Below are 288,358 nucleotides of genomic sequence, written 5' to 3'. Positions count from 1 at the left end.
CATGAGAGCCAATTCCCTTTGCTCTGTTCCATGGTCATAGTCTTTACCCTAAACCTTAGCCAAAGCCACATGGAAGACTAACCAGGCCAGAGACCCTGGATGAATCAGCAAGATCTACCAGGACTATAAAAATAACACAAAAGTAAAAGCCCTATTGACTACTGTCAGGATTTCATTCTTTAAATGTTATTAAATTTGCCAATCTGCAAAACAAAACCTTAATTACTGCCTACAAAGTTGGTTAGCTAAAAAGACACTCAAGTCTTTTGCCTTCTTTAATTCAAAAGCAACAATGGTAATGAGTATTATTCCCTAAAATGCCACTGCTTTTACTGGAACAGACTTTATTTTTATGCAATCTTTTACTTAAGAAAAATCTTGCAAGTAAAGTTAAATGTGAGCCCAACAAGTGCACTTTCCAGGATTTCCTTCAAAATCAAAAAGCAAAGGCTCTTAGTGGAGGGTCTGTTTTTATCTGAGTGAGTAGTTTCCTCTTTGAAAAAGGACACTCAGAGTTTTATTAGAAACCCCAGAGTAATATGATACTTCATTTGACTTTCTAAATACAGGACCACTGAGTTAGAATTGTTGACAAACAGAAGATCATAGGTAATTACAAAAATTTTATTTAAAATTTCTCAAGTTTAAAAAAAAACAAGTAAAATAAAATTTCTCAAGTTTCATATGTATTTGAGTAGAATGCCCTTAAATATACAACACCTTTCACTGTTTTAGAGTTAGAGGATGTTATTTTATGCCTTTGGATTTTTTTTTTTTTCACTATTTTCTAATCAAAATAAAACCGTACCAAGTCAATAAATAAGTCTATCTGGAGCAGAGTGGTCTTTGTTTACACAACATTACTATGCACTCAGTAGTTGCCCAATAAATATTAAATGATAATGATGGAAAAGGGCTTTATAAACAGATGGTCTAGTGTAAATTCACTGGAAATGTAGATAGAAACATTACACTCTTCAAGAAAAGCACAAAGTAGAAATTAAACAAGTCCTACACTCAGAAAATCTCAGGCTATTGTCAGGCAGCTGTTCAGTCAACAAGAGCACAGACATTTTTCATCATCATCACAGCATTAGCTGCATTAAATGTCTATTTGCATACGCTGCTACACAAAGGGACTCACACAGATTCATGCTAGCTTTATTTGTTATAGTTTACAATGATAATATTAGCAAGAACAAGTAAGTACACACAGCAAAATAAATGTACTTAAACAATACTTTAAGATCTAATCATATATGGTATGAACATAAAATGTGTCAAGACTTAAATGCAACTCACAGCAGCAGTAAGAGTATTTATTCCTAATGCAAACCTCAACTATTTCCAAACAGATTCTGAGGTGCTTTACAAGAACATCTACACACATGCTTCAAGAATAGGTGAAATAAAGAAAGGAGTCAGAGGCCACAATGGCCATTTTGGAGAAAATAAGAAAGAACTGTTCAAGAACCTAGAGAGCAAATATCAGGGAGGAAAAAAGTAGAACAAAAAAATCATATAAGGACTAACTTCAATGAGGTAGGAACAAGCAAACTGATCAACCCAGGAAGGTATCTTGAAAAATACACCTTATTCAAAAACATTTGAATAATAAAAAAAATATGTTACATACATTGGAGGATTTTGGAGAAAGGTCATTGAAATGAAAAGGTGAAAGGGGATAGAAAGTACACTGTAAACACTTAATAATTAATATCCTTAGGTAATATTTTCTTAATAAAGTAAAAACCCTAAGAAGAGATGACATAAGTATTATGCAGAAATGAGATTTTAAGAATCTCAGGACAACTGACATCTACACACCATCTCATAAAACCGCAACCCTCAAAGGAACCCAAAAACCTTCCCTAGCATGCTAACCCTTAGCATTTTACTTCTCTTACGATGTAGGATACAGTTCTAGATTTTCAACTTCTGTTTTGTCAATATTATAAACAGCAGGCTCCTGAAATATATGATCTAGAATATTCTTTAATCCAGCCAGCTATTACTATCAATATTTCCCAACAAAGGAAAGGGAACATGGCTTGTGGAAACTGTCTATATGATATACATGAACCACATGGGAAGTTTGCTCTGCGAACGGAAATTCAGGTACTGAATGAGTACAAGGTTGAAAGAGACAGCATATAAGATCTCTTCCAGCTTCTTTTTTACAAGGAATTTTGGGGAAAAAAATATTTTCCACAGAAAAAAATACTAAAAGGATTTTAGTGTCATCTGAAATGATCAAAGCCTAATAAAACAGACTTAGCGGTTAAAGCAGCAGGGGTGGGGTGCAGGATGCAAAGAGGTAAATCAAGAAAAAGACTAAGGAAGAAGATCGGAGAACATGAAAGGTCTTGGACCTGCGCATTTCAAGCTGTGCCAAATAGTGTTCAATCGGCTTTGAAAGACAAATCCCATAATAGACAATCATTCTCCTCCATCTATTTCCTTTTTATCAGCATGGTAACATTAATAGTTCTTTCACAACCTTACAGAAAAGTGTTTAACTTTAGCCTTGTAATCCATAAGTGATAAACATAAAAGAGAGATGAAAATAATTAACATGGTATAAAATAGTAAGAGAACAATACTGTAAATCAAAACTATAGTGAGTTAGAATTTAAATATCTATTTTGGGCATGGATTGGTAAAGTGCTTATCATGCAGCAATAAGCAATGGGGTAGAATCACACTCATTAAAAGAAATGCCCCAAATGATTTGAAAACACAAACTCTCAGCAAAAATGCCACTTCTTCCACCCAAATTTTCCCAAATGGTCAAGAAGAGATAACTATTTTCCCTCTGGGCTGCTGTAAAGCCTATTTCAAAACTGAAATAACACCCTTAGTGAATTACAGAGATTGTTAACATTTCTTTCTCAGCTAAACTGGGAGTCCCTCAAAGTCAAGGCAAGCTTTAAGTACCATTAAATCTCCAGTCCCCAGCACATTACCTGTCATACACTAAGTACACGAAGGTATAGGCTGCATATTTTACTATGCATAGTTCTGACTACAGAGTAGACAATATTTATTCATCCTTTCCTCCAAGAAACACTTCTTGGGCCCCTATTTCATGCCTGCCATAGCTCTAGGTACTGGAGACACAGCAGTGAGCAATGTGCCTGCCTGAATATTGGTCAGGGGGCAGACAGATGACCAGTAATGAAAAGTGCTAATAAAAAAATAAAAATAAAAAAAAGAGTGTGAGGCAGTGTGAGGGGCGCAGGAATGAAGAAAGGGTTTACCAAGGATAGTTAATAAGGCCTTGCTGAAGAAGGGTTCTGAAAGCCCAGCTGAAAGATCTGAAAGACTTGAGGGTAAACAGCAAAGCAACTGTTTCCAGAGTTGAAAATTCCTGGCTCTGGAAATGGAAAGTGTAAATGTCCAAAAGCAGGAGGATGCCCGACATGTCTGTGGAAAAGCAAGAAGGCAAGCCTAGTTGGCCTACAGTGGACAAGAAGAATGACAGAGAATTAAGGTTGTGGGTATGCAGGAACCATAAGTGAGGAGGCTTGTAGGCTGAGGACTTTACATTTTATTCTGAATATGATAAAGAAACCGCTGAAGGGTTCTGAAGAATGATGTGGCACTATCTGATTCTGTGGGGAAAAGACTGTAGGAAGGTAAGAATGGGAGCAAGGGGGCTGGCTACTGCACCAGCCCAAGCAGGAGAAAATAGAGACAAGAAGATAGACGAGAATAGGAGCGATAGAAGGGGTGAGGAGTGATCAATTCAGAAAACATTTCTTAAATATTGCTGATGCAGTGCCTGGACAGCTTAGTTGGTTAAGCACCCAACTCTTAATTTTGGCTTAGATTGTGATGTCAAAGTCATGGGACCAGGCCCCATATCCGCTTGCCCCACTTCCCTTGCTCTTCCTCCTTGCTCTCTTTCTCTCTCTCCATCTAAAATGAATAAATAAAACCTTTAAAAATAAATAAATAGAACTGACAGAATTTAATGATGGATAGGATGTGAAGGATGAGAGAAATGGTAAAGGGGAGAACATAAAGGAACCACATAAAATTTTTTAAGTATAAAGTTAACATTGCTTTTGTCATCAAGATAAGCATCCATCCTTTTAGAAGAAATAAATCATAGGAGCTACTTACTAGGCTGAACCACACAAAAAGACATAATTTAGCACCTTCTATACAAGTTCCCAGGTCAGGAGGGGAAAGAACAGGAAATGGAGCTTCAGCAACCCAAGTCTGCCCAGGCTTTGCAGCTTTAAATCACAGTACCACTCTAACTTGATTCCCATCCACGTCTGATATTGGCTAACAGTGCTTCAGGATCTCAATCCCAGATGAAAAATAGGAAACTGAACAACTTTTTCTCCTTGCCAAATAAGCCCATGGAATGAGGACATAAGGTTACACGTGTAAATAGTGTTCTAACTTGACTGTAAGTGATGTTAGAAAAACCTAAGCAACTTCTCATTTCTTGAGTAATAAGTAATACCACAGCTTCAGTATTTAAAAAAAAAAAAAAGAGAGAGAGAGAGAGAGAGAGATCTAGGATACTAAATACAAATGTAAATCAACCAGAAATGAAAGGAATCATACAGCTACAAAAAACACTTTGTATCAGGTGAAAGAGACACAAACAAGACCACACAAAGGGAAATCAACATAGAATGCCAGTGGAAAATGACTGTTCCTGGGTTAGGTGGACAACAAGGTACAAAGGCAGTGATGATTAAGGAAAAGAAAATGATAACTGGAAAAGGTTTGCATCTATATAAAATAAAAATGTAGAGAAAGTATCTTTGGGACATTCCTGCATAGATTAGATACATGAACCACGGACAAGGGCATGGGAATACATGATTCCAGTGACAGAAACTCTCATATCAAATTATAGTCTCTAACTGTTTTACTATATGTAAAAAGATCTTTTCCACAGAGGGAGGAGAGAGGGAAAGAGGAAGAATTGTAACCCTAAATACGAAGAATGAAAGAAACTCCAACAAAAAGGCATAAAAATGACAGCATTAGTGTTAAATATAACAGATGTCTTATTACATAGTACTCAGTGTGTCATATTTTATTTTTCAACTGTAGAAAGCAACACTGTTTCAAATTTAAATTTCCAAATAGAAATAGTTAGATAATTATATTCTTTTTCAGTTGCAATGCTTGTGCCAGGTACACATTCAGGGAGCCCTAACAGTTGAGATATATATATGTTATCATCATTTTCTAAGATAGTTTACCGACTTTAATGCAGGAGCCTGCTGGGTCACAATTGATGGTTCAACACTGACGACTAGTGGCCAAAAATATGTAGTAATTCCCTATTTCTAAGTACTCTCCTAAGAATTTTATCTAAATTTGAAACATGTAGTATAAATTATGAAACATATTAAAAGAATTTTCAAACATTCCAAAAATTACAAAGGAAAAACCTGTATCTCTTACGTCTTTTCTGTCTCCAAATCAAACTCAATCAGCCTTTGATATTGACCCATAATGGGAACAACACCATAAGGTGTTAGTTCATTCACATCCTCACAGTTGAATTAACACTTTCAGAAATCCATAATTAATATTTTAAAGAGATATTACTTTCAGAATTCATGTACCTGAGCAGTCCTAGTCTAATTTTTTTTCTAACTTTGTCTGTTAGGCACTAAGAAATCAGAAATTTAGCTGTCCTAAATTCCCAAAATAATGTGAAAAACAGTATAGTACCATATAAAAATACTCTTTCTAAAAAGTTAAAATTTAATTTTGGTTGCCTTAATTCTTAAAGACTGCTTGTAGGAGTTCAGTTAAATTATTCAACTTCAAAGAGGTTAATAATTGTTAACATTCACTTTCTTTGCAGGAATAGGATAATACAACACAGGCAAATCTTTGAAAGAGAAAAAAAGTTTGTTTTTTTAACCAAGAGTGTAACAACACTCAACCAAATGGTCACTTACATGTGAAAACAATGGGAATTTCTTCAACAGCTATTAACAGACTGTCTGCAGTGGGATAAACACTGAATTACATGCCCCAGAAAACAGGTGAGATGGACAAAGTTCCTGCCAACAGCATTCCCATTTTGGTGGGAAAGACATACAATAACATAAACGAATATACAGTTATAGGTGGTGTTAAGTGCTATGAAAAGATAAAGTAATATGATATGATAGAAAACAATGGGACAGAAAAGAGCTATTTATTTATTTTTTTTTAGTTGTTTTTATTTATTTTGGTGGGGAGGGGCAGAGGGAGAAAATTTCAAACAGACTCCCTACTGAGCACAGAACTCCTCTCAGGGCTTGATCTCAGGACTTTGAGATCATGACCTGGGCCAAAATCAAGAGTCTAGTTTTTTTTTAGTTTGGCTCAACCAAATGAGCCACCCAGGCATTCCAGAAAAGAGCTATTTTAGAAAAGGGAGGGGCAGGGCAGTTCTCTCTGAAGAGGTGGCAACAATTAAACCCAAAGGATGAGAAAGATGTAAGTTTAATGAGGGTCTGAAGAAAAGTGTTCATGTGAGACATGAGAGGAAATCACTGTGCTTAGAGCACAGATTTTTAGAACAATTTGTAGTTATAGATGCAATTTTTAAATTTGAGAATAACCATTTAAAAAATGGAAATATAATCAAAGCCATAAGTATAAAAATGAATATATAACACATTTCAATCCAGTAGAAAACCAAAAAAGGGGGGGAAGGGGAAAAAACAACAAAAATGAAAAGATGTTAAAAAAACAAATAAAAGGATAAAAACATTTCCAAATGCATCAATAATTTTAAGAAAAAGTGACTAACCCAGCCATTAAAAAAGTCATAATTTATCAAATGATATTTTTAAAGTCCAGCTGTAAAGTGTTTATAAGAAAAAGAAACATAAAAAAATAAGTTACAAAGTAAAGATTAAAATATAGCAGAAAAATCATATGCCAAGACAGTAACTCAAAAGAATGCTAATACCAAGAGGAACACTACAGATTAAAAAATAATTGTCCAAGAAGTAATTAATTCATATCCATGAAAGAGCCACAAAACAGAACAAGACTAAAAATAAAAAAAACTAGTAAAAAAAAAATCACAGAGATAAATTAACAATCCTTATACTGACAGGCTCTAGACGGACATATTTAATAGAACACAAAAGAACAGAACAACAAAATTTACTAACTTGACGTACTAAATTATAGGAGTGTGCATGTATGTGTGTCATATGCTAAACTGAAAATGTGTTAAATTTTTGTACTCATAAAATCTACCCAAAAAAACTGATCATGGTACCAGGTGTCAAAATGGAAGTTTCAACAAATTTCAAAGGAATTAAAAATTAATAATAAAAAGAGTTAAGTAAGAATACACACATTTGGATTTTTCAAAAGGCATTCCTAAGTAAGTCTTAAGTTACAGAGAAAGTCATAAAAGAAACTATAAAAGATTTAGAAATAAACCACCATAAAAGAATAGCATATCAAAATATATGGTAATTTAGTGATAAATTCACAGTAATTTTTATAAGCAGAAAAATCAGCTAATGTTTCAACTTGTAAATCTAAAAACTGAAACAGAGTAATCCTAAAAACAAAAAAGGAAGAAAAAATAGAGTTAAAAACAGAAGTTGATGGACTAATAAAGCTAGTCAAAATAAAAACGAATAATCACATGTCTAGCAAAACTAATAAAGAAAAAGGAATAGCTAATATTTAAGCAAGAAAGTATATAGCTTCAAAGCAAAATTTAAAAATAATAAATCAGGGCTATGATTGCTTTTAAAATTAACTTCAAAATACAGGCAAAATGGATAACAAAAAATCACCAATTACCAAACTGACTTAAAAAATAAAAAGCTATACAAACCAAAACAAACAAACAAAAAAGAAGAAAAACTGAAAACCTCAGCCACTAAAAGGATAACAGGTACAAATGGTTTTATAGGTGAGTTTTAATAAACAATCAAGAAACAGACAGCACCTCTCTTAAACAGAGCTAGAAAAGAGAAAAAGAATCTACCTAACTCATTTTATGGGGTTAATGTAACCTTGCTTCCAAAACCAAAAAGAGCAGTAGAAAGAAAATTATAAGCCCTCAATCATTAATAGAAATATAAAAGTCCTAAGAAAACACTAGCAAATTAACTCAGCAATGTATAAAAAATAAATGCTGGGAGGGGTCAATATCGATTAATAAAGTCAACCATATTTCAATATCAAAAAAGAAATATAGCAAGCACCAAGAGTATTTGATAAATTCTACAACACATTATGATTTTTTTAAAAGAAACAAACACAACTCTTCAAAATCTAGGAATAGAAGGCAATGTTCTTAATCTGGTAGAGAACAGCATTGAAAAAACCAGAAGCAAACACATGCAACAAGATTAACACTTTAGAAGCATCCCTATAAAAACAGGAATAAAGCAAGAATTCTTGCTCTTTATTTCTAGTCGACATTGCACTTAAGTTTCTAGCCAATGCAATAAAGCAACGACAAAGAATTACAAAGTTAGAGACTAAATTGCCTTTCATTTCATATATGATTATCTACACAGTATATAGTACATGATAGTAATACATGAAAGCTGCTAACAAATTATAAAATAAGATCACTAAGCAAAATTGTTGCATACAAGAGCCATGCATAAAACGAATTACTCTCCTATATACTATAACTAACCAATCAGAGATGTAATAAAAGAAAATATTCCATTCACAATAGAAAGATACTTAGGAATAAGTCCAACAAAAGATGAATAAGACCTTTATATATAATTATAAAACATTATTGAAGAACACTAGAAAACACCTCTCTTCAAATTAATCCATGTAGTCAGTATAATTACAATCAAAATGCCAGCAGGATTTTTCAAGGAACATGACAAGAGATTTTCATTATCATTTACCAAAGTATAATGAAAGCTATAATAATGGAGATAAAATGATATCAATTCAGGGGTAGACAAACAGATCAATAGAAAAGCATATAGAGCCAGAGAGATACCATGGGAAACTAGATATATAACAGAAGTGGCATTTAAATCAGAGGAGAAAGACAAATTATTCAAAAATGATGCTGAGGCAACTCATTAGTCACATAAAAAATAAAAGATTCCTTCCTCGTGCCACTAAAAAAGTAAAATTCCTGAGGGAAAGCACAGTAATCTAATATTTTCAAATGAGCAAATGATAAACAAGCTATCTGCACAGGCACAAATGCAAACTGCCAAAAAAAATATGTGAAAAGATATTCAAATTTACTAATAGAGAAATGCAAATAAACATAAAAATGAGTTAACACTTGATACCCATGAGCCTGGCAAAAATTAAAGAGAATGTAGGGAAAAGTGCCATTTTCAACCATTTTACTAACAGAAATGTAAAAGGTTAGAACCTTTTGGAAAAAATAATCTGGTAGCCTCTATTATAACAAAAATTCATCTCTGGTAATGAAAGATTAAGTTAGAACCACATCAGCTAGTTCAAGGAATTTCCAGAAAGTACTGGTGAGAGGAAAAAGCAAAAAGCAGAATTGTGTGTGTGTGTGTGTGTGTGTGTGTGTGTGTGTGTGTGTAAAATGTGATCTCATTTTATTAAAATGAAACATACCAAAAAAGTTCTATATATGCAAAGGCAAATATGGTCCATATACATCTGTCTAGGATAATTAAGAGTAACGATTAAGGAAAATATAAAGGGATCAATCTACCAGGCTGTTCAGACTGGTTCCTTTTTCTTAGGGAATGGGGTTAATGGTTGATGATCAGAGAATACATAAGAGATGGGGGGGGTGCGGGAGGAGGTGGGGGGAATAAGCCAAACAAATAAAACAAAAGCTGCATTAAAAAGAGAATGTATGAGCATTTATAATATGATCACATTTAATTATACATTTAAATTATGTATGAATAAATACTTTCATATTAAATTACCTAATAAAAATGTTCAAAGAATTATGTAAGAAATAAAACTAAAACAGTGGATCAAAACAGTGTATGAATATGGTCACTACTTAATGCATTTGACAAATATTTATTAAGTACATACTATGTGAAATGTTAAAAATGCAAAATGTTAAAAAAGAATACAATTAAATATCAAGAAATTAATTCGTAATAATCTGGGAAAAAAAAAAAACTCATGTTAAATAGATCACTAGAGGGGCATCTGGGTGGTTCAGTGGGTTAAAGCCTCTGCCTTCGGCTCGGGTCGTGGTCCCAGGGTCCTGGGATCGAGCCCCGCATCGGGCTCTCTGCTCAGCGGGGAGTCTGCTTCCACCTCTCTCTCTCTTTCTCTGCCTGCCTCTCTGCCTACTTGTGATCTCTGCCTGTCAAATAAATAAATAAAATCTTTAAAAAAAAAAAAATAGATCACTAGAGGGGCGCCTGGGTGGCTCGGTGGGTTAAAGCCTCTGCCTTCAGCTCAGTTCATGGTCTCAGGGTCCTGGGATCGAGGATCACATCAGGCTCTCTGCTCAGCGGGGAACCTGCTTCCCCCTCTCTCTCTGCCTGCCTCTCTGCCTACTTGTGATCTCTCTCTGTCAAATAAATAAATAAAATCTTTAAAAAAAAAAATAGATCACTAGAAACAGAACAGTGAGGAGAAAAAAAGCCATCATTGCAAAAGGAGGAAACTAGTCAATGGGATTAGAGTTTATTAAAAGAATAAAAACCGGGGCACCTGGGTGGCTCAGTGGGTTAAAGCCTCTGCCTTCAGCTCAGGTCGTGATCCCAGGGTCCTGGGATCGAGCCCCGTATCGGGCTCTCTGCTCAGTGGGGAGCCTGCTTCCTCCTCTCTCTCTCTCTCTCTGCCTGCCTCTCCACCTACTTGTGATCTCTCTCTCTGTCAAATAAATAAAAATCTCAAAAAAAAAAAAATTAAAAAAAAAAAAAAAGAATAAAAACCAGGACTTAAATTAAGGCTCAGACTTAACCTACACATAGAGCTCCACCCCATAAAGAATAAACAATAGAGGAAGAGTTCTAGAATTTTCCCTAGCTACACACAGTTTCCTACAGAATAGCACATGTGTAATTGTCCTATTGTGATACTCTACTTTCATGCCATTGGTAGTTTGAGTGTCCTTGCATGTCCCCCCAACTGTGTTACTCAGTGCTTACTACATCCCACCTGGTCACCCAAGCCTCAAAAGGACCACATTCTAGAGCTCATGTCCCAACGGACTAGGAAAATAATGTGCATTTTCTGGGCCTCCCTCATGCTTTCCATGGAGCTTGTACTTTAAACTCCCATTGAATTGTATAGTCTAATGGTCTTTCTCAAGGCCCAGGGGGACTATTGGGCTGGTCAATGTCAGTGTGATTTAAGGGGCATTTATTTAAAAGGCATTGAGTAACATCAGTGGGGAAGGGGATACTTGTCTGTGAAAATATCAGGGCATTGACTATGGAAACAGAAGGGTAAAGTGCCAAGCAAAAGTTATACAATTCAGCCTTGGGAAGAGAAGTGAAGTCCAAAATCTACCAGCCTCAGAAAGGTCTCCTCGTCAATCCAAGCCAAGCAGGCGAGTCTCTAAAGGAAGGGGTTAATGAGGACACCTTAGAACATACGCCTGACTAGATTCTCCTCTGAATTGACACAGAGGTCTCAAGGGAAATGCTAAAGCTATTAAGAGGACATTAGGAATACATTCTTGGCTTCCTTAGAAGCTTCTCCCTTAATGAGTTCAAACTAAATACATTTATAAACTGTACCCAAGGTTTTTCTTAGGTGAAGTATCCATATTACTCAGCATCTCTGGAGCCACAATGACATTTCTGGGAAGGAACAAATAGCATTTCTTCCTTAGGCTTTCACAATTGGTACAGATGCCAAAAGATGAAGAAAAATATTGGGAAAAAAAAATCTATCGTTTTAACTTTTCTGTACAAGGCTTTAACATTATCGATGAGGCTCACATAATCTGGTTTCTCATAGATGTACAGACTGAAAACCACTGAGCTGAGCGCCCATCTTACACCTACCAATCCCCTACTAATCTTCACCATCTTCAATTAAGATTCCATTCTTCAACTTCCCCATAGACTTCTCCATGAAGTACCTACAACCTTGAGGCACCTGATTCACCCTAAATCACTGGAAAGCATGGCATATCACTGGTGGGAGTAAGTGGGAGAACTAGCACTTTAATATTCTATGAAATGTTCTGAAAGGCATATACAAATATGCACCCAGCATTTATCTCGTGTACTTCATTTTAAGTCATTCAAATGAAGACAAAGATAAAATATTCAATTTAGTCTGAAGGCCAGTTGAAGATCCTTACCAAGCTAAGAAAATCTGACATTCATGTGACATCAGTAGCACATGACTAGTTAGTGGAGACTCAAGGAAGCAGATTACAGAGTGTCCACAGCCTTCCTACTTAGACCAAGAGAGGAAAAAACACACATCAACTCATTAAAGAGTGAACAATTCCTTAAGACCACTAAATAGGAAGAGGAGAGTGGCCGTTCCTCAACCAATTTCCAATGATTAATACTGTATTTTTCATTAAATGGGAACAGATAAAGCTCCAAGGACCTAAGGACCTCATTAGATCACTAAAAGGAAGCAACTTTTAGCCAAAAGTACACACAGCCTCCCCATAATACGACATTATACCTAGAAATCGCTGATATCCTGGAATTTTTAATGAATACTTCTAATCACTTAATAATTTTTAAATGTCCTAATTTTCACTAACATTGAATTATACATATCTTTAAGGAAGGCAGAAGAGCACAGTGGCTGAAAGTCCAGATCTCCTTACTCATCTATAAATTCATTTTCTCACCATAGCCAGAAACAAAATATATCAATTACTATCATCATACAGTATAAGTATTTGGAAAAGTATTTTTTAATATTGAAAAGAAAGTAAAGTGTCTCCTCTCCTTAAACATGACCTTTCCAGATCAGCCTAAGCCAGTTAACTTGGGAGAAGGAAAACATATCAGCCTATATTAATCCTTTCCAGCTTCCACTGCACTGTTTAATCCAAAAACCACCTTTTAAAAGCATATGGGTCACCACTTATATTAAAGTGACAAAATATGAAATTAAACATTTCTTATCAATAGTGATCCTCTACTGTATTGTCAGAGATGGAATTCTAAATCACAGCTCAAGCTTTTAGTCAAACTGACAATTACAATGCAAATATTCAGGCTCTGGTTTCTCAAGAACAGGGATGGGAAGCAATCTTCCTCTCCCTCTTTGTAATTTTATGCATTCTGCAAAGAAAGAAGAAAATAAGTATGGAAAATTTCTCTAATTTTCTCTTGCAAAAAAGAACAATTGTCTATTCTTATGCTCACCAGATGCAATTTACTTTGAGAACAAATGTATAAAAATCAAGGTTTAAAAAAGAAGGCTACCCACATGCTGTATCTAATTATTCAACAAAGTATCCTCTTCAAAGTAATTACCTACTAACAAGGGTATGCCTCCTTTTGTGAAATAGAGGAAAAAGGAATTTTAGAAAACAAAAGTAGATTTTCTATTGCTTACATTATAATTTCAGGGTTGCCATTTTTGCACCTAGTTTTCAATTGGTAGTATCTCCTAATAATTAAAATTTTTTTTAATCCTCCAATATATAAGGGTCAATGATCTTCAAGCACATATACGTGCATTTATAGAACACTTTTAGAGAAAATCATTTTGTAAAAGAAAAAGAAATCCTTTTTATAATCTTTTATTTTGTCTCGATTTTTTATAGTTTATGTATAGATCTAAGACACATTTAAAGGAAATTCAACAAATCAATTTTCTATAATGATAGTAATAAAACATAACCAACATAATACAATGAAATTTACAAATCTACACCATTAATTAATTAAAGGAAAAAGCAAAGCCTTTCCTCACAGTATAAATCCAATTAATAAATGCAGAAAAAGTGATAGAATGTGTTAAAAAAAAGAAATACGATTTAGCATCACTTATAGTAATAACTGTTTCATGAAAGAATATTAATAAATGTTAAAATATATGGGTGAAAATATGATAATAAGCTATTTTCAAGTTTCAAAGAATCTCCACATAAAATAAATACTTAAAAAGGCATATTATTAAGATTTACAGTGGAGAAATTTGGCAGACAACACTTTAACCAAGTGTTCAGTTTTCACCAGTAATGGGACATTTATATGCCTTCTAATAAGATATCCTGGGAAGAATGCAACACCAATTCTCTCTGTTTCCTGCCAAAAGTCCATCACGTGAATCTGATTTTAGTCATGAGACAGCATCAACAAACCAAAATGCAAGACTTCTACAAAGGGACTGGCCAGTACTCTGCAAAGTTGTCAAGGTCATAAATGACAAAGAAAAAGTGAAAAAAACTGTTCCAGATCAAAGGAGACTAAAGAGACACATGGTCAAACGCAGTATGTGACCCTGTATTATAGCCTGGACCAGAAAAGGATGTTAGTGGTTAAAAGTGAATAAAAACTATAGATTATATCATAGTATTAATCCAGTATTAAATTCCTATGATTATGGAAGAAAATGTGCACACAATATTATTTAGGTGTAGAAGTATTTACATCACGTCTGCAACTAGCTCAAAAAATTATGTATATGTAATATATAACTTATACATTATTATTATTATTATTATTATAACATACATATAAAATGTGAATATTGGAGCGATCTAGGTAAAGGGTATACAGAAATCCTTTGTTCTAGTTTTTCGACTTCCTCCTAAGTCTGAAATTTCAAAATAAAAAAGATACCTAAAAGGTAAGCAATCTCAGTTTTGGAATGGTATGACCATAGTCTAGTCCAGGGGTTGGCAAACTTTCTATAAAAGGGCCAGAAAGTCAATACTTTGGGCTTTGTGGGTTAGATGGTCTCTTTTAACAACTCCTCAGTGCTGCCACAGTGTCAAAAGACCACCCACAAACAGTAAATGAACAAATGGCTATGTTCCAATAAAACTTTATTTACAAAAACTAGGCAATGGGCCACATTTGGCCCAGTGGCCATAGTTTGCTGACCCCTGGGGTCTAGTTCACGCCAAGGAAAATTGATCAGAATAATCATACTTTCAGTTAACATTTTTGAGCACATGCCAGATATTAAGTGCTTTATTATACTATACTAAGTGCTCTACAAGCATTAACTCATTTATCCTCACACCAACATGATTAGGTAAATACTATTACTATTTCCATTTTCCACAGAGGAAATGGCCTAGAAAAGCGAAGGAATTTGCCCAAGGTCACCACAGCCAGCAAGCAGTAGACTTTGGGTTTGAACCAGATACAGCTATCTTCACACACTGAACTAGATAACATACATGCTATACTTCTCAGATGCACTGAAATATACATGCAATGACCAAGGAACTCTAACAATTTTAACAATGGCTAAATAAGTGTCCAAACTATCCGAACTCAAGATTTACATTCTGAGAAAGTATTTTTCACAAACCTCTTGTAGCTGCAAAGAAATAACTCCCAGCTGATCCTGACGTTTTTCCACCAGCTCTCTTTCTGTGCGCATCTCTCTTTCTATTTCCTGAAGCCGTCGTTCCACCCGATCTGAAACCTTAACGTGAAGAGACAGAAACAGTGACATTACAGAGCTGTTAGGCAAAAAAAGAATATACTGAAGAGATATTTTATGCCAGATACACTACCACCTAAGCATTTAAAAATGGCTTGTTTATAGCGTCCTTTTTAATGCTATTATAACACAGATCACCAAAAAACAAAAATGGACTGAAAGTTACAAAAGAAAACAATCATTAGCCTCTAAATAATCCAAACCTGGATCCCAATAAAGGACTTAAATCTTTCAAAGTATAATAATTCAATAGAACAGAATTAAAATATACTAGAAAAGAGTGCCCTCTGGTGAAGTAGAAGGGAAATACCAAGTTTGCCAACAACAGCATTTTTTATTCTATTAATGATAAACTGTTCTATTTAGTTCTTTTTCATTTTAATTTTCTATAAACATGACCTGCCTAGAAAAGTTTTGATGTCTATGAACAGCAAATAATTAAATGTGTTTTTCATTAGCTTGTCAATCTTTTCTACTGTGATCTACAGAAAATAAACCAGCTGTAAAAGATCAAAAACTAAAGTCAAACAGAAAAATGTTTAATTGGGACTCTCTAAAATAAACATAAAAGAATGTTTTCTCTGATGCAAGATTTTCCTTGCTAAAAGTTGTACAAATTCAAATACATTTCATGCATATCATCATACAGTCCCCTAAATAAAATTTACCTATTTGATGATGTGCATATTTCATGCAGGAAGCTATCGGAGGATAAAAGACATTTGGGTTCATTTAAGAGAAGCAATAAACATAGCCCTGTAATTAGAAATCTTTTGCTAACAATTCTATACAGCCAGAAGGGTCCTGGTCACAAGGAGTCTTACTGGGGCAACAGAAATGTTCTAAACTGGACCACGGTGATGATTACACAACTCAGTACATTTGCTAAAAAGCACTGAATTGTGCACATAAAGCAGGTTAACTTTATGATAAATTATACATCAAATCAATTTTTTTAAATGACACTGGTAAACATAAGTTTAGTTAATAAAACCTGAGCAAAAATATTCTATCAAAAAAATTAGCAGCTAATATTTACTAAGAATGAAAATTCTTGGTTTTCTACCTTTTTTTGCTTAAAAACAATTAAGATATTTACTCTGAGAGTGTTTTACTAAAAACTCAAAATACCATTCAGCATCAAGCTTCTGATTTATCATAGTAATCAACTTTAATACCCCAATAAATAATTTACTACTGCATCTGAAATAAATGTAGTACCTACTGTAAAAGTAAATAATATTGGAGAAATACTAAAAAATAAAAGCTTGTTGATTTATGCAATTTTTACAAAATGGAAATACCTTTATAGTTCACTCTGAATATAAAAATTAATTAATAGCGAATGGAGAGGGTGGTTGGGTTATAAACATTGGGGAGGGTATGTGATATGGTGAGTGCTGTGATGTGTGTAAGCTGACGATACACAGACCTGTACCCCGGGGGCAAGTAACACTTCATATGTTAATAAAAATAATTAATTTTAAAAAGTAATTAATAGCAAAACTTATCAGAAAAAAAATACAGGATCATCTCAAACTCATTAGGGTGGCTGCTATCAAAAACAAACAAAATCAAAAAAACAGGAAATAACAAGTGTTGGAGAGAAAGTGGAACCCTGATACACTGTTTAGTAGGAATATAAAATTGTACAGATCATATGGAAAACAATATGTTGATTCTTTTAAAAAGACTGAAAATAGAGTTACCAGCAATTCCATTTCTAGGCATATACCCAAAAGAATTGAAAGAGGGTCTTGAAGAGATATTTGTAGATGCATGTTTATAGCAGCATTATTCACAATAGCCAAAAGATGGAAGCAACCCAAGTGTCCGCTGACAGATAAATGGATCAACCAAATGTGGTCACACATACAATGGCGTATTATCCAGTCTTAAAAAGGAACAAACTTTTTATCCATGCTACAAAATGGATAAACTTTGGAGACACTATGCTAAGTGAAATAAGCCAATCACAAATGGACAAATATACTGTATCATTCCTCTTAAATGAGATACCTGGAGTAGTCAAAGTTATGGAGACAGAAAGTTGAAAGGTGATGTCCAGGGACTGGAAAAAGGGTATCATGGAAAGTTGTTGCTTAATGGGTGTAGTTTCAGTTTTGCAAGGTAAAAAGAATTCTAAAACAGTGAATGTGCATAACACTACTTAACATTTAAAAGTGATACAGTGATAGGGTTGCCTGGCCAGTGCCCCAGTTGTTTCAGCATCAGACTCTTAGTCTTTGCTCATGTCAGGATATCATGGGTTGTGAGATCAAGCCCAACATAGGGCCTTGCGCTCAGCGAGGAATCTGCTTAAGACTCACTCTCCTCTCTCATACCCCACAACTCAGGTGCGCTCTCTCTCCCTCACTCTCAACTTAAACTAAAGCTTAAAAATAAAATAAATCTTTAAAAAAAAAAAAAAAGTGAGGAGTACTTGGGTGACTTAGTCAGTTAGGCATCTGCCTTCGGTCCAGGTCAGGATCCCAGAGTCCTGCGATCAAGCCCTGGGGTCTGGCTCCCTGCTCAGTGGTGAGTCTGCTTCTCCTTCTCCCTCTGTGCCTCCCCACTCCATCTCTTTCTCTCTCTCAAATAAGTCAATAAAATCTTTTAAAAGTGATATGATGGTAAATTTTGCCACAGTTAAAAATAAATAATAAAGAATGATAAAAAGAAATAAATACAATCTGCTAATACCACCCATGAAGAGAAAAACACTGATAGTGTATGGTTGTATACTCTCAGAAATTTTTCTCTGCATATGTGCATGACTAGCCAAACACGTATCCAGTTCACTTCTTTAAAAATGAGGTGTTATACATAATATTTTATATGTTTTTGGCAGTTGACATATCATGGGTAACTTTCCATGACAACAAATCACATCCTTTTTCTTAACAAACGCATAGTTTGCCCTAATTGATTAAAATAATTCCTACTATCAGTATCCTACTGATAATGGGATAACATTTATTTTTACTAATAGATGCTACGGCAAATACTCCAATATAGGATAATTTTTATAAATTCAAGAAACAATCTTTAAATGGCACTGTTGAATCAAAAGGAATGAATCACTTATTAGAAAAAAAAACACAAAATAAGATAAAAACTTGGGAGATATTTTGGATTTTTATCCAAATCCTTTACTCTAAAAAGAAGACTCAGGAGATGAAGTTATTAACCAGAGGTGACACAACTGATCAGTGAGAAAAATAAGCCTAATGCAGGTCTCCCTTTCCAGCAGCATCTTATAAGTCCCAGGTCCATTTTCATGCATTCATTCAATAAACATGCATTGACACTCATTTGTTCCAGTTGTTGTGGTAGGTAGGTATCGGGTTTAAAATCCACTTCAATAAATATTTGTTATCTATTCTGTTGTTGTAATCTATGCAATAACCATGTTATCCTAAATGCAGTGTTGACAGAATTCTGAGTTCAATTAATGACCAACTCTTCCAGAAACAGCTAGATCCATGTTTAGATTTTTAATTTAAATAGTGGCCCTCCTATAGGAAACTAAAATAAAATTGACTTTTCTTCCATGAATAATCAAACTTAATAAGTATTCATATCACACTCAAATGGGTAGAATCTAGACAACTAATGAACTGAAATTTCCCCTGTGGTATGAGGCCCATGCAATATTGATTGTTACCAAAATTAAATCTTAATGGAAACTATTTTCCATAATATGTTATAAATAATAACTACGCCCTTCTAATGGGAAGTATAAAAGAAACTAAACAAACAAAAGTCTATGAATCATAAAGGATTAACAAATCAAATCTTGGCATGTCTGATAGGAACCAACACTTTTGCCTCTCTGAGAAAACTGTGTCCTATAAACTTTCAAGATATATTTTAGTTATTGAGAAAATGCATGATAAACAGCTATAGCCTCAGAGTAATGCACAATAAAAGTGAATAACAGTATGTACCAAAGAAACTGAAATTGGTGAGAGATAGTGGCAGTCGTTCATTTTTCTTTATGTATTTGCACAACATTTTAAAGTTTTCCACAGTGAATGTGCATCACTTTGGTAATTTTAATTCAAACTTAAATCTGGAGAGGGGAAACAGCTGCAGCCTCTGAGAAGTTTAACATTTTGTTATTTACAAAACTAAATGTTCTCTGACAGCATGCTATCATGAATTCACAAATACAACACAATATGTCAAAGTTATAAAATGTAAACGTTGACTTCAATTGGAATAAGTGAATTAGAAAATCTATATTAAGCCTTGTATAAATTGGAAACAAACATCATGTGGCCTTCAGAAGATCTTCCAAAATTCAAGAATATTATTTTTAAGTTTGGCATTAGACAATTTTTCTCAATCAGGACTACATACACCCATATGAGGTATGAGATGCCCTCAATTAGGAGATACCCCTACTTTGAAAGCAAATTACAGAAAACTCAAAACAAGCTATAGCAATACAACTTGATGGGAGGAACTAGCAGTTGAACAATTCAACTTCATAATTAAGTGTGTATAATTTTCCAGGTTTAGACACTATAAAAGAATACATCCTGATGAGCTAGGCACACTGCGCAGTTAGGTAAACTGGGGAACTGTATACACCAATTACACCAATGAGCTGAGCACTAGTGAGGTGTGACATCCAGTTGTTCAATCATAGCTCTAAAATACAGTAATTCTTAATACATGGTAATAACGATAAAAGAAGTGAACATTCTGTGAATTCAGCTGTTAACTTTTAGCTCAGTAATTACATTTCAGACCCCCATCAACACTCTTGACTGCAGATAGTAGTTACTAGTTTTATTTGCTATATAAAAGAAATAAAAATGAAGTAACTCTTCATTATGGGTTCTTTGTAAGCAGTGAAAGGTAAAACATTAACAAATGTAATGTGCACCATGCGACTTAGTATTTTCAAATTCCAAACTCAAACTATCCTGACTAACAACATCAAAAAGCAGCATGACAGTAAAACTGTCCATACCTTGCTCAAAATACAAAAATCTCAGCAGAACATTAAGGATATTTGAGTTTGGAACAAAGTCTGTGTTATAAGCATACTCACAAGTTGTATACCTATGTACCAAGTTAAAGGAGCCTCATAAAATGGCTGCAAAACAGCAAAATCCTGATAGAAACAGCATTAGAAATACCAAATATAGTAAAAGAACCATATATATGCAAGATATTCATAGAGTTTCATTTCCAAAAATGACAGCCTAGATAATTCAGACCAAACCTTCCACTAAAAATAATTCAAAAAACTAGAAAATTTAAACAAAAAAACAGTTTTAAGGCACTGGAAAGATATATGAGACCAAAATGAATGAGAAGGAAAAATAAACCTCAGAGGTTAGTCCATCTTTTCTCCCTGAAATATCAACCCACTTCAGAAAAAGCAGTTGTAATACTGAGAATCTAAACAGAGTTTTTAACAGATGTGTGGGGCTACAGAGGAAAAACTGGAGGTGAGAGATTTTCCAAGGAGGGGGGTGCCTCGTTAAACTTCCCCAACCCCACCCCCAGACTTTGGGCTAGATTCCTGAATGGTCATCCACCAGGAATAAGGTGAACTAGAAATAGTTGAAACTCATCATTGAAGTTTTAACATTGAAATAGCACAAAAAAATAAGGTAATCCATGACTGCTATGGCCCTTATTCTATAGCAAAAAATAAATACATATTCTCATACATAATAATTATCAAATTAATTATCCTTATTAAATAAGAATGAAATACATTTTCTGTCAAAAGTAACAAGATAATCAAAAATAAACAGTAGGCAAAAGCAATGTGATCAAAATCCAAGAAAAACAAGAGATAACAAAAAGAAACAGAGCTTTAGAAGATCTTGACAATGAAGTTATGACACAGAGATACACAGATTGAGGATTTTGCCAAAGAACTACAAAGTTAAAAACAATAAAATCAAAATTCTAGAAGTGAAATATGTGGTAAATGAGAATACAAAATCAGTGGGTGGTTAACAAGAGTTGATTCAGCTGAAGAAAGAACAAGTAAATAAAAAGTCCAAAGAAAATATTCAAAGTAAGTAATGAAAAAACAATATATTTATGAACATAAGACACAAAGGGAATAGGCACAAATCAAAGGAATACAACTAAGCTCCTCATAGTAAAACTGCAGAAAACTAAAGAGTAAGAAGAAAAACTCAAAAGCAAATTAGAGAAAAATATATATTATCATACAAAAAGCACCAACAAGAATAACAGCTGACTTCTCAACAGAAACAATGGAACTAAGAAAATGATGAAATATCTTCGAAATACAGACTGGGAGGAAAAAGGGATTATTTAGAACTTTATAACCAGTGAAAATCTTTTCTAACAAAAAAAGGAAATAAAGATATTTTCAGACAAATACAAAGAGGATCTGTCACAAAAGAACCCACTCCAAATGAAATTGTAAATGGAATTCACTCAGGCATATGGAGATACACTCTGAAGAAAATTTCAAAGTATGTTTTTAAGCAGATGAGGAATCTCAGAATGCAAAAAGGAATGAGACACAGAAAGAAATGAAGAAAGCTGAAGATGAGGCACCTGGATGGCTCAGTCAGTTAAGCATCCAACTCTTGATTTTGGCTCAGATCATGATCTCAGGGTCATGAGATCAGGATCCTTAAGATTCTCTTTCCCTCTCACCCTCTGCCCCTCTCCCCCCGACCAAAAATTTAAAAATTAAAAAGAGACAAAGATTATTAATTTTTTAATGTTAAGTGATACTCTCTAAAATGGCATAAAAATATCAAAGTCAAAAAAATAAATGTTAAAATTAACATATAACACATAAGATCTCCAGATTAAAAAAAAAACTATACAATATTAATGAAAGAATTTGCTCTGTTCATAAATTGGAAAACTCAACATTATAAAAATGTCAATTCCCTCCACGTTGACCTATAGATACAATGTAATCTAATCAAGATCCTAGGTTTTTAATGATTTCACATGCTAATTCTAAAATGTATACAGAAATTCAGAGAAAGAATACACAGGATAAACCTGAAGAACAACATGGAAGGACTTACTATACCATATCACAACTTATCATAAAACAACAGTAATCAAGACAATGCAAAATGGACACTGGATAGACAAACGAACCAAAAGATTGAGTAAGTCCAGAAACAAATGTCTGCACATATGAACATTTGATTTACAACTAAGATAGGATTGTAAAGTAATAACAAAGGGGTGGTTCTCTCAATAAATGAAACCAAATCAATTAGATGTCATATAAAATGTAGGTTCATACCTTGAACATCAATTCCAAGTAGATATTAGATCTTAATGTAAAAGGTAAAATAATAAGCTTCTAGAATATTATGTAAGAAAATATTTTCATGATCTGAGGTAATGGAACAATTTCTTAAACAGGTCAAAAAAGCAAATAACCACAAAAGAAGAGATAGAAAACTGAACTAGATTAAATTTCAACAGAAGACCTCATTAAGAGAGTTTTAAGAATGTGATGAAACAGCTCTGGATAATTGGAGACAACAATGCAATACATATAACTGACAGAGAGCTCATATATAAAAGAAAGACCTCCCACAAATCAATAATGAAAAGACACCGAATTTAAAAAAAAAAAAAGGTAGGCAAAAAGAAGCAAACTGGCATCTCAAAAAAGAAAATAGCCAATAGCCACAAGAATGGAGTGGATTTCTATTCTTAAAGAGAAAACCAAAGCTGGTGGCATCACAATTCCAGACTTCAGGCTATATTACAAAGCTGCAATCACCAAGACAGCATGGTACTGGCACAAAAACAGACACATAGTTCAGTGGAACAAAATAGAGAACCCTGAAATGGACACTCAACTCTATAGTTAACTAATCTCCAACAAAGCAGGGAAGAATATCCAATGGAAAAAAAAGTCTCTTCAACAAATGGTGTTAGGAAAATAGGACAGTTACATGCAAAAGAATGAAAGTGGACCACTTCCTTATACCATACACAAAACTAGACTCAAAATGGATGAAAGACTTCAATGTGAGACAGGAATCCATCAAAATCCTGGAGGAGAACAGAGGCAGCAAACTCTGTGACTTCGGGTGCAGGAACTTCTTACTAGACACATCTCCAAAGGTAAGGGAAACAAAGCAAAAATAAACGATTGGGATTTCATCAAGATAAAATGCTTTTGCACAACAAAGGAAACAGTTCTGTTGACTGACAGAAAAGACAACTGACAGAATGGGAGAAGATATTTGCAAATGTCTTATCAAACTCAACACCCAAAGAACAAACAATCCAATCAAGAAATTGGCAGAAGACATGAACAGGCATTTCTCTAAAGATGACATACAAATGGCCAACAGACACATGAAAAAATACTCAGCATGAGAGAAAGACAAATCAAAACCACAGTGAGGGGCGCCTGGGTGGCTCAGTGGGTTAGGCCGCTGCCTTCGGCTCAGGTCATGATCTCAGGGTCCTGGGATCGAGTCCCGCATCGGGCTCTCTGCTCAGCGGGGAGCCTGCTTCCCTCTCTCTCTCTCTGCCTGCCTCTCCGTCTACTTGTGATCTCTCTCTGTCAAATAAATAAATAAAATCTTTAAAAAAAAAAAAAAAAAAAAAAAACACAGTGAGATACCACCTCATACCAGTCAGAATGGTTAAAGTTAACAAGTCAGGAAACAACAGATGTTGATGAGATTGCAGAGGAAGGAGAACCCTCTTACACTGTTGGGAACGCAAGCTGGTACAGCCACTCTGGAAAACAGTATGGAGGTTCCTCAAAAAGTTAAAAATAGAGCTACCCTACAATCCAGAAATTGCACCACTAGGGATTTACCAAAGATATAAACGTAGTGATTCAAAGGGGTACCTACAACCCAATATTTATAGCAGCAATGTCCACAACAGCTACATTATGAAAAGTGCCTAGATGTCCATTGACAGATGAATGGATAAAGAAGATGTGGTATATTATATACAATGGAATATGACTCAGCCAACAAAAAAAAAATGAAATCTTGCCATTTGCAATGACATGGATGGAACTAAAGGGTATTATGCTATTTGAAATAAGTCAATCAGAGAAAGACAATCATATGATCTCATTCATATATGGAATTAAAGAGACAAAACAGAGTATCATAGGGGAAAGGAGAGAAAAATAAAATAAGATGAAATCAGGGAGAAAACCATAAGAGACTCTTAATTATAGGAAAAAAACTGAGGGTTGCTAGAGGGGAGGGGGGTGGGGGAAAGGGGTAACTCAGTGATGGACATTAAGGAGGGCACATGATGTAATGAGCACTGGGTATTATATAAGACTGATGAATCACTGAACTCTACCTCTGAAACTAATAATACACTATATGAAATGAGATGGGGGAAATTGGAGGGGGAGGCAAATCATGAGAGACTGTGGACTCTGAGAAACAAACTGAGGATTTTGGAGGGGAGGCGGTTGGGGTTGGGTGAGCCTGGTGATGGGTATTACAGAGGGCACATATTGCATGGAGCACTGGGTGTGGTGGATAAACAATGAATTTTGGAACACTGAAAAGAAATAAAATAAAATGGAAAAAAAATACACTATATGTTAATTAACAGAATTTAAATTAAAAAAAAAAATAGAATGGAGTGTATTCCTAACAGACAATTCTGTTGGAAATTGGAGAAAAATATCAATGATGTGATAAATAAGGCCCATATCAGGCCAAAAGATGAGAAACTCTAGAAAAGACAAAATGTGAAAAATGCTCATCATCTAGTAATAATGAAGATGCAAATTACACCATGATGAGAGACTATAAACACCTAACACAATGGCTATAATTGAAAGACTAATAATACCAAGTATTGGAAATGATGAAAAGCAACATGAATTCTTCTGCATTGCCAGTGGGAATGTAAATTAATGCAATCACTTTGGAAACCTGTTTATCAGTATCTACCAGATGAAGGCATGTAGGAATTACACTATATGTTACATACCAACAGAAATGCATTTACATATGCACTAAAATCATGAATAAGATTACTCACAGCAGTCTTATTTGTAATAGCCCAAAACTTGAAATAATTCAAATATCATAACATGTTAAAATACACTGCAGCAAATCCATACAATGGTATACTAAAGAGCAATAAAAATGAACAAGCTGGAAGTACTTGACATAACACCTAGAAATACCATAACCCTAAGTATTAGCAAAGAACAGACACACAAAACCATGCCCTATAGGATTCCAATTCTGTAAAAAATTCAAAGCGGTCAAAATTAATTTATGGGGTAAAAAGTCAAAATATTCATCTTCAAAAAAGGAGGAGTAGCGATTAGGACAGGGAATGAGGAGGCTTCTTGCGCACTGGTAATGTTCTATTTCTAGATTTGGGTGGTGGTTACATGGGCCTGTTCACCTTGTAATAATTCACTGAATTATATGCATGTACTTTGCTGTAAGTTAACTACACCTTCAAATTTAGAAAATTAAGAATTTTTTTAAAAAAAGATAAAGCTCCAGCAGGTTCTGCTGCCAGGTGACAGGTTCTACTCTAGACTATGTGAGAAGAGCCAGAAGATCATTCAGTAAGTTATAAAAGGATCTGGGAGCTACATTCTTCAAAGTACGTGATCAGTTCCTGTTTAGATAGTATGTACATCAGACAACGGCATAGACTTCTTGCGGTGTGAACCACTGCAATAAACTAAAAAAGGTTCCAATGCGTTAACCTCAGAAAACACTTTTTCTTTGAAGTATGATAGTTAAAGTATTTTAGATTGGCACAACTTAAACTGAAGGTCTTAGTATGCTTTGAAAAATCTAGGACTTCATGTAAAAAAAACAAGTATCCCATTTCCTGATCACATAACAGCATCAGTTGACCTATCATCAGATACTGACTGCAAAGATTTTTTTCTATTTCAACAGAAGACAGTACATTATATCTTCATCTTTCTGGGTGCTTCACGAAGAAATCAGCACCAAAAGCACAAGAGGAATATGCTTTTATGAGGCCAGATGTTTATTCAAATTTCTGAAACGGGCAAATTTCACTGCAAGTAGAGTAAGTTAATCTCTTTGAAAATAAAGGATATCCATTTCTTAGCATATATGTCCAATGAATTCAAACTCCAAAATAAACTCAACATATCTGGGACGCCTAGGTGGCTCAGTGGGTTAAAGCCTCTGCCTTCGGCTCAGGTCATGATCCCAGGGTCCTGGGATCGAGCCCTGCATCGGGCTCTCTGCTCGGCGGGAAGCCTGCTTCCTCCTCTCTCTCTGCCTGCCTCTCTGCCTCCTTGTGATCTCTATCAAATAAGTAAATAAATCTTTAAAAAAAAAAAAAAACTCAACAGATCTATGTAAGGGACTATAAACACAATAAAAACTGCAGAAAAAAAAATCTGCCTATATTTTCAGTTTGAATAAAACATGTTAAGAAAAATATTCTGTCTGCTACCATTCCTGGTCTTGAAAAAAAAACAAAAGGTACTCTGGGATAAAAAAATACACATTGCTCCTGAAGTTGGTAAATTTCCAAGTTTAGTTAACAATTGCTATTGATTTTTTTTCTCCTAAAAAAGCAAAGAGTTGCAACTGAAGATGCAAAGAAACAGACATTGTATGTACTTCATTTTTCACTTTAATTCCATCAAGAATAGTGATTAAAAAAAAAAAAAACACGAATAATGACTGTCAACAATCTGAGTTTGAGATAAATAAAACTTGAGAATTAGGGGTATTTTCAATTGGCATCATGTCAAACAACAACAGACAGCCAGGTCTTTGCAGCAATTATGATTACACATGCTTGTGAAATGAAAATACTAAAAATACTTAAAAAATGTAGAGTGCTACAGAGTCACTACCAAGAAATTCCGTATTTCAAACATCATTTAACAAAAGCCATGGAATCGCTGGGTCTCTTTTGAATATTCATAAGGAAACTCTAAAAATTAAACAAATAATAATTCTATCTCTGTTATCACTGTAAACATTTAAAAACTATAATACCCAAATTCATGAATATTTTATAAGAAGTACAAGAATAGATTTTAGACAAAATGACATATATCGCCCAAAAAGTTAAAATCTATGAAACTTCACTGTGATTATGACAAACCCAGCCACACTACCATCTGCATATGAAATCGCTTACTTGTTTTTTTTTTTACTTATTTATTTTAACAAAGAGTTCTTACCACATCTTGTTTTTGGGCTTCATTAAATTTTTCTGTCAATTCTTCCAAAGCTCTTTTTGTTTCAGCATCCGACCTAGGGAAAGAAAAATATTTTAAGTTGGCTATTTGAGAAAGTATATACAATTAGCTAAATTTACAACATAATAATGTTATTACATAATACTCTACTGCAGTGGTTCTTAAACATTAGCCAACATATGAAATACCTGGAGGACTTAGGATGGATTGCCAAACCAACAGATCTGCAATGGTCCCCAAGAATGTGCATTTCTACAAATCCTTAGTTGATGTCAATGGTGCTGATTTGGGAATTACATTTGCGGTACAAGTAAAGCAGAATGAGATCCTAAAATCTTAATTCACAAAATTAAGTCACCAGGTTTCACAAGAAATTTGACTCCTAATTTGGCTTAAGTCAAATTAGGCTTAAGTTTCTCTGCCTCACTCGCACTTGCGTCTGGGTCAAACTATTACTAGACCGTACCAGCCCACGGATAGAAGATTCCCAGTCCACCACTGCACAGTCAAATGATCATTTAAACTAAATAAGTAAATCATCTCTACAACTTCCACTTTGTCTTCTTACAGGACAAATACCTAAAAATTCATGTTCCTAGTGCTTAATTTATACCCTTTCTTCAAATATGTAAAAGCCACAGAATAAAGCAATCTAAGAACATACTTTACTACGATGTTGACACCATTCTGCTCATTTTATCAACTTGTCAAAACTAAATACCTAGTTTTAAATTAACTAACCCTTACCAGCTTAAAAGAATAATAATAAATATAGCTCAACAATATATCTCAGACATCAGGAACTTAATTTCTTTATTCATACCAGCTATATATGAAAATAATCTTGAACCACAGGGTACTATAAGTGGTAAAGAGCAAATACTCTTGGGGCCATATGCCTACATCTGAATCCTGATTAGACCATATCCTCCATTTAAACTCTAGCAAATTGAATTACTTCATCTCTCTGTGCCCCTTTCCACATCCAAAAATTGGAAAAAATAATAATGACTACCTCATTAGGGTTGTTGTAAAATTTAAACCTAAATCTATCTGGCATGAAGTAATTGTTCAATAATATTAACTATTAGTAGTAGGAACAACAGTTAAGGTATTTAATTCTTACTACTAAATTCCCTGCCTTCCTCATTTAAAAGCAGATGAATTATACAGACTACAGTTGATCACAGATTTACAACTATAGCTTTCACCCTTTTTGCTATAGCAACACAAAACATGCATGGAATGATTCTATTAGATGGAATGGGAGTCAGCAAGTAGACTTGGTAAAGAAACTTCCACTCAGCTTTGTTGTTCCCTCATCACTGCTGTATATAGAGTATGACTCTTGAGAAGGGATAAAAAGTTTGGTTTCTTCTAAAAATAAGCCTCCAAATGAAAACCGACTATCACTGCTGATGATGAAAATGAAAAGACAGTGAAGAAATTTTAAATAAAGTGATACTTGTTGGGGACGACCCAGAATTGATAAAACTGCAAAGACCTTTCAGATATAAACCACTCACTTTTGAGGATTTCAACTGAAAGCTAAAATATCAGATTGGACTCTGCCTGTCTCTCACCCCCTCCAATGTATTTGCAAATCGACCTCTTTACTAAGGTCTCACAATGCATCTCTCTGTAATGGCAACACTCAGTAGAGTAAGTTAAAGTGTTCTTAAAAATATGAAATTAGGGGCGTCTAGGTGTCTCAGTCTGTTAAGCATCCACCTTTGGTTCAGGTCATGACCTCAGGGTCCTGGGATCAAGCCTTGAATCGTTGGAGTCCCCGCTCACGAGAGAGTCTGCTTGTCCCTCTCCCACTTCTCTCCCTGCTCACGCCTGAGAGCATGCGCTGTCTCTAATAAATAAGTAAAAATCTCTAAAAAATATATGGAATTAATTTTTCTAACAAGGAGTCATGGTACATTCTAAAATTAAAGGATTTTTAAACTGTTCTATTAATAAATTTTAAAATACTGGTATAAAAACAGCACTGTTTTTTAAATTCATGTAAACATGTCAATTACAGAACTTAATGTGTTCTTCTAATAACTCATGCCTCCAACAAAAACCATATTCTGCTTTTACCGGCTTCTTCTGACAAGCTCCCGATTGAAATCATCTCCAAGCCGAACTTGTTCACTGCTGAGGTCTCGGAGGGACTGATGAAAAGCATGAAGCTGGTAAAGGCAAAACATAGTCATACATTTAGGATTCTGTTTAATTCTTCCATGAAGATTCACTGAGGTTGGTAAGAACTTATTTTTTGCACTAATGCCCAAATTTTATACTGTTATTAACACATAATAAAACATATGTCTATTCTGAAGGAAATATTTCTCCAAAGAAAAACATTTTTTTAAAGTTATATAAAACTTCTTATATATAAACCATCACATCCTTTATAGTACAGTAATTCTGATCCTTTTAGATACCCCAGTAAAAAAGAAGTCAGCAAACTTTCTGTAAATAATACAACGGCAAATATTTCAGGCTTTCAGACTATGTGATCTCTGTTAAAATTACTCAGTGCTGCCACTTGTAGCACAGAAGTAGCCATAAACAAATGAGCATAGCTGTGTTATACAAGAACCCTGTTCCATGCCATGGTACGTCAATCCATGCTACAGAGAAACTCTTGCCAATCTGCACCAGGAACCACGTATAAGAATGTTTGAAGCAACACTGTTCATAATGGAAACACCAAATATAACCCAAAAGTCCATTAAGAACAGAATGGATATAAATAAATTGTGATATGTTCTCCCAGTGGATATAATACAGCAGTAAAAATGAAATGATGAAACCTACCTACACACTAGTAAGGCTGAATGTCAAAAACATAACATCAATTGAAAAGTAGCAAAAGAAGACATAAAGCATTATTCCACTTATATAAAGTTTAAACACAGGCAATACTAAACAAGATATAAGTAGTGAAAATGTTTTGTTTTTAAAGCAAGAGAATGATTAATATAAAAGTCAGGATAGTTGATAGCCCTTGTACTGATAATACTCTAATTCCTAGCCTGGGTAGTGGTTACATGACTTTTTCTTTAAATTATTGTACTATTAACTGTAAATATGTATACTATATATGTATGTGTATACTATAATTTATAAAAAAAAATGTAAGTTATAGAGATTTGCAGAAACAACAAATTGATTCAACAAATGTGCACTGAGCAACTAATCAGTGCCACCAATTATGGTAGGAAAAAAGGGGCTCAGAATCTAACATAGGAGATAGACATGCAAACAAAATGACAAATGATGAGCAGGGCATTAAGAAAGTACACAGATAATGTGGAGTTACGGATCATCTTAAGAGACTTAAAATCAGGAAGAACAGTTAAAAAGAATTGGGTGTTGCCATGATTTTCCAGTTTTGCAAACCAGAATCCTAGGTTCTGATTCTCATGCCTCCTTTTCAATCATTCCCACCCTCCCCAAATGGTCCTCTGATCTTCAAGACCTTTCATTTTACCCACCAAATAGCTTTTAAGTCTACTGCCCCACCTCGTTCTCTCCAACTCCATTTATCCTAATCCAAGTAACTAGCATCTCACATCCACAATACAGCAATATCCTCTTAATTGGTTTGCCTACACGGATTCCATTTTTCCACACTAGAGATGGAGTGATCTTTTCAAAATAATTGTCACCTCCATACAAGGCTGTGCACAGTCTCGGCCCTTCATACATCTCCGGCCACATGGCCTTCTTCAAGTTGCTCAGAGGTGCTAACTTCCCTCCTGCCAAAGTATTTGTTTTACCTAAAATGACTCACTCAACCTTCAGGTTTCAGTTCCATCAGCGTTTTCTCAGGAAACCTTCCCTGACTGGGGAAAGTCCCTCTACCACACACTCCCATGGCCCTATGCTTTCTGATGTAGCATGCAACTCAGCTCACAATTAAGGGAGTATTTGTGTACTTATTTTATTAATAACTAGCGTCCCCCCCCCCCCGATTACAAGCTCCATGAAAAGGCAAGGTTTTTACTTATTCCTGTTTCCAGGCACAAGCACCGTCTCAGAACACTAGCAATAAATAAACAGAATGAAAGAGTCAATGAATCATAGTAGGATATTGTTCTTAGCTCCAGGCTTCACCATATAATTCACTCTAAAATTGCACCTACTAAAAAAAAAAAATTACACAGTGAAGGAGAAGTTCCTACAAGGTGTCTTCTCATGCACTTGGTTCTGTTAATTCTCTTATGCTATAACAAGTAAAAGCTACAGACGAGTATCCTGACAAACTTTGAGCCCACGATCCTAAAACCACCAAAACATAGATGTCAAAGTCGGCAACATCCTCTAGCCCTTACCTAATCAATTTAGCTACCCTAGGCAACAAGAAACATTTTTTCCAGCTCTTATAGGGACGTTTAAAGAAGCAGAAAAAGAGGGGCACCTGGGTGGCTCAGTGGGTTAAAGCCTCGGCCTTCAGCTCAGGTCATGATCCCAGGGTCCTGGGATCGAGCCCCACATCGGGCTCTCTGCTCAGCGGGGAGCATGCTTCCCTTCCTCTCTCTCTCTCTCTGCCTGCCTCTCTGCCTACTTGTGATCTCTATCTGTCAAATAAATAAATAAAGTCTTTAAAAAAAAAAAAAAAGAAGAAGCAGAAAAAGAAATATATCTGTAAAACCAATACACCCAAAATCTCCAGTGGATACATGAAATATATGAAAAAAGTATAAAAGTTCTTGCTTCTATTAATTAGCTCCATCAGTGATGTAACAATCAAAAACCCCCCCCCGCCCCCCCCCCCAAAAAATCAACAGGTTAACCACAGGGACTAACTTGTTTATATGAAACAAAGTGGCTGACTTAACAGGGTTTGCAGAAGAATGAGCCACCTCACAAGGAAACAAAAACATGACCAGCTAAACTCACCTTTAAATGTTCCATGAAACATCCTCCTCCATTACAAAATTCAAAATAAATGATAATTATTTATTGAAAATAAAAGTTTATTTGGTTTCAAAAAAAAAAAAAAAAAAGATCAAACACAGATTACAGAATAATATAAAGTACCTGGCCCATGTCGTCAGGCTCCCGAACAAATCGGACACCAGTTCTGGACCGAATTCGCTTAGTACCCTGTTGATCCCCATAGTCCTTGAGGGGTGAGGTAGGTGGAAACCGGGAGCTCTCTTTAGAGATGAAAGGAAAAAAAGAGAATAAAACATGCAGGAGAAGAAACAATCTAAAATTTTGTTCAGAAAATACATACACAGGACCTAACCCAAACTATTTCCCAACTATCTTGCTAGGGCCACAAAAGTGGCACAAATCTTCCTCTTAAAGCAGATAAAATGAGCAACAGAAATAACTTGGAGATAGAAAACATCAAAAGTTTTAACTTGCTATGTTTTTCAAAGATGTAATATGGTATTTCCCTTATTTAAAAATAATAAATTGGCAAATAAAAATAATTTTTGTCTTTCTAAAATATAACTTTATACCAATAAAGCAATTTTCAAACAACAAAGTAATCTAAAATTTGAACACTGTTTAAAAATCAATACATTAAAAATAGCTAATTGTATCCAATTTTTAATCCTTATCATGAGCAACAGCAGTATTAACAATGTGGGCTACTAATGTTCACTTCTTCATAAATCACCTCTCTTTACTGCAAACTTTTCTGTTATTTTCTACTCTAAGTCCTTTCCATTCAAATGTGATCTCAGTGTTGTAGGAAAATATTAAGACTAACCACAGGCCAACCAAGAGTTACATCTTTAATCTAGCCTTTGAACTCCAGCTGCACACCAAAGATAAAATTCACCTGTTCTTAACAAGCATCATAGGCTATTTCTTAACCAGAATTTGAAAAACTATGAAGCTGGGAAGAGACTTCTCATCTATAAAGTACACTACAAAGCAAATACTATTTGGGTATTCATTTTGATTAGAGGCAGAAAATTAAATTCAAGTTTTGTCAAGTAAAACTCTATGTAGTCTATGGAGTCTGAGAACAAATGTAATAGAATAACAAAGTCCCACTGAACACATTTCAAAATATTCACCATAAAATCACTGACAACTGCATCTTCTTAATTTCATTTGTATGATATTGTATACGGGTCCTATTTCTCCAAAGATTAAATGTATTCAATATGGACCTCAGAAATACTTGTAAAACAAAAAGAGAGTTTTCAAGACATCTGAAGAGGTTACCTGTCACAGTGCCACCATCAAGGTCACTTGCAGTCAGACTTGTAACAGAAATACTTCTCCCTCCTGAGTTTCTCAATAAACGTTGACTCCGCAGCTGGCCTATTGACTGTTCCAAGCTTTCTTTTAACTAAAGAATATAATGAAGGAAAAGTTATTCTCTCTAAACAATTCTAAATACAAACAGACAAGAGATTTTTAAGCTATTTCTGAAATAATCGGAGTTCCCAAGGAGAATTGTATCAGAAAAAAATTTGGAGTAAGGTAAGTTAAGAACTATAAACATAGAGGGTGCCCAGGGGCTCAGTTGTTAAGCATTTGCCTTCAGCTCAGATCATGATCCCAGACCCTAGGAACGAGCCTCGTGTCAGGCTCCCTGCTCTACAGGAGAAAGGCTTCTCCCTCTCCTACTCTCCCTGCTTGTGTTCCCTCTCTCACAGTTTCTCTCTGTCAAATCAATAAATTCTTAAAAAAAAAAAAAAACTATAAACATATAAACATAAATATTCTCAGAACCAATTCTAGCATCTGGTTTTAAGTAGCATCTGTTGCTACCTATTCCATCTATTAGCAGAATGTGAAAAACAGATCTACTACCTAAGGGCTTACAAAACCAGATTAAATGTCTAACTGATGTGCCACCCATACTTCGCCATATATCTGAGAGAAGAAAGAGAGTCTTCCTCCCCTTTAAATATTCCTTCAGAAGCCCCATGTCTATAACAAACAGGAAACTAACCAGCTATCACAGTAACTGCTGCTATTAAAATAATGTGCATTGTCCAAATGCATATCAGAACATCTTTTTCATTCATTCAAAGACTTCAAATCCCAGAAAACTATGTGGATGTCAGTCTGTTAATACATACTAGGGAATAGAATTGTCCAAATGCCCTCTTCACATTATTAAGGAGTCAGCCAGCAGGGGATATGAGACAACTTTTAGACCTAAAGAGCTAAATTAAGTAAAAAGACACTAACTACAAAGAATAACGTCCAGAGCTGTACACAGCTACAGACCTGAGAAAAGGATACAACTGAAACCCAAAGTAACAAGCGAGTAAAGCTGAGGGAAATCCACATACCCTGAACTGCTGGGCAACTTCAGATCTAGAGATCTTATCCAAAGATAAATAAAACATAATAAAAATAATGCATAGATCCATAGAACAAGTCACCCATAACTCTTTAAAGAGAATGTCAAAACAAATGATTGAAAGGACAGGGTTTCCAAAAATTCAGCCAGAAATAAATAGTAGACCACCACTTATGGAGAGAACAATTTGGTTTCCTTGGGGAACTGTGCAGAAAAAAGTAGCCCCAGTAGAAGAGAAAGCACAAATGAAACAGAATATGAATGACAAATGAGCAAATCCTTTCTCATTTCAGTTATTTGGATTTAGCTCTTCTGCAGAATCAAGGATAACATAGTCTAGATTAAAAGAAATAAAATTTCAGGAATGCACCTCTAATGTTGTTCTCATTTCCGGGGGGTAGGAGGGAGGCTAATATTTCTATACTGTCTCCTGCTTCCCTAAGCTGGGATATGTAAGATCCCATCCTGCCTGAGCATTCACTAGCTACAGGACCCAGCCTATTAAAAATACACAGAGAAGGCCCAGGAAAACAAGGTCTACCCTGAGCATCATTTATACGTAAGTAAAATAAAACTAAATCTAATATGGAAGTAGACCAAAAATTTCATACAGTGAACACTTATGATAAGCTCTGAATACAATTAAACTATATTAAGAAACTCAAATCTAAACTGTAACATGAAAAAAGGACTAGAAGTATAAAATGACTTTAGATCACACAAGTTAGCGACAGAACCAGCTCTATTAACTTTTTCTGTGTTTGTTCTTTATTATTCACATCTTTCAAGTGATGCCTGATGTCAGTATCCCTTTAGAAACAAAGTAAGCTGTGACTTCTTTTTGTTGCTTTTTTTGAGGGTAGTCTGACTTTTTTAGTTCTAATTATTAAGATTTTGTTTGACCCTGATTGTCAATGGTTTTACTGTGATAAAATGATATGAAGTTTTATTTGTAGTTATCCCATTTTTGATCCATAGAGATCATGGAATCTGTACCTTGATATCTTTCCTGTGTTATAAATTCTCAGCCATCATCTCTTCAAACACTGTTTCTGCCCCTTTCTCTCCTCTCTCTCTTTCTGAAACCTTGGTTATATTCAAGTTATCTTTTTACCAAATCCTATATGTCAATCATGCTCTCTTCTACATTATTCATCCTTTCATTTGTCCATTTTTCTTTTTTGAGTAACTTATGTTGGCCAAATTCATTAATTCTCTCTTCAATGTAATACCAACTGTTATTTAATCCATACTTTAATGGGATTGGTTTTAATTTATTTATTTGCTTATTTTAGTTATATTACTCAGTTTCTATAATCTTCATTTAGTTCATTTTTGGAGTTTCCAATTCTTTGTCAAAATTCTCAATCTTGTCTTTTAATTTCTTGAATAAGTTAATCACATATTTTTATATTATCAAGTATGTTTCTACTGTCTGTTCTTTTCCATTGATTTTCAGTCATCTCTTACATTTTCTTATGTGTGGTTATCATGAAATAGACATTATATTTGAAAAACTGTGGTGGTTATTTAAAGCTCTGATGATGACATCTTCCTCCAGAAGGGATTTGGTTTTGCTTCTAGCAGGAAGCCAGGCTACGGTCACTAGGAAACCCAAATAACCTTAATCTAGTCAGGAACCAAGATGATTCAAATCTGGCCTTCTGCCCCATCAGAACAGGTCCATTTTCGGTTCATTACTTCTCTCATTTTCACCTCATCATTTTTCCTAAGCTAGCATTCTTTGGGGTCTCCAGTGAAAACTTGAAGATTCCTTAACTCCAGTTTTGGTCTCCCTGGGCTCTCCAGTATACTGATAGCTTTGATACTATCCTCTCTGCCTCTAACCATCTCTTTTGAAATCAGCTACTGCCTTAAGGGAAGAAGAGTCACAAATGCACAACTCATCCTTCTGGACTTCCATTTTTGACAGATCTTTACAAGATCCAGACTATAATATTCTTTACTTGCTTGGTTGTTCTCTGATAGATTCATAATTTTATTTATTTATTTATTGCCTTTCTAGTTGTTCTGAATAGGATAGGTTATCCAAAATAATCTTCCTTACCAATGCCAGAAGCAGAACTTGCCATCATCCTTTTCATGTGGGCTTACTGCTAACAAATCCTAAGCTGTAGCTAAAAGCTGATGAATAAAATGAATTCACACACACACACACACACACACACACTCCCTACTAATAACAACAGTAACAAAAAACCATCATGGAACCACCTGGAAAATATTACAGAATAAGAGAAATGATCCATTACCCCAAAACCTAGAAGTAATAACAGATGTTGGAAATTTAATCATTTCATAAATGAGATAAAAAGTTAGACAAACTATTTGGCAACCTCATTTTAAAATTCTAAAAAGATCTATCATACACCACTGAATAGATGAACAGGTTGATATATAAATACCAAAAACTATAATGTAAAAGGTAAACGAGATAAATAATTAATCATCCTGTAAATATCATGATAAAAACAGGTCCTCTACCTAAAATACAAAACTGAAAATATAACTGAATTATAATCTACACTTAATGGGACATCTGGGTGGCTCAGTTGGTTAAGCATCTGCCTTGGGCTCAGGTTATGATCTTGAGTCCTGGAATCAAGCCCAGTGTCCAGCTCCCAGCTCATTGGGTGTCTGCTTGTGCCTCTCCCTCCGACACTCCCTCCCAACACTTGTGCTCTCTCTCTCACTCTATCTCAAATAAATAAATAAAATCTTTAAAAAAAAATCTACACAAAGTAGCAATAACACAAGAGATACTACACAAAATCTAATTGTGATGTATGAAACTGATCTGATAACTCCTAAAACATAAAAACAAACAGATAAAGAAAAAATAAAATTATAAAAATTGTTTTAAATTCTTTAGGATTTTGGGGTGCCTGGGTGGCTCAGTGGGTTAAAGCCTCTGCCTTCGGCTCAGGTCATGATCCCAAGGTCCTGGGATCGAGCCCCGCATCGGGCTCTCTGCTCAGCAGAGAGTCTGCTTCCTCCTATCTCTCTCTGCCTGCTTCTCTGCCTACTTGTGATCTCTGTCAAATAAATAAATAAAATCTTTAAAAAATAAATAAATAAATATATAAATAAATTCTTTAGGATTTTAACCCCTAACTAGGTCCTAAAGCAAACCAAACTTGAAATGAAATTTTAAAAAAATTAAAAAACACTAATAAAACTCAATTTAAGATTAATTTACTTTACTATGATGGATGATGTTATTTTGCTGAATGCTAAACCAATGCTCCACACAAGACTGTGGTACTGACTCCAATGGTACAGGTTCTAAGAGTTTAGAGTGGCTATCTGTGCAGGTACCAAATGATGATTCCATTTTCCACCTATTTCCCTTATCTGAAAGCCTGTAAAAGCAGCATCATAGAAAATGTTATGCCATATTTTTCACCTCAACTTGAGATGAAAGTATTATTTATATATTAGGTCTATTCATTTATATGCATTCATTTGATATTAGACTACAATAACTGAAACATTACTATTATGTACTAGTACAAATACAAATAAAACTTGGGCACTGAAATTGAATGGCAATTATAAGGTGGTTTACCCAAATTGTCAAAACATATTCTTAAACTTAGAAGTCCAGAAGCCTCCCTCTAGGCAATGATAAAATAACTTGAGCATCAATGGTAATATTAACTACAATGGATTCAAACACTTCAAATATGCATAAATTTGTGAGTTAATGATCCCCACGCTGAAAAAAACCCCTGGTCACTACTAGAGCATGCTAGCAAATCAACTCATTATTTTGGAAACTAGTAGATAAATGAAATTGTGTAAAACCACCAAAGCTTTTAGATTAACATTAAAATAAAAATATCAGGGTGCTGGGTGGCTCAGTCGGTTAAGTGTCTGCCTTCAGCTTGGGTCATGAGCCCAGAGTCCTGAAATTGAGCCCCACATCAGGCTCCCTGCTCCCTCTCCTTCTGCTGCTCCCCATCCTTGTGCTCTTTCAGTCTGTCATATAAATAAATACATTCCTTAAAAATAAAAAAATGAATGAATAAATAAATAAAAATATAAAACTTTCAAATTCTCATAGAGCTCTGAAATTTCTGTGATGGCTCTATGTCAAAGTCTCTAACTAGAGACAAAGCAGAAGTTTAATGAACTGAAACAGTATGTAACTCAAAAGGACCAACTACATTGCAAGCAAATCTCTGAAAGGAAATCATCCAGTTGCCAATGGGTACTCCAAATAAGAGGTATGGTCATTGAAAACATCGTGAATCAGAAAGACCAGGGGGAAGCCTGGCAGTGATTTCCTCAGCTATGCTGCTTCTGCTTCAGTTCCTATCCATGTATTTCACACCATGTGAGCTAAAGTCTCACTTTTTTTTTTTTTAAGGGAACAGTAAGACAGTATGTAAAATAATTAGAACAAAGCCTGGGGAAGACTAGTTTGCTCAGTATATAGTAGTTTTTACTATGAAGATTGTAGGCAATGCATAGAAGAGCAAAAAAATAAATGGAATGAAAATATGGGATGTCTTAATCTGGAGAAACTCTTTAGAAGAACTATCATTCCTTAAAAATGATTTCACTAAATTCCTCTGGCTGGCTGTATGTCTAGGGATTCATGAAGAGCAGCAGCATCAATATTCCCACTAACAGCAGCTACTTCTTTATGACTCCACATAGAACTCCTTCATAATTCACATTTCACTTCCAGCATTATCACTTTTCACTTTATTGTTGCACTGTTAGCCAATCCCTTTATTACTATTAATTTTTATAAAGTAGCACACTACAGGTTTATCATTAGAAGGCAAGGAAGTAACACAACTGTATGCTTTGCTATCTGTGACCAAACAACAACAGACTTCAATGATCTCTTATTTAGATAGTAATGCGTGAACTGAAGAGCTAGTAGCAAAGCGTGTGCTTTTTGCAGTTACTCCTAGTTAATAAACTTTGTTAACAGAAATTCCAAATTGTGTTATTTGGGAGGCTGATGTTATTTGACCAAACTGGGAAGTGAAACACATGCACATCAAACCATGCAACAAGGACTGCCTGTATTTACTTTTCAGAGTCCTCAAACAGCTGCTCCGTGCATTTAGTACCCAGGGAAAATATATGCTAACTCTACCTACCTGGCCCTAGAACTCTGGTTTGTTTAAGTTAAAAATACTGACTTTCGGGGCACCTGGGTGACTCAGTGGGTTAAAGCCTCTGCCTTCAGTTCAGGTCATGATCCCAGGGTCCTGGGATCGAGTCCTGCATTGGGCTCTCTGCTAGGTGGGGAGCCTGTTTCCCTCTCTCTCTCTGCCTGCTTCTCTGCCTACTTGTGATCGCTATCAAATAAATAAACAAAATCTTTGAAAAATAAAAAATAAAAAATAAATTAAAAAAATTATGACTTTCCAAGATTCTTTTTTTTTTAAGATTTTATTTATTTATTTGAGAGAGAGTGAGCGAGAGAGAGAGCATGAGAGGGGTAGGGTCAGAGGGAAAAGCAGGCTCCCCACTGAGTGGGGAGCCTGATGCAGGGCTGGATCCTGGAACTCCAGGATCACGACCTAAGCCAAAGACAGTCACTTAACCAGCTGAGACACCCAGGGGCCCTACTTTCCAAAATTTGTACTAGCAAACTTCTTGACCAGTCCCTAGGAAGATAAGGTTTCCAAGCAATAGTAAACAGTAGGAAACTAGGCACCAACTCCACAAACAGTATCAGAAATTCCTAAGATAAATCATTCAATAAAATTCGGCTTCAATAAGAAAAAATGAGAAAAATGTGGCAAAGAACCACATGTATAAACTTTCTTGGTAAATACATAGCAACAGTAAGTGCTTCACTAATAATCATTGTATCTCACAAATTCACAACTAATTCCATCTTTGACTAGCTCATTGTGAGAGAGAAAAAAATCACAGGAAAAATAGTTACTAGAAAATTCTTAAAAAAATATTAACCATTATTCCATAGAGACCATAATAGAAACAAACTAGTAGTCATTATTCACACACACATATAGTAGCTACCAAATAATCATCAAATAATTAGCTTCCACACAAATGAAAAACACAACTTTAAAAAAAAAAAAAAGCCAGCAATAACCTTGGCAAAAATTATAAATACTGCACTTTAAAGTAGGCTTGTGGGTGCCTGGGCAGCTCAGTCAGCCATGGCCAACTCTTGGTTTTGGCTCAGGTTGTGATCTCAGGGTCCCCGGATCAAGCCCCATGTAGAGCTCCACACTCAGCACAGAGTCTGCTCAAGGATTCTCTCTCCCTCTCTTGCTCTGACCCTCCCCGTTTGTGTGCGAATGTGCACGCATGCACCTTCTCTTTCTCTCTCTCAAATACATAAATCTTTAAAATAGGCTTGAATTTTGAAAACCATGTAAAGATCCCATTTAGTTTCTTCCAATGCTCTTCTTACTCCAAATTGTCTAATTTGCATACCAAGAAGAAAACATACCCTAACATAGATTCTACAGAAATGCATGCAAATTTGCTCATGTAAGAGAACTACACTCACTTAGCTGCAGAGTTAAGCAGAAATTGGAAAATATTCTGCCTAAAAATTGAGTTTTGTTTTCACCTAACAGTAAAGAGTCAATATTTAACAAATATTCACAATATACATAGCACCAGTGACTACAGAAAGTTTGTGTTGTAAGTACCTATAATAATGACATATAGGGGCGCCTGCGTGGCTCGGCGGGTTAAGCCTCTGCCTTCGGCTCAGGTCATGATCTCAGGGTCCTGGGATCGAGCCCCGCATCGGGTTCTTTGCTCAGCGGGGAACCTGTTTCCCCCTCTCTCACTGCCTGCCTCTCTGCCTACTTGTGATCTCTCTCTGTGAAATAAATAAGTAAAGTCTTTAAAAAAAAAAAAAATTGAAGTACTTAGATTTACAAATGTTAGAGGTCAGCTTGACAAAATCCAGGGCAAAAGTGTAAGCAGAAAAGTAGTGATTTTAAAAATTCTGTCTAGGATAATGATGTCATCCACAGGCACTTTGATTAAGTGCTTTTATGCCTGGCTTCCTTCACTGCCTATTTCTTTACAGATGCCAAAGTTTATCTGACAACAGACTGCAAAATACTTTGCTTATAGAGCAGTTAATTGTATCAGCTCTATTTTGGTTCCTTTCAGTCTATTTGTGTTCTACCATTAAAAGCAAGGAAGAGGAGGAGAAGGAGTCTTAAAAAATTAAATAAGAGTGAAAATTTATGGTTTGCACATTTTTCTGGTACCACCATCTGTTACTGAAATGTATTTTTGAAATGGCTGCTACTATTTTATTTTTTATTTACCAAAAGATTATTAGCTCCAGCTGCTTTGCCTAACCTCTCTCCATATGCTGATTTATGGAAATATAAGCCCATAATAGTATTCCCAAAATGGAGAAATTCCCTTTCAAATGATACATTTTTATTTACGTAACTATTTTGTTTTTAAAATGAAATCCTATATATTCAAAGCCCATATATCACACACATTCTAATCATAATTTTGAAAGTATTCTTAAAATATTTGTAAGTAATAATTTAAGTATCAGTAAATGAGCACTCATGACACTGGAATGTGTTCTTAATAAAGAACTTCATCATACTCATGAACAGAAGACAGACAAAAAGCATTATTATCTGTGTTGTCTAACTTAGCATATACTTTGAAGTCAAAATAATCAGACATGCTTATCCCTGTGAGTGCTGCAACACGCTATGTTGTTTATTGTCACAATGACACACAAATGAAACTGGGTTTAGGCCCACCTGTTTTGAGTGGCTAGAATATACCAAGTACTACATTAAGAACATAGCAAAGGCTTAAAGGTAGGGATTACTGAATGAATTAAAGAAACAACAAAGACATGAATGTTTAGGAAGTGTCTAAACAGTGTGACCACCTTAATAAATGTTAGTTATAATGAGGGATACAGGACTATGTTCATTTTTCAAATGACGGAACTCAAGTTTAGAAAAGTTTAATACCTTGTCCAAAATCACTAAAGTGTTCTAGTAGAAAAAATCAGGATTAAATTTCAAATCTGACTCCAGAGTCCACATTTTTCCACTAGCCTCAAAGCAAAGTTCTATAAAAATTACTCTCCTGTCCAGCAATTTCATGAAGGACTTGGTAATATAACTTTAAATATAAGACTCTAAGAACCTAACTCCTAAGATCAAAATATATTTACAAAAAGAAAGTCGCTGCAGGATTTAACTGCTTGATTATAATTTCTTAATAGATTCTTACTACTTAACATTAAACTGAACTCTTCTCACCCTCAGGATAATTGGTAAAATTCAGCCAGAAAAAAAGGGGCAGGTACTTTCCACTTTGAGATATTACAAGTGGTTTGTGCCTGGCCCTAAACCACTACCATCATCCTTCTGGGATATCACTAATTATATCTGAGAACTGAAACCCACTGAATATAAGAAAAAACCTGCACTTTATTATTTAACATTCAAATTCTTTCGAAGTCCATATGCCAGACGGCAAGATCCTATCACTCCCAAAGGGAAATTTTAATCAGAGTACTTAATTAGAAGAAAAATTACCTATTAATGCAAGTCTCTAAGTTCTAATTTGATATTACTATATTCTCATCAATCTTTACCTTAAAAATGAACTTAACCAGTCTGCTGATTTAATTGAAGACAACTCTATTTTTCTCATAAAACCAATATTAACTGGTGTAGCTGCAGCCGCAGTCCAAATTTCCACTGCAGAGGTATTAACTTTTTATGTTGAATATTCTTTTTTTTTTAATATTCTTCCTTGAGGGCATTCCATTTTTATAACATTAAACAAAAAATAGACCCTGTTCTCTCATGAATAGGAACACACAGTTCTAGAAATACTTTAAGCACTAAGCTTATATATTGCACTATTTAATATGGGACTACAATAAGTTCCAAATCTTCATAGTAAGCTTCCAAATAAAACCTTCCCCACAAGTCCTCTTTTGCCCAAGTGTTCACAGACCTCCCAAGAAATTTGCAGCATGAGAAATAATGCAAGATGACACTTCCATAAAGTCGAAGTTCATTGCACCCAAAGATCCTAAGACATACTATCCAACTAAATATGGCTCATTGGCTGGAACAGCTGCAGAAAATGATAGTGAAAAATCAATGGCTGTTATTTAGAAGGAAGGGGAAAACTGATGCTGATGTAGGCAACTTGCAGAACCTTCCACATCGCCTAAGTGGCAGCTAGAACCACCAACTTTGACAATCTGTCAATGCCAATCCTAGCTCAGTGCCATATTTCTTCCCCATTGTGTTTCTGGATTTGTTTCATCTAAAACGCATTCTAGACATTGTAGCAGCTGTAACATTAATGACTTGTGTGACAGTGGGCTTCTGTTTTTCTATCAGGTAATATGATCTCTAAAATCCAGGTTGTCGACATAAAGTATATAAGCCTTCAAACTCTGAATCCAAAATCCCAATTTTCAGAAATATGAACTCACAACATCACACAAATGTGAGCAACCATGACTCAGAGAAGTAAATGAATCCTGATGCTAAGCTTCAGGGTAACATCCCACCCATGGCTGTGTCACTAACTAACCTTGAGACCATAGGCAAGTTAGCAACCATTCTGTGCCCCAATTTTTTCAGCATGTAGGTGAGGATAATAATAGTATCTATCTAATAGGATTGTTGAGAGAACTAAATGGGCTAATATAAAAGTGCCTGGGATATACTAATAAGCATATGGAGACATTTCCAAAGAGCCTATGGAAAGGGAGGTACTGCTTCTCTATGAGACCCCATGGACTGCATCACTGATGCTTTAACACTGCTCAACTCCTCAGAGAGAGGCCTTCACATATAATAAGCAAAGAAGTGGGGTGCCTGGGTGGCTCAGTGCGTTAAGCCTCTGCCTTTGGCTCAGGTCATGATCCCAGGGTCCTGGGATCGAGCCCCTGCATCGGGCTCTCTGCTCAGCAGGGAGCCTGCTCCCCACCCCCATCCTTTCTCTGCCTGCCTCTCTGCCTACTCGTGATTTCTATCAAAAAAAAAAAAATCTTAAAAAAAAAAATCTTAAAAAAAAAATTCTCTCCCTCTCTCTCTGGCCACACCACACCCCAGCTCAAATGCTTTCTTTCTCACTCTTTAAAAAAAAAAAAAAAAAAAAAGCAAAGAAGGAAATTTAGGATTGTCAGTCATAAAGATTTAAAGGAACAAGGTGAAATTATGTACAGTTCAAGAAGTCATCAAAAAAGTAACCCAACATGACTCTTGACCCTGAGGCCTTATAAATCAACAGGAGTAATTCTCCCAGTTCTCTTGTTGAGGGAGATCAACCCAAAAGGGAAATGCTACATCAAATATTTGTATTTCCCCTCACCCACTGCAAATTAGGTTTACAAAGTTAAATCCCAATAAAAACAGATACTAAATGTGTATATGTATGCACACACACCTCACTTACCCATTTCCTGAAGTTTAGCAACAGAATCATTTACAAAATCTTAGTTAATAAAAATCTTTGTCTTCCCTACAGCAAAAGAATTGGTCTCATTTTCTAGGAAATCTCTTCTATTTAAAAAAAAAGAAATGCTAATTTCAACAAGGCAATGTGTATTTAGAATGGAGAAATTTTTTAACATTGAACAGTGGTTAAAAACTGGATTAACCTGTTTCAGGATGTTTAGGAGAAAAAAAAAAAAAAAAAAAAACCAGCAGGTTCTATAGCAAGACTGGTATGAGTTACAGCATAGCCACCAAAAGATTAAGGAAACAAAAAAAGAAATCACTCTCCAGGGTCCCTCCCTAAACATACACAGATTTTAAAAAATAAATAAACAAATAAATAACAAAAACCCTCCTTTTTGGGTAGGATAAATTCCATAGCAGTTTAATGTTAAGAAAGCAATTTTCACTGAAGAGCCCATCAGAATCATTTGTGAGAAATATTCTTTCCAATTTATACGTAATCCCATAGATTATGGCAGATATCACCCCAGGTAATTTACAGGTGGCAGGGTAAAAATCATTGTTCTAATGAGTAAGTATTACATAAGGCAATGAATGACATACCCTTCTAGTATGCTGCAGGGAAAAATCATTGAGAATCAACTGTTTTAAAAGAACAAGAATTTGGGGAAACGAGGAATAGACTGTAGACCAGACTAAGGAATAGACCTAAAGCTAAAGAAAAGACTCTTGCTTCCTGTGTCTTATTTTTAATGAATAGCTTTGTATTCTATGTACTTTTAACTCAGAAGGAAATAAAACACCTGTTGATTTTATTTACTTTCCATATATAAAACCACATCCCAAGAGTGGTTTTGACTTTAGGCATACCACAGAGGCTGAATGCCACAGATTACATTTTGCGTTTTAAATGTTTATCTATACAGAAGTTTACCTAATACATAATTTCCCAATTCCTCCATTCAAAGGAAATCTGCTGCCACAATTAAGCATCTAATATTGAGCATGAGAAAGTAAATTTGTGCCTGATATTAGTTAATGCTGCTTAAGTTTTCACTAATAAATTAAAAAGCAAATAATTAATTCTCATTATTAATATGGTAGTTATATGTATACATGCATAGAAACTGCTAGGAAAGATATACAAGAAACTGTCAAATTGCTATGTCCTTGGAGTGGAACTCAAGGGCTAAGAGAGTTTTTAAAATTTATATAATCAATGAACATGTATTACTTTAAAATAAACCATCCATAAAATTCTTAACTCCCAGGAGGGGTATCAGTGGCCCAAATTTAGTAAGTCTCAGTATAACTAATGTCCTAAATTCTTCTTCCTCTGACTTTAAACTTTCAAATTCAACAGAATCTAATCTATATAAGCTAACTGGCAATCCATTTGACAAGCTAATTACTAAAAAATAGTAAAGCAATCTAAAAGCTAAAGGTGTTCACAATGGTTCCATTCTTAAACTCACCTCCCTATTTCTCAACAACTGCTTTCCAAAAAGATATGTAAGAAAAAAGGCAAACATATGTAAACATCCTCACGTGTTCTATAGCACCCGCCTGTCCGTTACTATATTCTCGATACTGTCCAAGCATCTGGTCTACTTGTCTCAGGTTCCGACTGGTGTCCTTAAAAAAGAAAATGGATTTTATTCATTGTTCCAGTGTTTTTCTTAGCCCTTGTAGTATATCAAATAGCTAAGTTAACCATTTGTAAAAGATACAATTTATATCATACTTAAGTTAGATATTAATATACTTTACAAATCAAATAAGTATTAAAAAAAAAAAAACAAAACTGAGAGAGAAACCCAAATCCATCTACAATTGACTAAAGCACACAATTTAAATCCTTATCCAAGTTTCCATAATCAGTTGGCAACAATAAGGTTCTTCATTATTAATTTGTGCACCTAATTCACACCTTTTTTATAGAAAAGGAATCCTGAGAGAATAAACCTAATAGACTATGTACAGAGAAGCAAATCATTAGGATCAATGTTATTTCAATTATAACTTCACCTCAGAACTTGATTAGGAAAAAAGAAAAAAAAATATCCTTAAACCTTTAGCTATAAACAATTTTAGTTCTAATCACAACAAAAAGTGTTTCCACCCAAATGAGCCAGGTTTTAACTGAGAGATTAATGAAGGTATTTCTCTCAAAAATACATACTTACTAATGTGTCTCTTTGGTGGGAAAGAACAAGGATTTGTACTCTAAAAATCCAATGGCATGCTAGTTTACATAAGCTTAAAAATAAAGACTTTGAGTTTTAAGTCAAATTATGGCCTCTCCAACAGAAATTAGCCTCCTCTTATCTAAGCATACTAACCCAAAGCAATTAAAAGTCAAAATCCTTGCTTATGCAGGCAAGCAAAAATAAGAGATTAACAGGTAGGGAAAAAAACTCTTTTTCTTTTGCCCAGCTTGGTTGTGTTACCCTTCCCCCACCTCATTTCCCAAGTCCTTTCTATGGAGAGGATATAAACTGCCACCATTCAAAATTCCAAACACAGTCAAAAGTTAGCCTCTGCATAAAAATGGCATCTCAGTATTGTTCATTCCTGAATAATCTGCCTGGCCAAAATATGAACAATTTCTCTAAAAGCACATGTCCACAATAAGCTAAACTGTGGTAGTTCATACTCGTTTTACTCCCACACATTTTATTTGCACATGTTGCCTTATCCCAAAACACTTCCACAACCTATCATATATTTCAAATATCTTTACTGATTGTGTTAGGCAGAATAATGGCCCCCAAAGATGCCCAAGTCCTAATCCTTAACTTGTGTATATGTAACCTTACACGGCAAAAGGGATTTTGCAGATTTGATACATATTTTAAGTTAAGAACCTTGAGATGGGGGGGGGGATTGTCGTGGATTACTGGGTGAACCCAAGGTAATCACAAGTGTCCTTAAAAGTAGAAGAGGGAAACAGAAGAGTACTCAAGAGTGATGTGATGTGATAAAGACTCAACCTGTCCTTGCTAGCTTTGAAGATGAAGGAAGAGAGCCTCAAGAAATGTGGGCAGTCTCTGAAATCTGGGAAAGGCAAGGAACAGATACTCCCCTAGTGTCTCCAGAAAGGAATGTAGCCCTACTAAACCCTGATTTGGGTCCAATAAGACCAGTGTCAGGTTTGATGTACAGAACTATAAAAAAAAAAACCTTGTTATTTTAATTATTAATTAATTATAAATACTTAATTATACAATTAGTTTTATGGTAATTTGTTATAGCAGCAAAAAAACTAATAGGCTGACCAAAACTACTTCTCAAAACTACTTAAAACCTATTACAAGCAACCACAGTTTAACTAACCTGTAGAGTACTTGTTATAGTGTTGATCTTCTTGGTGACGCCTACCGTAGGACGACTTAGAGATTCCCTGTATGTTGACCTGGCAGTCCATCGACTCAATCGATCACGAGTGCGAAAGTGGTCTGAATCGCTGGAGGATTCTGCCATTGATGTACACAATCCTTAAAACAAAGCCAGGTCAAGGTCAATCAAACAGTAAAGAGCATGGAAATAAGAGATTAAATTAACTATTTGCATTTTGATCTTTTTAAGTATTACATCAGTCCTTTGGCATATCATAATTTCTAAATATGTACCTTGAAAACACAAGTCACTTCCCCATATAGTTTTCTCTCCTTCATTTTTTCTGCTTTAAGAGAGGAATTCCTCAGATATGATTTTAGTCATGGTTATAAGTAACAATAATCCCTTGGTTTTGGGCAATGCTCTGAAATTTGAAAAGCACTTTCACATATAGTATCTCACCTAATCTTACTAACAACACTGCTGATAGAAGGGACAGGTTAGGGTTAGATTGGCATCACTACAATTGAAAAAAAAGTCATTCTCTAAGGTAGGACCTGCAGGTCTCAATACTGGTCTGAAGTCCATTCCACCAAGCTATAAGAATATGGGTGTCTTTAAACAAAAATACAACACTCGCAGAATGACCTAAAATAAGAGAACCCCATGCAGTGTATAGTGAACACTCTTATGCACTTTAACTAATTTTTTTTTTTTAAGATTTTATTTTTCAGTAATCTCCACACCCAATGTGGGGCTTGAACTCACAACCCTGAGATCAAGAGTCCCATGCCCTACCAACTGAGCCAGCCAGGCCCTCCCCATGCACCCTAATTTAAAATACAGAATTAAACAAATGCTATAACAGAGGTACAAACTCCATAAAAACAACTATGTGAGAAGATGGCATCTTGATCCACCAAAACAGAAAGCCAAACATCCTGAGTATAGTTTCATCAGCAGAAAATTCTCTAAATATGCTTTCTTTCCATCCTTACCTCAATATTCGATTTAATGCAAAAGAAAATTATTTCATGAGAAGACAACATCAAAAGTTTCAGAAAATCTTTTACGGAATTTTAAGAAAAAAATATATTTGGAACAGAAAAAGCATCAGAGAACACTCATTGATCAAAAGTGGAAGTTTACGGAGTATTCCAATTTCATTTTTTGCTCAATGGGGGCTTAACAATCTTTAACACTGTTATAATCTTCCTAAATCTATAAATTTATATGGCAATTTTTTCTGGCTTATTACATATAGTGTGATGAAAACTTTCATTACTGATCTAGAATACTCTGGACTTTTTGAACCTTTATTCTGAATGCATCTGGGTAGTACATTACCATACATCTAAAACAAAGATAAAGGGAATTTGTTAAGTATAAATAGATTCTAGAGCAATTCATGAAAGCATTTATGTTTTTAAATGTTAGATTAAATAAAACTAAATAAAAAGATAAGCAAGGACCTTTGTTGTAAGTTTAGGGTTTTGGGGGGGGGGTTGTTTGTTTTTTTAAGTGAAATACAGTCTGTCTTTGCAGTATCAGAAAAAGAATCAATGGAACTTCTAACAGCAGAGAGAGGGCTAGAGATTATGCTGTCAGACTCCTGTCTGTCCCCTGTGCAGGTCTCTCAACCACCTGCTGCACCGATCTCCTCTGCTTTGTGCCTCCCATCTCCTGCACACAAGTCCAAAGTTACACTGCCTAGAGTGTAGTTCCCTCCCACATCAGGAAACATGAACCAGAATTATTTAGCTTTGCTTTTCCTGGATCACAACTGTTTAAGTCCAAAAGAATGTATTTGAGGAGAAATATTAAATATAAAGTTCACCTTTTAAACTGAGGAAATTACTTCCTATGTGTCTGTCTTATAAACTGATACCATATGACCTAAAATTGTTTATTCTAAGTTAAAACACTTTCCAGCATTCTCCATTAGTGAAAGCAGAAGAACCAGCATTTTCTGATAAAAACTCTCTGCAGTGTAGGGATAGAAGGAACATACCTCAACATCATAAAATTTACATACAAAAAAAAAAAAAAAAAAAAAACCACAGTGACTACCATTCTCAACAGGGAAAAACTGAAAGCTTTCCCCCACATCAGGAACATGACAGTGATGTCCACTCTCACCAATTTTATTCAACATAGAACTGCAAGTCCTACCCACAACAATCAGACAACAACAACAACAGAGGCATACAAACTGGTAAAGAAGAAGTCAAACTCTCACTCTTCACAGATGACATGATACTGCATGTAGAAAACCCAAAAGACTTCCCCCCAAAACTGCCAGAACTGATACAGGAATTCAGCAAAGTCACAGGATATAAAATCAACACACAGGAGTCAGTTGCATTTCTATACCCTAATAATGAAGTAGAAGAAAGAGATATTAAGGATTCTACAATTGCACCAAAACCATAAGATACCAAGGAATAAACCTGACTAAAGAAGTAAAAGAATCTATACTCTTAAAAACTCTAAAGCATCTGCCTTCAGCTGAGGTCATGATCCCAGGGTCCTGGGATCGAGTCCTGCATCAGGCTCCTTACTAAGCAGGGAGCCTGCTTCTCTCTCTGCCTACTCCTCCCCCTGTTGTGCTCTTCTTTGACAAATAAAATCTTAAACAAAACAAAACAAAAAACTACAGAACACTTAAGAAAGAAACGACACAAAGAAATGAAAAAACATTCCATGCTCATGTACTGGAAGAACATATATGGTTAAAATATCTATGCTACCCAAAGTAACCTACACATTGAATGCAATCCCTATCAAAATACCATCAGCATTTTTAATACAGCTGGAACAAACAATCCTAAAACTTGTATGGAACCAGAAAAGACCCCAAATGGCCAAAGTAAAAAAATATTGAAAAAGAAAACCAAAGCTGGAAGCATCACAATTCAGAACTTCAAGCTATATTACAAAGCTGGGAATACCAAGATAGTATGGTACTGCCACAAAAACAGACACATAGATCAATGGACTAGAATAGAAAACCCAGAAATGGACCCTCAACTCTACGATCAACTAATCTTCAACAGAGAGGGAAAGAATTTCCAATGGAAAAAAATACAGTCTCCAACAAATGGTGTTGGGAAAATTGGACAGCCACATGCAGAAGAATGAAACTGAACCAATTTCTTACACCATACACAAAAATAAACTCAAAATGGATTAAGGACCTCAATGTGAGACAGAAATCCATCAGAATCCTAGAGGAGAACACAGGCAGAAACCTCTTTGACCTCAACTGCAGGAACTTCTTACTAGACACGTCTCCAAGGGAAACAAAGGCAAAAATGAACTACTGGGATTTCATCAAGATCCCAAAGATACAGATGTAGTGAAAAGAAGGGCCATCTGTACCCCAATGTTTATAGCAGCAATGGCCACGGTTGCCAAACTATGGAAAGAACCAAGATGCCCTTCAACGGACGAATGGATAAGGAAGATGTGGTCCATATACACTATGGAGTATTATGCCTCCATCAGAAAGGATGAATACCCAACTTTTGTAGCAACATGGACGGGACTGGAAGAGATTATGCTGAGTGAAATAAGTCAAGCAGAGAGAGTCAATTATCATATGGTTTCACTTATTTGTGGAGCATAACAAATAGCATGGAGGACATGGGGAGTAAGGAGAAGGGAGTTGGGGGAAATTGCAAGGGGAGGTGAACCATGAGAGACTATGGACTCTGAAAAACAATCTGAAGGGTTTGAAGAGGTGGGGGTGGGGGTGGGAGGTTGGGGGAACCAGGTGGTGGGTATTAGAGAGGGCACGGATTGCATGGAGCACCGGGTGTGGTACAAAAACAATGAATACTGTTATGCTGAAAATAAATTTAAAAAAATGATTAATTTAAAAAAGTATTTAAATTAAATTAAAAAAAAGATAAAAAGCTTTTGCACAGCAAAGAAAACAGTCAACAAAACAAAAGATTACTGACAGAATGGAAGAAGATATTTGCAAATGTCTTATCAAACTCAACACCCAAAGAACACTCAAGAAATAATCCACTCAAGAAATGGGCAGAAGACATGAACAGGCATTTCTCCAAAGATAACATACAAATGGCCAACAGACACTTGAAAAAATACTCAGCATCAGGGAAAGACAAATCAAAACCACAATGAGATACCACCCCACACCAGTCAGAATGGCTAAACTTAACAAGTCAGGAAACAACAGATGTTGGCAAGAATGCAGAAGGGGAACCCTCTTACACGGCTGGTAGGAATGCAAACTGGTGCAGCCACTCTGGAAAACAGTATGGGGGTTCCTCAAAAAGCTGAAAATAGAGCTACCCTACGACCCAAAAACTGCACTACCAGGTATTTATTTAAAGGATATAAACATGGTGATTCAAAGGGGCACCTGCACTGCAGTGTTTATAGCAGCAATGTCCACAACAGCTACACTATGGAAAGAGCCCAGATGTCTATGATCAGATGAATGAATAAAGAAGATGCGGTGTGTGTGTGATTATATATTTGTATGTGCATACACACGCACACAAACACACACTGGAATATTACTCAGACATTAAAAAGACTGAAATCTTGTCATTTGCAACAACATGGATGGAACTAAAGGGTATTATGATAAGTGAAATAAGTCACAGAAAGGCAAATATTGTATGATTTCACTTATATGTGGAACTTAACAAAATAGATGAACATAGAGGAAGGGAAGGAAAAATAAAACAAGATGAAAATTGAGAGGGAGGCAAACCATAAGGGGCACCGAACTTTAGGAAACAAACTGAAGGTTGCTGGAGCAGAGGTGGGTCCTGGAAGGTATAATTGTGTGATGGGCATTAAGGAGGGCACTTGATGTAATGAGCACTGGGTGTTATATGCAACTCATGAATCATTAAATTCTATCACTGAAACTAATTTTTAAAAGAAGAAGAAGAAGCCGCAAGTGACTCTTAACAATAGAGAACTGAAATTGAAGGTTGATGGAAGGAGGTGGATGGGGGACGGGCCAGACAGATGATGGGTATCAAAGAGGACACCTGTTGTTATGAGCAATGGGTGTTGTATATAACTGATGAATCACTGAACTCTACTCCAGAAACCAATATTGCACCGTATGCCACCTAACAAAATTTAAAATATATATAGTTATTATTTCCGATTCTGACATGTATCCTTCTAATATTTTTAATAAAATATTTAGAACATTATAAATAAAGTCTTAATACATTTTCACCCCACCCTCCACCCAGTAGTATTCCTGCCTCACATCAGGGACAATCACTAGCATGATTTTGTGTTTAACTCTCCAATATATACTTTTACTGCAGGTGAATGTACCTCACAGTCTTTCTTAAGTAACACACTTTATAATCAGCTGGTAACTATTAACAAGTGAAAACATGAGGTATCTGAATTTAACTTGAAAACAGTAAAACTTAGCAGCATTAACTAAAGAACTGAACTAAATTATGTGTAATTGTCACACAATACAAAAAGAAAGACCTCTCACTTACCCCTACTAGGGATTACATATTTTTAATAAGATAAAATCACACTTTCCAGCATGAATTTCACTGGTACACACACACAAAGTCTTCGGCTATTACTTTCAATTACTCTGAGCAACAAAAGATGTTCAAACTCCTGCATCTGATGGAACTCCTGTAAAGATATCAAGATGTAAGATGAAAACGATCTGAGAATTCTGATGGCTTTTTTTAATACAAAATATGAAACATTCAGCAACCATCTAAGCACCTTAATTATACATAAGTGTCATAAATGTTGAAGAAACATTAAAAACCCATTAAAAAAACAGAAATTAGATCATTTTCATTGTTGATAAAAATTGAGCACTTATTCCAACTACTATTGACAACTCACTAGGTCAAACGTGACCCTCAAAGCTGAGAGAGCACCCACCCTAAGTGTCACAATTCAGAAGGCAGCTGTGGTGGCAGAAATCCAACCTTATCAAAAGATGCCATGTCTCATCAGCCAGCACCACCACTCCCCAGACACAGAGCTGAAGGAGGGAGAGATAAACACAAGAGAAAAGAGCAGCTACTAGAATTGGCAAGAGGCTCGTGCCAGCCACATAATAAGAACCTGGAATGAATATATGGAGAGCCATTAAAGTAGTTCCGAAGAGCCCCTTAATATAACTGACTAAAAAAAAAAAAAAAAAAAAAAGCACAATGCAGTAAGTGCCAATTATACACACTTCATTCCATTAAGACTATTTTATTTTAGATTACAATTTTAAAAATTAATTTTAAAAATATTGAATATCCTACTATCAGTGCCATTAATAAAAATTGACCAGGCTTCTGAAAATCTCCTCCCCAGTGAAATTGTACCCAGAGCACTAGATTTATTCCATGTTGATAAAAGTTTATTGAGAGTGGTCACATAAGTAAACACTATGCATGGCTATAAAAAAACTGTTCTACCTAATTAACCTAAAATGTAAATTAAACAATGAGATGCTTTTCTAGCCTATTAAGTTGTTTCCTGTTAAATAATAATATCTATGGTTAGCCAGGTTGTCAGGGAAAGAGCACTCCTCTACTGTCCTAATGGGAATGTGTAAATTGATATAAACTTGTCTGATATAAGCAGGCAGTATGTATCAAGGGTAGTTTGTATGTATCACCTAACTAACTAGACTTCCAAAAATTTCCCCTAACAAAATCATCTGAATACATACCGAATTTATATGTAAGGATATTTACTGAGAAGTTATAATAGAGATAAAATAAAAACTTAAATTTCAAATTATAAAAGAATGGTTAAAATACAGTAACTCTAATGCAATGAAACAGCGTACAGACACAAAAAAGTCTATTTCTGGAGACATTTTATAGCAACACAAAGACAAAAGTATGAGTTTTGTAATAAACATCATATGCAGGCTATACATGAATATAAATTATCAGTAAACAAATTTAAAGGAGCAGGAAAAGGCAACAACAAAAGGGTAAGAAAATAAACCAAAAGTATATTTACTATCTAGCATTTATAGTCAATTTCTATGTTTTCAAACATTCCTATCCTTCCTGATTTTTCTACCTTTCCTGAATTTTCCACGATGACTGTATAATCAAAAAGAAAAATATAATATATACTTAAAAGAAAAAAAATATAAACATAACCTGTAGAGATAACAGATTAATAACAGGATGACAGCCTGGAAAATGTGTTTAAATAAAAGCTGTATTCAGAACTCCCTTTTTGTTGATAATTGTTTCCTTCTCCCAAGCAACTTTCTTGATCAACTACTGAGTCCCCTCACACCTATCTATGTGGGGTCATGTCATTAGTCCTAATCAACTGATAAGCTAAAGAAATGGGCTCACGATGTCAGTGTCTACTGTTCCATGACGAAAGAAACCATGTATCATGAGTTTATAAGCTAAAAAAATAATATTGTTTAATCATGTATGATTTTATCTTTGCAATTTTGCTGAAGAACAGTCATTAGATTCAAAAACTGACTTTCTTAAACATTCTAAATACTGGAACAAACTTAAAAGTTGAAGGATTATGTGAAAGTATACTAATGTGCACTGACATAGCTTATGCAATCAAATTCTGCTTTGAGAAACAAATTAAAAATGGGTTGAGAATGATATTTAATCACAATTACAATTTGAAGCCCAAAGAGAAATTACTAAGACGAGTAGAAAACATCACTGTATGCTCAAGAAAAATCTATCACTATGGTTAACGATTTAAAAGAAGAAAGTTCAGTTGGATTAGAACTCTGTTCTCAACATCATGAATTTGAGCATGACATATGTTGACAGAAAAAAAGGAAAAAAGGAGTTGCTAAAATTGAAGACTGCCTGAAGAACTCTTTCAACAACTGTTTATTTATTTAAGAACAATTTAAACGAGTGGAAGCATCTAAATCCTGGTTAAAGGTGAGAAAGGCATTTCCTTCAACTGAAGAAAAAGCAGTAATGTTCTCTGCAGCTTACTACCACCTACTGGTACAATAAAATTTCTCTTTGATGAGAAGATGATAACATTCATGCTGTCTGCTTTTCAAATGCTGAGGTTTTTCCAAGACTCTAGAAAGGACTAAGATGGGTGACCTTGGGTGAAAGTCTCCGGAGTCTTAGAGAAAGCGGTTAGTCTGAAACCAGATGGTACAATTCTTAGAGTAGTTTATTTAGCTGTTCCCAACACATCAGTATTTAAAGGCATAAATATTGTTGCTTCTGTCTTAATGAACCTTATAAAGAAGACAGACAGCCACCAGAGCAAGTAATGAACCCTCATCAATTCACTCCCACTGAGGATCCATCAAAAACAAATGTCCATATGCAAACCTGAACAGACCAGAGAGTGCAACTACGTTCAACCCTGCAGGAGGACTGGTGGGGAGTCTTTACAAACTCAAGTCCACTTCTTTTGTTATTTGACCTAAAGAGCCGTCAGACTGTCTTCATTATAATGATGCACGTTTGTATGTATGAGAGCTATAATTTATTGATTCTCAAGTCTCTTTTCCTCAGAGCCAGTTTAAAACAATTAGGATTTGCAAGCTGTTCCATAAAAGATAAGCACCCAGCATCAGGGGTGATATTTCACAAAGGCTGACTACTGCATGTTAAGTAGATGATTGCTTCTGTGGCCTTCAAGTGCCTCAGCTGTCCCTGTCCAAGGCAAATGTCCCCCATGTTCAAGGTAATGATGGGGGAAGATGGGAAGTGGATTTTAAGCTTAATCGCTAACCAAGTTCAAATTTTAGAAAGCATTTCTCACTGTTTCAATAGCTGTAGGACTTGAGAGCTTTATTCTCTCCTTCAAGAGAAAAAATTAATAAGCCAGCCAAGGTTACCATGTACAATTATCAATTGTACCTGTCTTCTTTACACCAGTGCTCCTCTGTAACTTCAAACTCTCAAAAGCTTTCGGTAAGTTAATTTAAGATCAAAATTAACAATCTAGTCCATCAGCCAGTTCTCTATTAAGTCAATAGATAATGTAAGACATTAGGAAACAGAATCAAAGAGATGCAATAGATTCAAGTATTCATCATTTACTCAATTGTCACCACATTAGAAATGGAAGATGAAAGTAAATTTAAAAAACCACAGTCCTTGATGGGAGAAAAAGGCTTATGAAAGTACTATACATGGTGAGCTAAGTAATATAACAAAATGCCAGGGGAGTTGGGTCAGGATCCTTTCACTCATCTGGAAGGATGAATAAAACTTTGACAGATGAGAAGGAAACTGGATCCAGTTAAAAACCATCTGTCTCAAAGGAACTATGGGGTGCCTGGGTGGCTCAGTGGGTTAAGCATCTGCCTTTGGCTCAGGTCATGATCCTAGGGTTCTGGGATGGAGCCCCTTATTGGGCTCCCTGCTCAGTGGGGAGTCTGCTTCTTCCTCTCTTTACCTCCCCACAGTCATGCTCTCTTACTCGCTCTGCTCTCTGTCAATTAAATAAACAAAAAATATTTTTAAAAAAATTTTTTTAGGGGCACCCGGGTGGCTCAGTGGGTTAAAGCCTCTGCCTTCGGCTCAGGTCATGATCCCAGGGTCCTGGGATCAAGCCCCACATCGTGCTCTCTGCTCTGCAGGGAGCCTGCTTCCTCCTCTCTCTCTCTCTCTCTGCCTGCCTCTCTGCCTACTTGTGATCTCTGTCAGATAAATAAATAAAATCTTAAAATATATATATATATATATGTATTTTTTTTTTAAAGGAACTAAAGAAGGTACAAATAAACAAAGCTCTCAAATCCTTTCACCAGTGCGTAAATTTAACTGTCTCCAGATATTCATAAATGTCCTGGGGGCAGGAGTAAGGAGGGGTTGGGTTGTTTAAATCATCCCCAGTTAAGAACTTTTTAGAAAATTAACACTTACACACACACACACACACACACACACACACACACACACACACACGGTCTGATTCTTTTCTGTATATTCCACTTACTCCTGTTGCTGTCATGCTTTTCCTCTCTCACACACACACACTTCCACACTCTTCTACTCCATGGGTGAAGCCAGGCAGGCTTAGCCCCCCGGCTACATTTTGCTCCCTTTACTCCAATATCTCTGGGTTCAAGTACAGAGTCCCAGGAACCAGTGCCCAACCAGCAGGGAGCAGGGGTGTTCTGAGAAACGGCAATGCAGCATACAAATTGACAGCTTATTTAGACATGGAGAAAAAAAACTAGTAGCTGCTCAGATAATTATGTATGTGCCAGTTGATAAAAAATCAGTGCTGTTTTAAAAGAAAATAAAGTTACTTAATAACCCCCTCCCTGTTTCACAACCAGAATGCTACAGATATTTTAGATTTATACACCCACACACTTCTAAAATAAATGAAGTAGTTGATAAAATTAAATAGAAAGTAAAACATGTCAATATAAAAAACAACAAATGAACACTCAAGAAAAAAAAAAATTACAGAAAAAAGGATGCTAACAAACCCAAGATGGATTTATTACTTTCAACTAAACCCTAGATTTGCGCTCCTACATTTATTTGCCAACCAAAAAAAAAAAAAAAAAAAAAAAAAAAAAAATTACAATATTCCCAAAAAAGCAGATAAGAATGAAGTTCTCTGGGGGTACAGATGACCTCTACTAATTGTCCAAACTGCTTCAGACTGGGCAAGATAACAGCATAACAGCATGGACAAAGATGGCACTAGCATACCCAAGTTTCTGACACCATCTTGTTTACATTGGAGGATGAAAATTGGAAGACTAATACCAAATCTAGGCAACCAACATGTACTTAAAAATAACGCTCACTGTGTAACTTTGAAGCTTTAATTTTTTTTTTAAAGATTTAATTTGAAAACAAAGAGATTTCACATTAGAATTCCAATTTCCAGCTTCTCTTAAAAAAATTCAGAGATGTAGCAACACTGGGAGGTAACTTCTCATGGCAACATGGACTTAGTACCTGCTCTAGAGTCAGGAACCCACCTTCCTGTTTTCCCCAGTCCCCACTGGACCAGCTTCGCACGGTGCACTACGTGACTGGCCCCACTTAGCAGCTGAGCTTGCAACTTTATTTTAGGTAAAGAACCAAGACAAAGGAAGTTTACCAGTCTTCCCCAGTTAAAAATGAGCAATTTGATCATGAAGAATGAATCAAGGTTAAATGCTCAAAAGCTAATGCTTTCCTCTACAAACAAGAAGAAAAAGTGGATAATAGGACTTTGATATTAGCCATCCCTGTAGACTATAAAACCAGAAGGATATACTACTACTGAGCAGAAGGATTAAAACTACTTAGAATGTTTTCCCACTTAGAATGTTTCCCTACTGTATAGATCAGAAAGTACTTTCAGAACAAAAGTGTACTACAGTGCATAATTTGGCTCTCATTCTTCAACCCTCCCTGTACACACTGCCTTCCTACAATAGATGGAGTTATCTGCCCATGGAGTTACCAGCCTCCTGCCATTCTCCCATCACCATGAGGATGTGCTCAGGCTATGCTGTTGGAAGGTATGGGATCCACGGTTGCCCAGTGGCTTCCAGCTTAGATCAACAGATCAGCCGGCCGAACACAGACAAAATTAGTGAGTCTAGGGATGAGAAGCAGACAATTTAGCTAACCCATCACACAAGCAATCAACATGTATTGTTGTATGCCTCCAAGGTTTGATCTGTTATGCAGTAAAAGCTAACTGAAAAATACATAATACAAATAAATCATTTGATTTGGTTCAGAAGATGGTTAATTTCCTGAAGTTTCCTCTTAAGCCTACTCTCCATGAGAAAACAGGTTGGTTTCAGGCTGTCTTCTAATGGTAGAAGAAAGAAAGGACAGATTCAACTTAGGATTCAGAAAGTAAATATAAGCAATTGATAAAACAAGTGAAAAGCTAGTAATTTTTGAGAAAAAATTCTAAACTACCATAATAGCAGTTGGAGATATTTGTTCTCTGTAAAACATTAAAAAGGAATAAGCAATTTCTTAACTATATTACGAAGTACACTTGTTCTCTTCCTCCTTGTTTTTAAAGTATAGAAAGAGGGACGCCTCAGTGTAGGTTAAGTGGCTGCCTTCAGCTGAGGTCTCAGGGTACCATAAAGGGCTCCTTGCTCAGGGGGCAGCCTGCTTCTGCCTCTGCCTGTTTCTTTTCTTTCTTTTTTTTTTTTTTTTTTAAGATTTTATTTATTCATTTGTCAGAGAGAGAGAGAGAGAGACAGTGCTCACAAGCAGGCAGAGTGGCAGGCAGCTGCCTCTGCCTGTTTCTGCCTATCACTCCCCCTGCTTGTGCTCTCTGACAAATAAATACATTAAAATCTTTAAAATAAAGTATAAAAAGAAACTCCTCTTGACTTTCCTAGTGAACAAAACAACACTAAAAATTTTAAGAAAATATTTATTGCTATTTATACCTTAAATTTGCATATTGCTCTATGGCTTACAAAGCCTTTTCATTAGTCTTTTCTCTCTTGATCTCCATTTCAATCCAGTAAAGTTGGTACAATTACAACCCATTGCTTTTGCTGTCTTTAGAAAAACAAAGCTTTGAGTAAAATACTTGTCTGTGAGGACTCTGCTAAAAGGCTGCAATAACAGAAATGGAATCCACATGTTCTGTCTCTAAACTAGTGCTTTTTGCACTGCATCCTATATATTAAAAAACTATGTAAATTCCAAATACACTGCCCAATCGCTGAAATGTTTTCTTTGTCTTCCCCTACCATATTTCTTATGACCCACCCTCTCGCTCCAAGAAATGCACCTAGGGCCAGAATATTTCATATGTAGTTGTTTAAAGGTTAATATGATGAATATAAGATAATAAAGTACTAAAAAGGTGCTGTAAACCCAACTTACTACTGCTATTTTAAGATGTCTTTCAAATAATCCTTCCTCTTGTTAAGAATATTTACAACACATTTCAGGAAGAAAAGTGTACCTATTTTTTTAGAAACCATACCCTAAAAACTTAAACTTTAAAAAAAGATATTCTCTTCATGGTGTATACATATTTTCTGTTTCTCTTTTTCTGCCACTCTCAATACCCAGACTTCTCTCTTGTCCCATTATTCTTTTACTTTGCATCTTTAGATCTTTCCTTTAACTCTTTTATGATGAAAAAAAAATGGAATATATTTCTATTGTACTTATGGATATGTTTACTCTAGAGTTTTAGAAGTGGATAAATAGAATGATTTGTATATTCTTTCCAAAATATTAAAAAAACACACACTTAGAAAATTTATTTTAAAAAGGTCATTGGAGTTCTTAAGTTTAACTTGAACCATGAACTGTTTCTCGGAATGTTTTTAAAAGCATGAATAAAAATGTTAAAACCTATAGGGTTAGAAAGGAATCCAATTATAATGAAATGTACTACAGTATCACTGAATACCAATTACATTTAAAAGTTAAATTACTCTGGGTACATAGAAGTAGACCCTGGTTAAAAACCTCAATTTCAAAACCCTTCAGGAAAAAAAAAAAAAAAAAGTTGAAATATTAATGCTGAATAAGGCTTTCACATAACAGCTTATCATGTGACAATAACCTTACAAAGTACTATTGTCATCACAATATATACATAAGAGGCTTAAAGAAGCTAAGTATGAGTCTCCAAGTTTATATATAGCTCCCGTGACAAGGCTGAGTCTTGAACATTTCTCCAATGCCCACATTCCTATTTATCCCTTCTCATTGCCACTGCAACCAATCATCATTTGGACTTTTCTCAACTCAGTCCTAGCCACCAAAATGGTTTCTCTAACTGTGAGTCTTTTTCTAGCATTTCCAACTCTCAAGGACACATCACTGCCCATGTAAGATTGAGTCTAAGTTCCTGAATCAGGAATTCAAGACCCTCCCCTAGCCACCCTCCTCTCCAACAAAAGAACCATAGAAAACATAAGGTCTGCGTTCAGCTCTTGATCCCAACTATTCTCCTATCACTTCCCTCCCTCCCTAATATTGTGAGTTCTGTCTAGAACACCTTCTGCTGTGTACTATTGCCACTTAATGAAATTTCACTCATCTTTCCAGGCATAGCACAAATAATACAGTCTCAGTGAAGCCTTCCATCTCCAGGCAGAAGGGATCTTTCCATCCTTAACATTCTTATAGCTCTATAATCATAAGAAGACATTTATTAAATATGTCCTTACTGTAACTGTTTATGTCATGGAATTTTCCTTCAATTCCTCAAGTATAACAAATATGGCATACTCATTTCCCTGCCGGATTCATAGCCTAGAACCTTCTTTTCACTCCCTTCCCTTACTAACTCTTACTTTTTCCTTCAAATCTCAGTTTACAGGAAACTTCCCTTAAAAAGCTTTCCTTCACTGCCCTGTCCCAACTCTGGGCCAAGTGCCCACAGTGAATACAACTTCATCTCAGCCCATGGACTGCTACCTGGCTGTTTACTGGTCTGTTCCCTCAGTAGACTCTAAATTTCATCAGAGACTCTATTTACTTTGTTCATGGTTGTGTTTCAATACCTTTCATAGTGCTGGGCATGTAGTTGGAACATTTTTAAATGAATTTACAATTAAATTGTCTTTATTACCCTAATTAATCCAGAGACAAATTTCAAAGAACAGGACTTCACAAATAGCATGTACTAATTAAATAACAGCTACATGAAATAATTCTAGTGGTAAATGGCCTAAATTATCTTAAGCCTTCAGACAATATGTATTGAACTGAAAAAACAGTGTAAATATGAATACTTGATAATGTGTCTGTTTAAAGTAAACAAGGACAAACATTTCAAATTGACTTGAATACATGTATTAAAACTTATAAGTGAATCAAATTTAGAGAGTTCCCTTGACTTACTACAAATCACTTTAGTTTATCATTGTCATTTGCAGCTACCTGCATTTCTCAATTTTTATTTATCTGTACTGTGGAGCTCTAAACTCCCAATTATTTAGGCTCTTTATCATCTGGGTCCATTCTCAGTACTGCTTCAATGTACCAATCACTGCTCACAGGTAAACCTATTTTGCCATTTTAAAGCCTTCACTCTCCCACCATCAAGCTTTTTCTTTCTTTCTATGATCTATAAAATTTGCCTATCTCTTCTTCCTTTAAAAAACTATCATAGGGCTTTTAGTGTTTGGGTCAGAGGAGGCCAAGGTGCAACTGCCTTCAGTCATCCTAAATCCAAGTTCATCCAACACTAGCCATTTCCACCATGCCATCTAGGTTTGACTCCAATAAGATCAAACTCGTGTACCTGATGTGCACTGGTGTGGAACCATGTCTGCCCTGGCCCCGGAAGATGGGCCCTTGGGGTCTGAATTAAGTAGGACCTTCTGTCTCTGCCCTGATTATCAAAACCCTCAAGGAATCACCAAGAGAAAGAAACAGAAAAACATTAACCACAGTGGACATATTACTTTTGATGAGACTGTCAACATTGTCTAAAAGATCTGTCACAGATCTTTAGCCAGAGAACTCTCTGGAACCATTAAAGAGATCCTAGGGACTGTCCAATCTGTGAGCTGCAATGTTGACGGCTGGCACCCTCATGACATCATAGATGACATCAACAGGCAGTGCAGTGGAATGCCCAACTATTTAAAAACTACAGAGGAGGGGGGCCTGGGTGGTTCAGTGGGTTAAGCCTCTGCCTTCAGTTCAGGTCATGATCTCAGGGCTCTGCTTAGCGGGGAGCCTGCTTCCCCCTCTCTCTGTCTGCCCCTCTGCCTACTTGTGATCTCTCTCTCTGTCAAATACATAAATAAGATCTTTAAAAAAAAAAAAAAAAGAACTTCAAAGGGAAATATTTCAATAATGGATCATTTGACAACCAAGTAAATAAATAAATACTAATCATAGGTCACTTCTTCAGTGACATCTCTCTTCATTCAGAAAAGCCTAGTTCAGGGCTTACTTACTTTAATTCATCCCTCCATTCACCTCTAAGCTCATTTGTCCATGAGCACTCACTCATTCAGTCATGAGCATTTACATGGCAAATTTGATGCACAGGGTAGACTCTAAATGTTCATCAGCTAACTGGATTCATGTAACTACAAATACTCCCATCTCCCAAACACTCGGAGCACCAGCATTGTACAGATCTATGTTAAGAGTCATAAGAATTTCAGGGAGGTGTGCATATCTGAGAAAGGCCTGATCAGTCTCTTAGGATCACTGGTAACAATTAATAACAAGATACCAGAAACAAGGTTAAAAATCTAAAGGACAAACACAGAAAAATATTTGCAATATATGAAAATGAAGGGATTAATCATCTCTTTTAAAAAATGGGAAAAAAAAAACAGTGCAGTAGTAAAGGATACGAAAGGATATGTAAACAGGCTATTCACAGAACATACACAGCCCTAACATATAACGTACTTTATTTCCCTAACAATTGCAAATTAAAATGATAAAATCATTTTCTTGTTTCTCTGTTTTGTGCAGATGAAAAAAAGCTTTGACATGGGTACACCTTGCTTTAAGAGTATTAACTAGAATAATTTTTTAGGGCACCTGAGTGGCTCAGTTGGTTAAGCGTCTACCTTCAGCTTGGGTCATGATCTCAGAGTCCTGGGATCCAGCCCTGCATGGGCTCCCTGTTCAGTTGGAAGCCTGCTTCTCCCTCTCCCTCTGCCCATTCCTGTCCCTCCTGTGTGTGTGTGTGTGTGTGCATGCACACGCTCTCTCTCAAATAAATAAAATCTTTTTGTGTGTGTGCTTTTAATTTCTATTTGGGATTCACTTGATGAGGACTACTGCGTAGGTTGGTCACTTCACTACTGATATATAAAATCTTTTATAAATAAATAACATAGACTAACTTTTCTGGAAGACAACTGACAAGACAAAAATAAGTAATATGTATGTTTTGACTCAGAGATTTTATAATAAATATTATTCCAAAAAAATAAAAGCAGATGAATGTATACATCTTACATGTAGGTGTGTGCATAATTTCACTGCAGAATTAGTAAAGAGAATAAATAAATAAATAAACAAGAAAAAACAAATAATACATTAAATGGATCCAGTCGTTGAGACTGGTAGCAGTTAAAACAGACAAGATAGAAATTTATGTGCTAACATGTAATGCATTAACAAGAAAGAAAAACACACTATAAAATAGTATGAACAGACTGGAAACATTTCATAAGAGAATCAAACTAGTGACAATATTAGACAGATAACAATGAACCCTAGATTATTTTCATATTATTCCCAGATGTATCAAGACAGCAGTTCAGAACTTCTGGGCTAGATTATTCTAATCAGGCCCCTCCACCTCTCTAAAATTCCTTAATTCTAAGAATTTTGTACAACATAGATCTTGTACATGGTGTTATTGCAAGGTCCCAATGCATCTCCCCTCTATATTGAAGGGCCCTTTATCAAAATGCAATATGAAAATATTAGGGCTCCTGGCTGGCTCAGTCGATTGAGCATCCCACTGTTGGTTTCAGCTCAGATTATGATCTCAAGGTTGTGGGATCGAGCCCTGCATCAGGCTCCATGGTTAATAAAGAGTGTGCCTAAGATTCTCTCTGTCCCTCTCCCTTAGCCCCACCCCCCCAAATAATAAATAAATCTTTAAAGAAAAAAAGGCTAATAGACCCCTTTGAACATATAAAGAGATAAGTAACAGTAAACACAGCTTATATAGTATATCTAATCTAAAAATGTTAACTGTAAATCAAATCTGATTAGAGAACAATCATAAACATCAATGCAGCCTCTTTGCAGGGGGCAGGGCTGGGATTTGTCAAAAGATCTGGGGAAAAGACCACTGTTTTGGCTCCAGATAGCAAGCAAGTAAAAAAAAAATCTATCTGAACCTCCACTGCCTCAATTGCAAAATGAAAATAAGAATTAAAGTATTATATCAATAACAGGTAAAAGGTGCTTAAAACATTGCTTGGGACAAAATAGGTTCTCAAATACTTGTCTAACAGAAACAGTTACATCATTGTTGCTTTTAAGTTATCTGGTTTGTTGCCCTGAATTTTTGTAACATCAAATCTGTTTGTTCATCTGAACTTTGTTCACCCCTTTCACAACCATCCTATCTTTATACTGCAGGTTAGAAAGGAGTTTCTTGCCCCCCAAAAGTCCATCTCTTAGCAACCCTGTGTGAAAATCTGTTAACTCAGAAACTTAGGGAGAAAGCCTACTTACAAAGCACACCCCCAAAACTCCGTGTTGTTCTCCTCTGTGTTCTCCTCAGTGCTCTTCTTAGGCACATATGTCTGCCTCCTATCATTTCTTCATGAGGTTCAGGGCAAAAGGCCTCGTCAAGTAGATGATCTTTGGTCGCCCCTACGCTTTCCCCAAACCACCTACAGATAAATGAAACAAGGGGGTAAGATACAACTACAACCTTAATTTTTTTATATATAATAAAGGATGAAAATAAGCTCACCCTCACCATGCACAATTTACAGCATAACAGACAACAGAGAAAATGTCCCTTGTGTCATGCAAAAGCCCCAGTGAACTCATAGGAATTCTTCACATCCAAGTATCCAGCCAGCATACTCTTTACTGGTCACTTCCACTCATGCCTCGTAACCCCTTGGGCTGGCCTAGTGTGAACTGTAGCCCAAGTCTGGCTAAAAATACTGTCCCTGAGCACGTCTATCTGTGAGTGAACTCACTAAGGCAGGCAATGAAGGTAACATGTTACTTTTGAATTTAAAAGCCCAATTCTAGAGGTGCCTGGGTGGCTCAGTGGGTTAAAACCTCTGCCTTCGGCTCAGGTAATGATCCCAGGGTCCTGGGATCGAGCCCTGCATCGGGCTCTCTGCTCAACAAGGAGCCTGCTTCCTCCTCTCTCTATCTGCCTGCCTCTCTACCTACTTGGGAGCTCTCTGTCAAATAAATAAATTAATTAAATCTTAAAAAAAAAAAAAAGAGCCCAATTCTATTTCTAAGCCGGTAATGAACTATCTACTAGCATACGTCAAGGAAATATTTTATAAGCTGCCCAACTCTTCCCACATTTAGTACTGCAAAACAATAAGTAAAAGTAAAATGTCTTTGGTGGTAAGACAGAGTTCTGGACAGAAATATTTTCAATTCTTTGTGACTGCTTTCAAAGCAGTCAGGAAGGGGCGCCTGGGTGGCTCAGTGAGTTAAACCTCTGCCTTCTGCTCAGGTCATGACCTCAGGGTCCTGGAATCGAGCCCTGCATCGAGCCCTGCATCGGGCTCTCTGCTCAGTGGGGATCCTGCTTACCCCTTTCTCTCTGCCTGCTGCTCTGCCTACTTGTGATCTCTTTCCGTCAAACAAATAAATAGATTAAAAAAAATTTTTTTTAAGAAGTAGTTCTGGGAATACATATATAAACAACCGAAGAAAAATGCACTCTGCAAAAATTAAATCAAAATAAACTGTCAGAGAGTTCAAAGTGACCCATGTCGTGCAATGACAGAGAAGACATGGGTAACATACACACACAATGCACTCATCTAACAAAGAGGCAAACTTCCCAAGGTAAGTCATACAAACAACCAAATTTTTCTGTACCAGTGTGAAATGGCTGAAGTTTTAAGCTTCTCTCTATGCTGCCAATACAGCAGTCACTAGCCACATGTGGTTACTGAGCTCTTAAAATCTGGGGGGTTCCAAATGACACGTGCTGTAAATGTAAAACATGTAACAGATTTTGAAGACTTAGTGCCATTGAAAAAATTGTTTTATAATGTAAAATATCTCAGAAAGATTCATTTGGCTACATGTTAAAATGAAAAAGTTCTGGATATACTGTGCTAAATAAATTCTTAAAATTAATTTCACCAGGTTCTTTTTACTTCTTTAACGTGAGTACTAGAAAATTTAAAACTTGTGTGTGGGGCTCATCTTATATTTCTATAACCAAGCACAGTCCTGCAGAATTAAAATAAATAAATAACAAATACTGACCCCTTCCACTGTGTCAGACCATGTGTGAAATACCCTACACCCTACTCAGAACAAGGCTGCAAAGTGGTTTTACAAGACATCTGCCTAAGTGACCGAGCTTCGTCAAACCAATAAAGGATGCAGCTGGCATTCAATATGAGGTGTTCCTACGAAATAATTTAAGTAAGGGACTGTTAACACCCAACTTCCACGATGGCCTAGGAAAGCCAGGTGGCTAATACAGCGTTCCAGAAAGCAGCACTTTTGTAACCACAGAACACGTACAAAACGTCGTTATATCCCAGGCAAGTTAACACCAGAATGAGCCCAATATCCTTGACAGCTCAGGCTTCGCAGCTGCTGGCACCAAGACTACCGGCTCCCCCCAAAAGGCCTATGTAGTTCAAATTCCCCGGATAACCTAACCACGACCGGACCGTAAACACTCATGCTGAGGAAGGGGCGTGGGGACACTTGGCACGCTGTCTCCCCCCACCCTTCGCACTCCACCCTTCCACCGCCACACCCAGATTTCCGCAGCTTTGGCGTCCCCACCTCTGGGACTAGTGGAAGAAGGACCTAAAACTTCTAAGATAGAATAGGGAAGTAGTAAAGAAAGGGTGAGGAGGCGGTTGGGGGCAGGTACCTGAGATAGAAGAGGACCCCAGGTCCTTAAAGCCGGATCATCGCCGAGGCCCCTCCCGGCTCCCACGGCCGCCAGCGACCCAAAAGGTGCAACTGACCTGACGCTGCGGCGCAACCGACTGTGCTCTCTACAGACTCGCAGCTATGGCAACTTGAACTAGCCGCCTAGCCACGGCGAGAGTACAAAACCCCGCTGCTGCCGCTTAGCCCTCTGGGAGTTGTAGTCCATCTTGTCCTCAAAAGTAAGGAGCCATCAAGAGAGTTGCCCGAAGAGAAACTTCAAATCCCAGGATGCCATATGACTGGATTTAGGGCAACTTTCCCGGAAGAAGCCGGATTAGCTGGCACCTGAGTCCCTAGGCCGCGCCCTCTTGCCCTGTTCTTTTTTCTTAAAGGGCCAGTAGATTTTATAGGCAGGAAACACCTGATCGTGAGTTAGCTGCCTTGCCCCCGACCGTAATTTATTCAGAAAAGTCTAAAACATTCACTTTTTAAAAAATAAGAAAAATTCAAAGTAGTTGCAATAATAACTGACTCCGTTTCTTTTACTCCTTTCAGAATAGAGAAGAGTACTTTCCAGAAGTGAAATGTACAAATCCCCTTAATACCAGAGCCCAGCATCTTTTTCCGAAGGCTCACAAATTCTTAGAACTGGAAGGGAACAGAAATTATCTAGTCAAACCCTTTAGGTCTGGAAGGAGTGACTTACCCAAGATCACATAACTCATTAACAGCAAACCAAACAGGGGCTACATTCAGTCTAGGGTGTCATCTCCGCAGTCATTCTAGAAGATGAGAGAGACATATTCCACCAAGTAGAAGTTGGTTTCAGTCGGGGCGGGGGGCTATAAATACCTCAGCAAAGAATTCAACTTTGGAAAAGCTATGAAGAAGTGAAAATCAATTAGTCATGTAGAGCCTCATTTCCTCGTGTTCTGCCAAAAAGACCATTGATCACTTCCTCCTCAACGCTAAAATCAAAATTTGCTTTATCTGCGAAAGCTTTCCTGGCTACTTCAAGAAAACCTAGATCGCATTCGATGCAGTTTCCCTATTTTGTGCTGTAATTATCCATTTCCCATTACATCAAACTCAGCCCTTCAAAGGCAGGGGCCAGACCTTTTCAAATCAGTATCTCTTTTCTCAGTCTTCCTCACTTCACCTCTCCCTCTCTCTCTCCACCTCCCCCCCACCATCCATACACAAAATCATCAATAATTAGCATACAAATTTGATATATTCAAATAATTCAATTATTTTCTCTATCCAGCATTGAGGGGTAAAGTTTATTTCATAACCAGTTTGAACATAAAATAATTCTTCTAAAAATTACCTATGTATTTTCATATCTTCAAGCTGCTTGCTCATAGTTTTATTCAAGAATATATTCCACCCGATACAGAGATTAAGATAATTCAAAACAGCCATAAAATTTTCCCATATGCATGCAGAAACATAACTCTGCATTTTAATTTTTCAAAACAATCATATTCATTCATGTAATTCAACAAATGTATGCCATCTTTCTAGCAACCAGACACCTGTATTACACCTAAAGATGCAATAATCATGAAGAGATGAACAACAGCTTCTTTGCCTTCATGTTGCTGAGTCAAGTGAAGATACATTTATTAAACAAATTTCTACAAATCTGGATGATAAAGTACTGTGTAGGTTTCCATGGAGAGACGTGAAAGAGAAACTTTTTAGGGAAGTGATATCTGATCAAATGCAAGATCTACCAAAAAAGCTAATGTCATTTTGGGCTGCATTAATAAAAATCAACTGTCCACAACCTCTCTTCACTGGTCCAACCCTATTCAGGGAAAAGAGTAAATTCTGGAGACCCCATTCTTGAAATGATATTAACAAAATAAAACAAAATCAGAGGACGCAACTGGGACTAATGGGTGGAGAATAAGATTTGAGTTCATTATGACCAAGATATTTTAAAATACACTATTAAATTAACGCAGCTTTTTTGTCAGATGATGTGCTCTCAATACACATATATGACTTCAGAAAAAATCTAGTGAAGTCAGATCATAGAATCGTTCTCCTCCTTAACAAAACAGACAAAATAAGAAAGCCAACAAATAAAGTTTTACACAAAATGTGTCTTATAACTCCCAAAAACATTTACTGCCTTTAATCAGTATGACAGACCCATATAATCCAACCCCAAAACCATACTCAAGTAGAATCACCTGATTTTGGAGAAGGGAGTTGGGGGAAATTGCAAGGGGAGGTGAACCATGAGAGACTATGGACTCTGAAAAACAATCTGAAGGGTTTGAAGAGGTGGGGGTGGGGGTGGGAGGTTGGGGGAACCAGGTGGTGGGTATTAGAGAGGGCACGGATTGCATGGAGCACCGGGTGTGGTACAAAAACAATGAATACTGTTATGCTGAAAATAAATTTAAAAAAATGATTAATTTAAAAAAGTATTTAAATTAAATTAAAAAAAAGATAAAAAGCTTTTGCACAGCAAAGAAAACAGTCAACAAAACAAAAGATTACTGACAGAATGGAAGAAGATATTTGCAAATGTCTTATCAAACTCAACACCCAAAGAACACTCAAGAAATAATCCACTCAAGAAATGGGCAGAAGACATGAACAGGCATTTCTCCAAAGATAACATACAAATGGCCAACAGACACTTGAAAAAATACTCAGCATCAGGGAAAGACAAATCAAAACCACAATGAGATACCACCCCACACCAGTCAGAATGGCTAAACTTAACAAGTCAGGAAACAACAGATGTTGGCAAGAATGCAGAAGGGGAACCCTCTTACACGGCTGGTAGGAATGCAAACTGGTGCAGCCACTCTGGAAAACAGTATGGGGGTTCCTCAAAAAGCTGAAAATAGAGCTACCCTACGACCCAAAAACTGCACTACCAGGTATTTATTTAAAGGATATAAACATGGTGATTCAAAGGGGCACCTGCACTGCAGTGTTTATAGCAGCAATGTCCACAACAGCTACACTATGGAAAGAGCCCAGATGTCTATGATCAGATGAATGAATAAAGAAGATGCGGTGTGTGTGTGATTATATATTTGTATGTGCATACACACGCACACAAACACACACTGGAATATTACTCAGACATTAAAAAGACTGAAATCTTGTCATTTGCAACAACATGGATGGAACTAAAGGGTATTATGATAAGTGAAATAAGTCACAGAAAGGCAAATATTGTATGATTTCACTTATATGTGGAACTTAACAAAATAGATGAACATAGAGGAAGGGAAGGAAAAATAAAACAAGATGAAAATTGAGAGGGAGGCAAACCATAAGGGGCACCGAACTTTAGGAAACAAACTGAAGGTTGCTGGAGCAGAGGTGGGTCCTGGAAGGTATAATTGTGTGATGGGCATTAAGGAGGGCACTTGATGTAATGAGCACTGGGTGTTATATGCAACTCATGAATCATTAAATTCTATCACTGAAACTAATTTTTAAAAGAAGAAGAAGAAGCCGCAAGTGACTCTTAACAATAGAGAACTGAAATTGAAGGTTGATGGAAGGAGGTGGATGGGGGACGGGCCAGACAGATGATGGGTATCAAAGAGGACACCTGTTGTTATGAGCAATGGGTGTTGTATATAACTGATGAATCACTGAACTCTACTCCAGAAACCAATATTGCACCGTATGCCACCTAACAAAATTTAAAATATATATAGTTATTATTTCCGATTCTGACATGTATCCTTCTAATATTTTTAATAAAATATTTAGAACATTATAAATAAAGTCTTAATACATTTTCACCCCACCCTCCACCCAGTAGTATTCCTGCCTCACATCAGGGACAATCACTAGCATGATTTTGTGTTTAACTCTCCAATATATACTTTTACTGCAGGTGAATGTACCTCACAGTCTTTCTTAAGTAACACACTTTATAATCAGCTGGTAACTATTAACAAGTGAAAACATGAGGTATCTGAATTTAACTTGAAAACAGTAAAACTTAGCAGCATTAACTAAAGAACTGAACTAAATTATGTGTAATTGTCACACAATACAAAAAGAAAGACCTCTCACTTACCCCTACTAGGGATTACATATTTTTAATAAGATAAAATCACACTTTCCAGCATGAATTTCACTGGTACACACACACAAAGTCTTCGGCTATTACTTTCAATTACTCTGAGCAACAAAAGATGTTCAAACTCCTGCATCTGATGGAACTCCTGTAAAGATATCAAGATGTAAGATGAAAACGATCTGAGAATTCTGATGGCTTTTTTTAATACAAAATATGAAACATTCAGCAACCATCTAAGCACCTTAATTATACATAAGTGTCATAAATGTTGAAGAAACATTAAAAACCCATTAAAAAAACAGAAATTAGATCATTTTCATTGTTGATAAAAATTGAGCACTTATTCCAACTACTATTGACAACTCACTAGGTCAAACGTGACCCTCAAAGCTGAGAGAGCACCCACCCTAAGTGTCACAATTCAGAAGGCAGCTGTGGTGGCAGAAATCCAACCTTATCAAAAGATGCCATGTCTCATCAGCCAGCACCACCACTCCCCAGACACAGAGCTGAAGGAGGGAGAGATAAACACAAGAGAAAAGAGCAGCTACTAGAATTGGCAAGAGGCTCGTGCCAGCCACATAATAAGAACCTGGAATGAATATATGGAGAGCCATTAAAGTAGTTCCGAAGAGCCCCTTAATATAACTGACTAAAAAAAAAAAAAAAAAAAAAAAAGCACAATGCAGTAAGTGCCAATTATACACACTTCATTCCATTAAGACTATTTTATTTTAGATTACAATTTTAAAAATTAATTTTAAAAATATTGAATATCCTACTATCAGTGCCATTAATAAAAATTGACCAGGCTTCTGAAAATCTCCTCCCCAGTGAAATTGTACCCAGAGCACTAGATTTATTCCATGTTGATAAAAGTTTATTGAGAGTGGTCACATAAGTAAACACTATGCATGGCTATAAAAAAACTGTTCTACCTAATTAACCTAAAATGTAAATTAAACAATGAGATGCTTTTCTAGCCTATTAAGTTGTTTCCTGTTAAATAATAATATCTATGGTTAGCCAGGTTGTCAGGGAAAGAGCACTCCTCTACTGTCCTAATGGGAATGTGTAAATTGATATAAACTTGTCTGATATAAGCAGGCAGTATGTATCAAGGGTAGTTTGTATGTATCACCTAACTAACTAGACTTCCAAAAATTTCCCCTAACAAAATCATCTGAATACATACCGAATTTATATGTAAGGATATTTACTGAGAAGTTATAATAGAGATAAAATAAAAACTTAAATTTCAAATTATAAAAGAATGGTTAAAATACAGTAACTCTAATGCAATGAAACAGCGTACAGACACAAAAAAGTCTATTTCTGGAGACATTTTATAGCAACACAAAGACAAAAGTATGAGTTTTGTAATAAACATCATATGCAGGCTATACATGAATATAAATTATCAGTAAACAAATTTAAAGGAGCAGGAAAAGGCAACAACAAAAGGGTAAGAAAATAAACCAAAAGTATATTTACTATCTAGCATTTATAGTCAATTTCTATGTTTTCAAACATTCCTATCCTTCCTGATTTTTCTACCTTTCCTGAATTTTCCACGATGACTGTATAATCAAAAAGAAAAATATAATATATACTTAAAAGAAAAAAAATATAAACATAACCTGTAGAGATAACAGATTAATAACAGGATGACAGCCTGGAAAATGTGTTTAAATAAAAGCTGTATTCAGAACTCCCTTTTTGTTGATAATTGTTTCCTTCTCCCAAGCAACTTTCTTGATCAACTACTGAGTCCCCTCACACCTATCTATGTGGGGTCATGTCATTAGTCCTAATCAACTGATAAGCTAAAGAAATGGGCTCACGATGTCAGTGTCTACTGTTCCATGACGAAAGAAACCATGTATCATGAGTTTATAAGCTAAAAAAATAATATTGTTTAATCATGTATGATTTTATCTTTGCAATTTTGCTGAAGAACAGTCATTAGATTCAAAAACTGACTTTCTTAAACATTCTAAATACTGGAACAAACTTAAAAGTTGAAGGATTATGTGAAAGTATACTAATGTGCACTGACATAGCTTATGCAATCAAATTCTGCTTTGAGAAACAAATTAAAAATGGGTTGAGAATGATATTTAATCACAATTACAATTTGAAGCCCAAAGAGAAATTACTAAGACGAGTAGAAAACATCACTGTATGCTCAAGAAAAATCTATCACTATGGTTAACGATTTAAAAGAAGAAAGTTCAGTTGGATTAGAACTCTGTTCTCAACATCATGAATTTGAGCATGACATATGTTGACAGAAAAAAAGGAAAAAAGGAGTTGCTAAAATTGAAGACTGCCTGAAGAACTCTTTCAACAACTGTTTATTTATTTAAGAACAATTTAAACGAGTGGAAGCATCTAAATCCTGGTTAAAGGTGAGAAAGGCATTTCCTTCAACTGAAGAAAAAGCAGTAATGTTCTCTGCAGCTTACTACCACCTACTGGTACAATAAAATTTCTCTTTGATGAGAAGATGATAACATTCATGCTGTCTGCTTTTCAAATGCTGAGGTTTTTCCAAGACTCTAGAAAGGACTAAGATGGGTGACCTTGGGTGAAAGTCTCCGGAGTCTTAGAGAAAGCGGTTAGTCTGAAACCAGATGGTACAATTCTTAGAGTAGTTTATTTAGCTGTTCCCAACACATCAGTATTTAAAGGCATAAATATTGTTGCTTCTGTCTTAATGAACCTTATAAAGAAGACAGACAGCCACCAGAGCAAGTAATGAACCCTCATCAATTCACTCCCACTGAGGATCCATCAAAAACAAATGTCCATATGCAAACCTGAACAGACCAGAGAGTGCAACTACGTTCAACCCTGCAGGAGGACTGGTGGGGAGTCTTTACAAACTCAAGTCCACTTCTTTTGTTATTTGACCTAAAGAGCCGTCAGACTGTCTTCATTATAATGATGCACGTTTGTATGTATGAGAGCTATAATTTATTGATTCTCAAGTCTCTTTTCCTCAGAGCCAGTTTAAAACAATTAGGATTTGCAAGCTGTTCCATAAAAGATAAGCACCCAGCATCAGGGGTGATATTTCACAAAGGCTGACTACTGCATGTTAAGTAGATGATTGCTTCTGTGGCCTTCAAGTGCCTCAGCTGTCCCTGTCCAAGGCAAATGTCCCCCATGTTCAAGGTAATGATGGGGGAAGATGGGAAGTGGATTTTAAGCTTAATCGCTAACCAAGTTCAAATTTTAGAAAGCATTTCTCACTGTTTCAATAGCTGTAGGACTTGAGAGCTTTATTCTCTCCTTCAAGAGAAAAAATTAATAAGCCAGCCAAGGTTACCATGTACAATTATCAATTGTACCTGTCTTCTTTACACCAGTGCTCCTCTGTAACTTCAAACTCTCAAAAGCTTTCGGTAAGTTAATTTAAGATCAAAATTAACAATCTAGTCCATCAGCCAGTTCTCTATTAAGTCAATAGATAATGTAAGACATTAGGAAACAGAATCAAAGAGATGCAATAGATTCAAGTATTCATCATTTACTCAATTGTCACCACATTAGAAATGGAAGATGAAAGTAAATTTAAAAAACCACAGTCCTTGATGGGAGAAAAAGGCTTATGAAAGTACTATACATGGTGAGCTAAGTAATATAACAAAATGCCAGGGGAGTTGGGTCAGGATCCTTTCACTCATCTGGAAGGATGAATAAAACTTTGACAGATGAGAAGGAAACTGGATCCAGTTAAAAACCATCTGTCTCAAAGGAACTATGGGGTGCCTGGGTGGCTCAGTGGGTTAAGCATCTGCCTTTGGCTCAGGTCATGATCCTAGGGTTCTGGGATGGAGCCCCTTATTGGGCTCCCTGCTCAGTGGGGAGTCTGCTTCTTCCTCTCTTTACCTCCCCACAGTCATGCTCTCTTACTCGCTCTGCTCTCTGTCAATTAAATAAACAAAAAATATTTTTAAAAAAATTTTTTTAGGGGCACCCGGGTGGCTCAGTGGGTTAAAGCCTCTGCCTTCGGCTCAGGTCATGATCCCAGGATCCTGGGATCAAGCCCCACATCGTGCTCTCTGCTCTGCAGGGAGCCTGCTTCCTCCTCTCTCTCTCTCTCTCTGCCTGCCTCTCTGCCTACTTGTGATCTCTGTCAGATAAATAAATAAAATCTTAAAATATATATATATATATGTATTTTTTTTTTAAAGGAACTAAAGAAGGTACAAATAAACAAAGCTCTCAAATCCTTTCACCAGTGCGTAAATTTAACTGTCTCCAGATATTCATAAATGTCCTGGGGGCAGGAGTAAGGAGGGGTTGGGTTGTTTAAATCATCCCCAGTTAAGAACTTTTTAGAAAATTAACACTTACACACACACACACACACACACACACACACACACACACACACACACGGTCTGATTCTTTTCTGTATATTCCACTTACTCCTGTTGCTGTCATGCTTTTCCTCTCTCACACACACACACTTCCACACTCTTCTACTCCATGGGTGAAGCCAGGCAGGCTTAGCCCCCCGGCTACATTTTGCTCCCTTTACTCCAATATCTCTGGGTTCAAGTACAGAGTCCCAGGAACCAGTGCCCAACCAGCAGGGAGCAGGGGTGTTCTGAGAAACGGCAATGCAGCATACAAATTGACAGCTTATTTAGACATGGAGAAAAAAACTAGTAGCTGCTCAGATAATTATGTATGTGCCAGTTGATAAAAAATCAGTGCTGTTTTAAAAGAAAATAAAGTTACTTAATAACCCCCTCCCTGTTTCACAACCAGAATGCTACAGATATTTTAGATTTATACACCCACACACTTCTAAAATAAATGAAGTAGTTGATAAAATTAAATAGAAAGTAAAACATGTCAATATAAAAAACAACAAATGAACACTCAAGAAAAAAAAAAATTACAGAAAAAAGGATGCTAACAAACCCAAGATGGATTTATTACTTTCAACTAAACCCTAGATTTGCGCTCCTACATTTATTTGCCAACCAAAAAAAAAAAAAAAAAAAAAAAAAAAAAAAAAAAAAAAATTACAATATTCCCAAAAAAGCGGATAAGAATGAAGTTCTCTGGGGGTACAGATGACCTCTACTAATTGTCCAAACTGCTTCAGACTGGGCAAGATAACAGCATAACAGCATGGACAAAGATGGCACTAGCATACCCAAGTTTCTGACACCATCTTGTTTACATTGGAGGATGAAAATTGGAAGACTAATACCAAATCTAGGCAACCAACATGTACTTAAAAATAACGCTCACTGTGTAACTTTGAAGCTTTAATTTTTTTTTTAAAGATTTAATTTGAAAACAAAGAGATTTCACATTAGAATTCCAATTTCCAGCTTCTCTTAAAAAAATTCAGAGATGTAGCAACACTGGGAGGTAACTTCTCATGGCAACATGGACTTAGTACCTGCTCTAGAGTCAGGAACCCACCTTCCTGTTTTCCCCAGTCCCCACTGGACCAGCTTCGCACGGTGCACTACGTGACTGGCCCCACTTAGCAGCTGAGCTTGCAACTTTATTTTAGGTAAAGAACCAAGACAAAGGAAGTTTACCAGTCTTCCCCAGTTAAAAATGAGCAATTTGATCATGAAGAATGAATCAAGGTTAAATGCTCAAAAGCTAATGCTTTCCTCTACAAACAAGAAGAAAAAGTGGATAATAGGACTTTGATATTAGCCATCCCTGTAGACTATAAAACCAGAAGGATATACTACTACTGAGCAGAAGGATTAAAACTACTTAGAATGTTTTCCCACTTAGAATGTTTCCCTACTGTATAGATCAGAAAGTACTTTCAGAACAAAAGTGTACTACAGTGCATAATTTGGCTCTCATTCTTCAACCCTCCCTGTACACACTGCCTTCCTACAATAGATGGAGTTATCTGCCCATGGAGTTACCAGCCTCCTGCCATTCTCCCATCACCATGAGGATGTGCTCAGGCTATGCTGTTGGAAGGTATGGGATCCACGGTTGCCCAGTGGCTTCCAGCTTAGATCAACAGATCAGCCGGCCGAACACAGACAAAATTAGTGAGTCTAGGGATGAGAAGCAGACAATTTAGCTAACCCATCACACAAGCAATCAACATGTATTGTTGTATGCCTCCAAGGTTTGATCTGTTATGCAGTAAAAGCTAACTGAAAAATACATAATACAAATAAATCATTTGATTTGGTTCAGAAGATGGTTAATTTCCTGAAGTTTCCTCTTAAGCCTACTCTCCATGAGAAAACAGGTTGGTTTCAGGCTGTCTTCTAATGGTAGAAGAAAGAAAGGACAGATTCAACTTAGGATTCAGAAAGTAAATATAAGCAATTGATAAAACAAGTGAAAAGCTAGTAATTTTTGAGAAAAAATTCTAAACTACCATAATAGCAGTTGGAGATATTTGTTCTCTGTAAAACATTAAAAAGGAATAAGCAATTTCTTAACTATATTACGAAGTACACTTGTTCTCTTCCTCCTTGTTTTTAAAGTATAGAAAGAGGGACGCCTCAGTGTAGGTTAAGTGGCTGCCTTCAGCTGAGGTCTCAGGGTACCATAAAGGGCTCCTTGCTCAGGGGGCAGCCTGCTTCTGCCTCTGCCTGTTTCTTTTCTTTCTTTTTTTTTTTTTTTTTTAAGATTTTATTTATTCATTTGTCAGAGAGAGAGAGAGAGAGACAGTGCTCACAAGCAGGCAGAGTGGCAGGCAGCTGCCTCTGCCTGTTTCTGCCTATCACTCCCCCTGCTTGTGCTCTCTGACAAATAAATACATTAAAATCTTTAAAATAAAGTATAAAAAGAAACTCCTCTTGACTTTCCTAGTGAACAAAACAACACTAAAAATTTTAAGAAAATATTTATTGCTATTTATACCTTAAATTTGCATATTGCTCTATGGCTTACAAAGCCTTTTCATTAGTCTTTTCTCTCTTGATCTCCATTTCAATCCAGTAAAGTTGGTACAATTACAACCCATTGCTTTTGCTGTCTTTAGAAAAACAAAGCTTTGAGTAAAATACTTGTCTGTGAGGACTCTGCTAAAAGGCTGCAATAACAGAAATGGAATCCACATGTTCTGTCTCTAAACTAGTGCTTTTTGCACTGCATCCTATATATTAAAAAACTATGTAAATTCCAAATACACTGCCCAATCGCTGAAATGTTTTCTTTGTCTTCCCCTACCATATTTCTTATGACCCACCCTCTCGCTCCAAGAAATGCACCTAGGGCCAGAATATTTCATATGTAGTTGTTTAAAGGTTAATATGATGAATATAAGATAATAAAGTACTAAAAAGGTGCTGTAAACCCAACTTACTACTGCTATTTTAAGATGTCTTTCAAATAATCCTTCCTCTTGTTAAGAATATTTACAACACATTTCAGGAAGAAAAGTGTACCTATTTTTTTAGAAACCATACCCTAAAAACTTAAACTTTAAAAAAAGATATTCTCTTCATGGTGTATACATATTTTCTGTTTCTCTTTTTCTGCCACTCTCAATACCCAGACTTCTCTCTTGTCCCATTATTCTTTTACTTTGCATCTTTAGATCTTTCCTTTAACTCTTTTATGATGAAAAAAAAATGGAATATATTTCTATTGTACTTATGGATATGTTTACTCTAGAGTTTTAGAAGTGGATAAATAGAATGATTTGTATATTCTTTCCAAAATATTAAAAAAACACACACTTAGAAAATTTATTTTAAAAAGGTCATTGGAGTTCTTAAGTTTAACTTGAACCATGAACTGTTTCTCGGAATGTTTTTAAAAGCATGAATAAAAATGTTAAAACCTATAGGGTTAGAAAGGAATCCAATTATAATGAAATGTACTACAGTATCACTGAATACCAATTACATTTAAAAGTTAAATTACTCTGGGTACATAGAAGTAGACCCTGGTTAAAAACCTCAATTTCAAAACCCTTCAGGAAAAAAAAAAAAAAAAAGTTGAAATATTAATGCTGAATAAGGCTTTCACATAACAGCTTATCATGTGACAATAACCTTACAAAGTACTATTGTCATCACAATATATACATAAGAGGCTTAAAGAAGCTAAGTATGAGTCTCCAAGTTTATATATAGCTCCCGTGACAAGGCTGAGTCTTGAACATTTCTCCAATGCCCACATTCCTATTTATCCCTTCTCATTGCCACTGCAACCAATCATCATTTGGACTTTTCTCAACTCAGTCCTAGCCACCAAAATGGTTTCTCTAACTGTGAGTCTTTTTCTAGCATTTCCAACTCTCAAGGACACATCACTGCCCATGTAAGATTGAGTCTAAGTTCCTGAATCAGGAATTCAAGACCCTCCCCTAGCCACCCTCCTCTCCAACAAAAGAACCATAGAAAACATAAGGTCTGCGTTCAGCTCTTGATCCCAACTATTCTCCTATCACTTCCCTCCCTCCCTAATATTGTGAGTTCTGTCTAGAACACCTTCTGCTGTGTACTATTGCCACTTAATGAAATTTCACTCATCTTTCCAGGCATAGCACAAATAATACAGTCTCAGTGAAGCCTTCCATCTCCAGGCAGAAGGGATCTTTCCATCCTTAACATTCTTATAGCTCTATAATCATAAGAAGACATTTATTAAATATGTCCTTACTGTAACTGTTTATGTCATGGAATTTTCCTTCAATTCCTCAAGTATAACAAATATGGCATACTCATTTCCCTGCCGGATTCATAGCCTAGAACCTTCTTTTCACTCCCTTCCCTTACTAACTCTTACTTTTTCCTTCAAATCTCAGTTTACAGGAAACTTCCCTTAAAAAGCTTTCCTTCACTGCCCTGTCCCAACTCTGGGCCAAGTGCCCACAGTGAATACAACTTCATCTCAGCCCATGGACTGCTACCTGGCTGTTTACTGGTCTGTTCCCTCAGTAGACTCTAAATTTCATCAGAGACTCTATTTACTTTGTTCATGGTTGTGTTTCAATACCTTTCATAGTGCTGGGCATGTAGTTGGAACATTTTTAAATGAATTTACAATTAAATTGTCTTTATTACCCTAATTAATCCAGAGACAAATTTCAAAGAACAGGACTTCACAAATAGCATGTACTAATTAAATAACAGCTACATGAAATAATTCTAGTGGTAAATGGCCTAAATTATCTTAAGCCTTCAGACAATATGTATTGAACTGAAAAAACAGTGTAAATATGAATACTTGATAATGTGTCTGTTTAAAGTAAACAAGGACAAACATTTCAAATTGACTTGAATACATGTATTAAAACTTATAAGTGAATCAAATTTAGAGAGTTCCCTTGACTTACTACAAATCACTTTAGTTTATCATTGTCATTTGCAGCTACCTGCATTTCTCAATTTTTATTTATCTGTACTGTGGAGCTCTAAACTCCCAATTATTTAGGCTCTTTATCATCTGGGTCCATTCTCAGTACTGCTTCAATGTACCAATCACTGCTCACAGGTAAACCTATTTTGCCATTTTAAAGCCTTCACTCTCCCACCATCAAGCTTTTTCTTTCTTTCTATGATCTATAAAATTTGCCTATCTCTTCTTCCTTTAAAAAACTATCATAGGGCTTTTAGTGTTTGGGTCAGAGGAGGCCAAGGTGCAACTGCCTTCAGTCATCCTAAATCCAAGTTCATCCAACACTAGCCATTTCCACCATGCCATCTAGGTTTGACTCCAATAAGATCAAACTCGTGTACCTGATGTGCACTGGTGTGGAACCATGTCTGCCCTGGCCCCGGAAGATGGGCCCTTGGGGTCTGAATTAAGTAGGACCTTCTGTCTCTGCCCTGATTATCAAAACCCTCAAGGAATCACCAAGAGAAAGAAACAGAAAAACATTAACCACAGTGGACATATTACTTTTGATGAGACTGTCAACATTGTCTAAAAGATCTGTCACAGATCTTTAGCCAGAGAACTCTCTGGAACCATTAAAGAGATCCTAGGGACTGTCCAATCTGTGAGCTGCAATGTTGACGGCTGGCACCCTCATGACATCATAGATGACATCAACAGGCAGTGCAGTGGAATGCCCAACTATTTAAAAACTACAGAGGAGGGGGGCCTGGGTGGTTCAGTGGGTTAAGCCTCTGCCTTCAGTTCAGGTCATGATCTCAGGGCTCTGCTTAGCGGGGAGCCTGCTTCCCCCTCTCTCTGTCTGCCCCTCTGCCTACTTGTGATCTCTCTCTCTGTCAAATACATAAATAAGATCTTTAAAAAAAAAAAAAAAAGAACTTCAAAGGGAAATATTTCAATAATGGATCATTTGACAACCAAGTAAATAAATAAATACTAATCATAGGTCACTTCTTCAGTGACATCTCTCTTCATTCAGAAAAGCCTAGTTCAGGGCTTACTTACTTTAATTCATCCCTCCATTCACCTCTAAGCTCATTTGTCCATGAGCACTCACTCATTCAGTCATGAGCATTTACATGGCAAATTTGATGCACAGGGTAGACTCTAAATGTTCATCAGCTAACTGGATTCATGTAACTACAAATACTCCCATCTCCCAAACACTCGGAGCACCAGCATTGTACAGATCTATGTTAAGAGTCATAAGAATTTCAGGGAGGTGTGCATATCTGAGAAAGGCCTGATCAGTCTCTTAGGATCACTGGTAACAATTAATAACAAGATACCAGAAACAAGGTTAAAAATCTAAAGGACAAACACAGAAAAATATTTGCAATATATGAAAATGAAGGGATTAATCATCTCTTTTAAAAAATGGGAAAAAAAAAAACAGTGCAGTAGTAAAGGATACGAAAGGATATGTAAACAGGCTATTCACAGAACATACACAGCCCTAACATATAACGTACTTTATTTCCCTAACAATTGCAAATTAAAATGATAAAATCATTTTCTTGTTTCTCTGTTTTGTGCAGATGAAAAAAAGCTTTGACATGGGTACACCTTGCTTTAAGAGTATTAACTAGAATAATTTTTTAGGGCACCTGAGTGGCTCAGTTGGTTAAGCGTCTACCTTCAGCTTGGGTCATGATCTCAGAGTCCTGGGATCCAGCCCTGCATGGGCTCCCTGTTCAGTTGGAAGCCTGCTTCTCCCTCTCCCTCTGCCCATTCCTGTCCCTCCTGTGTGTGTGTGTGTGTGCATGCACACGCTCTCTCTCAAATAAATAAAATCTTTTTGTGTGTGTGCTTTTAATTTCTATTTGGGATTCACTTGATGAGGACTACTGCGTAGGTTGGTCACTTCACTACTGATATATAAAATCTTTTATAAATAAATAACATAGACTAACTTTTCTGGAAGACAACTGACAAGACAAAAATAAGTAATATGTATGTTTTGACTCAGAGATTTTATAATAAATATTATTCCAAAAAAATAAAAGCAGATGAATGTATACATCTTACATGTAGGTGTGTGCATAATTTCACTGCAGAATTAGTAAAGAGAATAAATAAATAAATAAACAAGAAAAAACAAATAATACATTAAATGGATCCAGTCGTTGAGACTGGTAGCAGTTAAAACAGACAAGATAGAAATTTATGTGCTAACATGTAATGCATTAACAAGAAAGAAAAACACACTATAAAATAGTATGAACAGACTGGAAACATTTCATAAGAGAATCAAACTAGTGACAATATTAGACAGATAACAATGAACCCTAGATTATTTTCATATTATTCCCAGATGTATCAAGACAGCAGTTCAGAACTTCTGGGCTAGATTATTCTAATCAGGCCCCTCCACCTCTCTAAAATTCCTTAATTCTAAGAATTTTGTACAACATAGATCTTGTACATGGTGTTATTGCAAGGTCCCAATGCATCTCCCCTCTATATTGAAGGGCCCTTTATCAAAATGCAATATGAAAATATTAGGGCTCCTGGCTGGCTCAGTCGATTGAGCATCCCACTGTTGGTTTCAGCTCAGATTATGATCTCAAGGTTGTGGGATCGAGCCCTGCATCAGGCTCCATGGTTAATAAAGAGTGTGCCTAAGATTCTCTCTGTCCCTCTCCCTTAGCCCCACCCCCCCAAATAATAAATAAATCTTTAAAGAAAAAAAGGCTAATAGACCCCTTTGAACATATAAAGAGATAAGTAACAGTAAACACAGCTTATATAGTATATCTAATCTAAAAATGTTAACTGTAAATCAAATCTGATTAGAGAACAATCATAAACATCAATGCAGCCTCTTTGCAGGGGGCAGGGCTGGGATTTGTCAAAAGATCTGGGGAAAAGACCACTGTTTTGGCTCCAGATAGCAAGCAAGTAAAAAAAAAATCTATCTGAACCTCCACTGCCTCAATTGCAAAATGAAAATAAGAATTAAAGTATTATATCAATAACAGGTAAAAGGTGCTTAAAACATTGCTTGGGACAAAATAGGTTCTCAAATACTTGTCTAACAGAAACAGTTACATCATTGTTGCTTTTAAGTTATCTAGTTTGTTGCCCTGAATTTTTGTAACATCAAATCTGTTTGTTCATCTGAACTTTGTTCACCCCTTTCACAACCATCCTATCTTTATACTGCAGGTTAGAAAGGAGTTTCTTGCCCCCCAAAAGTCCATCTCTTAGCAACCCTGTGTGAAAATCTGTTAACTCAGAAACTTAGGGAGAAAGCCTACTTACAAAGCACACCCCCAAAACTCCGTGTTGTTCTCCTCTGTGTTCTCCTCAGTGCTCTTCTTAGGCACATATGTCTGCCTCCTATCATTTCTTCATGAGGTTCAGGGCAAAAGGCCTCGTCAAGTAGATGATCTTTGGTCGCCCCTACGCTTTCCCCAAACCACCTACAGATAAATGAAACAAGGGGGTAAGATACAACTACAACCTTAATTTTTTTATATATAATAAAGGATGAAAATAAGCTCACCCTCACCATGCACAATTTACAGCATAACAGACAACAGAGAAAATGTCCCTTGTGTCATGCAAAAGCCCCAGTGAACTCATAGGAATTCTTCACATCCAAGTATCCAGCCAGCATACTCTTTACTGGTCACTTCCACTCATGCCTCGTAACCCCTTGGGCTGGCCTAGTGTGAACTGTAGCCCAAGTCTGGCTAAAAATACTGTCCCTGAGCACGTCTATCTGTGAGTGAACTCACTAAGGCAGGCAATGAAGGTAACATGTTACTTTTGAATTTAAAAGCCCAATTCTAGAGGTGCCTGGGTGGCTCAGTGGGTTAAAACCTCTGCCTTCGGCTCAGGTAATGATCCCAGGGTCCTGGGATCGAGCCCTGCATCGGGCTCTCTGCTCAACAAGGAGCCTGCTTCCTCCTCTCTCTATCTGCCTGCCTCTCTACCTACTTGGGAGCTCTCTGTCAAATAAATAAATTAATTAAATCTTAAAAAAAAAAAAAGAGCCCAATTCTATTTCTAAGCCGGTAATGAACTATCTACTAGCATACGTCAAGGAAATATTTTATAAGCTGCCCAACTCTTCCCACATTTAGTACTGCAAAACAATAAGTAAAAGTAAAATGTCTTTGGTGGTAAGACAGAGTTCTGGACAGAAATATTTTCAATTCTTTGTGACTGCTTTCAAAGCAGTCAGGAAGGGGCGCCTGGGTGGCTCAGTGAGTTAAACCTCTGCCTTCTGCTCAGGTCATGACCTCAGGGTCCTGGAATCGAGCCCTGCATCGAGCCCTGCATCGGGCTCTCTGCTCAGTGGGGATCCTGCTTACCCCTTTCTCTCTGCCTGCTGCTCTGCCTACTTGTGATCTCTTTCCGTCAAACAAATAAATAGATTAAAAAAAATTTTTTTTAAGAAGTAGTTCTGGGAATACATATATAAACAACCGAAGAAAAATGCACTCTGCAAAAATTAAATCAAAATAAACTGTCAGAGAGTTCAAAGTGACCCATGTCGTGCAATGACAGAGAAGACATGGGTAACATACACACACAATGCACTCATCTAACAAAGAGGCAAACTTCCCAAGGTAAGTCATACAAACAACCAAATTTTTCTGTACCAGTGTGAAATGGCTGAAGTTTTAAGCTTCTCTCTATGCTGCCAATACAGCAGTCACTAGCCACATGTGGTTACTGAGCTCTTAAAATCTGGGGGGTTCCAAATGACACGTGCTGTAAATGTAAAACATGTAACAGATTTTGAAGACTTAGTGCCATTGAAAAAATTGTTTTATAATGTAAAATATCTCAGAAAGATTCATTTGGCTACATGTTAAAATGAAAAAGTTCTGGATATACTGTGCTAAATAAATTCTTAAAATTAATTTCACCAGGTTCTTTTTACTTCTTTAACGTGAGTACTAGAAAATTTAAAACTTGTGTGTGGGGCTCATCTTATATTTCTATAACCAAGCACAGTCCTGCAGAATTAAAATAAATAAATAACAAATACTGACCCCTTCCACTGTGTCAGACCATGTGTGAAATACCCTACACCCTACTCAGAACAAGGCTGCAAAGTGGTTTTACAAGACATCTGCCTAAGTGACCGAGCTTCGTCAAACCAATAAAGGATGCAGCTGGCATTCAATATGAGGTGTTCCTACGAAATAATTTAAGTAAGGGACTGTTAACACCCAACTTCCACGATGGCCTAGGAAAGCCAGGTGGCTAATACAGCGTTCCAGAAAGCAGCACTTTTGTAACCACAGAACACGTACAAAACGTCGTTATATCCCAGGCAAGTTAACACCAGAATGAGCCCAATATCCTTGACAGCTCAGGCTTCGCAGCTGCTGGCACCAAGACTACCGGCTCCCCCCAAAAGGCCTATGTAGTTCAAATTCCCCGGATAACCTAACCACGACCGGACCGTAAACACTCATGCTGAGGAAGGGGCGTGGGGACACTTGGCACGCTGTCTCCCCCCACCCTTCGCACTCCACCCTTCCACCGCCACACCCAGATTTCCGCAGCTTTGGCGTCCCCACCTCTGGGACTAGTGGAAGAAGGACCTAAAACTTCTAAGATAGAATAGGGAAGTAGTAAAGAAAGGGTGAGGAGGCGGTTGGGGGCAGGTACCTGAGATAGAAGAGGACCCCAGGTCCTTAAAGCCGGATCATCGCCGAGGCCCCTCCCGGCTCCCACGGCCGCCAGCGACCCAAAAGGTGCAACTGACCTGACGCTGCGGCGCAACCGACTGTGCTCTCTACAGACTCGCAGCTATGGCAACTTGAACTAGCCGCCTAGCCACGGCGAGAGTACAAAACCCCGCTGCTGCCGCTTAGCCCTCTGGGAGTTGTAGTCCATCTTGTCCTCAAAAGTAAGGAGCCATCAAGAGAGTTGCCCGAAGAGAAACTTCAAATCCCAGGATGCCATATGACTGGATTTAGGGCAACTTTCCCGGAAGAAGCCGGATTAGCTGGCACCTGAGTCCCTAGGCCGCGCCCTCTTGCCCTGTTCTTTTTTCTTAAAGGGCCAGTAGATTTTATAGGCAGGAAACACCTGATCGTGAGTTAGCTGCCTTGCCCCCGACCGTAATTTATTCAGAAAAGTCTAAAACATTCACTTTTTAAAAAATAAGAAAAATTCAAAGTAGTTGCAATAATAACTGACTCCGTTTCTTTTACTCCTTTCAGAATAGAGAAGAGTACTTTCCAGAAGTGAAATGTACAAATCCCCTTAATACCAGAGCCCAGCATCTTTTTCCGAAGGCTCACAAATTCTTAGAACTGGAAGGGAACAGAAATTATCTAGTCAAACCCTTTAGGTCTGGAAGGAGTGACTTACCCAAGATCACATAACTCATTAACAGCAAACCAAACAGGGGCTACATTCAGTCTAGGGTGTCATCTCCGCAGTCATTCTAGAAGATGAGAGAGACATATTCCACCAAGTAGAAGTTGGTTTCAGTCGGGGCGGGGGGCTATAAATACCTCAGCAAAGAATTCAACTTTGGAAAAGCTATGAAGAAGTGAAAATCAATTAGTCATGTAGAGCCTCATTTCCTCGTGTTCTGCCAAAAAGACCATTGATCACTTCCTCCTCAACGCTAAAATCAAAATTTGCTTTATCTGCGAAAGCTTTCCTGGCTACTTCAAGAAAACCTAGATCGCATTCGATGCAGTTTCCCTATTTTGTGCTGTAATTATCCATTTCCCATTACATCAAACTCAGCCCTTCAAAGGCAGGGGCCAGACCTTTTCAAATCAGTATCTCTTTTCTCAGTCTTCCTCACTTCACCTCTCCCTCTCTCTCTCCACCTCCCCCCCACCATCCATACACAAAATCATCAATAATTAGCATACAAATTTGATATATTCAAATAATTCAATTATTTTCTCTATCCAGCATTGAGGGGTAAAGTTTATTTCATAACCAGTTTGAACATAAAATAATTCTTCTAAAAATTACCTATGTATTTTCATATCTTCAAGCTGCTTGCTCATAGTTTTATTCAAGAATATATTCCACCCGATACAGAGATTAAGATAATTCAAAACAGCCATAAAATTTTCCCATATGCATGCAGAAACATAACTCTGCATTTTAATTTTTCAAAACAATCATATTCATTCATGTAATTCAACAAATGTATGCCATCTTTCTAGCAACCAGACACCTGTATTACACCTAAAGATGCAATAATCATGAAGAGATGAACAACAGCTTCTTTGCCTTCATGTTGCTGAGTCAAGTGAAGATACATTTATTAAACAAATTTCTACAAATCTGGATGATAAAGTACTGTGTAGGTTTCCATGGAGAGACGTGAAAGAGAAACTTTTTAGGGAAGTGATATCTGATCAAATGCAAGATCTACCAAAAAAGCTAATGTCATTTTGGGCTGCATTAATAAAAATCAACTGTCCACAACCTCTCTTCACTGGTCCAACCCTATTCAGGGAAAAGAGTAAATTCTGGAGACCCCATTCTTGAAATGATATTAACAAAATAAAACAAAATCAGAGGACGCAACTGGGACTAATGGGTGGAGAATAAGATTTGAGTTCATTATGACCAAGATATTTTAAAATACACTATTAAATTAACGCAGCTTTTTTGTCAGATGATGTGCTCTCAATACACATATATGACTTCAGAAAAAATCTAGTGAAGTCAGATCATAGAATCGTTCTCCTCCTTAACAAAACAGACAAAATAAGAAAGCCAACAAATAAAGTTTTACACAAAATGTGTCTTATAACTCCCAAAAACATTTACTGCCTTTAATCAGTATGACAGACCCATATAATCCAACCCCAAAACCATACTCAAGTAGAATCACCTGATTTTAGAGTTGGAAAAACCCACAAAGATTATCACCTGCAGAACCCTTCTTTTGCAAACAATGTAAATAGAAACATAGAGAGATTGCATTGTTAGTAAATAGAAACAGAGAGAGATTACATTGCTAGTGTTGTTATAATAAAATACCTGACTTAAGAGTTGGAAAAACCCACAAAGATTATCACCTGCAGAACCCTTCTTTTGCGAACACTGTAAATAGAAACAGAGAGAGAGTATACTGCTAGTGCTGTTATAATAAAATACCACAGAACAGGCTGCTTAAAAAAACAGAGATTTATTTCTCACAGTTAAGGAAGCTACAAGTCCAAGAGCAAGGTATCAGCAGGTTTAGGTTCGCCTGAGGACTCTTTCCTTGGCTTGCAGGTAGTTGTCTTCTCTCTTTGTTCCCATATCGCCTTTTTTCCATGAAGGCAGGTAGTTGAGGTCTCTCCCTCTTCTTATGAAGATACCAGTTATTTGGGATTAGGGCCCCATCCTCAAAACCTCATTAAACCTTAATTACCTGCTTACAGACACTACCTTTAAATATGGTAATATTGATGCTTCGAGCTTCAACCCACAAGGCTGGGGAGGCAGACCTGATTCAGCCTGTAACATGTGATTTCCTCAAAATTGTACCCATTTACAACTAGGGTCACCAGTGATCTTCCCACAACACGATACCTCGATAATGGTAGGTATGACAGATATTTTTGACATACCTCACCCATATCACCTCTTAACTTGAAATGATTCTACCCACAGTCTGGGGCCCCAAAGCTTTGTTTATATTATATAAAGCCCCTTCTCTAACCATGGCTCTTTGGTCCATGGCTGAAACAATTTGGGCCCATCAGGTTCTTTATCTTTTGAGTGTTTAAAATTGGGACCCCAGCATTCAACTCGTTGCCTGAAGAGTCTTGATGTACAAGTACAAGCTGAGGCTGTCATGGTGAGGTGACCATCTTCATCATCCTTCGAGGAGAAATGGAAAAATCTAATCTGCAGAGAAAGAGAGAAATGAGTAAATCAGCAAAAGTAAACTGTGCAGCCCCAGAGAAAATAAGCCTAAGAGGACAGAATCTTGACTCCTGACAAATTCCAAGTTCCTGGCTTTAATCTCTTGTTATTTCCACTGTATTCCACATACTTGTGTTCTGGGATCCATTAGAGGCAGCCGAAGTTGGTTAAATGCACAGATTCTTGACCGAGAGCACCTGGGTTCACATCTTAGCTGTAATACCTCTCAGCTATCTTATCTCAAGCAAGTACCCAATCACTCTGTCATCACTTCTTCACCTGCCAAATGGAGTAAAGTTGTTTTGAGGATAAAAGAAATGAATGTATATGAAGCATTTCACCCAGTGCCTAGTCCATAGTAAGCCCTCAGTATATGTTGGCTGATATAGAATATGATACCCCAGAAAGTTAGTTCCATGAGCATTGAAACTTTATTATTTTGTTCTAGATGCTGAGATCAAAGAATATACCTTGTTGCCTTCTGAAGATTTCCCTTTGAAGCTTAAATTCTATTGATTGAAATCCAAACACTCTTGACTAAGATTACTTCGGTGAAGCCCAATTGTCCAGCCTGTGAGATCTGAGATCTTAACATTACATTAATTCTTGAGCAATTTCATCAGAAACTATTTCAAACCATACCAAACATTAAACATCTAAATGGGCTGGGGTGCCTGGGTGGCTCAGTGGGTTAAAGCCTCTGCCTTCGGCTCTGGTCGTGATCCCAGGGTCCTGGGAACAAGCCCCATATTGGGCTCCCTGATCAGCAGGGAGCCTGCTTCTCCCTCCCTCTCTGCCTACTTGTGATCTCTGTCTGTCAAGTAAACAAATGAAATCTTTAAAAAAAAAAAAAAATCTAAATGGGTTAATCCATAGAAGGTTCTGGGATGGGACTAGTCTGAGAGCCCTGACACCATCATCATACCCGAATTCATATAGACTGGATAAGCAGAGACAAGGAAAGAAAGCTACTCCATTAGAGGCTGTTGGAGAGCACTGTTTCAAGTAAAAGGAGCAGAAGTTGTATTTTGCCAATACCTTGCAAATTCATACTACTGTGAAACAAAAGCAACAAACTGATTATTTCCATGTGACAGAAAAATATAATTGGAATACTTACTAAGAATTTCCTCAAGCATTCTCTTTTCCCACTTGGTTCTTCTCCCACCTCTATTTCATCCAGCTAAGCTGGTCTGTGCTTATAGCCTCAGAGAAGTTATGTGACCACAGGAAGCAGAAAGGGAGAAGATGAGAAAGAGAAGAAGAAAAAGTATTCTCACCCTGGCTAGTGAGCATTAAGCACCTAGATTCTCACATAAGACTGGCCACATAACTTGTGGGGCCCAGTGCAAAATGAAAATGTCAGGCCCTGTTCAAAACTGATTCAGATTGTCAAAATGGTGTCAGCAGAGCCTTAAACCAAGAATAGGGCCCTGTGAAATTGCACAGATTACCAATGGGACAGAACAGAGAGTCCTGAAATAAACCCACAATTATGGTCAATTAATCCATGCCGAAGGAGGCAAGAACATACAATGGGGAAAAGACGGCCTTTTCAATAGTAGTACTGGGAAAACTGGATGGCTACATGCCAAAGAATGAAACTGGACCACTTTCTACCACCACACCAAAAACAAACTCAAAATAGATTAAAGATCTAAATGTGGGACCTGAAACCATACACATCCTGGAAGAGAACACAGGCATTTCTCTGGCATTGACCATTGCAACATTTTTCTAGATATGTCTGGTAGGACACAGAAACAAAAGCAAAAATAAACTATTGGGACTACATCAAAATAGAAAGCTTTACAGTGAAGGAAACCATCAACAAAATAAACCAACCTACTGAATGGGAGAAGATATTTGCAAATGACATATCCGATCAGGGGTTAATATACAAATACATTAAAAAAAAAAAATACAACTCAACACTTCAAAAACCCAGAACAATCTGATTTAAAAATGAGCAGAGGACGTGAATAGATACTTTTCCAAAGAAGATATATAGATGGCCAACAGACACATAAGATGTTTAACATCACTAATCTTCAGGGAAAAGCAAATCAAAACCACAATGAGATATCACCTTATACCTGTCAGAATGGCTACAATTAAAAAAAAAAAAGACAAGAAATAGCAAGCGTTGGTGAGGATGTGGAAAAAAAGGAACCCTCCTGCACTGTTGGTGGGAATGTAAATTGGTAAAGCCACTATGAAAAAAGCGTTGGTGAGGATGTGGGAAAAAAGGAACCCTCTTGCACTGTTGGTGAGAATGTAAATTGGTAAAGCCACTATGAAAACAGTATGGAATTTCTTCCAAAAATTAAATATAGAAATTCCATATGATCCAGTAATTCTACTACTGGATATTTTACACAAAATGAAAATACTAATTCAAAAAACATGTGCATGCCCATGTTTATGCACCTTTATTCACAATAGCCAGGATAGAGAAGGAACCTAGGTGTCCATCAATAGAGGAACGGATAAGGAAGGTGTGGTATATATAATAAGATCATGTCATTTATGACAGTATGGAGGAACCTAGAGGATATTATGCTGAATTAAATAAGTCAGATTGAGGAAGAAAAATACCATATGATTTCACTGATGGTTGCCAGAATTGAGGGACAGAGAGAGAAGGAGTAAAATGGATGAAAGGGAGAGGGAATATACAGACTTCCAATTATGGATAAATAAGTCAAGAGAATAAAAGGCACAGCATAAAGAATATAGTCAATGACACTGTAGTAGCGTTATATGGTGACAAATGGTAGCTACACTTGTGAACATAGTATATAATATAATATATAAACTTCTTGAATTACTATGTTGTACACCAGAAACTAATGTAATATTGTGTGTCAACTATACACAAATTAAAAAAATAACAAAAAGAAATTGCACATCACAAACCCATGAAGCCAATCTTGCTCTCAGAAAAGAGCTGGTCCAATGCTTATAAGCAAAGGATTTGGAAGAAAATATCATGAATGGGGCATCTGGGTGGCTCAGTGGGTTAATTTAAGCCTCTACCTTTAGCTTAAGTCATGATCTCAGGGTCCTGAAATCAGACCTGCATCAGGCTCTCTGGTCAGCGGGAAACCTGCTTCCCCCTCATTCTCTCTGCCTGCTTCTTTGCCTACTTGTGATCTCTCTTTGTCAAAATTAATAAATAAAATCTTTTTTAAAAATTATAAACAAGAGCAGTCCCCCAAAATAGAAGTGACTCCTGATGGGGAACTGTGATAACTGAGAAACAAATTGAGGGCTTTGGAGGGGAGGGGGTGAGGGGATGGGTGAACCTGATGGTGGGTATTAAGGAGGGCACATATTGCATGGAGCGCTGGGTGTGGCGCATAAACAATGAATCTTGGAACACTGAAAAAATAAAATTTAATTTTAAAAAAAGAAAGAAACAGAAAAGAGAGTCCTCAGATCAAGGTCTGGGGCCAGAAGTGAAGATGTTGAAGGAAAGCTTATGTCCATAGAGTGCCCAGCCTCCACTCAAGACTCAAGCAAGTACTATTCATAGCCTAAACCTAGTTAACCTGCCCATTGGCATTAAGAGAGAATGTCCCTCCAAAAGCAGCCTGCATTTTGTCTAATGATTGTCCAGCACAGATAATGATCATCAGTACCACTCTTCTCTGCTTGGTTCCATCTATCCACCACAGATGGGCAAGCTCCCTTGTAATACCACAGGACAATTATAAATCATAAGAAGGAAGATGAAACACCAAAATGGGATGCTAGGCTAAGGTAAAGGAAAAATCTCCAACATCCTGATTTGTTAGGACTGAATGGAACTACTCAAAATTCTCTCTGAACAATGACAGTGATGAAAGCCATTCTCTTTAAGTCAGCACAAAGTGATCCTAAGTGGTTCTTGACCTTTTCTGCAATCAAGTTTTCAGATAACTGCAAGTCTGAGGAGAGTCAAAATAAGAAAAGATATTCCAAAGATGGCAATGCCTATTTCTGAAAGAATCATCATCAACCATTCATTGTGTAGAAGCACTGTTGATTCCATACAGTTCTTTTCGGTCACACAGTTACTAATTATAGGCATCTGTCACTATCAGGAACATCACAAACATCACATATAAAAATCACAGCAGTTTGTATGCATTCAGGTCAAAATGAACAACTACTAATGTACAAACCCAAAATTCTAAAACAATTCATTAAAGCAAAGTAATATAGCCTTTGCTCTACCTTAATAGACACCTTTGAGGGAAAAAAGGGGGAATTCACACTAAACACTCTTTTCTGATATTTGGACCATTTTAACGGTTCTTCTACCAAAAAAATATGTCATGTTCTATAGCCATTCTCACTAATCTGTTATATTTAAAGGGATTTTTGTGCGTTTTTAATGGATCTGAATGCTAACACTTTTCTCTTTACTTAAAGTGACTCATTTTCTCATCTCATGTGTTCATTTGTCCTAGTTTAAAAATTATGCTAAGGAAAGAAAATTGCTTTATTGATTGTCATAGCAATTTGTTGAGCAGGCTGTTAGAACATGGTTATCCTGAGGCTTATTCAATTTAATGAACTGAAAACAGTAGACATAGTAGAATTTACCTGCATTATAATTACCACCAAGCCAAATTTATGCAATCAAAATGTTACAGATCTCATGATACCACTTCTGTTCCTAGAAAAGATGGAGTAGCAGAGACCAGATTAACCCTCCCACCAGACTCAAACAAACAAAGAAACAAAAGCAGGTAAAATATACAAAGCAATGCTTTTTAAAACAGTAAACATCAGACAAAAAAGGGCAATGATCCCTGAGAGACAGGAATCAAATAAGATTAGCTTTAGGATTGCCAGAAGTTCCTGCCTTGAATTTCCATGCCATGGTACCAGGAGAAGGAAGCCAGGCAGAGCCCAGTGCATTCTCTGAATTGAGGAAACAGAGCTGAGAATTTGAAAAGCCCAATGTAACTGAAGTCTGCAGGACAAAATCTGGAGGGAAGAGAGCTACATGGAAAACTCCAGAGAACCAAAAAGGGTCTCCATGGAGTATTCTGCAGAGCACGCAACTTCCCGTGCTTTTGAGGAAACTGAAGCTAGAGAGGGAAGCATCTGACAAGATGGGAGGGGAAAGTGCCTGTCACACAGGACCAGGAACAGTGATTACTCCCAACTGCTGGACCGAAATGCTTCGTTATGCATGGATCATTAGGTGGAATACTCAGAAAAGTCTTGGCCCAGGAATGGGGAATATCTAGTGAAAGATCAAATACTACTCTGGTCCCACCTAACAAAACCTTGAAAGCAAGATCCAAAAAGATCAAACTGTTTCCCAGTAATTAACCATATCTGGTAATAAATACCAAGAATATTTATATGAAGGCAAAGAATCCAGCACCAAAAGGAATAAAATTTATAATATCTACTATCCAAACAAAGATGATCAGGCATGCCAAGAAGGAAAATGCAACCTTTTTTAAAGAGAAAGATAAACCAATGTAAACTGACCCAGAACTATCAAAAATGTTAGAATAACCAAACGAGGACATTTTTGTGGATTGAATTGTGTCCCTCAGAAATATATCTTGAAGTTTTAATACCCAGTCCTTGTGACTGTGACCTTATTTAGAAATAGGGTAGATATTCAAGTTAAATTAATATTCAAGTTAAATTGAAGGTTATTATATTGGATTGGGGCTCACCCTAATCCAATGACTGGTGTCCTTATATGAATAGGGGACTTTGGTCATAGAGACATGCAGAGAGAACATCTTGTGATGACAGAGGAGAGACTGGAGTGATGGAAGCCAAGGGACATCAAAGAACATTGCTAACCATCAGAAGCTAGAAGCAGTAAGGAAGAGCCCTCCCTAGAACCTTCACATAGAACATGTACCTGACAACAACTTGATTTTGGACTTCTACCCTCCAAAACTAGGAGGGAATTATTTTTCTGTTGTTGTAAGCCATCAAGTTTGCGATACTTTGTTACCATTAAACAAATACAGACATCAAGATAGTTATTGTGTTTTATATGTTTAAGAAGTTACTTAGAGACAGGGAAAATGTGAAAAAAGGCTTAATTTGAAATTCTACATATGAAAACTTCACCTGAGATGAAATTTATACTAATGGGATTAGTACCACATCAACTATTTCAGAGAAGGAAAAAAAAAAAAGGAATTTGAAGACACAGCAAAAGAAACTATTCAAAATAAAAAACAGAGAGAAAAAGAAATTTTCTAATGAAAAAAATATCAATGAGCTCTTTGTGAGACAACATTAATCAGCCTAATAAAAGTATAATAATCAGAACCCTCAAAAGAGTGGAAAGAGATAGGGAATAGAAAAAATATAGAGAAATAATGGCTAAAAAATTTCCAAATTTAATGAAAACCATAAATACACAAATCAGAGAACCTCAAAATACTGCAAAAGAAATATAAAGAAAAATACGTCAAGGTACATGGTAATCAACCAGTGATAATGAAAGTCTTAAAAGTGGGCTGAGGGAGGGGAAAAAAGAGTGTGTCACAAAAGAACAAAGAAAATTATGACAGAATATTCATCCTTGTATACAATGCAAGCAACAAATCAATGGAACAGGGTTTTTTAAATACTGAAAGAGAAAAATACTGTCAATCTTTAATTCTATGTGTAGCAATGATATACTTTAAAAATGAAGGCAAGACTAATATTTTTTCAGACACACAAAAGCTGAAATCATAACCAGAAGATATGTACTACAAGAAATGTTAATGAAAGTCTTATGATTTAAATTCTTTTAAAAGATAATTGGCTATCAGGACACCTGGGTGGCTCAGTCAGTTAAGCGTCTGCCTTCAGTTCAGGTCATGATCTTGGAATGGAGCCTGGGATCCAGGGAATCTGCTTCTCCCTCTGCCCCTCACCCTTCCCCTGCTTGTGCGTGCTCTCCCTCTCTCTCACTCTCTCTCTCTCTCTCTCTCGCTCTCTCAAATAAATAAATAAAGTCTTTAAAAAAAAGATAATTGGCTCTCTTAACAAATAACAATGTATTATGGGACTTATGACTTATATGTAAGTAAAATGCATGGCAAAAGGCCATATAACTTATGTGTAGGTAAAATGCATGGCAAAAGGCCGTAGGAGAGAAAAAAACAGAAGTCAAGTTCTTAGATCATACATAAAGAGGTATAATATCAACTGAAGGTAAACTATAATAACTTAAAGATGCATACTACAAACTCTAAAATGACCACTATACTAACCAGACAAAGAGTTATAGATGAGTCAACAAAGAAGATAAAATGGAATGATGAAAGTTCCCAGATTGACCCAAAAGGGGGGTTAAAAAAGGGGGGGGGGACATCAAAAAACAGATGGGACAAATAGAAAACTAGTAGCAGGATTATGGACTTAAATTTATTATCAGTAATGACATATATAAATAATCTATACAGCCGAAACAAAAGGTAGAGATTGTCAGGTTGAAAACAAACTTAACTCTATGGTATGTATAAGAAATGTACTTTAAATATAAAGATATAAAGAGGTTGAAAAAAGTATAGAAAAACAATAGCATGCTAATGCTCATCAAAAGAAAGTTGGATTGGCTCTATCAATAAGTAGATTAAAGAACAAAGGATATCACAAAAATAAAGAAGTCCATTTAGTAATGATAAAGGCATCAAATCACCCAGAAATAAGAGAGTTCCTAGGCGCCTGGGTGGTTCAGTGGGTTAAGCTTCTGCCTTAGGCTCAGGTCATGACCCCAGGGACCTGGGATCGAGCCCCACATTGGGCTATCTGCTCAGCAGAAAGCCTGCTTCCTCCTCTCTCTCTCTGCCTGCCTCTCTGCCTACTTGTGATCTCTGTCTGTCAAAAAAAAAAAAAAAAGAGAGAGAGAGTTCCTAAACATTTATGTAGCTAATTACAGAATGTCAAAATACACAAAGCCAAAATTGATAGAAATGGAATGGAAAAAAAGAAAAATCTCCAATATAGTAAAAAATTTCAGTACCCACATCAATGTAGTAAAAAATTTCAGTACCCACATCTCCTAATTGATATAATAAATAGATAAATCATAAAAAATACATAAGACTTGAACATTATCAACAGTATAACCTATTGACAATTACAGAATTCGTGCCTTGACGACAGAATGCACACGTTTTTCTAAGTGTACACCGATCCTTTATCAAAATAGACCACATTCTGAGTCACAAATGTCACTACATTTAAAAGTTCTCAAGTCATAAAAACTATATTCTTTCCCTAAATGGAGTATTTTTAGAAATCAGTAATAGAACGAGATCAGGAAAATCCCCATATACTTGGAAACTCACATATTTCTAAATAACCCATGAGTCAAAGAAGAAATTTTTAAAAATTAGAAAGTATTTTAAGCTGAAGGAAAATAAATTTATAATATATCAAAACTTATATGTTGCTGAAGTAGTACTTATGGGAAAATACATAGCATAATATATCCATAATGTTATCAAAGAGAAAAGATCTCAAATCAATGCCTCCAGGTTTTAACTTAAGAAACTAAGAAGGACAGGGGCACCTACATGGCCCAGTCCATTAACCATTTGACTCTTGATCTCAGCTCAGGTCTTGAGCTCAGAGTAGTGAGTTCAAGCCCTGTGTTGGGCTCCATGTTGAGCATAGAGCCTACTTTAAAAAAGAGAAAAGAAAAGAAAAAAAAGAAAATTAAAGAAACTAAGGACAAATTCAACCCAAAGGATAAAAAAAAAAAAAAGTAATAAAGGTCAGAGCATATATCAGTGAAATAGAACATAGAAAAACAATCTAGAATCCATGGGGGAAAAAAAAGCTGCTTCTTTAAGAACATTAACAAATTTTAAATTATTGGCATAAATGTGTCCATAATATTCTCTTGTCACCCTCTTTGTAACTGTATACTGTGTTCTAATGTCAACTCTCTCATACCTGAGACCAGTACGTTGTGTCTTTTTTGTTTCTTTCCTGATTAGTACACCTAGAGCTTCTATTTTGATGGGGATGGGAGAGCAGAGAGACAGGCAATATATTGGGAAACTAATGAAAAACAATAACCAATGATAAGTGGTTTGGTGATACTGAAAAGGGTAATGTGATGAGAATCTTAAGAGGAGACCTTCCTGAGGTAGTGATATTTAAAGCAGGATTTAAATAATGTGAAGATCTGGGGACAGCTTGTTCAGCATGGAGTTCCAGCGACAACAAATCCCGGAGGTGATAATAAACTTGTCTTATAATAAACCAGGTCCAGCAAAGTGATGGTAGGGGCTGGACCTTGAAAGGCAGGAATCAGCAACCTTTGGCTTTCAGGTCAAATCCTGCCCCAGGTCTGTTTTGGTACAGTCTACAAGCTAAGAGTGGCTTTTATGTTTGTAGAGGATTGTGTAAAAAAAGGGGAGGAGGAGGAGAAAATGCGACAAAGATCGAATGTGGCCTCCAAAGCCTTAAAATATTTATTACATAGTTCTTTACAGAAAAAAGCTTACCAGTTCCTACAGTAGGATCTTACTGGTTAGGCTAAAGAATTTGTATATAATTTTCTTTCTTTCTTTTTTGTTTTGGAATTCTTTTTTTTTTTTTTTAGAAGAATATTCCATTGTATGGATGCATCACTGTTCATTAATTACCTAGCCAATGGAATTTTGCGTTTCTATTTTGGGGTGATTATCAATAAAAGGTTATAAACTTTGAAATATTTTAAGTGTTCAGTTCAATGAAATTAAATAAATATATACATCCACTTAACTTTCAGGCTAATTGAAATATAGAGCATTCCCATAACCCCTGTGAGTTCTTTCCTGTCTTTTTTTCTTATCAGTCTCACTAATTATTATTCGGATTTCCGAATTATTATTCGTTCTGGGAACATATGAATGGAATCACACAGTATATGAGAAGCTAATATTCTGTTTACTCCGAGGAGAATTTAGTAATCAACTGAAGGCTTCTTTTTTTTTTTTTAATATTTTATTTATTTATTTGACACAGAGAGAGAGAGAGATCACAAGTAGGCAGAGCAGCAGGCAGAGAGAGAGGGGGAAGCAGGCTCCCTGCGGAGCAGAGAGCCCGATGCGGGGCTCGATCCCAGAACTCTGAGATCATGACCTGAGCCGAAGGCAGTGGCTTAATCCACTGAGCCACCCAGGCGCCCCCAACTGAAGGCTTCTTAAAAAAATTTTTTTTAAAGATTTTATTTATTTGTCAGGGAGATAGAGAGCACAAGTAGGCAGAGCGACAGGCAGAGGGAGAGGGAGAAGCAGGCTCTCCGCCCAGCAGGGAGCCCAACGTGAGACTGGATCCCAAGACCCCGGGATCATGATCTGAGCCAAAGAGAGCCGCTTAACCGACTGAGCCACCCAGGCGCCCAACTGGAGGCTTCTAAGAGGGAAATTGGGACGATCTGATTTTAAATTATGTTTTTGGTTACTGCGCAAAGACTCCTAAGTAGAAGATAGTGTGCCACTTTCGCGGGGGGGGAAGGGGGTGCTGTGGGGGAGCAGAATATGGCTCAATAAAATTCCTGGGCAGACCAGAACTTACCGGCCAGCTTCCAATCCTATGGCAAAGCTGGGATTCAGAGTTCCGATCAGGGCACCCAAGTGTTCCTGCAGTTCCCTGTTCTGCGCAGCAGATGGCCCCAGAGCGCAGTTGCTGACGCGCCTCGCAGAGTCCTCGGCTGCCCCGGGAGCCGCGCGCGGCCTGGGAAGTCCGCCCAGCGATTTCTGTGCTTGTGGCGGCTCGCGCCCCGGGGTTCCTGGTTTGCGCTGAACTGAGCGGGCAGCGAGGATCTGCCCCGGGTGTCGCGCTCCGCTGCGGCCGCACTCCGGCTGCCCGGCGGGGTACGCCCGCCTCCGACTCCTCGTAGAGGCTTCTTAGGTCGGGAGAAGCCGAAGTTCTGCAGGACCCCCGTCCGCCCTGAGACAGTCCAGCCGCGGACCTACTCTGGTTGGAGTGCGTGCACGTGGTCCCAGCAGGCGGCGCTCTCGGGAGGCTCCCCACAGGAAAGGGTGGACCACTGGGTTTAGAGACAAGGTAGCGTCTAAACTAGGCTTTGGAGAGAACTCCTGGGAGGAGGGCGTGGGGCTGGCTGGAAAGGAGAAGGGACAAGTCGGACTGGTGTTGAGTGTCTGGAACCGACGGAGCGGGCTGCGTAGCTCAGGGCACCGAGAGTGAAGCAATTAGTCTTGTTGGGGTGGACAGTTGCCTAGGGAAACAGAACATTCAAGAGCCACTTCTTTTCCCCTCTCCAGCTTCCTCTTGGGAGCTGAAGTCACAACCCCAGCGAGTCCTCCTCCTCCTCCTCTGTCCTTCAGCCTGCGGGAACCTGAGCCGCAGAGGGCCAACACGATCGTGGAGGATGAAGAAATAGCCTTGGGACCCTTGGAAAATGAGGCCGACGCCCCTGCTGCACCTGGCGCTGCTTCTTGCCCTGCCCAGGACCCTGGCGGGGAAAGGGTGTCCCTCTCCGCCCTGTGAGTGCCACCAGGAGGATGACTTCAGAGTCACCTGCAAAGATATCCACCGCATCCCCAGCCTGCCGCCCAGCACGCAGACTCTGTGAGTACCTTGGAGAGGAGAGGGTAGGATCAAGAGGCCAAGGGCAGCTAGGGCAGCTGCAGAAGTGGACAGAACTGCACAGAAAAGCTTGAGGATGGGTGTGTGCGTGTGTATGTGTGTGTGTGTGTGTGTGTGCCTGCGCAACGAGTAAGAACTCAATGGCCCAAATTTGGGATTGCTGACACCCTAGTTACTCGTAACACAGGAAAAGGTAAAAAAAAAAAAAAAACAACTTTGGTACAGGATGAAAGTGAGAGTTATTCTTTCTAAAGAGCTGCTGTTTTTCACTTTGCCTAGGCCTGGCTGACTCCGACTTGCACTTGAGATATTAACATAATATTATGATAATATATATTATATATTAATACATAATGTATATTAATATATATTGCTATTAAGCAACTCAAGAACTGACCTCAATTGAGCTCAAGCAGAAGCTTGTTGAATGAATAAATGAACAAATGAATATGCTAGTCTCAGATTGTCCTTTGTGTGATGGGGAGAATAAAAGGCCAGAGACATCACTCCTTCAGAGATCGCTTTAAAGGGGGCAGAATTTCAAGTCATGGAAGGGAAATGGCTCTGACCATGGATGGGAACTTGGAGTCATCCTGTTTATAGTTCTGCCCAATGTTGAGGAGAAAGGATAATGTTGGAGGAAGAGCAATGGACTAGGAGTCAGGACACCTGCAATCTCTTCATCCCTCTCTCACCAACTGTGAAATTAGGTGAGATCATTTATTTGGGAAAACCCAAGATTCTTTCTGGGTAAAAGAGAGGGTTCAATGAGGTGTGTTCTGCTGTCTTTGATGCAAGTGAGGGAATCCACTGGATCACGGAGACTTTGAAAACAATGGGGGGGGCAGGGGAGGGGCCGTGTTCTGGGGAATGAAGTTATTCTGAGATATAGAAGAAATTGATGAAAAGCGTGGGTGAAAAGGCATGCTGATTTAGACCATGGTCACAGCCATCTGCAACAGTAGCAAAGTGACTTGCAAATCTTTGGGGGGCAGTAGAACTCTTGACAAAGGAAAGCTTCTGAGAGAAGTCAAGTATGTAAAGACAACAATTACATTGTGCTTATTCCCATCCTTAGCACTTTACATGAACTCACCTGTTGACTCCTCACAAAATCCAACTGAGTAGATAATTTTACTATTCTCGTTTTGTAGATGGGAAAACTAAGGCATGAAAAGTGAGGCAATTTGTTCAATGTCATGCAATTTATAATTTGTGGTGCTAAGACTTGAAATAGCACAGAGCTGCACTATGAAACCCCCTGCTCTCCCATGAAAACAGGTCTCACCCAGCTTTTCCCAGTATGGTCATGAGAAAGAAAGAAAAAAGAAAAAAAGAATGAAAGAAAAAGAGAGGGAGGGAGGGAGGGAGGGAGGGAGGGAGGAAGGAAGGAAGGAAGGAAGGAAGGAAGAAGAAAGGAGAGAAAAATGTAAGAACTCAGAAGAATAGGAAGTTAGGGGCAGGAAAGAAAAAAGAACAGAAAGAAGGAGGGAATAGGAAAAGAGAGGATGGAGGGAAGTGGGGAGGAAAAGAAAGAAGTTATCTAGGTCATAGAGGGCATTTCCTGCTGAAACAAACCAGACCTTTGTCATTAAAAACCTGTTCTGGGTGGTAACCATTTTTCTGAAACTCAATGCTTTGTTACCGTGGCCTGTTTTACAAATTATAGTGGTGCTGAGAGCACTTTTTTTTTCCTAAGCCTTATCATCTATCCATGTATTATGGTGCTGAAATGTAAACAGATTGTCCCTTTCTGCGTTACCCATACACTTGCCACATGGTTTGGTAAATGGATGAGAGACAGTTACACTCACTGGAACAGTGGTTCTGAACCTTCTTCTCTACTTCCCCCCTCTACAAGGGAGCATGATTCACTCTTATTTTAACAGTGGTTCTGACTAGGTAGGAAGTAAGGGAGAATTGCTATTCCTACACCCCAGTGGAATATTCTGGAATCTTGGATACACAGGTAGTTTGAAAAAAAAAAAAAAAATTGCTCCTCCTAATGGAGAATTACTGATTTAAGGGAAATTAAGCCAGTAGAATAAAACTAAAAATTTAAATGTTGGCATATAATTATAGATCATATTACCTCAAAACCAAGGATAGCGAGATGGAGCCTCATTCAGAGATTTACCACTTGCTACCTGTGTGCACAAGAGGACCATCCCTTCTCTGGATGCGGAGGAGGATGGGGTTTGACAGTCATTCTGGATTTATATGGATTCTTCCTCAAGAAAGTGCTGCCTTGCTTGTCTTGTCCTTTGACCTACCCACTTTCAGGCTAATGATGGTGGCATTCACTACCTCCTCCCCCTCCCACTCTCTCCAACTCCAGTGGAGTGATGGTTTTTGTCCATCACATACTTGTTCCTTCAGAAATGTTTATGAAGGAGCCATTGTGGCTATTGTTCTTCTCGGGTTCTGGATTTTGCTTCCATTCCTTGCCTTTTGCTTCTGTGACTCTATTTGATGGATCAGCCCAGTTTCTTTTTCCTAAACAAGACACTCACTCATCATCTTCAGAATTTTTGCCCTGTGTTCCACCTGTGTTATTATTCACTTGTTATCTTTAAGTGGTTCACTTCTTTATCTGAAAGAAATATACTTAGAAATTTTATGTCATGACAATAAATGGGAAGTCAGCATGATTTGCTATAAAAGGAGGTAATCCAGAAAGCTAAATATGTTGAAAACACAAATATAATTTTATTGTAGCTCATGACTATTGCCTTTGAATGCTCTAAGCCTGAGGCTGACTTTCTTTCATTAAAAGAGAAGAGTGATAAGTGTTAGAGAAATATTAGGGGCGCCTGGGTGGCCCAGATAGTTGGGCGTCTGCTTCCAGCTCCAGTCATGATCCCGGAGGCCTGGGATTGAGCCCTGCTTTGGGCTCCCTTCTTAGTGTGGAGCCTGCTTATCCCTCTCCCTCTGCCAATCCCTCTGCTTGTGCTCTCTGGCTGTTTCTCTCTCCGTCGAAATAAATAAAATAAATAAAATCTTTTAAAAAAAAAAAAGGAATGTTATTAAAGAGATACCAATTCAACTTGCTGTCCTTGATGGTATCAGGAGAATTGAAAAACCATGGAAAAGGGAATCACTTTTGCTCTGTGTGATTCAGTATTGTTTCATGCCATGTGGGCATTCCACCTAAAATAATCTCATGTCATACCTGTTTTCCACGCTTAGGGAAATGTGGATTTATCCCATATTTCACAACTGTTTTGTCACAATCGGTAGTCATAACCTGAGTAACACTTGATTTCCAACCTAAAGAGAAGCTTTAGCCCCTGCATGCTTGCCAAATACAGCCCAATATTTTGTGTCTTAAAGATGGCATCACTTCATGCTTGTAAATTCCATGATTTATTCTCTTTTTATCCTCTGTGTGTGTAATGGTTTTGATGGAAAGTAACAGAAAACCCGTTCTGTCTGGCTTAAGGAGGGAATAAATGTTCTGAAACAATAACATGTAATTTACAGAATTAGTGTAGATCCAGGTTTTCGAAAGAAGCCAGGGCCCAGGGCAGGCAGGGAGTTGGAGCCATAGCCAACCATCTGGTTGGAACAACTCCATAGACAACACCATAATCACAGCCACTGGACATCTGTGGTGCTGGGCACCTTAGTCTGTAGCTGCTGGACTGTCTCTGTGCTGCCTTCCGTAATTTCTCAACTGTTCCTGCCACTTTGAATCACCAACCAGAAAGTGATATCCTAGATGGGAGCATCTGATTGTCTGCCATAGGTTACCTGCTGTGTCCTAGCTGTGGGGGCCAGGGGGTAGGAGATGGGGAGGTCTCTTTTCCCCAACTTTGGGTGTCTGTAGTGGGAGGTGAAGAACTAGTTCCTTCTAAGAGTACACACCCATGCAATGGGGAATTTTCCACTAAAGAGGGACTATATGCCTTCAACATTGTTCATCACTTCCTTCATTCTGCAAATATTTATTAAGCACTGGCTATGTCCCAGACACTGTACTAAATGCTCTAGATTTGGAGGAGAATAACATCAACATGTCCCTGTCCTCGGGGATCTTACAATCTAGCGTGGAAGCTGAATATTAATCAAATAATCACATAAACATATAATTAGAATTGTGTTAATATACTGAGAGTATACTTGGTGGGAATGGGGGTGGGAACTGACTTAAACTTGGGTTCAGGGAAGGTTTTGAGCTATATTCTGAACCAGTAAGGGACATAGGGAGTCGCAGGTTGGAGTGGAGGGTAAGAAAGTGGTGCTCCAGGGGATGGAACTGCTCATTTGAAGAGCTTTGAAGAATTCTCATCTGAACAGTGAAAGAGTTGGATTTATTCATTCGGGACAAAAATATGTTACTACTTTCTTTGTAACACAAAACAGGTCAAGGTGAATTCTTATGTTGGTGGGGGCAGCTTTTGTGCCTCGCCCCCCCCCAAAAAAAAGAGTTATTGAGGGTAACTGGTTTTAAAAACAAATATTTGATTCATTACAGTAGTAGTGCATGTAAAGACTAGTTCTTTTTTCAGTTTTCCGTGTATGCATTATTTTGTTTGAAATTTAATTAATAATAATAATTACTTCAAGGAAGATTTTATAATGTAATAATATTTTAATAAATAACTTAAGAAAATAATACATAGTTTAAGTACGGACTTAGTATATTTTCTTCTAAAGCCCTCGAATGTGCTTTCCAAGTACTTAGAAAATTCTAGAAAATCCATTACATTAAGCTTTATAAGTACCAGGAATTCTAAGGTTTTTAGATATCCCAGTGCTGTTTATTGGGGCAAGAGAGTAAAGTGGTGAAGAGCGCTCTTTCTGGAGTGAGATCATCTTGGTTGAATGCCTCGCTCAACCATTTCCTAAGCATGCTTTTGGGAATGTAGAGAAGGGAAAAATATTTTGCCTTCTATTCTTCTAAATTCTTGGTTAGAACCCCTGGTGACAACAACAACAACAAAGATTAACAAGAGAAAAGCATACAAATGCATTTAGTATAAGTTTTGTGTGACATAGAATGAAGACTCAGAGGTCCTGATAAAGAAATGAAGACCCAAAGAAGTGATTCAACCTAAGTGTTTTTATATCAGGTATGATAAAGAGTGGGAAGTCATGAAATAATGTGATAGGGCAAGAAGAGGGTATAAGCTAAGTGTGGAAAACTGGGGGAAACAATAAGTTCTGTTACTTCAGATTCCTCTTGTCTTCCTTTGGTCTTTGAGATAAGGATGCTCCTTTCCTCTGGATATAGGGAAGTCACCTCTCCTGTGAAAGTCTTGTGCTCTGCTCTAGGGGAAGGTCAGATAGTCATCTGCACCTACCAGTTCCCAGGTTCTTTCACGTTAAACTATTCAGTATGCCAAGGTGCCATGTTTTGGGAAAGCATGTTCTGGACCCCATCAGGAACATTACCTACTTGCTCAGTACCTCAGTTTCTTCATCTGTAAAATAAGGATAATAATAGTATTTGCCTCGTTCAATTGCTGGGATGTATAAATGAGTTAATGGTGTTAAAGGACAATTTTCAAAGAAAGGTAAAATCATGATTCTCCTACAGCGATAAACTGAACACATTAAAGATTTTATTTAACTCTAAGTGTTCTAGTTTCCTAAGGTTGCCATGACAGTTGTGGTATTCTGTAGTCTGAAATCAAGGTGCTGACAAGGCTATGTTAACCTCACACCCTCAAGGAAAGAATCCTTCCTTGTCACTTCCTAGCTTCTGATCACTGCCATCCTTGGTTTTCCTTGGCTTGTAGCGGCATGACTCCCGTCTCGGTCTCTTTATTTACACGGCCTTCTCTGTGTGTCTGTGTTTCCGTGTGTCCTCCCCATTTCCTATAAGGATACCAGTCATTGAGTATAGGGCACACCCTAATTGAGGATGATATCTACTTAACTAATTATACCGACAAAGACCCTATGTCCAAATAAGGTCACATTCTGAGGTCCAGGTGGATGTGAATTGGGGGGAGACACTATCCAACCCACTATAGTGAAGAAACTGGCAAAATGTTGCAATTATGTTTAAAAAGAATCCACAAAATGGACATTTATGATGAAGAATATTGAAGTGAATGTGCTAATGGAGGCAAAAGTAACTTCTTTCATGATCAGAGGGTGAGGTGGAGTCACTTGAAGCTCTACCAGACAGGACAGAATTTGCCATCCTATAGACAAAATTAATTTGCATTGCTATCAATTATGTACAATCTATAGAGTTGTAGAAGAGCTCCCATAGAATCAGACTTAGAATCTTGGAAGAGTATGCTCTAGTCAATGCATAATTTTCCACTGAAGCACAATTTTTTCCTCTACAGTACATATAAAATGCTTAGAAAAGTTCCAGCTGCCAGTAAACACTCCACAAATGAACTCAGTAAAAAATAATTTCCTTTTCAACTTAAATCACAAGTCAAAATAAATTACTCAATTATACATTTTAAACTGAAATTGCAAGGCCCATCTATTAGATATTCCAATAGGCCAAGTTTAAATAACAGAAATACTCAAAATACCAAATATATATTGACTGTTTTGTATATATATATATATATATATATATTTTAGACAGGAGGGGAGGGGCAGAGGGATAGGGAGAGAGAGAATCTCCAGTAGACTCCCTGCTGAGTGTGGAGCCCAATGCAGGTCTCCATTTCACCACTCTGAGATGGTGACCCAAGTGGAAATCAAGAGTCACGGACAGTTAACCAACTGAGCCACCCAGGCACCCCTATTGAGTATTCTTAAACTCATCACAATTTAATATTATGGGTCTTATTTATATTTTCATTTCTATTTTTAATTCTACATTTTCCCAAGCCAAAAGATGTTTATTCATTAAGCAAGCTGGGTTCTTACGAACTCTACCATGTACGAACTCCAGTCATCCATTGGCTTCCTAGGTTCCTTATAGTTAGGATCGCCCTATCTAAAAGGCGCTTCCTCTTATAACTGTTATCCAGGTGTAATTAATAGCCTTCCTTTCACTCTCAAAGCTGTCTCAAATTGGAAGATAAATTACTAATAGGTCTTACTAATAGACCATTGAGTCCAGAGGCCTATGGGACATGCTGGAACATTCTGAGACTTGTTTATTGTCATCATACCTGGGAGTCAGTAACTTAAACAGGGGTCTCTTGGTATCATCTCAAAATCTGCAACCCCCAATAGATGGTAGTGAACTTCCTTCAAAGTGTCAGCTGAATTTTGCATTTCTTTGACTCTCTTAAAATAACCTGTGTCTTCCCTTCTGACTTATTCCAGGAGCCACCTAGCATGTCTCCTGCTTCCACCCTTGCTGGACCTCCATAGGCTAGTCTTCACACAACAGACAGAGAGATCTTTTAAGATGTATGTCAGGTGATGCCCTTCCTTTACTCAGAACCTTCCAACAGGCTTCCTAGTTATCTTAAGGAAAAAATCCAGAGTACTTACAGAGGTCCCAAAGACTCTACATGATTCAGACCTTCTTCTTTTTTTTTCTTTTCTTTTCTTTTTCTTTTTTATTACTCTCACTCATAATTCATCTTTTACTCCATTGGACTCCTTGCTGTTCCTCATGTTCATCAGGCTTTCCACATTAGATTCTTATCCGTGTGTCAAACCTTATTTTCCCAGATGTCCCCATGGCTAATCTTCTCACCTCCTTCAGGTTTTTGTTCAAATAGTACCTTCTCAATAAGGCTTTCATAATCACTCTATTTCAAGGTTAGCATTCCTGGGGCACCTGGGTGGCTCTGTCAGCTCAGGTCATGATCCCAGGGTCCTAGGCTCAAGACCCACAGTCGGGCTGCCCCAAATCTGGTTCCCCTATCTGCAGGGAGTCTGCTTCTCTCTCTCCCTCTGACCCACCATTGTCCCAGCCACTCGTTATCTCTCTCAAATAAATAAAATCTTTAAAAGAATAAAAGAGAAATAAAAGTTATCACTTCTGCTTTAAAAAAACAAATCCATAGAGCTTGGCACCTTTTCATATATGACATAATTTGTTTGTTTTTATATTTTGTATTTATCTCTTTCCCCCAGGGCAAGATTTTTGTTTTGGTTTGATTTTTGTTGTTTGCTTTGTTCAATTATGTATTCTAAGTGCCCAGAAAGAGCCTGGCATATGATTAGTTGCCAGTAAATATTTGTTCAATAAATGAATGCATTTTTTTTATCATTTTTTTTATCATTTTTTTTTTATCATTCCATTGGTTTCTTCAAACCATTTCTTTTTTTTTCAAAGTCCTTGAGTTTTATTGCCCTGTTAAAGTAGATGAAATTCTACCTTTGTTTAATATTTTTCCTGGCTACCTGAGACACTAGTAAATAAACTACCCTTCAGATTAAGATTCATTAACTGGAAGTTCATGGCCTTCCTTAGCAGTCCGTGGTTGTCCTCCTGGAAATATGCGATTAAATGAAAATTTGTAGACAGGTACCTCAGGGCACTGCTGAGACAATCTGTAACTTCCCTCAGATTGTTAAAGGTGTCCTTGACAGTCCCCCAAATTAAGAAATTATCTTTTGGAATAACTTTACTTTTTTGTGTAAGACGTGTACATTGGTATTAACTATGACTTAATATTTTTATTTTATTACAAAGAACACTAAAACATATATTTAAAAAAATAAACCGGAACTTCCTGACCTTTGAATGTGATATTTTTTTCTCCTAAATACAGTACTATAATTACTTTTTTATGCCTCACACTGAGCCTATCCCATGAATAGGCTCTTCTCATAGAAATTCACTAAATGTGCCTATTCTTCAAGTTAGTCATTTAAAAAGAGATTTTGCAAGTGTCTCATGCCTCATATCTCACATTAAATCCTTTCTACCAACCCTATTTCTATTCTCACTGAATCTGTCTGATATGCTTAATTATTCTTTTGCCCTTCATTACCGCAATTAAAAATAATTGAAGGAAATTTTAAGTGTTGGAAAAATGGTTCCATTTGTTCAGGGATACAAATTAGATTTTGAAGTGTTCCATTTTGATGTCAGACTCTACTTACTTTGCTTCATTTCTGTATGAATCCTTAAGAATATGTAGGGTGTTCTAAAAATTTTCAAAGCAAATCCTTTTCTTAGAATTACAAAGCAGGCATTTGTGATTTTTAAAGCATCTTATAAATGTTCTCTGACATGTAGTGACATGTAAATCCAACCTGGATTTTTCTGGTACAACCCTATTTAAAATATTTTGCCATCAGAACATTCTAGAAATTCAAATATTTTATCATCATCATTTTAACTAAACTTCCCACACCCCTTTTGCACCTGGAAAGAGCTCCTTGTGTCCCAGTTTTTCTTTCAAAAACATGATCTCTGTATTTATATGATACATGAAGCTTTTGGCTAACATTTTCGCAGGCATTAGCTTAATTTTACCCACACCCGAGTATTATCGTAGTTACTCAACTCCAGAGAGGGATTGAAACTCTCTTTTCTTATTGCCAGCTACTGTCACTTTATATTTTGTTATTTTAATCTTTTTATGAGCTGGGAAACTAGAAGGCTAACTTTAGGGCAAAGATCTGTACATGACAATAAATACAGGATCTAAAGGGAGGGCACAGATGAGGGGTTCTCCTGTGACAAAGTCTTTGTGGGCTTTGTGGCTGCTCTGTTTCCCTCTCAACACCCTTTCCAATTATTTCTGAGCAGGCAGCCATGATCCAGAGATTTGAGATAGCAGGAAATCTTACTCTAGACAGGTGGCGTTTTATTGTGGTTAGTGTTTGCTCCTTCCTTTCTTCCTTTTTTTTTTCCCCCTTAACCAATATTTATTGATCACCTAATATATGCAAGTAATATTCTAGGTATTGGAGAGATAAAATAAATGACGTGCTTCTAGCAGGGGTAAATAGCCAGCAAAATTAGTAATAAAACATAGAATATCAGATGGTGATAAGTATAATGGAGAAAAATAAAGGAAGGGACAGGGAGAAGGAAGGCTGGGGGGTTGCCTTTTAGACGGTCAGAGAAGGCCTCAAGGAGAAAGTAACACTCGAGGAAAGACCTGAAGGAGCCAGAAACGTTAAGCCGGCTAACATCTGGGGGTCAGGGAAGAAAATTCTGAATAAATGCAAAGACCAACAGTCTGGGGGGACATGGGAGGAGCATGTTTAAATGACAAGGAGAGAAGTGTTCCTGAAGCAAGAGAGGGTTGTAGGAAATGAGATCAGAGTAGTTACGGGGGACAGAGCATTTGTATTTTGTAGATCATTATAAGGCATTAAAAATACGAATATAATAAATATAAATATATAAATGTAAAAAGTTATGTTATATATGTATATTTTTTTCCCGAGTGAGGTAAGAAGCTTTAAGGATGCTGAGCCCTGCCCCCAAAATTACATGAAGCGACCTACATTTTACTAGACGCACCCAGGCTACTCTTATTTGTTAATGAGGTGAGAAATGACAAGAGCTCCAACCAGCTTACTACCAGAGAAGGTGTGAAAATGGTTGAGTCCCGGATTTATGATGAAGGTAAAGCCAACAGGATTTCCTCACAGAGTGTGTGGAGTCCAAGGGAAAGAAAGGAGCCAGTAATGTCTCAGCCTGGATTCTCCAGAAAGCAGAGAGGGTGTGGGAATTCTTTCTGGGGACTGTGATTCCAGGGAGCAGAAGGTAAGTTGGGGAAGTAAAGCAGGGAGGGAAGGAGACTTTGCTGCTACTAGAGGCAAAGGGTTGCTGATCCCATGGGGCCACCTGAGAACGACATACATCTCAGACCCTTTCTCTTTTATCCATGAGTTCTTGTCCACTCACCCCCACCCCACAGATCAGAGTGGTACCACAACCCTTCCAGGATTCTTGTGCATGGGGTTCTGGATGGTAACAGAAATGCCCAGGGTGGAAGGTAAGCAGAGCATGAGGCAGGGCTGAGATGCAGCTCTGTCAGTTGCACCTGGATGGAGCTAGTCGACACTCACACAGATCTGGTTGCCTCAGTATGGCAGGAATAGGACAGGTAAGGCTGAAAGGATCTCAAGTGTTATATTAAAAGGTCTCCAATGTAGTTTATCCTTTGAACCACTCAGATCTTCCCAAGCTTTCCATTATATCTAGCTCTCATGTTAAAATATGGGACCTTCTATTTTGTAAAAACAAGATGCCCTTATATCTTCTCTGAGAAAGAGGGGAACACAAGTCCAAACTGCCACAGAGCTCCCTCCAAAATGCAAACTTTGCAAAGACATTAATGCAAGACGGCCTACGTAAGGAAATAAGCTAAGTCTACTCTGCTGTGGCTGATCCCAAGACTGTAATTGGTAGTCATATCTCCCTTCAACTCTAATTCTCTTGGAATTGAAGATTTCTCTTACCCTTGGCTTGACTTTGGCCAGTGATTGCCTAGCGGAAGGACTCAGACTTTCAACTGCAAGTGTTCTAAACCCTTGGTTGCTTTGCCCTTATGAGCTATAGTTGCCCTCTTTCCCACTCACCATTGTCACTGGCCATAGAGGAACCAAGACATGGCCCAGTGAAATCCCTTGGCTCTAGACATACTCCTCACTGCTAATGTATGACAGCTACCCTAGCTTCTCATGGTTCTTTTATTCCTATTGGTACAGACACTCCTTTATTTGCCCATTCGTCCATGGTATCCTGAGCCCCAATGACCAGGTGCTCATTTATAGCATCAGGCTCCCTATGGAGGAAGTAATCTTTCTACCCAGAAACTAGGACCTCTAATATGGTAGGAACAGAGACAAGAAGTTCAGATTCTAAATATAAGTCACTGTGGTGATGGTGAGAAGGGCCAATCCTTCCAACAGCCCTAGGTCCTATTGGAGCTCCATAGGTATTCTAGCATATATTGGCTGTTGGTACTGTGTGTATACTTCCTTGGTCAGATCCCTAACCCTGCAGGCTTTGTACCCAGGTCAGAACCTTAGCTGAGCCTTTAATGGCATTCTGCCATTCTATTAGGTAGGCACTCATGATTAGGAACATGGTAAGATTAGTGGATACAATTGTCATGTGTCCTTTATTGCACCTTCTGTCCCAAGAAACATGTCTCTGGGTTGAGTGTTGTGCTGCTGCAATGGTTGGTTCTTGCAGTGCTCTGTAGGATTTCATACTGGTAGCTCAGGCCATCTATACGCCCTTGAATAGTGGCTCTAGTGGAGACAAGGAGGTCAGAGAAGGCAAACCCAAGTCCAAAGTAATAGTTCTTTTTAAAATGAATTACAACTTTCAACAGGTAGAACGGGTCCAGTGTAATCAAACTGCCAGCAATTAACTGGCTATTCTCTTTGAGGAAATTTGCCTTGCAGTGTAGGGTCCAATTGCTGGTAGTTTGGTCACTCACAGAGGCAGGATCTTAATGAGATTTGATGGAAAGGAGCCTATGCTGGACTTCCATCCCTGTCACCATGGCCATTTCATTCACACCCATTGCACCAGCGCTGGGAGACATCCACAGGAATGAGTCACCTTATCCACCTGGTTGGTGAGAGTCCTCTCTGGGGTGACACTGAAAAAATTTCCTTAAAGGGATCCAGCCTCCCTTTCAATCAGTGGATTTCTCATTTCAGAGCTGTTTTTTTCTTTCAAAAATCTGCATCATAAATTGATGAAATAGTTACTTTTGGTGTAATTCAAACACAGTCCAGGAGTGAAGAATTTACCATAGCATCAATTTTTAGGTTTAAACTAATACCTTGATGCCAAAATAATAAACTATAAACCACAATTACAAAAACATCTAGTTCTTTAGAGTATTTGGATTTCTGAAAATTGACATAATTATCTCCTATGAATTATTAATCTGTTACTTCTATTACATAATCACAGGTTGAACTATAGTGTGAATTAAATGGGTTTTGTATACTGCCTTAAAATATGTCACTGTTGGGATTTTTTTTTTCCTTAATTATGTACTGTGTCAACTCTGTGACCAGCCCCACGCTATGTGTTTCTTTTTTCTTTTTTAATTTTGTTTATTTATTTATTTGACCGGTGGGGCTGGGGGGAGCACAAGCAGGTGGAGAGGCAGAGGGAGAAGGCGAAGCAGACTCCTCACTGAGCAGGTGGCCTAACATGGGGCTTGATCCCAGGACACTGGGATCATGACCCAAGCCGAAGTCAGACGCTTAACCAACCGAGCCACACAGGCCCCCTTGCTATGTGTTTTCATATATGATATCTCTTTTGGAACTCAAAATAGCTCTGTTTGGTTCTACTTGAGATGAGGACTCTGAGACCCAGAAATGTCATCTCTCTTATCTTTAATGTCACAGCCAGTAAATGAAAGAGTATTCAAACTCAGATCCCATAGCTCCAAATCCAAGGCTCTCTCTACTGTATAACTATCTTCCTAAATCTGGTTTCTTCCCCTCCTTTTTCTTCCTTCCCTTCCCACCCCTTCCCCAAATGACAAAATTCATACAATGTACTATTTAGGGGCATTTAGTACATTCACAAATGTTGTACATCCATCAACTCTAGTTCTAAACTAATTTCATCATCTCTAAAGGAGATCTGTACTGATTAACCCATCGCTCCCCATTCTTCCTCTTCCCATACCCACTACTGGCAAACACTAATCTGATTTCTGTCTTCATGGATTTACCTATTCTGGACATTTTGTATAAATGGAATCATACAACATGTGACCTGTGTGCCTGGTTCCTTGCACATGTTTTCATGTTTCATCCACATTGCAGGAATAGAAAGAATGTGGGCCATCAGACAATTAGCCCAATGGGAAAAGAGATGTAAATAGGTCAAGCTTTATGTACTTTCAGAACTTTTCACGGAGGTCCATTTCTAGCACCCTCTTGTAGAGAGCAGTCCCACTCCATGTCTAAATGCCTTACATCTTAGATATAGTCTTTGGAATGTCAAAAATTCTCATAGTTATTCTCAGAGTCTTAGAGCTACAAAACTACTTTCCCATGTCAAAAGGTTTTGAGAGTACCCATCTTATGAAGGAGAGTGTTTCTAACCAGTTGGCTGAGCAACACCATGTGCTTATCCCTTCTGGAGCCCACGGCAATCTTAGTCAATGCTTCTAGAAAGAGGTGACTTAATAGCAATGCATGAGCCATTATCCATTATTGTTTTACCATTTTAAAAGCCAATACTTATGCAAAGGGCTTTTCTCTGTTATAGGTGAGTTGCAGTACTCAAACAATATCCCATTTGTAATGGTATTTATTACAATCATATTGGCTTCTATATCTTAGAGCTCCATTTAACAATTTAACCAAAATGCCAACAAAGAAAATTTGCTAAGAACAAAAAAAAGGTTAAATGAAAAAAAAAAAAAAAAGATTTTTCTTCCCCTGAGGCTTCCTGGAGCTGACTTCTCAGCTATTTCTTCCCAATCCACTCTGGAACTTGGAGATAGAAGATGAGTGGCCAAATTCTAACTCTCCACCAACTCACTGTGTGGTAGAATCTGTTTGCACAACTCACAGGATGACCAAACGAGTGAGATCTGTTATGCCCACATCATGGAGGAGTCGTCGTGGGGGATCACGTGAGGTGATGCTATTAGTGTGTACGTGAAATACCTGGTAAACCAGAATAAAGCCTGATCACAGTTAACTAGGATCACAAATGCAGGAGTGGGTCCGAGCATGTGGGAGACCTGGTCTGATTTAACCCTCGGTGTGGGTATTGCATTGATTTGCAGAAGGCACGCTTCCAACACGGACCATTCAGCAGCTGTCTGGCTTAATGATTGCACAGCTATTAAGACCAAACACTTGTCCACTGTGCAAAAAGCACATTTTAAATATTTGTAAGATTGCTTATCTTCTTCCAGAGATGTTCATCCTTGGGGAGTTCCTGTTAGTAAAGTGACTGAAATTCTAGCTGGGAGTTGGGGGGGTCCTCTGTCCCAGGAGGGCCCATAAATCTGTAAGGATCTCTCTGTTCTGTGTCAGAGTTTGGCTGGAAAACCTGTTAGGATTTCCAAACTCTCCAGATTCCCCTATTTAATGCTTGGCCGACCTTCTGATGTAGCATAACCAAGTTGCCATTTCACAATCATTCTCAATCCCTGGAATCTAAAACAACAAAGCCAGAAGCTCTGAAATGTGCGCTATGAAGCATGAAAGAACCTATTAAGGTTCTGTCTGATTCAGTTCTGTGACAATAGAAGTTCTAAGGTACTTACAAAGAATTCCTTTTACTTGTGAGAAACTTGGCATTTTATATAAAGTATGTATCTCATGACCAAAAAGACCCAGGGTGGCTTGGAGGGGCTATGAATTCTTTTTTTTTTTTTTTTAAGATTTTATTTATTTGACAGAGAGAGATCACAAGTAGACAGAGAAACAGGCAGAGAGAGAGAGAGGGAAGCAGACTCCCTGCTGAGCAGAGAGCCTGATGCAGGGCTCGATCCCAGGACCCTGAGACCATGACCTGAGCCGAAGGCAGAGGCTTTAACCCACTGAGCCACCCAGGCGCCCCTATGAATTCTTTTTATATAATATCCAGCATCTTCATTTTCAACAGCAACAGAGGGAGGGGAAATATCTTGAATGAAGTTAAGTCAGCTAAAGTCATGGTCAAACTTAATAGGGAAATTGTTGATGAGCATTTTAGCAAGGCACTTAAATCTTTCTGTGTCTCATCTTTTGTATCTGTGAAATGAAATTGTAGGATCACTCTGTTCTACTTTGGAGAACTGTTGCAAAGCCCAAAGAAGTAATTGTTCAAGTGTACAAGGTGATCTTCGTTATTTAGGAATAGACTTTATCCTTCAACAGAGTAAGAATATGGGAGGTTATACTTTATCAAATATTTGGGGGAACACAGATTTATCACACAGGGATTTTGAGAAAATTAGATTGTAAAAATAAACAAAGCTACAAAAACTAAGCCATTTAAAATCATCTGCACCCATCCTTTTGTCCTTGACTCTTCCAACAATGCAAGAGAACTGTCCTCACCTGCATCCCTGCTCCCTCCTCTCCTCACCCCCTTCTTTGACTTTTTCCCTCTTTCTCCTCTCCCAGATGCTTTCCACTGTTGTCTAAACACACTCAGGTCTCTTCCTGCTAAAACAAAATTCCTCCATGGTTCTTGCATCTTAATCCATCTGCCATGGCTGCTTCCCTGTCTCCTTTCCTTTGCAGCGCAATGTTCATAAAGACTTTTCTCAACTAGCTCTCTTGAAGTTTTTACTTCCATTCACTCCTTAACTTACTGCAATCTGGCTTCTGTTCCCATTACTCAATTGAAAAGGCTCTTGCCAAAGTCACTAACAACCTTTGTTGCAAAATCCAGCTGACATTTTTAGATCCTTTCCTGGATTGAACCGATGGTTGCTTTTGTAGTGATGACCACTTCCCTCTGATTCCACCACATCGAACTCCTTGATTGCCTGGTGCCTCAAAGTGCATCTCTGATTAGCCTGGGAGGTAGGGCGGCTGTTGCACAATGAGGGCAGATACTGAGATATGAGCCAATTAGGAGTGCTGGGTGCACCCTTTGCATCTTAGCATCAAGTGAATTCTTTTTAAAACATTTTCTTTAAGTTGAGTATAGTTCTTCTTTTTATAAATTTTACTTATTTGAGAGAGAGAGAGAGCACATGCAGGAGAAGTGGCAGGGGAAGAAGGAGAAGCAGGCTCCCTGCTGAGCAGGGAGCACAATGCTGGGCTTGATCTCAGGACCCTGGAATCTTGACCTGAGCCAAAGGCAGATACTTAACCAACTAAGCCACCCAGGTGCCCCTATAGTTCTTAAATTCAGTTAAGTTGCAGGATACAAAGTCAATACCCAGAAATTGGTAGTGTTTCTATGCACTAATAATGAAGTAGCAGAAAGAGAAATTGGGAAAACAATTCCATTTACAATTATACTAAAAAGAATAATATACCTAGGAATAAAATTAACCAAGGAGGTGAAGGACATGTACTCTGAAAACTATAAGACATTGATGAAATTGAAGATGACACAAACAAATGGAGAGATAGTCCATGCTCATGGACTTAAAGAATCAATATTATTAAAATGTCCATACTAGGGGTGCCTGGGTGGCTCAGTGGGTTAAAGCCTCTGCCTTCGGCTCAGGTCATGATCCCAGGGTCTTTGGATCGAGCCCCGCATCAGGCTCTCTGCTCAGCAGGGAGCCTGCTTCCTCCTCTCTCTCTCTGCCTGCTTCTCTGCTTCCTTGTGATCTCTGTCCAATAATTAAATAAATAATTTTTTTAAAATGTCCATACTACCCAAAGCAACCTACAGATTCAATGGAAGTGTGTTACTGAATAGGGGGCTCGCTTCCATGGCTGCCTCAGCCCACCCCTTGTGCTATTATCTACTTCCCCACACATTTGGCAAGCAGAGCATCCAGGATTCCAATGGGTCAATCTTGCTGCTGGAATTTAAAAGAGAGGCTGGGGGATGAACTCTGGTCCCTATTGCTGTAGTTGATGTCAGGGCCACAACTGGTGCTTATGTCTTTCTCCACTATCCACTCTAAATTCCCCTCATACTTGGCTTTTACCACTGTTGGCCTTGATGCCTTATCTGCTGTTATGATCGAAGCCCTTATTTCTGAGGGGTCTGAACCCATAGTAACTATACTATTTGCAGGGGGCGTTGCTGCGATTGTTCATTTTAGTCATAATTGAACAAGTGTTATGGCATGCCCAAGTGGCTTACATGAATTCCACATATATTCCTCCCTACTGTGATTGGGTCACGGAAGACCTATCTCTTCCCACTGATCAGGATCAGTTACTCCTATCCAGATAGTAACTCCTCCTTTAGTCTACTGGTCCCTGGATATAAGAAGTCCAAAATACCCAGGTGGTAGTCATTGCTTCTAGTTCCCTGCAGAGCCTAGAATTGTAAAGATTGGAAACACAAAATCCCTCAGTGAGTCATTGGATATAAAGGCAACTGGGGGGGGCGCCTGGGTGGCTCAGTGGGTTAAAGCCTCTGCCTTCGGCTCAGGTCATGATCCCAGTGTCCTGCGATCGAGCCCCGCATCGGGCTGTCTGCTCCACAGAGAGCCTGCTTCCTCCTCTCTCTCTCTCTCTGCCTGCCTCTCTGCCTACTTGTGATCTCTGTCTGTCAAATAAATAAATAAAATCTTAAAAAAAAAAAAAAAAAGGCAACTGGGGCCACTCCTGCTTTTGCTCCTTGGTTTCCAGACCTGCATAGTTTTCCTAATGGGGCACAACATCCAAACAGAGATTTGTGACTTAATATGTAACCTGCTTGATGATACCCCACCATAACAGAGTATTGCTTACAAGTTGTGCCGTTGGCAGACTATTCCACTACTCTGTAAAACCAATTACTTCTGGATTATGTGGTACCTGATATGACCAGTGAACTTACCCATGACCATGAACTTACCTCCCTATCTCTTTCTCTGTGAAATAGGTCCCATGGTTATATGCTATGGTGTATGAGATTCTATACCTGGGTCACATACCTTGAAATCTCCCAGATAGTGGTGCTTGCCTGAGGTTACAGAGGCAGGAAAGGTGAACAGTTACCAACAGTAAGTGTCTACTTCTATGACAATAAGCCATTGGCCCTTTCAAGAAAAAAGGGCTAAATGTGGTCAATTTACCACAATATGGTACCCTCAAGTAACAGTGCCACATTGAATTCTGTTGCTAACTGGTTGGACTTTCAACGGTGGTAGTAGACAGATAAGCTGTGGTTAGTGGGTGTCCTTGCTCTTGATATGTAGTCTCCACTCTGTTAATGTGGCAATTGTGCTAGTTTTGGGGTGGCCAGTGACAAAGACTAGCTACCCTTAACTGATCAAGTCATTTTGTCTTAGGTATTCAATGCTTATTCTATGGTGACTGCTTTATGGTGGTCATTAATAACTTATACAAAGATCTTCATATTTCATGCCTACTCCCATATACTCATCCTCATGCATCTAGCCCAGACTTTTTCTTCTACAGTCTTCTACTTTTTCTTCCCAGGATCTGACCAGCTCACTAATCCATTTGCTGGTGAGTTCATATATATTCTTATCTTAGGCTACTTTTCAATGAAATCCACCCACTGGGAAAATTTTCCCTTGCTGCTGTTTTTCAAGGCCCCCCTCTATGTGCATATCATGTCCATTTTGGGTGGACTGACTGACTTATTTACAAAATGATCCACTAACCAAGCTCTGGCTTTAGTCATTTTCCTTTAGCTGGCTCACATGGGACACTTCATACAGCCATAGCTGTGAGCCAAAAAAGGGACAGTGATATAATCTTAGTTGACATGGAGGTCTAGGATACCAGCTTATACAGTTTATTCATGTTTCGTAGTCCTGCTCACCTTTGATCCTTGATACCTTTCATCTGATTAATTGCTCCTGAGTCTGCCTAATGTTATGACTAAGTGGGTTGTAGAAAACTCAGCTCATAATGGGCAATTTAAGATGCATGGTCACTTGGCTTCCATAGTCAAATGTTCTGTCTCATTTCTTTTTTTTTTTTTAAAGATTTTATTTATTTATTTATTTGAGAGAGAGCGTATGAGAAGGGGGAGGGTCAGAGGGAGAAGCAGACTCCCTGCCAAGCAGGGAGCCCGATGCGGGACTCGATCCCAGGACTCCAGGATCATGACCTGAGCCGAAGGCAGCCGCTCAACCAACTGAGCCACCCAGGCGCCCAAATGTTCTGTCTCATTTGACTGAAGGCCCAGTAGCATACCAAGAGCTGTTTTTCTGCACTGCAGATGTGTGGATTTGTTCCAGAACTCTGTGGAACTGCATTACGAGTCTCTTATGAAGGTTTACCTAAACTCCACACCACGCTCTCTTTTTCCTGTTGACACCTCCAACACAGTAGAGTCTACCATGTCATATAACCCAACTGGAGTACAGAGTCCTGCTCAGCCCCTACTCCAAGCTGGCAGACTTCCATGTCAACGGAAATATGGTCAGAGCCATCCTTGTACAGTATTCCACTGAATGAATAAGCTATAATTTGACTATTTTCCTACTGAGGGATAAATAAAAGCATAAGTGTGAGTCCTGAGACTGGTCTTCACTTTTTCTGATTTCCCACTGACTAGATAAGGGCTTTCACATTCAGTTTTCAATTGTTTATTAGTTGTCTCGGCTTTTCATTATCTGTCTGTAGTAGCTTCAATACAACTTAATTGAAGTCAGCTGATTGTATGGATGCATTGCTTTTCTTCAATTCCCTCGTTCTTACCGCAGCCTCCCCAGACATGCATCTTTTCCAAACCCAGAGCATGAATCATTCTACAGGCTGCATCTTGTCTAATTTCCATAACTTTATCTTCCAGTTCACTGTTCTTCAGCTGACTGCTCTTCTGCTTAATCCATACAGTAGTAATGCATATATTGTTTATTCTGTTATATTTCATTGTGTTTTTTACATTTAATTTTTTGTGGTTTTATTTATGTCTTTTATGTCCTGGATTAATTTAAATAAACTTTATAGTCACTATGAAATTGTTCTATTTTCTGAAATTCTTGGGGACTTCAGTTTGCTATTTGTTGGGTCTACTGACTCTTCCATGGTGAACTGTTACCTTCTTAATGTATAATTTCGGATTATGAGCTTATCTTCAGCATGACTGTATCTTTGAGAATTTGGTACAGCCTGGGTTGAGAGCAGGAGTCATCAGGACCAACATTAAGGATATCAATATTAGGGATTTCACCACTCAGGTGAAATGTATTTTATGATACTATCCCAGCTTGGGAAATGCCTCAAGCAGAGAGTAGTTTAAATGCTATCCCAAACACTCAAGTCGATGGATAGGACCATGATTCCAGATTCTCAAAAATATTTTTTAAATACAGAACATATACAAGGGATATACAAATTTTGGGCAGGATGCAGATCTCTTCTGTCTCATATTTTCACTAAGTATGTAGCCTGTTCACATTACCAAGTTTATAGCAGTATCTTAATACCACCTCTGCCTTTCACATGTGCCAAGGTCTCTTCTTCTGACCTGGAGTCAGCATTAAAAGCCAAGCTCCCTGGCTACTGAGTTTGGGGAAAACTTCCCCACTATAAACTTCCTGCTCCTAGAGCTTTCACAAAGCTTACCATTCTGTTTGTAGTTCTCTCTGGATGCCTGAGAAGTTCTCTTCCTTCTGGGGAGTTACAGCTATTCATTGAAAGAATTATGTCTAATCCAGCATTTATGTGTGGCCACAATAGGGAAGCTTTTGGATTGGGCAGACTCTAGGAAGTCTCCATCTTTCAGTTCCTAGATTATTGATTCTACAGATATTTATTTTTTCAGTTGCTTTTGGATATTGAAAACATTATGTAAAGAAAAGGAGAAATAGAGCCTATGTTATTAACTTTATGATATAAATTAGACATCAGTTTCTCCAGGAAGATTTCCTGGACCTTTCTCAAATCTAGATTACATAGACCTAATCTAGCACTGCATATTTCCTCATTCTATCAGACTATTTCAGTTGCATGTTTAAGCGTTTGCACATCTTCTAAATTAGACTATAGGCTCTGAGATGGTAAAGAATGTCCTCTCAATTAATGGTTCCAAACCACCTTGAAGGCCCAGCATATTGCAGGAATTAGAATGTAATTGTTGAACACAATTATTTTTGAAAGCTCTTGAAAATTTTCAGTGTCTTTATGAAAATTCCATTATCAGCCTTTCTTTTTCCCAATCATTGATACATTATCACCTTTTCTTTCTTTTAAGTTCTTTCTTCTCTGCAAATAAATTTGCTAAACCCTCCTTTATCCTTACAAACAGAGCAAAGCAAAACAATAATACCTCCCCTAGTACTTGACACCCTTTCAAGATAGTATTTCTGTCTTCTTCAGTTAAGTACTATTCAACGCACCATTCCTGCATCTGCAAATCCTCTTAAAAGCCAGGCGAAGAAGTCCTGGTTCTTCCTATCTGCCATTTCCAAAGTTGCACTGGTCCTCTATGAGGCAGTATGCTGTAGCACTCTGGTACTCTGTCTGCATTTTATGACTTCTGCCTGATTCCCTTACTTTCTGGTGACCCCCTGAAGCCTTTGCTTGCTCATTTCTGGGTGGGGACCTCAACCTTGGTTCAATCTTCTTGTATTCATTTTGTTTTAAAAACTTTCCATACTCTTTAATTGACAGCACAGCTCACCTAGGATTCCTCCACCAGGTCACTCCGCAGGAAGCTCTCTATTGTCTCCTGGTAACTGGCAGACTGGCACTTCAATTAGCTTATATTACCATTGCTAAACTTTTTTGCTTGCTGTAGTTACCTCTTAAGTTCTAGTATCTTCCTTTCACTCTCATATTCCTCATAGCCACTGTTCGTTCATTCCTTATCCCTTTTCAGATTGACTTCTCCCCCTATCCTTCTGCCAAAACTTGCATGATCCATCGTTCCATGGTTACAAGGATGTCTTTTATGATATTTGAAAATAGTGCTCTTTCCTTTCCTATATATCCATGACATATTTCTTCTAAGAATTGGATACTCCATCTGAAGTTTGCTACTTCAGGGGTTTTCAAATTTGACTGCAGATTAAGATTGCCAGAAGACCTTATTAAAAATATTGGTCTCTGAGCAATCCCTAAAAATCCTTACAGAGTAGAGGTGAGAGGTAGGGGTAGAGGCTGGAAATCCGCATTTCAATTTATTTGTTCAGTTAGTAAAATATCACCCAGTAGAAATTGAAACCATATATACCGGTGGGAAAATGCTAAAATGTAAGTCGCTCTTAACACTTCCCTTTGGTTCCCTCCCCTAAGACAACTACTGTTCGTAGTTTCTGAGAGACCCATCAAAACACACATTCCATGTTTTTAATACATGTTCCAAGTGATTTTAATGCAGCTCTTCCATCAAGTTTGGGAAGACTTTGATCTTGTCCAACCGCTCATTTTTCTTAAAATTCTTTCTTCCCTTGATATTCTTTATGGTTATCATAAAGGTTATCATATGGTTGTCCAACATTTCTGATAGTCTTAACTTTTCTTGGTTCATGCTTCTTACTTCTTCTGAATCCTAAACATGGGCATTCCCTCGGGCGTTCCCTTTGGCCTTCTTTTCTGTCTATATTTTCTTCCTTGACAATCCCTTCCAGGCCCACAAGTCACTTAGAAAATATACTCATACCTCAATCTCTTACTCCAGCATTTCAACCTAGTCATAGTCCGAGATTTTTTTCTACTATTTAGACATTTCTGTCTGGCCCTCGGGAAGGGCCTCAAATTTAACATCAAAACAAATTCATGTTCTTATCAGCAAAACTGCTCATTCTTCTCTCTTTCCTATTATCCTTATAGTCTCTTATCATCCTCTTACCAACCTCTTATCATCCTCTTATCAACCCCTCCTCTGCCTCTCCATTGTTCCTGTACCTCTGAGATGCTCCACACTTTCATGCTCTGCACCTCAGTTTTATTTATGTTTCAGAATTTTGCACACTAGTTTCACTTCCAAGTGTTTCTCACTCCTCCGCCCACTGCTCACAGGCCTGTTGAGGACACCATATCTTATTTATTTCTGTGTCTTATGCACCTCACTCACTACCTGGAACATAGAAAGTGTTCTATAAATATGTTGATCAGAGAAAACATGATAAAGCTGAAACAGTGTGCAGCTGGGTCATCCATTTTCTACTTAATCAGTCTCTTGAGTTTAGATACCTATCTACTTATTTCAACCAGACTGAACTATTCACTGGTCTTCCTGAATGCACATTATACTTTTCCTTTTGTATTCCTTTGTACCTGCTTTTCCTCATGCTTAAAATGACCATCTGCCTCCTACCTGCCCATCAAAATTCCACAAATCCTTCAAGCCCGTATACCTCCTTCTTCATAAAAACTTCCCAAGTGTCTAAAGCCCCAGTTACCACAGCCCTTGGATTCAGAGAATGCACTTGTCATACAGAACTGGGTAGAGTCTTCCTTCTCTTTGACTGAATTTATAACATCACAGAATTTTAGATGTGGAAGGAACTTTTGAGGTTATCTAATATAATCTTGTGTTTTACAGCTAAGAGAACCGAGGCCCAAAGAGAATAAATATCTCACTCAGAATTAAATGTTAGCCAGGGACTAGCTGAGACAGACCTGGAAACTAACTCTCCCGAATCCACTAGATTCCACTAGTGTGATCCACTAGAATCCACTAGAGCTATGTCTATGCAAATGTTCTGTCTTCTCTTCTGGACTTAGTGCCTTAGGTCAGATACAGAACTCTGTTCAGCTTTGCTTCCCTTCTAGTTCCTAATCTAGTTCTTTGCATATAGGAGGCTCACAAATTTATCCTGGATTGAAATGAACCCCTAAAGGGCTGGTTAGTAGGTATTTTTAACCAACAGCCATCCTATTGTGGGTTCCCCAGATAAAAGAGTCTAACGCAGAGTTTACTTGCTGATGTGAGAATGAGGAAAAGGAGAAGTAGGCAGGGACAGTGCACGGGTTGCTGCTTCATTCCAAGTGAGCCACGAGGAACCCAGCAGGTTATGCACAGCCATACATACATACCCATGTGTGGGGTATCTGTGGAAGGCTATTTGGAAAATCCATGCTTTAGGGCAGTTCATAGAAAGAGCTTACCCCTCCTTCCCACTTCCTGTCTCCCCCATTCCCACCCCACACTTCCAGTTGTGATCTCTGGCCCTTCAAAGCCTCCTTGGAAAGTCAGATTGCATGCCCTATTGAAAGGCTTCTCATTTGAGTCAGACTAGAAGAAGATATACGTGATATGAGTCTGACAAATATCCCTAAACCGCAAACTGTTCAGCTGTTACTTTGTTAGTTTTTGAAGTATACTGATGTTAGAAACACAGAATTGGTAGCAGTTTTCTTTAGACAGAGGGCTGGAACAGGAATAATTTTTTAAATGTTTTATAATAAAAGTAGGCAGTGATGTTTGTGAATAAGAAGACGGACATGCAGATTGAACAAGTCCTGGTTTTTCCCTCTAAATCAAGAATAATTGGCAAGTGCATTCATAGCTCTTAAAAATTAGTATTTTCTTATTTGATATTATGATTCAAAATTAAAAGACCTATAAACTCCTCTTCCCATTAAGTTACTCAGTACAGCACAAAACAGTCCATCCTTTTAACCTGTCACTCCATCCTCATATGTAACTCATACTTTTAATGAAAGTTGCTCACCAGTGCACATGACAAAGAAGACTTAAGTGTGGAGAAGAATTCTTTTTTTTTTTTTTTCAAACAAGTGGTTATACCTACTTACAAAAAAGACTTGAGAGCTTGGACACACTCCAAGAGCCTCTGAATATTTTTCTTCAACAGCAATTCCAGCTCAGACGTCCAATAACCAAGGTTTGTTTTCAAAGAGGGAATAAAGAAACAAATTTCATAAAGACGGGCCAAAATTTGAAAGCAATTAATGGTGACAGGTCCAAGGCTTTTACTTCATTTTATTATTAACATGACCACTCTTTCCAGATTTTATTGTAAAATATTGGAGAAGAGGAGGGAAAAGGAGTCTAGCAAATGAAGAGAAAATTCAATAGAAAGGGGCACATAAAAGCCATGTTCAGAGTAGGGGAAGACTAACTAAAGACTCAGAAGACTGCTAGGAGACACTAGAAAATTAACGAATAACAACAGGTGACAAACAGCAGCCTAAAAAAGGTTTTCTCATGGATTTCAAACTTTGAGAAGGATATTACAGACCCAGATCAGTTGACATTATAGGTGGAGAAGTTGCTTTAAACAAATTTACACCAAGAAACCTGGAGAGATTACATCCCTAGGTGCTAAAATGCTTTAGTCAGAAATCTCTGAGGGCACTATATAGAATTTCTGGAGAATCTTAGAAAATAAGCAATGAACCAGAGAAATAGGATCACATTGTCCTGGTTTTCCACAAAAGGGTAAAAGAGGCTTCTTATGTGCTGGGTCACTTAACTGCTCTGAACCTTTGGTTCTTATGTAAATTGATGGCAATTTACTAGCCCTGTTTTTCTGAGAATTAAATCCATCAGAATCCATCAGAATTGTTTTGAGAATTAAATAAAATAAGATATGCAAGTTAATCACAAATTCTAAATCAATATAAAAATATTACCAATAATTGAAATATCTTCCTTCTTTTCATGTTTATTGCACTTTACATATGCCTCTATTACAGAGTTTAACATGTTGCATGATGGAAAAGTTTATGTCCAGTTTCCTAACTGGAATATGAGATACCTAACAAAAGAGACTGTGACTTATTTTTTTATATGAACTCAAAACCCAAAACACTGATTAGCATTTAATGGGGGCTTAGTAAGTTTTTATCAAATGAGGCAACATTAAAAAATAACCTCAGTAGGCTGTACCGTAAGTCAAAATGCACAGCATGATATTTAAAATCAATGTAAACCCTACATTTAGGTCTAAAAACTATCTGCACAGTTACTGGGGGCAACTGTAAAAAGTCAACTGGTGAAGTCCAAGCCCAGAGTTCACGGTAAAAACCTCTGGGAGCTGTAGTCAACTATAAGAAGAGCCAAGACACAGATGAAATTTCCAATAATATTAATATTAATTTTGTCAATAGTAAATGGCATCCAAATCAAGAAAATGTTAATCTCATGCATTCAGTACAAGTTGCATCACATTTTAAAAGGAAATAAACAAACTAGAGTAAATTCAGTTCACTGCCATTTAAGAGGGTATATTACAGAATTGAAAGAGCCCAAGTAGGGTCCAAGGGAAGAGAAAAATAAAAGATAGACTTGAGCTGTCTTTGGATATTTAAATGCTATCCAGTATTGCTCCTGTAGGCAAAACTTAGATCCCCCAAAATTGTAATTCCCAAAGTGTGTTGTCACATGTCAAATTTAGACGCAATACAAGAAGGAGTGTACTAATGATAACAGCTCTTCAACAATGGAATGGACTCTTCTATGAGATGGAAAGACTTCAGGGATTCAGCCTGTGCCTGAATGTCTATGGTTTAGATATTTCTTGTGCTCCTATCCATGCCTAGCATAGTGGTGAGCACACAATCCATAGTCCCCAAATTTTTCACAGATTGATGCCAATGAAAATAATCATATTTAACTATGAGTACGTGCCTACTGTGGCCAGTAGAGTATAGAATTTGGCCAGTCATTTAGAGTAGTGATTTCCAGATCTAATTCATTGTGTATGCCTATCAGTGAAATTTTTGAACATGTACTTTGAATATTTACATTCATTTCTAAATTCCATGCTATACACTGTACTAATCAGCACAGCTTATACATATTTTTAAGGTACATATAAATACAGGTGAAGGTGTGAAATAAAGAAAAAGAAATGTTAATGTGTTTTCTTTCTATATGAAATAGCTCCATTCAGCCAAACCACTTTGCAGAGCACTGGTGGACAATTAAGGAGCTTAATTTACCTCTGTCTCAAATACTTGTTTATTTTGGACCTTTCCTGGTGTTAATTATCTACAGATTAGTCTGAAAATTTTCCATTCCCCTCTTCTCATGTAGACAAAGCTAGTTAGGTGGGATTCTTTTGCTTTTGCTTTTTGAGGAAGGTTAAGTGACTTTTCTGGAATTTCTGTATATGTTTTTTTGTAAGCCTTAAAAAAAAAATTGTGAAAGTCAGTTTCTTTTTTTTGATCCAGTTTTTCTATCTTGTGTCTCAAAAACAGGTGTGTTCGCTTATAAATATAAAACATTTTTCAAAATTGTAACTGTGTGGTGATCTGTTGAGATGAGAAATTCAAATTAATTGCATCAGCGGGAACTGAATTGTTAATTCTTCCTCCTTTCTGTCACACTTTCAATTGAATCCCCAAGTCCCAACATAAACCCAGCCTTGCATGAAGTTTTAGATGCTCTCTGCTTCACCAATATCTCCTCCCTTTCCTGGAAGATTTGAACTATTTTAAATTAATTGTTTTGCAATATAATGCTACACATTCCCATGATTCTTCTTTATTCTTGGAAACTTTTTTCTAGGACCTAGTGAGTGACTATATTTTGTTTATTGCAAAATTTGTGAATCACGTTGCTCTGTCGTGAACCAGCAGAGGCAGTGCCAAGAGAAAAGCTGATTTCATCTGAGGAGTTTACTTCCAGTTACCTCAGGGGCCCAGAAAACTTCCACATTCAGACTTGGTCTTCATTGGGAAGCACTGTTGTCCTAATAATTGGGAAAACCCAGGTGTTAAGCAATGGTACCACTAAGAATCCAATCTCTTGCCTAAGGTTTCTTGGGATTCCTGTAGCAATAGAAGAGGGAAAGTCTTTTGTACTAGTCCCTCCTTGGGCCTCCAGGGGCTCCAATTTTCTGAAATCCTAAAGAAATAGACCCTATGTACTGAGTGGGTGAGGTGGTAGGATGGAAAGAGAAAGAAAAAAAAGTCTCTTCTTGTCTAGCTTCCACTTATCAAATGCGTTTTTCCCAGAGCCAATACAAGACAAAACACTGGTTTACCAAGTTTCTCACTGCTCTGCTCTCTGGGTCCCCTGACAGCAAATCAGTAAGCTACTGAACATCAGTTTCTTCCATTATAAAGAAGACACAATATTATGATAATGGTGCTACTATTATTATCCATTTGGTAATTCTGTCTCTTGCACTTAATCTCATTTAACCCTCACGTCCCCCCATAAGCAAGTTTTATTGTTCCCATTTTACAGATGAGGAAACTGAAGTTTAGTGAGAATTCATAATGCAGACAAGGGTCATGGCGCTAGAAAAGAGTGGCCCTGGGCCTTGAATGAAACCTGTTTACCTCCAGATCCCCTTGCTCTGCGCCTCTGCTGGGAGTAAGAGTAATACCACATCTTTGGATAAATACCCACTAGCGTGATTGCTGGATCATTGCATAGTTCCATTTTTATAAATTGTTGAGGAACCTGCATACTGTTTTCACCAGTGGCTGCACCTGTTTTCATTCCCACCAACAGAATACAAGGCTTCCTTTTTCTCCACATCATTACCAACCCCTGTTGTTTCTTGTGTTGTTGATTTTAGCCATTCTGACAGGTATGAAGGGGTATCTCATTATAGTTTTGGTTTCCATTTCCCTGATGGTCAGTGATGATGAGCATTTTTTCATGTGTCTGTTTGGCCATCTGTAGGTCTTCTTTGGAGAAATGACTGTTCATGTCTTCTGCCCATTTTTAAATTGGATTTACTATATTGTATGCCTGAAACTAATATAACACTGTTATCTAATCGGAATTAAAATCAAAACTTAAAAATAAAAAGCAATACCATTTCACAGTTATACCTTACAAAGCACTTTGATCTTTATTATCTCCACCAGGATAATTCCATGAGGTAAATAGGACAAATATTAACATCTGTTCCTCCCTATCCCTCTACACCTCTTTAGCCCCCATTAAAAAAAAATAATAATTAAAGAAACCAAAGCTCAGAAAATGCAAAGGATTTTTCTAAGGTCACATAGATAATAAATGGAGTTGGGACTAAATGGGCTTCAGTCCTGTGATTGCTACGCCATCCTTCTTTGTCACCTAGAGATAAAGAAACCCAGTTTGCCTCTAATTAACTTTAACCCTAAAATGGTCATCTAAACCCTGCAGTTTTTGTATATGCAAAATAATGATCAGTACATTAATTATCTCACAGTGTTATTACAAAGATCAAATGAAATAATATACATTGGTATTTATGGAACAAGTAGATAATATCCAAACCAAGATAATTTTATTATTAGAACTATCCCAGGTTAGAAACTAGATTGTCCAGCTTCTGCCAAATTGCAAGACAGGGCAAATGCTTAGAACTACCAATCTCCCCACCTCCCAGTTCCTAGGTAACATACACACTCCTGCTGCCTTTGTTCTGCCTCTCAGAAAGGAATTTTGCCTGAAAAGACATCCAAAGTTATGTAAGCAGCAGGAAATCTTCCATATTTGCCTACATTTTATGATGAGGCTGCTTGTCTCCATTGTTCCGTCAGGTGGTATGTACCTACTTAGGAAGCCATCCACAGCTTGATCTGCCTTGTATGGGACATGGAAGCAGTTTTGTTGTACATTAGAGGGAAATCTTGAAAGCTGGACGAGCTGTCCTTACACCACTGTAAACTGCCCCAGTGCCCATTTGATAACAAGATCATTTGATAACAGAGATCAATGAAGTAGTTCGAAAGGAAGAAATAGAATCTTTGAACTGATCCAGGATACTGGGGAGAAGAAACTACTTTTCCTTTCTCTAATTTGTGAAACAGAGAGGTAGACTGTTTCTATTCTTTTAAGAAATTGTTCCAGAAAAGTGTGTGTCTGTGTGTGTGTGCGCATGTGTGTGTTGTGATGTGGAAGATATAAACAGTGTTGGAGAGCAGATAATCATTTCATTGCTAGATTTATTTATTCAATATTTTTTGGGTGCTGACACTGTGCTAGGTCATGGAAATGGAATGCTGAATAAGACAGCTAGTTTGTCCATACTCTCATGGAATTTGCATTCCAGATGGATGGCCAACATTGATCAAACAAGTTTAGTAGGTATAAGAGAGGAGAAAAACAGACTTCCTTTATAAATTTATTTGGGAGCACTATGCAACGTCTTAAAGTTCTTACTTATCAAGATCGAGTAGAAGCTACTGCCACATACTAGAGAATTCCAAATGCTTTCTAACAATGAAAAACTTGAAATAATAATAACTATTCTAAAAAAATAATAACTATTCTAAAAAGAAACTAAAATGAATAATCTTGGCTCTCAATCTCTCTAAAGCCAGTGTAAAGGAAACAAGAGATCTACAACGTTATCTTGACCTCGCTGACCACTAGATAGCCCAAGAAACAGTGCATGCAATATGGTAGAAGGAAGGATCAAAGAATGTATTTTATAAGGATAATGAATTCTGCTGACTTCTCCCCTTCTGGGTTATAATAATTTCGGCCTTTTTTGTAATCATACCCTATTGGAAAGCCACATGGCTTGGACTGCTTTTTGCCTACTACAGATTTTGGTTTCCAAAAGTACATCTCCATGACTAAGGAAATGGGCAGTCTCAGGTTGGCGGGCTCCATCAAGAACACTTAAAACTTGATTGCACAATTGTATGACCAACTGGGGTCTTAGCATCAACTAGAATTTTCTCATTGGCATCTAATTTTGAAGATATCATATTGCTTGGAGAAGAAAGTGGAAATACTTATGATGTTTATGGACTTATAGAGTGTTAGTACTGGAAGGGGAACTTGGAGACCATCTACTTTAATCTACCCAATGTAAGAGTTTCCTGAGCTTGATTCATGATATTTATCCTTTGAATACACATGAGAAAAGGAACTTACTATTTCATTTTTGAAGAAGTCTGCTATTCCTTCCTACACTGGGAAAAAAAAAATCTACCTCCATTGGTCTTAGTTGTATCTACTAGAGCCCCATAAAAAAATCAGAAAGAATCTCACTTCTATTTAATGATTTTCCTCCCTCCCTTAAGTCTTCTCTAGGCTAAACACAGCAGGTTTTTTTCTCCATTCTAATTGCAATGTGCATGACCTCCCAAACTGCTACTATTTTGGATCATGGAGATTGAGGTGATGAGAGAGGAGTGAAATGTTTGTGTCTCTTATGGATCATACCTGCTATTTCTCTCAGTTTTGTAACACCAACAGGTCTGATCAACATACAACCTGTGCCTCCATTCACACTGATATTTACACTGCAAGAAGCCACTTTTAACTGTAAAAATAAAGGCAGAATTTCTCCACTAATATTGCCAGATGTGGTGACTTCCCATTTCATTCTCTTTGGTTCTAGAAAACGTCCAATACAATAATATTGACTCTAAAATTATCCTCTGGGTTTGCCATGCTGTTGAGTCACAAGAATATATTATTTTTTAATTTCTATTTTGCTATTTTAGTAACTTTGGCAAAAGGAACATAAAAACAGCAGTCCCCAACTTATAGGGTTGTTTTCCAAAAGCCACTTGTTTGAAATGTATTTTACATGCATGTTATATTTTCTGGCTAGCCTACTAAAAGCCTTTTAACCCCTCAGATGTCTGCCCTTGTAATAGTATACTGGAAATCAGCATGCAAACCAGAGTGCAGACTCGGGTTTTGGTTTAACATGTGTGTTAAGCACTGCACCATCAGAAATACTTTCATAGCCAACACTATGTTTCGCAATGTTTTTCTGGATTAATACATGCAAGTGTCTCCTGGGAATACCAGAAATGGGTTCATGCTTCTCCTCTCCTATCCAGTTGAGTTCAGCATTCCCTGCATCAGCCAGCCAATCACATAACCCTGGGGGTCCTGGCAACCTGAGCCTGGCGGGAACTGGAAAGGTGACATGCAGTGATGGATGCTACGGATCTTCTGGAAAAAAAAAAATTATACTGTGCAGGTATACTTCTCAGCCTTAATTATATCTACTCGGGCTCCCGTTCTTTTCATCCATGTCAGCCTGATACAGTCAGTCTCTTACTCATTCTCAATCTCTCTCTCCCTTTCTCTCTCTTTTCTTGGGCATCAGGATGAAATCTCTCAATTTTGCTTCCCTTGCCCCTGAAACACTCTCCAAGGTGTTAGCAGTTTTCTAAGGATTTTTCCTCAGCAGTAGCAAAATGAATAAGTGAACGAATGCATGAATATTGCTACTCACAAAGGAAAAACAGGAATTATACAAAAAAAAAAAATCTCTCTTACAGCATTCTCTGTCCCTCAATCTCTCTCCCCCTTCTCTGTCTCACCTGTAGGGAGAGGCAAAATCACCTTGACCCCTCTTATGGTTTAGGTAAAAAACAGGAAAAGCAAAGGCAGACCATTCTAGAATTTAAAGGAAAAAAACTATCTGTCTGGCGTTTGACCTTTGCTAAGAAAACAGAACAGAGCTTTTGTGGGGGTTGGGATAAAGGAGCTGAGGCCTAAGCTTGTTGGACTTCCTTTTGCTCTGCTTCTCTTTTCACAAAGGAGCAGGTGTTCCTAACCTCTTCCAAGACCCCACTACCAGCTTCTCCTCTTCCTCTCCCTTGGAGATATCTTGGCTATTACAGGAGTGCAGTGACTAATCTGCAAGTCCAAAATTCAAACAGCTCTGACCCTTGACAGTTTTCTGGTAACTCATGGCAGCAGAAGTTGGCCCAAACTGAGTTGAGATTATTTAGTCTTTACCGACTGATAACATTTATTACAAAAATATCAATTACCAGTGAGACTGTGTTTAAGGTACAGCCCCAGATCCTGCTTGGCTGTAATAAAACATGTGTATATTACCTTCCTAAAAGCTGACAATTTCAGTTCTAAAATACATCTGGCTCCAAAAGTTTCTGGTTAAAGGATTATGGCCCGTTATGTCTTACTGTCCTGCACCTTGCTCTCTCCAGCAAAGTGTAGCGGTTAAGACTCAGGTGCCCCAGGATGGATTCAAATCCTATCTCTGACAGTTGTTTGTGAACTTGCTCAGTTTCTTAATCTCTCTATTCCTGTTTCCTCATTTAATAGGGATAATAATAGTGCCTACCACAGTGTTGTTATGAAGATTAAAATGAGCCAATCTAGGTAAAGGGTTTAGAATAATTGCTGGTACATAGTAAGCACCTTGGTTTACTACGGTTTGCTATTTACTATTTACTATGATTTACTATTACCATCATCCTTTGTCTTTCATCACTATCTACAAATATTATCCAATTTCTGCACATAAAATTCCTATCCTACTCTGCCTCCTCATAATTAACCTCTATCAGTTTCCTTCCATTCTCCATCATAATGCAAAAACCCTACTCTCTTTACAGATCATACTTTCTAGTTCCCATTTACTCTTTGACCTGCTAACATCTCATTAGTTTTCCTATCACTTACTCTCCTAGAGGTCCCTAATGACTCAACCACCTATTTAAAGGTTGTGGTTCAGTTTTTATTCTGCTTGATATTTGTGTAACACAATATTTCTATAACCAATAGACTCTCCAAGCTTGTCACTGTTCTTTGAGACTTGCTCATTAAAGATGGACCTTCCCAAGGATTCCATTCTCTGTCCTTTTTGAATACTACCAGCCTCCTTAGATAATCTCATCCAATGTTTGTCTTTCTGTGTCTGGTTTATTTTAGTTAACATAATGTCCTCAAGATTCTGCATGACTCCACTTATGTGAAATATCTAAAACTGCCAAATTTATAGAATCAGAGGGTGGAATGGTGGTTGCCAAGGGCCAGCAGGGAGGGAAATGGGGAATTCTAATCAATGGGCATGTTTGAGTTAAGCAAAGTGAATAATCACCAGATTATCCATCTGCTGTACATTGTTTACCTTTAGTCAACAATACTGCGTTGTACACTAAGTGTGTCATACACTTAAAAATTTAAAAGTGTAGATCTCTAATATTCTTACCACAACAAACTAAAATTTAACAAATAAAAATAGGAGTAACTGGGTGGCTCGGTCAGTGAAGCATCCAACTCTTGATTTCAACTCAGGTCACAATCTCAGGGTCCACAGATTGAGCCCCACGTCTGCCTCCATGTTCAGCGAGGAGTCTGCTTGAGGATTCTCTTCCTCTCCCTCTGCCCCTCCCCCTCCTCGCTTGCTCCATTTCTAAAAATGAATAAATAAATCTTTAAAATAAAAAAAATAAAATAACACCTAATACTTAAAAGAAAGAATAAAAACTAGCATATCTATAATGGACAAATAGATGGGGTAAGTTTTTCTTAGCATTTTCTTAAGAAAAAGCAGTTTTTGGAAAAAATGCCCAATATTCATATTTAAAAATGAAAATAAACAGCATGTTTTGGTTTTTGTGCAAGATATTTATGTTCTCTTGAACAATATTAGAACAAATTATTGGGCAGTTCAGTAAAAATGAGCACATAGTTAGGAGTTAATCTCTTAAGCTCAATTCTGGCACAATCATAATAAAGTAATATAGACAATTAGTTATCTTGCCACCTTATTAAATTGCTCATTCATTTCACATTGCTCTTTTAATGTTCTTCAGTAAATCTGATATGCATTTTATAGAAATTTCAGTCTTATCATAAAATGTATCTATATTGACTTACTTAGTCTCTGTTTACAGTTAATCATATCATCAATGATTCATATTTAAAAGACATTTTAAAAAGTTCTGTGCTAAAATAATCTTTTCTAACAGAGTCATCAGAAAGTGTTTTAAGTACTAAAGTGTAAATGAAGTTGAATTTTGTGATATAAAATTCTTTTGGGCAGATAAACCAAAAAGAAAAATGAAAAAGAAAGAAAATCTCATCCAATTTAACATGTTAGCTATCACCTGGGTAATAATGACTAGCAGACTTGATCATTAACCCTGAACTCTTCTTTATGCTTCAGACCATGTTTCCTATTGCTTCATAGATATGTCCACTTGGATGACCTATGGGAATCTCAAACTCAACTCATCTCACCCCAACTCACTATCTTCTCACTGACATCCTGTCCTCAGTCTCCACTCCCAACCCCCAAAGAATCCCACAACATTTTACTTCTTCTCTCCCCCCCCCCTTTTAAGGAGCTATTTATGTATTTCAGAAAGAGTGAGAGAGGGAGCACCCACAGAGAGAGAGAGCCTCAAGCAGACTCCCCTCCCCACTAAGCATGAAGCCAGATGCAGGGCTCAATCTCAGGACCCAATCTCATGATCCATGAGATCTTGACCTGAGCCAAGATGACTAGTGGGAGGTTTGACTGACTGAGACTCCCAGGCGCCCCTTACTTCCTCATTCTTAATCTCAGTTTTAAGGACATTACACTTCGAGTACTAGCTTAAGCTAGTTCTGAAACTGGGCCATCACCTTTCTTTCCTTTCCACATTCAACTAGTCACTAAATCCCATGAATTCTTTGTCACTATCATCACCAGAAGCTACCTAATGCTTTAGTCAGGGCTTCCATCAACTACCATGCAAACCAGTAGCTTGACACTTTGGACCATGACTCATGGTAAAGAATACACTTTACTTGTACCCCAGGATACAGACATATTTATGTATGTATGTGTTCCATTTTACTTTATTTCTTTTTCAAAAAGGATAGTCATGATACAATACATTGATTTTATGATCTGCCAATGGCTTACAACCTACAGTTTGAAAAGCACTAATCTAGAATAATGGCACCTTACCCCCCACCCCCGCCTCATGTCTGTAACAGTAACTCTACACATAACACTTCCTGTGTGTGTATCAGAATCTCCAAGAGCAGAGCTTGCAATCTGAAGAAGAAAATGGCCCCCTACAGGTGGCTCTGATATCTCCCATATGTTCTTCTCAACTATCAAAACAATAATGAATATTTATTAAGCATCTCTTTATTAAGCTGTATACAGAAAGCAGATAGCAGTGGCTCCAATAACCACGCTTTATTTGCCTTTTATATTCATATTTACTTGGAGTCCTCACAGATCTGAACACTCCCAGCCTTTTCGCATTTCCATGGCTTTGCATATACTATTCTCCTTGCTTGGAATGCTCTTTATATTCCTTTGCAGCAGGCAAATATCTACCTTTTGTCATGTATGTAAAAAATCTATTGCTTACCAAAGTCAGCACAGTAAAAGCCCAGTTTACGTGCCTCTCCAGTTGCTCTGTTTCCTGGTGCGAGTGGTCCCAGCATTGGGTCCTGCCATTCCTTCCAGTTCACCCATAAAGCTTGGGTGCAATGGCCTCATTTTGCTTTGACTTGTTCTGATTCAGAGGTACTGGAAGTCAGGCTCAAGGTTTGTTGATGAACAAGGAGAAAGATAAATCTGAGTGGTGTGGCTTGTAGGTTTTAGAACCAGGAGCCTTCCTGATTAAGAGTTTCCATCCTAGTAAACTCAGGGTTTCCTCCTTATCCCTCTCCAACACAAGGGAGGTACTAGGATGATCCCCAATTTAAGGAAGAGAGTGCTGGGGCACAGAAAGATTGAACAATTTGTGCAAGGCACATAAACCAATAAGTAGCAGAGCCCATAATTTAAAAATATTCCTACAGATGAAAATGTGTTACTTGTCTCTGCTTTTGTATTAAGGGAAATAAAGACTGAGAATACACTTCATACTTTTCCACCTAATGGTCTGATTTCTCCTGTCTTCTAAAAAAGTGGTCTCCAGACCCTTTTTTGTGCATGTTTCCAATCAGCACTCTAAAATATGTGTGTGTGTGTCTTACAGATATGTACTATTGTGTTAATATGCCATGTAAATTGTAAAACACACACAAAAACAAAGTCAGTGTATGAATTTTTAAAATTACAAGTCAAAGGTCTAATATTTTTCCCATACCACAAAGTATTGCCTTAGGCACTGCACTTTAGCAACCACCTGTAACATACCATACTTAACAGAAAACGTGTTTTCCTTCACATGCAGAAATAATATAGGTCCTCAGTCAGTATTTGTTCGGAGTTGCTTGTCAAGGAGTAGTGTTGGTCTGCATGTCACATTCCCCAGGACACCGTGAAAGACAAGCATTCACAGTTGGAGATGGCAAAGTGGATTATAACATGCCACAGATTATGACCTAACGTGCCCTTGGAACTGCTGGGCTACAGAAGGTTTTGGGTATAGGGTCAGTTAGGTATGATAGGAGGAGGACTGAAGTAACAGCCAGCAAGAGCTCTAAGTCATTTCACCTCTGCCTAAAATAGCCATGGGACTTGGGTAAAACATTTAATGACAAGTCTTTTAATGACATTGTGTTCATATGTATTAAACCGTTGGGTGTCATAATAATAAGTAAGTAGGGCAGCTTCATTTGATAAATGAATAAAGGCTTCAAGAGGGCAAGTAACCTGTCGTGTTGTATGAGGTATAAAAAGTGGGCTTCACTGTGTCTTTATCATCTCATATACTGTCTTGCCTAATCTTTTGGGGCTTCACTTTCTAAAAACAAAATACCAATATTTAAAATGGAAATTTTAAATACTAGTATTTAATGGAAAAATTGTGAAAACAGTACGGGTAGTTCCTAGATACCCCACACCCAGTTTCCTCTCTGTTTTAGTTTGCTAGAGCAGCCATGACAAGGCACCAAATACTGGGGGGTCTTAAACAACACATTTATTTTCTCACAGTTCTGGAGGCCAGATGTCCTAGATCAAAGTACAGGCAAGATCGGTTTCTTCTGTGGTCTCTCTCCCTGGCTTGCGGATGGCCCCCTTCTCACTGCATCCTCCTGTGGTTGTCCCTTGGTCTGTGTATTGTCTGTGTCCTAATCAACTCTTACAAGGGCACCTGTTGTACTAGAGGAGGGCCCACCCTAATGACATCATTTTTAACTAAATTACCTCTGTAAAGGCTTTCTCTCCTAATAGTCATATTCTGAGGTACTGAGGGTTAGGACTTCAACATATGAATTTGGGAGGCATGCAGCTCAGTCCACAACACTTTATTTTTAATGTCTCATATTAATATGATACATTTGTCTTAATCAATAAATGAATATTGAAACACTATTATTAACTAAAGTCTATACTTTATTCCCATAGCCTTAATTCTTACCTAATGAACTTTTACCTAATGACCATCCAGGATACCACACTACATTTTGTTATTCTTATGGATTGAGTCATACTCACCCCACCACAAATTCTTGTATTAAAACTCTAAGCCCCAATGTGATGGTATTTGGAGGAGAGGTCCTTGTGAGGTAATTAGGTTTAGATGAGATCCTAAAGGTGGGGCCCCCATACTGGGCTTAGTTCCTTTACAATGTAGAAGAAAGAGAGAGATCAGAGTGTTTCCTTTCTTTCTCCACTGTGTGAGGGTATAGTGAAAAGGCTGCCATCTGCAAAACAGGAAGAGTCCTCCCCAGGAACCAAATCTACCAGCACCTTGACTTGGGATTTCCCAGCCTCCAGAACTATGAGAAATAAACATCTGCATTAGCCACTCAGTGTTTGGAATTTTGTTATGGCAGCCTGAGCAGGCCAAGACAATCATCACATCTCCTTAAGCTCCTCTTGACTGTGACATTCTCAAAGGTTTCTTATTTTTGATGACTCTGATCGTTTTGAGACATTTGAGACATAATGACAAAATACCTGGCCAGGTATTTTGTATATTCTCCTTCAACTGGGACTTCTCTGATGTTTTTCTCATAAGACTAGGGTTTAGGGTGTTTGGAAGACCACACAGGTAAATGCCCTTCTTATCAAATCGTGACAAGGGTACATACTATCAACATGATTTATCAATGTTGATATTAACCTTGATCACCTGGCTAATGTAATGTTTTTCAGATTTCTCCATTGTAAAATTAGTGTTTTTCTCCCTTCAATACTATGCTTTTTGAAGGGAAGTCACTATGTGCACCCCACACTTAAGGAGTGAGGATTTATGGACTTTACATTTTTATCTATAAACTAGTAGGGCTGGATTAGTTGATTTCTAAATCAATGGGTTTTTTTTTTCTTATAATCAGTGATTAAATATGAAGTCTGTAGTCACAGAACATGGTGAGAGCAGGATCCACTTAGGCTCAAACTTGTCATTTCAACATCCTTAGCTCTCTGGCCTGAGGGACTACAAAAAAAAACACTGTGAAGGTAAGGCAATGTACTGGTCTACCTTAATTGCAACTTGACCCTAAAAATATTGATGGACTTGGACAAATCACTTAATCATGGTTTTCAGATTCACTCTGAAAGTTTCTGAATGTCTGCTCTTCACATGATGGCAGAGAGTTGGATGCAATTCACTATTTTTAGTAATTAGCACTCAATAATTATGTTATTGTTGAATAGTTGCATCTGACAAACACAAGAAACTCTTAGTACCATTTTCTATAACTAGAGAGTAGAACTTACTAGAAAGTTTACTTTGAATACAAACTCTATGTAGTTTTTATTTTTTTTTTAAGATTTTATTTATTTATTTGACAGACAGAGATCACAAGTAGGCTGAGAGGCAGGCAGAGAGAGAGAGGTGGAAGCAGGCTCCCCACTGAGCAGAGAGCCCAACGTGGGGCTCGATCCCAGGACCCTGGGATCATGACCCGAGCCGAAGGCAGAGGCTTTAACCCACTGAGCCACCCAGGCGCCCCTAGTTTCTATTTTTTATTCCAGTATATGATCCATGCATTGAAATTACATTAATACATAAAATAAGGTAAAACAAATGAATGTTGAATGGAAATTAAAGTCTTTAATCTTTATCATAAATGAATTATTTTTAAAAGGTGAAGAACTGCTGTTTCATATCGACTTCCTATTTCCTGCATCAGCTTTAAAGTTATTTGCATTAAAAGATTCTTAGAAACTCAAATTATTCTAGAACAGACATTTTTCTCTTTAAATAATCAGAACACTAATTCGTTCTTTAAGTGGGTTTATTTTTTTAATGACAAATAAAAGTACATCTGTCCATCATACACAGCAGTGTACCCATGCAATAGGAGATTATATTTTCCCATAAATAGTCCTCACAGGAAACACAATTTTGTTGTTTACAAAGGAATTAAAATCAAGTTTAAGCCCCGTAAAACCTGACTACATGGTCACAATACCCATATTTTTAAAGGAGAGTTCTATGATGTTAATTTAGAAGACTGATTATAATTAATAGCTTCCACATTCTCAGATTTTTTAAATGATGTCAACATAATCATATCTCCTTATAATTTATGGGAGAGGAAAAAAATGATCTTGTCTTGGGTATGAGAAGACTTTTTTAAATGATGAAGTTTCTGAGTTGCCAACTGTTTTCCACTAGCATCATTTGGCTTATAAATCACATTTTTTCACATACTGACTACACCCTACAATTAGTTATAGGTTCTTTATTATGGAATATTTCAAATCCATGAAGATACAAAGAGTCCTATAACAAATACACCCCTCCAAGGAATGCCATTAACACTTGTGTTCAAAAAATTAAAATGTTAGGGTGGCTTAGTTGGGTAAACATCCAACTCTTGATCTCAGCCCAAGTCTTGACCTTAGGGTGGGTTCAAGCCTTGCATTGGACTCCATGCTGGCCGTGGAGCCTACTTAAAAAAAAAAAAAAAATGGAAATATTGCAGTTGAGTTCCTCTTGGTTCCATTTCCATTCCTTTCTTCTCTAAATCTCACTTTGCTGCAGTTGACATACATCACCTTTGCTTTGTAATTTCATCATATATGTCATAGCCATAGATACCATAGACTGGTTTTATAATTTTTTTTAAAGATTTTTTTATGTGTGAGAGAGAGAGAGTGAGTGAGAAGAAGGAGGGGCAGAAGGAGAAGGAGAAAGAATCCCCAAGCTAACTGCACTGAGTGCAGAGGCAGGGCTCTATCTCCCAACCCTGAAATAATGATTTGTGCTGAAACCAAGAGCCAGATGCTTAGCCCATAACCACCCAGGAGTCCCCTGGTTTTGTAATGTAAAAATTTATTTACATGGTATCATACTTTGTGTATCATTCTGCAGCTTATTTTCTTGACTCCAAACATGAGTTCAAGAGAAATTATGTCGATGCATATAGTCTAGTTTATTATAATTGCTGCATAGTACTTTACTATGTAACAGCACCAGAATTTACCCATTCCCCTATTGATGGACTTAAAAGTGGCTCCTCACTCTGGTAAAGAATGCTAAAGTGAACATCCTTGTACATTCTTGTGTGTGTCACCTTATTTCTTTGGGCTATATGTCTAGAAAAAAGGATTTGTTGGGTTGTAAGTTATGATTAGCTTCAATTTTAGCAACCACCAACTTACTTTTTAGAATAATTGTAGCAGAATTCACTCCTAAGTGTATGAAAATTCTTATTTTTGTATATCCTAATTATATCCTAAGATATGAAATATTTATAAATCTAATAAATAGTATTCTTACTTTTATTTTCCTGATGACTAATGGGGTTGAGTATTTTCCATGTTTATTCATCATTTTAACTTCTGTGAATTGTTTGATTATTGCCTTATCTTATTATTGCTTCAAGAAGTTCTTTATATATCCTGTTATTATGTTTTGGTATACAATTAGTAAATATCTTTTTCTAGTCCACCACTTGTCTTTTAACTTAAGTATGTGTATTGACTACGAAATTATAATCTGGTCATTTAACTTTAATTATGTAATCTTTTATGAGAGAGATAATTTAAATTATGGTATAGCTGAATATATCTCTAATTTCCTTTCTATCAAATCTAATAATTTTCTCCATTGAGACCTTTTATGTCTTTCCTTTATTTTTAACTGTACTTTCGTTTTTATTTTTTATGAGGCTTTTTAAAAATTTAAAATAAAAATTATTTATTTTACAGAAAGAGACACAGTGCGAGAGAGAACACAAGCAGGGGGAGTGAGAGAGAAGCAGGTTTCCTGCTGAGCAGGGAGCCCAATGTGGGGCTCTATCTCAGGACTCTGGGATCATGACCTGAGCTGAAGGCAGATGCTTAATGACTGAGCCACCCAGACACCCTTAAAAATTACATTTTTGAATGATTTTTGCGGGTATATAGGAGTGCTAGTGATGACTGCTTATTAATCTTGTTTGCACCAATTTTGCTGAACTTTGATCTTCACTACAGAAAGATCTATGAATACAATAATTCTGTTTCTTCTTTTCCAGTATTAATTGCTAAATTTTTGTCTTAATCTTAGTGCATTGATTAGAATCTCCAGTCCAGTGTCAACTAGTAGCACCTTCTCTTCCTGACCTTAAAGACAGTGCTACTAAAGTTTCCCTATTAAGTATGGAGTTTGCTGTTTTTTGGTAGACCCCTATTATAAGGTGTATCAGTCAAGATTTGAGGTTAGAAGTCACAGCAGCTCACCTTGACTAACTTCATCTGAAGTTGAACACATCCATTTCCAAGGACACTGCCAAGGACATCATTACAGCTATTGCTTCCTCTTGGCACCGAGTGCTGGTTCTATCAAGGTCACTGCCACCACTACAAGAGCAAAACTTCCCAACTGTTCTTACATCTTGTGGTCACTCTCTAAAGAGTCAAAGGCCCAAATGTGAGCATCTAGTTAGCCAACGGTAGGAACTAAGCACGATTGGGTTCTGCTTTTTCTTGTACTACTCAGGTCTACTTTTAGTGTCAAGATTATATGAGCTTCATAAAATGAGTCAAGACACCTTCCTTTCTTTCACTCTTTTGATCCTCTTTCCTTTTCTTTCTTGCTTTTTCCTTCCTCCCTTCCTTCCATTCCTTCTTCCCTTTTTTCTCCAGTGATTTGTACAAGTAGGATATTATAGTTTCTTGAAGGTTTTATAAATTATAAATGCATTCTGGCTGGTGCCTTTTGGGGGGATGAGGATTGATAGATAAAATTTAATCATTATTTGCCTATTGAGTTTTTTCTATTTTTATTTTTGGTTATTTTTTTCCTAGAGACTTAAAATTTTCATTTAATTTTTAAAATTTACAAAGATAAAGCTACTTTTTATTTTTATAAATGTGTATAGTATTTGTAGTTGTAACCTCTGTTTCATTCCTAATACCACTATGTATTATGCTTTCTCCTTTCTCCTGTTCAGTCTTGCTAGATGTTTGTCTGTGTCATTAGATTTTTCCAAAGAACCAGCTTTTATATTACTTTATCAGGTTTTAAAAATTGTGATATAATATTTACGGCCTAAAATGAATAGTACTTAGAATTTTTAGTCATAAGGAGAAAGTTCTAGGAAAAAGTTAATTTTCTTTGTTTTGATGACACTGAAAAGTCCCCAGAAAATATGAATTAAGTGTTTTTCCCTATGTAGTTCTAGCAAGGAAAATCTTAACAGATATACATGACGATAGAGACATTTTGGGCATTTTTTTTTTTTTTGATGAACATGTGCTTATATAGGATTTATTAAATAATCACCACTGTGATAAACATTGTTGCTACAAAGATAAACATTTACACCCTGTCCTCTAGGAGTTTTCAAGCCAATGAAACTTATAGAGCCACTCTTTATTGTCCACTATACTCTGTTATGACTTAAGGCCTTTATTAACCAAATTCTCATGACACTGGGCACTGGTTTTTTGGGAGAGTAAGTGACTGGCCTGGACCTCACAGCTTACTCTTCATACCAGACCACACATATGGCCCATCACTCTAAGGGTGATATATACTCTGCCCTTTTAGAGTCTGAGTCCGAGAAAACATGGTTTAGTGGTCTGGCATCATCTATATTTACTTAGCTTGATTTGGGATAGACTATAATCCTAGTTCTTGATGAAAGGATTTTTATGTATTAACCTTTTGGGTCATGATATTGGTGGGATTATTTCCACTCATAGAGTGATTTGTGGAAAAAATATGTCTTAATCCTTAATTTAGGATTAAAATGGATATACCCATGAGAAATGGGTCTATAAAACTCATCTTAATTTGAGAAATGAAATAAACATTTCTAAAATATCTTTTTGGCTTAGTTATTTCGGCCCAAAAGCCAATTGGAGATCTGTTCTATATCAAGGTTTTTCAGCCCCTCTGTGAGAAAGAGCTGTTTTTCATTTGTTTGCAGCCTTGAAGAGGAGTCAAAACAACAGCAGGGATGGTCCTCAGAGCCCTTAGAAGGTCTGTCTTTATGCAAATGTTTGTCTCTCCAGGAGAAAACCAGAGGAACTGAGTTTAAGAGTTAGACCAGGGAAAGTGGTTGGATATCAACAGCTAATCCATGACTTTAGAGGTCCACTGGCTGGTTTGCAGATGCCAAATAATAAATATCTTTCTGTTGGTGTCAGAGTCTAGGAAGTGGGGATTTTGTGTCTGGGGGTATAAAAGAGAACAAATAAGATAATGTATATTAAAAGGCAGGTAGGAATCCCTGAAAAATAGTCTTTAATAGATTCCTTCTCCACTTTCTTCCTTCTTCTCTTCATCTCATCCTTAGTACTCCCTGGACTTTTCTATGCAAGCTCTGAAGGTTTGATTGAACAATGGCACTATACAGTTCATGCTACTAGACTCTTTAACATGTTCTGATTGCCCCATTTCATTGGATGAAAGCATTTTGGTTGGCAAACAAAATAAGGCTAACAAACTTTGTCATAGAATTCCCACACCAAGTAGTACACATAAAATGACTTGGAGGCTTGGTCATAACTCCTGCAGCAATTAGTCATGGTGTATTAGTGGAATGCAGATCTCAAAAATTTATTTCCTAAAAGCCTTCCAAAAACCTGGTTCTTCATACAGATAGTTTTGGCCAACTGTAATGATGGGAAGAAACTAGTGTCAGGAAGAACAGAATTTATGCTTTAAGTTTAACTCTGTTTTGGATCAAATGTTCCTTAAAAATAAACCTTCACCTGATCTCAATTTTCATTTCAGTTTCCTTAGACTGGTGATTTGTGTATTGGAGATAGAGTTCTTAAAATCTGTTTATGTGGTATGAATACAGAAATGGTCTGGTTCTGAGTATTAGGATCATGATCAGTGTTTTGATATGAATTCAAAACCTCTCTAAGTCACGTGTTATTTTTTGAAGCCTAGAAATTGGACTTTGCAAACAACATAAATCCCTTTGTTTGAGAAACTTTAAGTAAGCACTGAGTTTCCTTGCCATAAAGTTCTGCACTGCATCTAAAAAGCTTCTTTAAAAAATAGCTCTGGGAAAACCTGAGGCTGGCAAAGAGGTTGGATAGTTGAGTGGGGTAATGATAGAGAATTCTGTTTTGTGGTAAGGGAGAACAAAAAAGAGGGGGGAAAGTCATTATTGTCAATTTAAAATTTTATGTTAAATAAAATTTAACATAACATAAAACTAGTGTATATTTTTGAAGACCGGTAAAAACTTCAGTTTGTTTTATCCCAACACAGTTATACTGTGAGATGTGCACTGGAAACCCAGCATGTGAGTTTCACCTTCTTAAATTTTAATGACAAAAGAGATGGGAACATCAAGGGAATAAGGCTTAAGCACAGGCTCTCATAGTTGGTAGATGAAGGGCACTTGGGGATTACAAAGGTAAATGAAGCGAAATGAATTTTGGCAACGCCTTGCTTTTATCCACATTACAAGTGTCAGCCAATTCTGATGTTCTGCTAATATTCTGTAATTTTACAGGATGGTAAGTTTAAATGGTGGAGGAACAGGACTGGACATCAGGGTAACGCTGGTTGAACCCCAGTAGAGTTCTAACTAATCCAAGGCAGCTTGAGGGTGTCAGGAGTATGTAAGGAGGGAAGGGAGTGTACAAAGGGACTACTTTAGTCACTCTATATACTTATACACTTTATACATGACCTTATACACTTCATAGTTTAAACTAAAAGGTCTCCCTGACTCCACTGTTATTTCTCAAAAGGTAGCCCAGAACAGCTTTGATCCACATTACCCATGGGTCTGTTAATAATCTAAGTTTCCAGGGGCGCCTGGGTGGCTTATTGGGTTGAGCCTCTGCCTTCGGCCCAAGTCATGGTTTTGGGGTCCTGGGATTGAGCCCCGCATCAAACTCTCTGCTCAGCGGGGAGCCTGCCTCCCCCTCTCTCTCTGCCTGCCTCTCTGCCTACTTGGGATCTCTCTGTCAAATAAATAAATAAAATCTTCAAAAAAAATAATCTAAGTTTCCAGATGGCACTTCAAGTCAGTGGAATCAAAACACTGGGAATGGAGCCTGAGAATATAAATTTCAAACAAATAGCCTAGGTAATTCCTAAGCACATTCATGTTTGATCTCTTCACCAAAGATTAAGTCAAGAGTAAGAAAAGAACTTACACTGTACATAAAAATGGCTGTGCTCGTGCCTCCACAGCCCTTAGGTCCAAGTTCCCCTCTGCAATTACCTTCAGAGTCATTGAGAAAATTTCAAATGTAGATTTTTAGAGAGGCTTTCATATAGAAGTAGAAGAGAGGAATTACAAAATGCCAAATAAGGAGATAAATATCACTTATTGGAAAAGAATGGCCAGAGCCAGTTTAATGTTTCTGTGCTTCCCTTCTTTAAACCTTATAGGCTGTCCATACTGAGCTGACTGCATTAACCCAAATGGACCATGCTTTCCTTTGCCTCCATGCCTTTGCATTTGTTGTTCCTCTGGCTAGAATGTCCAACTGTGAGGGTGGATTTTATTTGTCATTTACATCTTAGTTCAATGTCACCTCCTCTGGGAAACCTGAGCACCACAAATTTCATATTTTACAGTTTTCTATAAGAGTATTTAATACACCATATTGAATTATTTCTCCCTCCCATTAGCCCATATATCCTTCAGGATCATCTCTTAAACTTAACATAGAGCTTAGTTCATGAATTTCTTTAACTTAACATAGAGCTTATTCATGAAAGTTGCTCAACAAATGTCCTTTAAATTAGCAAATGACAAATGTCTTGATGTCCCAAAACATATTCCTTAGTCAGCCTGAATATTTCCATTGCCTAAGATTCCATTCGGGGTAACTGAGAATTTTGATTTAATTAATGAAATCCATCAGTTATCCAGTAGAGTAAATAAATTCCACCTTGGTTTTCCAAAGACGGGAGAGGAACTACACATAGAAAATGAGGAAAAGGAGACATGGTAATTTTGACACAGAATTTTTAGGGTTACGTTGGTTCTGAGGATAGCCCTGCAATGAAAGAGGCCTTGTAAGGAAAGCCAGAGGGATGTGAGAAAGGATGTATGCTTAGGGGTGGGAGAGCGGGGGAGTAAGCTACCATTTCAAAACTTTACCTAGAAACAACCATGCACTCAGAATGGAGAGAGAAAACCTTCCTCCTGTGATGGCCATGGCCCCCTCATATTTTAACACAAAACTCAAGCTGGTCCTAGTTTGGCTATATGAATAGGTGAAATTGAGGACCTTGGCCTCAGAATTTGACCACCCTATGGAAAGATGCATTCAAAATCCCAGAAAACAGATTTACAAACAAACTTTTGGAATCTAATCAACTCCGAAATTGAAAAAGCCCTAGTTTGCATTTCTCTTGCAAATCAACTTAGCAATAAAAGCATGTTATATTTGTGAAGACAAAGGTCAGGACTCTAGAGACATAGCAAGAGACACTTTATGGGATGAAAACTAGATGTAGTCTGAGGGGCAGGAGAAATTGAAAGAAAAAAAGTATATTCCTTAAACAAATAGTAAGGAAACGATCATAAATTTTCTTTTTTATAAAGATTTTGTTTATTTGAGAGAGAGAGAGAACATGAGTGGGGGGAGGGGCAGAGGGAGAGAGAGAAGCAGGTTCCCTGCTCAGCCTCAGGACCCTGGGATCATGACATGAGCCAAAGTCAGACACTTAACCAACTGAGTCACCCAGGTGTCCCATGACCATAGTTTCTGAATACGAAACGAGACACATGATTTTATAAGTCATACAACCTGAGTTGGTAAACTTTGGAGAGTCAATGGTAAGAGCAATATACAAAGAGGGTAATTCAAACTGTGCCAGAATATAAACAAGACTAAACAGACCCCCTAAAAATATAGATGGCTTAATACAGGCCAATCTCAATTTAAAACCCAGTAACAAATATTAAACAAATATTTATTAAATCTTTGTGTGTTTGTGTTACACTAAGGCACAATAAGAGGTATTTAGTAAATATTATTGAATGAATGAGTGAATGAATGAGCATTCACTTTATGTCAGGTGCTGGACTGATATGAGGAATAGTCCTAAGACACAAATGGTATTTGTTCTCATGAATATTACAGTCTAGTGGAATGACAACCAATTAAAATATCATGTGCAGAAAAGGAAGTACCAGTTTCTATTGAAGCACATGGAAGTGGGTTTAATTTAGAGGGTCAGATAACATATCTCTATGGGAGCATGGAAAGGAAAGAAGACAGGGGTTGGGATTGCAATGTAGAGCTCTATAGGTAGTGAGCGCACTGCACAACCCTAGGAGTTGGTATTCACATACGAGTTGGCCATGGAGGGAAGACTAGGATGGAACAGTATATGCAATGGCCTGGAATATAGGAGAAGTATAGTAAATGTTATTAAGGAACTATAGAGAGGCAAGGGAAAAGTCAAGTAGAACGAGGCTGGAATAAGTTGACCATGGCCTATTCCAAAAAGGTTAAGAATTTGGGACTTTCTTCTAAAAGAAAAAGAAACCACTTAGAGTTTCGAGATTTATGTTTTGGAAAGGAAACAAGCACCTCTGGTTGCAGGGTGAAGAGTGTTTTGGAGAGTGACAAGAGTGAACTCTGAGCAGGGCATTGCAGTTGTGGGGGTAGGCCACAGCCGATGGGAGAGATAGCCTAGCATATGGGGTGTGGTCAAAAGATGGTCCAGTTGGGTAGGTTTGGGGGTTAAGAAAAAGAGTCAAGTATTTAATGAAATTAAAAGAAAAGCAAAGAGGGGCACCTGGGTGGCTCAGTCGGTTAAGCATCTGCCTTTGGCTCAGGTCGTGTTCTCAGGGTCCTGGGATCAAACCCTGCATTGGGCTCCCTGCTCAGCAGGGAGCCTGCTTCTCTCTCCCTCTGCCTGCTGCTCTGCCAACTCATGCTCACTGTCAAATAAATAAATAAAATCTTTTTTAAAAAGAAAAAAAGAGAAAAGAAAACCCTAAGTATGCAAAAAAAATTTTCTTTGTTTAAAATAATTGAAATTATATACATCACCCAGTGCTCATCACAAGTGTATTCTTTAATTCCTATCACTGATTTTACCCATCCTTCCACCCAATTCCCTGTGGTAAACATCAGTTTGTTCTCTATAATGATGCATGGGATTGTTGAATCACTGTATTGTACGCTGAAACTAATATAACACCATATGTTAACTATACTGGAATTTAAATTTAAAAAAGAATATTACAATTTTCAATGGAAAAAAGTTTTTTCATTGAACTCTGAGACTCTCTTCTGCTCCTCTGTGGCTTCCTTTCCATGAATTTATAACTAGAAAATGATTGGAGGGATCCAGCACCTACCCAAAGCAAAACACTTTGGGAGACTCCTCTAATCTCCAGTCTACACCACTAAATACCTGTTGTCCAAGCCATGGAAAATGGGCCACAGAAGTGCTTTACTAAAACTGGGAGCCCCAGTACTTAGGATAGAGCTTCCTAAATATTCCAAGGACCCATTCCTTCCCAGGTCTTGGCCCCTACCCAAGATATAAACAGATGGGGAGGTGGAGATTCTACTCTAGGAACAAGTCCTTTCAACCTTTCTCTTGCATGAAGAATTCCTCTTCTCCCTCCCTGCATCTGCTCTATACCTTTCACATTTGGGACACTGGATCCCTGTAAGTAGATTTTGAGGGTTTAATAACTGGGGTCCATGAACTTCGATGGGAAAAATTTTCATCTTTCAGATTCCTAACTGTAACTGAGTACTTCCTTCAATTATAAATGTAGACAGCAGATGACAGCAAGTCACTTTTTGATGACAAAGTTGTAAACACTCATATGTTGCCAGGTTTCTGGCTTGAACACCTCATGGAGATATTTACCGAGATGAAGGAAAGTAGAGAAAAGGCAAGTTTGGAACTGGAGTGAGTGGATAGAGATGATATAATGACTTTAGAACATACTGAGATATAGTATATATATATATACGTATATATATATACGTATATATATATATATATAATATTAAACTCAGTTCACCAGTGAACTCAGTCTGTTATATTGAAAAACAGAGAACTTCTCTCATCTGTAGTTTAAAACTTTAAACTAAAGCTGGAATTCTGCTGAAAAATGCAGCATTCTTCATGAAAGTTTTAGGGCAATGTTTATTTTTTAAAAAGCCATTTATGAAGTAAAAGTAAATCTGCTCTTTGAAATGGAATTGATTGCCTAACAGAGCTCTTTTCTTCTGTCAACTTTATGCTAACTAAAAGGACTCAAGAGTGTGGATATTACTTAAAGTAAGTGGTCACTATGTTTCAGAAGAGGCTTGTATAATAACTCACCTGAGTATTCTTAACTGACAATTTTAACTATGCAACTTCTTTTGAAGATCAACTTAGGATCAAAACAGCCTTTTTTTTTTATTATTCTACAGATGTACACACACATACATACCATTCCAATCTTTTTATTAGGCCAAAATATATGGAATTACCATTTTTGTCATAAGTGGTTGAATATGAGCTGTTTCATATGGCTTTCATATGGCTTTCATATGGCTTGACCTAAAATTCTGGAACAGTACCAGGAGATCTCTGATACAAAGAAAGGAATCTTAGGGGTGCCTGGCTGGCCTTCGGTAGAGCACGCAACGCTTGATCTCAGAATAATGAGTTCAAGCCCCACAATGGGTGTAGAGATTACTTCAAAAAAGTAGAGCTTACTTTTATGGTAACTCCATAAAAGGAATCTCTGATACTCATGTCATGGAACAACTTCAGATCAATTCTGAACAGATAGATAGAAGAATGGAGAGATGGATGGATAGATGGATACATAGGTGTTTTCCTGCTAAATCTGGAGGAAGTACATATTCATTTCTATTTTTAGCCATTTCAATTTTCTTAGAAACATAGACAATTATACCTGGAAACAACTTCAGGTACTCACTCAGTGAGTTTAGGCCATTGGTCAAGTCAATAAATGTTTCAATTTATTGATGGTCCTTATGGACATGGATTTTGAGATCAAAGAGATCTTGGTTTATCTATTTATTTGACAATTTCACCATTAGGCTATATATTAATAGAAGCAACTTAAAATGGTAAGCAAAACTTCTCATTAGACTACATGGGATTATACTTATGGGACTCAGTTTTCTCAGTGATGGGGATTGAAAAAGGATAAAAACGTACACAGTAGAGTTGCTGTGTATATTAAATGAAATTAAAGCATAGAAAGTATTTTTCAAAATGCCTAACATAGTGAGGTTTTGACATATGGTACGTATTGGCAGTACTGTGGAACAATTCCTCATTTTAAAGCTAAAAAAATAGCATCATCCAGGTCTTTTCATTCTCCTCACAGTTCCACCCACTCCATAGGTTTATTCTCAGACAACCTCCCCAATATGGTGGCAAAGATGGGCACCAGTAGCTGTAGGCTTACATGGTTCTCATTGTTAATGATCCCAGTGAGAAGACCACTTCATTGTATAGAGAACATTAGTGGTGAGCAGAGGATAGGGGTCAGCCCCACTTGAACCACGTGCAATGGATTTATGAAAAAGAGGACTTCTGTAACTAGAAAACAGGGTGAAGGAAAGGCAGGCTAAGCAGACAAGAACTATAGCTACCACAGTTCACTTTAGGGAGGTGAAGAGAAAAAAAATAGATGTGTATGGGTGGTTGTGGTGCCACTGGTAATGGTGGTGGTGGTGGGGTGTGTGTGTGTGTGTGTGTTTGTGTGTGCATGTACATATGTGTCTGTGGACTATTATTATGACTCAGATGAAATCTGAATGGACTAGAAACCCTAAAAATGATCAGTTCCTAAAGAAGAAAATGAAGAGTGAGCTGTCAAAAAAGTATCATATTTGCATTCAGATCACTTCATTTTACACTATTTTGCACAATTCCTTGTTATTTAATACGGAGACATCAGCTACAACATTATTGATCAGAGCAATCAATCGGACTCCTTTGGTTTCAATTATGAGAAATCTATCTCAGACTATCGTCTCCTGAAGACAAAGATTAGAATTGAAGATAGGCATGGGCCTAGCTATAGACCAAAGGCCAAACCAGATTCCTGTACCAGTATATGCAAGTGATTAACTTGCTATATTTACAAAGATAAGATCAGACAGGTACACTCATGAGATTTATCTCGTATCATATAAGAGAACAAGAAAGGTAGAATTTTAATTTTTTTCATTTATTTTTTAAAGATTTTACTTATTTATTTGACAGAGAGATCACAAGTAGACAGGCAGGCAGAGAGAGGGCAGGGAGCAGCGTCCCTGCTGAGCAGAGAGCCTAATGCGGGCCTCGATCCCAGGACCCTGAGATCATGACCTGAGCTGAAGGCAGAGGCTTAACCCTCTGAACCACCCAGGCGCTCCAAGGTAGAACTTTTTAAAGAAGATTCCATAATGATCTGAAGCTGGTATCACCAAAGTTCATGCGCAACAAGAGGGGCTTTCTACATGACTGTGAGTAACCACTGAATGAGTGTATGTAATAAGAAGAATCATCAAGAATTTATACTGTTTTACTATGTTGATCATAATTTACATCAACCCAACATCCTTGATCTCGGAGCGATGCTCAGAAATATTAAGAAGCATATCCCAAAGTCACACAACTTGTAAGAAGGCTAAATTGGGAACCCAGTTTCTCTGATTTCTACCTACAGCTCTTTGTCTGTTCTAGTGGTTGTCAAACTTGAGCATGTGTCAGAATCACCTAAAGGGCATGTTAAAATACACGTTGGACTCCCAAACCCAGAGTAAGGGCCCAAGAATTTGCATTTCTTTCAAGTTCCTAGGTCCTGCTTTTGGTTCAGAGACCACGCTTTAAAAATGACAGGTTTATACAAAACCTACTACCTTAAATATGTCCTCAATATAAATATGAGATACAATTAACTGCCAACCCTCATTGAGAACTTACTATGTGCCAAGCACTGTTCTAGGCACCTTATGTATATTAATTCCCATCAGACAGGTACCAGACAAGTAACTTGCCCAAGGTCATATCACTAATACATGGCAAGGCTGAGTTTGAAAGTCAGGGAGTCTGGCTCCAAAGACTAGCATTTAATTTGCACATTATAGTCCACTTGTAGTACTTCAATAGTACGAGTGGTATATAAGTCTACCCTTGACACATACCTGCTATAATGTTAGTAGATCCAGAGCTGATAGAGACATCCTGGCATACAGAAACAGAGTAATGAATGAGAAAGAATTTTTCTAGTAATATCTATAATCTCTCCATTGCCAATAACTCTACAAAGAGTAGTTACCATCATAGTCTTAAAATTAACCAACTGCTAATAATTCCCAAACAAAAAATATAAGATAGTAAACATGAAATTATGTAAGTACTAATCTGAATATTAAAAAAATGTTCAATTTGATTGCTACTTTTTTGGTTAACAAGAATATGCAAGGGTGCCTGGGTTTCTCAGTTGGTTAAGGTCTGCCTTCGGCTCAGGTCCAGATCCCAGTGCCCTAGGAATTAAGCCCCACCTCAGGCTCCCTGCTCAGTGGGAAGTCTGCTTCTCCCTCTGCCACTCCCCTATTCATTCTCACTCTCTCTCTAATGAAGAAATAAAAATCTTCAAAAAATAGTCCAATCACAACAACAAATTATTTGGGGGAAAAAAAAAAGAATAAGAAAGCAGAAAATCAAGTAAATATAAAGGGAAGTAAGGACAAGAAGCCTGAGAAGAGCTATCTAAACAAATTGTCAGAATAATAAGGGTGGAAAAGGTATTGGAAGTGGGAGTCTGAATCCATGGAAACAAAGAGCTAGACTGGGAGAGCAGGAAATGGTAGATGTCATAATTTGAGTAATTTGGTTGCCAGTCACTGAAAGCAAGCTTGTAAGAAAAAAAATGTACTAAAAATACTAAAAAACTATGAAGTTACTCATATCACTTAATTAATAATTCCCTAGAATGTATCTCTTTGCTGATAAATTCCTAAAGCCCAGCTGAAGTGTCTCCTCCCCAAAAAAGTCTGCAAACAGCATAATTAATCACTATTGCACTGAAGAGCTCATGCCATCAACCTGGGTTAGTTGTTTTATCTGCATGTCTTTCTCACTAGGATAAGAGCAAAAAGATTCTGTTTTTTTCCATCTTTTTTTCCTCCAAATCTACTGACTCTGGTAGGGGAAAGAATAAAGGCAAGAAAAGGAGTAAGGAACAGAAGAGAGGACAGTAAGGGGGAGAAAGCAGGGAAAACAGTGAAATAAATCATGCTTCTCTGCATCGAAGGAAATTATGGTGGATGAGAGATCTGGTAGCCTAGTTATTAGATAATCAAAACCTTGATTCTACCTTATACTCAGTAAACAGTGTTGTTAACATTAATTGCTCCACCACTTTGAGAATAAATCTGTAATTTTAAAATGCTTTGGATCAAGTCTTTATTTTTATCACATTTTTTGCAGCTTATTGAAAACAGTGCACTTCTACGTATGTGAAATATATCATCTGACTCACGATAAAGAAGAAATTTTCTAGATAACAGGATCAGTAAATATATGTCTGCAATTTCAACTGTGATCTACTTTTATTTTTTTCCAAGTTTACAACCTCATTTTCTCAATGATTGATGGTATTCAAAAGCTAGTACATTGCATTCATTGACCTAAAACTGGACTCTTAAATTGCAGTTACTAGAATGGGTATAATGGTTAATTTTATGTGTCAACTTGACTGGGTCACGGACTGCCCGGATATTTGGTCAAACATGACTCTGGCTATTTTGGAATGAGGTTAACATTTGAACAAGTAGGCTGAGTAAAGCAGATTGCTCTTTCTCATGTGGGTGGGCCTCATCCAATCACCTGAGGGTCTGAATAGATTTTTTTCTTTCAGTAAAAGAAAATTCCAGCCACCTGACTGCTGAGCTGGGATGTTAGTCTTTTCCTATCTTTGGACTTTAATGAAAATGTTGACTCTTTTTGGGTATTGAGCCACAACTTGGACTAGAACTTGTAGCATCACCCTCTCTGGTTCTTAGGCCTTTGGACTCAATTAGAACTACACCATCAACTCTCCTAGGGCTCCAGGTTGCCCACTGCAGATCTTGGGACTTCCCAGTCTCTGCAATTGTACAAGCCAATTCCTTGTAATCTCTCTCTCTCTCTCTCTCTCTCTAAATATAAATATATATATATATATATATATATATATATATATATATATATTTCCTGTTGGTCCTGTTTATCTGGAAACTCTAATATAAGATAAATCAGTAGGAATATGTACTTGTGTTTTTAATGTGAGAAGAGGTAGAAAGTTAGGTTTGGACAAATCTGAAGCTGTTTTTATGAATATTGATTTGTTTACTTAATACTTATTTATCTTTTATGTAAAATAAAGTATAATGGAAAGGAGATTGAACTGGGAATCCAGATGTTTGAGTTCTAGGATTGGATTCATACTACAAGTTATATATGAGACCTTGACCAAATCATTGAACCTTTCCAGACTCAAGTACCCTCACTTTAAAAGGAAAAAGATGGGATATTTAATTTCAGGATAGAAAAGACATCTAGATCCTATCCTCTCTGGAAATCAACCAAAATCAACAAGGAAAATTAGCAGCAGACACTCTCATTTGTGATGATTAGAAAATCCTCATTAGGGGTGCCTGGGTGGCTCAGTGGGTTAAAACCTCTGCCTTCAGCTCAGGTCATGATCTCAGGGTCCTGGAATCGAGCTGGGCATCCGGCTCTCTGCTCAGCAGAGAGCCTGCTTCCCCCTCTCTCTCTGCCTGCCTCTCTGCCTACTTGTGATCTCTCTCCCTGTCAAATAAATAAATAAAATCTTTAAAAAAAAGAAAGAAAGAAAATCCTCATTAACCTGAACCATAATATACATGAAGGACAGCTGTCAAATATGGTGAAAATTGAACCAGAGGAAGGAAGTAAACTGAAATAAGAAGGCTATTCTAGATTATAGGTTGAGAGAGCAGAGTTCTCTGAAGTAGGTGGCACAAACCAAGGGGGAAGGCGGGCAAAGAACAAAATGGCTGATCTCAAGTAGCTCCTGAAATCTCACAAGATACTCTGCAGAGGCAGGGGATGTGATGATTCATGAGGACATTTATAGAAAAGCTAACTCTTCAAGAAGGTATCTTTTTGTTTGGCAGAGTGGATAAGAAACTAAATAATAAGCAGCCTGAGGCTATCGGTCTTTATCATCTACAAAATATAAACTCGTGAAACCAGGGGTTTTTTTTTCCCCTCCCTTTTATTTATTGCTATATTCCCCAAACCCAAAGCTGCACCTGACACTGAGTAGGTCATAATATTTTTAAGAAAGATGGATAGGTGAAGAGAGGTTATGGCTAAATCATTCCATTAACATACTTATATATGCACACAAAGAGAGAGGGAAACCCTTGTATTATTTGGGACCTTGTAAACTGAAAAATCTTTCTATTGTCTCAGGGCACCTCTCTGGGGCTGAGGGAGAAGAAGGTGGGAGGTAGTTTAAGTTTTCTCTTTTCTCATTTTCAATGTGTATTGTTTAAGGCTAATTTAAGATCGAGTACAAACCAAACAAAAGTGTAGCAGTATAGAAAAGCAAGGAGGTGAAAGAAATAAATTATTCTGAGAATATTATCATTCAGAGTAGGGAATTAATAGATTGGTTAAAGAAAGAGAGAACTTACTGTGTTATATAAAGTCATATTTTAAGCAACAAGAAAATTACCTGAAGAACTAAAATTGAACCATAAATCTTCCACATTTTGAAAAAGAAATATGTAAACATGTAAAATGAACCTAAGAAATCACAAATCAATGGTAAAATATTAAAAACAAAGTATAAAGGACTTCTGCTTCCAAGAATATTCACAATATCTTGCACAAAATGTACATATAATTTAAAGCAATCCTACTGAGAAAAATTGACAAAGCATGGTAAAAATAACTTTTTTTTAAAATTTCACAATCAAGATCGCAAAGAATTAGGAAACAAAGAGCAGGAAAAGGAAACCTGGAGCAGTGACTCCTAGGAGTGGCTGATGATTCTGGAAGAGGTTAAGGGAAGAATTGAGTAGAGGTTTTGGCAGTCCCAGAAAGTCTAAATGGTTAAAAAAAAAAAAAATCAAATCCAAGTTCTGTCAAAAAGGGATCTCTGCTAAACCCCCAAACATGGAGTTACAATCTCAAAGGGCTCTACCAAAGAGTAGGGAGTACTGGGAAAACCTGGGACTGAAGTGGTTTCAAATTATCTCAGTCCCTATAGTTGGATTAAGATGATCTAAGATTGTCGGTGCCCCTAACTATCTGCCAAAGGCAACTCTAAATCCTCTTTGAAAGAAAAAAATTCTAGGACTAAGATTATGTCAGTTCTTTTTTCATATGCCACACAGTGTCTTGCACACAATAAAAAATAACCACATAAGAAAACACAAGGTAATTAAAAAATGAAGAGAAATAACAGCAATAGAAAAGGACGCATAAGAGTTCAGGTAGTGAATTATTAGACACAACTTTAAAATTTTTAAGATAATTTTAAAAAATCCAGATTGATTCTTTGAAGACACTAATGAAATTGGTAAACTCCTGATGAGGCTCATCAAGCAAAAAGAATCAGAAATGAAAAGGTATATATCATTATAGAACCTACAGATATTTTTAAAATTATCATATCATTTATAAATATTAACAATACTATGGTCCTAATTTGAAAATTTAGATAAAATGGATGTTTCTAGAAAAAATAATAACTTCCCAAAACTGACACAAGAAGAAATAAAAACTTTGAATCATCTGATAACAGAATTAGAAACCATGACAAATACACATTGTGATATCCTCAGAGTTATTACACTCACTTGTTTCTACATAAAATTTTATTTTCATCTTTTTGAGAAAGCATTCCTTATTTTGGCTATTTGAGGAATGTTTGAGGAATTTAAAACATGATGAATACCTTTTCTATCTTATTTTACTCGATGTTATCAGAACTCTTCTATGATTTACTTCTGAGGATTATACGTATTAGCTTCTCCATTATATTGCAAACTATAGGACTGGACGATAGGCATAAGAGGGAAGGAAGAACAGGAGAAAGACAAGGAAGGAGGGAGGAAAGAGAAAACTCTTCTGAGTTGAATTATAACTTTACATTCACATCCTCTACAGTCTGTTTATAGCCTCCTGCCATATAGTAGTCATAAATGGCCACTGATGTTGTTTAATGTAAAACATATTCAGAGAAGCAATATGACACCGTGATTAAGATTTCTTAATCTTTTTTTTTAAAGATTTTATTTATTTATTTGACAGACAAAAGACCACAAGTAGGCAGAGAGGCAGGCAGAAAGATAGGAGGAAGCAGGCTCCCTGCTGAGCAGAGAGCCTGATGTGGGGTTCGATCCCAGGACCCTGGGATCATGACCTGAGCCAAAAGCAGAGGCTTTAACCCACTGAGCCACCAAGGTGCCCCAAGATTTCTTAATCTTAATTTAAGAAATTAAGTGCTGCCTGTGGGTGTGTAGTCTTGCTGCCGCTGAGCAAGGTCCTTGGACAAGTAAACACTCTAAATTTCGGTTTCCTAATCTATAAGATAAAGATCATCATGGTACACCTCACACTTCATTGTAAAGCTTTAGTGAAAAAATACATGGAAAAGTTTTAGCACAGAGCCCAGAAGAATTCTATGAATAGGAGCTATTATATATGATTTGGATGGGAAGAAAATAAAATATGTGTGATTTGATTTTACGTTTTAAAATTTGTTGTTGAGGGGCTCCTAGGTGGCTCAGTCAGTTAAACATCTGCTTTCAGCTCAGGTCATGATCTCAGGGTTCTAGGGTCCAATCCCATATCGAGCTCCCTGCTCAGCAGGGAGTCTACTTCTCTCCCTCTGCTCCTCACCCCCACTCATGTTCTCTCTCTCTCTTTCTCTCTCCAATAAATGAATAAAATCTCAAATAAATAAATAAAATGAATAAATGAAAAATATTATTTCATGGAAATAAAAATTTTCTGTACTAAATGTAAGGCATTTCTGGGAAACATTCTAAGTTGGGCTTCCTGGTAGCCTATGAGTTGATCAAAACATTTGACAATTTTTCTAAAGAAAAGAGGGTGTAATAATAACTTGGTCTCTCTTTAAAAAAAATATACCAGGGACTCTGTATCCCTGCCAGTTGTCTGTCACATGGTTTGCTGAGACTGTCCAGCATTGTCTGAATTTCCAAGCCTCAGCACTATAAAAACAACTCACTAGAACTCCCTCCAAATAGTTTTATATTGTGTAATTACTTAACACTGTCCTTCAGATTACAATATGGGGTGTATGTGCTGGGAATTATGTTGGGTTCCCTGAGAGTCCTGCAGAAAGCCTGCTTTGTCATGAAGAGTGGTCCTTTGATGTTTAAGGAACGGTGTTGATAGGTTCTAGAAACTTAGTTCCTACAACTACTAGAGAATATTCATCACAGCAAAGAAGGCAGTTGAGAATGGCTGGTACAAACTCTGAAAAAACAAGGTTACTCATGTTCCCGCATGAACCCTCAAGAGCCCTTGAAGAAAAAAATCACTGTCACAGGGAACTTTCAATTGCCTGCTCGCTGATGTTTAAACAAATTAGACCGGATTTTTTTTTTTTTCTTTGTATCTTGGCTAAAAGACCACGGAAAACGGTCTTTCACTTAATTTCCAGAAACAAAACATAACAAAACTCTATTGCTTGTGGTTAAATTCATTTCTCATCTCAAACATGAAAGCTCCAGGTTATCACATCAAAATACATTTTCTTTAAAAATCTAAAATTATTGTGCTGAATTTTACTGCAACTAAATTCTATTTTAATTATGATATGGGATGAAATATTTTGGTACTAATCCTTTTCTGTCTCAATAAGTTAAGATACATAAGAAGTACAATTTAAAAATCATGCTGAGATAAATGTTAAATCTTTTTTACTCGTGATCGTTTGTTTTGTGAAGCCTGCTTTACAAAACAATAGCATCACTTAAGAAAGGACTTTACTGAAAAGTGTTTCTAACCATTGGTTGGAATTATCTGAGTAGGACTTCTCAGATACAGACGCTTTTGGATTTCCCATCATTTATGCTGTTTCATTCGAAATGGAAAATCATGTGGTTTGATTTTTATTGTTTTTTAAATGGAGAGGATCATCAGGAAAAAAATGCTTATGTGGTTTTATTATTTTTTTTTGTTTTAATCAAGTGGATTGTCAAAAGGAAATGATTTCTATATACATTATGCAGGGAACAAAGATGCATTTTTGGTCATAATATTTTTCTATCATGACATTGGAGCTTTTTCAGGGGTACATGCCATGTTTTGCTTCCCTTTTCATATGAAATTATACCATTGTAAAACTTTAGACCTCTTTGTGAAAGCTGTAGTGGGAACCAGGAAGTTCTGACCATTGCCTTGACTTAAAACAAAAAACAAAAAACAAAAACAAAAACAAACAAACAAACAAACAAACAAAAAACAGGAAATTTCTAGGTTTTCCTTCCATAGATTTTTGTATCCTGGTACACCCTGCCTAACGGGATCTTACAAACCTGTCCACACCCTTGCAACTGGGGACAGGGGAGATGGAAAGCTAACCTGTCAGTGACATACACAGCTTTCCACTTAGAAGAGCATAGGTTCCCTCCATCCTGCCACTCTGCTCTTGCCATCAAATCATCCAGTTTGCCTCCCTCGTTACAGTCCAACCTCTGGAGGAAATCCACGTATAGTTGGCAAAGTGGGCATGGGTTCTGAGTTTCTTCACTAACATTTTGATGAATATGTTTACCAAAAAGACTTATTTTTAACAAAATAATTTGCATTATAGTAAAAGTATCTAGTGTGTGATATGAGAAAAAACATTAAGCTTCAATTGTGAAATATATATATATATTTTAAAGATTTTATTTATTTGCGAGACAGAGAGCACGAGCAGTGGGGAAGGGCAGAAGGAGAGGGAGAAGCAGACTCCCCGCTGAACAGAGAGCCTGATATGGGGCTCAGTTCCAGGACCCTAAGATCATGACCTGAGCTAAAGACAGACGCTTAACCTACCGAGTCACTCATGCACCCCTTGAGAAATATATATTAAGAGCAATCCTACCTACATTGGTTCTCATTTATTCATACTTTGCTACTATAGAACATCAATAGAGTAGCTTGTTTCAGATCTTAAAAGGTCTTTTTTTACAATTGCCTCATTCTCTTTCAATTCTGTTTTAGTATTTTGTGTATTTGGAAAAATTTCCTAAAAAATCCTTTGTGATTCAGAAAAAGACTTAGAACATTCAAGCTGAGCTTACTCTTACCTCCAGTGCTGTTCAAGAGAAATATCATACAAGCCACGTATATAAGTTACATTTTTCTAGTTGCCACATTAAACAAAGTAAAAAGAAACAGGTGAAATTAATGTTAACAATGTATTTAATTAAACTGATGTATCCCAAAATTATAATTTTAACATGTAGTCAAAATAAAATATCATTAATGAGGTACGTTAAAGCTTTCAAAATCCAGTATTTTATACTTAGAGCACATCTCAGTTCAGATTAGCTGTATTTCAAGGGCTCAGAAGCAGCCACACATGGCTATGATTATTGTATTGGACAGTGCAGTTCTACTCTATGAAGAGAGCTTATGGCTACTCTATTGGATTGAAAGAATCAGTGTTTCCCTCTTTCCACTATCTCTGACCCCCAATTTTCAACCCACATGCTTTTGACATTTTAATGAACAAATGACTCTTCTAGAACTATAAAGCATGCTTATAGTTATGAATAATATTGATCTAGCCTTGTTCTTCCTGTTCATGCTTTTTTAAATGGTTAATAACTTTCATTACAAATGAATTAAATGTGTTTTTGTAGACAAATTAGAAAGTATAGATTACAACAAGAAAAATTTTAAGTATCTCTGTTCCCACTCCCTGAGAACTTCTGCTAACATTTTGTTGTACATCTATTTGGAATTTTCTTGTGTAATGTATGTAAAATAAGTTTTACATGTGCTCTTTTGTACTGGTTCATTTTTACCTAATATTAAATTTTAAACACCTTCCCATGTTCTTTTCATGCAACATCTGGGCGAATTTTTTTAAAGATTTTATTGGAGAGAGAGAGAGTGAGCAAGAGAGAGCACAAGCAGAGGGGGGGCAGAGAGAGGGAGAAGCAGACTCTTTGCTGAGTGGGGAGCTCAATGCAGGGCTTGATCTCAGGACCCTGGGATCATGACCTGAACTGAAGGCTGATGCTTAACCAACGGAGGCACCCAGGCACCCCATCTTCTGAATAAATTTTAATGGCAGAATAGTATTTCACGTAGTAGATGTACCATAATTATTTATTTAACCAATCTGTTGTTTCTGGACATTGCAATTTATCTATCTATCCATCTATCTATCTATCATCTATCTATCTTTTTTGCTGTCACAAATGGGCCTATTCTTTAGGATTGTTTCGCTTGTATTTGGAGTGAGGCAGCAGGAAACAGTTTTATAGATAATCCAATGAATTGGGAGTTAGTTGCAAATTGTAGCCAAACTTAATAATAGTTTTTTGATTTGTCCAGATAGAAATGTTCACTTTAGTATACATAAAAGAGCGTATAAAACAATAAAAAAACCATACTTGTGTTTAAAGATCGAATACATTTTAAATGCTTTTAGGCAAATGAAAGAAAACAGTATAACAAGTATAATCTCCTTTTCTCCAAGTAGATAGTCTGAAAGAAAATAAAGGTAAACACAATCTCTCTTTCATGTTATAATTTGAGTCATCACCACTACTGTTTCAATGAAAACATAAATCCAAACTCATTTCATTTTCTGAATAGTTAGGAAAGCTAGAAATCTAAAGGGTAATTTCATAAATGCAAGACATCAACATCAAGTGTCCTTCATTTCTAGGGTGTTGAAAGGAGGAAAGACAGTTGGTTTAGTCCTCTGTCTTGCCCCCAAATTATTGAAAATCCAGAGACTGACTTTTTTCACAATGTCAGTTTGCTCCCTAAGAGGAGGTAGAAATAGATCGCTGCAGCAACAAAGCCACTACTCTTCAAGATCCCCGCATGGGATGAAGAGGGTCTTCAAAGAAAGAAAATCTTACATTCAGCTAAGAAAGGTCCATGTTTGGATGCCTCAAATTATAATGTCTTAGCATATATTCTCATTACAAGTACTTATTTTCATAATAACTAGATTAAAAGGAATGACCCAGGTACAAATTGCACTTACGCATGAGTTTAAACCCATGCAGCATCTAGGTCAGAAGTCTACATTGCCCTGCTATTCAGCAGAATCCACCAGGGGAGACCCTAGGTGTCTTTCCTTTTAGTAGATTTCACGGAAAACCATCTCCATCCTTTAGAAATGTTCTAGTAACCTCTCGGCTCAGGAGGGGAAGTGTGAAATCTTTCTTTCTCAGGAGACCTTGATCCTTGTATAAACTGTCTCACATCTTCTTCAGTAATCAGCCCTTTGAGCAAAAAAGGTTAAGGAGTAGAGAGCTCCATCAGTCCACAAAAGTATTTCTCTTATATTGTTCCAGTACAGCTTCAGCAGGCCTAGGTTCAAATCCATGCCAATTCATTTGCTGTGTGACCTTGAGAAACTCAATTAATCTTATGAACCTCAGTTTCCTTAGCTGTGAAATGGGAATACTCTGGGTCACAGGGGTATTGTGAGGTTTGCCTAAAATAATGAATGTAAAACACTTAGCCCAGCAGCAGGCCCCTAGTGAGCTCCCAGTATCTATCCCCATGTTACTTACCTGTACATTAACTAAGACGGAAATAGCGGACAATGTAGTACTCCATCCATATTAGTCTAGGTCCCTTTTACTGTGTCTGTTAATCCCTTCCCAACTTCAATATGTTTTTGCTTCTGGCAGATCATGCCTGCTCCCTCAGAAATACCTGGAGCTGATTTGAGAAGTTTGCAGAGGACTGAAGTAGGACTCTGAAAGCCCCAGGCTGAGTCAGGACAAATGCTAAGGCATAATCTATACTCCAGAGCTCCTCTGCAGGTCCCCACGGAGGTTGCAACTCGGCCTTCTCTTTCTTAGCTGCGTCCTCTGCCCCTCTACAGTTTCTCCTGGGAACACTCACTTAGCAAATCACTTGCACACAAATCCTTGCCTCAGGGCCTGCTTATGGGCAGCAGGAACGAAGATGGGGAAATCCTGTGACTGTTTTCAACAAGGAAGATCTCATCCAAGGTGTATGGATGTCTTGGCAATGTTAATAGCACCTTCTCTTGTAGACATGCAAACTCGTCTGCTTAATTGGATACCCACTATAGTAATAATACTAATAAAAGTTGTGGTTAAAGGGGCACCTGAGTGGCTCAGTTAGGTAAGCAGCTGCCTTCGGCTCAGGCCATGGTTCCAGGGTCCTGGGATTAAGCCCCACATCAGGCTTCCTTCTCAGCAGAGAGCCTGCTTCTCTCTCTGACTCTGCCTGCTGCTCTGCTTACTTGTGCTCTCTATCTCTCTGTCAAATAAATAAATAAAATCTTTTAAAAAAGTGGTGGGTAAGGTTGAAGTAACAATAAAACCTTATAAATCATTTCATGGGGAAGAAAATGAGTTTGGGCTATTTTTAGGTGACTCGTTTTGTCCTCCAGCTGAAATGATTTCAAAAAATAACTATTAAAAAAACATCCTCCTAAGAGGGTCTCATGAAACTCTCAAGAGCTGAATGTTGCAGCTTTATAAAAAGTAGTTGAGGGGTGCCTGGGTGGCTCAGTGGGTTAAAGCCTCTGCCTTCGGCTCAGGTCATGATCTCAGGGTCTTGGGATCGAGCCCCGCATCGGGCTCTCTGCTCAGCAGGAAGCCTGCTTCCTCTTCTCTCTGCCTGCCTCTCTGCCTACTTGTGATCTCTCTCTGTCAAATAAATAAATAAAATCTTTAAAAAAAAAGTAGTTGATTTTTAAACGGTTGTAAGAAAGAATCTTTATCATCTTAATGTTATTTGTTAAATAAAATTATTTGCAGGACAATATTTATTAGCTTGTGCCTCCCTCCTTACCACCAAGGATGACTCTCTATAAGCCATTTTCTTATATGATTTGTGTACAAATTCAGGAAAATGGGTAGAGTAAGATAGTATCTAAAAAGGAGACAGAGGGGTGCCTGGGTAGCTCATTCAGTTAAGCATCTGTCCCTTGGTTTCTGCTCAGGTCATGATCTCAGGGTCCTGGGATAGACCTCCACATCGGGTTCCACACTGCCCATGGAGCCTGCTTAAGATTCTCTTTCCCCGGGGCACCTGGGTGGCTCAGTGGGTTAAAGCCTCTGCCTTCCGCTCAGATCATTATCCCAGGGTCCTAGGATCAAACTCCACATCGGGCTCTCTGCTTAGCAGGGAGCCTGCTTCCTCCTCTCTCTCTCTCTCTCTGCCTGCCTCTCTGCCTACTTGTGATCTCTGTCTGTCAAATAAATAAATAAAATCTTAAAAACAACAACAACATTGAGGCTCGGAGAATTTATAATTGACCTAAAATGACAGTGATAGTTATTAGCAGAGTTGAGACAGACCAGTCCAGTCAAAAGGCAGCTAGAGGGGGCACCTGGGTGGCTCAGTGGGTTAAGCCTCTGCCTTCGGCTCAGGTCATGATCTCAGGGTCCTGGGATCGAGTCCCGCATCGGGCTCTCTGCTCAGCAGAGAACCTGCTTCCTCCTCTATCTCTCTCTCTGCCTGCCTCTCTGCCTACTTGTGATCTCTCTCTGTGAAATAAATAAATAAAATCTTTAAAAAAAAAAGAAAAAGGCAGCTAGAGTCTCTTCTCCATTGTACTGATGGAATACAGGTTGTAGAATAAACACTGACTTTGCTACATGGAGAAGACTCATTCTTAGACGGCCACCTCAAAGTTACTAAACCTATTATTATCCAAGTTTTCAAGCAGTATAACAACCAGAATAGAAGTAATAGGGAAAAAGAGAATAGTGGACTTGAAGCTTAACTTCTATCATTCTATAGGTGCTCATTATATCAATTCTACCAATTTTATCTCAGCTTGGGGAGGTTTACTATTTTCAGATGTAGCTACTCTGCCATTCTTAGCAATATGTGATATATATAAAAATTCTAACAATATCTAACATATAGTAGGTGCTTTGGTTATCGATAGTTGTAATACAATTTGGAGGTTTAAAACAACTATTTTATGGCAAAATGGATGAAAGGTAATGGGAGGTACAAGCTTGTAGTTATGGAATGATTAAGTCATGGGCATAAAATGTACAGCACAGGGAATATAGCCAAGGGTATTATAATAGTGTTTTGTGGTGACAGATAGTAGCTACATTTTTGGTGAGCATAGCATAAGTATAGAGCTGTTGAATGACTGTATTGCACACCTGAAACTAATGTAATGTGTGTCAACTAGATTTCACTTTAAAAAAACAATTTTATTATATGTAACAATATTGTATGTCAGGAATTGGGATAAGATACAGCTGAATAATTCTTAGGGCATCATCAGTGTTCACTCAGTGGTATTCAGATGACGGATGGGTGTGGCTGGAGAATCAAAGTGGCTCCGTGCATGTATGTGCTGCTCTGGTGCGGATGGCTAAGTGCTGGGCTCAGGTGAGACTTTGACTCCAGCTGTTACATGTGGCTTCTCTAAGTGACAATTTCAGAACAGTCGACTGCTATTTTGAAAATTCAGAGCTCTAAAGGAGAGTATTCCAGGACACCCTGGCAGAAGCACTAAGAATTTTCACCTAGCCTTAAAATCCAACAGTGTTACTTCTACTACATTCTTTGGTCAAGCACTGAAGGCCAGCCCAAATTCAAAGAGAGGGAAATTTGTGGCCACCTTTTACTACTACAGTGGACCTCAGTAAATCTTTTTTCCTTGCAGTAGCAGTTTCTACATTATCTTATCTCTCTGTGCAACAGGAATGAAAATTTAAAAAGGGAAGGAAATATTATCCATAATAAAGAGTAAAATCAGTTAATAGCAGCAGACACAGAATGACAGAGATGATAGAAATAATAGGCAATGATTTTAAAACATTTGTTAAAAGTCTCCAAATAAATCAAGAAAATAAAAGAAAATATGACCATAACAAAGAGAGAAATGGAAGATATAATGAAGACCCAAGTGAGACTTTTATGCCTAAAAATATAACATATAAAAAGAAAAATTAACTGAATAAGCTTTAAAACATTAAACACTATAAAAGGAGAAAAATCAAGAACTCAAAAACTTAGCAATAGAAACTATCCAAAATGGAGCACAGAGAGAAAAAAAAAAGATATAAAGAAGTGAAGAATGTATCAATCACCTGTATGAAAACATTGAGTCATTTAACACACATGTAATTGGAATTCCAAAAGGAGATGAGAGAGAAAAGGAACAGAAAAAAAAAAGATACTTGAAGCAGTAATGACCAAAAGTTTTCCAAATTTCATAAAAACTCTAAACTTACAATTCCAAGAAGCTCTAATGAACCCCAAGAAAAATAAATATGAAGAAAACTATAAGGCACCTTATAAACAAATTGCTGAAAATCAGCTATAGACAATATTTTAAAAAGGGAAACTACACAGTTTGTCATGCCACAGAATGACATCTTTAACTACTGAAAGGAAAAAAACTGTCAACCTATAATTTTATGCCCCATGAACATATCTTTCTATACTGAAGGCACAACAAAGACTTTTCCAGATAAACATGACTTGAATGTTCCAGATAAAAATGACTTGAATGAAGTCATTGCCAGCAGACCTGCACTAAAAGTAACCACACCAAATTAAAGGAAGCTCTTTAGGGAGAAAGATAACAATATCAAATGGAAATCTGGATTTATTTAAATGAATGAAGAACAGTAGAAACAGTGGGTAGGAAGAAGGTAGGTTTTAAATCAATGTGGAACAGTTGAAATATAAATACAAAAAGGAGAATTAACTCATAAAAAAATGTTGACCTCTGAAATGCAAATTAGAAATGGAAAGAACTTGTATATTGGTCATTTTTCAAATAAAATTATTTTTCTTCTCCATACCAAGAACAACAAAAACAAACATATAACACACACACACACACACACACACACACACACACACACACCCCTTCTCAAATATATGAAACCTTAGTATTCAACATTCCTGAATAAAGTATACAGATGATGAATATATACATACTATCTCTTGAATGTCTAGCTCATTGTCCTTATCTGAAACTGGGAACTGATTCGAAAGTTTCCTAAGCCAATATATTTTCTCCCTGGATAAAATTCACAGACAATACTTTGAAATTTTAATGAGAGACGGTGAACTTACAAACTTCCAATTGGCACGTAAGAGCCAGGAAAAAAAATGTCACTCTTTGCCAAAGCCTGCGTTTGCCATTTGTAAAACAAAACAAGAAAACAAAAACAGAAAAAAAAAAAAAAAAACCTACTTTTAGAACACTGGACAGATGACAAGTGTTCACCAAGCTGCTTTTATCTAGAAGTACATACTGAATGCCAGCTCTGTTCACAGCATCATCGTACATAAGACTCAAACATTATAAGTTCTGACATTCATTATTTTGTAATATATAATTCACTTTCCTATCCACCTCACCTTAATATCACCCTTTTTCGGTTGAGGCTCTAAAAGCCCAATCCATCACCCTGTTTTCTTCACTGACACTTCCAGTCCTTCAGATTCTGTTATCAGATGCAGCCTTAAGTCACAGCTTAAATCAGTTCCTTGAAGAGGACTTGTCTACACTTGCATAGATCTGTACTCTTCCTTCATAGCTCTAACACAATAAAAATAGTGTAGTTATTTAAGTGGGTTTTTAAAAATGTCTTGCTCCTCCACTGGTCTCAGTGTCATGGAGGCAGGACCTTCATCTGACTTGCTTACCATAGCATTCCCTGCACCAGGCATGATGCCCAGAACATGTTAGGCATTCAACATATAAATAGTACTAATACATGCTGATTCCTGAAGTGTGTCTGGGTCACAGCTTCATAGCAAAGGAAAGAATCTCTCTATAGTTATGTAGCTTCAAAATACCATCTACATATGTTTTATAATGAAAAGCTTAAAGGAAGCCAGACTGCTGTTACTTAATTTTATGAAATTAAGTCACTCAACCTTTCTTCAGATTATTCATCCATAAAATAACAAGATTTGGACAAACACATAGGGTTGGGGGTTTTTTTGTTTTTGTTTCTGTTTTTAAGACTTTATTTATTTATTTGACAAAGAGAGCACATAAGCATAGAGAGTGGAAGAGGGAGAAGCAGGCTTCCCACTGAACAGGGAGCCTGATGTAGGACTCAATTCCAGGACCCTGAGATCATGACCTGAGCCAGAGGTAATCACTAAACTAACAGAGCCACACAGGTGCCCCAAACACAGAGGTTTTAAACAGTGTTCTTTAAGGCATAATGGATTCCACAAGGTCTGAAGAAAAGTATTAAAAGAAATCATTTCCATTTTTTCTTTTAAAATGAACACAACACAAATTAAACAACAGTCCAAAGACAGATCTATAATAAAATATTCCCACTAATATTGAGGCTGCACTATAAGGCTCACTAGAGTGCTCCCTTCGGCAGTACATATACTAAAATTGGAATGATATAGAGAAGATTAGCATGGCCCCTGCACAAGGATGGCACACTATAATGCTCACTAGAAAATTAGAAAAAAATGAAATAAATAGAATAATTTTCTTAAGTGGCACATAATGGGTCATATTAGAGATATATAAAATCTCAGAGAAAACAGAATGATCCTCTGCAATGCAGCTGAAGACAACATCCATCAGGCAGAGGACCAGTCAGCTGAAGGCAAGCAGAAGTGGAGTCAGAGATGAGAATTGTGAAAATTCTCATCTAGTCAATGTCCAGGACAAAAGAAACTTAAATCAGTGGATGCTTAAACTAGTGGATGGCAAACCCCACAGGCAAGGTCATTCGTTGTAAGATATGGTGATATTAGAACATTAAAAAGCCATTTTATCTCCTTGTTTTGATTGATTTCATGCCCTTTACACAATCTTCTGATTCTGTCTTGATTCCCCACAGTAGACTGCCCACAAGATAAAATAGACATCATGAATATTCTGGGCCATATGACAGTTGTATTTCTCATCATCAATTAATAATTGGCCAACTGATTTGTATATTTTTGCTTCTTTAACAAAAACACTTACCTAGTGTTCACTATGCACCAACATTGTTCTCTAAGTACTTCCAATAATAATTTATTAAATATTCATAGCAAGCCTCTGTGATAGATATTATTATCCACATTTTACACTTTGCAGAATTGTAGTAGAGTATACTAAAGAATCTGAGTCTTTTTCATCTGTGATTGAAATCCTGCTCTCATACCACTGTGTGGCTTTCACCAAGTTATTTAACATTTCTCTATCTCAGATCATCATCTGTAAAATGGGTTAATAATATTACCTAACTCATAGGGCTGTTATGAAGAGGTAATATAATGTACTTTTATAGTGCTTGACATACTGAGTGCTGTGTAGGTGTTTGTTATTTCAGTTTAGAAGCTTGTTTTATTAGCCTGGGATCTCCAAAGAAACAGAATCAAGAGGAGGTGTGTACATATATAATGAGACCGGAGACAGACAGACACAGACAAATTGATTTTACTATAAGGAATTGGCTCATCGATAATAGAAGCTGAGAAATCTAAGATATACAGTCAGAAAGGTGGAAACACAGGAAAGATGATATGGTTCCAGTCTCAGTCTAAAGGCATGAGAATGAGGAGACCCACTGTGTAAGTAAGTTCCAATCTGAGTCCAAAGGAGAAGAACAGTGTCCCAACTTGAAGGTAGGCAGAGAGAAAGAATTCTTTCTTATGCAGCCTTTGATTCTATTCAGGTCTTCAACAAATTTGATGAGGTCCATCCACATTAGGGAGGGCAGTCTACTTTTCTCAGTCGATGATTCAAATAAAAATCTCACCCAGAAACACCCTCACAGACACACTCAGAATAATGCTTAATCCAGCTCAGGACAAGAGGTCTGTAACCTACAATGGTAGAAATATTAGATTGGCAGCAGACCTATCCACAGAGATCTGGAGGGTCAGAAAGGACTGGCATGATATATTCAGAGCATTAAATGATAAAAATATGCAGCCAAGAATACTATATCCAGCTAGACTGTCATTGAAAATAGAAGGAGAAATAAAAACCTTCCAGGGCAAACACAAACTAGAAGTATTTGCAAACATGAAACCAGCCCTACAGGAAATATTGAAAGGAGTCCTCTAAGCAAAGAGAAAGCCTAAAATTAACATAGACCAGAAAGGAACAGAGACAATATACAATAACAGTCATCTTAGAGGCAATACAATGGCACAAAATTCATATCTTTCAATAGTTACCCTGAATGTAAATGGGCTAAATGCCCCGAATCAAAAGACACAGGGTATCAGACTGGATAAAAAAATAAGACCCATCGATATGCTGTCTTTAAGAGACTCATTTTAAACCCAAAAACACCTTCAGATTTAAAGTGATGGGGTAGAAAATAATTTATCATGCTGATGGACATCAAAAGAAAGCTGGAGTGGCAATCCTCTTATCAGACAAATTTGATTTTAAACCAAGGACTATAATAAGAGATGAGGAAGGACACTATATCATATAAAGAGTCTGTACAACAAGAAGATCTAACGATTTTAAATATCTCTACCCCTAACAAGGGAGCAGCCAATTATATAAGCTAATTAATAACAAAATGAAATAAACACATTGACAATAATACAATGATAGTAGGAGACTTTAACACCCTCCTCACTGAAATGGACAGATCATCTAAGCAAAAGATCAACAAGGAAATAAAGGCTTTAAACGATACACTGGACCAGATGGACATCACAGATATATTCAGCACATTCTATCACAAAGAAACAGAATACACATTCTTTTCTAGGGCACATGGTACATTCTCAAGAATAGATCACATCCTGGGTCACAAATCAGGTCTCAACCAGTACCAAAAGTCTAAAATCATTCCCTGCATATTTTCAGACAACAATACTTTGAAACTAGAATTCAACCACAAGAGGAAAGTTGGAAAGAACTCAAATACATGGAGACTAAAAAGCATCCTACTAAAGAATGAATGGCTCAACCAGGAAACTAAGGAAGAATTTTTTAAAAAATATGGAAACTAATGCAAATGAAAACACAGCTGTTCAAAACCATTGGGATGCAGCAAAGGTGGTCCTAAGAGGAAAGTATATAGCTATACCAGCCTTTCTCAAGAAATAAGGATGGTCTCAAATACACAACCTAACCCTACACCTAAAGGAGCTGGAGAAAGAACAGCAAAGAAAGCCTAAACCCAGCAGGAGAAGAGAAATAATAAAGATCAGAACAGAAGTCAATGAAATAGAAACCAAAAGAAAGGTAGAACAAATCAAAGAAAGTAGCAGCTGGTTCTTTGAAAGAATTTATAAGATTGGTAAACCCCTGGCCAGACTCATCAAAAAGAAAAGAGAAAGGACCTAAATAAAATCATGAATGAAAGAGGAGATATCACAACCAACACCAAACAAATACAAACAATTATAAGAACATATTATGAGCAACTCTATGCCAGCAAATTTGACAATCTGAAAGAAATGGATGCATTTCTAGAGACGTTTAAACTACCAAAACTGAACCAGGAAGAAATAGAAAACCTAAACAGACTCATAACCAGTAAGGAGATTGAAGCAATCATCAAAGATCTCCCACAAAAAAGAGCCCAGTGCCAGACAGCTTCCCAGGGAATTCTACCAAACATTTAAGGAAGAATTAATACCTATTCTGAAACTGTTCAAAAAAATACAAATGGAAGGAAGACGTCCAAACTCATTTTATGAGGCAAGCATTACCTTGATCCCCAAACCAGACAAAGACCCTATGAATACCCTTGATGAACATGGATGTCAAAATTCTCATGAAGCTACTAGCCAATTGGGTCCAACAGTACATTAAAAGAATTATTCACCACACCAACTGGGATTTCCTAGGCTGCAAGGATGGTTTAACATCTGCAAATCAATGTGATACAATACATTAATAAAAGAAAGGACAAGAACCATATGATACTCTCAATAGTTGCAGAAAACTCATTCAGCAAAGTGCAACATCTTTTCTTGATTAAAATTCTTCACAGTGTAGGGATAGAGGATATATACCTCAATATCATAAAAGTCATCTATGGAAAACCCACAGCAAATATCATTCTCAGTGGCAGCTTTTCCCCTAAGGTCAGGAACACGGCAGAGATATCCACTATTACCACTGCTCTTCAATATAGTACAAGAAGTCCTAGCCTCAGCAATCAGACAACAAAAAGAAATAAAATGCATCCAAATCAGCAAAGAAGAAGTCAAACTCTCACACTTTGCAGATGACATGATACTTCATGCTAAAACACAAACGAATCCACCCCAAAACTGCTAGAACTCATACAGGAATTTAGTAAAGTGTCAGGATATAAAATCAATGGACAGAAATCAGTTGCATTTCTATATACCAGTAACAAGACAGAAGAAAGAGAAATTAAGGAGTTGATCCCATTTACAATTGCACCCAAAACCATAAGATACCTAGGAATAAGTCTAACCAGAGAGGCAAAGAATCTGTGCTCAGAAAACTATTGAATACTCATGAAAGAAGTTGAGGAAGACACAAAGAAATGGAAAAATGTTCCATGCTCATGGATTGGAAGGACAAATATTTTTAAAAATGTCTATGCTGCCTAGAGCAATCTCCATATTTAATGCAATCCCTATCAAAATACCATCAACTTTTTTCAAAGAAATGGAACAAATAATCCTAAAATTATTTTTAGGATTAGAAAAGACCCCAAATAGCCAAAGGAATGTTGAAAAAGAAAACCAAAGCTGTGTATACACACACACACACACACACACACACACACACACACACAGGAATATTATACAGCCAACAGAAAATGACGTGGATGGAACTGGAGGGTATTATGGTAGGTGAAATAAGTCAATCAGAGCAAGATAATTATCATGTGATCTCACTGATATGAAGAATTTGAGAAACAAGAGAGAGGATCATAGGAAAGGGAGGGAAAAATGAAATAAGACAAAACCAGAGATCAAGATTAAGATAAGAGACTCTTAATCTCAGGAAACAAACTAAGGGTTGCTGGAGTGGAGGGGGTATGGAAGGAATGGAGTGACTGGGTGATGGACACTGGGGAGGGTATGGGCTATGGTGAGCACTATGAATAGTGTAAGACTGATGAATCACAGACCTGTACCCCTGAAACAAATAATACATTATATGTTAATTAAAAACAAATAATTCTTAACCAAATATCTGGGTACTCCTTAGTCCAGTCAACAAATAAAATTAACCATCACACTGTTCATACAAATATACTTTTTTTTACTTGACTCTCCTTTTCTCTAAATCCTTTAGCAATTAAAAATGCTAATCAAGAATATTATACATACACATCTACCAGTATGGCTAAAATTTAAAAGACTGATAATACCAGGTCCTGGTGGGGATGTGGAGTTAACCAGAATTCCGATTCATTACTGGAAAGAGTGAACATGGCACAATCATTTTGGAAACTGGCAGTTTCTATTGTAGCTAAGTTTGTATTTACCTATAATCCATAAATCCCAGTCTTAGGTATTTACCCAAGAGCAACAATTGTGTATGTCCATGAAAAGATTTGTATGTGATAATGTTGGTGAGGATGCGGAGAAAGGGGGATCGTCTTACTTGACTGGTGGAAATGCAAGCTGGTGCATAGAGCTACCCTATGACCCAGCAATTGCACTACTAGGTATTAACCCAAAGATACAAATGTAATGATCCAAAGGGGCATTTGCACCCAAAGTTTATAGCAGCAAAGTCCACAGTAGCTAAACTATGAAAAGACCCCAGATGCCTATCAACAGATGAATGAATAAAGAAGATGTGGTGAGTACACACACACACACACACACACACACACATACACACACACATACACACACACCATGGAATATTATTCAGCCATCGTAAAAAAGAAATCTTTCCATTTCCAACAGCGTGGAAATGGAACTAGAGGATATTATGCTAAGCAAAACAAGTCAATCAAAGAAAGACAATTATCATGTCATTTCATTCATATGTGGAATTTAAGAAACAAAACAGGAGTATAGAAGAAGGGAGGGAAAAATCAAACAAGACACAATCAGAGAGGGAGACAGACCATAAAAAACCCTTAATCATAGGAAACTGAGAGTTGCTGGAGGGGATGGAATCTTTTAATGGCCCCAAATTGGAAAAATATCAACTTCAGAAGAATAAACAATATGCACATATTCATAATTAGCAATAAAAGAAACAACTGATGGGTGAAACAACATGGACAAATCTCAAAAACATTATATTGAACAAAAGAAGCCAGACAGAAAATGGTGGCTATTGTGTGATTACATTTATGTGAAGTTAATAAAAAGAAGCAATTCGTGGTGGCAGAATTCAGAACAGTGGTTATTTTCTGAGGGGGTGGAGTTAGTAATTGGAAAGGGGCACGTGGGAACTTTCTGGGATGATGGAGATAGTCTATATATTTATTAAATTGTGTTGAAAAAGCAGTTGTACTTAGTTTTTTCAAGTTTTTCTTTAAATTTCAGTTAGTTAACATACAGTGCAATATTAGTTTCAGGTGTACAATACAGCATTTCAGTACTTCCAAATACCACCCAGTGCTCATCACAAGTGCACTCCTTAATCCCATCATCTATTTAACCCATCCTCCATCACCTCCCCTCTGGTAACCGTCAGTTTGTTCTCTATAGTCAAGAGTCTGTTTCTTGGTTTTCCTCTCTCTCTCACTCTATTTTTATGCCTTTTGCTCATTTTTTTTCCCTCAAATTCTACATAGGAGTGAAATCATATGGTATCTCTCTTTCTCTGACTGACTTATTTTGGTTAGCATAATACTCCCCAGCTCCATCCATGTTGTTGCAAAAGGCAATATTTAATTCTTTTATGGCTGAGTAATATTCCATTTTTGTGTGTGTATATATATATAAATATATGTGTGTGTGTATATATGTATATATGTGTGTATATAAATATGTGTATTTGCATGTATATGTATATGCATGTGTATACACATATGCATATGTATGTGTGTGTGCATGTATATATAAATGTATGTGTGTATGCATGTATGTATACATACATGTATGTATATATTCATCAGGTGAATATATGTATATATTCATCAGGTGATGGACCCTTGAGTGGTTTCCATTATTCGGCTATGGTGGGTAATGCTGATAAGCATCAGGGAGTATGTATCCCTTTGAATTAGTATTTTTGTATTCTTTGGGTAAATACCAAGTAGTGCAATTACTGGATCCTAGGGTAGTTCTATTTTTAATTTTTCAAGGAAGTCCCATGCTGTTTTCTACAGTGGCTGCACCAGTTTGCATTCCTACCAACAGAGCAAGAGGATTCCCTGTTCTCCAATATCCTCATCAGTACCTCGTGTTTCTTACATTGATTTTAGCCATTCTGACAGGTGTAATATCTCATTGTAGTTTATATTTGTATTTTCCTGATGCTGAGTGATGCTGAGTATTGTTTCATGTGGGTATTGGCTATCTGTATGTCTTTCTTCAGAAAAATGTCTATTCATGTCTTCTGCCCATTTTTTAGCTGCATTATGTTTATAGTTTTTATAAGTTCTTTACCTATTTTGAATGTAAATCCTTTATTGGTTATGTCATTTGCATATATATATCTCTTCTCTCACTCGGTAGGTTGCCTTTTAGTTTTGTTGATTGTTTCCTTCACTATAGAGAAGAATTTATTATTTTGTTTCACTTGCCTCAGGAGACATATCTAGAAAGAAGTTGCTACATATAATGCCAAAGAAGTTACTGCCTGTGTTCTCTTCTAGTATTATGGTTTCAGTTCTCAAATTTAGTTAGGTCTTTAATCCATTTTGAATTTATTTTTGTTTATGGTATAAGAAAGTGGTCCAGTTTTCCCAAAAGCTTTTGTTGAAGAAACATTTGTTTTCTTTCTTTCTTTTTTTAATTATGTTCAGTTAGCCACTGTATAGTATAGAATTAGTTTTTGATGTAGTGTTCAATGATTCATTAGTTAGGCATAACATTTGTTTTCTCATTAGATATTGTTTCCTTCCTTGTCAAAGATAAATTGGCCATATACTTGTGGGTTCATTTCTGGATTTTCTATTCTGTTCCATTGATCTATGTGTCTATTTTTGTTCCAGTACCATACTGTTTTGATTACTACAGTTTTATAACTTGAATTCCAGAATTGTGATTATTTTTTCAAGGTTACTTTGGCTATTCAGGGTCGTTTGTGGTTACATACAAATTTTAGGATTATTTGTTCTAGTTCTAAACTATTAAACCATAGTTTAATGGTTTAAAATATCATCAGTATTTTAAAAGGGGTGGCATTGAATGTGTACATTGCTTGGGTAGTATAGACATTTTCATAATATTGACTCTTCTGATCCATGAGCATGGAATGTCTTTCCATTTCTTTGTGTCATCTTCAATTTCTTTCATGAGCATTTTATAGTTTTGAGTTAGGTCTTTCACATCTTTGGTTAGGTTTATTCCTATATATCTTATTGGTTTGATGCAATTGTAAATGGGACTGATTCCTTAATTTCTCTTTCTGCTGCTTCATTATTGGTGTATAGAAATGCAACAGATTTCCGTACATTGATTTTGTACCCTGCAACTTTACTGAATTTGTTTATCAGTTCTGGCGGTGTTTTGGTGAAGTCTTTCAAGTTTCCTATTTATAGTATCATGTCATCTGCAAATAGTGGAAGTTTTACTTCTTCCTTGCTAATTTGGATGCTTTTTATTTCTTTTTGTTGTCTGATTGCTGTGGGTAGGACTTTCAGTTCTATGTTGAATCAAAGTGGTGAGAGTGGACATCCCTGTCTTATTCCTGACCATAGAGGAAAAGCTCTCAGTTTTTTCCCATTGAGGAAAATTTATTTACACTCTGGGTTTTTCATAGATGACCTTTATTATGTTGAGGTATGTTCCCTCTAAACTTGCTTTGTTGAGGGTTTTTCTGATGAATGGATGTTGTACTTTGTCAAATGCTTTCTCTGCATCTATTGAAATGACCATATGGTTCTGGGGGCCCCTATGTGGCTCAGTGGGTTAAGCCTCTGCCTTTGGCTCAGGTCATGATCTCAGGGTCCTGGGATCGAGCTCTGCATCAGGCTCTCTGCTCAGCAGGGATCCTGCTTCCCCCTCTCTCTCTGCCTCTCTGCCTACTTGTGATCTCTGTCAAATAAATAAATAAAATCTTAAAAAAAAAAAAAAGAAAGAACCATATGGTTCTTATCCTTCCTTTTATTAATGTCATAGATCATGTTCATTGATTTGCAAATATTGAACCACCCTTGCAACCCAGGAATAAGTCCCATTTGATTGTAGTGAATGATTTTTCAATGTATTGTTGCATTTGGTTTGCTCATATTTTATTGAGAACTTTTGTATTTATGTTCATCAGGGCTGAACATTGTTCTCTTTTTTAGTGGTGTCTTTATCTAGTTTTGGTATCAGGATAATGCTGGCCTCATAGAATGAATTTGGAAGTTTTCCTCCCTTTTCTATTTTCTGGGAATAGTTTGAGAAGAATAGGTATTAATACTTCTTTAAATGGTTGGTAGAACCTGCCCATAAAGCAATCTGCTCCTCGATTTTTATTGGGACTATTTTGATTACTGATTCAATTTCTTTGCTGCTTATCATTCTGTTCAAATTTTCTATTTCTTCCTGTTTCAGTTTTGGTAATTTATACGTTTCTATGAATTTATCCATTTCTTCTAGGTTGTCCAATTTGTTGGCATTTAGTTTTTCATAATATTCTCTTATAATTGTTTTTATTTCTGTGGTGCTGTTTGCTGTTTCTCTTCTCTCATTTGTGATTTTATTTATTTAAATCCTTTCTCTTTTCTTTTTGATAAGTCTGGATAGAGGTTTATCAATTTTATTAATTTTTTCAAAGAACCAGCTCCTGGTTTCATTGATCCATTACACTGTCTTTTTGTAATTTCTATATTATTTATTTCTGCTCTAATCTGCATTATTTACTTCCTTCTGCTAGCTTTAGGCTTCATTATTGTTCTTTTTCTAGCTCATTTAGGTGGTAAGTTTAGGTTGTTCATTTGAGATTTCCCTCGCTTGTTGAGGTAGGCCTATATTGCTACAAACTTCCTTCTTAGAACTGCTTTTGCTATATCCCAAAGGCTTTAGGCTGTTATATTTTCATTTTCTTTGTTTCTATAGTTTTAAATTTCCTTTTTGATTTCCTGGTTGACCAATTCCTTGTTTCGTAGCATGTTATTAAACCTCCATGTATTTGTGGTTTTTCCAGACTTTTTCTTGTGCTTGACTTCTAGTGTCATAGTGTTGTTGTCGAAAAGGTACATGGTATGGGGACAGCCCATATTTTGATCCAGGTCCTGGTCATGTGAATATATGTGTACATATACACTTGTACACATTTAAGTATATAAGTATACATTTAAAGATGTGTGTATCTTACTTAATGTAAATTACAAAAATTATCCCAAATAATGAAATGCAAAAAGTATCCCAAATAATGAAATAAAACCAAATTTTATTGTATATATATATATATATATATATATATTTTTTTTTTTTTTTATCTGGAGAACTAAACCAAAGGCCATGATAGAAACTCTAGTCCAGATGGCCTAAGCTAGATAATTTCCATACAGCCAAACATGTCAAGCCATTGCTTGAGTTTCTAAGTCTAAAATCACAAAAGCTAAAGCCCAAATGGGAATTAACTATCTCAAAATGATGATTCATTGCTGCCTTTGGAATCTGGTGGTGTGCTGCAATATCATACTTTGAGTTTTAAGCATCACCTGGTATTTTTGTATTATTTGTAAATAATTCAGCAGGAACACTGACTAGAATGCCATTCTACGATTGAAACAAAATCACAGATAGCATAGATTAAAATTTTTTCCTATTTAAAAATACAGTCTATATATAACATAAAGAGTCCCAAATGTTTGACTGCATGATCCTTCTGGATCTACATTCCTGACTTTAATTCCTCTGCTTGCTACATTCCTCATACTCACCACAGCATATATTTAAAAAAAAAAAATGCACAATAGTAAAAAACATTCACAGATGAGAATCTTTTCAGCAAAGTTAAAAACAGTAGGCAAATGATAAATGTCATATTAATATTGTCCATTTTATAAATCCACAATTTCACAATATTTAAGTATCTGGATTATTTGTACCAATTTATTTTTCTACTACCAGTACTTTCTTTGGTTATGTTGACTAGTCCAGTGTTGCATACTTGACACATTTCAGTGAAATATTGGTTGATTGACTGACACAAGTATTTAATACTAAAGGAGGCCTTTGAAATGCAAATGAGGATATTAAACAAACAAGCTCCATGCAGAATCACAAAATATTCTCAGTCTGATTGCCAAGAGACTAAAAATGTCACACACAAATGGGAGGTTGGTGTTTCTGGCCCACACAAGCTTAGCCATGGCAAAGAAGATCAACCATGCTTCTCAACCCAGGAAAATTCAGTCATGCTCATCCATTCATACTTTATATTCTTTAATAAATAGGGGCTGTAGTGGGAAACATGCAGCATTGATCAACTAAAACTCATACCCACATGTACACACATACATACAAACTATGTATTTATGATTCCAGAGAACTTGTACAAAACAAAATGTTGGAATGTTGATTAGATTTACATGCTCCTAAAGTTTCAGTGAAATGAGCCTATAATCATGTGGAAAATGTAATAGCACAAATTGTTCTTGTTGGAACATAGAGAACTATCTGTTCTCTTTGCTAGCATTAACCAGGTTTCCCTCCCTGTTTCTATGGCAAGAAAAAAAGACAGTTCTTAAAATTGGATCTTATTCTGCAAATCTTGAAGTCAATTCAGGGGCACTTCACATGCATTGCTAGTTCTGCATTGTATCTTCTAAATGCAGACATTTGGCAAGTCCAAAAGAAATATTTGATTCTAAGTCATACCCTCATTGATCATCCTTGGTTAAGTAAGTCATAGAAAAATAAATTAAATTGCATCAGCAGCTTAAATATTGATTCTCTCTTAAATATTTATTATAAAATACATTTACTATTATAAATATTTATTATTAAATATTTGTCCTTTCCATATGCTAAAGCCAACTTGTTTAACTACTACATGTACATACTTCACTTAGGATATAAAACTATAAACTTTTTTCCCCAATGTATGTGATGCCTTCATCATTAATAGTAAATACTGTTACTAATAGTAAATACTGTTACTACTCATATGAGGTACATTTTCCATTTTTTCATTATATAGTATAGAGCATAATCATGGCCTTCTCATTTTGAGCATCAAAAGCAAATAAAAAACAGTCTCTTCAGTCCCTAGTATATTTCCATATGAAATAACTACTATTTTGATGCTAATTCTTTGGATAATAGCATAACACCTTGAAGCTTTTCTGATGTTTTTGTCAACAATATATACTTACATATGTATTCTTCCTTTTCCACAAATATTCAAAACTTATTCTGAAAGAAAAATAAAATATCCTAGCCAAATAATCACAATCTTTGCCTTTCCTCTCTCCCATCTGCTCTTTCAGCAGCAGCAATTACAATGTTACAAAAGATTCTTTGAATAAAATTCTTTGAAAATTCAGACAATGGAACAATATCCAGCTCACTCCTGTGGGAACGGACAGAGAAACAGGTTGCTAATAACCACTTATCAGTTAGCTCTAGCTACCAAGTTACTGCCTAACAAAACAACCATGAAACCTCCGTAACGTTTAGGTCTCATGCCTCTCAGGTCAGCTAGGGATCAACAAGACATCCACACGTTACAATAATTTATTCTCCATGACCCTCAGCTTATAGTAAAACTATTGGGGAAAATGGAACAGAGGCTCTGCAAATAAACATGCTATCTTTATTATTTAATTAGCTAGATACCACTACCAGTCAATTATTTTTGCTCTTTATTTGAAGAGAAATAGGTACTTTGGAGAAAACTCTTCCTACATGTTTTCATAATGTTGATCGGCTAATAACATTTTAAAAGTAGGGAAGAAAGTGAAGGAAGGGTTAAGCTAACATGTGGTGAATTTTAGAGTTGCAGCTAAGATGATTTATACCAGTTTACATTTTTTAACTCACTAATGGGTTTATTTTTCCAGATAGTATATACATTACTATGAATATATCCAGGTAAAACGTACAAGCTGCTAAACTGAAATGGCAATTTTTTATGATCAATTGCTATTATGATAATTCATTCTTTCAACATTATTGAAATCAGTCTTCTGTCTTGGGCTACATTATAATCATCATGATATTAACTAAGTTTATCCAATAATTGATCATTTATTTTCATCTTAGGCTGGGATGCCTAGCATTTCCCCTTTCACTTTTGTTTAGGTTTGATTATGCATAGTGTATCATTAGTAAGACAGTGGTTCTGAGACCCATTATCCTCCTTGGTCTATTTGTATTGGTGGGCATTTTTGGGTGAAGAATCAGGCTGAAAAGAATGAGCAAACTGTTAGCATGTCCAAACATTTTTGTCTTGTAAAACATGTTGTGCTGTGTAGAGGATGAAAAGACATCTTTTCCTATCCTTCTATCTTTTTAGCTATGGCTCAATAACCAAAAAGAGATTAACAAGAGAAAGGTATACCAACTTATTTTATGTAAGTTTTATGTGACCTGGGAGCCTTTAGGAAGAAAGGCAGACTTGAAGAAATAACTAAACCTGTGCATTTGTATGCTAGGTTGGATAAAGAACGGAAAATGGTGGTAAAATGGCATAGGACAAAGGGGTATAAGATAAGGATGACAAACTGGGGGAAATATAGCAAGGCCTGTTTGTTCAGATTCCTCCTTGGCATCCTACTGTCTTCAGAAATAAGGTTGCTCCTTTCTTCTGGGTACAGAGAGGGAACCTCTCCTATAAGAGTCTTATGGCCTGCTTCAGCAGGGGAGAGGGGTCAGAGAGTTCTTTCTGAACCTGCTGTTTCTCAGATCCCTCTAGCTTAAAATATTCAGTAAACCAAGTTGTCATATTTTGGGGTAGCGTGTTCTAAGCCCCATTATTTTCCCATCTGAAATTTTCCCCCCAAAGTTTGACAGTCCAGAAACTTGGTTGGTAGATTATCCCATATCCCAGTGAACCAATCTCTGAATCCTATGACTAGGTCAGTCCTACAGATTGTTTCATTTCAGAAGGCAGTGATAGGGATGGGAGTAAGGGTACCCACCTAAGTTAGGCCTCTAATGGTGTTAATAACCAGGCATTTAATGAGGGACATTTCTGAGGAAATAAAAGTAAAAAGTTAATGGTTCCAACAAACTATAAATTCAGTTTTTGAATCCAGAGGACAGTCAGTCAAGATTTCTAGACAGTGGGCTCAAAGCATCTTTAAGTAACGTAGTTAGGACAGGCAGTAAATGATTAATAAAATTTTGGTTTATAGTTTGAGTATCCTGGTGATAGTATTGGACATTCTGGTGAAATTTTTGAGTGACCTACTTGGCCAAAGGTATATAGAGTGCCCATACATGATCTGTTATTGTGACTCCCTAAAAGTTCTTATCATCATCCAGCTTCAGCTTATAGGACTTTGGGAAATAGTTTTGTTTATGGCGATGCCAAGTCAGGAAGATGAGAGAAATGTTGGCTACATTAACAACTGACAAAATGCAAAAATGGCAGGATCTGATTTAAAGGAGATGAAAAATGGCTCAAAGATAATGAACATTTACAACGGCAGATAGTACTTTTTCACTGAAACAACATTTTTCTCTACAGTCACCTCCATTTCTACCAAAGATAATCCAAGACTATTTTTATTTGCAAAAATAAAACTAATCTTATTAAACTTGGCCTAACTATTCAAGTGTAACAAGAAAAGGCAACTGGTTATATACGTTCTTTTTTAAAGTCTGTTTTGCAGGGATCCTCCGGAAAAACTCAAAGTTAGTTCAGAGAATATTATTTAGAATTTGATTTGGGGAAATTTGTCAAAAATGTCAAAAGATTTGAACACTTAATTAAATAAGATCCTGGTCATCTATTTAGCCAAAGTGAAAATAAAACATTTTATAGGCAAATACAGAAGGTTACATAGTTGTGAACAAAACCCTCTGCTCTTTTAGTATTAAGAAAGTTAGGTTTTCTTAAGTAATCAAAAGACCTTATAAAGACAACATGAAGCATAGGAAATTATTTTGATAAAACACAGAATCTTTGTTTCCTAGACAACTTTCTTAATAGGTAACCAATGACTTGCATACCCTGGTAGACAAAAAGCCAAGCAAGGCTCTCAGGACACAAAACAAAACAAAACAAAAAAACCCAAACAAGCAGGAAAGAAATAGCTGTCCCTGGAGAAAAGGATCAATAAACAATGGGTACTCAAAACTAAAGTCACAAGTGTCACAAGCCAAATAACTTATTCTTACAAATATTTTTCCTGCTCACCTGAATTTGGAAAGGAAAGGGCAAGGAGAAATGTCTACAGTCCTCTCTTGACTAAGCACTAAGATAGAGATGGAAGACATTGACATGTTAAGAATTCTTATCTTCTGGGGTGCCTGGGTGGCTCAGTGGGTTAAGCCTCTGCCTTTGGCCCAGGTCATGATCTCAGGGTCCTGGGATTGAGCCCCACATTGGGTCTCTGCTCAGTGAGGAGCCTGCTTCCCCCTCTCTCTCTGCCTGTCTTTCTGCCTACTTGTGATCTCTTTCTGTCAAATAAATAAAATCTAAAAAAAAAAAAAAAAAAGAAAGAAAGAAAAAGAATTCTTACCTTCTACTGGCTTTCTGTCAGTTGTCCCAGACCTCAGTTGCAGTGTCCAAGGTGAGGGCAGTATTCCAGCCTTTTACTATCCAATCCCCGTCACCAGAAACTGTAGGGGAGGAAAATAATGTGTTTTTCCTTCTACCCTGCTAGTTCCTCAGCTCAGGCTTTGTAATAAAAGACAGATTAACAAGAGGAAAACATAAAAATCTATTTACTATAATTTGTATGTGTCACAGAGGCCTTTGTAAAGAAATGAAGACCTAAAGAAGTGATTAAACCTGAGCATTTTTATGCTAGCTTGATGAAGAATGGAAAGTCATGGAAAAACGTGATAGAACCAAAGGGTATGAACAAAGGGTAATGAACTGGAGGAAGCTTTGCAAGGTTTGTTCATTCAGGTTCCTTCAGTACTTTCAGAGATAAAGCTATAAGGCAGGGCGTCTCTCACATGAGGTTCTTATGACTTGTTTCAGAAGAGAAGAGGAATCAGAAAGTTCTTCCTACACCTCCCATTTCTCAAATACCTCCAGCTTAAAATGTTCAATATGCTAAGTTACCATGGTTTGGGTTACTGTACCCTGAACTCCATTATCTGTAACTTAGTAGTAGGGAAAAATCTTTGTGTTTATGTGTGTGAGAGAGAATTCAAGAAACATGGATTATATATATCAGAAATTCATATATTGGGAAAGGATTTAATGTTATTTGAATCTTTAATCTTTTGCTCAAAGTCTATTAAATTGCATTTAGATGGATTTCTGTTCCAAGTCAGACTTCTTAGATACCATTGTAAACTTACTCTAATTTTCTTCTCAATTAAATATGTCATTTTCTTCTGAACACAGAATAAATGCCCTAAATTTTAGTCAATGAAAGTTACAAATTAGGTCCACATTACCTACAAGCAATATGTGGCATCTTATGATTAAGTATGCCCTCAAGATCCATGCCTTAGGATATGCTTTATACATAGGACTACCTTTGAGCTTGAGAAACTCAATCTCCTTGGGTGATACCCAACAGGTGTGTATTTTATCCTTTGTTTTCCTTTGGCATGGCCCAATTTTCCTGGGAGATTTTAATCAAGTGACTTGTTGTTCTTTTTTTTTTTTTTTTAAACTACAGAATCTGGACCAACAGCTTTTAATCAATCAAATTAAGGGAATGTAAGTGGGAGACCTATGAGGAAGGGTGGGTAATTTATGGAACTTGGATTTTTGAAATGATATTAAAGCAACAGTGGGCTTCATGCTGAAACACCCAAGAACTAACAATTTACCCTTTCATCATTCACGTCACCTTCCCTCCCTCAAGTTAACAGATCCTTATATAAATTAATTTGGTCTTGCTGATGCACTGATTAGGCTAATTGCAGATATATTTCTTTTTATTATTATTATTATTTTTAACCCTTTCCTATTTCTCCCCAAATTCCTTGTTGTTGTTGTTGTTAATTTTTTAAATTAGCATATAATGTATTCTTTGTTTCAGGGGTATAGGTCTGTGATTCATCAGTCTTACACAAATGACAACACTCACCATAGCACATAGTATTCCCAATGTCCATTACCCAGCCACCCCACCCCTCCTACCCCCTTCGCCTCCAGCAACCCTCAATTTATTTCCTGATATTAAGACTCTCTTATGGCTTCTCTCCTTTTCTGGTTTCATTTTGTTTCATTTTTCCCTCCTTTCCCCTATGATTATGTCTTGTTTTTCAGATTCCTCATATCAGTGAGATCATATGATAATTGTCTTTCCCTGATTAACTTATTTCACTTAGCATAATACCCTCTAGTTCCATTCACATTGTTGCAAATGGCAAGATTTCCTTTTTGATGGCTGCATAGTATCCCTGTGTGTGTGTGTCTGTGTGTGTTGTGTATCACATCTTTATCCATTCATCTGTCAATGGACATCGAGGCAATTTCCATAGTTTGGCTATCGTGGACATTGCTGCTATCAACAATCAGGTGCATGTGCCTCTCCAGATCACTACATTTGTATCTTTTGGGTAAATACCCAGTAGTATTATTGCTGGGTTGTTGGGTAGCTCTATTTTCAACTTCTTGAGGAACTTCCATACTGATTTCCAGAGTGGCTGCACCAGCTTACATTCCCACCAACAGTGTAGGAGGCTTCCCCTTTCTCCACATCCTCATCAACTGTTGTTTCCTTGTTAATTTTAGCCATTCTGACTGGTGTGATGTGGTATCTCATTGTGGTTTTGATTTGTCTTTCCCTGATGCTGAGTGATGGTGAGCACTTTTTCACGTGTCTGTTGGCCATTTGGATGTGTTCTGCCCATTTCTTGATTGAATTATTTGTTCTTTGGGTGTTGAGTTCGAGAAATTCTTCATAGATTTTGGATACTAGCCCTTTATCTGATATGTCATTTGCAAATATCTTCTCCCATTCTGTTGGTTGTCTTTGGTTTTGTTGACTGCTTCCTTTGCTGTGCAAAAGCTTTTTATCTTGATGAAGTCCCAGTAGTTCATTTTTGCCCTGGCTTCCCTTGCCTTTGGTGATGTTTCTAGGAAGAAGTTGACTAGGAAGAATATGACTGTAAAAATGAAAAATGTAAAATGAAAATGTAAAATGTAAAAATGAAAATTAAAAAAGATTTTTAAAAAGGTATACATAAGATGTTGATTAAATAGGAAAGAGGAAAATTTGCAAAAATAGAAAAAGAAAAAATAAAGAAAATTTTAAAAATTTATCTTTGAGAGACTAAAGAATCACTGGGGAAAAGCCATGAATTCTATGTGTTGTATTACACTATCGCTGGAGTTTTGTAGTTCTCATTGATTGGTAAACTTGATCTTGGCTGTATGTTCTTGCTGGTCTTCTGGCATAGGGGCCTGTTGCAGTGATTCTCAAATGTCTTTGCCTGAGGTGGAATTGCACTGCCCTTGCCAGTGACCAGGCTAAGTAATTTGCTCGGGTATGCTCTAGGTAGCTTTTGTTCCATGAATGCTTTCTGTACAGCTTTGGAGGATGGGAATGAAGATGGCGGCCTCCCAATCTCCAGCCCTAGAGGAGCTGAGACCTCAGGGCCCCCCCCTCTTCAGTGAGCCCTCAGAGAAAAGCAGTCATCATGCCTGTCTCCCTGGTCTCTCACCACACTCCAAGCTCACCCAGCCGGTAACCCAGCATTTCTATCTCTAGTGCACAGACCGTTTGAAGTCTCCAAACCCAGCACATTCCTGCAGAGCACGCCTGCACTGCTCCCCCCAGTGGAGGAAGTAGGGGGGTCTCCCTGGACCTGCCACTTGTGGGGTCTCTGCTCAAAGAGTAGTGTCCCAATTGTGCCACAGATCATGGTTTATGGTAACCCCAAGGTGAGAGCCCCCCACCTCAACTCCATCTCTGCAGCCAGCCTCCCCACTCCAATACCTGGGAGCTTTGCCACATTTGGGCACCCCCAGTCTTTCTGTGACCCTGAGGGTCCTGAGACCATTGTCCCAGGGAGGATTCCACCCACCACTTAGCCACTGGAGCAATGTCCCTCACCAGAACAGACTTGTAAAAGTTCTGATTTTGTGCTCCACGGTTCTGTCACTTGCCAAGAACTGGCTGACAGAGGCTTCCCTCCCCACCCCACCATAGTCTGTCTTCCCATATATCACGTCTGATTCACTTCTCCACACATCCTACCTTCCAGAAAGTGGTCGCTTTTCTGTTCATAGAATTGCTGCTATTCTTTTCTTTGATCTCCTGCTGACTTTGTAGCCTTCAGAATGGTGTGATAACGATCTAGCTGAATTCCTGGGAGCAGATGAAAGTTAGGTCTCCCACTCCTCCACCATCTTGCTCCTCCTCCCTGCATTTATATTTCTGGTTAGACAGACATGCTGTACTGGGTAAAAGGAACTGCTATAAATATAGGGCCATTAGTAATGTGATGGTGAGGTGTTGGGGGTGGGGAAGTGTTCTATAGTCTTGTGATTAGGTCTCAGTCTTTTAGTGAGCCTGTGCTCCAGACTCTAAACTTTATCAGTGTTTCTCAGTTTGTTTGTTTCCCCTTAAGTAGCACAGAACTGCTAGAGTGACCTGGGGTTGGGTATTGTCCCTACCCAAGATCAGTTTGGCTCTGGTTAATAGTGTCCCCTGAGGGCAGGCCTGGGTAAGAACTGTGTTCTGGTATATTTCTAAATGATCCTTTTCCCTTTGCCAGAAACACAAGGGGATTTTTTTTTCCCTAATGCTTACCATTAGAACTTGTTTGACCTCCTGGAGGTAAATTTTACAAAACTGTGGAGGTTCCCTATGACTGTCTCCCCTGGAAATTTATCAACACTATGCCTCCAGCAATTCTTTTTTTTTTTTTTTTAAGAATTTATATACTTGACGGAGAGAGATCACAAGTAGGCAGAGAGGCAGGCAGAGAGAGAGAGGGAAGCAGGCTCCCCGTCGAGCAGAGAGCCTGATGTGGGGCTCGATCCCAGAACCCTGAGATCATGACCTGAGCCGAAGGCAGAGGCTTAAACCACTGAGCCACCCAGGTGCCCCCGCCTCCAGCAATTCTTCAATCCAGTATAGGTTTCCTACCCTGACACTGGTTCTCCCTGTGGTTGCCACACATCAGTCTCTGCCCTGGAAGTCTGGGACTCCCGTCATTTGCCCGACTGTCTTGAGAACAGCAGTTTTCCCTATGTCTTCTGTTCGCCAAGAAGAGTTGTTCAATTTTCAGTCTGTTCAGTCTGTTCAGTCTGTTCAGCTTTTCACTTATTAAGAGGGAGAGGTGACTTCCAGGCTTCCAGAACCAGAAACCAGAAGCTCCAAATGCATTTCAATGACTGTAAAAATTAGTAGTTCAAAGAATTCAGAAATCAAGGAAACAGATTGTTGAGGGGGGAAAAAAAAAAAAAAAAAAACAAGCAAACAAACAAAAAAACCCAACCCTGCAGCCTAGAAAGGAAACACAGTTTTAGTTAGTAAATAGATGATATATGATTGCCCATATTTATATGGCGAAACAAACCCAGGGAGAAGACGGTAAGTGTGGTGAGGTATTATCTTTTTGCAAAGTGAGTTAGGACACCTTCTTTCCTATAGGATTCTATCAAGCAGTCACAGTATCCACAAAAGAAAGTCAAAAATAGAACACTTCAGGATGCCTGGGTGGCTCAGTTGGTTAAGTGTCTGCCTTCAGTTCAGGTCATGATCCCATGGTCCTGGGATGGAGTCCTGCATTGGGCTCCTTGCTCAGCAGGAGCCAGCTTCTTCTGCCTGCTGCTCCCCCTGCTTGTGCACAGGCTCTCTCTCTCTTTCTCTGACAAATAAATAAAATCTTAAAAAAGAGGGGGGACACCTCGGTGGACAAACATCTTTAAATTCATGAAAATGTCTTACTACCTATAAGGAAAATAATCTCAGCCTTCTGAAAAGTATCCAAAAAAGTCAACTGGAAGAAAAGCCACAACCTTTAAGTTGATTATAAATAATAATTAATAATTAGTAATAATAATTACTAAATAATTAATAAATAAAGATGTCACAAGAGAACTAGCTCCTTGTCAGTCAGTTATTTCCAAACAGTATCAAGTGAAGGATAAGATCAAGTTAATGATTTAAGAGAACTTTGGTTAGGAAAAAAGATTGTAACCATACCACTATTTTTAATCTTTAAGATATATCACATGCATTTAATGCTTTTAATATGTTCTTCATATGTGTTCCAGTGGCATTCCAAGACATTTCTATTGACATGTGCATTATATGAATTCAGTAGTCCTGATAATCTCATGAATATGTTATATTGCTCACCAGTTAATAATTTGAATATGATGTTAAACAAGGCATATGAGTTTACTGCAAATTCAAAGATGATGTTTGAAGTTTTATTTTCTGCATTTGAATCTCATTCTCAATTTTTGTTTTGTTGGGGGAAAACTGTATGTTTGTTTTTCCTTGAGTATTAATCTTGTTGATTATGTATGATGGAATATGTATCATAAGGACCAGCATGCTTCTAATAATGTATGGTTCATAATTAAGGTGACTTATTATAAAAGTCTAATGATTAAAACTCTAATTGTGTAACTGTTATTTTCATAGGAAGTTTACAGAGACTCATCTGAAAACCATTCCCAGTCATGCATTTTCAAATCTGCCCAATATTTCCAGGATGTAAGTCATTTTTTCATATAAATAAAAGTTTGCAACTGTGCCATGTTATTTTTTAAATGTGTTCTATAAAGACAAATACTTGATATATACTGTACTTGTATAAGTCAATATCTACATCTCCAATGTATGTAAAAATTTTATGTGCAAGATGTTTATTTGATTTTGTGGCATCTCTAATCCTAACTTCCTAACTGATTTATTAAACCTAATGCAAATTTAAATTAATTTGGTCTTGAAAATTTAATAATTCTCAATGTATTTTAATGTATCTTAGGATGTGGCAAAAACTTAGCCAGAAATCTCCCCCATAAACAGATTTATATATCGATCTCTAGTCCATCTCTCCTATTTACCAATACTTGGTTCACTTTATGCCCCTAGGAAAATGTTTACCTTTTGTCAGAAATGTAGGTAATGATTTCAGACTTCTCTCATTTAAAAAAAAACACACACACAAAAATAATTCTAAACCTTAGAAAATTGAATTGCTATACACTCAAGAGCAAGGATAAAAAGGACTTCCATATTGAGTTGACAAGAATATAACTATATATGAAATGAATAAGGGCCTTATTTTGTTTAATGGATTCTGCCAAGCAGTGATGATAGTTCAGGCACTTCAAGTGAAAGTACAACCAGGAGCTACCTGTGTGATTTGGGCTAAATTCATTCATTTCATGACCATTTATTGTCTATTGTGTCATTTCAGTAGAATTTGACATTTTTAGTTGTTACTAGAGGAGAGGGCTACTGGCATCTCATGGGTAGAGGTGAAGGATCTGCTAACCACCCTCTAGAGCTCAGAATATCTTTCCACAACAAAGGATTTTCTAGTCCCAGATGTCAGCAGTGCTGTGGCCGAGAAACCATCCCAGCTAAACATCTCTGCAGTCTTTGATTTTCCTGGCCAGCCTTTCCTTTTTCAAATTCTAATCTCCTTTCGTTTCCTGGATATTGCTCTCATCCCTCTTTTTAACATCTTACCTTAGCTACTCTTCCTCAGTCTCCTTTCCTAGCTCCCTTTTTCATTTCATTCAATTCTTTAAAGATCAATTCATCCTTGTTCCTACAGGTCAGGCCTTCTTTAGAAGCTTCCTTCCAAGTATCATCATCTTGATGTTCCACAGTCACTTCAAACAGCAAATCCAAAATAAACCCATCATCTTCCTGCTAAATTGATCCTTCTCCTCCCTTTAATGGCATGACCATTTAATGATCTCTAAACTAAACACTGCATTCCCCTTTATCTCTCCTTTCTCCCTCAATTCCTATATAATTACCCATTTGGTGTCTCTACTTGGATGTCCCAATAGCTTGACCACTACTCTATTCATTCATTCAACAAATATTTATTGAGCCCTAGTTTGTGTCTGGGACTTTGCTAGATGCTTCACACAAAACAGCTAATAATACTCATGGAGCTTCCACTTTCCTTCCGAAGAGGGTGACAGTGTTATGATAGGGTCAATCATAGAGTGTTACAGAACTCATACAAGAAGCATATTACCTGGATGGAGAGTGTAGTCAGGGAAGCCTTCCTGGAGGAAATGACACCTAATATGTGATCTGCTTTATCTGCGTGGTGGGATGGTTAGGGAGGTGGAAAGATAGTTCCAAGCAGAAGGAAAAAGCTGGGTTGTCAGTTAAATTAAAATAAATTTGTTGAGGCTAGAGCTTAAGCTGAGAGAAGGGCAGTAGAGAAAAATGAAACCAAGGAATGAGCAAGTGCAGGGCCTTGTGAACCATGTAAAGCAGTTTGAAATCTTCCCTAAGGGCCAAGCCACAAAGTGGTTATAAGCAGGGAAGTGACAGATCAAGTGTTTTAGAAACAATTCTTTGTGCTGTGAAACGGGAGTCAAATGGAGTAAGACTGGAGACAGGAAGCTAGTGAGGAGGTTGATGCAATGTCCCTGGGAAGAGGGGATCATGAACTGAGTGGTGATGGTTAAGGGGAAATAAAATGGCCATGTGTGAGTAACAAATAGGAGAGAACCAACAAACCGGAAAGTTGATTGATTTGGAGGTGGAGGGAAAAGGAGAAGAATTTCATCCAAGTGTCTGACTAGGACATCTGTGTAGTTGATGAGCATATTTACTACACTAGACAATTTTTCTGTAGATTTGCTATGGAGGGTCAGGGAGCAAGTTAGGAGTTTAGTTTGGGGCATTTGAGTATTTGAGGTGCCTTTGAGGCATCAAGCAAGCTATGTCCAGCAGACACCAAGATACAGACATAATTTTTCATTCATTCATTTGGCAAATATTTATTTAGCCCCTAGTATGTGCCATTGACTGTTCTAGGAGATGAAGATACATCAGGAAACAAAGATTGATGCCAGTGGGGAGTTTACATTTGAATAGAAGGATATAGACAATCAACCAAAACCATAATAAATGTATACTAGCTTAGAAGGGAATAATGGATATGATAAAAAGAAAAAGCATAGTAGAGTCAGGAAATCCAGAGGTGCTGTTATGAGGGATGCTCTGGGAAAGATTCAAGTAGGATTTTTTTGTTGTTGTTGTTTTGTTTTTTTGTTTTTGCTTTTGTTTTTTGAGATTTAAGAGTCATAAACAGGCAGATGTAACTGAGACCAGGGAAGGGATCAGTAGAGAGAGCAAGGCTAAGGAGAGTAAAGAACAAAGAACTTTAAGAGCATGAGGTCCCTGAGAAAGCAAGAAGGGATGGGATCCAAACAGAGGGATTGACTTGCTATAGGAAGATTGTCATTTTTTATGCTGTCACAAGAAGGTAGTAGTAAGAGATGAAGCAGGTGCAGGTAAATTAATAGGCTTATTGGTGGAGAATTCAAGGAATTCTCATCTCAAGGTTTCAGTCTCTCCTACAAATTAATAAAAGATAATCTGCTAATAGGGTGAAGAGTTGGAAATTTAAGGACTGAAATAAAAGTGGTGGGCAATAAAAGAGGAGGGGTGGTTGAGATATACAGGACACCCAAGCAGATTCGAAGACCCTGTTGAGACTTTCTCCATGGAGGCTATGCTGGATTCTCCAATTCGGTTAAATGCTCCCTGAACCACATCGTGCACTTACCACTCTATATGTTAATCCCATTTACCTACCTATATTACCCACTACTGTGATTTCCTTGAGGCTAGGGAACAGATCTGTTTTGCCAATGCCCATTTACTGACAGAGTAAATATTCAACAGGTATTTGTTGAATGGAAGCACACATAGATACATAAGTAATCATTAAAGATCTGGTATGTCTAGGGGACAGAAGAGAAATCATTTGGTTGATCCTCGATAGATTTGCCTGGGACAGGACAAATTTCCACCTATGATCCAGGTATAATTATTAATAGCAACCTGTATAACTCATAAAAATATCCTAGTTTGGATGATAAATGATATGTCACCCTAATGATCACATTATCACAGATTTATAGGCTAAGAAGAAATATGAGGAAGAGGTGGGATCTGATTTTTCCTGCTTTTAAAAATGGGATAAGCAAGCAGGGAATCACTTCTTTCATCCCACTGAATAAGTGGTTCCTACATGGGGCGCCTGGGTGGCTCGGTGGGTTAAAGCCTCTGCCTTTGGCTCAGGTCATGATCTCAGGGTCTTGGGATCGAGTCCCACATTGGGCTCTCTGCTCAGCAGGGAGCCTGCTTCCCCTCCTCTCTGCCTACTTGTGATCTCTCTCTGTCAAATAAATTAATAAAATCTTTAAAAAAAAATGGTTCCTACATGTTGTCTTCACAACTGAGCTGTAAGAGCCCTTTAAGGATGTTGAATTCAGGTGCAGATCTGGAACTTCAGTTGTTATGACATGGGCAGAATGACCATCCCAGTAACCCCTTGAGAAAGCTTCACACTTCTAAAATAAGAAATTCAGGAGAAAATTTAGAGCAAAAGATATGACCTAAAGTTAGGTAAACAAGTTTGCAGCCTTCAAAATTAATCTTGTCCTTCAGGTGGCTCAGCTTCTTCATTATAAATCTCTGCAATCCTTACACAATAAATTAATCTTTTCAATGTCTTCCATTGTTTCCTCTTTGTTAAAGATATATTTGGATCAAAATAATTTACGTAATGTTTTCCACAAGTGGCAATGGCTTGGGAGACCTGATAAAGAAAAATTATTTAGAGAATAGATAAAACAGAAAGTACAGGACCATTAGACCATTCACAATGACCATGCCAACAGTCAGAACTCCTCTCATAAACATTGTATTAATGAAAATATTTTACTGACAGACTTAATTTAAACTATAGATGACTGGTCCTCAACCCATCTGCACATTAGAATCATATAGGAAGCTTTTTAAAAATAAAAATATTTAGACGTCATCCCTCATAAACTCTGACTTAACTATCCTGCATCATGTCTTGGACATACGTAAATTTCAACAGCCTCCTGGGTAGTTCAACTATATGACCAGCGTTGAGAATCTCTGCTGTGACTACAAGTGGACACTATCTATTAATTCTTAATTTTCCCAAATATCCTAGAGATGCCTGTCAGTAAAAAGCAGTCCTTGAACTTGGTTGTATTTGTCCTTCTCATTACAAGAATAGAATTTGTGGAGACTATTTGAAATAATATTCGTATGTATTCTTGACAAGTTATACTTAGAAGTTTCTCTTTTCTCTTTTTAATACTTAAAAACTTTTATTTGAGTTATCTGTTGCTTACAAAGTTCAGGACAGATCTTGAATTTTCTACTTCATCAAAATAAAGAAGAGAAGTCTTGAGTAGATATGCAGTCACCCCCCTATGGAATGTTTCACTAGAGAATTATTGATTTCTCATCTTTGAAACTATTTCTAATCACATGCTATCACATACTCCACTAAAAATGCTTCTTGTTTAATTCCTATGTTCTTTTTTAATGTCTTTCATTTTTGCTATTTTGAGTAATTCATCTACTCACTCATTCATTTCCTTAATATATATTTATTGAGTGTCTACTACATGCTATGAAAGATGCTCAAAATTCAAAGGCCACCCAAAACAGACACAGTTTTCTATTTCAGAGAATGCATAGCCTAATCAGACAATAAAAATCATATATTATCCAAACAATAAGAAAGTTGCACTGCAGTAGTTAGTGAAAGGAGAAGTTCTTGGTGCAATGAGATATACTTAAGGGACATTTGACCTAATCGGGAAATTCAGGAAAAGCTTCTGAAGAAGTATGAGTTGAATGAAACCTTAAGATGAATAGGACCTAAAGAACTGAGAAGTTTCCAGGTACCACAGGATCTGAAAAAAGTAAAACTAATTTTAATATAAGTAGAGAGAAGTCATGTTGCCTGTTCTGGGAAGCCCCTGACAAAGGAGCTTTATCAAGATTAATATGTTTGGGATATGTATGGCATTCACAACCCTACTAACTTTCTACTTTGCTTTATATTTTTGTGACATTCAGCTACTTGTCAATAGATGCAACCCTGCAACGTCTGGAATCACATTCCTTCTACAATTTGAGTAAAATGACTCATATGTAAGTACAATGAAAAATGCAGCACAGACTCCACAATAGCCAGTCTTGATTGATAATTCTGGGCCTCTAGATGGTTGTAACAGCTTAGTTTTTTACCATGGGTCAAAACTTCTGTTTATGATTCAATCCTTCACTGGTTCTCACAGTTTGTTGATCCATCCAAAATTCCACTTCCATGGTTGAAAGGTAAACACAAGGGACACCTGGGTGGCTCAGTCGAACATCTGCCTTTGGCTCAGGTCATGATCCCAGGGTTCTGGGATTGAGTCTCGCCTTGGACTCCCTGCTCTGCGGAGAGTTGCTTCTCCCTCTCCCTCTGCCTGTGGCTCTGCCTGCTTATGTTCTATCTGTCAAATAAATAAAATCTTAAAAGAAAAAAAAAAAGAAAGAAAGAAAGAAAAGTGGAGACAAAACTAGCAGTTCTCTTCTTAAATTGTCATTTCCTTCTATTACTATTATGTCACAGATTTCATTGGTTTGGATGTCAATGAGTCAATAAATATTTACTGACTACTGACTTGATGCCATTCCAGTGCAAGATTCTGCAATCTAACATTTTTTCTCAATTAGGAAAGAGAGATGTAGCTTCATGGGATTAGAACAGGAGTGGGGTTAGGAATTCTGGCCTTGGAGTTGTTAGAATTGTGTTTGAACACTGGCTTCCCTGCCCACTCACCATCTGACCTTGCACAATCATGTAATCTTCCTAGCCTCACATTCCTTATTTGTAAAATAAGGGTATTTTATTTGTAAAATAAAAAGGTAACTTTATAGGATATAATGCATGTAAGCCCGTGCCTAGCACATTAAAACCAGGCAGTGCACTTTGTAAGTAATTAGTCTATTTCTTTAGTACATTACAATCAGTTAAAAGTTGAACATAATCACAGTCTTCTAGGCAGCCATTTAATTTTATGAAATTCTATGAAATATGAACTATTTTCTTGAAGAAACAAGAATACCTATTATCTACAAATACTATGTTCTAGGGGTGCCTGGGTGTTTCAGTCAGTTAGGTTTACTACTCTTGGTTTTGGCTCAGGTCATGATCTCATAGGTCTGCACTCAGTGGGGGTGTCTGCTTTAAAGATTCCCTCCCTCTGCCTCTCCACCTACTCTTTCTATCTCCATAACAAATAATCTTTAAAAAGGAACACTTACTATGTTCTAGACATTATGCCAAACATTTTGTTTTCAGTATGTTACCCCCTCATTTGAGACTCAAAAAAACAACCCTATCAAGTAGAAATTATTTTTTCTATTATTAAGAAAAACATAAATTCATAGAGGATAAATATGTTTTCCTTAGTCACACAGTTATTAGGAGGTAAGAGCAGAATTTTTATACCATAAATATCTTATTCAAAAATTGTTACACTGCTTTCAAGAACACTGAGGCTCAGAATGTTACTTCTAGCTATTGGAGGCAAGCTTAAATCAAGCCAACCATTACTCTGAAAGCAACTAGACAAGATGGGTAGAAATATATATATTTTTTTCAAGGGCTTTTAAGGGGACTAAAGGGGAGAGAAGCAAATCCCCAAAACAACATTTGATTGTTTTCCTCTTGAGGAATTCTGTGAATTATAAGCAACAACTGAGATGCTGAGGTTGAATAGAAGTTCTAGCAATCTCATAGGGCTAGCAAACCAAAAACTGGAGTTCAGAGCTTATAAAGGAGGATGACTCTTTAGTAAACAAACACCCCAAGATTTTGGCTGGATCCCTGAAAAGCTTCATCCCAGAAGTATGGAATAATGGGAAATGGAGCAGTCCTCATGAGGGCCAAGGCCTAGCTTTGAATCCATAAAAAATAACCAGGCATAAAAACAAAACAAAACAAGAATATATGGAAAAAATCAAGAGAAGAAAACAAACAACAGAAAATGCTCACAGAAGATTCAAATATGGGAGTATTTGAGAATCGGAGTTGTCAGACTTTAAAATAACTCTAAGAATATATTCAAAATTTTAAAGATAGAGAATTTCAAAATAGAATTAGAAATTATTAAAAGGATCAAACAGAAACAAGAATTTAAAAATTCAATAACTGAACATCTAAACACATGAGTTTAACAACAGATTAGACACAGCTCAAAAAAGAATTAATAATCTGGAAGATAAGGCAGGAGAATATATTCAGCCTACAGCATGGAGGAAAAAAAAGAAAATTTAAAAATATGTGGCACAGTAGGGGTGCCTGAGTAGCTCAGTCAGTTGAATGTCTCTTAGTTTCAGCCCAGGTCATGATCTCATGAGTCATGAGATCAAGCCCTGCATTGGGCTCCACATTTAGCAGGGAGCATGCTTGAGATTCTCTCCCTCTGCCTCTCCCCTCACCCCCAGGCTTGCATGCATGCATTCTCTCTCTCTGTCTCTCCACTCCAGATAAATAAATAAATCTTTAAAATATATGGCACAGTAAAAAGTCTAGCATACCTAACATTGGGTCCCAAACAAAGAAGAGAGAAAGGATGAGAGAAGCAATATTTGAAGAGAAATTTCTAAAATTCATAGAGGAATCAATTTGCAGCTATAAGAAGTACTGCAAACCCCAACAGAAAAAATATGAAGAACCATATTAAGGTACATAGTGGTAAAGGTATTAAAAACTAAAGATAAGTGGTATCTGGGTGGCTCAGTCAGTTAAGGGTCCAACTCTTGCTTTAGGCTTGGGTTATGATTTCAGAGTCCTGAGATCAAGCCCCACATTGGGCTCCCTACTCAACGGGGATTTTCCTTCCCCTCTTTCCTTCTGCCCCTCCCCTCACCTATGCACTCTCTCTAAAATAAATAAATTAATCTTAAAAAAAAAAAGACAAAGTGAAAATTATTAAAACCAGCCAAAATAGGGAAAGACCCACAGAGTTTCAAAGAAGTAGCACTAAGATTGATAGCTGACTTTTCATTTAACAATTTTTTTAAAGATTTTTTATTTATTTATTTGAGAGAGAGACAGTGAGAGAGAGCATGAGTGAGGAGAAGGTCAGAGAGAGAAGCAGACTCCAGTGGAGCCGGGAGCCCAATGCGGGACTCGATCCTGGAACTCCAGGATCATGACCTGAGCTGAAGGCAGTCGTCCAACCAACTGAGCCACCCAGGCGTCCCTCATTTAACAATTTTAAAGGGAAATAATGCTAAATGGTAGTACAGAAGTACAGAAGGAAATGAAAAACAAAAGTAAATGAAAAGGTAAATATAAATGAACTTTGCACAAAACAGAATAAAAAATATCTTACTGGGTTTAAAATCTCGGCAATCCTTGCACTGCATGATAGTATAGGATCATGAAACTGCATGCTGAAACTATGGAAAGTTTCATTATAATCAGAGAAAAAAAATTATGATTTTTTTGTGACTTTTAAAATTTTTTGAAAACAGTAAAACTTCCTTTACTATTGATTATAAATGTATAGGGAAAGGAAAAACAGTAAACTGATATTTAGCACACTAATTTTAAATGTTAAAAAGGATTTAGAACTAAAATGTTTTATTTCTTTGTAAAAAAAAAAAACTTATCAAGAGTAGTTTGAACAGTGCATGCCTTTTGTCTCTTTGTTATGTAACTTGCAAGAGTATCACATCAATGTTTTGGCAAATTGTCATACTTCTTTCTAGATCTGAAACAGCTTCCAAGATTTAATTCTCTGTTCTTTCAATGTCATAAAATTTTTCTAAGAGCTCCTTTAATGAACGTTTTTTTATCGGCATCATTTCTTTTGGGACATCTTCATCCTTCTGTTTGCAATCATTTTTCTCATTGATGTCAATAATTTGCCTTCACTAATTCCTTTTTTGGAATATCTAGAGTCTCTCAGATGGTGGCAGTATCACATTCACATGGTCAGCTATTTCTTCTATGAGTCCATTTACATATGATTCAAATGTCATTTCCAGCATTATCACATTTTGTTTCTTTGCTGCTCCTTCATCTCTGCTGGACATTTCCCTCTTCCAGTTATTCAATTTTATAAAGTGTCATATGTGTTTATCACTGGAAGACAAGGAGGCAATACAGCTGCACAAACAGTAAAGCTGTTTGTGGACTGAATAGCAGGTGCTCAGGGACCAATCACTAATGACTTTGAAAGAAGTGGTGTAATTAGTCACCTATCACCATATGCATTTGTTACTTACATAGTGATGCACACATTGAAGAGCTAGCAGCAAAGCTTGTACTTTGTGCAATTATTCATTATTCACAGTTAATATATAATGGTAGCCACAACCTGAACCATGCTTTTGGGACCAGCTATTATTTAAATTCAACTAAATAATGGTAATTTAACATTATGCATATTGGGACCATGCAAAGCAAGGACTACCTATATCCACAAAATTAAAATACACAATAGCAAATAAACAAAGGATGGGAGAGTTATAAATGGTGTTAAAGTGTCCTAAAGTCCTTGAGTTGTCTGAGAAATGCTACCAGTACTAAATTCTATTAGACTTTTATAAGTAATGAGTATGTGTTTTATTTTCTTTTAGTATTTATTTTTTTATTTAAATTTAATTAATTAAGCATAATGTGTTACTAGTTTCAGAGGTAGAGGTCTTTGATTCATCAGTACCATATAATACCCAGTGCTCATTACATCATGCATCCTCACCAATGTCCATCACCCATTTACCCTATCCCCCAACCTAGCAACTCTCAGTTTGTTTCCTGTGATTAAAAGTCTCTTATGGTTTGTCTCCCTCTCTGATTTCATCTTGTTTATTTTTCCCTATGTTTCTCTATGATCCTGTTTTGTTTCTTAAATTCCACATATGAATAAAATCACATAATTATCTTTCTCTGATTGGTTTATTTTGCCTAACATAATATCCTCGAGCTGCATCCACATCATTCCAAATGGCAAGATTTCATTTTTTGATGACTCAGTAGTATTCCTGTGTGTGTGTGTGTGTTTGTGTGTGTGTGTGTGTGTACATCTTCTTTATTCACTCATCTGTCAATGGACATCTGGGTTATTCCCATAGTTTGGCTAGTATGGACACTGCTGCTATAAACAGTGGGGTGCAGTTGTCCCTTCAGATTATTACTTTTATATTTTGGGGATAAATCCCTAGTAGTGCAATTGCTGGGTCATAGGGTAGCTCTATTTTCAACTTTTTGAGGAACCTCCGTACTGTTTTTCAGAGTGTCTGCACCAACTTGCATTCCCACCAGCAGTGTAAGCAGGTTCCCCTTTCTCTGCATCTGTTGTATCCTGACTTCTTAATTTTAGCCATTCTGACTGGTGTGAGGTGGTATCTCATTGTGGTTTTGATTTGTCTTTCTCTGATGCCCAGTGATATTGAGCATGTGTCTGTTGGCCATTTGGATGTCTTTGTAGAAAAGCCTGTTCATGTCTTCTGCTCATTTCTTGATTGGATTATTTGTTCTTTGGGTGTTGAGTTTGATAAGTTATCAATTTTGGATACTAGCCCTTTATCTGATATGTCATTTGCAAATATCTTCTCCTATTCTGTCAGTTGTCTTTTGGTTTTGTTGACTACTTCCTTTGCTGTGCAGAAGCTTCTTATCTTGATGAAGTCCCAATAGTTCATTTTTGTCTTTGTTTTTCTTACCTTTGGAGACATATCTAACAAGAAGTTCCTATGTCCAAGGTCATAGAGGTTGCTACCTATGTTATCCTCTATGATTTTGATGGATTCCTGTCTCACATTAAGGCCTTTTGTCCATTTTGAGTCTATTTTTGTGTATGGTATAAGGAAATGGTCCAGTTTCATTCTTCTGACTATGGCTGTCCAATTTTTCCAACATCATTTGTTGAAGAGACTGTCTTTTTTCCATTGGACATTCTTTCCTGCTTTGGCAAAGTTTAGTAGACTGCAGTGTTGAAGGTCTATTTCTGGGCTCTCTATTTAGTTCCATTGATCTATGTGTCTGTTTTTGTGCCAGTACCATACTGTCTTGATGATGACAGCTTTGTAATAGAGCTTGAAGTCTGGAATTGTGATGCCACAATTCTGGATTGGTTTTCTTTTTCAACATTCCTCTGGCTATTCGGGTCTTTTCTGGTTCCATATAAATTTTAGGATTATGTGTTCCATTTCCTTGAAAAAAATTGATGGTATTTTGATAGGGATTGCATTAAACGTGTAAATTGCTTTAGGTTGCATAGACATTTTCACAATATTTGTTCTTCCAATCCATGAGCATGGAACGTTTTTCCATTTCTTTGTGGCTTCCTCAATTTCTTTCATGAGTACTTTACAGTTCTTTGAATACGAATTCCTTGTCTGTTTCATTAGGTTTATTCCTGTGTATCTTATGGTTTGGGGTGCAATTGTAAATGGAATCAACTCCTTAATTTCTCTTTCTTTTGTCTTGCTGTTGGTGTATAGAAATGCAACTGATTTCTGTGCATTGATGTTATATCCTGACACTACTGAATTCCTGTATGAGTTCTAGGAATTTTGGAGTGGAGCCTTTTGTGTTTTCCACATAAAGTATCAGATCAACTGGAAAGAGTGAGAGTTTGACTTCTTCTTTGCCAATTCAGATGCCTTTTATTTCTTTTTTTTTTTTAAGATTTTATTTATTTGACAGACAGAGATCACAAATAGGCAGAGAGGCAGGCTGGGGGGAAGCAGCTCCCTGCTGAGCAGAGAGCCCGATGTGGGGCTCAATCCCAGGACCCTGAGATCATGACCTGAGCCGAAGGCAGAGGCTTAACCCACTGAGCCATGCAGGTGATCCTCTTTTATTTCTTTTTGTTGTCTGATTGCCAAGGCTAGGACTTCTAGTACTATGTTGCATAGCAGTGGTGATAGTGGACATCCCTGCCATGTTCCTGACCTTAGTGGAAAAGCTGTTTTTCCCCATTGAGAAAGATATTCGCTGTGGGTTTTTCAAAGATGGCCTTGATGATATTGAGGTATGTACCCTCTGTCCCTACACTTTGAAGAGTTTTGATCAAGAAAGGATGCTGTACTTTGTCAAAGGCTTTTTCTGCATCTATTGAGAGTATCATATGGTTCTTGTCCTTTCTTTTATTAATGTATTAATGTATTATATCACATTGATTGATTTGCAGATGTTGAACCAACCTTGCAGCCCAGGAATAAATCCCACTTGGTCACAGTGAATACTCCTTTTAATGCACTGTTGGATCCTATTGGCTAGTATCTTTGTGAGAATTTTGGTATCCACATTCAACAGGGATATTGGTCTATAATTCTCCTTTTTGGTGGGGTCTTGGTCTGGTTTTAGGATCAAGGTAATGCTTGAGTTGGGAAGTTTTTCTTCTATTTCTGTTTTCTGAAACCACTTCAGAAGAATAGGTATTAAATCTTCTTTAAATGTTTGGTAGAATTCCTCTGGGAAGCCATCCGGCCCCAGACTCTTGTTTGTTGAGGGATTTTTGATTACTGCTTCAGTTTCCTTGCTGGTTATGGGTCTGTGCAGATTTTCAATTTCTTCCTGTTTCAGTTTTGGTGGTTTATACATCTCTAGGAATGCACCCATTTCTTCCAGATTGCCTAATTTGTTGGCATACAGTTGCTCATAATATGTTCTTATATTTGTATTTCTTTGGTATTGGTTGTGATCTGTCCTCTTTCATTCATGATTTTATTATTTTGGAACCTTTCTCTTTTCTTTTTGATAAGTCTCGCCAGGGGTTTGTCAACTTTATTAATTCTTCCAAAGAACAAGCTTCTAGTTTCGTTGACCAGTTCTACTGTTATTTTGGCTTCTATTTCACTGATCTCTGCTCTATACTTATTAATTCTCTTCTCCTGCTGGATTTAGGCCTTACTTGCTGTTCTTTCTCCAGCTTCTTTAGGTGTAAGGTTATGTGGTATATTTGAGACCTTCCTTGTTTCTTGAGAAAGGCTTGTATTGCAATGTACTTCCCTCTTAGGACCACCTTTGCTGCATCCCCAAGATTTTGAACAGTTGTGTTTTCATTTTCATTTGTTTCCATGAATTTTTTTTAATTCTTCTTTAGTTTCCTGGTTGACCCGTTCATTCTTAGGAGGTTGCTCTTTAACCTCCATGTATTTGAGTTCTTTCCAAATTTCCTCTTGTGATTGAGTTCAAGTTTCAAAGCATTATGATTCAAAAACATGCAGGGAATGATTTCAGTCTTTTGGTACTGGCTGAGACCTGATTTGTGATCCAGGATGTGATCTATTCTGGAGAATGTTCCATGTGCCCTCAAGAAAAAATGTATATTCTGTTGCTTTAGGATGGACGCCTTTGAATATATGTGTGAAGTCTATCTGGTAGTAAATCTGTGCTGAAACCAGAACATTCCACTCCTGCTTTGGAGAAGGGCTATTATACAACTTTCATTCAGCTGAAGATGGATTGGTAAAGAGGTGTCTATACACAAGTTTCAAGTTATTTTTGCTTGTGCAGAATAAGCCATATATTTCCAAGACTGAATGGGCAGTCTTGTGGCTTTCTTCCTTTTCCATATTCCCAAAAAGGCTACATGAAGTTCAATTCTTGATGAGCCACTTATAATAGCAGTTCCTTGGGAGCCAACATGACAGGTGGATCAGATTTCCCTATGAGAAACAAAATTGGCCACCTGACAATAAAATATCCAGATGAAAAAGTCCTTCTTTCCTTCTGATTATGTACTATATGTCTCCTTTCAATAGTCTTATCTCCATCATCCTTTTTCCTTCACAAGTCTAAACCTTGAGCTGATATGAAGGAGACTGACATCAAGAAAAGAAAATTCAATTCAGAAATGAAGAAAACTGGAAAGTATAGAAATCACCCCCAGAGCATCTCAATCATCCCTGCTACAGTACAATTCAGTGTACTGCTACAGTCCAGAGATAAATATTGGCAACTTGAAGAGATCATTTTCCCCCCCTCTGGTGGTTAAAGGGCGTCAAATAAATACTGGGCAAGAGGAGTTTGCTGGGAGAGTTAGAAATAAAAAGCTAACCAATTTTTACCCCTGTAATAATTTAATGCCTGTAGGAGGCAACTACTGAAGAAGAGAAAGGACAACTCTCATGCTAAAAAAAATTCCTCTAATCATTATGTCACCATCTCTTATTAAGAATCCAGGGAATCCCAGAAATAGAAAATTCATTTCAGAAGACCCCTGAGGGCAATTTAAAGCCTAATAAAATTACAATAATAGTAAATAAGCTATTGCTCTTCAGAGGCTTACAGAGCAGCAGAAGCATGGAAATCAGGTTGAAAAAGTTGTGTCCAGATTACAAGCTTCCGGAGCTGCTCAGCCTTCTCTAAAGCTTAGTTGAATCTTGAAATACCTTTAAAAGACATACAACTTAACGCAGATGGAGTGGACCTTTCGTTTAGTGGTAGTGTGAAATTTGCTCCTTAGCGGCAGCAGCTGGTTTTCATCCATTTCAAACTCAGGTTACATTAATAAGTACATTAAGACAATACATAAAAGAAATATTATAGCAAAGCAGGGGGGAAAGCCCAAACTGACAAACACCTCAAGGAGTCACAAAGTTTTCTTGTAGCCTTCAACTTGGATCTCCCTCTCAGTTTTTCTGTGGAGAGGTGTAAGACAGAACATTTTTCTCATAGATGCTAAACCATGGTATCAAATGGACAAAATGTTTATCAAGGGACTTTAAAAATCTGACCCCAAGGAATTCAGGACACATAAAGGTAATTCAGAGGTATACTTCTGACTTGGGACAAATTCCAGACTAAAGAAATTATCATCTTGGATAAATGTTATAATAGATGAAACGAAGTCCAGTTTTTTGTTTTTTGGGTTTTTTTAATTTTTTAAGAATTTTATTTATTTATTTGACAGACAGAGATCACAAGAAGGTAGAGAGGCAGGCAGAGAGAGAGCGCGGGGGAAGCAGGCTCCTTGCTGAGCAGAGAGCCCAATGCGGGGCTCGATCGATCCCAGGACCTTGAGACCATGACCTGAGCCAAAGGAAGAGGTTTAACCCACTGAGCCACCCAGGCACCCCAAGTTTTTTTAAAGGTTCTACCACCTTCAGCTATCAATCATTTCTGATAGCTCAAGCAGAAGTTCATCTTCATCTTTTCCAGGATCCAAGTCGATCTCAGCTTCCAATTTCCCTCCTGAAATCTCCCATATTAGTTTCTCAAAATCATCCTACACAGAAAGGGGAGGCTTTCCTGTTGAGGTGGAGGTGAGTCAGAGGGTTTTCATGGCCATCTGGGATGAAGGGCCAGACACTTCCAGTAGGGAGGAATCTGAAGAGGACTGGGCTGGAGGCAGCACAATCACTCTAGGTTCTTCCATCTCAGGCATAGTGACTGACTTGTCCTCAGAAAGGAGTGGGATAACCACTACAGCTGCTTTTTTGGTGGGGCTTTCCTGTAGAATGCCTGGAGCTGAGTGGCTTCACAGCTGCAGTCACAGCAGGGTGGACCTCCACTGCCTTGTGTTTGGGGGCCTGTTTAGGGAGTGAGACAACTTTAACCACAGATGGCTTCACATTGACTTTGGGTTTAGCTTTACCCCTTTTTTCCAAGGTCTGTGCTGCACATCTCACATTCAGTAATGTGTTCCCAGTGCCTGAGGTTTCTACCTCTGTCTTTTGGGATGGCTTTGTGGGAAGCCACTTTGCCAGGTGCTGTGTGAGGCCCAGCACAGGAGTGAGCACTGGCTTTTCTGTTGTCTGAGTATTCCAAGAGTCTCCATCTCCCCAAAAGTGTGTGTGTGTGTCAAAACTGATTTTTCCTTCTGTGAGTTTCCCCTCTCCAGCTGTTTTGGCATGTGCTTCCGTCTCATGGTCTCATTTCTCTTGACTTGAGTTTCAGTGATGCCAACTCCTATGGTCTCTACTGAGGCCTCTTTAGTCTCTGTTCTAGAAACACTGCTCTGAGAAGCATCGTCACCTTCTTCTTAAAGTTTGTCTTCTTTTATACCTGTTTTTGTTTGTTTGTTGTTTGTTTTTTGATTTGGAGAAACTACCTTATGCCTGGGGAGGGGGGTGGCCTCAAGCTGAGGCTGGGAGCTGGTCCTGCTCTCAGAGCTCTGCTGTACCTGTAGTGCCTTCTATTTAATTTCGTCCAGCATCTTGATCCTCACCACCTGCAGACTTTGTTCTACCTGCAGGCTCCTCTGATTGTTCTTTGCTGGTAACTATAGGTGGCAAAACCACTGTTTGGTTCCTTTTTGTTTGTTTGTTTGTTTTTAATTTCACTATCAGTCTTTAGTCACATCCTTTTTGCTTTTTTTCTCTCTGCTTCCTGCTGCTGATGTTTCATTTCAGCCAGGATCTCAGAGAAGGTTTCGAATCACAGTGGAGATGTTTCTTGTTCCTAAAGTAGAATCATCAACTTTTGGAGGTCCTTTTGTCTTGAGTTTAAGTTGCAATTTTACATGTTTCTAATTAGCTTTTTTAAAGAATTTCTTCTAATGTCTTCACATGGATCTCACCAACTTTAGTGACTCTCTCTGCTGACTCTCCTCCATGTTTAGACCAGCTGACTTGCCTAAACGCTCCTTGAGACTTGGAAACATGAACTTTCTTTGGTGGTTTGCCAGTGTTAGTAGTAGCTTCCACTGTTTTCCTTAACCTCTGTGCAAGGCTGTGCTTTAATGGAGGATTGCCGTCACCATCTACTGAAAATTTTGTTTTACCAGTCTCTTGGTGAGACTCAGTCAAACAAGTCTCCTTGTTTGCTGGAAAGAGTTACTGTCCTCACTACAGTCCAGACATTCTCTTTTTCAGGACCTGAAATGGGCTGAGGTTGGTGTAAAAGACTGGAAACTCCAGAAGAACTTTCACCTTGCTTCTTGGATTTTTTCCTTCATTTTCTTTGATTTAATTCAAGAGTTTTTATTCCAAAATTCAGACATTCACCTTGCTTCAAATTGACCCCAGGTTTTTGGGCAGAGGCTGTCCATAATCCATTATGAACTTTGGGAGGCAGTTACAGGATGGATGTGTTGGTTTCATCACCTTTTTCAGAAAACTGACCATCAACATCTCCATCATCACCTGCAGCATTGATTACAACTGGTAGATGGGTGGGGCTAGGAACATTTTCTGAACTTTCTATTCTCATAATACTTTGCAGCTGAGGGGAAGAATTAGACTGGACAGACAATTTGTTCTGTTGAACTGTGAGCTGGTTAGCCTTCACTTTCCCTTCTGGTGACTCAGGCACAGTGGTCAACAGTTTTGCTTGGAGGCAGGAAAGGCCATCAATATAATGCCCTCCTTTGTGGATGGAAAGCGCGGTTAGTTTCTGATTTTCCCAGAAACAAGGAATCTCACATTTTTTGTCAATCTCCATTTGCCGAACACTGCACACCTATTGAAAACAGCACCCTTCTTGTCATGATGTGCAGTTTCATTTCCTAGTGCAAATTCACAGTGACAGAAGGGACAGCTGTCACCTTTGGTACATGTAGAACAGAAAAAAAAAAATAGCAGTCTTCTCCTTGATTAGGCAGACTGGGTAGATCCTTAAATCAGAAGTGGCTTCTTGTAAACAAACCACTGCTTCCTCAAGGTGAGGACCAGCTCTAAATCCTCTTGAAATGGGTTTAGTCTTCCAAAACACAACTCAATCACAGAAATCTCTTTAAAATGCAATCATTAGTTGGTTGCTCTCAGTAGAAACCTCTGTGTCTTCCCTGAATTCCAACCTATTAGACCTTTTACTCATTCTTAATACAAGTCAATTTTCCAGGAAATTTTTGGGTAGGGAGTATCCCCAAATCCTAAAAAGCATCACTATCACTAATTCCACAGCTTCCTTCTCAAGATCCAGAACCAAAGTCTGCAAGATGTCAACAACATGGGCTTTCCCTATAAGAATCCACACCTACCATGGGAGTTTAGAGGGTGTTCTTCATGACGGTTTCATCAATCCAAACCTCCAACACTGTCCCCCATTCTGGCTTGCTGCCCCATCTTCCTTCTTTCTTAGCCACTGCCACCTGTGTTCCTCAGAGCAGCAACACCATAATGATTATATGTTTTAATCCATAGGGCAACAACTAAAATAATTATAAAAGAACAGATAACTAACAAGCTAACAGTAGTGAGGAATATCATCACAAAAATATATTAATACAAGAGACATCCAGGTGGCTCATTTGGTTAAGCATCTGACTTTGGTTCAAGTCATGATCTCAGGGCCCTGGGATTGAGCCCTGCCTGGAGTCCCACACAGGGCTCCGCACTCAGTGGGGAGTCTGCTTTCTCACTGCTGCTCCCCCTGCTTGTTCTCCCTCTCTCTCTTTCTCTCTCTCTCTCTCAAGTAAATAAAATCGAAAAAAAATTAAATAATACAAAAAGAGCAAGAAATTAGAATAAAGAACTTCTAAAACAAATACTAGATTTAATACCAAATAATCAGTATTTATATTAATTGCATTAAATGTAAAAGGACTTAATATTCCAATTACAATACAAAGATTGTCAGGTAGGTTAATAAAAAAAATTCAACTGTATGTTTCTTACAAGGGACATACATTAAACACAACGATATAGAAAGACTAAAAATATTAGGATAGAAATATTAACATGCAAACAATAACCAAGAGAAAATAGATATAAATTTGCCACTGTACATTAACCCTGAAGTATCACTATATATAAAAATGGAAATTTTATTATGATAAAAAGGATTACTACAGAGAGATATAATGATTCTAAATTTGAATATCTGTAGGAGCAGAGCTTCAAACCATGTAAAGCAGGAACTGACAGAACTGAAAAAATAAAATAGATACCACCATCATAGTGGGGATTTGTTTCAATAGAGCTTTATCAGATAGAACATCCATACAAGAAAAATAAAAATACTGATAAGAAATTAATAAGGCTTGAACAACATAATTTGCAAACTCAACCTTATTGACTTGTATAAAATATTGTATCCGGCAATTGCAGAGTATGTATTCTCTTCAAGGACACACAGAACATTTATCAAAATTGACCATATGTAGGGCCATGAAAGCAAATCCCAATAGCTTGCAAAAAATTCAAATCAAGTTCTCTGATTAGTAAACAATGCACTTGTAAATAAGCATGAATCAAAGAAGAAATCACAATAGGCACTAGAAAATAATTTCAGCTAAATAACAATAAAAATATGACAAATCAAAACCTGTAACATGCAGTTAAAGTTACACTCAGAAGAAAATGTATCGCTTTAAAAAAGAATAGGTTGGAAATGAAGGCTAGAAATAAATTACTTACATATCTTTCACAGAAATTTACAAAGGAACAGTAAATTGAAACTAAAGAAAGTGTAATATTCAAGAGAACTGAGAATCTAGGTCAGTAAGGACAACAGTTTAAATTCAAAACAAAATCTTCAGACTCCAAATACAGTCTTCATTTATTCATTTGATTCTCTGCCCCTTTCTCAAAAAAAAAAAAAAAATCAAAGAAACTAATTTGTAGTGAAGCTCTATATACACCCCGCAGCTCTTAAAAGCAACTGCTTTATTATAATTATGGCCTTTTCCTCATTAAGATTGTAGGCATTAACATTTCTCTTAGGAATATCAATTTTCTCCCTCTGAGCAAAAGAGTTAATTTCATAGAGCAAAGAAACTACTAAATACAAAAATGAAAAAGAGGATAATTCAGCAAGTGGATTTTTTTTTAAAGTTTTATTTATTTATTTGACAGACAGAGATCACAAGTAGGCAGAGAGGCAGGCAGAGAGAGAGGAAGGGAAGCAGGCGCCCTGCTGAGCAGAGAGCCCGATGCGGGACTCGATCCCAGGACCCTGGGATCATGACCCGAGCTGAAGGCAGCGGCTTAACCCACTGAGCCACCCAGGCGCCCCCAGCAAGTGGATTTTTAAAAGGCTATTTCTCTGATGTATTAGGTAGTCAGTCTAATATCTTAGAAAATAAGAGAATAATACATCTTGCATTCTGCAGATTTGCCTAATAGATATCCTACATTATTATCTGCAAATGGTTTTAGTTGGCACAAAGGGTAAGTAAAGACTTTTGGATTCGTGCCACACAAATGCTTAATACCTTTATTTTGTAATCATTTATTAAGCAATGACTATAAACAAAGCGTCATGCTATTTGCATGACAAAAAGAGAGCTGAGGGCGCCTGGGTGGCTCAGTGGGTTAAAGCCACTGAGATCACATATAGGCAGAGAGGCAGGCAGAGAGAGATGAGGAAGCAGGCTCCCTGCCAAGCAGAGAGCCCAATGCGGGGCTGGGATCATGACCTGAGCCGAAGGCAGAGGTTTAACCCACTGAGCCACCCAGGCACCCTGCTTATCACCTCTTTCTAATCCTTCAACATGTCATGTTGATTCTACTATCCTAATATGCAAAAAATGAACCCCCTTCCTCTCCACTGCCAAGACCCTTGCACAATCCATCATAATTTCTGGGAATTATCACATGGAGATGGAGAGGGCCTAGTTTAGCTTTTTTTTTTTTTTTTAAGATTTATTTATTTATCTGAGACAGAGAGCAGGGTGTAGGGGCAAAGGGAGAGGGAGAGAGAAACTTAAGCAGACTCTGCACTGAGCATAGAGACCCATGCAGGGCTCGATCTCATGACCCCGAGATCAGACCTGAGCCTAAACCAAGAATTAGTCACTTAACCAGCTGCACCATCCAGGCGCCCCTAAGCCTAGTTTCCTAACAGTCACCCTCAGGGGGCCAGGCATAGAAAGCACAGTTATCTTAGACCCTCTCTATTGATCCAGACACTGCTAAAAAAAACAACCAGTGATCCCAGTGAAGGCCACGTGAAGCAGAAGAGAAGTACAGTTTACCACTGTCTGAAATCCTAATCCACATAATCATGACCTCTATAATAAAATAGTCATTATTTTAGCCACTTAGTTTGGGGTGATTTGTTATACAACAGACATCCAAAAGAGGTAACAATTACATATCAGCAATGGGTAAAAGACATTGAGGATTCATAAGAGAAAATTACAAGAATGGCAGGTTTCTTTATAACTTATTGAGAGTCCTAAGTGAAAACAAAACAGTTCTCCTGGGATTTAAACTTCAGCTGGAATACAGTCTAGCCCCCCAAAATACCTTTTTTCTTTTTTCAAAGATTCATTTATTCATTTGAGAGTGAGGAAAAGGGAGAGAGAATCTCAAGCAGACTCCACGCTGAGCACAAAGCCCAATGCAGGACTCGATCTCACAACCCTGAGATCACAACCTGAGCTGAAACCACGAGTCAGACATTCAACCAACTGTGCCATCCAGGTGCTCTCCAAATATAAATTTGATAAAGACTTACACCTGTAAAATGATGAAACACTGACCACTTCCATCTTCTATTTCATGTTTTCTATAAAGAAGCCAATAGAACATTGATTGTTGCCATTGTTACTCCTACTAAGAGCAGCCACCAATTTCTGAATACCTTTAATGGGCAAGCACTCTACTAAAAGGGCTTCACATACCCTATGCCACTTAATCTCACTAAGCCTCAGTTTCCACTCTGTAAAATGAAGACAGTAATACACACCTCACAGGGCTCTTGCCCAAATTTACTCAGCTAAGAATTTTCAGAGTCAGAATTTGAAACAAAGAGTCCTTCTAAAACTAATGCAATTCATAATATCTCTTCAGAAATAAAGAAAATGCTACCCTCAAAGGATGTTTTTACTTTTATGTGGATTTTTTGAAAATCACAAGTAAATAAAAATTCTATAACTGGGTAGATAAAGAGTGTGATTTACGGCAGATAGTGTGATAAGATCTAATATTCGCTGCTTCATTAAACTGAGTCAAGTGAATTTATTGGAGGTTTCAAGAGTACCAGTTTTAGTCCTGATCATTAGATAATCATGCAATCAGCTGACTGCATCTTCCAAGAAATTTGGAAAATCATCTTTATAATGTCCTATTTCCAGTGGAAAATTGGTAAACTCACATTTTCTTCAACTTGCTTTAAAAATCTGAAGATATAAACTCTCTTTGAATTGACATCTATTATTTTTTTAATTCATCAATAAATTAAAAGATGCATCAACATCATGCTTATCACCTTTCAGTTATATTTTTCCCTTAATTGTGGAACATTAGCTTTGAAATACTTCATTGATAATAGCCAAAGTAGAATAATTAAGATTTCTCTCATTGAAAAGTAGAATAATTAAGATTTCTCTCATTGAAAAGTCTTGATAATTTAGAAATAACATTTTCTGTGAATTTATAGACTATTGCTGAAAAGTTACTGCCAATCTAAAAATCAGGACTTTAGAAGCTGAGGACCTAGTATATACCAAGAGCTTTGACAGACTTTATACTCTTTGATCTAGTAATTCCACTTCAGTAAATTTTCCCCAAGAAAATAAACAGAGGATTCAGTTTACATAAAAGCCATTTGCCTCATAGTTAATTTATAATAGCAAAATTGGGAAACTATTCAAATGCTCAGCTAGAAGGGTCTAATATGAAATACCGAGCAACCATTAGAAATCTGTTGCCACAGACTATTTAATCCCAGAGGGAATACTTTTGATATAGTGTGGTTTTAAAAACACAAAACATACTTAAAGACAGGAAAAAAACCCGATTTTCTTTATATCATGGAATAAGAGGTTTCACATCTTTTTGATGTGAATGTGTTTAAAACTTTTCACATTATCTTCATAGTTAGATGGGATAAACTTTTTAAAAATTAAGAGTTCTTTCAAAAATACATCAATTTTAAAATGAATACTTGATGTAAATTCATACTACCTGGGTGACTTATTGTGTGATAGGAAACCTATCAGAAAATGTTACTTTAAAATTAATTTACCTAATTCTTAGTCCCAGTTTTCACCTCAGTACTGTGCAGCATTTAAGGTATTTAAGGAAAGAAAATTAATGGCTTTGTTAATACATACACACCTTCTTTTTAAGGTAGTTAAGTAATTAGTTACTACATCTCTCTACCTCCCAGATCCCACAGTTAAGTTGCACATAATAAATGTCCAATAAGTATTCCTTTAGTTTTAACCAATCTCTCCCCACTCTCCCCACTGGAACGAGCAGACCTAGTCAAAGACAGAGTGGCCTGCCTTCTATTTTTTTTTTTTTTTTTTTTTGAACTAAAGGTACTTAAAAGCAGACTAGAAAAAAATTGAAAATCAAATGCAAGTAAGTTGAAAAGAAGCTGGGGGCTGGTCAATACCTTAGGTTTTTGGTTCTCATTCTCATTCAGTTTCTTGTTTTACACAAAGTCGTTTTACACATTAATTGCATTTGTATTTCTTAAAATTCCAACTATGCCAGCTAGGGCAGCTTCTCTTCTTTTCAGGTCTCTTATTCCAATTCAAGGTCCTTGCCTGTGCAAGCCTGGAACCTTCTCATCTCTGTTGGCCCCAACTTATTTTGCAGGTGAAAAGCCATGTCGGTGTCATTCTTGCCCTGTTTGCTTCCCAGCTTGGCCTCTTTCTCCTCATGAACTGGGGCCATTGAGGGTGTGGGCGAATATCTCTAAGACTAAGGAGCAGAGTCAAATGCTATGATCTAATGCCAGTTAAGAGGGAAAAGGGGGCACAGGACAATGAAAGGAAAAAAGAAGTTGGAAAGTTCTGTAATAGTAGAAGGATTTAAGCCTTCATTTCTCCTCCGCTTGCCTTTCTCTACCCAACCTGAGGACTCTCTTCTATCACTTTGCTGATTTCCCAGACTGTGTGGGTGTAGGCTGGGGTACTAAGTGCCTGCCACAATGACAGCTGTTCTGAACAAGCCAATTTTTCTGTTATTTGCTCTTGTTAAGAATGAACAAATAGGGGCACCTGCGTGGCACAGTGGGCAAAGCATCAGACTCTTGGTTTGAACTCAGGTTGTGATCTCAGGGTCATGAGATTAAGTCCCCCCACCCTCACCCCCCATTGGTCTCTGTGCTCAGTGTGGAGTCTGCTTAAGATTCTCTTCCCCTTTGCCCTTCCCACCCACACTCAGAGTATCTGACACTTTATATGGTTTTTAAAATTTTTATATAGAATATATATTCCTTTGTGTTTTTTTGAAATTCAGGACTTTTTGTATGCCTTTTTTTTTTTTTTTTTAACTTTGAACAAGATAAAATAGGGGCGCCTGGATGGCTTAGTGGGTTGAGCATCTGATTCTTGGTTTTGGCCTCAGTACTGATCTCAGGGTCCTGGGTTTGAGCCCTGGCAGGGTGAGCAGGTGCCCATTGGGCTCAGCTCAGGGCAGAGTCTCCCTCTCCCTCTCCTTCTGCGCCTCCCCTCACTCACAGGTGCATGCACTCCCTCTCTCTAAAATAAATAAATAAATCTTTAAAAAATAAGATAAAATAAAAAGTGAGAAGTATACATTCTTAGCTTCCAAACCTACCTACCAGAGACAACCACAAGGAACACTATGCTCTGTATTTTAAGAATTTTATTGATGCTTATTATATTAGTTTGGGTAGGCTAATAGCTAAGAAATAGACAAAATTAAAGCTCTGTGACAGCCTGAAGGGAACTGAAGGTTACTTCTTGCTCATGGGACAGTACCGGGTGCAGGGGCAGGGGGCCAGGGCGGTGCTCCTCCACGCAGTCATTCAGGGACCCCCCAGGGGCTGATCCAGGAGCCCTGCCTCCCTCACCTCTTGTCCTCACTCTGGGGGACAGCTCTACGCCAACCTGTCATGCTGGCGTGATATACATGTTTTCTTTCTCTCGGCGTCCCCAGTGTCCTGGCAACATAGCTAGCTGCCTGCACTCTTGGGCTGTAATTGCTTCACTCAGAATTGTAGCGAGTCAAGTTCACCCTCCCATGCAGGCTTGGAACTTACTGGACTTCGGACTCGCCTTTCACCCTTTTCCTCTTATCAGAGTTCTGCGAGTGCTCACTTCTCCTCTCTGCTTTCTTGGAAAAGGTTATCCAGCTGCATTCACTTCTGACCCCTGTCTCCATTTGGCTAAGGTAGCAGCTCCTGCCCCCTTCCCTTCTGACTTCAGCACAGATTTTGTTTTTCTAGGCTTAAAGATATAATTGACAGGTAACCCTCTGTAAGGTTAAGGTGTCCAAGGTGTTGATTTGACAGACTTACATTACTGCAAAATGGTTACCGCCATAACAGTAGCACTTCCATCCTGTCACCTAATTACAGTTCTTTTTTGTAGCGAAGACAGTTTAAGATCTCTCTTAGCAACTTTCAAGGACGTAACGCAGTATTCTTATTATATTATTAGCCATCATCACCAGGCTGTACATTAGACTCCCAGAATTTGTTAATCTTATAAATGGATGTACGCTTTGAACCCAGCCCTCCCCAGCCCCTAGTAACCACCACCCTACTTTCCATTTCTCTGAGTTTGGCTTTTTTAGATGCCATATAAAAGTGAGGTCATACAGTATTTACCGCTCTCTTAGCAGAGTTTTGTTGTTGTTGTTTTAAAGTCACTTGTGAGCGTGAGCAACTGACTGTCTTCTTACCTCAGAAAGCGGTTTCCTTTCCTTGATGAGTCTTGTGGTAACTCTTGCTTGTCTTAGATTTGCCCTAAGAAATCCACCTATTTTGGGGCACCTGGGTGGCTTAGTAGGTTAATAAGCCTCTGCCTTCGGCTCAGGTCATGATCTCAGGGTCCTGGGATCGAGTCCCGCATTGCGCTCTCTGCTCAGCAGGGAGCTTGCTTCTCCCTCTCTCTCTGCCTGCCTCTCTGCCTACTTGTGATCTGTCTGTCAAATAAATAAATAAAATCTTTGAAAAAAAAAAAAAGAAAGAAAGAAAAAGAAATCCATCTCTTTTGTATCTCCCCTCTCCTGGCCTCTCCTACCTCTTTCAACCATGTAGGTAATGGCCTACTTTAGTCAACTGGAACTCACAGCAGTTTCTCATTTCTCGTTCACCACCTCCAGAGCTCCTTCAGCTGGCTGCCTTTCACTGGAACATTCTATTGGGCCACTCTCTCAAGCCCATCTTGTTCAACAATAGTCTCTCATCCAGCAGTTTGCCAGACGGCAAACTCTCCTAACTCGTTTATATTTGACTGACAGCAGTTCAAACCCTTCTCCTCCCATGGAAAGCTCTGGCAAGAAGTTTATTACTGAACATGCAGAGAGAGGGCACCTCAACTCTATAGCGTCTAAAAGTATCTGAGACGGGCAAGGCGGGGACAGCTATGGGATCGTGCAGTAAGGCAGCCAACCAGCCCCATTTACCCAGGACAGACAGAGCTCCAGAAATACAGGGTGTTTAGTCTCAAACCAGGACAAAATCGACTTTAAAGTGATTCCTTCCATGCAGGATCTTGATTTTGGGGTGAGGGATTCTAAGGATCTTGGGATATAAACTGGTGATGCTTTCTGTTGAAGCATGGATGTGTCCTACAAGAGGACTCAGTAAAGAACAATAAAGTGAGCTATCTGGGCAAAGTTTTGCTAATGGAGACGATAGACAATAAGCTTATATTAATAAGACAGTAAGTTGAGGTGGAAGCAAGATAGTTTCTTTTTTCTTTTTTTTTCTTTTTGAGAGAGCAAGTGCTTGACTGGAGGGGTGGGGAGTGGCACAGGGGCAGAGGGAGAGAGAGAGAATCTTAAGCAGGCTCCAGGCCCAGGGCTGAGCCCGACACAGGGCTGAGATCATGACCTGAGCCAAAATCCAGAGTCCAGTGCTTCACCAACAGAGCCAGCCCCGGTGTCCCAGTAGTTTTTGATCCTATCCTCTCTTTCCCAAGATCTGTTTGATACTCCACGGCCTTAGTCAAATACCACACCTAGTGTTGTTGTTGTTTTTTTAATTTTGTATGAACATTGTTGCACCTCCAACCTCAAGTCTCTGAAGTCTGTTCTAGCTTTCATTCTACTCAGGAGAATAACAGTAATAAAACTATTGTTCATAGAGCCTTCACTGTGTGCTAGGCTACATGTCAAACTCTTTATAGACATTATTTAATTTCTACAAGAGTCCTATGAAAGATGTGGTATTATTATCCCTGTTTTATAGATGAGGGAACTATGGCTCAGAGAGGTCAACTTGCCCAAGGTTACGTAGCCAGAGAGAAGTGGCGGAGTCAACATTTGACCTCAGTTCCCTCTGGCCATTCAGCAATTAAAAGCTAACTACTGCTGTGTGTTACAACGTGTATGAACTTCACAGACACCGTGCTAAGTGGAAGAAGCCAGATAAAGAAGATTACATGTTTGGGGTGCCTGGGTGGCTCAGTGGGTTAAAGCCTCTGCCTTCAGCTCAGGTCATGGTTCCAGGGTCCTGGGATAGAGCCCTGCATCGAGCTCTCTGCTCAGCAGGGAGCCTGCTTCCTTCCTTTCTCTCTGCCTCTCTGCCTACTTGTGATCTCTGTCTGTCAAATAAATAAATAAAATCTTTAAAAAAAAAGAAAAAAGAAAAAAGAAGATTACATGTTTGCAATTTCAGTTATATGAAATGTCCAGAGAGGGTAGATTCAGAGATAGAAAGCAGACCCGTGGTTCCTAGGCATGGGGGAGGGTGGGAATTACCTGCACATGGGCAAATGGAGTTTTGTCATTGATAGAAATGTTCTAAAACTGGGTTGTGATGAAGGTTGCACAGTTCTATAAGTTTACGAAAAATTACCTAATTGTATACCAGCAATACATGAATTTTATGAAAATTCTCTGTCAGTAAAATCATTTTTAAAAGTCCAGGGCTGGTTCCTAAGTCTTCTAGTTGTGACTGTGAGTGAGTGGATGCAGGTTCCTTTAGCCTTAAGGACCATCTCTAAGGGAAGAGGATACAGGTCTTGCTGGGTTCTTCTGTCCTGTTCATAGAAGCATAGAGAGTGCCTTTAAACTCTTTCAACCAATCAACATGTGCTGAATACATTCAGTTTTACCGAATGAGACCCTCTTTCTACCTGTCGTGAACTTCACTGATGCTAACTGGTCATTTTGATCGACTTGTCAATAATCCTAAGTATGTAAGTTGCAGACATACGTGGTATCACACCGCATGTACTTAAGTCTTCAGTTACTGGTATAGAACAATCAGCTCAAGGGAACTGTTAAGACTCACCATAGCCACTACCTCTGAAACAGCAACTGGCAGAAGCAGCTCACGGCCCTCACTGCCATGTTATCATCCATCGTTTAGCCTGCACAGCATCCGCTCCAGGGCCAGGATATGTGCTATTGGTAATAATAAAGGTATCTGTTCTCAACACACCATTGGAGGAGATTTTCTTTTCTATTTAAATATAAAAAGTTGAGGGTGGCAGGTAGGAAAGGCTGTGAGACTACAATCAAGAGAAGGGTCACCCATACATTCAAATGGACTGGAACTAAGTCAGGGATGGGGAGGGTGAACAGCCAGTGTGTCCCTGGGAGGAGTTTGCTCCTGATGGGACCGATTCCCAGAAGAAACAGTCCCTGGGGCATTGCGTAAATGTGTATTTTTCTCATGAACATTTGTTAAGCCTGATTCATAATATTTTTAACTTTGGTAAGAACAGAAATGGATATATTATGATGAATGTGTTTCCTGTAACTCTTACAGAGAGATTCGGAATACCAGAAGCTTAACTTCCATAGACCCTGATGCCCTAAAAGAGCTCCCCCTCTTGAAGTTCCTGTAAGTATTAATGCCTATCCCATTATACTTTTTTTTTCCTTAAAGAGAATTATAATGCTATTGTCTACCACAAGTCTCCCTAGGATGATGTGGGCCAGGGTCATTTTAGGAGTATATGGCCTGAGACAAATCACATCCTGTGACTTACTCCCCACTCTTTCCCATCAAACAAGGAGTCAGGTGAAATGATCCACATTTAAAAAACCTATTTAAAAGTCAGCATATAGGGGTGCCTGGGTGGCTCAGTGGGTTAATGCCTCTGCCTTCAGCTCAGGTCATGATCCCAGGGTCCTGGGATCGAGCCCCGCATCGGGCTCTCTGCTCAGCGGGGAGCCTGCTTCCTCCTCTCCCTCTGCCTGCCTCTCTGCCTACTTATGATCTCTATCTCTCAAATAAATAAATAAAATCTAAAAAAAAAAGTCAGCATATAATTCTGGGACCAAAGACTTGATCCAAGAGACATGAGGGAGAAAATACCACGATATATACATAGCCTTTAAATGGAGTATAACAGAACAAAACAAAACAAAAAAACTCTAAGAGTCCATTGGTCAATTTTATGAGAAATGGGTATCACAACAATATCAATATTAAAGTACCTGTCACACAGAAAATTAAAAAAGCCACAAAGGGCAAAATCCAAACTCTTGAAGGTTGGGGTAAAAAAAATGGAAGAGACAACACTATTGCTTTGTTTTGGCAACACCTTGTGAGCTAATTATAAACTCCCTGAGAGCAGGAACCACAGCACTTTACCTCTATTGCCTCTGTACTGGCTGGCACAGAGTAGATGCTCAATAAAAATGTGCTCAATTGATGTGTATGTATGGCCTCAGGTCCTCTGGGCATCAGCTGGAAGAACCTGTCCCTTCTTCCCTTCTTTCTGGTTCACAGGCATTGTGAAAGATCAACACAAAAGTATTATGAGAGGAAACAATTAAAATCAACCTTAATCCTAAGACTCAGAAATAATCATTAACATATTAGCTTGTTTCCATCTAGGGCTTTTAAATAATAGTGTGCATCCATATATATTTTATGAATTAAGTCTTTAAGGATGAATAGAAGCTATCCAGGAAAAGAAGAGGGAGGGGCAGAAGAAAAATACAGATGGATGGACCAGCATGATAAAGACACAAAGGTGTGGAACCATATGGCTCATTTGGGGCCCTAAAAATAATTCAGTATGAATAAGTGGGAGTGGGAGATGGCAGGAAGAGTAGAAGAGGATAGTGTTGGGAAATGTGGCTGGAGAGGCATCTGGGAAATAACAAAAACTTATGGGACAAGGCAATCATTCTTGTGTGGACTTCAAGTTTCAATCAATCAATAGTTCTTTGATACAATGATCCCTTAGTATGTGTGCGGCTCTGTGAGGGAATTTATAAGGTAATAAAACACTGTTCTTACCTTCAAGAAGCTTACAATCTAGTTGGGAAGATACTGTATAAAATTGAAAAGTTCCTCTCCTACTGGAGAGGTAAATAAATGATATATAAGTGATAAATAAGTGATAAATAAATAAGTGATAAATAAGAGGTACATACATTATGAGGGGGCATAGTTAACTAGAGGACACATCAGAAAGGTGGACTTGTTTGGGGCTTTGAAGAAAAGAGAGGTCCTGCCCTAATCTGGCACTTCCAGCCCCGCTGTACGGGATATGGTCCCCAATTAACTCCAGGGCCTCCCCCTGCCACACACACTTCCACATGTACCTCTCTTGCAATTGACTACTTTGTTCACAGTTTGTTTCCTGTTCTTCACATATTCTTTATGGAATCTTCACTCTCTCCTTTGCTATCTGGAATATCCCATTTGTTCTTTGTGACACCTCTGGCTCCTGTGTTCTCTTCAAATCTTACGCCTCCCCCTCTAGAAGCAGTCAGGTCAGAATTTGCCTAAGAAGGTATTTCAATGAACCAGAGTTTCCTCTGCTGGAAGACTTTCTTTAAAGTTTTACTGGTATTGTCTAACTCGTACCCCAAGCAGTGCCATGCCTCTCAAAAAAACAAAACAAAACAAAACAAAACACAAAAACACCCCTCCATTTCCACTACCTACGTCCTAGTAGCTACAATGAATGTTAAATTAACCAGGAGCCTGAGAGTGGATGTATTCGTGCCGTCTGATGCACATCTTTTAGTCTTGACATTTTGCCCTGATGACACAAACTCTGGAAAGTGAAGACAATTGTCTTTGATTGATTTTATGCCTTTTCTGGACATATTTTCTAAATGGCACTGCTGCCATCCTACTCCCAGGTGACGGCCAGGAGGAAATAATTCTTGGCAAAACAATGTACACAATATAATGAGAAGGTTGAAAGAAGAAGCCTGGTTTGGAGTTGGGTATTATGTATTATATTGTCTTTCTGTCCCACCTTCTCCTTATTCCACTGCCCCCCCATAATGCCCTCCAATTAAAACAGGGAAATACCACACACACGCATGCACACATGGAAAGAGACCTGAATTCCTATTTATAAGAAGCCCCCTTGGTTGAAACAGTCTTCATATTCCTATAAACTGGAAAAAATGTATTGACACTGGTGGATTGAATTAGATTTTTATACCTTGAAGGAGCAACATCTCCTCCAAAGGTTAGAACTTAGCCAGGTCACTCAGATATTTAATGAAGGAGTTAGGATTTGACTCGAGTCTGACTTCAGAACCCATGATTTCAACTAATACATTAATCTACTTCCTATGTGTTGGTTTTCTTACCTTATTTCTGTTCCCTCTTCTTCCTTTTCATGCACTGTAGTGGCATTTTCAACACTGGACTTGGAATATTCCCTGACCTGACCAGAGTTTATTCCACTGATGTATTCTTTATACTGTAAGTATGCACATATGCAATGTTTACCAGTATTTTGTCATTGACAAGGAGTAGGGTGCAATCATTGGGGTTGGTTGAAACCTAGTGAAGCAATTGTCTCAAGGGGAAGCAGTGATCGGCTGTGACAAATGTGCTGGCAGATGAAGTAAGGCAGAAACTGAGAAACAACCACTGGGTTTAGTAATAGGGGACTTTGGTGATTCCGACAAGTGCTATTACAAACTCTTTTGAGAAGTCCTACTATTAAAAAGGAGCGGAAACATATCTCAGTAGTTGGAGCATACTGGGACAGGAGAAAAGGTTTATTTTTGTTGTTTCTTGTTGTTTGATGGGATAAATTATGGCATGTTTGTTTGCTGATGAGAGTGATCAAATAGAAGGAAAATTTGACGATAATGATGATACTTTATCTTCCACATAATTTTAATAGCTTTTCAGACACATGTATTCTTATGTTTGCTACTCTTGACCTCTTTATAATGCGTAAAAGGCAGCTATAATTTTTTTTCCATTCTATAAATGAAGAAACGGAGGAACAGAAAACCTAAGTGATTTTGTCTGAGCAGAGCCCAAGGAGCAGAAACCAGTGGTGTTCAAACTACTTCCTGTGGCTTCTGATTGGTGGCCATGTGCCCTTTTCCAAAACCTGCGACATAGTCATGTGTCTTACCTCGTTGTATAGAAGTAAACAGACTTATGCAGCATTGCAGGGTGAGTCTCCACCACAGAGTCAGCAAAAGGTGGAGTGGTCGGATCTGAACCCTCGGGATTTTGCCAGAAAAAAAAAAAAAAAATTTGACCACGCTTCTTTGCTGCTGAAGAGCACAGTTCAAAAATAGGCAGTCTTCTAGCAACTAGACTGGCACAGAAAGTTCTCCAGGCGCATCCGCCGGGCAGTAGTTTGCAAGCATAGGACACTTCAGTAATACTCATAAAAAGAAATCCACTGATCTCATTGTACCAGCCTTTTTTAGAGGTTCCATACACTTAGAAAACTCTAGTTGCTATGGGTCAAGTATTTGTCACAGATTTACTGAAGTCTCTAAGGCGCCTGCTCCCCTTGTAAATGAGGATTTAGTCAGGGCTTCAGCCCACCCCGAAAGCTCACTTGCTTACGCACGTCTGGAAGGCTGTGAGTGCGCGTCCCGCTATGACAGCTCTCCATGCCTCACTGAACCTCTGAGCCACCAGCAGCTAAGAGGAGTCAACGAAACCTAAAAATAAACAAGATTAAACTAAATTGCATCAGGTTATTTATTTGAGTGCATAGGGTGGAGCAAAAGCCCAGTCCCTGGAGGAAAGCATTTTTTTTTTTCACCAAGTGTCTTTTTGTCCCTCTTTTGCAGTGAAATCACAGACAACCCTTACATGACTTCCATCCCTGCCAATGCTTTCCAGGGGCTGTGCAATGAAACCCTGACACTGTGAGTATTGCCATTTCTACTCCTGCCAACAACCAAAATGTTATTTGGACCATTGCCTTATTTTCACAGTCCCTCCAAGAAACATACTATAGGATGTGCTCTACGATCTCCTAAAGGTTTCAGAGTTAAATAAGAGGATTGCCGTATGGTATGTTAGTCTAATTGATGACAAAATGGTTTAAGTAACAAGACAAGTATTCCCTTATAGAAATGGTCAGCACACTTGATCTAGAGACGACCATTAGGTCTTACAGAACACATGGTCTTTGCGGCAACGGCTTACCTCTGCCAGCCATACACAATACATAAACTAGTAAGCCTGTCTTTCAAATCAAATTAATTTACAAAAACAAGTAGTAGACCAGATTTGACCTGAAGGCCTTGTAATATACTGTATTCTAATATCCCCATTATATACAGGAAGAACCTGGGGTTAGAGTGGTGACTTTTCCAAGATCACTGAGTTAGAAAAAGGTGCAACTAAGAGCTTCTCATGCTCTTTGCACTCACACTCAACTCGTTATCACAACTGTTAAGAAGATCCTACAAAACCCTATTGAATAGAAAACAGTGTTGCTCTACATCATTATTTTTCAGAGTTCGGATGGGTTCTGCTCTTTAGATATTCAAAAGGAGATGTTTATTAGAGAAATTCATAAAGTATTCTAATAAAGAAATCTAGTAGAGGTATAAAAGATAAGTTAATTCTCCAAACTTATAGAGAACTCCCCTCTGTCATCAAATTAGCCATGAACTAGAGTTGTCCAAAGGATCTCCTCTCTAGCTTCAGTACCACTACCCAAGCTCAGACCTCCTGGCTTTTTTGCCTGGATTATTACCCAGTTCCCTTTCTCTGGTCACACTACAGTCCAGAGGGTTTTTGTGAGATACAAACTTGATTGGATTATTCCCCAATAAAATTGATCCAAGCATCCCCACAACTCTTACAAGAAGCTGCTTCCAAGGCATTCTAAGTCTATCAGTCTAAGCCCTATGAAACTGCCTCAGCCTCTGAGTCTCTAGTCACAGTGAAGCATTTCATCCTTCTCCTTGAAACATGGGGATAGGTCTTTGGACAAGACGAGAGACTCTTCTTGGCCATCATTTCATCTGACAACACAGCAAAAACCTGGAGCCTTTAGCCTGCTCAGTCCCAAGCCTCCAGGCCTTTTGCCTCCCCTATGAAGGTTTCCGTTGTGCAACTGAACCACTCATTGCATCTAAACTCATTTCTCAGTTTCTTTACCTTCACCGTTTGTCCTTTTTTTCTAAGGACCCCATGCCTCTGGCAGCCTTCTCAAGTGAAAGCAGCTCCTTGTCCCATGGAGCACAGGCACAGTAGGCATTTAATAAACATCTGAATGAGGGAATCCTGTGCTTCCTGAAATCAAGAGTGGGGGATGGCATGGGTTGCCCACTATCTTTTTGGATGAACATTTTTACATTCCTGCAAAAGTCCTTGCTTCTTCGAAGCGCATGCTCAAAATACTGCATGAGAGGGTGTGTGTCCAGCGGTGAATTCATGTGCATATTCCTGGCAGGATAGAGTTTCAATTGAAGTTTGCAATCCTTTTTTTTCTTTTCCTTCTTTTTCACTATTTTTTTTCTTCCTTCATTATTTTCCCTTTCTAAGGCCTATTTGTCTATTAAGAGTTTCATTTAATCTCTGAAATGTAATCCTAACAAAGAATATTTTCATTGTCTAGGACTCTTAACAAAGTTTCAGAAAATAGAAATCCCAAATGTATAATTCTCACATATACATAAAAGAACTCTAATTCAGGGGCTGGGTGGCTGGGTGGCTCCATGGGTTAAGCCTCTGCCTTTAGCTCAGGTCATGATCTCAGGGTCCTGGGATCGCGGCCCGCATTGGGCTCTCAGCTCAGCAGGGAGCCTGCTTCCCCCCCTCTCTCTGCCTGCCTCTCTGCCTATTTATGATCTCTCTGTCTAATAAACAAATAAAATCTTTAAAAAAAACAACCTCTAATTCAGAAAAAACGAACTTATCTCTCAGAGCTTTCTTCAGCCTCTGTGCCTAGCAACCCCGTCCACTACAGTCCTCACCCAGGACACACCAGTAGCTGGAATTAAACTCATTGTGTGATTATTTAAAACAAATAAAAAATAACAACAAACAAAGATTACTCTCAGTTCCGCACAACTACAGAGTATAAATCCAAGTTTTCAGGGTATTCCTTTTAACATGCTCATCTTATAAGTGTCCCACATTGATAAATATATATTTGACTAGGTATTATTATTATTGTATTCTTACAGATAAGAAAACTGAAGGCAGTAGAAGCCGAGAAGTTCTCAGGATCTACATACTATGAAGTGACAGAGACGGGTCTAATTCCAAATTTAGAGTCTCTTGTATGCTTCTAATGTGTCATCAAAGTTGACAGGTGGTGGACTACAGTCATTTCAGAGTTCCCCTACAATTGCCACTAATTGTACTTGACTGTGGTCATGGCTGCCTTCTCTTAAGACACGTCAGTAGTCCCCATGCATCCTCTTGGAGACCAGAGCTCCCATGGCCAGGGCTCCTTCTCCTTTGGGTGGGTGGGGAGAATCACTTTGAGGTCAGAAATCCTGATTCCTGACAGGTCCACATCAAGGTGGCTTTCTTTGCAAGTCACCTCCACCTCTCAGTGGCTTGACTAGGAGACAGAGGAGAGTGTCAACTTCAGTCCAGCCCCTGGAATCATTGCATGAATTAGCTGCAGAAACATAGCAACAATTTAAAACATCAAAATTTCCACAAAAGGGTATAACCTATCTCCTTTCTTAGATTTGTCTTTGAAGTTCAACTTAATCCAGCCCACGATCATTAAGCATTTAATCTATGATAAGCTATAAGGATAAAAATTTGGTTAAAATACAAGTGTGACGTAACATTTTAAACAGAAAAATATAAAGCTTATGCATTCAGGTGAGCAATGTCTTTAAAAATATTCATCTTAAGAAACTGAAGTTAGGGGCGCCTGGGTGGCTCAGAGGGTTAAGGCCTCTGCCTTCAGCTCGGGTCATGATCCCAGGGTCCTGGGATCGAGCCCCACATTAGGCTCGCTCTCTGCTCAGCAGGGAGTCTGCTTCCTTCTCTCTCTCTCTCTCTCTCTCTCTCTCTCTCTGCCTGCCTCTCTGCCTACTTGTGATCTCTGTCAAATAAATAAATAAAATCTTAAAAAAAAAAAAGAAAGAAAGAAACTGAAGTTAGGGGCACCTGAGTGGCTCAGTCAATTAAGCGTCTGCCTTTGGCTCAGGTTGTGATCTCAGGGTCCTGGGATTGAGCCCTATGTTGGGCTTTCAGCTCAGCAGGAAGCCTGCTCCTCCTTCTCCCTCTGTCTGCCACTCTGCCTCCTTGTGCTCTCTCTGTCAAATAAATAAATAAACCATTTGAAAAAAAGAAAAAAAAAACTGAAGTTATCTTTCATTATTGACATTGGGTTAAGTATTACCCCATACTCTTCTTTTTTGAGTATAGGTAGTAGAATATATTTTTTTAAATTCTTAATGGTGGCAAATCTTTGCTTCTCAAAATGAATTGTTTCTGAGAAATAGTTTGAAGTTACTAGGAGCTGTCTGGTAAAAGGGGATTCAAAGTAGGAAATATTCTATGTTCCAAGCAAGACATACTGTAAAGTTTTCTTGTGGGACCAGAGAACCTTCATGCACATTTCTGACACTGCAGAAATGAAGCCCAACCATCACCTCTTATGTGGCGCTGATTTCTCCTCTCTCTCTTGATTGTAGGAAATTATACAACAATGGATTTACTTCAATCCAAGGACATGCTTTCAATGGGACAAAGCTGGATGCTGTGTAAGTCGAGGGTAGCCATGGACATCACTATCTTCCTCCATAATCCCAACCCCATCCAGTGGGGGAACATCCAATGGGTCAGAATTCTATTAGAGATAGGTTCTACCAGAGCATTCCTCAACCACAGAATGAGTATGACCAAAATTTGGGAATGATGTTAAGGAACTTGGCAAGAGCCAGCTTTAGCAAATACTTATAGTGACTCCCATTCTAAAGGTTTTTTTTTAATTCTTTTTTAAGATTTTATATATTTATTTGATAGAGGAAGATCACAAGTAGGCAAAGAGGCAGGCAGAGAGAGAGGAGAAAGCAGGCTCCCCGCTGAGCAGAGAGCCTGATGCGGGACTCGATCCAGTGACTCCCATTCTAAATCACAAACCTTTTATCCTTAATAAAATGGAGAAACATGGTATCACCTTCAATTTCCTTGTAGGAGTCTGTTGTGTGTGTGTGTAAATGTTAATGAAGTACACTGTATACATACATGAAGTAAAGCGTGTCTATAAGTCTAAAGCTGTTCAGAAAGTAAGGTTTTTATTTTTATTTTTTTCTGACATGTTTTCAGAAAGATTTAGTTTATATTTGATTCACTCACTTTTGCCTACCCTCCCTCCAAATAAATAAAGCCTAGAATAGGATGTTGGCAAAAAGATAGTCACTTACATGGGGTTCTGCCTTTGTTGTATTTTTTTTGCCAGATCTTTGTTGCCACCAGTATCTACACCAGGGCATACTTTGGGTCTAAGAGCTTGTGGACTGGTTCAGCCATACTAATTTGTGTTTTAACCTAATATCTAGTAAGTGAAAAAATACATTTAGTAGAGTCTGTTTCCCACACTGTGGTGGACTAGTTAATTTGTAGGACCTTCCTACAAAACAACTATGACATCCATTTTTTTAAAAATTACATTTATGTCATAGCTCTAAGAGAGAGAAATAAACTAACAAACCAGGAGCTGAAACCAAAGTGGTGGGTGCTTCCAGAAGGTTGATTTGCTAGGGGCAGCTGCCCATATCAGTGGTGCCAGGAGACAAGGCTTTAGTGCAGTGAGAAGAAAGGGAAGTGATACAAACCTGAGACTCCTAGGTTAAGCCAGGCAACCTGGATGAGAGCTGGAGTAGGACTACCCTAGTAGTACGTTCTGATTCCTGGCAGAAATAAATGCATACCTCTGCAGAGGAAAAAATACCAATGCAGGCCCCCACCTTTTTTAAAGATCTCGATCAGTCAAATATGCGCTCACTTTCAAAAACCACACATAGGAGAAGAAAAATCCACCATGGTTAAGAGTCAGCTAGAAGAACACACAACACATTTTTGTGTTTGTCTTGTAACACATCACTGAGCATTTTCTTTAACAATTACATTTTTTCCAATTTCAGAGTTTCTCTTTGCTTTTTCAAAAAAGTTGCGTGCTCATTTTTGACAGTCTAATTGCTTACTCCCTTTTGTGATTCCATCTTTTTTTCCCCTGTAAACTTTCCACACATGGTTATTTTATATTCCGAAGTGGTCATCACAAAATCTGAGGGCCTATGGTTCTGGATCTGTTGTACAGTGCTTCTCAAACTTTATTGAACACATAAGCCACCTGGGATCCTATTAAAATACAGAATCTGGTTAAGTAGATCTGAAGTGGCCCCAGGATTCTGCATTTCTAACAGGCTCCCAGGTGATGATGATGCTACTGACCATTGGACCACACTTAAGCCGGGTGAGCTGAATGACCTGCACAGCCATATGCAGGGGCCTTGAAAGCAAACAAACATAACACATGTAGATGACATGGTCTTCTTCTGATTTGGGAGTTAAGTGGTGGGTTCTGGTATGATTCCATTTTTAAAGAATAAATGCAAATAAGTTTTGAAATCATACCTTGGCATGGCTTTCCGAGTTCTGTTTGAAGTGGAGTCTCACTCTTTGCCAGGCTCTTGGATTTCCTCATAGTCTTTATCAAATAGAGATCAGAGTACCTTTCTCTGAATTGTTACATTCTGGTTATTAGTCATTTTTTTAAATGCACAATTATAGGGGAAGTCTGAAAAGACTCAGTAGAGTGATGACATGAATCCTTATACATCAATTTTGTTTACAGTTGGAAAGGCCTTACTTCCATCTTAACTTTATCATACAAACCTCACATAATCCTTTTTCCATTTTTCAACATTCTTTTGAACACTAGAATGAGCCAGGTACTATGCTATTCACTGGTGATACAAAGACGAACAGGAGAAATGTGCTCCCTGCCTTCACTGAGCTTGCATCCTAGTGGTGTCAACTTGGGGGCAGCAATATTAAGGGTCAAGGTACATTAGGGAGAAATTAACCAAATCCAAAATATGCAATCTTCGACAAAGGAGACCAGAGCTGGTAATAAGGCTCCTGAATTCAGTTGTGTCCAGCTGACTCTTTTCTGAACCAAAACTCCCTTTCCAAAGTGCTGGATGAGATAAAGAACCAGAAACTGACCTTAGATATATGGTCATTTATTAGTAAAAATTTTATTTTTCACAAACAAAAGATGTTAAAGCCCATGATGAGGAGCTAGGCTTTAAATTATTTGCTTCTTTATTCTGCTATATGTTGTTGTTGGAAGGTCTCACCCTCAATCACTCTCAGTTATCATTTTTTAAGGACAGCAATATGGGGTATATAATTCAGCCTTTGAGGTCTACACAGCATAGTTCTCAGTATTGTCTGAAAATTGAAATCACCTGGAGAGATTTGAAAGCACTGATGCCTAGGTTTACCACCAGACATTCTGATGTAATGATTTGGTTGTAGGCAGGGCACAGGGATTAAAAAATCTCCATAGGTACAGCCAACATAAAGCAAAAGTCAAAACAGGAATTGCACTATTAGGTATTTATCTAAAGGATAAAAACATAGTGTTTCAAAGGGGCACTTGCACCCAATGTTTATAGCAGCAATGTCCACCATAGCCAAAATAGGAAAGAGTTCAGATGTTCATCAGCAGATGAATAGATAAAGAAGATGTGGGGTGTGTACACATCTTCTTTATCTATTCATCTGGGGTGTGTGTGTGTGTGTGTGTGTGTGTGTGTGTGATGGAATATTACTCAGCCATCAAAAAGAATGAAATCTCGCCATTTGGAACAACATGGATGGATGAAGCTAGAGGGTAGTACGATAAGTGAAATAAGTCAGCCAGAGAAAGACAAATACCGTATGATTTCACTCATATGTGAAATTTAAGAAACAAAACAGATGACCATAGGGAAAGGGAAACTAAACTAAATTAACATGAAAATTGAGAGGCAGGCAAACCATCAGAGATGCTGAACTCTAGGAAACAAACTGAGAGTTGCTGGAGGGGAAGTGGGTGGGGGAAAGGGATAATTGGGTGATGGGCATTAAGGAGGGCACTTGATGTAATGAGCACTGGGTGTGATATGCAACTGATGAATCACTATATTCTACCTCTGAAACTAATAAAAACAAAACACAAACAAAATAAAAAGTCAAGAACCACTGCTGTGGAGTATGTTATCAGTCTTCTTGTCCAATAGTCACATTTTGCATATAAAGGGAATGAAGCCCAGAGTAAACACATGGACTTTTTTTTTTTTTTTTTTACCATGGCTTTTTAAATTTGATAGAACTAGCTTGTGGCCAAGCCAAACCCGGGACCTAGATGCCCTGTTTCGAGACTCTTTACTGTGCCCTCCTGGGATTCTTCATTGCTGACTTAGCAGCCACCACCAAGACTTGGACATCCAAGTCCTCTGGCTGCTGCTGCTTATTACTTAGACCCAGAGAATGGGCTAAGAACACTTCAATGCTTATGTGAGAAGATTCTCTCTACCTTCCCACCGTCTTTCTCCTCTGACCATATCATGGGCTCTGTGAGAGGTTTGACAGATGACAGAGAATTATTCTTTTGGAGATAATGGATTTTAATTCACTGTTTCCCTGAATTACAGCCTTTTGTAGTCACTGTAATGATCCCTTTGAACATAGAAAAGAAATTAATGTGCCATATTCCCTATACTTTCTTGGCATTTTTATGCAAAATGTTAATGTTTTTGGAAGGACTTAACAAATGTGGGAAAGATTTAAGTGAGAATCATTTGTTTCTTTACTTTTAGAAGTCTAGATCAGAGATCAGCAAGCATTTTTGGAAAGGGCCAGATGAATATTTTGGGTTTTGTGGGCCTTATGACCTCAGTTGCAGCTACTCAGCTCTGCCATTATAATGTGGCAGCAGCCACAGACAATGTGTAAACAAATAAGCATGACTATGTTCCAATAAAACTTTATTTACAAAAACAGGTGGCAGGCAAGATTTGACCAGATGGTCATAGTTCATGGACCTCTTTTCTTGAAGGGGTATTCAGTGAGGAGGACCACTATGCGATGAAATATGTAGTCTAGTTCTCCCAATTCCTAGTAGAATTCAAAGGCAATTATGGGATAAAGATAAATGCCCGGACAAAAATATTTTAGGGTTTTAAATTTCAGATCCAATCATAATAGAAAACAAGAACTTTTTTTTCCAATTAGTATTTTGAATCCAAACATGAAACTCTATCCTATAATAATGTTCTATCATTCTACCCTAAGTTTCTGAATCCTAGTTGATGGAAACTTATTTTTTCTTAGGATTAAACACTTCAGGAAAAAGTATTGTGTAAATCCAAGGTAAAATCAAATGATGATGGTGCTAGGAGACTACAGGAAGATCAAGGTTGAGTAGCAGGTGCAGAAAACAGAGATCAAGTTTCGAAAGTGATAATGAAATAGTATTCACTTTGTGATTTTAACATAGGGCTGATGCCTGTGGTCTCAATGCTAATTGTGATCTTAAACTAATGTGAACACATCAATATCCTATAATGATTCTATTTGCACACAAAGATTGCACATAGCATGTTAACAACTTGATAAATTCTCTAGAATTATGTCCAAATATCTGTAGGTTCTAATTTAAACATTGTGTCATCCTCCAAAACAGCAATGATTCCCCATCATCCATCTCTTGTCAATTTACTGAAATTAGCAGATTTAACCTCATTTAGACATTATTTTAATGTGACTGAAGCCAAGTTGGACAAATTCCAGATGAGAACAAGCACTGATGCCTCAGCAGCATTGGGTAATTAAAGTTTGTGAACATTATGGCAGATGTGTAAACACACGTGGTCCTGTGATTTCATATGGAACCAAGCACACTGTCATCACTCAGATGTGAAATTAATAATAATACAAGCGTCTCTTGCTCAGCAGAAGTTGAACTGTTCCCAGTCATAAGCAAAGTCACACATTCATTCCTTGGAACCTCTTTTCCATCCTCTCTTTCCACACAATCTGGCATGGGGATGTGTGGCTTATCTCAGAATGTCAGATTGCCTGTATTGTATTTTCTATTGTCAAACACTAGTAACTAGCTACCATCTGACAGTAAACATTTGGGCAGAGGAAAAAAATACCATTTTGATCTCCTAAGAACATACCAAAACCCTAATTATTATGAGCAGAGAAGTCAACACAATTCATGTGCTAATTACCATCACACATTAGCTGATTAGAAGCAAAACACCACAGCTTGGAGCACTGGGACAAGATGACGATAGAGAAGATTATGGGATGAAGCAGGCTATTACTTCTCATGGAGTCTTTGAGCAGTTTGTCGAATATGCTCCAACACTGGCTTTTACCTCGGTTGAAACCGTGAGCATTTTCTCATCTGTTACTGTTTACAGACCGGTCTCCTGATTTATGCTACCAAAAGGATTTCCATGGAGCAATGAGGGCTAGGCAGGGGTTCCCTTTAACCCCTCCAAATAACCAATGCTATGAGGGGGAACCTGTTTCCTTACAGAAGTGTTCCCATGAGTCTCACAACGAAAACAGGTGCTAGCCCAGGTTTACCCTAATGGGACTATGGAAATGCAAGCTGCAATTCCACCTTGAAGCTGAAATTTATCCCAAAACTCCCCAGAGAGCAAAGCTCAGCAGCAACCACAATTTTCCTTGCCATAGTGTCATATTCCTCCCTCTGACAAAGCTCACTTCCTCACCTAAATATAATAGAGAGGGTGCCTCTAGCTAGGAGTTAGTTACCCAGGAGCTGGACTTCCATTTATTCATCCAGCAAGTTTTAATGAATGGCTGCTATATGCCAAGAAGGAGTCCAATGAAGAAAGATGTGAGCTATAATATTGTCTCTCTCATACTAAATTCATCAACTGGGTATTCTTCCCCAACTCAGTTCTGACCATCTTCATTTTCCTGACCACATTGTTCTTTCTTCACTGTGAGATACACAGCATGAACATTATAAAGGCATTGAACACACATATCCCAGTGTCTATATTATTTTTTTTAATATTTTTTTTTATTTTATTTTATTTGACAAATAGAGATCACAAGTAGGCAGAGAGGCAGGCAGAGAGAGAGAGAGGAGGAAGCAGGCTCCCTGCCGAGCAGAGAGCTCGATGCGGGGCTCAATCCCAGGATCCTGGGATCATGACCTGAGCCGAAGGCAGAGGCTTTAACCCACTGAGCCATCCAGGCGCCCCGAGTGTCTATATTATTTTTAAGGGAAATGCTAGTTCTTTTCTCATAAGCCCTTCACTGTGTGTATATTTAGAAATCCTGGCTTTCTCGAAGTCTTTCCTTTCAACTCTGACTCCAAAGCTTTATACTGCATATTAAGTTCATTTATGTCTACCATGTCCTTGCAAAATATAGTTTAAATGATCACATACCCCACGCCTATAAAATAATGATTGTCTGGAGTAGCTTACCCATAGATCCTACCAAGATTTGTGATTGATTTACCCAAGTTGGTTTACAGAATGTGGATTCTAGAGGAATCAGCCTAAGTCGTGGAGAAGAAATCAGTAGACCATTTCCAGGTAACATTATATGATAAATGGGGATGATGGAAGCACTTTATTCTTGGGTATTAAGGGTTTTGTGGATATTTGGCCCCATCCCATCCTCTTAGCTTCAAATGGAAAGTAGAATCAGCTATCTGAACCCAAGGTAAAAAGCTTCATAGAATTATCACATTATCTGTGATAATAAGCAAGCCCTCCAAACGGCTACACATGGAGTGAGTCTCTTTTTTGAGCACCTAGTTATCTCTAAGAGATAAAGTACCCAACAACCCTGCTGGTTTTAGAGAACAGAGCCTTCCCCAAGATCTGGTTCATCTCCGTTCAAGCTGGCTGCACCCTCTCTCCATCCTCTTTCTTCCCCCTGGACTCTGGCTGGCTTTCTCAGTTTGAAATCTTCTGCAGTGTTTCTGGTAAACTGCAATGCTTATCAACCATTCTCCCAATCCTTGGGGGCGTATTGAATAACAGATGAAAACACTACAGACTTGGACAAGCAATTATTTAGTTTTACAATAATTTCTAATGATTAGAGCAAGCCGATTTTTACTTGCAGCAGTCTGAGATGAAGAGGGAAAACTGAGATGAGCTCACCAATCCCCACTTGATTTTCAGCAGTCTGGGAACAGAATGTGACCTTCAAGCTGCATGGTCCAAAGAACACAAGAAGAGATGTAAGCCAGTGCAGCACATATGCTTAGCTTGTTGTCTTTTTACAAAATCATGCTGTTCAAGATCTTCTTTCCTATTGTTTCTCCAAGGTGGCTCTTGCCCGCTCTAGCTGTCACTGACCAAAGGAATTCCATGGACACTGTGTGTTGAGGGACAGTCAAACAATGACCAAAGAAGCCTGTGACCAACAGCCTTACATGATAGTCATTCAATCTGAACGCATAGATGAGCTCCCGTAGCATCTTAGTTGGGTCTTGGTATATATATATGGGATTAATGGAACCCCATTTCAGACCTATCAATGTCCTAGAGGCTTAATGTCCCACTCCTGCCTGAAAAAGCCATGTCTGGGCTGTACCATGTGGCATTTGTAATCAGCTGCCTTGTCACTGCCATCAAGAGACTCAATGGGCCACCATATTGTATGTTGAGTCTTCGCTTCTTTCATTCTCTATTCCCTTTTCCTTAAAGCAATTTCATGTGACACCCACCTCACTATTTTGGAAGAGAGGTACACTAATTTTTTTTATTTATTCATTTACATATTCATTCTCTGTAATCTTATCTGTGTAACCTGCACACTCTTCACACCTCCCAAATAGGATTGTCAGAGAAAATATAGGCCATCCCATCACATTTGAATTTTTCAGATAAACAACAAATAACTCTTTAGTATAAGAAAGTTTCAAAAATTACATGGGGAATACTAATGCTAAAAATTATTCATTGTGGGGCATCTGGGTGGCTCGGTCAGTTAAGCGTCTGCCTTCAGCTCAGGTCATGATCCCAGGATCCTGGGATTGAGTTCCACATTGGGCTCCCAGCTTGTCAGGAAGACTGCTTCTCCCTCTTCCTCTGCCTGCTGCTCTGCCTACTTGTGCTCTCTATCTATCAAATAAATAAATAAAATCTTAAAAAAATTATTCATTGTTTTTCTCGGCATCTTGTATTTTTACTTGCTAAATCTGGCAACCCTGCCTCCCAAGAAAAGATCTGAGTCTCTGACAATCTTCATTACAGATACTGAATTTTACAAATTGAAGGTCTGTAGCAACCCTTCATCAAGCAGCTCTCTTGGAGCCATTTTCCCAACAGCATTTGCTCACTTCATGTCTGTGTGTCATACTTTGGTAATTCTCACAACATTGCAAACTCTTTCATTATTATTACTTTTAAATTCCTGCAATCTCATGATAAAACTTGAATAGGTGAGGAGTGGCTTCTTATGGGTGAGCAGTGGTTTCTTGAGATGCACTCTATACCTGGAGAAGATGCTCTGAAGATTGTTAAAATGACAACAAAGGATTTAGAATATGACATAAATTTAGTTTGAGAGGACTGGCCCCAACTTTGAAAGTTCTGTGGGTAAAATACTATCAAACAGCATCACATGCTACAGAGAAATTGTTCTGAAGAGTCGATCAATGCAGTAAACTTCACTGCTGTCTTATTTTAAGAAATTGCCACATCCACGCTGACCTTCAGCAGCCACCGCCCTGATCAGTCAGCAGCTGTCAACACTGGGGCAACATCCTCCACCAGCAAAAAGATCATGACTTGCTGTAGACTCAGATGATGGTTAGCATTTTTTAGCAATAAAGTGTTCTTAAATTAAGGTATGAACATTGGTTTTTTAGACATAAAGCTATTGTACACTTAAAAGACTGAAATATAGTGTAACATAACTTTTATATGCACTGGGAAACCAAAAATTTATCTGACTCGCCTAATTGTCTAGAACCAAATCTGCAGTATCTCTGAGGTATGCCTGCAAATAGGGAACTAGACAACTTTTATAAAGTCTAGATATGCAAGCTATATCCTAAACATGCTCACTTCCAAAGACATGTGCCATAATTAATATGTATAAACCTTGCACAACTAAAACCTAGAATGTTTTGAGTGCTTAAGCTAGAAGAAGGTAAGGTGTTTTCCAGATTCTTAGAAACCAGTTAATAGGGGCACCTGGGTGGTTCAGTTGGTTAAGCATCTGACTCCTGATTTCAGTTCAGTTCCTGATCTCTTGGTCATGGGATCGAGACACGCATCAGGCTTTGTGCTTGGTGGGGAATCTGCTTGAGAGTCTCTCTCCTCTTCCTCCCACTCTGTCCCTCCTTGTCCTCTCTCTCTCTTTCTTTCAAATAAATAAATAAATCTTTTTTTTTTTTTTTAAGCAGTTAATAGCCAGGGAGATCATGCTCACATTTCATTTTGGCATTTATATTAATTTTCTTAACCTCACCTAACTCTCTCTCCTACTCTCTCTCTAGTTACCTGAACAAGAATAAGTACTTGACAGCTATTGACAAGGATGCATTTGGAGGAGTGCACAGTGGACCAACCTTGCTGTAAGTAAGACAAAAGAATGTCAGCCTTTGTCTTATGTTATTTGGAATGGAGGGGGTCACTAAGAGGAGCAGCTAGTGTTTATGGGTAGGGAATGTTGATGTCTTGGCTAAAGACTTGTCTAAAGGCTTAGCTCCTCCTGTACAGGCTACTGCTTGGAAGAAAGTCCTTGTTCTTTGAGACTCAGAAGATCTCCCACTCTACCATGCCATCCTGATGCCCCATCAGGAAGTCACCCTGGTGTGGATATTCATGGTGTCCACTCTTGTGGAAAAAAACAGATATTTTTGAGCAGCTGCTATTTGCAGAACTCTGAGACACAGGATGATCTACAAATAGGTGGAAGACAATCTATGCAGGGAAAAGTGTGTACGAATGTGGATTGCACAATACCTGGCATGAAGAAGGAAGAGTATAAACGGTTTGATTCCTATCTGGTAAAACTTGCCATCACTGGAAACGATGGGACATAATTAGTTTTAAACAGCATGAAAAGATATTTACTTGTTCATTTCCATGATTTGCATCCCCCCAGCTTATAGGTAACCAAGTTCTGTCAATTCTGCCTCTCTCAAGTTTCTTTATCAGTGCCATCTTGCCCATCCCCTGGTTTTACCTTTGTTTAGAATCTCACCATTGACCATAATAAACACTGAATAATGTTTTGAATGAGTGGGGAAAAAAAAAAAAGAATCTCACCATTGAGCATCTATCTGGTCAAGTCCTTGCCAAAGCAGAGCACAGCACCCCAGGAGACATACAAGATAATCCATTAGAGGCAAGAAGAAATATTAGAGGTTCTATTTATACTTAAGCTTTTAAAAATAAGAACAAATTAAGTTTTGCTACTATTTTATACACAGATGACTGTGGTCCCTCAGGTGTCAGGTAGGGAATGGAGGCATCCCAAGGGAACAGGGGGTGATCCACAGTTCAAGACTTAACATCTGCAACTCTTTCAGTTTCAACAATTGTACCTCCCTTTTAGATTGAATGCCCCTAGTTCAGTGAATTCATGGCCTTATTTTCTTAACAGATAGACTCCATATGAGAGGGCAGAGTGACCCTGAAAATCTACTGCACCACATGGGGGTTCTTTGTTAACTCAGGGCAAAGTACTTAAAACCATTATGCATTTTTCTTTCCACAATAACACAAGTGGGAAAAAAAAAAAAGGTGTTGACCTTTTCTCCGATTTTTTTTATCCTCGAAGTTACTTTTAAAGACAACTTTAACTGTTCCTTCAAGATAAATGTGATATTTCACTAATGAATGTTGTATTTCTGAAGAAATTTGTGCTTTGGAAAGGGCCTTTAAAAACAGGTATTTAATGAGAATGGTGAATGTCACTTAAGAAAATTACATCTTGTTAAAACCAGAAATTGAATTTTACCCTGTTGAAAAAATATTTCAAATTAATAACTACAGGGGTTTAAAATCCATGTGTCTAAAATATGAAAATGAAACACCTTCAGGTTAGTATACAAAGACAACTGATTGACATCTGAGAATATGAATTTCAGTAAAAAACATGCATTTAATTCCTGAATTGGATTGAGAGATGAGAATCTTAACTTAGTAAGTACAGCCAAGCCTGCCTTATTCCATGTGGAACCATCTATCTTTGTGCGGTAACTTTTTTATTGACAGCCATTTAAACCAAAGCCAAAATAAACTGAACCAGAAGCGGACCTCTGGAATAGCTATATCAGAAAGAGTTAAACAGCAATTTCCAAAATTAGTGAAGTATATTTAATTACACTGCTCTCACTTTAGTGAAATTTTTTAAAAATAGTATTTATTTTTATCTTATCCTTTTGAAATGTATGTTTAGTGTTTTTTATAATGTGTATAACATGTATTATAGTAATATGTGTGTAAAGCTCATAGATGTACATATGTTAAAGGCACATACTCAAACATTTTTTACTTGTGACTATGTGACATAGAAAGAATTTAAAGACCAATGATGAAGACCACAACCACTCAAATTGGAGATCTGCTACAAGGTAAATGGCTGGCCCCAGAATTTACGTCAAAATACAGCTTCCTTTATGGAGAAAATCTTCCCATGAGAGCAAAGTTGCTCCAACTAAACAGTATGCTTTATGAAGTAGTTGGCTTGCATTATACTATAAGCTTTTTACGTTTCTCAAGGACTCATAAGAGTAAGTTAGCCAATGGACACCATGATTTGAGTAGCATTAGTCTAGATGGCAAGAGCCCCATATCTCCCTTTGTCTTCTATGTTGTTCCCTCTCAAGTCCATCCTCCCCAAACCTCTGTGTGTTAAAGTACAAATAGGATCTTAACATGCAGTGTTGGTCTCCCATAGCCCTTGGGATAAAGACCATGGTGTGGTATGCAAGACTCTGTTATAATCTTCAGCTTTGTCTCTCACACCACTATATACCCCTGACCAATGATCCATCCATATTGGCTCCCCTAACGCTCCAACCTACATATGTGGCTATGTTAAACCCTTGTTTTTCATACTGCTTGAAAAATCCTATCACAATCTTATCTGTCTGATAAACATGTACTACCATTAGACATTGAAGACTTCTCTCTGAAGTCATTCTTGACCCTTCTCCTTAGGTAAAGATAAACATTTCTTCTTCTATATTCCATTACCTCTATGTATGCATCTCAAAGCACCAGTAATAAGTTTCTGTCTCTCTCTCCAGGAGCTCCTACAGGACATGGTTGTGTCTGTTTCATTTCTACAATTCTACTTCATTTCACAATGCCTGAAACACAATACTAGCTTAATAAATGTTTGCAAAATTAACATGGTATACAGTAAATGTTTGTATCGCACTTCTGTAAATACTATAGCGTTTAAATAGCAGTCACATGATGAGGCACCTGTGACAAATCCAAGCAGTGATGTCTACAGATGTGAAAGTAACAAGAGCCATCAGGGCTGGAGATGTATTTAAGATGCTTTGGAATGTAGGTGGTAATGGGAGATATGAGTATAGAGGAAATCTCAATAAATGGAGAGAATGGAGAAGCATCTGGATGGTTCAGATGGTTAAGTGTCTGCCTTCAGCTCAGGTCATGATCCCAGGATCCTGGGATCAGCCCCGCATGGGACTCCCTGCTGGGCAGGGAGGAATGCTTCTCCCCCTCCTTCTACTGTTCCCCCTGCTTGTGCTCTCTCACTCTCTCTGTCAAATATATAAATAAAATCATTTTAAAAAAATGGATAGAATGGAGACTTCTGATAACCCTCCCCGCCAAAGTAATTTTCCCTGATTCTTCCTTAAACAACATTAAAATGGGAATACTTTATGAAAAAAGAGCATAAATTAAAAAGTATAAATTCTCAGTGATAAGTGGTCTTGAAAATCCAAGAGAGAACTGCATGCTAACCATGCTGATTCAAAATCACTAAATCTAGGAAATATTTCATCAGTTAAATCTTAAGTATTTGTTAAGTATACTTAAATCTTAAGTATTATGCAGGTGGGGGTATAGGTGACATTGAATTTGGAAGACTTTAAAAACTTCACCTGTTACCCTAGATCACCTCTCCCACACTGCACAGGTGACCAACTACTTTTTATTAACCCCAGAAGAAAACTAGAGTTTACTTTCTGTTAAAATGCCATCACCATAGTTGAAGGATCATAGACACAGTTGAGGGTAGAAGTGAAGCACTGTCTGCAAACAGGATTATGTGAAAGTTCACATACTAAAATGTAAGACCAACTAGTTTCTTATCCACTCAACTCACAGAATATTGTCATCAAAGTTAATACTTTCCAGATAGGAGATTAAAGTTCTGGGGAGGCTGACAACCCCAAGGAAAGAAAAAACCTACAAAAATGCTCATTGATATTTTCCTAAAAAGACACTGAAGTAAAACCCTTCAGGCAACAAACAAAAACACATAAGCCTCCCCCACAAACATGAACATGCATCCAAGGATCCCCAAACCTTAGGGGAAAGCTGTTGACATGAAAAACAGAGACTAGAACAGAGAAGGGAAATTTACAAGAATAGAAATAAAGCAAGAAACAGAAAACTTTAATAAAAAATTATAACAAATATCCTCAGAGAGATAGTTTTTTTTCATCTATAACTTAATTTCTTATAGAGTAATATTCTGAAAACAAGAAAAGGCTTTTGACTCCTAGAATAAAACATAGGGAAAACTTTCTTGACATAGGCCTTAGTGATGATTTTTTAGATATGACACCAAAGGCATAAGCAACAAAACCAAAAATAATCTAGTGGGACTACATTAAATCAAAAGGCTTCTGCACAGCAAAGGAAATGCTCAGCAAAATGAAAAGGCAACGTAAAGAATAGTAAAAAATATTTGCAAATCTTATGTCTGATAAGAGGTTAATACCCAAAATATATAAGGAACTCTCACAAATCAATTTTTTTAAAAACCCAAATAATCTAATTGAAAAAATGGGCAAAGAACATGAACAGGCCTATTTCCAAAGCTACAAGTAAGAGGCAATTTTCATTTATAAGTTGAGTAAATTTGGGGGACATACAAATGGCCAATAGGAATATGAAAATGTATTCAACATCACTAACCACTAGGAAAATGCAGTAACCATAATGAGATGTATCCCCACATATGTTAGAATAGCTGCTATCAAAAAGAGAAGAGAAAACAAGTATTAACAAGAATATGAAGAAAAAGGAACACTTACGTGCTGTTAATAGAAATATAAACTGTACAGCCATTTTGAAGAACAGTATGGAAGTTCCTCAAAAAATTAAAATTAGAATTATCATATGATCCAGCAATCCTACTTCTGGGTGCATATCCAAAGGAAATGAAATCACTACATTGAAGTGATATCTGCATTGCCATGTTCATTGGAGAATTATTACAATAAGGAAAACATGGAAACAAGTACTTATTACAATAAGTAAAACTTAGATGAATACTTTTAAGTGTTCATCAATGAATGGATAAAGAAAAGATGGTGTGTGATATATATAATGGAATATTACTCAATCATGAGAAATCCTGCCATTTGCAACAACATGGATGAACCTTAAGGCCACTATGCTAAATGAAATAAGTCAGACAGGGAACGACAAATAGTATAGGATCTCACTTACATGTGGAATTTATAAAAGCCAAATTCATAGGAACAGAGAGTAAATTGGTGGTTGTCAGGGACAGTGGGTGGGGAAAATGGGGAAATGTTTGTCAAAGGGTACACAATTTCCAGTTATAAGTTGAATAAGTTCTGGGAATCTAATGTACAGCATGGTGACTATACTTTAAATAATACTGTATTGTATACTGAAAAGTTTCTAAGAGATCTTAAAAGTTCTCCCCCCACATACATACAAAAAGAAATGCTGGCTATATGAGGTAATGGATGTGTTAACTAATCTTATTATATTAATCACTATATATATATAGAGAGAGAGAGAGAGAGAGAGAGAGAGCAAATCATCACATCGTATACTTTAAATTTACACAATGCTATATGTCTATTATATCTCAATAAACCTTGGCAGGGGGAGAAGAAGTCCTTGGAAACAAAAAATATGGTAGTCAGGGCCATAGGCAAATGCATATATAACTTTAGGATATATTTTTTAAAGATTTTATTTATTTATTTGAGAGAGAGAGAGAAGCAGACTCCCCAATGAGCAGGGAGCCCAATGTGGGGCTTGATTCCAGAACACTAGGATAATGACCCAAGCCAAAGGCAGATACCCAACTGACTGAGCCACCCAGGTGTTCCCAACTTTAGAATATTTTGACAGCCCATTCCCCCAAAAGGTTTTACTAGTCTGAGTTCCACTAACCAATTATTAGAGTGTCTGTTTTTTCACAGGCTTCCCAAAATATACAATGTATGCTTTAATGTCAAACATTCTTGTAGGTGGTATCTCCCTATAGTTTTTATTTTGCATTTCTCTAATTATGAGTGAGGTTGGACATCTTGCTATCTCTTTGTCTGGTTAAGTATATTTATTCTTATTTTTTCCACATTTTTCCTAATGGGTTTTATGCTTCCTTGCCCCCAAATTTTCATAGTTATTTATGAAAATAAATATCATAATTATAAATAAATAACAAATTTTCATAGTTATTTATGAAAATAAATATCATAGTTATAAAATTATATCTTTATATATGATATCATTTGTAAGTAAGTACCTTTTACCATTTTGTTTTTTGTCAGCTTATTTTGTTTACAGTGAGGGAAAAATATGGTAGTCAACACACACACAAAATTAACCAGTTTTTAAAGATAGAGTGGAAAACAGCTCCCAGAAAAGAGAACACTCAAAAATAACATACGGAATAGAGGAGAGAAAAGATAAGAAAATTGTAAGTTCAAACTTTTGGAGGGGGAAATAAAAACAACAAAAAAAGGAAGTTGTGAGAGATGTTTTCCCATAAATGAAGGAAATAAGTTTTCAGAATAAAAAGATCCGTAAAGAATTCTCATGAATGAAGAAGAGCTCATGGAGGTACATCATAAGTCATGAAAATGCTGTGATAAGGAGAATATCCTAGAAGCTTTTAAAGAGAAAAATCACGTTACCTGCGAAGATTGAAGACTCAGCATGCCATCAATCTTCTTAGCAGTAACATTGAAAGATAGAAAATAACAGAGTACATCCCTCAAATTCTGAGGGAAAGTTATTTCCAGACTATCAAGGATAGAGGTAAAATAAAGACATTTTCAGACATGAAAAGTCTCAAAATCCTGATTTCCCATTCACCTTTTCTTGGAAGAAAAGAAAGAGGAAAATTAGGAATTCAGAAACAGTGGTCAATATAGGAAAGAAATAAATGGAATTCCCAGGATGACCAGAGGTCCTGGGAATCTTGAGACTAAGAAGTCTACTCCAGAGCTTAAGGAGAGCTCCAGGAGAGAGTTCTAGAAATAAAATAGATTGATAGGCTATGATAGTCATACAAGATTGACTGTATGAAAAACTGTTTTGCTAGATGTTTCAGAGAACTTAAGAGCACACAAGAGGTCCACTCAAACCAAGGTATGTAAATAAAACAGAGAGAAGACAGAAAGCTACACAAGAAAGCTACACAAGAAAGGAAATGAAATCAAGATATGCAGAGTTGTAATATCCAAAATACTAAATACAGGTTTAACCAAATATGTCCTAAAACTGTTCCGGGACATTAGAGGGGTTGTCTGGAGAATGTGTGTGGGGGTTAACTGAAGTGAAGTGAGCTAAATCCTCATCTTCCATAAGAAGAAATCAGTGGATGAATCAAAAATCAATAAATCAAGAAATTATGGAAAGAAATACCTGTTAAAAGTTAAAAGCAGTTGTTCCAGGGACATCAGAAAGCAGACTAGAGGAGAAATAGCACAGGGGCCTGCTGCTGTATCACCAAGCTTCCAGTGTAATTTGCTTTTTAAAAATAGGTCCACATATTATTATTTTAATGAAAACTAGAATTGAATTTAAAAAGAAAACCACAAAGCACAGGAAGAGGAAACAATGGAGATGGCATCATTTGAAAAGGCAGTAGCAGGAAAGCACAGAGTAGACGAAGAGTTCAAACTCCCTCTTCAAATTTCAAGCACAGTTGTCTTAAAATGCATGAATAAACTAACCATGGGTGGCTTTATGACATCACCTTAATTCTTGTCTTGAATTTCTGTCAAAATCTTTTACTGTATTCCCCACAAACTTTCTCCCCATTAACTAGATTTTAAGATCTAAGGAAATCAATTATGTCTTTCATTTTTTGTAATTCCCCCATTTCAAAAGACAAGATGGCAAGTACAATAAATATCTGATAAATTGTAACCTCATACCAAATAGCCATGATTTGGCTGCGATTTGGTATAAAAGCCAAACTTGGAAAATCTTAAGCTCCAGCTAAAGAGAATAGAAATGTATGACATACATATTTCTGCCTCATAAAGATATTTGAGAAAGAACACAGTCATTTCTAACAGTCAACTAAAGCAGTCTAACTTGCCCACTCATTTTACCCTCTTTTTTTCAAGGTTAATTCTCAAAAAAGAATCTAATTCAAAACAGGTGCAACATTTAAAGTGAGATCTATTCTCCAATCATTGTTATATATTTAAAAAATGCCTTTTAAATTTAGTTCAGGAGTTGAATATTTTTTTACTTATTGATTTTCTCAATCAAGATATGTAGTCTCATTTTCCATTTTTATGCTTTCCATTTTTGATTATCTTGTTTTCTTTTAATCTTATTTTGAAAGAGAAGCTCTTGGTGTTTATAATCCCAAAGGAAAGAACACACTGAAATGCAATGCCTTCCATAATAAGCAGAGTTCTCTAAGGTCTAAATTATGTAACCCACATTAAAAAGCACTTAACTTACTATTGAAAATGACTCTAATAGTCCCACTTACTGTTATAAGTATCTCCTAAGAAGAGGACATCTCTGTAACAATATCCTTGAGTTTGTAGAACATTCTCAACAAAAATAAACTTTGGTTGTTATTAGCTGATCAAATTAATCATTTAAAATCTAAAGGTCATGGCACTGCCATCTTGGTTTAGAAAAGAATAAGCTTTTTATGTTTTTTTCTTTCACTCAGTAGTCTTCACAAAGTCACACTATTAGATGGCTGAAAAATGGTGGCAGAGTTTTTTGGCATGTCTGAGGTCCACAGGTGTGCTGAATACGTGATTTTCTAGGTTGATCCTGGACAAAGTTTTTTTTATTGAGGTATAATTTATATACAATAACATACAGTGTGCAGATTGGTGAGTTTGGGCAAAATTATGTTAGCCTATCCTAATTCAGGCTTAGAACATTTTCATCACCCAGAAAGTTCCCCTCTTGCCCCAGCTTTCATAGACAACCACAGATCTATTTGTTTTTCTCATATAAAAATCTAGGAGTAAAGCTGTTAGGTCACAGGATAGATATACATTTAACTTTGTAGGAAATATTGTCCCCAAAAATCCCATTTTCTATTCAAACCAGAGAGGTATGAAAGTTTCACACTCACTAGCCCATTGTATTGTCAATCTTTTTGATTTAGTTATTCTAGCTGCTATAAAGTTGTTGGGGCTTATTTTCTTTTTCCCTGATGATTAATGATGAGCATCTTTTCCTGTACCTAGTAACCATTTGTATATTTTCTTTTGTCAAGTGTCTGTTCAAATACCTTATCTTATTTAATTGGATTGTCTTTTTATTATTGAGTTGTGATCCTGAGTGAATTTTAGACCTAAATGAAATCAGCTTTAGTCCTAACTCCCAGCCCTTCACCATCCATAGTTTATCCTCTCTTTCCCTTTTCTCTTTCCTTTCTAAGGAGAAACAGCTAATCTGAAGCAAATTCGTCAAAATGTTCATTTACTTACTTATTCTGCAGGCATTTTACTGAGCACCTACTGAACTCCATGAGTGTTATAAGGATAAGACACAACTTCTGGGGGCACCTGGGTGGCTCAGTGGGTTAAGCCTCTGCCTTTGGCTTGGGTCATGGTCTCGGGGTCCTGGGATAGAGCACCGAGTCAGGCTCTCTGCTCAATGGGGAGCCTGCTTCCTCCTCTCTCTCTCTCTGCCTGCCTCTCTGCCTACTTGTGATCTCTCTCTCTGTGTCAAATAAACAAATAAAATCTTAAAAAAAAAAAAAGACACAACTTCTGCTTTTAAAGAGGTCACAGTCAAATTTAGGAGAAATGTGCATAAGTAACTATAAGTGTAATGTAAAAAGAGCCATGAGAAGTATTTAGATACCATTTCTAAGTAGGGTGACCGTGACCAGCAAAGTCCTCACTAAAGAAGGTGATATTTGAGATGGGCTTCAGATGAGGGGTAGAATTGCAATAGAGAGAGGCAGAGATATGAGAGAAAGAACAAAGGCAAGTCTAGAAAAACATAGGATGTGTTCAAAGAGCAGTAACAACAAAACATAACTTCGGCCAAAGGATAGTGTTGGAAAAATGTGTTGTGCTGAAATCATATTGTGGGGAACATGACCTGACTCAGGAAGTTAAGGGTGGCTCACTGAAGTATTACCATGCAAATATTAGTCATAGTTACATAACCCATTACAGTTTGGGGCCCTCTTCAAAGCACGCCTATGTCTTCTTTCCTTCACCTTTGCCCATCCTTGGCCCGGTCTTAGTCCTGGATACCTGTGTCCCAGCCACTGTGCCGTGACTACTCGTTTGCATCTCCTGGCTATTTGGCAGGCACGGGACCTTCTCAGAGAGCATCGAGATTGCACCCAAAGACTTAATCAGCCTGGCACACTTTGTCTCCTTTCTGTGCTTGCCAAGCAGAGCCTTCAGAGCAGTTCTCTTTGAGAGGAAAGGAACCTCCTAAGGTAGAAAACCAGAGAAGATTTGTTGCTAGGTTGTTCTGCTCATGGGAGTGAGAAATGAGTTGCAAAGATAAACATACTCTTACAGTTCCTGGCTTGGGCATCAAGTCCAACCTGCGCCAAGGGAGCCAAGTTTGGGGAAGCAATGGAAGCAGGTCATCCCTCCTTCCTAAGACACACACCTGTGTCTCCAGAGGCAAGTAGGTGACTTGCAACCACTTTGTGGAGTCCTTGAGAGCTGTGAGGAAAGTCACAGAAGAGTTTGAAGAGAAAGAGTAGACAACTACTTTTCCAGAACTTTGTGCATTCTCACTTCTTGCTGATCACAAGAGGAGAGTCTACTTCAGCCCTAGGAATCCTCAGACTGGAAGAATTGTGTCAACAACTCAGGATAATTGGATAACAAAAAAAATCCAATTTTACTGACCAGTAGCATCTCTTACTACCATGGCCACTGATAGGAGAAAACAGGGCTAATGCTTTAAGTCCCAGCAATCTGTCATGGTTACTTTCTGTAGCAATTGAGAAATCATTTGCAGAGCATTCCCAAACTGGAGTGATGATTCTTGTAGGAGAGAGATGATGGGGTAATGACAAAGGTCCTCAAAGTTGTACAAACATTTGTATTTATTCAACTGACTAAAAGTGCAACAACTATCATCCTCAAAAGTTTTTACTTTAACTAAAAGAGAAGTTCTCCAAAGCACTGAGAGCCACTGTTCTAGAGCAATGACCTAAAATGATCATTCATTTTACAATGAGGGGATTCAGTCTGAATAAATCTTTTCATATCTATGCCAAGCTGAAAAGTAAACTAGAATGACTTTTCACCCTTGAGAAAGAATAATTCACAAACCCATTTACTGTTTCTTGTAACACGGTTTTGCTAAAGCTAATTCTTTAAGTAAGGGCTTGTCACATTGAGAGAAACTAATAGAACATAAAAGAAGATTTGCTGAGTTTGCGTTCTAGGAAAAGAAACTTGCAAAATGTTCTAAATCATAAATTCTGAACAGTTTTATTAACTAGTCACTTCTCTTTAGCTAGGAATCCTCAACAGTGCTAAATCTTAAGAACAGGAAATAAGTAGGAGCACTTTTTCTTTGTAACTTTAAGTATAAATAATCTACATTTTATTAAGTGCCAACTAGCTCTATGCTAAACATTTTTATATAAATTATTTTATTTTATCCCATCAACCACAAAGGATTCTGACTTTTCTAACATGACTTTTCTCATATTTCTTGGTGATTTCACCAATTTCAAGTCTCAGTTACGTATGGGGTGAGAGAAGAGAAATAAGATTGCATGGGTCCAAACAGCTGAGGCAAATATAATGTTATGTAGAAAGTTTTACTCATGATTTTACAATTAATTAGAAGATGCTAGCCATAGGCATAGTGATAGGAGGGGTGAATCAACCTAGGATTAAAATTTTCAATAAATAACCCACAAACATAAGCACGAGAAGCAGTTTTTGGTGTAAACAATGAGGCATTCTGTTCTTCTCAAGTTAGTATGGTTGAGTACTAAATTCTTTGACTCTTCTGAGATTTTTACTCTTGGGACAGATGGAAGGAAATAAGTAGTTAAGGGTTTTCATTCTGACACAATATTTCTGCCAGGTCACTGAAATCCATTTTGTTAATTATGTTCTGCTTCTGATTCTAAAGGAAATAAACACCTTAAAAGAAATTGGACTTTTCACTTCTCACAGGTAGCACTGAGGTCAATCCTTCAGCCACTATGGTGAGGGTCGTTTTGTATGTGTGTTGGGGAGGGAGAGAGGACTTAACACTGAAGACAAGGATAGGTTTGTGTTTAGCATCTATCCGGCTATTGGCAATAAGTTGCCATCATTTCCTTTCGTCATTGTGTGGTAAAGAGTCGAGCTTACTGAATTACGGTATATGGATAGTTTTTCTTTGAAGAATCCATCATGCGAAGATAGTAAACTCCATGAGATTTTTCTGGGTCATGGAAGCTACAGGCTTAAAAGAAATGTAATTATATAAACTTGAGAGGAAGAAAAAGAGGACAGCAGTGATATCTGAGTTACAAAGCAATTTTATATACATACAAAGACTTCAAGGGAAGATTAGTAATTTATGATCATCTGAATCTTTGGCCTATAATCTTCTTATTATTAATGGCAGACATGTTTGAGCTTCAGCTGTGTTATAGGTTCTTTACAGATAGTAGATGGCCTTGAGCCTTTTTAACTATTCAATGGCAGGTGTTATAAACCCTCTTTAACAAATGAGAAACTGAGGTGCAGAGAGGATAGGTAAGTTCCCAAGGTCACCTGGCCATAAGTGAAGGTTCTAGAATGCAAACCCAGTAGTAACTAATCCAGAAACACCATTTCTTCCTAGCACACAAGGTTAATTCTTCTCACATAGGATTATTTTTGCATCTGTTGTTCTCCAACTTTGCTAGATCATATTCTTAAATCTTTGCTTAAAATAGTCCAGGTCTTTAGCATCTTCCTCAGGAAAAAACCAAAGTCCTCACAAATAGCATTCAAAAACCTTGCTATAACAGCTTCTTACCCATGACCTGTTCTCTGATTCCATCTCCTACTTCTTTCCTCCTCATCACTCCACACCAGCCATACTGAACAAGTCCACTTAAGGATTGTACACTGTCTTCTCTATATAGAAGGCTCTTTCCCCAGATATCCATGGGGTTTGCTCCTTCACCTCTTTCAAGTTTTTGCTTAAAAGTTATCTTCTCATTGAGGTCTTCCCTGAACACCCTAAATTTGCAAGCTGCCCACCATTCTTCATCATGCTTCCCTGCTCTGTATTTCTCCATGATGCTTATTACTATCCCCATCTGGATGTCTAATAGGCATCTCAAACTCAACCTGTCCAAAACTGAGCCCCTGATCTTTCCCTCCACACCTCCCTCACTTGCAATCTTCCCCATCTCAGGAAATGGCAACTCCATTCTTTTAGTTGCAGACCAGAAATCTCAGAGTCATTCTTAACTCCCCTTTCCCACTCATATCCAATTCATGAGAGATTTCCATTGATTCTACCTTTTAAATCTATTCAAACTCCAGCCATTCTCAGCATCTCCAGTGCTCCCTCTCTGGTCCAAGAGACCATCCTCTCTTTTGTTGGTCTCCTCATTTCCAACCTTTGCGCTCTTTGGTTTACTTTCAAAGCAATAGCCAGACTGGTCCTTTCAAAATAAGTCAGATAACATCATTCCTCTAAAGATTCTTGATCTCACTCTGATAAAAAGACAAAGTTCTTCTGATGGCCTATAAGGCACACATGATCTGGCTCTCCATTACGTATCTGACTTCTACATTTCCTACTCCTCTGCTGTCTCAGCTCCCACCACAGTGGCCTCCTTATTTCTTCAAACATAGCTGGAACGCTCTTACCTCAGGGCTTTGGCACTAGCTGGTCTCTCTGCCTGCACTGTTCTTACCTCAGATATCAACACGTTCCTCTCCCTCACCTCCTTTAGACTTTTGCTCTACTTACTGTCTCTTCCATGAGGACTTTCCTGACACCATCCCAATTATACCCCACTTTTGAGTTCTTCCTTTCCTCTTCCTGGTATTCCTTTTCCCCACAGTTTTATTATTATCAAACTTACTTTTTTTTTTTTAAGTGTCCCTCTCTCCCCACTAGAACATAAGCATGAGAAGAGCAGGAATTCCTGCCTGTTTTGTTTACTTCTATGGCCCTAGCTCCTAGCAACATAGACCAATACATAGGAAGCAATCAGTAAGTATTTGTTAAAAAATGCATATCATGTTTTTAAATTCTTATAACCAATCAAGTCACTCTTTTGATTTATACCTTTTAAGCCCTTAAGTTATTTCTGAGTCAGTATTAATAAATTACTTAAACTGCCTTTTAAGCAGTAAATTAATCTTCTTTCTGTTTTAGATGCATATCATCTACAATTTGCAGATGTGACTACACATCTTTAATGGGTCAGCTTCTGCCTATCAATCTTTAGGAAAAAAACCCACATGTATTAGAAGCAAACAAAAGAAATCTCCAATTGCTGCTGAAAAACACTGGCAAGCTAAGTAGTGCTTTTTTCATTGCAATTGAATTCATCAAAGGTTCATCTTAAATAATAATGACAATACATCTCACAAAAATGGAAATTGTTCCAGTGTTTGGGGATGTTAGGGTACATAATTGCTTGAGGAGCAATTTGTTTTTCCTATGACATTGAATATCAATTGGCTCTTTTTTGTTTTCCTGGCATCATTCAAACTCAGTGATCTTCTTGCCCTGTGTATAACCCAGCAGATCTCACCCTCTCCAAATTCACGTCCTGTTACTTTCATTAGACACTTAACTTGAGATGGTTCCCATGACCTAGACAATTAGGCTTCCAACTGACTGCCAGGCTGAGCTCAGCTGCATTCTGTTTTGTGACTAAATACTTGCTAGAGACGAATTCTCAGGAAGCGCAGTGCCCGTCACTTGATGAGCCCTTTGTGAAAAGTGCTTGAATCACTAAGAGAGAGGGCGGCCCTCCAGCTTGAGGTTTCCTTCCATATGGCCACACTCACAAATAATTTCGGATCCCTTTATTGCTGATAGCCACTTTCCATATTCTCTCACTCTGAACACAAAGTTTTTAATGCTACTACATTTTGAAAGTTTTATTTTAGAAAAGAAGGTACACTATTAATACATTCTGGATTCAAAGTGGGCAGATAAAAATTTAGGTGAATGAGGAAAGATACAACTTGAAAGAACTTAAAGTGATCCCTGCCTGGTTGAGTTTGGGGCTTTCATCAGACCAAGACTCTTTCTCTCCATCAACTTGGGGGATGCAAAACTGTCTAGTTGTCTAGTTGTCTGGCTGACTCAGCCTCAACGAGTATTTGTTCTAAGCTCTTATGCAGATATACATGCTAAATGGAGTCATGGTGAAGAGTGATACATTGAAACTAAGCTTTTATTTCCCCTCCCTCATAAGAGACCCCTGAAAAGATGGGAAAGGAATTTTTAATATACATAAATCCATAAGGACAGAGAGAACAGATGAGGATACATGGGTGGTCTGGCGAGCTACAGAATTCTGAAAGAAAAAAGGCAGACAGAAGGAAGACGATGTAAGAGTACCAGTCCCTGAAAGCTTGTATCTGGAGGGAGCTGCGTTGCCCAGCAGAACATCTGAAGAGCATGGGACAGGGAAGTGATGGGTGTGGCCTGGCAAGAATGAGACATGGGGCTAAAGACAGAGGATTTATTGAAGGTTTACATCTGGAAATGTTACCCCACTGCCCTGTTCATGCAAAGTGCCAGCAGCCAAGAGTACCTCCCTTCTAAGCTAGAGACTTAAAGTCTTTACTCTGAAGAAGTTGAGAAACTCTAAAATAAAAGAGACCTCCATATTCTGGCATTTTACGGTCCAACAGCATAATGGCCAGCTCTCCCACAGAATTGCCCTAAAGCAGAGTCTGCCAGTGGACAAGATCCCAATCAGATTTTCAGTCTTGTTGTTAAGCACGAGCACGCAACCTAGGATCACCAGTAAAAGAACCCTTATGACGTGAAAGACTGAAACCAAGAAAAACAAGGGGAGTGGAAATGAGTCTGGAGGAGCCATACACATTTCAGAGAACAGAAGAGAACTTTTAACAAGGCCACCATTAATCATCTGAGATAAATCTGAGAAGACATTTTTCACAGTAATAATGACAATAATAACAATAGACATTTATTGAGAACATAATGTCAGCTATTGTTGAACAAACCCAAGACGAAGAAACTGATACACAAAAGGGCTCAGTGACTGATAGTAAGTGCAGAAGCCAGGATTCAAACCCAGAGAGTCGGAATTTAAAGCACTTCTAAACATTATGTGTCCTTCCTCACATATACTATAAAAAAGGACGAGAAGGGGTGCCTGGGTGGAGCAGTCTGTTAAGTGTCTGACTCTTGGGTTCAGGTCAGGTCCTGATCTCAGGGTCATGAGATCGAGGCCCTTGTTGGACTCTGAATTCAGCACCGAGTCTGAGATTCTGTCTCTCCCTCTGCCCCACCTCCAGCTCGCATGCATGCTCTCTCTCTCTCAAATAAATAAATCTTAAAAAAAAAAAAAAAAGGGAAAGGAAAACATGAAAGCTCTTCTTAAAATGTATCTATGCATTTGACAATTATGTATTCAGAACCTTCTGTCTTTCAAGCACCAGTCTAGGTGCCAAAATATGGCAGTGAAGAGAATAGGCAGAGTCCCAGCTTTCATCAAAGTAAAACTAAAAAATTCAAATCCCGGCACAGAAAGGCAATACTGCATGATCTCACTTATATGCATAATCTAAAACAGCTGAGCTCATCATGAGAAAGTAGATTGGTGGTTACCAGGCTTGAGGGATGGGGCAATAGAGAGATATTGATCAAAGGGTGCAAAGTCTCAGTTATGCAGGATGAATAAAGTCTGAGGATCTAAGGTACAGCATGGTGACTACAGTTAATAATACTATTTTGTATATCTGAAATTGCTAAGAGAGTAGATCTTCAATGTTTTCGATCATAAGGAAAAAAAAACTATGTGAGGTGACAGGTATTTTCATTTGTTTTAATTGTGGTAATCATGTCAAAATGTACACATCTATCAAAACACCACATTGAGCACCATAAATCTATACAATTTTTATTTGACAGTTATACTTTGATAAAGCTGGAAACAAAAATTTTCAATTAATTTTTTTTAATTCAGTAGAAGAGATAGAAGATACAGTCAAGGAATTCTACCATTAGACTCAATGCAAGTAATAGGGAAGGGGCTCCTGGCTAACTCAGTAGAGCATGTGACCCTTGATCTCAGGTTGTGACTTTGAGCCCCACATTGGGTATAAAAACTACTTAAAAATAAAATAATAAAAAATAACATGAAAAATTACAAGCAAAAAATAGAGAGAAATCTGATGAGTATAGGAAGTTCCTTTTTCACTTACTAGGAATTACAGAGAGGGAACAAAGAACATGAGAGGAGTAAGTTATTCGGGAAATAACACCAAAAATGGTCCTAAAGCTGAAGAGCATATCCATCCAGACTAAAGGTTTCACCCCCACGCCCAGGAGCCAGCACAATAAGTGCAAAAAGATCCACACCAAAGCATACCTTCATGAAATCTCACACTAGGAACAAAGAGAGTGCCATATAATCAGTTCACAAAATAGACATGTGCCAAATAATCATGTTGCATGTTGCAAACCTACATGTCTTATACATCAATTATATCTCAGGAAACCTCGAAATTAGAGAGAGAGCAAGAGTGAGAGAGAGAGAGAGAGAGAGCCATAAAAGCTTCCAGTGAATAAAAACAAGTCAAAGACCAAAAATCGTATCAGTCTTACGAAAAGCTACGAATGCTAGAATTTGGTAACGCCTTTAGAATTCTGAACAAAAACTATTTGCTACCCCAAATTTTATAGCCAGGTAAGGTATCAACAGAATCTAAGGGTAGAAAAAGTAATCTTCAGACATGCAAGGATGCAGAAAGTATCTCCCTCATATGTAACCTTTCTAAGAAATTACTCAAAAATGTGCTCCAGTGAAATGGAAAAAATCAAGAACATTACACAAGATTCAGGAAGACATTCCCATTGGGGACAAAGAATACTCTTCTAAGAAGCTTGACATACATTGTGTAGACATTGGAGGAACCATGGTTTCAAGCTGGAAAGCCATGCAATGAGATCCAAGTTTTAGAAAGAACATTCTGTCCTAAGTCTGAAGGTGGGTTCTAAGACAAATCAGGAAGTTTTTGTGCAGCTTAGGTGAAATGTAATTCAGACCTAAATTAAGGTGGTAGTAAGGAGAACTGTGAGACTGTAGACAGTTACAGACATAAAAACAGCTAAGCTAACATCTGATTAGAGGGTGTAGTTCAAATGCATCTTACTGTAGACATTCATGGCACAGCTATAGGGCAAGGGCAAGAGAGACTCCATGAGAATACAAGTCCCAGAAGATGGTGGAGAGAAAACAGGACTTAACACCAGTAGGCTTGGAGGAAAGAATCACTCCATTTGGGATTTTTTGCGTGGAGAAGCAGCACTACAACCATTTTCAAGTGTAAAGGAACTCCTACCTTCCTTTCTGATAGTAGCCAGACTTTCTGATTAAAACTGTAGATCTTGGGGCGCCTGGGTGGCTCAGTGGGTTAAGCCTCTGCCTTCGGCTCAGGTCATGATCTCAGGGTCCTGGGATGGAGCCCTATATCAGGCTCCCTGCTTAGCAGGGAGCCTGCTTCCCTCGCTCTCTCTCTCTCTGCCTGCCTCTCTGCCTACTTGTGATCTCTGTCAAATAAATAAATAAAATCTTTTTAAAAAATAAATAAAATAAAATAAAATTGTAGATCTCTGCAAGAGAAGTTAAATCCCAGAAAGAGGGGAAAATTACCAAAGTAGCATGAGTGGAGCAGCCAGCATCTGGAAAGCGCAGCAGCTCAGGAGCACTTTAGGTTAACAGCAGGCCCAATGGATTAGAGCTACATCAAGTGGCTCATGCCAGCAGGGAGTGAGATGGCTCCAGATTGATTCCAGTTTGGGCTGTAAGTGGCTTTAGGCCCTTGAGATGATCTTGGAGATGTAGGCAAGGGCCAGATCTTCAGGACATTAAAAAACATGGTAGGAAGAGTAAATGTTATTCATGGTACATTGGGAAGTCACTGAAAGGTTTTCAGCAGGAGGAAGACCTTATTCATCCCCTATGCTATGACTACTTATTCATCCCCTATGCTATGACTACATCCCCTCTGACTACTCTGACTGCTGTGTGGAGGGTACACTGGAAGGGAAGAAGGTTAGACAAGAAAGCTATTGCACCAAGAGATGATGTTAGCTCAGACTGGAGCTGCAATTACATGAATTTGGGATTTAGGGGAAGAGAGGTGTTGTGTGTATATGTGTGTGTGTGTGTGTGTGTGTGTGTGTGTGTGTGTGTGTGTGTTTTCTTCCTAGATTAAATGGAGGAGGTTGGGTGGGAATGGAAGATTAAAAGCTAAGTTTGGGAAGGACCTGTTAAGTTGGAGTTGCCTATGAGGCATACAGGCCAAGATGTCAAATAAGCTGTATTTGCCAGGTTCCTTGCTTCTGACTTGGGCTAAGAAAACCCTAGACTGGGTAAGAAAGGAATTGACATTCATTGAATACCTACTATCTGCCAAGTTCTCATTATGTTACTGGTGTCTCTATTATAAGTTTTACACACATTTTCCAACACTGCTTTTCTCCATGCCCGTCCAAGCCCTCTCCCAATTCAGCTCCACTGGGACCCAACTGGAGGCCCCCTGAGATACGCTTGTTATAGACACGCAGACAAATGATGGAGTTAGTTCCTCCCTCCCAGAGTCCTAATGAGTCCCTGGAGGATTGTTGCCCCTGCATCTGTGTTCAGAAAAGACTCCAGAGACCTGACAAGAAGGGGTAGAGAAAGTTCCTAGGACACTAACCCCAAACTCGAGCTCCAAATTACAGTTATGGCTCCACCCTTGGTTTGCTGAATCTTTTTGGATCTAATATGCCTCCTTTTCTTCATCTTAGCCACCTGCTTCATAAAAATGTTCTGAGAATTGTAGTGAGATTCTAAATTACCTAGAGAGCATCTTAATGTAGGCTCCTGGGTCCCACCATCAGAGATTCTAATCCACTTGGCTTTGGGTGTGGCTCAGGAGTCTGTACTGCAGGTTATTCTGACGCTGGTCCAGGCACCACAGGAAACCCTGATCTGCAGAGTGGTAAATTCCCAGCTTTCACGAAATATGTGCCTCAGTGCTATCTATCCCCCCCACGTCGATCACTATAGCACTTTTAAAATAAGGCCCCAAATTCTTTGACACTCCTCCCATTGTGAGATGGGTTATATGTTCCCTGTCTTTAAATCTACTAGTTCTCTTGGGACACCCCAGATGCTTCCTCTCAAAATGCCCCCTTCTCAGAACTTGACTGCCATGATATGAGAAGCCCAAGCCATGGAGAAGCCACATTAACAGTCCCAACTGAGCTGAGCTTTGAGTCATCTCAGCTCTGGCCCAGACACGCAAGCGAAGGAGTCTACGGATAGTATCAGCCCTAGTCACTGATTTGCCCCAGCCTTCAAGTCTTCCGGGCTGAGCCCCAGACATCACGGGGCAGAGACAAGCCGTCCTTGCCACGCCCTGTTCAAATTCCTGACAAATTCAAATTCCTGACAAAAGCTATGCTAATAATAAAAAGATTGTCGTTTGATGTCACTTAGTTTTGGGGTGTTTTGCCACTTAGTAACTGGGATGGTTCCTAAAATGTTTTTTCAAGAAATGTCTATTAAAATGCAAACACAGTACTTGGAAGGATAAACTTTTTCAGATGAACACATGCAATCAGTGTGTGTAACAGACAGCAAAGCGGGGAAAATGAGCCAAGAGATGTTCTCTTGTTTCACTGACATGAAAGCATCCCTGGATAAAGGCACATAAGTTGCTTTCAGAAAGCTGAAGGCAGAAAGATGGCAACCCTTTGAAGACAGCAGAGCTAAAAGAGAAAATGCTGCATCAAAAGGACAGCTCAAGGAAGAAACCAACATCTAGCTTCCTTTACTTCCCGGTTGCATTTATGGCCAGCTCCAAAATCCCTCAGCTCTCAGCAACTACACCAAAGTTGTTCATTTATGCCAATTTTCCAAATGTACTTATGAGTACATGAAAAACAGAATAGCAAATGCGGCACCCTTCCCTGAGAATCACAGGTCTATAGTAAGAATGGGCTTAATATGAGAGCTTCATGCTTGTAAAAAATGACTAGCAAATTCTAGCAGCCTTGAACCCCGAGAATGTAAATCCCAGCTAAGTCAAATTACGATATGGAGGAAGAAGCTGTAACTACAGGAATTTTCTTGCTAATAAGATACTACTAATTATAGTAAACATTTTAAAATGTAATTATTAAAAAACTGTAAAGTGGGGCACCTGGGTGGCTCAGTCAGTTAAGCATCAGACTCTTGATTTCAGCTCAGGTCATGATCTCAGGGTCGTGAGACAGAGGCCCACATTGTCATTGGGCTCCATGCTCAGCAGGGAGTCTGCTTCTTCTCCTCTCCCTCTCCCCCTCCCACCTCTCTAAAATAAATTATCTTTTAAGAAATGTAAACCATTATAAAATACATAAAATATAAGAATATTTAGTGAATATTTTAATTGATAAAATATAAAATAAGAGAGGCTAAGTTAACTATTCATGGTTTTATTCAAGCTATTATTCAGTGCAAGTAAAAATGATGGAGCAAATAATAAAAATTATTTTAAAAAAGGATGGAGCAAGACATATAATCTGTATTTTCTGGGACTAAGAACAGGAAATGCCACACTGCAATGTGAATTAATTCTACTTTAGTAACTAACACTAATGTCTGTGCCCCCAGCTTCACCACCCTTCCCATTGTTTTTTGGAAGTGACTTGAATCTCACTTCTCAGATTAATAACCTAAGTAAACTCAGATTATTAATATAAATATTGGAGTTTTCTTTCCATGAAGTACATTTACAGCCTTCTAAAGAAACTCTGGGGAGTTTGTTCTCAGTCATGAATTCACCATGTAACTGGTACAATTCCCAAGTTCATTAGACTTCCATGATACTTGTTTTGGTCTGTATCAGTGAGCAGCTTATTAACCCTAAATCCCTAGTCCCCAAAGAGACTGAGAACAATCCAGGCCCCTCTAAGCCTGTTCAAATTTATTTCTCTTGTCTCTGGAGACCCTTTAGTAGTTACATGGTGTAATTTTCTGGAGTAAAATTGTTATCTGTCTCTGATTCCAAGAGTTTGCATTTATTGCAATGAGTAAAATAGTATGTCTCCTAAACTATTATTTGTACCAAGCCATACTGGAATTCCAAGTAATAAAAATGGGGAGTCCATTGTAATATATGAACTTGGAAGCCAAACGTCCCCCCTTAGACCAGTGGCAGTATCTAAAGAACTGAGTCTATGTTCAAGAGCAGAAAGGAGCAAGTCCCTATCAATCTCGGGCCCACTTGACCTTCTGGTCACGAAGTAGAAGGCTCTGGCTGCTCACCACCTCTGTGTTCTCTCCTTCCCAGGGACGTCTCTTACACCAGCGTCGCTGCCCTGCCATCCAAAGGCCTGGAGAACCTGAAGGAACTGATCGCAAGAAACACGTGGACTCTAAAGAAGCTTCCACTTTCCTTGAGTGTCCTTCACCTTACACGGGCTGACCTTTCATATCCAAGCCACTGCTGTGCTTTTAAGAATCAGAAGAAAATCAGAGGGTAAATGACAGGTGTCTGGAATAAGCGACAAGAGGTCTCGGTGGAAGTTGAAGTAATTTCTGGGTTGGGGGAAAGTTTGTGGTTTGAAAGCCAGGCGGAAAGAACTGAAGCATCCCTAAGAAACATAAACTCCATAGGACACAATGTCCCTGTAGACTGAAAGTGACTGCAGATGAGAAGTAAGACCAAGGTCACTGCATCACAGCAGGGAGGGGTAGGGATCTTGTAGAATCTTGTAGAGATTATACAACATGATTCCTACTCTCCAGATTCAACACATATTAGGTCCTCAACACATACTAGATGCCACAACTATGAGGACAAATTAGAAACACAAGCAATTAAGACTTCGATTATGTCACAGCTTTCTGGATGCCTGTGTGTGGGCTTTGGACTCAGCTGGCTTTGTACCCAAGCTCTGCCACTTTCTAGCTGGGTTATTCCAGCCTCCTTACTTAACTTCCCCGACCCTCTGTGAAGGGAGATTGTACTGTTATCATTCACAGAGGTTTTGAGAAGATTAAATGAGAACAGAAAACACCTATTGCAATGACCTGGAATGTTTTAAATTCTCAATAAATATCAGCTAGGTTATGAGTTATTTTATTATCAGACTGCCTGCAAGCTGCAAAGGAGGGACAGCCTTCTCTCCATGCTTTCTCTGCATCTTGTCTTCACATACACTTTGCCTCTACTTTATTCCCCCCTTCTGTCTCATGTAATCCTGTTGTCCTAACACCACCTTCATTTCTCATGTATTCGCTTCTTCTCCGTGTCTATACAATATCTACTGGCTGACTTTCTGACTCATATTTGCATCAGAAATAAACTGGGACCTAGTTGTCGGGGCAGAAGCAAAAGGGAAAGTTCAATGGGTCTGCAAAGAAGGCCAGTATGGGCGTGACACCTGCAGAAAGACAGAAGCGGGTTACGGGGGGGTGATAGGAGCCATCAAGGAGGCTTGATACTGACACCATGTGGCCCTGGCTAAGAAAGGACAAGGGATGGGTGGGAGGTCTAGAGAGGACCTCAAGGTCAGGGCCCAGATTTCTTATTAGCCTCCAAAAAGGTTGGAATATGCAGTCCATGGGGCATTTTAACCAGAGCACAACAGATAAATCAATATTCCAGCAGCTAAAGCGAGTTAAAGAATCCCTTGTGATGTCAGTATGGGGGGCTAGGGAAAAACTAAATCTCACTTCCATGAGCATGTCTACATCCTAGCGTACATTTATTCATTTGTTTGATAAATATTTATTAAGCACCTACTATGTGCTTGGCACTGTCTTATCCTATAGCAATGACTAGGTTGGACAAGAGCCCTCTTGCATTTTGTTTACATTCTAGTAGGGGAAGCATATAGGAAGATACCAGATATTACTATAAAAGAAATAAACATAAGGTAGGATAATTTATTTAGGGAGATCAAGGGACACTTGAGTGGGGTGGGGTGGGTAATAGGAAATGATGTAGGAGAAACAGGCCTGACTAGATCATGTAGAATCTTGTCAGATCATGGAAATCTCAGGAAGTCCACATATTTTACTCAGTGTTGGGGGACCATTAGGGGCTTTCAGCAAGCAGTGACTTATTTCTGTGCCTTGCAGAATCCTTGAGTCCTTAATGTGTAATGAGAGCAGTATTCGGAGCCTGCGTCAGAGAAAATCTGTGAATGCTTTGAATGGCCCCTTTGACCAGGAGTATGAAGAGTACTTGGGTGACAGCCATGCCGGGTACAAGGACAACTCTAAGCTCCAGGATACCCACAGCAACTCTCATTATTATGTCTTCTTTGAAGAACAAGAAGATGAGGTCCTCGGTTTTGGCCAGGAGCTAAAAAATCCACAGGAAGAGACCCTACAGGCCTTCGATAGCCATTATGACTACACTGTGTGTGGGGGCAATGAAGACATGGTGTGTACCCCCAAGTCAGATGAGTTCAACCCCTGCGAAGACATAATGGGCTATAAGTTCCTGAGAATCGTGGTGTGGTTTGTGAGTCTCCTGGCTCTCCTGGGCAATGTCTTTGTCCTGATAATCCTCCTCACCAGCCACTACAAACTCACTGTCCCACGCTTTCTCATGTGCAACTTGGCCTTTGCAGATTTCTGCATGGGGATGTATCTGCTCCTCATCGCCTCTGTAGACCTCTACACTCATTCTGAGTACTACAACCACGCCATCGACTGGCAGACAGGCCCTGGATGTAACACAGCTGGCTTCTTCACCGTCTTTGCCAGTGAATTGTCAGTGTACACACTGACAGTCATCACCCTGGAGCGCTGGTATGCCATTACGTTCGCCATGCGCCTGGACCGGAAGATCCGCCTCAGGCATGCATATGCCATCATGGTTGGGGGCTGGGTTTGCTGCTTCCTGCTCGCCCTGCTCCCTCTGGTGGGAATAAGCAGCTATGCCAAAGTCAGCATCTGTCTGCCCATGGATACTGAGACGCCTCTTTCCCTGGCGTATATTATCCTTGTTCTGATGCTCAACATAGTTGCCTTTATCATTGTCTGCTCCTGTTACGTGAAGATCTACATCACAGTCCGAAATCCCCAGTACAACCCGGGGGACAAAGACACCAAAATTGCCAAAAGGATGGCTGTGTTGATCTTCACTGACTTCATGTGCATGGCCCCAATCTCATTCTATGCTTTGTCGGCACTGATGAACAAGCCTCTCATCACGGTTACTAACTCCAAAATCTTGCTGGTTCTCTTCTATCCACTTAACTCTTGTGCCAATCCATTTCTCTATGCTATTTTCACAAAGGCCTTCCAGAGGGATGTATTTATCCTGCTCAGCAAGTTTGGTATCTGTAAACGTCAGGCCCAGGCATACCGGGGCCAGAGGATTTCTCCAAAGAACAGCAGTGGCATTCAGGTCCAAAAGGTTACCCGGGACATGAGGCAAAGTCTCCCTAACATGCAGGATGACTATGAACTGCTTGAAAACTCCCATCTAACCCCAAATAAGCAGGGTCAAATCCCAAAAGAATATAACCAAACAGTTTTGTAAGCTAACCCTACACTAGTTACAGTGGTAGGGGGACTTCTAAAAGGCTGGTTTCTTGAACATGTATTCCAAACCCATTACATACACCAGAAAGCTGGCCTAACCCTTGTGCAGGTGATGTTTCATGGGGTGAAAGTTCATTTCTGGAGAGAGGATAGCATTACCACCTAATCATTACCTCCCAGAAGGAAAAGAGACTACCAGCACGTCTGAATCCCAGTTGATATCAAAATAACTGACACTTTCTAGAAGGTTTGCTTGATGCTAACTGCAGCGACAACATTGTATAAGATGCTCAACAGATATCAACTGAAGCAGATCAACACTGAGCTTCTCACCTGTAGACAGTATTTCATACTAAAGATTCAGTAAATGGCAAATGCTATTAACTTAGTTGGTGACCACAAGATAAAATTAGCCCCAGGTTGGCTTGGTCCACCTTCGTGTTCCTGGATACAACCAAAGACAATGTGAATTCCTCGAAACTGAGAAGTCCAAAAGGATACATGCATGGAGTAGCTGTTATGAGGTGAAGGAGGGGAAAGGCTTAGCTTTGCGTCATTTTTTCAAACTCTGAAACTATTAATCATCTCTTCACAAGGATCTACCTGATGTGACCCAATTATTCTGTGTTTCCCGGAAAAAAAAAAAAAAAAAAACAAAAACTGGCAAGATTTCAGCTAATGTGGCTGAGCAAACTAAGAATTGTTCTTCTTGGCTAGTCTCATGGCATAAAAGACGTGAACTCTAAAAATATTTCTAAGTAGCTGCAAGTGGGAATTATGAACAGAGCACACTAAATCACCCACTGATTAATAAAGCAGGCTGGACACAAGGTAACTGTTTGCCCTCGGGCAAATCACAGGGCCACTTCTAAGTCTAGAAATGAAAGAGCTTGATGGCCTCTTCCAGGTTTAAAACTCAACATATATCCCTTGCCCTTAAAACATGTTTCCATGACCAAAAAGAAAAGTGCTAAGAAAGAAGAATCTGTTTTTCCTATCTTGTACGACTGCCATCTTTTTCTCTTTAGAGTCTAGACATATGACCCAGGAAATTTCTTCTTTGTTTCTTTTTTGGTTATGATGTCTGAACATACTGGTCTGGATCTGAATCATTCATCAAATTAATAGATCTACACAGCTATAATTATTAGGCCAAAAAGAGATTGGTATTCATATAATAGAATAAAAGGTGGTTTTACAAATTTTTACTCTATAGAGTTACTATGTCACTGTTCAGATTAACTTGAAAACATTGAACTTGTCTTCAGGGATTGGTTTCTTTACTTACTTGTTTCCAACCCACAATATGCACTAAAGCTATCAAACACTCAAATAAAGCAACATTAAAGCTATCAAGAGAAGTTTCTTCTCTCTGAAACTGCTAGCTCTTTCTAACCTGTTGATCATTGGGCATAATCTCTATTCCCCAACAGTGCTCCCTTACTTAAAATGGTTAGGATCAATCTTCATCCATAGATGTACTTTCCAGATTATCTGTCAAAACAGCCCCTTAATTTCATCCCAAACAGAGATGGCATTTGCTTTACAGCTTTTGTTGTTTTAAGTCTGTAGAGTAGGGTTAGTGGGCCCAGTGGACCCCCAGAGATGGTTCCCCTGATTCACCTAAGATATCCCCATAGCAATACCCATTTCTGATTATCACTGAGACTTGGACGTCTTCGTAGAAATATTATGCACACTTGAAATCATGACATATCCACCGTTCATACATCCATTCACTTGTGACTAATGAAACTAAAGAAACTAAACAGTTGTGTTATTTTTTGGCATGTGTTTCTCACCTGTGACATTTTGAAATAGTACATCCTGATAAATAATGTGTTTTATCTTGAGTAGTTGAAATAACACTTTGGAAACAGTCCTAGAAAAGTAAGTTCAACACCATTATTACTAAAATTTGCATTCACAACGTGAAATAAATTTTCTTCCTATGAAATGATTGTGCTGAGTCCTATAGTAATGCTTTCACAATTTGTGAGCTTCTTTTAGGGTCCCCATTATCTGTGTTACAACTCAAGACAAGAAGAAAACAATTGGTAAATTTGGTATTGAATTCATATTAATAAATAAATTGCTGACTAATGGTAACTTAAGTATAAAATTGCATCTTGATTATAAATGGTCTTTATGTGAAAAACTTACTCATGATGAATTGAATTATGATTCACTGACAGGCAGCGATGGCTAAGAGAAAAATATGGTTAATATTGACTTTGGGAATTTAAATAGAGCTCTAATGAAGATGACAAATCTATGCTACTTGGTCAGAGTTTAGTTTATCTAGCAGCTTTCAACTATCTGAAGATAGACCAAAATCACTAAGGATAAATGGCCTTTAACCAATCACAGAGATGTCACAAAATTCATGCCCTAAGTTTATACATGTTGCCCAAAGGAGTGTCTCTCAAAACACCCTCAAAGTTTATTAATTCTTGCTTGTTGGATAATCTACTTTTTATATCAGAAAGAACCAATTAGAAGAAAAGAGTATAATGCAGAGCAGCACCATGAGAGTGTCAAGAAGGCAAAAATGAGGACCAAAAATGAAAACTATAATCACAAGAATTCAAACCAATAACAGTTTGAGAAGAAATATTCTTAACTGCTTAGAGTTTGAGGGTGGGAGGCAGAATGTATTGTAACACAACAGAGTGATTCTTATCCTGAATACTAAGGGGACAAGAAAAACTGGGTAGCAATGCATCCTGTTTTAAAAGATAGAAAAGTTCTAGCTCCGAGGAGTGAGCTGAGTCCTGGCACCTACCAACCTTCTTCTTTCAAATTCCACTGAAATAACAGTGAAAAAGCATAAAATGGGACCAAGCCAAAACTATACTGTGAACAGGAGGAGTGACACCTACAACAGACTGAAGTCCCTGGTGGCTTTCTGGAAGATGGAGAGTCCATGGCCTGGAGTTGATGGATAACAGAGTGGACAAGGCTGCAGCTGGAACACAGTGACTGGATAAGGCAGTTGTGGAGAGATGTGTTCCTCCCTCCAGAGTCCCAGAGAGACCCCAAAGCCTGAAATCACATGACTGAGGGGCTAACTCGGGTAATAAATTGGAAATCTGTCTCACATGGCCACCCCATTGCCTCTCACTACATCAGTTAAAACAACTGACACATTCAGTGTTTGCCCCAGGCTGAAATCAAGAAAGTGATCTTAAAGGAAATGAGTGATCAGTGCAGATGGGGCCAAGCTCCTGGTCTGGGGCTGGGGCAGACCCAGCCCTCTTGCCTACTTCTGCCTTTGCATCAGAAAACAAAGCCTGGATGTTGACATAGGCATCACCATCAGCTCCCCAGTCAGGGAAAGGCATGTTGGGGAAAATATATATACGCCATTAACCTGACATTAGTCATCCTAACTTTCATTCAAAAATATAAGTGAACCACAAGAATTACCGACATTTGAAAAAAATGAACTGTACATCAGTAGCAAACACAAGAAGATCAAATTGAATAGGACATTTCTCTCCCTCTCCCCCTCCCTCCATGCACTCTCTCGCTCTCTAAAATAAATAAATAAATCTTTAAAAAAAAGAAAAGAAAAGAAATAGAGGTCTGTTTTCTAAGGCTATAACCTTAGAAAAACTTTCTAAGGTTATAAAGGCAACCAGTTGAAAAAGTTAAAATTAATACTAGCAAAAATTTTTTTAAAGCTGGGAGTTAGCAGATAGCTTGTCAACTTATTTCTTATTCTTCATTATATTCAGCCAGAAGATATATTGTCTAAATAGCTATACCCTAAAAAAACATGTATTTAAGTGTGTAACAGAATTATGAAAGTAAACACCAGAAGAATTAAAATGAAAAATTGACCAAAAGTGGTTTTCTCTGGAGATTGAGACTAGGGATTGAGTGGTGTTATACACCAAATTGCATCTACTATCCTAACCCCCAGTGTTTCTGTATTTGGATACAGGGACTTTATGGAGGTAATTAAGATTAAATGATGTCATAAGGGTGGGACCGAGTCCTTATGAGAAGAGGAAGCGCCACCAGAGATCTCTTTCATTTCATTTCATTTCATGTATGATCTCTTTCATACATCTCTCTGTACTCACAGAGTACTCACAGAGAAAAGGTCAAAAAGTCACAAAGGTCCACAGCCAGAGAGTGGCCATTGAGGAGAGCCTACCCCAGAAACTAAATCTGCAGGCACTTCATTCTTGGACTTCTAGATTCAGAACTTTGAGAAAGAAAATTTCTGTTATTTGGGCCACCAGTGCTGTATTTTGTTACAGCAGCCCGAGCAGACTAATACAGATGGGAAATTTTTCAGTTGGTACTCTTCTGCACTGCTGATTTTTTTTTATCATATACATACTTTTTTAAGACAGTGGAATGGAAATTATTATAATAGTATTATGCTTTAAGGTAATTTACATTAAAAATGTGGCATTTAAAAAAAGGTACAGAATGGTCAATTTTATCAGATATTTGAGTTAATATGTCTTTAGAATGATCAGAGAGGGAGTCAGATATCACATTGAAAGTGACTTGAGGGGCACCTGAGTGGCTCAGTGGGTTAAAGCCTCTACCTTTGGCTCAGGTCATGATCCCAGGGTCCTGGGATCGAGCCCCACATCAGGCTCTCTGCTCAGCGGGGAGCCTGCTTCCTCCTCTCTCTCTCTCTCTGCCTGCCTTTCTTCCTACTTGTGCTCTCTGTCTGTCAAATAAATAAATAAAATCTTTTTTAAAAAAAGTGACTTGAACAATAATCTAGCTATTATAAAATTTACATTTTTAGGATGTGATAAATCCAAGCCAGTGAGTCTTAAAGTGCCTATTTGGTAGCTATATCTGGCAAACTAAACACTAAAAAAAGTAAAACCCCTTTATAATTTATTCTATTGGATGGCCTCATTACATTAAATCAGAATTTTCGTTTCCTATAAATGCATTGCTGTTTAAGTTATGGCAGGAAAACTAAACAACTAATTGTTATCCATCATATGAATTTAGTAGGTAAAAAGTAAAGCTTTAAACAAAGTACGGTAATCAAGATAGTGTAAACAACTTAGATTCTATCACCCATTTAGTATAATTTGGGGGATCTATTTGGGGAATATTTTGGAATATTTAGGAATACTGTCTTCATTTACTGAAGTATTTTAGGTGGAGGGGATTAGGAAGTTGATGGCAACTGCTGTTTGACAGCACACAATAAAAAAGTTTAATTGTATGTCAGTCATGCGCCTCTCAGTCTTAAATGACAACATGGATCCTTGTAGCCCATTTGGGGGTAGTAGAGTCACAGCTCACTATGGAAATAGCTCAGGCATATGGAAACCATGTAATGATGTATTCATAATTCACCATAATGGGATTTAAATAAAGGATTCTAAACATTAGGAAATCTACAATCGAAAACAGCATTACAGATCTGCCCCTCAGGCAGAAAGTATTTTGACAAAAGCCTATTTATAACATTCCCATGACTCCATTTCCTTTCACCACATCTGAATCTGAAGGACTAACCCCAGAGAAAGTTACAAAAAAGTCTGAAAGAGCTTCAGTTCTCTAGGAGGCTTTTCAAGTTGGTACTCTTCTGCAGATGAGGTAAAAGTTTGAGAAAAACAAAACCATATCATCCCTGTTTCTTTTTAGCAAGTTCCAGGTTTAAATTTTATTATATTCCACATCAGCTCTCTGGACATTGTGTGAAAGAGGCTTCTGGTATGACAGTGGACAAACTTAGGTATCGTCAGACTAGACTTGTAGATCTGTGGGAATACGGGACTCCTAGGATTTGTTACTAATAACAAATAGGACCACTTCACTCTATATGTTCTCAGATATTTCTCTGATTTCTCCAAGTGTTCCTTAAGCATTCTGACAGAAAAAGAACTAGGGAAAATATAATAGCTTCACCAAATGTTGGAGAAATGAGATACCCGCCCAACTAATGCCATGGTCCAGATGAAAAAGGAGCTGCCTGACATCATACCTGTTTTCACCATCTGTGGGCCAGCTCTGGAGAAAGGGAAAAAGTGAGCACACACCTCTGGCAGTCTCAGGTCTTCCCAGACATCCAAGCTGAGCCACTAGTGGGACCAATAACTGAAGGAAGTTGAAGTATTTTCTTCTGCTTCTTTAACTGACCAGCCAAGCTATATGGTCCTCGTGAGTTCTCTCTAAACTCACTCGCCCTGCAGCCACACTCTATCTACCATCAGGAAGACCTTCAACCTACACCAACTCTTGCACCTATCCTGGTCCCAATACCCTCTCTCCAACCATTCACTCTATTCTACCCTTGAGATCTAAGAATACCATTTCTAGAATACCTATGCCATGATTAAAAGGGGGAAGGGGCCCCTGATGGTTGATGTGTCATCTGGGATACATTCAGAAACTTTTCAAAAATCATCATAAACTGGTAATGGCAACAGTACAGATCATAGGAGTAGAAATGGCTGAATAATTCAGGGTTAGAGGCGGTAATTTTATAGAATGAAAATGAAAACTGGCTGGTGCTTCTTATTGTCTGTCCCAGTTACCTGAAAAGGAAATGCAGGAGCTAATAATTTCATACTCACATGCCTGTCTCAGAAATTATGTAGTACTGTCCACCATTTTCAGAGAAAGATTTTTAATTTTTTAATATACTAATAACAACCATCAATAATAACAAAAATCAATGTTTGGAAAAAATGTCTAGAAGCATCTAATCTACCTATTTGCTTTAAGGTGTTATTAAATAAACCATCTCAAACACGCCTAAGACAATCCCTAGTTTTGTCTTCTGTATTAAGAGATGTCCTAATTTAAGTGATAATTAATTGAAAGACAAAATTCAACTTGTTTATTCCAAGTCTGAGTTTAGGGAGAAACCAGCAGGCTGGAAAATCAGTAGATTATCTAATGTTGGTCTTAATTCCACGGAGAGGTTTGGAAACTTTTTTTTGAAAAATCTCTGCTAAAATCTTATGACTATTTCTATGACTTTGGTTTCCAATTACAAAGCCTTCTGAGGGTTGCCAACTAAGTGTTAAATGGGAACATGGAAGTTGACAACTGATTTATTTCCTAGTCCCCTGTATTTTCTCTGATTGTGCTTATTCCAAGTTAGCTAAGAAAGGGAGGACAAAGTGTACAAGTTGGTATAAGCCTTAACATCCAGAAACATTTTTCACGGGAAAAATCATCATCGACCTGTTGATAATAAAATTACTGGTAAATAAGGCTAATGATGATAACTCTAAGGTCAGTGGAATGCTATCAAATCCCTCTATTATAGGAATATTTAATAAAGAGGAAAATTAAGGCATCAGCTCAGCTTCTTCACAGAATTGGGTCACACAATTTATCCCCAAAGAAAAAGTCCTTCTAAATTCTAAGGTGACAAACAAAATTGTCAATTAAACATCAAAACCTTTTTACAGCTAGTTATTCTAATTAATTGTTTTTGCTATCTCTGTACATTATTTACCTTGTGTAATTATGGACAAGGATGCCCATGTTCTAGTAAATGGGGTACAGATCTTCCTTTTTGAGGTATTGTAAAATAATAAAGTTATCGTACTTTGGATTTTCCTCCTCTATTGTCATCCCCATCAGCATATCAACATGACATTGTTTTTCCTATGTTAAAAGAAAAAACCTTTACTTGACTCCACTTCTTCCCCATCATTTCTTTGGCTCCTCTGTCACAAAGCTAGACAAAAAAGAGTTGCCTTTACTCAGTGCTATAAATTGCTTTCCTCTAATTCCTTGTTAAACCCACTCTAACTAGGTTTTCAATCCCACAGCTGCATGAAAACCGATCTCATTAAGGTCATCCATGTTGTTAAATCCAATGGTCACTTTAATGGTCTATTAGCAGTATATTGTTATAGTAGGATCTGGCATATTGCTCACCTCCTCCTCACTGATTCCTTTTCTGCCCTTTGCTTCCAGGAGACCACACTACTGGTTTTCCACTTAAGTCACCGACTGCTCCCTTTTCTCTTTGCATCAACCTTTTAATATTGGGATAACATGCGGTTCAGTCTTTGGTTCTTTTCTCTTCTCTGTCAATGCTTATTCCCTGGCTGATCTCACACAATCACAAGGCTTTAAATATTATCTATTTGGGATGATTCCTCAAAGAATATCTCCACACCACACCTTTCTCCAAACTCCAAATTTGTGCATCTGGTCTGCCTCCTCACAATTTCCACTCTGATATCTAATAGGCATCTTGAAGTCAACATGTCCAAATGAAACTTCTGATCTTCTCCCTAAAACCCACTTCACCTTCAGCCTTTCCTATCTCAGTTGATCATAATACTTCCTTCAAGGTGCTCAGATGAAAATCCTGAGATCTTCCTTGATCCTTCCCATTCTCTCATATCCCACATCCAAATCATCAGCAAGCCTTTTGGTTTAACTTCAAGATGTATTTAGAATAGGACCACCTCTGGGGCACCTGGGTGGCTCAGTGGGTTAAAGCCTCTGCCTTTGGCACGGGTTACCATCCCAGGCTGGGATGGAGCCCTGCATGAGGCTCTCTGCTCAGTGGGGAGCCTTCTTCCCCCTCTCTTTCTGCCTGCTTCTCTGCCTACTTGTGATCTGTCTGTCCAATTAATAGACAAAATCTTTAAAAATAAAATAAAATAAAATAAAAACAGAATAGGACTACGTCTTATACCTTAACTGCTGTTGCCCTCTTCCTTGGATTACTAAATAGTCTCCATTGTTCTCCTTTTATCCCTTTACAGTCTATCTAAGAGGTCAACAAACTACTGCCTACGGGCCAAGTTGGTCCAACTTCTTAGTTTTGTACATCCTAAGAACAAGATTGGTTAAAGAAATCAAAAGGAGAAGAATATTTTGAGGCAATATGAAAATCACATGCAACTCAAAGTTTGGTCTCTATAAATAAAGATTTAATGGAACACAGCCATGCTCATTCATGTGTATGGGTAGACATATGCTACAACAGCAGAGCTAGTAGTTGTGAGAGAAACTATATAGCCCACATAGTCTTAAATATTTACTCTCTGGCTCTTTACAGAACAATCTGTTAACCTGTGGTATATTCTCAACAGATCCGGATGGAGTGGTCCTTTTAAAACTTCGGTCAGATCAGGTCATTCCTCTGCAGTCTCTTAAGTGGCTCTCTAGTTCTCTCAGAGCAAAAGCCAAAGTCCATAGGATTTGGCCCTAGTCGCCTCACTGCCTTCATTTCCTACAATCCTCCTTGTAAATGTTGTTCCAACTGCTCTGCCTCCCTGCTATTCCTTGATTACACCAACAGACGCCCTTACCAGACCCTTGACATTGACTCATCATTGTCTGGAACACTTTGCCTGAGATAGCTCCATGGATAAATCCTTCACCTCCATCAAGCCTTTGCCTAAATGGCACCTTTATACTGAGTCCTGTCCTGACTATTCTACTTAGAGTTATAACTAGTTCCATGCTGCTATATTTTTTTCTCTGTTGCACTTGCTCTTAGCAGACTATATTATTTATTTATTTATCATTATAATAAACATAATAGGACATCAGCTCCATAAGAATGACATTTTTTGTTGGTTTTATCCACTGATATATCCCAAGAGCCTAGACCAATACTCAGCACATCATAGATGTTCAATAGATATTTGATGGTTTGACTTGAATTTCTGATATGTTACTATTCATGTCAATTAAAAATGATTTTGAGCCCTTAAATGTATATCCTACCCAATATAACACCATATCTCTGGTGTAGCACAACTACTTGGCAGTTATCTACTTTATGATATAGTTAAGCATCCTCTGTGTTAAAAATTAGAGATGGCCTTATATGAATTTTTAAAAACCATGAGAAAAAGATTCTACCATACACCTTTTCCTTGGCAAGGAGTCCCATTTATTGAGGCATCAATCTTACAGAAGGAAGTACTTACAATCACTAATCTAAAACTCGTGATTTTTAAAACTTCCCTTTTAAGAACCCAGAGAACTGGTTATCCTCACCCAAGAAAAAGGATTTGAATGTGACATTTTTTTTTTTTACTTAACTCATTATGTGTTTGAGTACTTATTATATGTAAGACATGTAAGTCAAAGATTTTTTTAAACTATATCCTAGTTTTTAAGAAAACTTATAATCCAGAGAAAAAGATGTGTTCATTGTACTATAAAAAAAGATTACAAAGAGTTCCTATATGTTAGTATAGAACATTTTTGTCCAATAGAAATATAATCCAAGCTACTACACCACTGCAAATTTTCTTGTAGCCACATTAAAGAAAGATAAAAAGGAACAGGTGGGGGACAAAAAAGGAACAGGTAAAATTAATTTTAATAATATACTATATGTAACCCAATATATACATAAGATCATTTTGACATGTAATCAATATAAAATTATTGAGATATTTTACATCCTATTTCTTCTTACTAAGTCTTCAAAAGTCATGGAAGCTAAACAACAAATTACTAAGCAATCAATGGATCAACCAAGAAATCAAAGAAGAAATTAAAAAAAAAATACATGGAGACCAAAGAAAATGAAAACACAATGGTCCAAAATCTTTAGGAGACACAAAAAAGCAATTCTAAGAGGGAATTTTTATTTTGTTTTGGTTTTGGTTTTTTTTTTTAAGAGATTTTATTTACTTATTTGATAGAGGGATAGAGCCAGAGAGCACAAGCAGAGTGAATGGCAGAGGGAGAGGGATAAGCAGGCTCTGCACTGAGCAGGGAGCCCTATGCAGGGCTCAATCCCAGGACCCTGGGATCATGACCTGAGCTGAAGGCAGAGGCTTAACCATCTGAGCCACCCATGTACCCCTCTAAGAAGGAAATTTATGTGACATGGGCCTATCTCAAGAAACAAAAAACCTCAAATTAAAAAAACCTTAATCTTACACCTAAAGGAACTAGAAAAAGAAGAACAAACACAGCCCAAAGCTCATAGAAAAAAAGGAAGTAATAAAGACAAGAGTAGAAATAAATGAACTAAAAAGAAAACAACAGAAAATATCAATGAAACCAAGAGCTGGTTCTTTGAAAAGATAAATAAAAGTGATACTCATGAGAATATGAGAGAGTGAGGACTCAAACAAACAAAGTCACAAATGAAGGAGGAGCAATAACAACTGACACCACAGAAATACAAAGAATTACAAGAGAACGCTATGAAAATCATATGCCAACAACCTAGACAATCCAGACAATGGATAAATTCCTAGAAACATACAATCTTCCAATAATGAATCAGGAAGAAATAGAAAATTTGAACAGACCAATTACTAGTAACAAAACTGAACCGGTAGTCAAAACACTTCCAGCAAACAAAAGTACAGGACCAGATGGCTCCACAAACATTCAAAGAAAGTTCATAGCTATTCTTCTCAAACTACTTCAAAAAATAAAACAGGAAGGAAAACCCCCAAATTCATTTTATGAGGCCAGCAATACCCTGATGCAAAACCAGATAAAGATACATCAAAAAATAAAACTACATACCAATATGTCTGAAGAACGCAAGTGCAAAAATACCCAAAGAATTATGAGCAAATGTAGTCAATAATACATTAAAAGGATATTTACCATTACCAAGTGGGATTTATTTCTGGAATGGAAGGGTGGTTCAATATTTACAAGTCAATCAGTGTGATATATCACATTAACAAGAGAAAGAATAAAAATCATATGATCATTTCAATAGATGCAGAAGGAGTATTTAACAAGATACAACATCCATTCATGATAAAAACTCTCAATGAAGTGGGCTTAGAGAAAACATATCACAACATAAAAAAGGGGTCTCAGCTAGCATCATACTCAATGGTGAAAAACAGAAAGCATTTCCTCTAAGATCAGGAATAAGGAAAGGATGTCCATTCTCACCACTTTTATTCAATATAGTACTAGAAGTCCTAGGTTCAGCAATCAGACAAGAAAAATAAAAGTCATTCAAACTGGAAAGGAAAAAGGAAAACTATCACTATTTGCAGATGACACGATAGTGCATATAGAAAACTTTAAAGACTCTACCAAAAAACTATTAGAATTTGTAAGTGAATTCAGTAAAGTTGCAAGACATAAAATTAGTATAAAGAAATGAGTTACATGTCTCTACATTAATAAGGACAGAACAAAAAGAGAAATTATTAAAACAATCCCATTTACAATTGTCCCCAAAAGAATGAGATACCTAGGAATAAATTTAACCAAGGAGGTGAAAGACTTATACTCTGAAAAGTATTAGATACTGATGAAAGATGAAAATGACACAAACAAATAGAGAGATACATGCTCATGTACTGAAAGAATTAATATTGTTAAAATGTCCATACTACCCAAAGCAATCTACAGATTCAATATAATCCCTATCAAAATACCAATAGCATTTTTTTTTACAGAACTAGAATAAATAATCCTAAAATTTGTGTGGAACCATCAAAGACCTCAAAAGCCAAAGCAATCTTTAGAAAGAAAAAAGCTGAAGTTATCACAATCCCAGATTTCAAGCTGTAGTAATCAAAACAGATGATACTGGCACAAAAATAGACACATAGATCAGTGGAACAGAATAGAGAACCCAGAAATAAACCTATGCCTCTATGGCTAATCAATCTATGACAAAAGAGGCAAGAATATACAATGGGAAAGAAGACAATCTTTTCAATAAATGGTGATGGGAAAACTGGGCAGCTACATATATAAGAATGAAACTGGACCACTTTCTTATACGATACACTAAAATAAACCCAAAATGGATTATGCACCTAAATGTGAGACCTGAAACCAGAGAACTAAAAGAAAATATAGGCGATAATCTCTTAGACATTGACCTTAGCAACATATTTATGGATATGTCTCCTCAGGCAAGGGAAACAAAAGCAAAAATAAACTCGTAGGACTATGTCAAAATAAAAAGCTTTTGCACAGCAAAGGAATCCATCAGCAAAACAAAAAGGCAACCTAGTGAATGAAAGAAGATATTTGCAAATGATGTATCCAAAATACATAAAGCACTTATAAAATTCAATACCAAAAAAACCCAAATAATCCAGTTTAAAAATGGGCAAAAAACCTAAATAGATGTTTTTCCAAAGAAGACATAAACTGGCCAAAAGACACATGACAAGATGCTCAACAACACTTATCACCAGGGAAATGCAAATAAAAACTACGGTGAGAGTGGGGCAGCCTGGGTGGCTCAGGTGGTTAAGCACCCAACTCTTGACAGTCAGCTCAGTTCTTGGTCTCACGGTTATGAGTTCAAGCTCCATGTTGCGCTCCACACTGGGTGTGGAACCTCCTTTAAAAAAAAAAAAAAAAAGAACTACAATGAGATATTACCTCACACCTGTCAGAATGGTTAAAGCCAACAACATGAGAAATAACGTGTTGGCAAGGATGTAAAGAAAGGGGAACCTTCTTGCATTGTTGGGAATGCAAACTGGTACGGCCACTCTAGAAAACAATATGGAGGCTCCTTAAAAAGTTAAAAATAGAAGTACCCTATGATCCAGCAATTGTACTAATACATATTTACCCAAAGCATTCAAAAATACTAATTCAAAGGATTACACGCACCCCAGTGTTTATAGCTGCAGTAGCTACAATTGCAAAATTATAAACACAGCCCAAATGTCCATCAACTGATGAACATGTGAAGACGTGAATGGAATATTACTTAGCCATAAAAAAAGAATGAAATCTTGTCTTTTGCAATGACATGGCTGGACCTAGAGAGTACTATGCTAAGTGAAATAAGGCAGTCAAAGAAAGACAAATATTATATGATTTCACTCGTATATGGAATTTAAGAAACAAAACAAATGAGCAAAGGGAAAAAGAGAGAAAGAGGCAAATTAAGAATTAGACTCTTAACTATAGAGAATAAACTGTAAAAATTAAAGGCAGAAGACCTTTTTTTCCAAAGACATACAGATAGCCAACAGACACATGAAAAGAGGCTCAACATCACTAATCACAGAGAAGTGTAAATCAAAACCATAATGACATATCACTTTACACCAGTCACAATGGCTAGTAGATAAAAAATAGTAAGTATTGGCAAGGATATGGAGAAACAGGGACCCTCATGCACAACTGGAGGGAATGTAAATTCGTGCACTTTGGAAAACAGTACAGAGAATCCTAAAAATTAAAAATAGAGGGGTGCCTGGGTGGCTCAGTGGGTTAAGCCTCTGCCTTCGGCTCAGGTCATGATCTCAGGGTCCTGGGATCGAGTCCCACATCGGGTTCTCTGCTTAGCAGGGAGCCTGCTTCCCTCTCTCTCTCTGCCTGCCTCTCTGCCTACTCGTGCTCTCTATCAAATAAATAAATAAAATCTTTAAAAGAAAAATTAAAAATAGAAACACCATATGATCCAGTAGTATTTTCTCAAAGAAAATGAAAACACTGGGGTGCCTGCATGGCTTAGTGGGTTAAGCCTCTGCCTTCAGCTCAGGTCATGATCTCAGGGTCCTGGGATGGAGCCCTGTTCTCTGCTCAGGAGGGAGCCTGTTTCCCCCTCTCTCTCTGCCTGCTGCTCTGCATACTTGTAAACTCTCTTTCTGTCAAATAAATAAATAAAATCTTAAAAAAACTAAGAAAATGGAAACATTAACTTGAAAAGATATGTGCACACCTGTGTTCATTACAACATTACTTACAATAGCCAAAGTATGGAAGCAATCCAAGTGTCAATCTATAAATGAATGGATAAAGAAGATGTGGAATATTAGCCATAAAAAAGAAAGAAACCCTGCCATTTGTGATAGTATGGATGGACCTAGAGGGTAAATTCAGAGAAAGACAAATACTATAAGAGTTCACTTAAATGTGGAATCTAAAAAAACAAAAACAAAAGACTCTTTAAAAAAAAAAACTCTTCAATATTTTTAAATTTATCTATTTGAGAGAACACAAGCAGTAGGAGAGAAGGAGAGGGAGACAGGGAAACAGACTCCCTGCTGAGCAGGAGCCCCGTGCAGGACTTGATTCCAGGACCCTGAGATTGTGATCTGACCTAAGGCAGATGCTTAACAGACTGAGCCAGCCAGGCGCCCCTCACCAAAAACAGACTCTTAAATACAGAGAATAAACTGGTAGTTGTCAGAGGGGAGGTAGGTGGGAAGGTTGGTGAAATAGATGAAAGGTACAAGCTTCCAGTTATAAAATAAATAAATGATAGAGATGAAAAGTATACCATACAGGAATATAGTCAGTAACATTGTATGGTAACAGGTGATGACTACGCTGATCGTGTTGAGCATTCAGTAATGTGGAGAATTTTCAGATCAGTATGTTGTACATCTGAAACTAGTATAACATTGTATGTTAATCACACTAAAAAAAAAAAAAAGCCTGTGTATCCTTATGGCACACTGCAATTTGAAAACAAAGTTTTCTTCAGAAATACTTGATCCATATTAAAAGTTCCTGAAATTTACAGTTGAAAAAAAACAGATTTGCACACCCAAGTTGCCCTAAACAAACTTGCGCCCGCAAGTAGGCTGACTGCCTCCTTACCTTGCTAGACACCTTTCTAGCTCTCCCATCAGTCACTCTGCTCTTGTGACCATTTTAGCTGGGTCTGGTTCTCTTGGCTGGCTCTTCCATAGGTAGCTTGACCTTCTATGAAAGCTATACTTGCATATCAAATACTATATTTCCATCCTCCCATCATATGCTGAGTTTTAGGATCTATCTTGATAACATCCAAGATTTCTGGAAGTTGGACCATGTCTATGTCTTCTTTCTTGAAGTTTCTGCTCCTGCTTCTGCATCTGGTCTACCCAGTAGCTGGGCTCATCCCATTAATCCAACAACATAATCCAGGGTATCAACACCCTTATCAAAATCAATCCCTTGCCTGCCAAGGTTGACAATAGAGAAGGTAAGGAGAGGAAAAACAGAAGTTGAAGCTTTAAAGTTTGTCGCGGCTGGCACGACAACACGACCAGGGTCGAGAGGGTAAGAGGATGGTGAGACGAAGACGAGACGTAAAGAGATGGGGACAGGAGGGACACAGTGGATGATGTCCAAGCAGTGCCAACTTCATTATGAAGGGTGCACGATTACATAAAAGCAGAAACACTTAGGGGAGACTAACCGCCCACCACATACCAGAAATAGTTTCTCCAGGCTCCTGTTTACCAGTTCCCTTAGGTTAAACACGCAGACATCCTGATGCCAGCATGTTGCTTACTTATAGTTAAGTTCCCTATTGATGAAGGGACTGAAGAAGGGCACCAGGTGCATTTTATGGCCCATGCAAGAACAGCAAGGTCCAGGCATGGATTGATGACTTAGGCCTGCATTGTCCTGTTCCTGATAAACCCCAATGGGTAGTCACATAGGCGATCATGAGACTCATAGCACAGACCCTTTCTCAGCGCTACTCAACCTTTCCATTGCTGAGGTTGCTTAACCCCTTAATGTCAGGAAGGCGCAAGTCAGGGCCTGGTTTGGTTCATATCTCAAGCTTCTTCGTGGCTTCCCACAAAAGTTCAGGTACCTTTTCTTTGTGGAAAGTCCTGCTCCTTGGCCAACTTAAATCTAAGCTTGATTTCATTAGGGAATTGACAGAGAATTTTAGTTTTTACTTCATGTAATGTAAGTATAGGAAGGTCTCCCATGAGTCAAATGCTCATGTTCTCACACTGAGGTTAATGGGGCTAACGGGCCCTAGTTACATGCCTTATGTATACCTCTACATTCTCACCTGTGTCCTGGATATGTCCAGCTGCTAGACAAATGCACTCTTTACCAGCAGCCCAAAATGGGTCTGACAGACCCAGCCTCAGAGTCAAAAGGGATGAACTCTTCTCCAAATGTGGGTAAGGTCAACATGACCTAATACCAAAGCTCCTCTGTTCCTTGCCAAATATGAATGAGTTTTTTGTGAGTAATAAAAAAGAAAACCTTAATGACACATACCTGCGTCACTAGGTGTGCCTTCTGCAGACACTCAGCTCGTCTGTCAAGTCATGGTGACGTAAAGAACTTGCCACATTGAAGGGCTATCATCAACCAATGGAACAGAAGGAGGAGAAGGAGGAGGAAGAACGTTAAGTAGCTTTGAGCCGAGACGTGAGGCACAGTTTCCTACTGAGAGCTACTTGAAAATAAGTTTCTCCCCTCTCCTCTTGCCAGAGAATCAGGGCCTATCCAGGTCTTCACAGCTGACTGGTACCACAAACCAAATCCTCACCTGGTCAGCGTGCTTTCCCTCTGAAGGCTGCACAGCTGGAACACAAGGAAGGCACGTCCCCTCAGCTGTCCCCAGGTATGACCACCAGACATGTCTCCTGCATCCCTGACCCTTAGATGTCATTCTCTCAGCCAGCATATTATGATAATGACTAATCGCTCTGCTGATTTATACACTGGGGCATACAAAACCACAGCCAGTGTGTGGGCCTGAAACTCAGCTCAGCTTCTTGACCTTTTCACCTTTATCTGTAATACAGGCCATGAGTTAGATACAAAACATGTTAGCACGGCCCCACTGGTACCGGAAAACACCAAATTAAGGAGCTTTCCCACATTCCATGACCTTTCAGCACCTTCTTGTTTTAGGTCAAACTCCAAGATTGCTTGTCCCATTTGCTAATGAAGGTAGATTGCGTCACTCTCCCTTCTCCTCCTCCTCCTGCAGGGAACCACTGAACCACTCAGGTGGTTTGAAAACAATTTCCTCTCTTTAGAGGGTGGGGCACTGGAAGCCAGACAATCTGACCCCAAGTTACCTTGTGACCTGTCAGGAGGCAGGCTGTTCTGAGGAAAGAATGACAGGAGATAGGGATGTTTTTTGCAACCTAATAATTCCCACACTTATATACACATCTCCCAGCCCTCCTTTCAGTGACTGAAATCCGGCCAATGGAATACAGACAGAGGCAAGGAATGACACATCCAGGAAACCTCCCATAACATCTTCCTATGCTCTCTACCTCCCTGTTCTGTTAGACCAATGCAAAGGATCTTGGGAAGAGGGAGAGAGTAATGTCCCATGGAAAGACAAAACCACTCCATGGGAGGAGCTTACATTCCGGAATCACTGCATGGAGAAGAACCACCCCTACCAGCTGTACTGGGACATGCAGAAATAAACCTTTACTGAGGAAATCTTGGGAGTTTAAGGAACATTACTAAGTTCACGTTCCCTAATTTACATTCTTACACTGTATTCTTATCCCTTTACTTCAGAAACAGAGCATATAGGAAAAACACATATTTATTTTTTCCATAATCGGAATGTATTTGAACTCTTTGTCGATGTTACTAGAGTTCCTTTCATGTCAAAATAATTTGACATAATAATAAGAAATTGTGCATAAATAATAAGAAATTGTGCAATCATCTTTTACAGAGCCCCTTCAGCAACCATGTTGACTTGTGATGCTAAATTCAGAATAAAAATGCATAGAATCCAAATATAAGGAGTTGGGAAAAATCTGTTTAATAGTGTTAGATGCCACTATTAATCATCCTATTAATCATCCTATACTTTTCATGGAAAAGTAAATTTTTTCCTTAATATACATTACTGTCAACAAATACCTGCAAATTACACAAGAAATAAGTCACTGTCATTGCTCCAATGTCTAGGACAAGGGATTTTCAAAAAACTCTTTCCTAAAAGGAAAAAATTTTTGACACGTGTGGTAATGCTACATGACCAGTAAAACCCTGCGAAGTATCTGGACTAAATCAAGGATCGGTATGTGTCGGGAGTGAACCCAAGTCAAAATGCTTAAGAGGGAGGAACATAGCCTTCACCACTGGTACATCTCCGCCAGTCCAAGGTAAAATATCAAAACTGGAATAACCAAAATGTGCATTTTCCCAGTAGAATCAACTTAGGAGGTTAACAATAGTGGCATCCACAAAAAAAAAAAAAAAAAAAAAAAAAAAAAAAAAAAATTCTTGACACCACTATTCAGTCATCTTTGAATTTTTGTTTTATATTTATACATAAGAAAGGTTTATTGGGCTATCAGCTCTGAGGAGAGACAACTTAACTGAGATCAAGCCTAAAATTTGTCCTCATCTATGTGGAGGAACTCCACTATCTACAGTTCACAGAATAATTGAATTTTGGTCTAATTATACTTGTTTCATTTTCTTTCAAAAGTTTCCACATGAATGTTTTTCTCATGGTTAATATTTAGATTCATCCCTCCGCACCAATTTTCTCACTCTCCATCCCTTTTTTCCCTAGTCCCCTGCCATAATCCTTCCATAATCTTTTTTCCTGAAATTCATTATTTAGTAGTTTTTTTCAGTCTGGGCCTTAATAAATAGTAATCACTTTCCATTTTTACCTAAGCTTATCTTTACTTCTTCCACATTCAATAATAGCTTCAGCTGGCTAGAAGCTTCTAGGTTGAATTATCCCTTCTGGGCACTCTGAGTACTAACATCGCTCTTGTTTTTGAGGATGAATCTGCTCTTAATGGGTGAGCAGTCGGCCTCTAAGGTCAGCCTGGGTTCAAGCTTGTCTTCACTTGCTGTGTGGCTTTGAACAAGGTTACACAATCTTTCTGACCGAGTTTCCCTATCTGTACACTGGGGGGCCGGGGGGGGGAACCTAAAGCTTTGAGTTATTCAAGATTCACGTATGACCAGTGTTCAGAACATAAAAAGCATTTGGCATCATTTTTAATCTTGCCTAGGACTAGACATTTTCTTGAATCTGTGAATTGTTCTTATATTATTTCTAGCAAAGTCTTGGTGAATATCTCTTCAAATATTGCCTTTCCTTCACCATTTCCTATGAGAACTCCTGATAAATGTATGTTAGGCTTTCTGGCTTTCTCACTACCATCTCCATGTCTAGCAACCTCTCCTGCTTTTATTTATTTCTTTATTTAGGTGGGGAGGGGCAGAGGGAGAGAATCTTCAGCAGGCTCCATGCCCAGCGTGGTGCCCGATCATGACCTGAGCTGAAATCAAGAGTTGGATACTTAACTGACTGTGCCACCCAGATGCCCCTCTCCTGCTTTTAATATCTCTACTTCTGCGTGCCATGTTTTAGGTAATTTCCTTATGACTGCTTTCCCAGTTCACTAATAATCTTTTCAGTTATGACTAATCTGCTGCTCAACATTTTTGTTGTTAATTTTAAAGATAAACATTTTCAGGTGTCTCAATTCTAGTTGTTTTATTTTCAGATAGGCCTGCTGTTTTTCATAGTGTTCAGTTATTTTCTTGTGAGTATAGAACTTCATTTATCTAGTCATTTTACACATATTAGAGTCTTTTTGATATTATTTTTATTTTGAATTTTATTTTTTTTTACGATTTTATTTATTTATTTGACAGAGAGAGAGCGAGCACAAGCAGGGGGGTGGCAGGCAGAGAGAGAAGGAGAAGCAGAGCGCCCGCTGAGCAAGGAGTCTGATGTGGGGCTCCACTGGACCTGAGCCAAAGGCAGACACTTAACTGACTGAGTCACCCAGGTGCCCCTATCTTGAATTTTAGAGTATTAATCCTCTTGTTTGTAATATCGTCTGATTCTGTCTCAACAGTGAACTGGTTCCTCTTGTAATTTTTCATTCTTCCCCGTGTGCAACTCTTTAGCCAGCTTTGGCTTTTTCCAGGTACCCCAAGTGGTGGGAACATTGTGGACAGAAGTTTTGCACTGCTTCTGCTGCAGACTCCATATATTTCTGGGACCAGTTTTTATATTATATTTCTTGGCTTCAAGATTCTTGAGTCAATGCCTAGTGTAAATTTAGATTCTATACATATGTTCAGAACCTTGAGTTTTCACGGGAAGCTTTTTGTCTCCCCAGAGCTGTAGGCAGATAGATGCATGCTTGCTTGAAAGGTAATACAGGAAACAGACTAAAAGCACCAACGCTAAATACTTCCAGGGTTTTAATCTTCACTTGACTTCGTAATTAGCACTGAAGCTCGGACATGTTCTAAAAAAAAAAAAAAAAAAAGACAAAAAAAAACCCTGTGACAATTTACCTGTCTAGAGCCCTTCAATGAAAGGGAATTAGAAAAACTCCACATACGGGGATGTCTGGGTGGCTCAGTCAGTTAAGTGTCCAACTCTTGATTTTGGGTCAGGTCATGATCTCAGGGTCGTGAGATCAAGCCCCACATTGGGCTCTGCACTGAGCATAGATCCTGCTTAAGAGTCTCTCCCTGCCCCTCTCCTGCTACCCCTCAATCCCCCACCAAAAAAAAAAAACAAACAAAACAAAACAAAAAATCCACATAACAGCACAGCAATATGGCAATCACAGCTAACACACAGCACATAGTATGTGCCCTGCACTGTTC

At 37.8% G+C, this 288,358-nt stretch overlaps 2 protein-coding genes across 5 annotated transcripts in view; one reads left to right on the top strand and one right to left on the bottom strand.

Moving 5' to 3' along the window:
* LOC111148569 (centrosomal protein 128) overlaps positions 1-67,102 on the bottom strand; it is a 395,466-nt gene extending 328,364 nt beyond the window's left edge. For all 3 annotated transcript variants that reach the window (XM_022505239.1, XM_022505241.1, XM_022505240.1), the window contains exons 1-8: positions 66,982-67,102; positions 48,839-48,999; positions 47,051-47,137; positions 33,953-34,079; positions 32,804-32,922; positions 29,852-29,943; positions 27,743-27,815; positions 15,421-15,537 (exon numbers count right to left, since the gene is read on the bottom strand). In XM_022505239.1, the coding sequence (XP_022360947.1) occupies positions 15,421-15,537; positions 27,743-27,815; positions 29,852-29,943; positions 32,804-32,922; positions 33,953-34,079; positions 47,051-47,137; positions 48,839-48,985 (762 nt within the window). In that variant the 5' untranslated portion in view covers positions 48,986-48,999; positions 66,982-67,102. The remainder of the gene's footprint in view (positions 1-15,420; positions 15,538-27,742; positions 27,816-29,851; positions 29,944-32,803; positions 32,923-33,952; positions 34,080-47,050; positions 47,138-48,838; positions 49,000-66,981) is intronic.
* Positions 67,103-102,693: 35,591 nt separating this feature from the next.
* On the top strand, positions 102,694-267,721 carry LOC111148625 (thyroid stimulating hormone receptor). 2 transcript variants are annotated; one of them, XM_022505364.1, is made up of 10 exons: positions 102,694-103,213; positions 194,521-194,592; positions 199,993-200,067; positions 223,463-223,537; positions 226,304-226,378; positions 227,725-227,802; positions 231,556-231,624; positions 241,431-241,508; positions 263,877-264,065; positions 265,673-267,721. In XM_022505364.1, the coding sequence occupies exons 1-10, from the start codon at positions 103,044-103,046 to the stop codon at positions 267,084-267,086; spliced, it is 2,295 nt and encodes a 764-aa protein (XP_022361072.1). In that variant the 5' UTR covers positions 102,694-103,043; the 3' UTR covers positions 267,087-267,721. The 2 variants fall into 2 exon arrangements, with proteins under 2 accessions (XP_022361072.1, XP_022361073.1); XM_022505365.1 differs by lacking the exons at positions 263,877-264,065; positions 265,673-267,721 and adding an exon at positions 241,654-241,723 and having other exon boundaries at positions 103,044-103,213.
* The last annotated feature ends 20,637 nt before the right edge of the window (positions 267,722-288,358 follow it).

This window comes from Enhydra lutris, unplaced genomic scaffold, assembly GCF_002288905.1.
Source record: "Enhydra lutris kenyoni isolate GAN:26980312 unplaced genomic scaffold, ASM228890v2 scaffoldscaffold20, whole genome shotgun sequence".
NCBI classification, from domain to species: domain Eukaryota; kingdom Metazoa; phylum Chordata; class Mammalia; order Carnivora; family Mustelidae; genus Enhydra; species Enhydra lutris.
This window is presented reverse-complemented; position numbering and strand designations above follow the sequence as displayed.

What these genes read in the sequence shown, in the direction of transcription:
- LOC111148625 (XM_022505364.1), top strand. Translation starts at nt 103,044, where the DNA reads ATGAGGCCGACGCCCCTGCTGCACCTGGCGCTGCTTCTTGCCCTGCCC. An exon ending in ACTGATGTATTCTTTATACT is followed by an intron (nt 226,379 to 227,724) that starts GTAAGTATGCAC and finishes CCTCTTTTGCAG; the next exon opens with TGAAATCACAGACAACCCTT. An exon ending in GGGACAAAGCTGGATGCTGT is followed by an intron (nt 231,625 to 241,430) that starts GTAAGTCGAGGG and finishes CTCTCTCTCTAG; the next exon opens with TTACCTGAACAAGAATAAGT.